The 288,358-nt window shown below is 41.4% G+C and overlaps 4 protein-coding genes and 1 long non-coding RNA gene across 14 annotated transcripts in view; 1 reads left to right on the top strand and 4 right to left on the bottom strand.

The window, feature by feature from the left end:
- Positions 1-47,006: 47,006 nt before the first annotated feature.
- On the bottom strand, positions 47,007-62,796 carry DLEU7 (deleted in lymphocytic leukemia 7). The gene is made up of 2 exons (XM_060129328.1): positions 62,338-62,796; positions 47,007-47,493 (listed from the first exon to the last, which is right to left on the bottom strand). The coding sequence occupies exons 1-2, from the start codon at positions 62,794-62,796 to the stop codon at positions 47,287-47,289; spliced, it is 666 nt and encodes a 221-aa protein (XP_059985311.1). The 3' UTR covers positions 47,007-47,286.
- Positions 62,797-107,035: 44,239 nt separating this feature from the next.
- On the top strand, positions 107,036-191,792 carry RNASEH2B (ribonuclease H2 subunit B). Of its 9 annotated transcripts, XM_060128978.1 has the most exons (13): positions 107,039-107,393; positions 121,031-121,059; positions 127,681-127,755; positions 133,391-133,462; positions 135,468-135,575; positions 137,823-137,899; positions 141,663-141,777; positions 152,312-152,376; positions 153,998-154,103; positions 156,540-156,621; positions 165,354-165,396; positions 177,728-177,808; positions 180,225-180,647. In XM_060128978.1, exons 4-13 carry the CDS (start codon positions 133,417-133,419, stop codon positions 180,339-180,341), a joined length of 840 nt encoding a protein of 279 aa, XP_059984961.1. In that variant the 5' UTR covers positions 107,039-107,393; positions 121,031-121,059; positions 127,681-127,755; positions 133,391-133,416; the 3' UTR covers positions 180,342-180,647. The 9 variants fall into 9 exon arrangements, 8 of the variants coding, with proteins under 8 accessions (XP_059984963.1, XP_059984964.1, XP_059984958.1 ...); XR_009536717.1 differs by lacking the exons at positions 121,031-121,059; positions 127,681-127,755; positions 177,728-177,808; positions 180,225-180,647 and adding exons at positions 182,364-182,390; positions 185,596-185,710; positions 191,003-191,792 and having other exon boundaries at positions 107,036-107,393; XM_060128982.1 differs by lacking the exon at positions 127,681-127,755 and having other exon boundaries at positions 107,038-107,393; positions 121,012-121,059.
- LOC132508646 (uncharacterized) lies at positions 187,384-220,342 on the bottom strand. Of its 2 annotated transcripts, none has more exons than XR_009536719.1 (4): positions 220,161-220,342; positions 210,748-210,835; positions 193,296-193,601; positions 187,384-190,998 (listed from the first exon to the last, which is right to left on the bottom strand). It is a non-coding gene; the product is annotated as an uncharacterized LOC132508646 (long non-coding RNA). The 2 variants fall into 2 exon arrangements; XR_009536718.1 differs by having other exon boundaries at positions 187,384-190,263.
- Positions 220,343-220,357: 15 nt separating this feature from the next.
- LOC132509003 (guanylate cyclase soluble subunit beta-2-like) lies at positions 220,358-256,271 on the bottom strand. The gene is given in 19 exon segments (XM_060129552.1): positions 220,358-220,650; positions 222,399-222,550; positions 223,579-223,733; positions 229,671-229,803; positions 230,586-230,653; positions 230,655-230,743; positions 232,358-232,570; positions 232,573-232,677; positions 236,869-236,940; positions 236,943-237,072; positions 238,886-238,989; positions 240,188-240,247; positions 240,250-240,295; positions 241,300-241,499; positions 242,308-242,401; positions 243,487-243,489; positions 245,906-245,975; positions 246,199-246,307; positions 256,181-256,271. Coding segments are annotated over 19 exon segments (2,163 nt in total). The 5' UTR covers positions 256,248-256,271.
- A 28,085-nt stretch (positions 256,272-284,356) lies between these two features.
- The window catches only part of C18H13orf42 (chromosome 18 C13orf42 homolog), an 18,940-nt gene continuing 14,938 nt past the window's right edge, over positions 284,357-288,358 (bottom strand). Inside the window, exons 2-4 of the mRNA XM_060129164.1 lie at positions 287,866-288,013; positions 285,490-285,721; positions 284,357-284,531 (exon numbers count right to left, since the gene is read on the bottom strand). Of these exons, the coding sequence (XP_059985147.1) occupies positions 284,357-284,531; positions 285,490-285,721; positions 287,866-288,013 (555 nt within the window). The remainder of the gene's footprint in view (positions 284,532-285,489; positions 285,722-287,865; positions 288,014-288,358) is intronic.

Genomic DNA, 288,358 nt, shown 5'->3' with positions numbered 1-288,358 from the left:
CAGTTCCACAGCTCAGTATTTTAAAAATCTCCTTCTCTCTGTCTTTCAGCTTAGATCATTTCTGTTGACCTGTTTTCCATGTCTAGGGACTTATTGCCAGTTGTAGGAAATGATTCTTTTTCAGACACTGTGTTTTTCAGTTCTTGCATTTAAATTTGATTCTTTTTTCAATTTATATACCACGCCTCACAGTTCCCCATCTCTTCACCCATTATACCCATACATTCCTATAAATTCATTAACATATTTACCATCATTATGTTAAAGTCTTCATCTGTTAATTTCAACATCTGGTTGGTCTGTGGGTCTCTTTCTATAATCGACTTTTGACTATGTGTCACATTTTCCTGTATCTTTGCATGACTAGTAAATTTTTATTTTATAGTAGATGTTGTGGATGAAACTTTATAGAGACTGTGAATTCCTGTCCTTCTGAAAAGTGTTGACATTTGTTTTAGAAGGCAGTTAAATTACTAGCAGATGACCTTGATGTATGAAGGCTTGGATTTAGGCTTTGTAAGGGTGGTTCTATTTCAGTTTTGCAGCTGGCTGTAGGGTGAATCCCCTAGTCTGAAGTCCTAAGGCATAGCTTCTGGGTTTTAATTTTAAAACCTTGAGGCATTTTTTTCTAATCTGTTTAACTTGGCAGGACTTGAATTCCAAACTATGTCTCTAATAGGCAACTGTTGAAATCTCTGCTCAGTTCTTTCAACTTTCTTGCTCTTGTTTCTCCCTGGGCATCTTGGAGTCTCATCCCATGCATGTGTAGTCTAGGGATCAGCTGAAGATTTGAGTTGAGTATCTACACAGATTTGGGGGCTTCCCTCTCTAGAATTCCCCACCCCACCCTTCTTCTCAATTTTAAGCCTCTCTGGAAGTCCAAACTCCACCTTCTCATTCCTCAGTCCTGTAAGACTCCACTTTCTGCTTCAGCTCCACCTGCCACACTGATGGACCTCGGAGTAGTACCCTTAGGGAGGGGAAAAAACATGTAAATGTGGATCTCAGTAAGGATCAAATCCTCACCAGTCTCTGCCAGCTTTTGTTCATCTCCCAGTTGTTTGTTCGTTTTTTCCCAGCATTTATAATTGTTATTGTCAGGAGAGTATCCAAACATTCCACTCTGCCATTACTCTCTTTTTCATAATTTTCATCTGTTTTCCCTCTGTGTTATGGTCTGGATAATTTCATCACATATATCTTTCCATGCATTAAATTTCTCTCTGGCTTTGTTTCAGTGTCTATTTAATCTGTCAATTGAGTTTTTAATTTCAGTGACTGTGTTTTTCATTTATAGAAATTTTATCTTTTTCACATCAGCCTTTTTTTCCCCAAGGGCCTTGTTCTTTTCTTATGTTTTTAATTCCTTCTTAAGTTCCTCGTCATTTCAACCATACTAATTTTATAACCTCTATCTGAGAGCTGTATTATCTGCATATCCTGGAGGATCAAATAAAATTACTTACTTGGTCAGTTGACTTCTAGTCATGGTGAATTGTATCATTATGTGTTTGAGCTTTTGACTCAAATTTGGATTTTAAGTTTATGTTCAGCTGAGTTTTATCTGTGGAAATGATCTATGATCCTTGGTGAAGTGTATAGCCCTGCAAAGAGATGTTATACTGAACTACCAGATATTCCAGTGCTGTCACTGGTCTGGGTACATTTTTCAACTAATTTCTTAACGTCAGGGTCCCTGTACCCTAAGCGAACTTTTTTCCAATCAGAGTCTAGATTGAAATACATGATTTTCCTTGACAAATCCTTATGCTCACGGGTAGATATATTTATCATTCTTTCTTTTAGTGAGGGATTAGCCATTTAAAAATACTGGCTCTACAGAAGGTTTTTGAGCCTCTTCTGGGTCCAAGATCTCAATATATCAATTCCTATTCCTAAACGAGCATTAAAACTCAAGCCTCTTCACCTCACATCCATTAGAGTGGCTGTAATAAAAAAACAGAACAAAACAGAAAACAAAGGTTCACATGCATGTGGGAGAAACTGGGACCCTCAAGCGCTGCTGGTGGGAATATAAAATAATGCAGCTGCTGTGGAAAGTAGAGTGGCAGTTCCTCAAAAATTAAAAATAGACTTACTGTTTGATCAAGCAATTCCGGTTCTGGGTGTATACCCCAAAAAATTGAGAGCAGGGAGTTGAAGTGAAATTTGTATATCCATATTCATTCATAGCAGCAATGTTAACAATAGTCAAAACATGGAAGCAATTCAAGCGTCCATTGATGAATGAATGGATGGATAAATAAAATATTATTTTATATGTATATAAATATATTTACATATAAATTATAAATAAAATGTGATTATTATATATAAAATATTAAAATACATATAAATGTATTATATTATTCAATCTCAAAAAGGGAATAAAACTCTGATACATGCTACAACATGGATGAGCCTTGAAGATGTTATGCTAAGTGAAATAAGCCAGACACAAAAGAGCAAATACAGCATGCTTCCACTTACATGAGATATGTAGAGTAGTCAAATTAACAGAGACAGAAAGTAGAAAGGTGGCTGCCAGGGGCTTGGGGGGAGGGAGGAATGGGGAGTTGTTCAGTGTGTACAGAGTTTCAGTTTGGGATGATGCAAAAGTTCTAGAGGTGGATAATGGTGATGGTTGCACAACAATGTGAATGTGCTTAACACTACTGAATTGTACACTTAAAAATGGTTAAGATGGTAAATTTTATGTTATTTCTATTTCCTCAATAAAGAATTAAATAAAATAAAACAAAACCCAACCACCTTAGTTCCTAAGACTGAAAACTACCCCCAGACCCAGGGAAGGCACACTGTCAGCTCATATGCTCACTACTCTAGGGATTTATCTTACTCTTTGTAGAGGTTAACTATATGTTCAAGCATTATCTGTAACACTTCATTTACAATTACTAGATGTTTTGTTAAAGAAGGGTTTCTGTTATTTCTGTAGCTTTTCATAAATACCCTAATCAAGTGAAGATTTTAAACAGAGGTTGAAAATTGGCGGCTTACAGATTTTGCTTGTTTGGTTTTTACCTGAGACATTTCACACAAAAATCCAGATGCCCACCTTGTCTTGAAAATTTTGAATCTTGGCCAATACGGGACCACATTCTCGCCTGGCAATGGAGGACCCAGCTAAGTATTAGCTCCCCCTTTGAGATGGAATAAATGCTCTGGAGCTTGCCACAGTCACCACAGTACCTGGCAGACCAAACACTGGCCCGTTTTATTTTCCTAGGCACTGAAAGTATTCAAGTTTGCAGCGACAAAGCTAACAGGACTCTATCAGGTTTTTATGTGCAAATAATTTCTTCTTTTAGGAAGCCTTTTTTTTTTTTTAATTCAAGCCCATAATCCATTCTTTACAGTAGTCTCTTCCTCTTGTTACCGAACAGAGTTAGAAGTTTGATGGAAGGTATCCCTAAGAAGCAATAAGGTATCACAAAGTTTTGGATAAGGAGGGATCTTTAGTCCAAGCAACCTCCATCACTTCCATAGACCTACCTTCACCCTTCTAATCTTTTCCGTCCCGTGTATTAAACAATATTGTATTTGCTTTCATTAGAAGGGGCATGATAGTGTATACAGAACACTGCACTGGCAGTCAGAACACCTGCATTCTATTTCCAGACCTGCCTTTTACTAGCTGGGTACATTGCTCCCAGAAAGACCCAGTGACAAATCTAAACTCTCAGTCTCCATCTCTCACTTCTTCATCTATCTGTTGCTGTTTCCTCTTTCTTCTTTCCGTCCCGTAAGTATGGTGGGTCATACTTCTATTAAGCTAATGATGGATCATCTGTTAATTTAATATGCTTCTTTCAAGGACAGGATTGCATTGGAGGGACTTAAAACATCAGAAAAACTAACTAGATAGCCAATGTCCCTTAAGAAGAGTAATTCTAGGAATTAAAAAACAAACAAAAACTAGTCTTCATATCAGAGAATAGCATAATTATCACTGCTCTTAGTTGCCACTTCTTTTAACTTTTAAGGTAAAAATCTCCCAGTTTTGCAAATGCTGTCAACTAATTCATTTAAACAAAACCCTCTTTGGGCAAAATAAAACATACCTATGGACCCAATTTGGCTTATGAGCCACTAATTTAGAGAAGGAAATTCTAAATAATGGAAAAATCGCTTTATGATTTATGCATTTAATAAAAGTAAACCTCAAAAGTAGCACTTAATTTTATATCATTTTACTTTCCCTAATGATTTCATACATAAATCCCTAGCCTCTTGTTAGTCCCCCGGGAAACCAAGCCATTTACTGATTTGTATTTCCACATGAGGACCTAGCAGGATGTGAGATAAAGAACGTATGCTTAGTCCAGCCAATGTTTTCATGAAATTGTAGGTTTAGGAAATGCCTCGAGAGCTTTTGGCCCAGAGATGGCAAATAACATGGTCACGTAGAGAGCCACCATTCTCCATCCTCATGGCAGACATTGCCCGGCACAGTATCTGAAATTCCCACCCTTAGAGTTTGTATATTCCCTTGGACTGAGGTTTGGAATCTCCCCAAGTCCTCTTTTTGAAGAATAGCATTTCCAAACTTGTCTTCCTTGAACCACTAGTTTTATGGGATAGCCTTAAGTGTTCAAAAGTTTCTGTGGTTGTAGCAGTCAGCTAGCTTAAGTAGCAAGAGAATTATTATTGTTCTTGTTGTTGTTATTGCTATTATTATTATACTCTGGGAGGCCAGACTTGTATGTTACTCAGCCGGAAACAAGGCAGCCAGGGCCAACAACAGGCAGAGAACAATGCCTGACCCCACTGCAGCACTTTTCTAGTAGAAACACCGCTGCTTGAGAGTGGACACCAGGCACGCTACCACAGTCTCCTCAGGAAAACTAGACACCTACAGCACTGTGCTTGTCAAGAGATGCAATCTTCCCCTAATGTACTGACTTCCTCTACCAGGTATCCCTGGGCGCACATCTGAGTGGTCGCACCTAGGCCATGTGCTTGCATCCAGCCTCAGGGTGTCCTGGGGAATGTGTAAGTTTTAGAAACTGGAGGTACACACACTGTAAGGGGGTTTGGATGGTGGGAACAAGAGGTGCGTGAGCCAGCCCACGGTATCTGCCACCTGATCAAATCAGTTTAAGCTAAACTGCTGTCTTTGCTGAAAGTCTTTTCAGAGTTTTTTAAATGCTGATATTATTCTGACTCTCCCAAGAGGGTTTTTTTAAAGTTATGTTACCATGAAATACTTTTTCCTAATCTTTCAGAACTAGTGTGTTCTATGGAACACAATTTGAAGATCTGTACAGTATGCCATTAGTAAATCAACCCTGAGTTTGTCTGTTTATGGTAGCAAGCCCCTCCCTGCAAATGCCTGAAGTCTTGGTAAATTTTGATGGACAGCTAGCAGAAGGGCTAAGGGGTCAGGGCCTTTAAGATGGTAGACTTGGGTGTACAGCCATGGTGGGGACCCAAAGCCGCTCTGGGCCACTCGGGAGAGGATGACCTAGTTGTATGCCCTGAGGATAAAGAACCACTCTGTCTGCATCATCCTCAAGTAGCAGTGTCTGCACCCCACAGACTATTGCTCTGTGTGGATTCATGAGCTGGGCCCACCAAACGTATTCCATCAAGAACCTTTTGATTTAAAAACCTGGATTTAACAGCCTTCCCAAATGTGAAGGGTAATTTTCTCTTCTACTAATGACTCACTTGTTTAGAGCAAGCATTAGTTTGCAGATTACTGAAAAGAGCATTTACTAGTAATTTGCAACACATTATCATGTGGGAATCGGATTACGGCTAAGGATTCCCTCATAAAACAAGCTTTAACATTTACTGCATTTCTGGAGAAATATATGTGTTCTTTGCCTCTGTAAGGATGCAGTTATAGGCCTTATGTGGGTTTGGGGTCAGCGGAGAATACCATCTTGATTCTTCATGATTGCTGAGATGAAGTAAACCCAGTGCAGAAGGTAGAATTAGCATTGGTCCTTACCCAAAAAGATTCCTGCAGAAGTGAGATAAGCCACAAGGCAGAGGGAGAATGAGAAGGCATTTGGTTGATCTCATGGAAATGGAATCTGTCGGTCTGCAGAAGGAGCGGGGAGAGTCTGTGGTCAAGCAGAGACTAGCCAGGGAGTCAAGAAACGCAGTGCCTTGTCTTCCTCTCTACTCCAGTTATTTCATTTTCTTCCTGATGGATCCTCATTTCTCCTACCCAGAGTTAGCACCTCTGATGGTTAATTTTATGTGTCAATTTGACTAGGCCACAGGGTGGCCCAACGTTTGGTTAAACATTATTCTGTGTGCGTCTGTGAGGGTGTTTCTGGATGAGATTAAATTTGAATCAGTGATTGAGTAAAGCAGATTGGTCTCCCCGGTGTGGGTGGCCTCGTCCAATCCCTGGAAGCCTTGAGTGGAACAAAAACGATGAGTAAGGGAGAATTCTCCCCCTCCCCCATTCTGTTGATTCTGTTTCTATGGAGAACCCTGACTAATATAGCACCCAAAACTGGCTTTCTTCAAATGAGTTCCTAGAACATCCCCCTTTCTGTCTATTCCTGGCTTTGTCAGTCAACAAATCAATTAATCAATCAATCATTCTCTGACTTACCTGCCTTAGTTTTCTCATCCATATAATAGGGGTAATTCTTCCTGTACTTAATGCAAATTCCTTGACTATTTTTCCAAATCAAATCAATAAATATCTATAAAGCAGTGGTCCTCAAACTTTGAGGACTCAAAGAGTTTTTGTTTATGTGGGTTGTACTGAACGATATTTACAATATTGTCTATAAACCACTTTAGAAATTAATTAGAAATAAGAAAGAAATGTTTAAAACACAAGAAAAAAAAAGCATATCTTACTAGCCACTGAAGAAATTGTTATCACACATAATTTAGCTTCTGGAAAACTCCTCTCTACAGCAGTGACAAAGTGAAAATCAAGGCAAATACAATCTTAATATTGCTATGAGAATGGTTTTGACCTCACAGACTTCCAGGAAGGTCTTGGGGACCCCCAGGATTCCCAGACACCTTGAAAATCACTGCCCTACAACATCTGCAAAGGGTCTTCCTGCCTCCTTCCCTGGATCCCTTGTTCCCCACATCACTGCCTCACCCATCTTCCTAGACACACATTTGATTGGGACATTCTTCTACTTAGAGCCCTTTTTGTAGCTTCTTATCACCTGTAGGGTAAAGTATAAACCTAAGTACGGCACACAAAAGCATCTGTGATCTGGGCCATACCTATCCTTGCCTGAAAAACTCCTATTCATCCTTTAGTCTCAGCTCAGACAACTAGGAAATTGTGATCATTTTATCATATATTTTGCCTGGATAAAATAGACTAAATGAAAAATTCTACCAAATTGTTTTATGTACAGATATTTTGAGGATAAGTAATGGCTTTGTTGTAAAGATTTTATATTAGTGGTCAGAAATTTTTGAAATTTGATGCCAAGTGTCTACAACACACTTTAATTTAAGGCTCTGTAAGATATTAATACTCTTTAACATTTGGTAAGTCCTTCTCCATATATATCCAAACAGTGGTTGTATTTATGTACAGAGGGGTTGCCTGCTAGAATAAAAGTATATTATCTATAAATTAAAAAAAAAAACTTCACTTAAATATCATCTTACACCTTCCTTACCACTCCTTCCCTCCTCTTAGAGATGTTCCCATGAGCTCCTAGCATATCTGGATGTTCACCTCCTTCACAAAGAGTCTGTAAGCCCCTTGAAGACATAAACCACTTTTCACAGGTCTTTGTAACTAGACTCCAGTATACTGACTGACATGGTTCCTGAGACTTAGTAGACTCTAAAAATCTTTGTTAATAAATGGCTAATGGAAGTCAGACCTGTACGTGTATTACCCATGGTAATCATTTTCCCAAATTCCATGCTATCTTCCAACATAGCTCTTCTCCCTAACATCTGAAATTCTGTTCTTGGTGGCATATACTCTCAAATAGCCATTATGAAAACTCCAGTCATCTGTGAGTCCTTCCTAACGCTCGACTCTTTCACCAATTAGCTTCTGAGACCTCTTTATTTCTGCAGTGTCTCTCACATCCATTGTCTCCTTTCTACTATCCCCTGCCACAGCTTTAATTTACTTCCGCATTATCTCATTTGACCAGTAGTACAGCTTCCTCATCTTCTGACAGTAATAGCCCCAGTTTCCAGACAGTGAGCTTCCTGAGGACAAAAGATTTATTCCTTACCATACTCCTGGCATGTTGCACAGGATTCATATTGCACATGGCACATGAACTCCCACCTATCGTATATACTGTCTCCAGAAAAAATCTTTTCAAAGCAACTTCTAATCATGTCCTTTACCTGTTCAAAAATTTTCTGTGTCTCCCATTAATTACCAAATGTAGAGGATGCTGTTGATTCCCGAGGCCCACATCTCCTCACCTCCCAAGTTTACTTGCAGCCATGGGGTACAGTCCCAGGACAATTTTTCACCTCAAAGTCCTCAGCATCCTCTTTTCTTCCTAAAAGTGTTTCCACCACTAAGGGAGCTTATTGTACTAAAGGTATAACCCAGAAGTTGAGAAAAGTCAATACCCCTGAGGGCAACTCTCAACCACTGTGGGTACGGAGTCACTGGCTGAATGTCTGTCTTCTCAGCCCTTAGTAGGGCTCCAGTTTCTCAGAGGGCTTAGTGCCCACAACAGCAAGTCACTCACTAACAAACATTTCATTGGCCTCTCTCCTTTCCCTGTCTCATTCCCTGGCTTCTTCCCTTGTGATCCCTATAATCACCTCTCAGATAAACTATCTGAGCCCAAACAATGACACTGAACAAAATTTTAACTTCTTGGCCTGTCATTCAAAGCACCCCATAACTTGATGCTAACCTAACTTTCCAGGCTATGTCATCTATTCCTTACACATACTACACCCTCTGGCCTAACTGGTCCGCAAACCATTGCACTCCAAGTCATAATCATTCTGCACTTTCATTCATTAGTAATGGAGTGAGATCGCTATGATTCACTTAGACCAACAGAGCTTCTCTCCCTAGTGTAAGGAAGGGTCTAGCCTCCCTCAATGGAACCTCTCAGAGGTGGGTGGCTACACTGTGGTCTGGTAAGCAAAAGAAAATGGTACAGCTGATGGATTGACAGCCAGTAGTGTCTGCCACAAACAGGTAGCAGGAAGATAAAAAAAGAAAGAAAATAGGCAGTCACCAAATTCTACAAAAAATGCTGGAGAAGTACTGGTGAGCTGAAGTGAGTAATCTAACGTGTACACCAGTAGCAGACACTTCGTAGGTACCTACAGACCCAGACCCATTCCCACTGGCTGCCTCCCTGATCCCTCTGCCATAGGGCCGTCCCAATGCTGGCCCATACTGTGCCCAAGTGAACATGTGTGCAGACATTTCCAGGACCCCTAGGCCCGTGCCGTGACTGCTCCTGACAGAAAAGGGATCAGAAGCCTACCACTCCCTATTTTTCAGAAGCTGCCACCCCCTGCTGTAAAGACTCTTTGCAAAGCCAGAAGCTCCAGCTTCAGTTAAGCTACCTGTTCCCTTCTGCACGTGGGTTTCTGTTCAACTTGGTTGCAGAGAATTTCCAGCATGCTCTGGAGCTGCCATGGGCTATGAGATATAATCCAACACCCACTTGAGGTGCTTTGGAAGCATCCCTATTTTTTTGGCTTATTGATGAGCTCATGTTGAGTGAAGATATATTTCTGGCCCAATCATGAGTTCATTTCAAGACACAGTAAAAGAAGGATTTTTCCTAACTGCTGACTTTAGAATATTGGTCCCTAGAGACCAGGTGCTTTTCACAGCTCCTTAGAAGCCCATAAGGAGTGATGGAAAAATGCAGCCAGGGATCTCACATGAAAGTCAAACATACTGAAATTCTATTTGCATACCTGCCTTAATTTAGCGGGTTTTTGATTCTCCTGGGGTGCCCACTTCACACCTTCACACGTCTCCCTTAACTTGTTTCCATCTCAAAGGAGGAGCAGCAATGGGAATTTTCAAGCACATTTTCTTCAAGAAAGGCATGTGTGCCCCAACTAAGTAACGGACATTTCCTTCCACAGAGCATGTTATACCCTGGAGAAGTGTTCAACTACGTTTTCCTATAGGCACACATGACAGCCAGTCCTGGAGACCCTCACAGATAGATTAGGTCACCACTGCATTTGAAAGCCCGGACCCCCATTCCTGATTTGCCACTTCTCCCTAGCAGTGGCCTCAGACAAGCCATTTGAATTGTCTGAGCCTCCTTTCTCTGCTCTTCAGTAGGGGATCAATCTAGCCATTCAGATTCCTTCCCTGGATCCCTGCCAGGTAATCCCCTCCCTGGGTCTGCGTAAGTGATTCATATTCCTGCCTGTCCTGCAGCTCTGGGTGAACTCTTCCTTCCTAGAGCTGTCAGTCACCAACCTGAAACTGGCAGTATCCAAATGCACAAATTAGCGCGTCCCTACTGGAGGACTCCTTGTTCTCCAGGTTTCACATGATTGTGCTTCTACTTGGGCCAGTTATAGGAGGAATAGGGACGACCCCTCAGTTTATGTCATGCACTACAGAAGTGCCATGGCATGTCACTGAGACCCCGTTTGGTCCACTGCAGCCAGAGTTTGCCAAGGGGTCCCCTACCAGGCAGCCCGTGTCAGCATTCCTCCTCACTGATTCAAGCTGAAGAGTAGCTCACATAACCATCATACTGAGTCATTTGGAGGAAACCCAGATTCAGCAGGCACCTTGAGCTGAAATAAGTGAGACACAGAGATGGATGCACCAGGAATCAGGAATGAGGCCAGACACTCACTAGTATTTTGGTCAGTTAACATCTTGAAGCATTTTAACTTAAATCAGAAGATGTGACAGTTAATAATAATAGCAGCTAGTATAATGTTATCATTTCCTTAAATTTTATTGATTATTTTGGGGTGAGAAGGTGGATAAGAAAGTTTTCTCCCAGAGTTTTGCAGTTTTAGAAGCCAAATATGGTAGTAGATACTGGAGTCAACCTAACCCTTTGGAAACTGGAATGTGGAAATTGGAGCACTGAATAGTCATTACAGGCCCATTGCCAACTATAGAAAGAATCACCTAAGGCAGCTTGGCCAATGACTGGAAGATGAAGAGGTTGCAAAATTAAATGGCAAATTAGACAGCTTTATCACTGTAGGACAGGCTGGCTGGGGAACATGCCTGGAGCACCACTTCCTTCCTCTCTGGGATGCAGGTGAACTTCCTGACTTTGGAGTTCAACTAGCTATCCATGAAGTGGAGATAAACACTTCCAAGAGTAGAGGGAAGAAACTGTTTTCTCCAAGAGCAGAACATTTATGACCAACATTTAGCACTTGCTGAGTGTTCTCAGGGAACAGAGAGCTGGTATTACTGGTGTGGCCAAAGTTATCCCAGTCCCTTTGCTCTATGGTTTTATCACCTAAAGGAAGACACAGGTAGAACAACAATAGAACATACTGACAGCCAGAAGAGAAGGAAACCATCAATTCTACTTGCTTGGAAAGCTTCTAGCATAAAGGACCACGGTTAAGATGAGAATTGGGTGTGGAAACTAAAGGAAGCCATGGGGTGATTTTTTTTTTTTTTTTTTTTTTTTGCGGTACTCGGGCCTCTCACTGTTGTGGCCTCTCTCGTTGCGGAGCACAGGCTCCGGACACGCAGGCTCAGCGGCCATGGCTCACGGGCCCAAGCCGCTCCGTGGCATGTGGGATCCTCCCGGACCGGGGCACGGACCCGTGTCCCCTGCATCGGCAGGCGGACTCTCAACCACTGCACCACCAGGGAAGCCCCATGGGGTGATTTTGAATCAGACCGTGGATGATGAAGATTTGGCAGAAGGGAACCTTCATATAACATCATTTTGCATGTCCAGGTTTACAAATATGAATGCCATGGCCCAAGGTTCTAGAAGAAAGCCAGCTCCTGGAATTTACATTGGCCCTAACCCCATCATCAGAGTCTGATCTTTACCTCTTCTGCTTCCTCCCTCTGCCTGAGGGAAGTACAGTCGCTTCCCCAAATGCATAGCCAACTGTAAGACTCCAACAGAAAGGACACAGCAAATTATATGAATGCCCAGAAGACTCTTAGACCTGTTTTTTTTTTGAGCCTGGACACATGGACAAGAGCTTGTTTTTAAGCTTGTACTGTACCACATTAAAACAACTTACCATGAAGTAGATTAATACAGAACCTGCCACATAATAACAGCTCAGCATATGTTTGTTAAATTAAACAAACAACCCCTGGATTCAGTAGGAGGAATAATCCAGAAAAGTCAAGAATGGAGAAGTATTCAATAAATACATGGTGAGTGAATAAGGAGACTTTTCTGGAACCAGACTACCTAGTTTGAATCCCAGCTCTACCACAGAGAGATACCAAAGATCTCTCTGACCTTGGGCAAGTCCCATAACTTCTCTGTGCCTCAGTTTATTCTTCTATAAAGTGAGGGTAATACTTTTTAATGTAATTTTTTAAAAATTTAAAATAATTTTTAAACTCATTAATTAATGAAATAACTAGTAAGATGTTATGATTGTTTCAAAGAGCGTCTGAGAAGCTAGGATATTTATAGACAATTTAACAAAGAACTATAATGATAAGATTGTTGGGTTCGATATCACCTGGTTAATATCCAACATACATAAATTATTGGGGTTATGTGTTTCACTCATGAGAAATTATTTGTAAATCTCCTGGATCAAAGTCTTCAAATTAACAAGTGACTTCCCTAAGTCTGAGAACTTGACTCAAGATTAAGCAATGAGGGAAATCAAGGACATTCCTTGAGAAAATCCTTGGGCAGCCTTTGCCCTCTTACATTGAAAGGATGTGTCATCTACCTTCTTGCCTTCATCCTAAATTTTGGATAATTTTTCTGGCAGTATCTATGTTATTGGATTATTGCGAAGATTAAATGAGTTAATACATGTGAAGTCCTTAAAGCAGTGCCTGGCATTTATTTCATAAATGCTATTAAAGTAATCCTGACTATGAGTTTGCCCAGTTAAGTCAGGTCCACTTAATAATGTCCAGAAGGCATTTAGAGCAAAAGTCAAAAATGTTACTACCAGCAGCATTACCTTCACTTCTCCACAAAGGAGAGACTTCCCACTGGTAAATCAGAAGAGAAATGAGTAACAATAGCTGTTGTAATTACCAACAATCACATTGGCATTTGGGGTGGGAGTAAAATGGAGCACCAGGGGGTGCTGGGCAGGGTAGAGAGAATCAAAGGGCTGAGCCCTCACCCGCCACATCCAATCAGCAGTCAGATCCCTTGAGAAGTCTTTTTTTTTTTTTTTTTGATGTTGGGGGTAGGAGTTTATTAATTTATTTTATTTTTGCTGTGTTGGGTCGTTTCTGTGTGAGGGCTTTCTCTAGTTGTGGCAAGCGGGGGCCACTCTTCATCGCAGTGCGCAGGCCTCTCACTATCGCGGCCTCTCTTGTTGTGGAGCACAGGCTCCAGACGCGCAGGCTCAGTACTCGTGGCTCACGGGCCTAGTCGCTCCGCGGCATGTGGGATCCTCCCACATCCGGGCTCGAACCCGTGTCCCCTGCATTAGCAGGCAGATTCTCAACCACTGCGCCACCAGGGAAGCCCCCCCTTGAGAAGTCTTGAACCACCTCCTTCTCATCATTCACTCTGATGTCTCTTGCCCAGAGTGTTGAAGTGATTTCCTCACTGGGCTCCATCCCTCCTGCTGTTTCTCTGACCTCCCCTTCATCCTCCACCACAGCCACTAGAACCTGCTATAACGAGGATCCAGCCACGTCACTCCCCTGCCACCCAGCCTTCAGTAATGACCTACTCCCGAGTGATTCCTCACCATCTATCCTCAACAGACCATTTCCACCCCTGTCTCCCCCAACTCATTCTGTATACTCATCCCTCATTCATGAAGGACCACCTGCCCCCCTTTCCCAGACTCAGAGACGTCCTTTGCTCATACCCGCTGCCCCGCTCGACCTCACAAAGCTGTACTTACCCTTCACAGACTCACTCAGAGCAACCTCTGCTGTGAAACCTTCCCTAAGCCCAGAGGACAGCCCCTACCTGCGTTCACAGGACAGGCAGGGATTCCCCGCCAGGCTGTGTCACATCCCTTAGAGGACACACGCTCTGCCTCTCAACTGTGAGTTTCACTTCACCTTGTATTTTGCCTCTGGCCCAGCGCACACATGGTCACCAGTAGTAGATATTCATTTATTGAGTGGTATAGCCTTGCTGCAACACTGTTCCTGGGGCAGAGCCTGACTGGATGCTTAGAAGCCTAATTCCCCATCTCTCAAGGCACACACACTACACTTCTCGGTCAATTCAGGCGGTGTGCGCAATTCCAGGCTGTCCTAGGACATCTCCCATATATGCCCCAGCCCAAGGCCCTTCACTTAGTGTATGTTGTGTGTGTGTGAGAGAGAGAGAGAGATAATACTAAAGCAGTGAAAGAAAAGGATGGAGGCCAGAAAAGCACCTCCTAGCATGTAAGCATTTAATAGAAAGAATCTCATTGTCAAGTACACTCTTTAAATAGTTAGACTCCACCGTCCATCTGCTTTCCCCTCTTCAGCTCTAACACATCCCTTAGAGCACAGGACTACTACACTGTTCTCTGTTTCCTGGAGTGAAAAGCAGAGCGGAACTGTATCATTTTTCAAGGGGTCAAGAAGTGAAAATATTATAAGGGAAGAAATATTTCCTGAGAGGAAAATAACGTGAAGGGCCCTCGCCTGGGATTTTCAGATGTGGAAATGATACATGGGGAAGTACCTCACATAGGGATGATAAGAAACTCACATGGGTTCAGACTTCTAATCATACTAAAGACTTGCCGCTTGTTCCTGGTGCAAGTCACGTGAGGAAGGGTGATCTGGCCCTGTTTGCTAAGGTTCTCACCAAGGGGCGAAGTGCAGGGAAGAACGTGAGGAAGCAGGAGTCCCGAGTCCTGGAGAACATCCTCCACTTAACCCTCCTGGGTTTTCGCAGAGGCAGCCACTCCGCCAACTGGGCCTTATTTCCAACCGTAAACAGAGAGGGAGAGCCCGGGTTGTATCAAAGGAGAGAGCAGCTACTAAGAAGTCTGCGCAGACTGAGGTTTATTTTCCCTTTGTATGTCTGTAAATAAATGGTTTTAATTTGGGGAAACATATATCTGGAGTGTCGTTGTATTGCCAAACAGACAGAGCCTCGTCACAATATGACAACAGCATCCAGAAGGTTGTCTGTTTTTCATGAAATGTTGCCCAGAGGGTGCTTGGTGTCTCAGAGCTCAGCGTGATCAGTGGTTGCCCATCCTGGGGACACATTAACACGTTAATTCTCGGGAAGAATTAACCACAGAATGACACATGCGATGCTGGGGTCAAGCGTGGGCCTAGAGTGTTCAGCGTTCTTGCCTTGGTCCTGCTGCTGCCCTTACCGCTCAGCAACCCCATTTAACCTCCTTGTGCCTCAGTGCAAGCCTCCGGAAAATGAGATTCAGTGCAGTGCAAGCTCCCAGCGTTACTGTACCTGCTTTAAGAAAACTGAACTTGACATGCTAGATAAATAAACTCTGCTAAAAGCTGTTTCATGGGATTCTTGAAGGCAGAAAACTTCATGGTACATATATAAAATAGATGTTGATTCATTTTTAAAGTATACTTTTCATTCACACTTTCAAGAAACAATTGTTTCCTATAGAAAAGTACTTTTCTGAGTTACGTGCCCTGTAGCCACTTAACTGATGCCTGTTGACATGATCCCATGGCACTTAAAAAATATGAAGCAAAAGAAATGTTAAATATCCAAATATTGTTAACATCATTAGTATGAAATCATAGAACGTTAGCCCTAAAAAAGGACCTTGGAAATCATTCTGTTCTATCTCTCCATATTGCAGCTGAGAAAATTGAAACCCAGTTAGATAAATTACTGGCCATTTCTAATATTTCAAAATATGTCGCCTGTATAAAATTTTTCATAATGTTAGTTAAAGTGCTGGTCAGGTAAATTGAAACATCTCAGAACGAAATAGCAAGTATTTCCACAAGTCTTTGTTTCCCAAGTTATCTATTCACACGACTATTTGTATATCTTTTTCTTTGTTTTGTTTTAAAAAAAAAAAAGACAAGATCTGAAGGGGGAAAGAGTAGGAGTTGTGTGGGAGAGAAATTTGTTTTTCTTCTTTCAGATCCTTCCTTACTCTTTTCATGACACAATGTGGACTTTGAGATTCCCTCTGAGGCCCACAAGGATCTTGTGTGAACCAAAATAAGGCTCCTGCTTAAGGAGACCCCTGCTGCTTTTTCTTGTTATCTTTGAGGTATTTGCCATGATGTCTGACCATCTTTCTTGTTCAGAGACAGCTTGGAGAAATTCCTGGTCTCCCAGACACAAGTGAGGAGGAAGCACATTTGGGGGAAATTTGGAATGGCAGGGAGCATGGATGGCCAGGCCATCACGGTTAGGCTGGTGTGGTTGGCCTGTGGTTGGTCACAGGCTTGCTAGCTAGGGGACAAAGAGGACTCTGTCCTCAGCTGTTCAGCCAAAGAGGTGGATACTGTCATTAACCCCATTTTACAGATGAGGAAATAACAGCTAGAGAGGCTCCCTGTAGGGATTAGACATGGATGTTGTCTCAAGGTTCCACTGCATTCTGGAAGAAACAACCAGGACTACCCCCTCCTCCATCTGCATTAGTGATTCTGGACAGTGGCTGTGAGTGGAAGAGGAGTGGGAGAGGGGAGGGGTGTAAGGACACTGAAGAAGAGTCAATGAGAGCTCTGATCTGGGGTTTCAGCGGTGAAATTCACCGTCCATGTACCCAACCTGTGATTCCATGAACCACACTCTTTATTAAATCAGCGTATGAGTCCCATCAGGATTGGGGAGAATTACTGGTGCATAGATGCACCCCTTGGGCTTGGCCGGGCTCTTCCCTGAGCTATCTGAACGTCCAGGCAGGGCTGTGCATATACCCGGGAGCACCTACTCTCTCTCCCACTCACTCACCCAGCACATGCCCAGGGCTTCCTACCCCACTCCAGGTCCCCAGAGGAGTTGACCATGTGGGGATAGGAGAATGTGGGCAGTGAGTCTTGCACCTCCAGAAGAAGAAACCCCAGGGCCACCTAGGGAGTAGTTGGGACAGGGTAGAGCAAGGTGCATGTGCGTGTGCCAGTGAATGTATACACTTGTTCTTGGCCACTCCAGGAATATTTGAATCTCCCCATCACCTCCCTGCGGGCCAGTTGCAGGGGTGGATTCAAGTTTTGTGAAACCTAAAATTTACACAATTGGGCTTTCTTTAAGAAAAATAATTACAGAATTTTGAATACCAGTTTGCATGAAAATAAATATTTATTTAGAATGAGAAAAGAAACTACAACAAATAACAATTTTAAAGATCTGACAAATACCAGAAACATCGCCAAGTCTAGAAACATATTTTTGTTAGCAGCCTGACACCTTTATATGTTTTCCACCTTTTCTTGGCTACTCTTCGACCCACTTTTCCTCTGACAATAATATTGTAATACCATTTTCTGCAGAGAGAATGGAAAGATAATTCAATTTCAGTCTTTGCTTTCTAGCTGAAAACTTTCAGCTTCACAGTTTCTTATTGGCAATGTTTTACTTTTTGTTTTAGAATTGTTGTCAAATGTGGGGAAACCTCTGTCAAGTTTCTTTCATATATAAGCTGTAGGATTTAAGGTTATTTTGAGTTTTCTTGCACAGTGACTAATCCTAGATATTCTTTAAATTGGTAACACTCATCAACCAGAGCATAACATACCATGTTGTAGTGGTGAATATGAGTTTCCTGTTTTCCTTATCAAAGTCAACACTTTATGTCAAATCATCAGGAAATGAAAAACTTTTTCAATGTGTTCAATAAATCATAGAAATGATTTACTCCTCCTTTCATTTACTAATCAAGTAATTCAAGAATCTGCCTATTACAGGCATACCTCATTTTATTGAACTTCAATTTATTGTACTTTGCAGATATCGAGTTTTTTACAAATTGAAGGTTTGTGGCAACCCTACATTGAGCAAGTCTATTGGCGCCATTTTTCCAACAGCCTTTGTTTGCTTTGTGTCTCTGTGTCACATTTTGGTAATTCTGGCAATATTTGAAGCTTTTTCATTATTGCTGTATTTGTTACGGTGACATGCGATAAGTGACCTTTAATGTCACTACTATGCCTCCCTGAAGGCTCAGATGATAGTTAGCACTATCCAGCAAAAAGTCTTTTTTAATTAAGATATATACAGGGTTTTTTTAGACCTAATGCTGTTGCACACTTAATAGACTAAAGTATAGTGTAAATATAACTTATATATGTGCTGGGAAACCAAAAAGATTTGTGTGACTCACTTTATTGTATCACTTGCTCACTTGCATTATTGCAATGGTCTAGAACCAAACCTGAAATATCTCTGAGATATGCCTGTACTTTTGTTCCTGGAAAATATCTCTACACACAAAAGGTATTGGCTCAATAACTACGCAAAGTGACTGCGTGTCATGTACATACCTCATTAAACCCAAAGTAAAGAAATCCCCAATACAAGTACCCTTTAGCCATTCCCAAAAATGTCCTCAGCCACTCTAACACCACTCAACAACAGGGAGAAGTGAGATCGGAAATAGACAGCAATCTTAACTGATTGCAATATAAATATCTGCCTTTTGCAAATTTTACTAAAACATATGGACCATGTGAACACATTTCCTCCTCCCAGGATCTTGGAAATGCCCCTTATGTGGGAGGGCCCTGAATTGCAAGCTCCCCTGGCTTCCTGGTGAACCTGTCCCTGGCTAGCATGGAAGTTGTGTAAGTGATGGAGCAGGTACCCTTGGGTAACACATCACCTAAACATTACAGATGACCCAGAGGAAGGAAGGGAGGGGTGGAGGAAGGCTTCCTGAAACAAAGGTCACATTTCTTCATGGGCCCTGGAAGTGTAGATCCTATTTAAACAGAAGTTCCCCCCAGGCTCTAACTATGGAAGATAATTTTTCAACAGGCAGTATTTAATGCCAACACTTTTCTTCTAGTACATGGTTATGAAACACAATAAAATTATTTGGTGAAAGCAAGGGTGATATATGATCTCTAACTAAGAATTAAGTATTCTACCACCCATGGTCTGGCTTTAAAAACCATACACAATGGTCCCAAGCTGTGAAGTCCTTGGCTTGCTTTGTGAATTACCATTACCAGCCAAAAGCTGGAGATATGTCAGGTTGTATCATCAATACGAAACCTATACGTGCTTTCCTCAAGAAGGAGGCTGATCTGAGAAAACCAGTTTCTGGTCCATGGCTTATACATTTCTTAAACCAAACAGATCCTCCTGGGCTTTAGTGGCCTTCTCCCAAGAGTCCCTGGCTGTGAGACTAGGGGCTACAGTTACTTGAAAGAAGCAAATTTACCTTGAACTCATGCCCATGCCACCATGGTCACCCACTGCTGTCCAGTGCTTTGCTTACTCTCTCAGTCAACAAATGCAGCTTGACAGTAAAGGGAGAGTGGAAATGTGCCCTTCACCTTTCTTATCTTGCTCCAGCTCTCAGTTCTATTCCTTGGAAGAGCGTGGTAAAACTGATGCTGAGGAAGTGAGCTCAGGCTAGATTGGGAAGGAGCATGGAATTTATCCTGTTTTTGTTCAGTATTCCTCAATTCAAATGATAGTTAAAATATTAACATTCTCCATTTTGAACCATTCAGTACTACATGTGTGTTACACATACTTGGGTTCCTATTGAATTCATTAATAAATAGCAAATGTTATTTAAATATTCTTTCAGCAACCTAAATGTTTCTAACAGCAATCTAATATGTTAACCCATACTGAAATTATTTTTAAAGCAAACTACAGAATTGAGATCAGGTACATAAACTGGAAATTGAAGATAATTTGTACGATTACAATGATTGATCTCTGTTCACTCATGTCTCAATTCTTGTCTCTAGGAAAGAATGTGACTGCAGATAAGTGCGAGGCCAGATCATTGTGGCCTGATCTAGTTAGGGTGGTGTAATCTGCCTTATGCATGATAGACACTTTTGGCCTAAAAGTTTTAAGAACTATGTATCTTCGGTAGTGAAAGTTAGACAATTATGACTCTGTTTACTGGTTCTCTCTTCTCTCTCTGCGTACTACCAGATTACACCTCCCATTTGGGGGTGGTTATGTACCTGAGTTCTGGTCGGTGGGCTGTGAGTAGAAGTGAGGAGTGCCACCACCAGGCCTGCTCAGGAGAACCTCCTAAGTCCAGCCCTTGTCCTCCATCATCCTCTGGTTGAATGATGAGGTCTATGAAGATATAGAGCAGGGCAGTCACCAGACAGAAGGAAAATGGGTCCCTGAGAGATCACCTGGGGCAGAGCCACCACTCCCCTTCTGGCATGCACTGAACTGTGTTGTGAGCATAAATCGAATTCTGCGGGTTAAGCCGCTACAAATTTGGGATGGGCTGTTAAAGCAGTTAGCCCATCTTGACTAGTACTTTGAACAAAACGTGCTCCTGACAAGCAGAAGGAAAATTCTGCAATAGAAAACAGGGATCCATTACAGACTTTGAAACAGACGTGGTACGTGATAAGGTTTGAGAGGATGTAAGACCTGCACTTGGAGCACACTGGATGGAGTTTGTTCTGGGACAAGCAGGCAGGCAAGTGGGTCCAGAGAGTAGGTCTAGACCCTGGGTTCAACGCAAGGGAAGCAGTTGGCTTTCAGAAGGGTTCTGGGATTCATCCTCCGAGGAACTGGGGCTCAGAGGTCAGAATCCCAACTTGGAGTCCAGGGCCGGAAGCTCAGACACTGGGGGAGTGGGACATGAGGGAGGAAACTCGGCCAAAGTCAATATTGAGAGAAACCTAATCCTTTTCTGAAATATGCTAATATAATAAGGGCTTCAGACACAGGGGCCTTGTATCATACTTTTAAGGCTTTAATCACTGAGCAACACTTAAAGAAGCATTTTTTTCTTTGCAAGTTTTTGCATTTTAATAAGAGAATCAGTTTTGTAGTAGGATGGGAGATGGAAAAAGAGTAGGTGTTAGTTTCTTCTTATTTATGTGTTATCTTAGGTGTCGAGTTCAGTAGCAATTGTTTACTCTCAGGGCAGGAAATGATAATGAAAAGATTAAGGGGCTTGTCCTGCTCAGATCATTAGACATATAACCTAGGAAAACGGACAGAAATACAGATTCATTTTTCTTCGGAAAATGCTGAGGGCACTGAATATCCCTCTGGTGGCGCATATTTTATCTCTCATAATTATTGTTGTTGTTGTTAGCTATTATTATTATTAGTTCATTCACTCAATGAGTATTGAGCCCTGATTCTGTGCCCCCAAATCTGCCAGAATCTAAGGGGGGGGGACACAAGAGAATTGTAAGAATGAACCGCTGTCCCCTACCCTTAGGAACATTCTTGAACTTATTTAGTGACTACTTATTAAGCCCCTCTTCTGGGTCACACTGTTTGGGCTTAGGAAAACAATGACTGAGGAGTTCACGGTGTAACAGATGTGTAGATGGAGAATTAAGCAATTGTACAAAACACCAAAAATTCACAAACCTCACTGCAAACTCAACTGTGCCCAAAATAAAACTTTTTACTGTCTTGATTACTCACCTGACTTTATAAATTAAGTCCCATTTTGGCTAAATTGGACATAAATTGAAACCTGGGAAATTCTTGATTCCACGTAAGTTCAGGACAGCGTGGAGTGGGGGAGGGGGTGCCATGCAGTGCCAGGGCTCTCAGAGGGCATCTGGTTCTTCATCATCACCTGACGATGCTGCTTCCACTGTGATGGGCACCATCCTATCTGGTTCTCAGCCCATAGTCCCTCAGTCATGTGTGCAGGGCCTCATCCAGCCTGGAGCCCCCTTATGCTATTCTTGGGCCCCTGCGAAATTATGCGGCTGCTCCCAGGCTGCCTCAAGGCATGAAAAACTCTCAGAGGCTGTCCAGGTCCCATCTCTACTCCAAGCCATGACAGAACTTATAAGCAAGGCAATGTTACTGGTCATTCCCTACATAAGAGTACTATCAACTCCATGGAACTGACAAAGCACTAGTGCCACACTGTTGCTTCTCTGGAGTCTTTCTGCATGCTAGGATCCTGGGTAAGCCCTTGCTCTTGGATCCCACACACCTACTTGGGCATCCTTCCCGCCTTACCCACCCCTGCAGAAAAGATACACCTCTTGTTTAAGCACTTCTCACTTCCCCTCCAGCTCTTCTCTTTTGCCCAAGCTCGGGAAGCTTTTTCTTTCTCCTGGAAGTTGGAACTTCTGATTTTCATCTTCCCTGCTTTTTTCTGGGCTTTGGTTTTGGAAACTCAAAAGCCAAAAGAGACTCCCCTTTCTCTGCTTTTGGTTAACACACCCTTTCCCTGAGTCAGTAAACCACAAACAATGAGCTTTTTCTGGTTGGGGGTAGGGCAGTAGATGGGTCAAGATGTAACGATATTGTTCCACTGCACATGTGTGCACACATACACGTACCCCCACCTCCAGATTACGCAGAGATAACGGAGGTCTGGATTCACTCAGTGTCCCTCTTCACTAACGCACCGATAAAATCTGCACCACTCATGGCCGTGTAACACACCTGAGCCTTAACCCTGTCTGGATTCTTGTATTTGGTTTCACTGTTTTGTGCTATTTGATGCTGCTGCTCTCTATTCCACTTTGTCTATGTCCCAGCTTAACCTGGCAGATCGGTCAGATTAGCTACTCTCTGAGTGATTTTATTAATCTCAGAGAGCTCTGCAATTTTAAAAAGTTGTTCTGACATTACAGTTTAGATTTTAAACATGAGATTCTTTAACACCTACATTTCTGTAGCACTAGCTATTTCCATTTATGGTTGAAACAACATATCTGGGCAAATGCAGAAACTTAGGCGGTTTGAGTCTCCTCTAAAATGGAGTCTACAAAATGACCGCTACAAACTCTCTTCTCCACTCTGCACTATTAAGGAGGGGAGTGGTATTATAGGCCCGGCTGATTTGCGGACAGCAATTGAAAATTCTTCTGTTTAGAAACTAGCTAGAAAAGCTGTCTCCTCTTTTCTCCATTTATTTGGAGTCATTTACTCTGTGATTACTGCCTGTATTGCGTTGTCTTCATTCTCCCAATGGCAGCAACAGGGAGTTTTGATGATATCTCTCTTGCATTACTTAAGTTTTTCTGTTTAACTATTTGATGTCCACATATATGTGTGTATACACTATCAAAATGTACGTAATGCTCTGGTGGTGGGGAGGATGGAGCAAGGAATGCTTAATTTTGCCTGGGGAAAGAAGGATCGGCGGGGCAGTGAAAGCCCTATGCAATAGGTGACATTTGAAATAGGTTTGAAGAATGAATAGAATTGCACCATTCAGGAAATACGCCTATCTTAAAGGTGGCGGGTGGTAGAGAGCACAAGCAAAGGAGTGTGGCAAACAGAAAGGACCCTGAGCGAAGGCATAGGTGCATGAAATGCTGTGGTATGAAAAGAACAGAGGCAACTTCTGGTAATTAAAGGACATGCTACTTGTATCAGAAGAGAAATATCTATTGCCAGTGCTCAGCCCTGGTTGACTGAGTGTAAAAGAAACGGAAAATCTTCAAAATAAATAAATAAATAAGCACAAAAATGTAAAAAAGGATACCAAACCCAGAAACCAAGAAAGTACTCCAGAATCTACCTCCATTTCAAAAATTGTCTTTTGTTTATTGGAGCTTTGTACAGGAATCATCCTCTCTGAGGGGTAAAGAACACTCCGTTAAGTATAATTTTAAGTTACTAATTGCTACCTACACCCCCCAGGCATTAACGAACGCAGAGAGCTGCCATCCATCCTCCTTAGCGGCCCTTTGATGAAGAAAAATAAGCATCTGAAAATATAATCACTACCTACAAGGATGTTAAAACCATATAAAGTGGGGCTTTCTTGCCCATTAAAACTTCTGCCCATGCCCCACTCCAGCCAAGTCATTTTAATAATGAAGACCAAAATAATAGTGCTGAATGAAACTCCAAGAGCCTAAGTATTTGATTTGAACTACTCCACTCAGTTCTCCATACCCTCAAATCCTCAAATTATGGGGAGAAAACTTGTGGCCATTAAGAGAGGTGAGGCGAGGGGACACAAGAGCTATCAGTGGCCTCTTGGAGTTTTCCGTCCCCTGAGGTTAGTGGGTTAGTTTTGGAGCGCACCCACCCCAGGCTCTTCCCTCCTACTCTGAATTTCTCTTTGTGCGGTATCTAGAGGTTAGTAAGGGTGGCCCACCCAGAGAGTGACCACTAGCAAGCCTGCAGTGACTCCCTGTTTGGCAAGAATGTTTTAGGAGGCTTTTTAAACTTTACAGAATTAAGGATTGTGACCCTGAGAAACATACTGCCTGCAAGTTTACCCTTGGGAAGCAACTTCCAGCCTCTCCTCATTTTTTAAAACTCCCTTACATAATGAAGAGACCAGCATGCTCTCTGTGGAGCCCAGAATCTCTCATCAGAGAGGACTTTGGGGAAGTAGTCAGTTTAATAGACAGGACCAGCTCCAGGTACACACGGTCACCCCTCCACCTACCTTCTCATCCTGCAGCACCCCACGCACAAGGCTGCTCCAACTGTTATCAGCTACTCCAGGCAGTAATCCTTCAGCAGCCTAGAGCTGCTGTTTACACTTTGATGTGTGTCCCAGCCCCACATTTTTCATCTTTGAGTGTCCTTTTTCTGTCTCTCTTTTATGAGCAAGGACGCGTCTGCTGTGGTAACTTCTGCATCCAGTTAACACGGGAGATCAGTGACTCAACACTGACCTCCATTGGTTGGCATAGAAATACCTAATCCCTTTCTCTCCAGACCCTGTACAATTTCACAGGCTGCTCAGAGAGCCTGCCAGCACCTTGCTTGGACACGCCAGCATTTCAATGGTGATTGATATTTTAAATGAGTATAAACCTACCCCATATGTAACCTGGGATTACATATGTAGATTCTGAAAAATTCTGGCCCAACATTGAACTGTGTGACCACAGCTCTTGAAGGGCCTCGAGGCCCCCGCACTGCCACACACCCATCAGGCTGTAGCGCTATTTTGCTTGCCAGATTTGGACGCTCCACGTTGCATTCACAGGGATCTGAGAAATCTAGGTCCGTTTATTTCCCTGGTGATGTTAACGACTACTCAGTTTCCAATTGATTTATTATTATCTTTTAAATGCCTTAAACTCACATTGGCGATTGTAACCCCATTTTCAAAAGATATAATAACCTCACCTACAGACTTACCTTGTGCCAGGTACCATGTTACCAGTGCCTTCATTGTCTGCCAGGAGGTGGGCAAGGAAGGCCCACTTAGATCAGTGCCACCACGTTTCAGCTATGGTTCTCCTCATGGGGGTCGTCAGAATTTGTAACCAGCCAGGGTTTTCTGGAAAGATGGAAGGCAAAGTCAACAAGGGGACCTCTGGACCCTGAAACCATGCAAGCCCACTACCTTTCCTGGAAATACATCCGGAAATATTTACAGTACACCCTTTAAATCCGGAGCGGCCCCTCAGACACTCGGGCAGTTGCTGATTCTGATGGAAGCCTAACAGCCTTTCCCACTCAGGAGCTCACAGTAAGATTAAGGGAGCGATGGGGAGAGGAGATTCTGATTTGGAAAAAACTGCTCTTTGGTCCCACTGAACAGAGGTCAGAAAGCAAACAATATAACAGGTGTTTGTGGCTGTTAAGAAAACCAGAGCCAAACCAGAACTTTCGGAGCACAAACCTGTGTTATTTGGGTTGGTGCCCGCATTTGGAACAGGATGTTGCCTTAACACCACTAGGTAGAGGTGAATTGTAAGCAGAAGTTTTAAAATATACATTTGCAATAGATATAAAAAGTTGAGTGAAATAGTCTCAATGGATATGCCTGTTGCTTCAGTGCCCTTTAATATATTTAAATATTTCATATAAGTTTTGAATAAGTAATACATACATGGTACTAAACTATAAGGCATAAAAGGATATACAGTTAAAAGTAACTGTCTCTTATACCTTGTCCCAGAGTCAAGCAGTTCCTCTCCCCATAGGCAACCTCTGTTACTAATTACTTATGGATCCTTCCAGATACATTCAGTATGCCTATACATATGTATGCAATATATATGTACAAATGATTTTTGTAGAGGTGGTACTAGACTATTTATACTTATTTGTGCCTTGTCTTTTTTTTCCCACATAACAATACAGCCTGAATAGCCTCTCATTGCATTACATAAACTATTTTATTAGTTTTTATTGCATATATTTCATTTTATAGTGTTCTATAAATTATTTAAACAGTACTCTTTTGATAAACATTTAGGCAGTTGCCAAATTTTTACAAATTTATTAACAATATTTCAATAAATAATTAGCTCATAAGCAACTTCTCACACTTGCAAGTATAACTGTAGGAAAAAAATCTTGAAATTGGAACTAAGTCAAAGGTATGAGTATTGGTCACTTTGATAGATATTGCCAAATTTCCCTCCACTGAGACTGTACCAATTTATACTCTTATCATCAGGGTATGAGATGACTGAATCTCTTCCTCATGGACACAGCATGTTATATAATTTATTGATCTTTACCAATCTGAGATGAAATGGTATTTTCTTATAGTTTAACTTGAAGTTCTCTAATTTTTAGTGAATTATGTTTGTCCTTTTTTAATTAGGTTGTTAGACTTTTTCTTATTGACTTATGAGAACTCTTTCTATATTAGAATATTCTATATTAAGGAAATTAACTCATTAAAGTGCTGTCAAATATGATAGCTACCAGCCACTTTTGAGCACTTGAAATGTGGCTCATCCAAATTGCAATGCACAATAAATATAAAATACAAACCAGATATTTTAGTACCAATAAAAAGAGTGAAAATATCTATAGTATTTTATATTAATTACTTGCTGAAAAGAAAATATTTTGGTCATGTCAGATCAAATAAAATAAATTAGTAAAATTACTTTCACCCATTTCTTTTTACTTTTTTAATGTAACTACCAGAAAACTTAGAATTACAAATGTCTTGCATTGTATTTCTATTGGACTGTGCTAGTTTATATTATAAATTGCATACTTTTTGGCCAGTTATATTTTTATATTATCAGATTCATAAATATTCTTTTATGTCTCCTGAGTTTCACAATATACTTAGGTATTCTCCACAGCAATACTTTTGTAACTTTCCCATGGAGTGTCCTAGTATTTTTATATTTGTATTATTTACATAGAAATCTTTGATTCATCAGGAAATTATTTTGATATAAAGTGTAAGCATAGAATTCAATATTATTTTTTTCTAGAAGGCAATCCAATAGAATAACTGGGCCAGAATAAGCAACATTTATTATTTAATTTCAACTTTTTTTTCCATTGATTCGAAATGCCACACGTACTTATTTTATTCTAAATATTTTAACATCTGGTAGGGCTAGTACCACATATTTTCTTTTTTTCTGAATTTTCCTGGGTTTTCTTGCTCATTTATTTTTCTATATAAACTTTAGAATCATATATAGCCCCCAAAATTCCACTGACATAGTAACTGTCTTTATTAAGTGTTTACATTAATTTGGAGAGAATTGAAAGGTGCATGATACTGAGCTTCAGTTGCCAAGAATATAGTATATCTTTACATTTATACAAGTGCTTTCTTGTGTCCATGAGTAGCATTGTAAAGGCTTCTTCATACGCATCTATCACATCTGATAAACTTATTTCTAAATATTTTCTAGTCATATTGTTATTAAAAATGAAGTCTTTTCTACTATTAATACATATTTTCTTTTACTATATGAAGGTTAATGATTTTATATATTAATTTCTTAACCAAGGGCTTAACTAAATTCCACTATTATTTGTAATATTTTTCAGTTGGATTACTTTTTATTGTAATTCAATATTAAATCTTTTAACCTACAAACAGGTATGATTTGTCTTTTTTTTTAATTGTCTACATTTTATTTCTTTCTCTTGTGTTAATGGAATTGGCTGGGATCTCTAGATCAGTGTATATTTTAATGGTGATAGAAGACATCCTTGTCTTATTCCTGACTTTACTATGAATCGTTCTGAGATTCCCCCTTAAAAACGGTGCTAAGTTTTAGATTGAGATAAATAAATTTGATTATATTAAGAAAGTATCTACTGCCATTTTATTGATAAGGTTAAAAAATAAGAATGGCTGTTGAGTTTTATCAAGTGCCTCTCAGCATCTAGCAACATGACTTTTCATCTCTTAGTGTGGTGAAAATAAATTAACAGATTTGAACCATCCTTGCATTCTTGGAATAAATCACACTTGGTCACAGTGTGTTAGTTTTTAATATGCTACTGGATTTTGTTTAATAATGTTTTATATTGGTTATTTTTGTGTAATATTCCTAACAGTGATATCTTATAATTTTGGTTCTCTTCTTCAGGGACACCAGGTATGTATATGTTTAATTTATTTTGTCTGTATTCCGTATCTATCCTATAATCTTTAAGCTTCTTGTCTGTTTATTCTTTACACCCTTTTTTCTGATCCATCTTCCCATTCCTAGCTGTGTTTTCAACAGTGCTCAATCTTTCTGCAGCTTCCAATCTGTACCTTGACCTACATTTCTGTGATTTTTGGGGGGTCTTTTTTTATATCTTCCCTTAATTCTGCCAGCACATGTTTGATCTACTTCTGTTGTTTCATCATTTTTTCCTGTGAAATTGCAGATAGGTGATTACTCACTCATTTTCAAAAATTCAGGAATATATTTGGTCACGATTTTTACCTACCTCATTAGACATTTTTCCAGAGAATATTTCTTGACCACCACTTAGTTTTCCTCTTTCTTCCATTCTTGTTTTCACCTTCTTTTAACAACTTTTTATAGATCCTGAGTTGATTTCTTTTTGATTAATCACATTAGAATAAGGCAAGTTTTCCTCAATCAGCTTTTTTAAAAAGGCTCTGTGAGAGAGAGGTACGGGCTATTTTCCAGCTAGTTGGAGTTTTTCTTATGAAAAAGTGGGTTATGTTAGCCTTTAACTTTCTCCAGCCAATTGATACCAGTAGCTTTGGACCACTCTTAGAGCAAGGTCACTTTCCTCCTCAGGGCCACACCAGTAGACTGCTTCCTTCAAGTATGGCATTTTTGTACAACTTTTCATTTAGCTTCATCTCCTCTCCTTTTTCTAGAAACCTCATCAATTTGAAATCAAGAGAAGCTCTCACTCAAGCTGGTACATCCTTATTACTACAGAACAAGGGTCAGCAAACTACAGGCCAGGTGCCTGTTTTTATAAATAAAGTTTTGCTAAACCACAGCCATGCCCATTTGTTGACATATTGTCTATGGCTGTCAGAACTCTACGATGGCAGAATTGAGTAGTTGCAAGAGACCATACTGTCTACAAAACCTAAAATATTTACAATCTGGCTCTTTTAAGAAAAAGTTTGCTGGCTCCTGTTGTAAAAAGCTGGGTTTACATATCAATATGGGTCTCTTAAGACTCTTACAACTTTTTCTCAGCTCAATGCCCAGGGGCATCTTCACTGTGGAGATTCTTGTGTCCTTGCTTGACCTTCACTGATTTTGGAAGTCTTTTTTCTCATTTTTTGTTTTGGGGTCTCTTGTCGTTTACTACTTTTACAAAGGATAGGCTTTGCAATACTATTTTCCCTGTTTTCCTTTCTGCTTTTGGGTGGTTTTCTGAGAAGTGAATGAGAAAATGCTGACTATGCTCTGCATATTAAAATTAGAATTCCTCAGATGATATTCCAAGAACTTGTTTTTTGTTTGCCTCTTTCCTTGGTGGTTTTTTGGCCACTGAAGAAAGATCCTAGCATACTAAATATCTTTGTCCTAGATATATGTAAGTATTTTCTCTTTAATTTAATTGTTTTTATGATTTTTATAACTCTCTTAAGTATGATTTAGTTCTCAATGGAGAATATAAACACAAAATTTAAAAATAAATAAATGAGAAATTTTTCAGTTTTATATTTTCTGTTGCCCTAGATCCTGACTCATATTGAAGTAGACAGTTCTTAGTGATATTTAGCATTTTAAACTTCAGAAGTAACTATAAATAAACCCTGCTATAAATATTAAAAAATAGTTGGAAATAATATGATTTAAATACTCCCAACTTCACCCTCAAATTCTTCTGCTATCTAGGTCTTACTTAGTTACATATTGAGCTTATTTTTGAATTAAACCAATTTTTTTAGAACTTTAATATACTTGCATATTTTCCAAAACCATTGTGTCCAAATATCTTCACTAAATTTAATTTCATTTTTACTTATAAATGTAATTTTTAAAATGAAATGAAATTTTAGTTATAATTATACTATTCAATATTTTATTTCTGCTGCTTTTCTGCCTTTCATTTTTTTAATAAATTTTATTTTATTTGTTTATTATTTTTGGCTGCATTGGATCTTTGTTGCTGTACGCAGGCTTTCTCTAGTTGCGATGAGCGGGGGCTACTCTTCTTTGGGGGGCGTGGGCTTCTCATTGCAGTGTCTTCTCTTGTTGTGGAGCACGGGCTCTAGGCGCACGGGCTTCAGTAGTTGTGGCTCACGGGCTTCAGTAGTTGTGGCTCACAGGCTCTAGAGTGCAGGCTCAGCAGTTGTGGCACACGGGCTTAGTTGCTCCGTGGCATGTGGGATCTTCCCGGACCAGGGCTTGAACCTGTGTTCCCTGCATTGGCAGGCGGATTCTTAACCACTGCGCCACCAGGGAAGTCCCATCTGCCTTTCATTTTTAAGAGTAGTCTTTCTGCAAACACTAAATGGTACTTCATGGGGAATTCATGAAAGGAGAGTCTTTTGGAAGAAATGTACTTGGATGTATTTGCTGTGAAAACAGTTCTTTATCTGTCTTATACATGACTACATCTCCAATTCTTAGAGCAATGTGTGGCATGTAATAGGCACCCAATATACGTGTGTAGCGTGATGGATGAAAAGGAAACTCTCTGACTGCAAGATTTCCTCTGTACTCTTGCTGTTGAGTAGGTAGGGATGCCAAAAAATGAGATAAGAGCTCCAGGAAGAGGAGTCAGTTTAGGGTGGGTAAGGGTGAAAAGGATGACTGATTTACAAATTGGGTTTAGGAATCAAAAGTTAAGTTCCAGCAATCAGGAATAGCATGAGGTGTTCAAATGAGAAATCCTTGATATTCTTGCAAATTGAGCTTTTCTATAAAATCATGAAATTAAAAATCTTTATTCATTTCAAAAGAAAAAATAGAAAAGTCAACAGGAATAACCAGAGAAATAAAAAAGCCACAAAGAGAAACTACAATGGTGTCCTGGGGTGCATTTTATTTTAGAAGGCACTTTAGCAAAATCTTTGTGTTGAAGACTTTTTTAAAAATTGGATCAATTCCCAGTTTCCCAGGCGATTTACTGTCATGAAGCTTGTCTACGTGTTGGACCCAACCATGAAAACGATAATAGCAACTTGATGAACTGTCAGATAAAGCTTGGCGACTTTTCCTCACCAACCACCGGCCCCCTAGGAAATATTAATCACTGCAGTTTTCACCTTGTACCAGATATTTAAAAAGTAAAACCTAAGAAATTCATTTCCATGTGTTTAAGTAGGGAAAAAAGAGAGAGAGAGAGGTTTCGCTCGATCTATTTCAGAAATTATAGCCACCTTGGGACTAAACATTTCTTTCAGCCTTAGCCCAAAGGCAGTCACATTAGGGACATTGTATGCATTTGGGGTGATAAAAATTGAGCTGTGGTCTAACCTATTGCATAATTTTCATTCTAAAATTACTTTGCTCTGGACATAATGGCCCCATCAGTCAAGCTATCATCTGGCTAGTTAAATGAAGTAAGAAAATAATCTCAGCTGGTCTCAGAGGAGTGGGAATTCAACTGCCTGAGGGGCTGAGATTTCCTGAGTTTGTTCTGTATCTGTTGGGCTGGCCAGCATTTGCTCTTACCTTCAACATCCACAGCAAAGGCCATTCAGGCTGGGGAAGAAGCTGCTTTAGATAAAGCCTATAACCCAAGATGGAAACACTTAACAAAGCCAAATGTTTTTTTCTTTTTGGTGGATCTAATGCACAGTGATTGTTCCTAATTAGGCGGTCTTACTCGAAAAGTCCCCCCATGCACAAATGCCAGGAAAGAGCTCTCCTTAAGTGTCTTTGAAACAAAGATACATCACGATAGAAAGTCAGTTTTCATTTACGGAATCACAGCTGCATAAACAATGTTTGTTCACTACAAGAAGAAAATTTATAGTATTTGTCAGGAAAAAGTAAGCACATCGGGGGCTCTGTTTGTGACACGGTGTCACACTTCATGGCCCTTTGAGACAGCAGGCACAAGAACAGATCAACAACAGAGGCAGCTTTCACATCGTGTTACCCTATTTCTGTTTCACATTTCAAAACGACCTTGCATTCAGACCATCTAAATTTCTATGAATGTTGGGAAAAGAGAGTAAAGTAGAGTGATGGACCCTTTACCATGCTTATTCTCTATACTTTCTGAAAGAGAATTCTCTTTTTTTAAAAAAAAAAAATGAAAACCTAAGTTCTCTTAAGAATTTCAGTGGTTGCAGGCATTCACTTTTGGTCTTGGGATTAGCCAGCCTTAGAGCAATGTTTTCCTGACTTTAAATTTCACGGAGAGTTAAAATTGGCTTTAAAACCAATACAGAGTTTCCATCTTTTAATTTTATAAAGGTCATTTAAACAAAACAGGATATGTCTATCATCCACTGTGGGCCTCACTTTCTATAAGAAATGAACATTTTAATACCAAAAGAGAAAGGCAAGAAAAGCAAAAATAAAAATCTCAAAATAAAGGACAGAGCCTGACATTGAATACATTTAGCTGTATGAGACAATTCAGTCTATTTTCCCTCTCCTTCTCGTTTCACCACTGAAGCTGAAGACTATGTCAAAAACTGGCCCTGGCCCACGACTGGCATTTGGAAATCACTCCATTAGGGAAAAGACCACAGAGAACTTCTGGTGCCAGGAACTGTAGAAAGGGGAGGTGTTTAGTTGCAGGCTGTCCATGCATAGCCCTTTCGTAGTCATCCATCATGACCCATATCTCAGCAATCTGTAAGTGTTTTAAAGGGGCCCTGGGGGGGAGTCAACTGTTGTGAATTTTTTAGTTTATTTAAAAATTTGGCAAAATTTATATTAAACACCGCAAGAGTCTTAAATCTTTAAAGCCCAGTGGAATTTCAAAGAGCTTAATGATGTTTTCTTTTTAATGACCTTGACCTTAGAAATTAATTTTTTAAAGTAGTGTTACTGTAGAAAGGGTTCTGAAAAATTTCAGGATGACGTGTGGTACCAATGAAAACACATAGACTTCCTGGTGGTTTCACGCAGGAAGGGGTGTGTGTGTGTGTGTGTGTGTGTGAGACAGCTGGAAGCATCTGCCAGGGAGAGCCCTGCTTTTGTTTGTCAGGGCCCCAGAAACTTGCCACTCTGACCCTAATAAACTCCACACTTTTGGTCCTTTATGGGGGGCTTCTAAACAGGAAAAAAAAAAAAAGGCAGATTAGAAGAGTGCAGGCAGAAACTGAATGTTAAGGACACAGAGAAAGCATTTAGAAAGGGAAGCAACCAGAGAGGTGCCAGGAGGAAGGCCACCAAGGGGACTTCTCACAGCGAGCCCTCAGGCCTCCGTGGATGTGTGGCAGTACTGAGCAGAGCCTCATAAGCTCTCCTTTTCGTAGACTTCTTCCTGTTTAACAGAAATGCATGTCATTTGTTGGAACCTTCTGTCCCAGAAAGGATTGTAACAATTGGCATTTCTCAGAGGGAAGTCTGCTCACCTGTGAAAAGCTCCCGGTGGGGGGGCAGGGACTTCTGTGGTTAGGCCCATGGAGAAAACGAACCCATCTGGTGGGTTAAGCATTAACGGCCCTCCCACCCTTCACCAGCCCTACCACCCGAGCCACCTGGCCTGGGAACCCCAAGCCGAGTAGGGAAAGACTAGTTATCCCAACAGCCTGATGTGTTTTAGTTGTAAGGGCGAACAGAAGGAAGGCTGAATGAGGAATCAGGAGAACTGGACTGCTCTCTGTAATAGTAAAAAAGGTGCCTGAATTCTCTGGCCTCATGTTTAAAAATCTGTTAAGATGAAGAAAATTGTTTATCAGTGTTTTTTGTTTTTGTTTTTATTCATTTCTTTACAGTACTTATTGTTTTACTTTTGTTTCCCGCAGTGGAATCTTATTTTCAATAGAAATGCTATTTGAAAATTGATATAAATAAATGTGAAGCCGGCCTGATGCTGTGGAGGAGGGCCTGGGTGAGTGGGTGCTGGAACTCAGAGCCGAGGCACACCCCTTGGGCTGGTGGGTCCCACCTGCTCTGAGAAGCCCCTGGTGAGACCACGGGGTAGGTGGGATTCGACATCCTTCTCGCCCTCACAGCTGCTGATTCTATGCTAGAGCTATAGAAAGTCTATTTGGATGCATAAATGTGGTTAATGTTTTCAAAGATGAGTTTTTGTCTGTACCTAGAGATGTAGGGTAAAGAGCAAGGAAGGCCATGGCAAGATAAACAGCTTACTTCTGAGCAAAAGAAAAGCAGTTACGAAGGGCCTAAGGTCTAGCACAGGCCACTACCATCAGCCACGTCAGCAGAAAGGCATAAGCTTTAGTCTACAGAATTAAAAACCAATGCCTGTCAGTCACTCACAGTTGAGACTGAGGTGTATGTAGCTTGTTAATATATGTGAATAGTTATGTGTAGTTTTAATATGTATAAATCTAGTTCATAGATAAGTAGATAATTTAAAGTAACAGGAAAATCTTGAACATAGCAAAAGCTGTAGAATGAATGGGAAAGATATATATATGCCTTAAAATTAAAACTTCTGTTCAAAGTTTGATTTAAGCTGTTGCATGTGAAAAACCGAATACTCTGAAAAGAAAAAACACTAAATAAATTCTTTTATTCTCAGAGTAATCTACAGATATCAGAACTCTTCAGATTGGTGGTACGATAGCTATGTCATGTAAAATGTACACTTACACTGATACATCTGAGCTTGACCAGAAATGCTGTAAGCCTTGGGAAGTAGGATAACAGAGTTTAAATATCCTCCCTTTAATAACTGAAAAGTCTCCATAATTTCTTCGCAATTTTTATATCCAATATATAAACATTTTAAAGTAAACTACAGAGGTCTTTGATTTAAATATTAAAGTGATGATCCGGGAATTAGTGCTGTGTTTTGTGACTCAGCCATCTTAGGAGATATACATTACTTTGTATAAGTTCTATTTATTTTCCATGATATACTTCTTTTATATGAATTATACCAAATTTCTCTCTAATTTTATTGAAATGGTATTTCTAGGAGATATTTCTTTCTATAAATGTATTCGTATCAATTTTAAAATGCCGTATTTTGATCTTTGAAATAAATAACCAATTTATGTTAAAGAACCTGAACTCCCATATTTAATGTCTAGAATAACAAAAAGGAGAACACAAAAATGGCATTTTAAGCAATATGTATTTTTTAACTTAGACTAAACTTCAACATGGAAAGTTTTCAAATTAGCAAAGTATTACCAGCCACACCTGATAGAAGATCAAATGAGAAATATTTTACAATCTAGTTTAAACTACAGAAAAATGCATTAGAAACGGAAAAAACTGGCTCTGCATCTATTTGAGTGAGGTCATTGTCACCACTATCATATTTTAAGGGGTCTCTGGTGAAGTGAAATGTGGGAAATCACTTAAAGAGACAGAAGGACACTTGGAAATATTTACCTCATGATTTTGTCATATGGATTTAAGAGAGGAATCCACAAGTGGAAATTTATTATTTCAGCCCAAGGTAAAGAATACTTTAACTTTGACGATTTTGATGAAGATTTTCATGGTAGTCATTTTTGCCACCAAGAGCTTACCAATATAGCAGAATTTCCAGATATGAACACTGAATGGGTTTTACAGAACTCTTTTATTTAGAAAGGGAATTTTGAAAACAAGAAAATGAAACAAATAGAAGTTGACCCCATGAGTCCTTAGCTCTCCTCTACAAAACAATCTAGTCTCAGTCTAGATGAACCCAGGACCAATATTGATGGAGCACTGACCAACCTAGACCATCCAACCATATATTCATCCACTCACATATTTTTGAGAAATAATATAGTTCCTGCAAGTAAATTGAACTTTAATTTATTCATATAAATTATGTTGTTTATTTATTTTTTCATATAACTGAATATTTATTGATATGTTCCTTGGAGTAATAAAACAGTTCTGTCTTCATTTTATATATTTGATTTACAATGTTGTGTTAGTTTTATGTGTACAGCAAAGTGATTTAGGTATACATATACATACGTCTATTCTTTTTCAGATTATTTTCCCATATAGGTTATTACAGAGTATTGAGTAGAGTTCCCTGTGTTATACAATAGGTCCTTGTTGATTATCTATTTTATATACAATAGTGTGTATATGTTAATCCCAATCTGCTAATTTATCCTTCCCCCTAATTCCCCTTTGGTAACCATAAATTTGTTTCTAAGTCTGTGAGTCTGTTTTGTTAAATACGTTCATTTGTATCATTTTTCTAGATTCCACATATAAGCGACTTCGTATGATATTTGTCTTTCTCTTTCTGACTTACTTCACTTAGTATGATAATCTCTAAATCCATCCATGTTGCTGCAAATGGCATTATTTCATTCTTTTTATGGCTAAGTAATATTCTATTGTATATAGGACCACATCTTCTTGATCCATTCAGCTGTTGATGGACATTTAGGCTGCTTCCATGTCTTGGCTATAGTAAATAGTGCTGCATTGGACACTGGGGTGCATGTATCTTTTCAAAGTATGTTTTTTCTGGATATATGCCCAGGAGTGGGATTGCTGGATCATATGGTAGCTCTATTTTTAGTTTTATAAGGAACCTCCATACAGTTTTCCATAGTGGCTGTACCAACTTACAGTCCCACCAACAATGTAGGAGGGTTCCCTTTTCTCCATACCCTCTCCGGCATTTATTGTTTGTAGACTTTTTGATGTTGGCCATTCTGAGCAGTGTGAGGGGATACCTCACTGTAGTTTTGATTTGCATTTATCTAATAATTACCAATGTTAAGCATCTTTTCATGTGTTTTTTTGACCATCTGTATGCTTTCTTTGGAGAAATGTCTATTTAGACCTTGTGCCCATTTTTTGATTGGGTTGTTTGTTGTTTTGCTATTGACCTGCATGAGCTATTTGTATATTTTGCAGATTAACCCCTTGTTGGTCACTTTGTTTTTAAATATTTTCTCCCATTCTGTGGGTTGTCTTTTCATTTTGTTTATCGTTTCCTTTGCTGTGCAAAAGCTTTTAAGTTTAATTAGGTCCCATTTGTTTATTTATTTTTTTTATTTTCATTACTCTAGGAGGTGGATCCAAAAAGATATTACTGTGATTTATGTCAAAGAGTGTTCTGCCTATGTTTTCCTCTAGGAGTTTTATAGTATCTGGTCTTACATTTAGGTCTTTCATCCATTTTGAGATTATTTTTGTGTATGGTGTTAGAGAATGTTCTAATCTCATTCTTTTACATGTAGGTGTCCAGTTTTCCCAGCACCACTTATTGAAGCACCACAGTCATCTTTTCTCCATTGTATATTCATGCCTCCTTTGTCGTAGATTAATTGACCATAGGTGCGTGGGTTTATCTCTGGGCTTTCTGTCCTGTTCCATTGATCTTTAAGTCTGTCTTTGTGCCAGTGCCATACTTTTTCGATTACCGTAGCTTTATAGTACAGTAAAGGGTAGTACAGTGAAGTCAGAGAGCCTGAGTCCGGAAGCCTGATTCCTCCAGCTCCATTTCTCTTTATCAAGATTGCTTTGGCTATTCGGGATCTTTTGTGTTTCCATACAAATTTTAAGATTTTTGTTCTAGATCTGCAAAAAATGCCATTGGTAATTTGATAGGGATTGCATTGAATCTGTAGATTACCTTGGGTAGTATAGTCATTTGCACAATATTGATTCTTCCAATCCAAGAACATGGTATATCTTTTCATCTGTTTGTGTCATCTTCAATTTCTTTCATCAGCATCTTATAGTTTTCAGAGTACAGGTCTTGAAACAGTTCTGTCTTGATTGTAGTGCTGCTTACAGAAAACTACATGGAATCAAACTGCATAGAACTATTAACACACACACTAGTACATGTAAAAACTGATGAAAACTGAATAAGGTTTGTAATCCAGTTAGCACTATTGTACCAATGTCAGTTTCCTGGTTTTGCTATTGTACTATAGTCATATAAGATGTCATCATTGGGGAAAGCTGGTGAAGAGTTTACGAGACCCCATGCACGATATTTTGCAACTTCCTATGAATCTATAATTATTTCAAAATAAAAGGTTAAAAATAAGTAGTTGCCTAGATAACAAGTTACCTGGATAAATATAAAAGCACCTGAGTCTTTTATTTGGCAAACCCTATTCTTCACTAGTCATACTGCTTTGCTAAGGGCCACCTTCATTTTCCCAAGAACTCATTTTATTTGTAATGAACAGTTTTTAAACCGACTAAAAGACCTCTGAGAAATTATGATGTAATAATTAGTACTCAAAAAGCCCATTTAGGAACATGTTATATATGTAATCATTGCTTAGAACTGGGTGTCATTCTGGAGTTTTAATTTTTCTGGGTACCCATTGTTAATAGAAAAACCTCTCCACTCAAAGATCTTTTCAACCTGTTGATTTTAAACTACTGAAATGAGTAAAGGAAAGTGAGAGGGAACAGCTGGAAATCACATGTTTATTGATACAGGAATTACACACACACACACACACACACACACAGATACACACACACACAGATACACACACACACACACACACACACACTCCTACTGAATTGATTGGATTTGTTGTCAACTCTTTTTCATTATTTCCATACTAATTAGATCAACTATTGAGCAGGTTCAGTCATCAAAACACCTGGAAACAATGGACCGACTGTATCTTGCATCTAGAATAGATGGTGGTTTGCACTAGAGTTAGGCCCAAGTTGAGTAAGAATGTATGTTTATTGATGCTTTGGGTAAATTTGAATTAAATCGGCCCATGGACCCACTTAGACTACACCTAACTTTGTGAATGTTTGTGACTTGACTTTGCAATATTTCTCCCAGAAGAAGCAAGACCCAAGAACAGGAGCAGAACAACGTTCAGTGCAGCCTCATGGCAATAATTCCAGCCCCATTAACTTTAGGGTTCCTGATACTTAAAAAACAGCAAAGCTACTCACCTTTTTAATGCAAAATTCAAAAATTTAATTTCAGAAACAGGAAATATTCCTGAAGTGGCTACAAAAAAGCACAGAATTTCATAATACAGAATAATATAGGTTTTGTATCAACCATTCAAATTTAATTAAGCAAAAGTGTGAGGGAAATTGCACCCACAAAGTTTATCTCATTCTTTTTTTGTCTTTCAATCAAAAGTGCCAGGAGAGAAAAATGGATAGAGAAGCTTTATTCACGTTCCCTCTAGGTATGACTATTCATCCTATGTGTGTGTAAACAGTATTCCTACTATATGCACATCTAGTTCACTTTTGAGTTACACAGGAAATAGGTGTCTAACAAATTATCATGTAATCTGAGCCTGTAAGAGATGCAAGGGAACATATGAAAAATTGAGAGAAAAGAACAAAAGACCAATATCTGTTAACTTTATTTATACATAAAAGAATGTTTAGATACAAAAAATAATGCAATTAATAGCCTTATGAATACCTTTGCCCTCAAATTCTATGCAAGATGGTCCAAGACTTGGAGAGGGGCTGAGAGAAGATTGGGAAGATTGAGGCTGAGAGATGAGAGGGTATGGAGACAGATTTTGAGGACAGTGAGGTCGTACATAAGATAGTTGTCACATCAGCACTAAGCAAATTATCCAATGGTGTGAAAAACTTCATGTGTGAGAAGCCCTATATTTTTTATTTGAGCAGATCAATAAACCAATCATTCATTTGATGACCTCCTCAACGTGAGTCTGCAGATATCCCCAAGGACATTCATTTTCCAAATTATCCCACTGCTTTCCTCATGTTTGGGATTATAACACCTGACTCAGGTGTACTTCCTCCCCTGCCCTCCTTTCCTCCAGCCCAGACACACACACACAGACACACACACGTATTCCAAGCATGTGCTGTGCCCCTATACGCCTCAGTTACGTTTAGAGCTAGAGTTACACATGCAGGGAAGGGGAAGGGGGTTTATGGAACCTCCTCTCTTCTCTCTGTACCAGCTTAAGCCAACACTGGCTTTGGCGACTCATTTCTTGGATCACGGTGAATTTATTTTTCCACCAGATACCCTCTACGCTCCAGACATTTCATAATGCTTTTTTAAGGAAAAAGAAAGTGAAGCCATGATGATATCAAATTCTTCATCAAGGCAAGAGGAACAAATTAGTGTTACATCTGTGCTGGGAGAGATTTCTATCAGCCTTAAAATTGTCTCCTGACTTATGACTGTAAGCATGGAGCAAATACGAGCTTGTCTACAAGAAGAGAAATTTATAAACCATGGCTCAGCTTTAAATATCACTTCTATTGAGCATAGCAGTAAAGAAGTCACATCAGACAAAAGTAAGCTCTCCAGTAACATATGCCAGGACCATAATAACCTAGACCTTTCTGATATGAGCTAAGTGAAACCAGGACTGTGGTAAGTTTTTGGCTGTAGAATGGAACACTGGGATCCTTGATGAGGATACCCAGATTATACAGAACACTTCTTATTCAAAGTTCTGCCGAATTAAATGTGTCTTGAAACTCATGGATCCACAGAATTTATACTCCTCTCAGATAGATTTACTCCATAAGTATCTGGCATCAGAGCATGAAGAAGAGTGGATAATGGGGCCAACTGTTGCAGGGAATTTTTAGACATGAAAAATTTGATCCTGGTAGTCTTGTGTTCTGCATAGAACAAGTATCTGAATGGCTTCCTACCCTCCAAAGGCCTTAAGTTAAACCAAGGAAACTAATCCACTTTGGGGAGAAACTGTAAGAAGAGTAAGAGCAGTTAAATGAGAGAACAGAACTGATTCTGATGAGACAAAAGAAAATGGAACACAGCCAAAGGAACCCAAAGATAGTTTCTCTATGAGAATAAGGCATGCAGTCAAAAGGATGTAAGATCAGGCCAATCTGGGACCTCGCAGAGCTTCCAGAAAAGTAGACACAAGAGTGAGGAGAGTATCTAAGGATAAGAGAAAGGGGTATAGGTATGATCTTGTCACTTGGCTGTCCAGCTCTACTTAGAAAGTCCTCGGTATGGCCCCTCGGTATTTTTATTCCATAAGCAAATGTGCTTCTAGAAATCTATTGTTAAGAGCATACAAACATAAGAGTCCAGGAGAATGCGAGGGTTAAATATCTAAGGAAATACAACAAAGAAATTATCAGATGACTCAAAGTTTTCTCAGCATTATCAAGAGACACCCACAAACTGTCCTCACCCACCCAAGTGCCACGCTTGTTCAAGGTGCTATATGGTCTGAAATAAAAAAAAAAAAACGGCTTGGCTCCAAGATGATCAAATCCCCCCCAGATGTTGCTTGAGCCACAAAAAAGTAGGAACTTCTATTATGGTTGTTGTTGTTGTTGATGATGATGATGATGACATGGCTGTGGAAGAAAATAGCCCACGATAATAAAGTTTAAAAATCTGCTTTTAAAGGTACATTTATGTAGTCTTTGGGGTAAGGAAGAAGAGAAAAAGGACCCCACTCTTCAGAGTGGCCTAGGCTGGCCCAGTCCCTGTTACAATTACCCTTTTATTGAATGATAATTATTACCCTTTTATTGAATGATAGCTACATGATTATTTTTAACCCAACACCTGACCGAAAAGTGCTGACTCATTTAACCCTTAAAACTCTCCTTTTAGTTTTTTCTTTGAGTTTAGATATTTACCAGAAGATATATAAGACTTGGGAAACTTCTGGAGGAATCAAATCCCTCAGTAAAAAACAAACAGAAGAAAGAACAAACAAAACAGCTGAAATAACTAACCACATGACTTGTATGTCTTCATTCATCAGATGTTTATTGGGCTGCTGCTCTGTGCCAGGCCTTGCTGCAGCACTGGGGATACAGCCATGCACGACGTCCCAGTGCTTACATTCCAGTGAGGAAAAGCAGGTGTATTCATTTCTTACGGCTGCCACAACAAGTTATCACAAACTGGGTGCCTTAAAACAACAAAAATTTATTCTCACAGTTCTGGAGACCAGGAGTCCAAAATCCAGGTGTCCACAAGGCAGCTCTCCCTCTGAAGGCTCGAGGGGAGAATCTGATCTTTGCCTCTTCCAGGTTCTGATAGCTGTCAGGATTCTTTAACTTGTGGACACATCACTCCAGCCTGTGTCTCTGTCATGCTGCCACCTCCTCTTTTGCCTATACTGTCTCCCTTTGCCTCTTTCTTTTAAGGACATGTGATGGCATTTAGGGTCCACCCGGATAATCCCAAATAATCTCATCTCAATAACCCTAATATAATCACATCTGTCACCATTCAAGTATATTCACTTTTTTGCCATATATGGTAATATTCACAAGTTCCATTGATTAGGACATGGACATAACCTTTGGGGGCCGCCAGCCAACCCAATTACAACAGTCAATAAACACATAAATAAATTCAGGCCATTATAAGAGTTAAGGAGAAAACAAAGCAGGGAGAAGGGGTAAGAGAGTGACAGGGGATAGTATTTTCAGTAAGGGGATTAGAGAGGCCTTTTTAATGAGGTGACATTGGAGTCAATACCTACTTAAAGCAGACGAGAGAAAAGTCTTTCAAGCAGAGCGAAAAGCAAGTGCAAAGGCCCTGAGACCAGTTGTGTTTGAAGAGGTGAGAGTGGCAAAGAGATCAGTGTTGTTAGAACAGAAGTGCGACAAGAGATGGATCAGAGGCAGAATTTGGATTCCATTCTGAGTAAAACAGGCAGCCATTGGTGGGTTTAGAGCAGAGCAATAATTGATCTGGTTTATATTACTCTGGTTGATGTGTGGAGAATAGATAATGAGAAGACACCAGTGAAGTAGTCTGACAATTCAGGAAGGTACTGCAATATTCCAGGCAGGAGATAATAGTGGCTACGGAAGTGGTCAGAAGTAATCTGATTGGAGATGTATTTTGAAGGTTTTGCTGATTGAGTGGCTAGAGGTGAGAGTAATAGAGGAGACAAGGATGGCTTCAGTGTTTTTCTTTTTTGCCTATGTGACTGCACGCATATGAGCCACCACCACATGAGATTTAGAGGATGGGGAGAAGCAGGGTTGGTAATCAAGAATTCCATTTTGGAATTTGAAATGCCTTGTAGACATTCAAGTAAAGACATCCTGTAGTCAGTTGCTACAGGAGTCTGGAGTTCAGGGCGAAAGACATATACCTGGGTGTCATTGGTGAATAGCTGGTAATTTAAAAATCACCATGGAGTAAGTGTAGATAGAGAAGAGGACCTAGACTGAACCCTGAAGCACTCCAAAATTAAGAAGTTAGGGAGATGTGGAGGAACCAGGAAACAGTTCTGTGAAGTGAGCTACAAAAAAGGTAAAACCATGAAAGTCTGCTGACGCGGAAATCAGAATAAGAAAGTGATTCATGTAGGGAGTAATCAATTGTGTCAAAAACTGTTGATAGATGAAATAAGATGAGCACTGAGAATTTACCCTTGAATTTATCAGTGGGGCAGTCATTAGGGACCTTAACAAGAGCAATTTTCATGGAGTTGTGGGTACAAAATCCATTTGGTATGAGTTCAAAAGGGAATCAGAAAAAACAAATTGTAGACAACTAATTTAGACTATTGCAATCAATTTTGCTCTTAAGGTAAGGAGAAAAATAGAGTTGTAGCTGGAGAAATTGTTGTTTAAAGATTGGAGGGTGGGAGGGAGGCTCAAGAGGGAGGGGATATGGGGATTTATGTACACCTGTAGCTGATTCACTTTGTTATACAGCAGAAACTAACAACACTGTAAAGCAATTATACTCCAATAAAGATGTAAAAAAAAATCAGTAATATAAAAAAAAATTAAAAAAAATAAAGATTGGAGATCCTATAACATAATATCATGCTGATGGAAATGCTCCCATTAAGAAGCAAAAACTGGTAATGCAGACAAAGGAATGAATGCAAAAGGCAAGTCTTCAAGTAAGTGAAGAGAGGACAGGGTCCAGGGCCTGAGTGGTTGATCAGCTTCAGGTAGGAGCAGGGCAAGTCCTCCTTATAACAAAAGGGTATCAGGGTATATGGTAGATCTGTTAGTGTGAAGATGAACATGCTCTTCAGAGGGCTTTTTTTTTTTTTTCCAGTGCCATCGGAAGCAAGGTCATCAGCTGAGAATGAGAAAAATGAAGAAGAATCAAGTTTGAGAAGGTATGGAACAAACCCCTCAGAGAGTAATTGTCAAGGACAGCACTGAATCGCCCAGTGAATTTTCTAGGACAGCACTACCCTATAGAAATACAATGCAAGCCACAAATTAAATTTCAAATTTTCTAGTAGCCACCTTAAAGAGGTAAAACAAAACTGATAAAATTAATTTTAAGAATGTATTTTATGGGCTTCCCTGGTGGTGCAGTGGTTGGGAGTCCGCCTACCGATGCAGGGGACACGGGTTCGTGCCCCGGTCTGGGAAGATCCCACATGCCGCGGAGCTGCTGGGCCCGTGAGCCATGGCCACTAAGCCTGCGCGTCCGGAGCCTGTGCTCCGCAACGGGAGAGGCCACAACAGTGAGAGGCCCGCGTACTGCAAAAAAAAAAAAAAAAGAATGTATTTTATGTAACCAAATATATTCAAAATATTATCATTTCAGCATGTATCTGTATAAAAAAATTATTGAGATCTTTTACATTCTTTGTTTTTAATGATAAAAACAATTTTAGTTTAAAAGCCAACGTGCGTTTTACATTTTCAGCACATCTCAATTCAGACTAACCGTATTCAAGTGCTCAAAGTCACATGTGGCCAGTGGTTGCCATATTGGACAATGCAGTCCTAGGAAATGAAGTAGCACTAATGGAGGACATGAGGGTCCCTTGAGATTGCAAGCCATGAATTGAAGTGAGTTGGCATAGCCGTGTGTTGTTCTTAAGCCATATTCAGAACTCACGAGCAGACATGGGAGTAGGAGGAGAGCTGGTCTTGACCAAGAATGGAGTTTTGCCAGCAGCACTCAACCAAAGGGAAGAAAAGAAGAGAGCAGCATGTACAACCAAATGATTATACAGACTGAGCAAAGAACATAAGCCACAGAAGTAAAAATGTGTGTGTGTGTGTGTGTGTGTGTGTGTGTGTGAAAAAGTGGTAGGGGCCATGGAAGTTCTAGTAGAGTCAAAGAACTTTTAGAATTATAGCTGCTATGCAATATACAAAGATGTCTAGAATAATCCTTGCCCTCAGGCAAGCCAATCTTGATGGCAGGTATAGCAATAGCCATGCTATAAGATGGTGTGTGATAAATGCCTGTGCAGCAGCACAAAGTGTGTTTTTATGTGAGTTCAGAGGAGGAAGAGCCCACATCCTACTGGGATGATCCAGGAGGGCTCATGAAAGAAATGGTGAATAAATCAGGCCTTGAAGGATGAATGGGGTTTCAACTGGTCTGTGGGAAACACACTGCAAAGTGAGGAAAAAGCACAAGTACAGACAGGAAAGCAAAAATCTTCAATATTTCTTGGAATAGGAGTTATAAAAAACCCATAATATTAATATTTATTGATAGGGATATTGACTACAATGGGAAGGCAGCCTATAATAATGCTATGTCTTTAGAGAAGAGTCTTGGAATAATTTCCGTGGGGAAAGACAGCACCATAAAGTACAGTGGTACCCCCAGAATACAGTGTTTCCTAGGAGTGCGAGAACAATGTGCTAAAGATTGTTCCCAAGAAATGAATGCCCTTCCCTTCTGGCCCATCCTTTCCCCTATACACACATGCACATGCATAAATACACACCTCTCATCTTTCATGTAAAATTCAGTCTCATAAATTTATTTCTCTTCTACGGAAATGGTCAGTAACATCTAAAAAGAAGCAATATACTTATCTTAAGATTGTGGAAGAAAATATGTGAAACCAACTAGGATTAGAATATGTGAGATTAAAAAGGCTTTGATTATTCTTATCACTTAATTGTTTTAACAGTAGGTATACTCTTACCATACAGACCCAGTTTATAATTCCTTCAGAAAACAAGCTACATTATACTCTTTTCTTTCTAAATCTGATGCCATTTCTATTAAAACTTTAAGGGAAAAGCAGCACTTCAATTTACTTTGGTTCTCAACGCGGTCACCATTAAACAACAGGAAATTTGGTTTTTCCTAAGCATGTGTAGATTTTTGTTGCAAAAAAAGTCACTCTCTCTTTTCCTTACTCTAAATATTTAGGGAAATCTGCCAGTATATCCACTCCGTCCTTTCTTTTCCAAGAATTTCCTACTTCAGTGGGAATATTTAGAAAGAGTATGAGAAACTAGATGTTTTCACGTGAGACTTTAATAATACTGTACTTTGTACTTACATATCATATAGCCTTGGTACTTCAGAGCTCATTACCATTAATTTACAAATCAGTAGATGAAAGCACAAGGTTTGGAAGCAGCTCTTCGCTGCCCAACAGCAAGTTATTAATGCCAATATTGGAACTGATAATTACTGACACATGTGGTGTGGTCCTACAACATCCAGAGATCATTCTCATAACACAAAATGAAGTGCTCAGTAAGTAGAACATATCAATTACCAAATATCCCATTTATTCAAAATAATTTGAAAAACCATGGAGCTCTAATCATCCAATAGCCATATTAAACCTCATAGGCCTACATTAATATGAATGTAGATTAAGGTGTCATTCAATTAAAATTAACACTTAATATATATTCATAAATGTATATACACATGTAACCCAGTCAGTTCCACAAAGTGGAATATATTTCAATCAAAAAGTCAGCAAATATGTCAAGACACTTAAAAATGTGAACTACTGCTTTAAAAATTTTTCACGAACATGCTATAATTCCCAAGGGTTACAGATGCCACTGGTCAGACTGCTATATATGCTACCAAGTCTCTCCTTCCTGGGAATAAAAACATCCATTGTCTGCTGATCCACTTAGGAATTTAAGGTAGCCAGTTCTCTTAGCAGTGCTCGCTGTGGTTTTAATTCCAGTGTCTTGAACACTCATATGTCTGGGAGATTCTGTAAGATCTGTCTCAAGGAAGCACAGGCTACCATGTGGGCATCCGAAGGAAGATTAGCAAGAGACTGGATCAGCTTCTTGACTATCATCTTCAAACACTGGTGAGCAGCACTCAAATCTCTGTCAAACTGCTGTCCTTCAATCTGCAGAGCCAAATGACTGCAGATGTTTCTAAACTCAACACTGTCCTGAAATGAAGACCAAACACAAACAAGCAATTAGATAGGTTATGGAAGACAGTTGTTGTGTTTTGTGTACCCAGTTTCCAGTCCAGTCTTCTGATGACAGAACCTCGATTTTTCTCTCAGAGAACTACTCTCCTCCATTCTCAGCCTATGTAGTTTGACCAAAGCTGACTCCACTCCACAGCTCCAGGGACCAGGTCAATCAGAGCACATCATCCCTCAGCCACTTGGACTGGCCAAGGATGGACAGATTACCTAAGGCAGGCCAATAAGCCACAGTCCCAGAATATTTGTTAGACTGGGAAAGAGAAGTTCTGTTCTACTGGAGCTGTTGGAAAACATCTTGCCACCATAAGGAGAGAATTCAAATGAAAGTGAGGCCAACACAGAAAAAAAAAGTAGAAACAAGAGATTAAAGGAGACTGATTCCAATTACATTTTCTGAGCATGTCAATCTAGCTGTACTTGAACAATAAATCCCAGGATTTTTTAGCTATCTGAATCAATAAATATTTCTTTTTACTTAAGCCACTTGGAGTTGAGTTTCTCTTATTTGTTCCTAAAAGAGCTTTGACGAATATACAAATAGACTTCCTTCTTATTATTCCATAATCACTGTCTTCAAGATTCCAATACAGGATTTGGTATTTAATGAACATGGTCCCAAGAAATGTCCAGTGCAGATTTAGAAATAGTTCATTGGTAGCTTTAAAGAATGAGCTAATTAAATAGATTTTTTTAATCCTCAGATATTCACATTCTAAAATCCATTACATATAAATGGTACTCTGAAATTATTCCATATCAGAGATAATGTTGACTATATGTTTTATTTTAAATACAGTTGATTCAGACAACACAAGTTTGAACTGCACAGGTCCACTTCTATGCAATTTTTTCCAATCAATATGTACTACAGTACTACACTGTCCACAGTTGGTTGAATCCGTGGATTTGGAAGCATGGAGATGGAGGGCCAACTGTAAAATTATATGCACACTTTTGACTGCTTGGGGGGTTGGCACCCCTAACCCCCCATCCTTCAAGATTCAAATGTACACATAACTGACTCCCCCAGACTTCTGGTTCTGGCACATGGCACATGTAGTTTCCCCGTAATGCCTTGCTACTATATTCTAAATAATACAGAACAGACATCCTTTCTGAGCTTGCAAGAAGGTAATGGAAATCCCCAAGGACCAGGTATAAAAGAAAAGTAGATTGCTTTAGCTGCCTGCCAATACCTATCAAGAAAAGAAAGTTGGTCTCTCTTGAGCTGGGTTTGGTGTGGAAGGTGAAGTTGACCGTATGAATTTGTAACTGTGGACCTATACTACACAGTAGTTCAAGTTTGTAGTTGTCCTCTATACCATATGCATGTTCTTGGAACACTCATGCCAAGACATTAATTTAAAAATTGGAACTGGTCTGAGATACCCATGGACACATGGCAAAAGCAAACAAAAGCCTATTCCACAGAAACATGTTCACAACCCATGCCCCTCAGTAGTAGTCCCATAAAGCTCTGTCGAAGACAAACTCAGAATATGAAATTTTCAGTACAATCCACCATGATATAGTAGATGCAATGTAGGGCAGGATTGAACTCCAAGAATTTCATATATAGACTGTAAAATATATTTATAATGATTAAAGATATAAAAGAAGAAATAAAGTGTCCTAAGAAAAAACAGGCTTGAAAAAGAACCCAGTACCACTGCTAGAAATGACAACTGTCATGACACATTAAAAACTCAATGTTAAACACCTGAATAAATACATATGAAGTGAAGATTAGTAAACTGGATGGTAAATTTGAGAAAATTACCCAGAATGCAAAATAAAGTCATGGGAAATATGAATGAGAAGTTACGTGACATGGATTGCCAGAATGACAAGGTACAACAGATACATTTCCAGGAGAGACAAGAAAAAGAATGGGGGAGAAGCAGTAGTCAAAGAGAATACTGGATAAAAATTATCCCAGAGTGATTCAGATGATCCCAAATTGATCCTTAGATTCAGGAAACAAAACAAGCTTTGAGCAGAAAAAGTTAAACGAAATCCAAATCTAAACTCATTAAGGTAAAAGTGCTCTTAAAAGCAACCAGAAAAGAAAAAGACGAGTTCAGTCTGGATGACCAGACAGCCAACTTCTAAGCAGTAACAATTGAAGATAGAGTAGAATAATATCCTCAAATAACTGTCAACCAAGATTTTTTTTTTTTAGTCCCACTAAACTACCATTTAAACATCAGGGCCAAGTAAATATACTTTTATTTAAAAGCACAAAAGGACTTACCACAAATAGACTCGCACTATCAGATCTTCTTAAAGATATAATTCATAAAGAGGAGATTCAACTCAGAAAGAAAGGATGTAAGAAGCAACAGTGAACAAAGAAACTTAAAAACACAGTGTAAATCTGAAGATTTGATTAATCAAAACAAAAATTATAACAACTAACTTGGAGTTTAAAAAAGCAAGATGGTAGGGCTTCCCTGGTGGCGCAGTGGTTGAGAGTCCGCCTGCCGATGCAGGGGACACGGGTTCGTGCCCCGGTCCAGGAAGATCCTACATGCCGCGGAGTGGCTGGGCCCGTGAGCCATGGCCGCTGAGCCTGCGCGTCCGCAGCCTGTGCTCCGCAACGGGAGAGGCCACAACAGTGAGAGGCCCGTGTACCGCAAAAGAAAAAAAAAAAAGCAAGATGGTTCTAAAATGCCGAGTAGCAAAACTGATAAATTTCAGGCTTGTTAAGTATACATGTAAGAAATGTAAGGATCATCGTTAAAAGTAGAGGAATAGGAGGCCCGGGAGGCAGCACCGAGCAGGATGGAGCACAAGTGCTCGGCGGCACCTTCCCGGACCTAGCAAAGCTCTGCAGGCTTCGATGCCCCTTTCCTGCAACCTTCGGGAGACCGCGCTCGCTGCAGCGGACCGCGAGAATATCCGAAAGTGACAGCGTGGGAGATTCTATCCATGGGAAACCTTCCTTGATGTACAGATTTGGGGGAAAAAAAGGTATAGAAATAATAAAATTTCAAAATCAGCAGAGGGAAAAGGTATATCAAAACCTTTTTGATTCTACTGATAGAAGGTAAAAATGGAGAAATAAAAATACAAACATAAAGCAGGTGAATAGAAAGCACCAAATAAATCACCTTGTGAAATGCAGTGGTTGCCAGGTTGGATTTTCAAAATCTATCTATACACTGCTTACGAGCAACACGTTTAAAACTAAAAACACCTAAAGATTGAAAGTAAATGTAAATATACTAAATATACATCAAGCAAAGAGAAGTCAAAATAAATCCAGAAAAATCATTATTAGGGATAAAATAAACTGCATTTAATAAAAGGAACTATTATTCCCCAAGAAGATATGACAGTTTTGTACTTGTGTGTGTCTAATATGATAATCTCAATTTACATTCAATCCCCAGACATAAAGACTGATTTTAACGCATCTTTCTCAGAAACTGATCAAACAACAGGACATTCAGCCTAGAGAGAAAGGATTGAAAATCTTTTCTAATCATAAGCTTGGTCTAATGGAGATAAGCAAATATACATTATTCTCAAACATCTATGTATTACTTATGAAAGATGACTTTAGGATAATGCCACAGTCTCAACTAATATCAAAGTGTATATCACTCAAATCACAAAGCAAATAAATGAGAAATCAGTAATGTATATAACCTTCCCAAAACATGTATGACTTAATCCACTTCTAAATAATTCATAAGTCAGTGGAAAAAATAATTGAAATTTTAAAATGCTCTATACTGAACAATTATGGAACTACTGTATCACAATTTGTGGGCTGTAGCTCCAGTGAGAAAAGCATAGACTTAAATTCTTATATAAGTAAAGAAAAACCACTTAAACACTGAAAACCCCTGAGCTAAAAATTCAACTTAAAAACTTAAGAAAAATAGATAATCCAAAAAAAAAGAAGAACTAAAAGTTGAACCAAAGTTTGATGAGGAACTAGTTTTCTTCCTAATTCTGTGTAGAAAGAGAAGCTATTCTTTTCCCTAATAAAAACTCTCTCACTTGGGTAAGAAGAAGGACCTGGGTTTCTGGCAAAATGTTGATTAGAAAACATCCTCCAAGAAACAAAACAGACATCCATTCATTCAATTCAGCAAAACAACAGCAGCAGGACTCCGTGTGGGCTAACACAGCACAGTCCCCTTATTTGAGTATTCACAGGCTACCACCCTTCCTGCTTTTTTTCTCTTTAAAGCATTCTTGCTTCCCTGCCCTTGAGTATTGCTCATGTCTGTTCAGAAGGTATCAAGGGGCTACTTAGATAATCTGTCCCACAGTTTATGGGGTCACCTATATTGCTGCAGCACATTGCTTGGGAATGAGAAAGTAGGGGGAAAAAATGACTCTGGACTACTTTCCCAAGATCCACATCAAGGGAAATTGTCCACTTGCTTTATAGAAGTAATCCAACTCTAAGTACAAAGTGGAAGGATCAAAGACAACATGCAAAAGGAAATTTAAAATAGAAGGAACCACTGAAATGTGTGCTGACGTGTGCCTATTAGCCAGTCTGCAAAGGCATTCATCACCCAAAGAAGATTAAAATGCCTTTAAAAATATATTTGTGGGCCTAAAATCTGAAGTCAATTTCACATTTACTGTAAAGAAGCAAAGAAGGCATCTTTGGGGGAAATTATACATACAATAAAATTCCACTGCTGGGCTGTACTGGTCCCTGAGGCCCTGGGTAAACTTCAGATCTCTGGCGAGCTTTGCAAAGTCTCTTTATTTTACTATTTTAGTACAGTATTTCCATTTAATCCTTTCTCAAATATATTAACAGTCAAAGAAAACAAATTAATAGGAATAGGCTTTCCATGGGACTCTTAAGCCAAGGAAGGGAAAAATAAAACAGGTGGTCACTTCTCTTCCTTTCTGGAAGGTCTGAAAGCCAACTATGGATCCAGTAATCATGGCTTCCAACCCAGCTTCTACTGCAGAAGGTAGGAGCCACCAGTGACAGCCTTAAGGCAACAGCATATTAAATGGCTCATGGACTTTCGGTGGAAACTCACATGATCAATATTGGTGATGATTTCACTTATGGTGCTTTCCACTCAATGACAGAGTATATCCTCCCAGCAGCTTTTATTTAGCAAGTCCCAGATGCTTCCAAAAATGATGTAATATCTTACACTGTGCCTTGAGCGCTTTGCCAGAATTAGAACATGATGGTGGCTGAGCAATCTAAAAGCAGGTTTTGGAACTTCTAAAGCCTTGTGTAATCTCAGATTTTTGGACACGAAATGTATTGATTGCTACAGGGGTCCAAATTGATGGCCAGCATTTACATTTTAAAGTGAGTTGAGGGACTTCCCTGGCGCTCCAGTGGTTAAGACTTCGCCTTCCAATGCAGGGGGTACGGGTTCCATCCCTGGTTGGGGAGCTAAGATCCCACATGCCTCATGGCCAAAAAACCAAAACATAAAAAAAAGAAGCAATATTGTAACAAATTCAATACAGACTTTAAAAAATAAATAAATAAAGTGTGTTGAGATAATGTCTCGTGACTCAACTAATCTACTGGGGTAACGGCCTCGGCCTATTTGCCTCAGTTAATAAATCAGTTAAATTGATTTCAAACATGTATCTAGTCTCCACTACATGACTTATTACTACACTAGATGAAAGACAATAAGACATGGTACCTGATCTCTAAAGAACTTATAATTTAGTAGGAGAAATGAGACACATACAGCATATCTCCAAATGTCCAGTGAAATGTGATGAGGGCTATGGAAAAAACACAAAAGCCCAATCCTATGGAAGAACAGACATTTGTAGACTCACAATCTAAGCATTGCACAGAGTTCAAACAGAGCTCGTTCTGTGGGTGAATCCTTTCAATAGCATACCTGATGTGCACTTGTCCAGAATTTGCTTGGCTACACTGGAGAAACTCATGTGCTTAGGAAGCAACCCATTAGAAGAGATGGCTCTAGCTTTTAGAACATTTCTTCCTAATTTTTAGCTGAAATCTGCCCTGTGGTAGGCAGAATTGTGTCTCTTCCCAGACCTGTGAGTATGTTACATTACATGGCAAAAGGGACTTTACAGATGTCAGTTAGGAAGTGCAGCACTCCAGGCAGCTTCAAAGGCCCCTGGGAATGAAAGCTCAATCCTTCATAAGCACCGGAATAGCTATTAGAGCCCTGGTTCTATCCTTTAGGTAAGCCATCCGTGGACAAGTCATTTTATCTATGGAATATTCAGTTTTCTCATCTGTAAAATGGGAAAAATAATAGCTACCATGAGAAGTCCAATTAGCTCATGAATATGAAAGCTCTTTGTATTTATAAAGCATGCCGTCAATCTAAAGTTATGAATAAAGTACTCCACTAAATGGGAGGTCAGTAAGAAGAGGAGAGGAAGGAAGTGTAGAAGAGAAAAGAAAAATATTCTCTACAGAAACTTGGAATCTGATTGGTGAGATAAAACCTATTAAAACCCTTCAGTGGAGATGTGACACAGAATAAGATTAAGGCTCAGAAAGAGTAGCCAAGTTCACCTCAGATGCAACAGAATGTCTACCATCAAAAAAACCTGAAAATAACAAGTGTGGGTGAGGATGTGGAGAAATTGGAACACTTGTGCACTGCTGCTGGCAATGTAAAAATGCTGCAGACACTTTGGAAAACGGTATGGAGTTTCCTCAAAAAAATTAAAACTAGAATTGCCATAGGATCCAACACTTCCACTTCTGGGTACATATCCAAAAAAACTGAAAGCAGGATCTCAGAATGTTATTTGCACACCCATGTTCATAGCAGCATTATTCACAACAGCCAGGAGGTGGAAGCAGCTCAAGTATCCATGGACACATGAACAGATCAACAAAATGTGGTCTATGTATGCCATGGAATACTACTGAGCCTTAAAAGGGAAGAAAATTCTAACACATGCTACAACATGGATGAATCTTGAGGACATCATGCTAAATGAAATAGGCCTGTCACAAAAGGACAAATACTGTATGATTCCTCTTATATGTGGTACCTAGAGTAGTCAAACTCATAGAAATTAAAAGTAGAATGGTGGTTTCCAGGGGCTGGAGGGAGGGGGGATATGGGGACTTCTTGTTTAATGTGTGTAGGGTTTCCAGATTTGCAAGATGAAAATGTTATGGAGATTGTTTGCACAAAAACGTGAAGTACTTAACACTACCCTTAAAATGGTAAATTTTGTTTTGTGTTTTTCAATACAATTTTTTTAAAAAAGTGGTTGAGACCATCAGATTATTGCCAGCCTTTGTAGAAGGGAATGGAAATTTGGGTGAGGCATCAGCAAAGTGGCAGGTGAGAAGGACTGTATAGACACTATAATAAGAGAGGTGGTGTTGGAGAAAGCAGTATTTAACTCATAGGGAAAAGAGATGGCCCCACAATGAGAATGAATGATACCAGCAAAGGCTTGGAGCCAAGCAGGGGCTAGGACTGGCAGGAGTCCAGTCTGAGAAAAACAGAGCTTTGTGTTGCCTATCAGGATAAGCTAGTGCAGACAGCCTTGAATGTCAAGTCCCTGGAACTTCTGAGCGTGGGAGGAACATGGCAAACCAGTGTTTGAAGAACACTGGTCAGGCCTATGAGCCTGAGCACCTACTAGGCACCAGGCTCCAAGCGAGGCTCCTAATATACCTTATTTCACTCAGTCCTCACAACTGTCCATGAATGAGAGATGAAAAGAAATGCTGCTTGGAGAGATTAAATGACATCCCTAAATCGCACAGCAAGTAAGTGGCAGAGCTGGAATTAACCTCTCTCTCAAAACTCAAGTATTCATCAGAGACACCCCAAATCAGAAACTGGGCCAGATGCCAGGATGACAGAGAGAGCAGAGCTCGCCATCCAGTGCTGGGGACAGACTAATGAATGAGAAGTACAGAGCTGCAGATGCCACCATGGGGTGAACAGGGACACCATGGAAGCAAGCTGGGAGGCACCCAACTAGCTTTGAGTGAGAAACAAAAATGTCTCTATGTGAATTGTTTCATGTTTGTTTTCTGGCTATATTCATGCTATTTTTCTTAAGGTTAACTAAGTGTTACAAAGCTCAAATTTGCAATGGTCATATCCAAAGTGAAGATTGTCCCATTGGTCCAGCCCTCTTCCCTGCAACATAGTTGAGAGGGTGTGGTTATCTGGAAGGGATTCAAGGCATGGAACCTTCCACGCCCCATGTAAAGCCAACTCCTAGCTAATTAGAGACCTCCTAGTTGGAGCTCTCCCTTCCTCCGGTCTGTTCTCTCCTACCCAGTGTAAGGGAGGTCTCTTAGAAAATCCACCCCACTTGTACTTTTCTGCATGACGCATTGTATTTATTAGGAATGTGCACTTCTGAAATCTTTGAACAACTGAAAATGCACCTGCAAAGTCCAAAAAGGGAAGAAAAGTTAAGCCCATTTTTAGCTTCTTATTGAAAATAAACACTCCCATCAAAACCAAAGGCTTAAAAGCAAAAACAATCTAGCATTAGGAGTCAGTTTCAAAGCTTGTTTTCTGAAACCAACACCAATAGGTAATAAAGTCAAAAATATAATATGACTTTATAGGCTCTATAATGCAGGTAATTTTAAACAATACACAAAGAAGGTTTTTGGGTTTTTTTCTATCACATCATCTTCAAAATCACTTCTAGATCTACAGGAACTATAAATCAATTCACATTCCCTTCACCCCTGGCTTTAAAATAAGTTGGTTCTTTACAAAACAGTCATTTCTTGAGCTATATTCTCTTATAATGGCCTCCACAAACGTGTTTTCTCTCACATTTTTCCCTCTCACTCTCCCTGAATGCCTAACGTACTCTACAGAGGGTATTAATGGAAGAAAGAGCTTTCCTCCAGCTTTCTGTGATGAGGTCTGACCTTAATGAACTTCGGCCTGGACAGCAAACCACTCTCCACTAAAGTTTCCCAGGGCTGGGAACTACGAGGGAGCACAAATCTCTTCCCTACACCCAACACAACCCTCCATGCTAGATGTGCACATAAAATGGGAGTGTCGTTTCTCTACTTTAGAGCGGCGTTATGAAAACCATACTATCAGGAACAGTATACTACAAATTGCCCCAACTGCATTTTGTTCATTGACATCTGGCTTTGAACAGCAAAGTCACAGGGCCCAGATCAATCACCAATTGCCTAAACTCTAGGTCAATCTCAAATAGATATGCAACTTCGTATTAATAATGCACCCAGTGAAGAACCGCAGTATCTGCCAGTCACCATAAAAAGTCTATCGCCCACAGGAAATTAAACATTTTTACTTGTGGTGTACCCAGTGTAAACGCTCACAAGTAACTAAGGTTCCTTATGCATTTGCTTTGGGTACAGTACCATTTTCATCAGAAAAGTCTCATGAAAAGCACTTTGTGATGGATACAAGCACTTGATTCAGGTATGCTCACAAGGCAAACCCCAAAATTGTAAAATAAAGCAAGGCAGCATTTCCACAAGACATTAAACATAAGTAGGTTTGTTTTAGGGCCTGCCTGCAATATCTTTCCCTAAATGTTCATTTCAGAAAGCTTTTATGTCCTGATTTTCATATCATTCACTTTATAAGGAATAACAGAGCTATAACTGAGCTACTTCTAGAGCTGTCACTTGGCCTTTTCCTGACATAAAAGCACAATTTTGTCCCAGACAAAGAGCAATCCCCTGGCTAAGGCTACTAATAATATAACCATGAGAATTTATTTCTTCAATCGAATATTAGCAATTTTTAAAGACACAATTCCCAAATTTGCAGAAACTGGCTTCACTAACCAATGTTAATGGGGAAGAAAAGCACTCATCATCAATGTCTGCCTCTGAGTAACTCAATATCCACACTTGCAGTTTGCAAAAAGCCTTAGCAATGACTGTGAAGCCAAAGCCAACAGTTTTACAACCACTGCTCTTGCTCTGTGGAATGAGAAAACCAGCATGGACCACTGAACGTGAGAGAATTATTGGTACCAGAATTAGTTAATTGCAATGGGTGAGCTCACAGGCAAGTTTTATCTGCAATGGCAGGAAAGTTCTTCTGCCTCTAAAAGCTGGCATCAGCCATTGTTTCCATGAAACTTGCTTCAGAACAGAACTCTTGGAAACCGTAAATGTTTTTAACTATCAAAGGAAGACAGACAAAACTCAACCAGAGTGACTTCATGATTGGCTTAGTTAATGATCTCTTTGGGTTGGTCATTTTTAGTAGTTTTTAAAATCCTAGACTCTCTTCCTTCTGGTGCTCCACACATTTCTGTGCTCCCTTTGGGTGGCAAGTATTATAGCATCTTTGCCAGTGTTGCTAGTTTGATAAAGATTTCCTACGTTTACCTGGGGCTTTTTGTCACTATGTAAGGTGATCATCATTAGAGGAGACACAAATCACCCAGTGTTAGGGACTGAATTGTGTTGCACCAAAATTCATATGTTGAAAACCTGACTTGCAGTGTGACTGTATTTGGAGATAGGATCTTTAGGGAGGTAATTAAAGTTAAGTTACATCATAAGGATGGGGCCCTAATCCAATAGGATTGGTGTCCTACAAGAAGAGGAAGAGACATCCAAGATCTCTCTTTCTCTCTGGCACAGAGGAAAGGCCATGTGAGGACACAGTGAGAAGGTGACAGTCCACAAGCCAGGAAGAGAGCCCTTCCCAGAAACCAAATTTGCTCTTGAACTTCCCAGCCTTCACAACAGTGAGAAAATAAATGTCTGTGGTTTAAGCCACCCAAGTCTGTGGCATTTTGTTATGGCAGCCCAAGCTGACTATGATACTCAGTGTGCAGAATGACTATTGCAGCTGAAGTGGTGTGCAGTGCATGGCATGTATGACCGTGCCCTGACAACTGTGCACTCTCATGTACTTTATTTCAGTGTAATGTTCATAACACCCCTATGAGCTAGCACTGTGATTGGTAGAAACAGTCAGACAAAACCATGTTTGAATCGTGGGCCACTACTTCTTAGCTGCAGACTCTTCAGCAGTTCTAAATTCCTCTGAGCCTCAGTTTCCTCCCGTAATAAATTTTTATCAAGCTGGTTAACTCCATCCTTTCCACCAAATTTAACAAGACTCAGTTTTGTTAAGCATTTTTAACCACCATGAAAAGACTCATTTCATGTTTGTTTGTTTTTGCATGAGTTCGATAATCTCTAAATGCTCAAAAGGAATATCAAGCGTTGGCTTCTTTAAGAAAATAGTAAACTACTGTAAAGATATGCATTATTATTATGGTGAGGGTTTCTCTGCCTTCAGGCCTGAAAATTTCACTCCCTTAATTCTGGTGGTTTGATCAGCGAGTCACTCAATGGTCACATATCTAAGTCAGTCATCAGCCATGGGCTAAAGCTGACCTCTGGAAAGTGGAGGCTTCCTGGAAGTCTCTTTGGGTCATCCTAACTCTGTTTTTGTCAACAGTCTCAAAAGTAAATACAGAGTTCAGGAGTCAGATCCATCAATATCAAGAATGAAATATAATAATAGTCAATAAGACTATTGAAGAAGATTGAGGCATCAATCAATAATAATAAATAATAATAATAAAGTTCAAAGGTATTGCAATTTACCGTGAGCAGCCAGTAGCTAAGACTTTATATGCATTATCTCAATAACGTTAAATACCACTGTTCCCACTTTACAGGTGAGGAGACAGAAGCACAGGAAGGCTAAATAACTTGCCCAAGAGTCTGCAGCAGGAAGTGGCAGAGTAGGTTTGAAATGCTTCATGGGACCTGATCGCTGTCCTGTGCTGTGCTGTTCAAGTGAGTCTTCCTCCTCTCTGTGGCAAGGAATGCCATGGAAGGCACTCCTGACGTTAGGGAAATTTCCACACACTTCCAAGTGACATGCAAGCATTATTTCCTTTAGCAAAATCCTCCTGAAACCATTCTCATGTATAAAATCAATCTGCATGTTCTTAATTTAAAAATATAGAGAAAACTCGTCCAAATCATTTGAATTAACACCAGTAATGATGATGCCAAGTCTGTATAACCAGCCCCCCTGGAGAGACAGACTGCTGTGTCCTTGAGTCTAAGTGCTTTGTAAGCATTACCTTCCAAACCTAATGGAGATACTGCCTTTTCTCCAAACAGCAAACCAAGCAAAATTTCAAGATGCTGGCAAGGAGGCAAGTCATCCAGAGAAACCTCTCCCTGCTTCTCTCCCTTCTGAAAGCACTGGCTGTTCTCAGGAGCCCTGAAACTCATTACTCCCCTGTAGGTGAATAGCAGACTCCAATAGCAAGAATGTTGAGATCCCTGTTCTTTTTTTGTTGTCGTTGTTGTCTATATTCTTTTTTTTTGGGGGGGGGGAGTACAATTGCTTTACAATGTTGTGTTAGTTTCTGCTGTACAATGAAGTGAAACAGCCATACGTATACATATATCCCCTCCCTCTTGGGCCTCCCTCCCCCCCATCCCACCCACCTAGGTCATCACAGAGCACCGAGCTGAGCTCCCTGTGGAGATCCCTGTTCTTAATGGGGACTCTGGGTGCCTCTAGAAACACTGGTAGCAATACATCCAGACATCTGCACGTTTGCTCATGATGGAGAAGAAGGGGACCAAGACTCAAGGGGCTGGGTAGGTGAAGGAAGATTTGAGCAGATCTATGGATTAAGAGGAATTGGCAGAGTGGAAGCACTAGAAAATACAAAGAGAGAGGAAGGAACTGAGAGAAAAAGGTCCAGGGGCAGATGAAAGATTTGCTCCAGCACTTCAGAGAAAGAAGTTATTTGGGAGGCGGAGGGGGTGGGAACCAAACAGTATTTCTTTATTAGAGACAAGAAAGAAGATGATTGGAAATGAGATTTTTTTAGGTAGGATGGAAGATATTTGTGTCAGATGGCCTCAATTTTCTCAGTAAAGGAGTGAGAGGGTTGAGGTTTGGATGAAGAAAGTTTGAGGAGAGTAGAAAATGTTTAGGACAAAAAGTCCAGTAGTAGAGAGGGTTGGAAGGATTACCAAGTAGAAGCGGCAGCTGCATTAACCTCAAGTGGCGTGCTTTATAGTCCAGAGCGGAGGGCGCCATTGCTCCTAAACTGGGTCGGGCCCCTGACAATGGTCTTCCGACCTGACCTTGCCTCTGTGATTTATCAGGGTCCTTCCTTCAGTCATATCAATGGCTGCCTTTTGCCTGCAAGACAGTCCAGGTCCTCAGCATGACCCACAGGCCTTTTCCCACCTGACCCCACCTAACTCTCCAGCATCCTTTTTTTTTGCCTTCTGCCATACTGAACTAATTTTAGTTCCCCCAAAGCCCTAGGCCCTTTCATTACTTCTTGGCCTTGGATCCCACAGCTCCTCTGAAATGCTTTTTCCCTTTAATGCCTGGAGAGTAAACATTCTTTTTTTTTTTTTTTAAAGGTTACCTCCTCCAAGATGCCTTCCAGGATCACCCAAGGTAAAACTGATCACTCAGTCTCTCCTTTTGCCAACCTACCGGTGCCTTGTATACGTTCCTAGTATCACAGCACACTTCATGTGTATCACAGTTTCATTGGCAGGATTTTAAAAAATTTCTTGGCGATACAAAAAAAGGTACCTCTTACAGTCAAGAGCACTGGTGAAATGCAGCTTCATTTTTTAAACTTTTCAGAATGAAGCAATGCTTCACATCTGGAGGCGACCTTATCTCCCCTCCCACCACACACATTAGCAGTATTTGGTTCTGTCAGTTGGGGGGGAGGATATGCTGCTGGCATCTACTGGGTAGAGGCCAGGGATGCTACTAAACATCCTACAGTACATAGGACAACCCCAGAGCAATCATCCAGACAAAAATGTCAGTAGTGTGGAGGTGGAGAAACCCTAGTTCAGAGTAACAATATTTATTCAGGTGAATGCTATGCTTTATTTTTTTTTATTTTAAATCAATCTTTTACAGTATATAGTGCGACCTAATATATATCAATGTTTCCCAAACTTTGGCTTGTAGAGCAAGAATAGCAAGTCTTGAGAAATGCTCTTTCTTCATTACCCCTCCCCCATTTCCTTCCACTAGACTCCCCAGGGAATGAATGAAGCAATGTTCCAGATCAAAATTGAAAAGCCAGAAGGTCTCAGAGAGATTTGTGACCTTAAGCCAATTAGGTTAATGGCAAGGCCAAGACTGGACTCCAGAACCCCAGATTTCCACCAACCCACTCGGCCTGGGAGGCAGCTGCTCTGTTCCCTGGCTAAATCGGCCAACACCGTTTGGTACCTTAAGCGGAAACGTGCCCTACAAAGATGGGCTGCGTGACTTAGCAGGAGTTTAACATGAGTGTTCCTGCTTCAACACCCGGGACCCAGCCCGCTCTCACGCTACTTTATGAGAATTTAGGTTGACTCTGTGAGGCCCCCGAGCTCTGTGTGGAATTGGATTTACGCAAAAACAACTGCGATTCGTAAGTGCGAAGGAACTTCAAATAAATGTAGGTGATTTCGTCATACAAAAGGCAGAGGGAACTTAATACGTATATTTAAGGCTCTGGAGAAACGGCTTTTAATTTGAAAGGGGTGGGAGGAGCTGTCCTCCGTCCCTAGAAGCTTCACATGTGGAAAGGGCCAGAGGAAGGTTTTGGCAAAGCCCTTCTGCATCTCCGTTCTGCAGTGAGGTGGGCCCCAGGTGGGCCCTGAGTTCCCTGTCCCAAGTACCTAATCCCCGGAATGTCACCTCCCTCATTCCCACTTCGAGGTGCTGAATCTCTGGGGGAAGCTCGACTTTGGATCCTGCGACTCAGCCTCGTCTGCATCCCGGTCCGCTGCCCTGCCCCAGGGGGAACCTAAGCAGGGGGATGGATGCTGGAGGCCAGACTCACCTTCAGGTGGATGGGGATGGACCGCTCCTGCTGGAGGGGGCCCAGCAGCGTCTGCTCCACGCTGACCAGCTCCGAGGTCGAGTCCACCACGCGGGCCAGCGCGCTGCGCATCGCCATCTGGGCCAGGGTGCAGGGCCCGCGACCCCGGGGTAAGGGCAGCAGTTCCGCGCCCCCCTCGGCGCCTCGCACCACTTCCACCTCGGGGGAGCTCGCCCGCGCCCCGGACCCCACGTTCCTGGCCCCCTTGCCCCCGCCTTCCTCCCCACGCCCCTGCCCGGCACGGGCCAGCCGTGGGTCTGAGCGACGCTCTGGGGCGGCGGACACGTGGTCCAGGTCGCGTGGGCTCCCGGGGGCGCCCGGACCATCCCCCCAGCCCCACTCCTGCTGCAGAAGCTGCAGGGTGTGCAGAGCCACCATTTGGTGGCTGATGGAGGCCACTAAGGGCGCGGGGCTAGCCATCGCCTCCGCCCGCGGCTCGGCGCGCTCGGCCGGCAGGTGAAGCAGCGAGCGAAGGAGGCGGGGCGTTTGGGGTCGCCAGGGTCACTCTTCCTAAGCCGCAGCTCCTCCGCCTCCTTGCCTCTCTGCGCGTGGGGCCGGTCCCGCCCCCCGCCAGCTGTCAGTGACCTACGCTGGCCACTGCGCTCGCTTCAAGTCCGAATAGGCTTGTTCGGAATCAAGGCTGCCTGAAGTGCTGCTTCCCTTACACCTGAAAATCAGCCAAATGCTGAGCGCTGGTTCCTCCTCCTCTCCAGGGCTTACGCTGGCATGGCCGCTCTGTGTGGATGCATCTATCCGCAGGGATACCCCGCCCCCATCTCCTCTGAAGGATGCCTACCGGTGACCGTTCACGCCTTGGGGACTGGGGATGGGAGTGCACGGGTCAAAGACCCACCGGGAATCGGAAAGTGTGAAGTGCCAGAGAAAAGCTCACAAAACGAAAACTGTGCTTGATCGTCCTCCCTCCGTTTCCCAACCGTAGGGGAATTTTCAGGAGCTTCGTGGAGTAGCCTTCAAGGCTCCTGTCCCCCATACAAAAGAAGGGGACTTGGGTATCTTCTCTGCTTTGCTCCAAGCCACATGTGCTGAGAAGGCCCGACTGTCGAAGCTGAAGTTGCATCAGGGCCCAGCTCTGCCTGTTCCTGAAGCAACTTGCGAAGCAAGGGCTTGGCACTGTCCGGATGAGGAGGCTAAATGAGTTTTTTTGTGAAACTCCCGAAGGACTTAGGCAGCAGAGTTTGAAGCTAAATCCTTTTACGAGCCATGAACCCAGGGACAGCTGTACAAATAGTTGCTGCTTTTAATTAAACCTCACTTCGCTACTTCCTTGACTTAGGAAAAAAGACTGGCAAATTTATGCTTTGATAGATTGGAAACTATTGGTGTGCGATTACACTTAAAAAAAAAAAAAGACATTTGAGGGGAATGGTACGGAGGACTGTCTCAGAGCAGCATGGTTTTTCCACTTTTTTCCTGCATGGGAAACCATGTAGATAACCCCACACGAAGTAAAGCAGAGGACAAGGGTGCAGGCCCATGGCAGACAAGTAGACCCTAGCAGACCCAGAGGATGGGATTTCATTCTTCCTTTAGAAGGGAGAGTCCACCTTTGGTGCTGTGGAATAAGATCTGGGGAGGCCCTTGCATGGGAAAGCTACTCCAGTGAGCCCATTAGTCGAGAAGTGCAGTCATCAGAGATACGGGGAGGGATTTGGGGTCCTTTAAGGTTTCTTTAACTCTGGGATAGTATGACCCAATATAATCCTCCCAACTCTCCAGTGAAGGTTCCTTCTAATTCTCAGTGTTTTCTTCGCCTATGAAAACAAATCTGGATGCCAAGGTAAAGAAAACCTTTCTTAAACAAAAACAAGTATGTTCACACTAATTATAACTAAGTAAAAATGCATGTCTGTGCATTGACAGAGAGGAAATTACTTTGGAGGGAAGTAAATAGTTTAATGTTGATTAGATTCTCTTGATCAAGTTACTTAAGTTCATAATGAAAAAGAGAAATTCTTTTTTATGTGTATGTGTTTTTTTAATCCTCAAACATTGAAATACATTAGGTTCAGCAGAGACTAACTGTGAATAACAAAAATGAACCCCTAATTTCACAAAGCACGTCAGATCTCCAGGGGTGCTCCTCTTTCCAGATACGCAGGAAATCCTAGTAGGCCAACTCTTCCACTATCAAATGACTGACTCAAAAGCTTCTTGACAGATGGAATTCCAGCCAACTGCAGAATTGAAATCACTAGACACAGGCTGACCTGAGGCCCCACTATTCTACATACCAGGCTGACTCTGAGAGCCATGAGACCAACTGAACTGCAGGAGGTAAGAGAGAGGGGGCCAGAAAACCATAGAGCCTATGGGATGGTACATGAGGCTTCAATAGCTGCCTGGGTTTTCTGGTATCCTTTAGAGAGCACTAGATTATCCAGCAACTCAAGGCTTTGTCTGTCTTGGCCATGAGCCACCTTTTCCTTTGCCATGACCTGAAATGGCTGATGTGCCAAAGCTGGATATATGAGGTCCTAACTGAGGAAAAGTATACATCGACTATTGAGATGAGTCAACAGCATAGCAGATCTGCCTTTGATCTAAAACAGCTCCAAAGTTATATACTCTGCGCTACCAGACCAGGTAACAAATTATACACTCCCTACTCACTATACTGACAAGTTGAGGCCACTGGATAATAAAAGGCACATTCAAAGGATGAAGTACTGGACACCAATATTTTTGCTTCACAGTATCTATTTCACTATATTTTTTTAATTTAATTTTATTTTTTTTTGTGGTACGCGGGTCTCTCACTGTTGTGGCCTCTCCCGTTGAGGAGCACAGGCTCTGGACGCGCAGGCTCAGCAGCCATGGCTCACGGGCTCAGCCGCTCCGCGGCATGTGGGATCTTCCCGGACCAGGGCACGAACCTGCGTCCCCTGCATCTGCAGGCGGACTCTCAACCACTGCACCACCAGGGAAGCCCATATTTCACTATTTTATGTAAACCATACCCTAATTTCCCAGTAGCTTTCCTCCTCCTCTACACTCAGTCCGTGTCATCAGGTAGGATGAACCCGTCCCACGGCAGAAGTGGACTGGAGCATCTAGGCTGAGGCCAGTCACACATCAGTACAAGTTCCCATTGTGAATGGTCAGGAATAGGCACATGACCCAACTACAGCCAATGACAATCACATTTTGGATGCTTTCAGCTGAATGTACTGTATAAGAGAAAATAATGGAACTAGAAGAAGATGTAGGCCAAAAGATGCAACGGCAAAAAAGATGAATTCCCCTTTAACAAGAAAGCCTCACATAAAATAGTTTAATCAATAAGTTATTGTCTCAGATCACAAGTCTTAAGGTAGGATGGCTCCAGGGTTGATTAATCCTCAGGAGTGTCAGATATCCAGGGGTACTCCTCTTTCCAGAAACACTGGAAATCTAGCTTCATGAGGCTAACACTCCTAATATCAGATGGCTGACTGCAATGACCCCTTGTGGATGTGAAACTGAGAAGATGTAAGTTCTGGAGCTTCTGCAGCCATCTTGTGAGTTTGAGGGGAGAGCCTGCCTAGGAATGAGCCAACACTTAAGAGAAAAGCCAAGAGATCTAGAGAGAGACCAGTGATCTTATAACACCATCTGAGCCCCACATTGTGCTGCATAAGAGGAGAGCCCCATCTCTGAGCTTTTCAGTTATACAAACCACTAAAATCTGTTTTGCTTGAATTTACTTTAGGTTCAGTTTACTGCCTCTTGCCGCAGAAAGTCACAACTGAAGCAAACTGCTTGACATATGTTACAGGATAGATAAGCTAATGCAGTGACCCTATGATCCAGTGCCCCTCAGGCAAACACTGCTAAAAGGTCCCTCCAACCTTTCCAGCAAGGCTTATGTCATTTACCTCATCTTTCTACTACCTTTGCAGTTGTGGGAAAAGATATTTGAGCAACTCTCATCATTCCTAAAGACTGACGGGAGCATTAGAAAATGACCAACGGAGACATTCATGACTCTGGGCAGTGTGGGATGGAAAAGGGAAGAGGATGGAAAACTCAGTGAAGTGAGAAGCAATTTTCTACCCATTAATATACAAGGTAGAGCATTGTTAGATAAACAAGTATTCTGGTGCCTTATTAATCCAAAGGTTCTTTTCCCACATGAGCAAAAGATACGAACCCCTGTGTGGAATCATGAAGAAGCCGGGCACAGTGAGAACAGAAGGGATCTGGAAGAAGGTACAGCTATGTGGAGCCTTTCTCAAAGGCCTTGGCAAAGCCCAGATACATTTGAGCCCTCCTTATATACTTTGGCAATTTCCTCCTAAAGGGATCCAAGAAAATTCCAGAAATGGAGCCGTTAACCTTCAACACACTCTGGTGAAGTTCATAGGTGGGGGCAAAACAAAACATGTGCAAAGAGACCAAAGAGTTATTATTCTTGAATGAAAATTATGATTGAGGAGAAACAGATGCTTAAGCGATGTACCGAGATATGAAAATGTACTGTAAAAGAGAAAACAATGGAACTAGGAAAAAATGGAAGCCCAAAGAAAAAAGAGCAAAAAAAGATCAAATTCCCTTTTTAAACACACAATTGTAATGTTTGAATATGCCAAGTCATAAAAACGCACATGCAAGTCTAATTTTGGCCTAAACATTTGATTTTCAGAAAAAAAAAAAAATGCAGTCCTGCCACAAAACCTCTGAATTGCCAAAAACAATTGTTTACATAGGGCAATGTGTTTTCAGGACATCTTGTATGTGCTGCCTGCCCAGACCTTGTTAAGCTGGTGAAGCTAAGGGAAGCTTGGTAAAACTAAGTGTAGAAGAATAGGGAAGTTTAGTAAAGGGAGGGAAAAGAGAAGTTAAAAATGCTGAACCCCATCTGCTTGTGCTGACATAATCTGATGTGCAGTTTAACTCCTCGACACAAAATGCAATTCTTTCTGGACATACACATCATTTTACTTGGTTCTGCCTTAATAATAAGTTTATTTCCAGGAAGAATTCTTGATGTTGGCAAAAAAAAAAAAATCAGAAGTGGTTTTTAAAAGAGTAAATATAACTTTTCCTATTTCTTCTACCTTTGGTAGATGATTTTGTGCTTAAGAGTAAGAGAATGGCCATGGATTTTCATGCTGCCTATACATGATGCCAACAAGACAGCCCTGCCGGATTTTCCCCTTTATTTCTGATTACAAGATGTAACCCCTGAAGAATATCCTTTCCCTTAATGGGAAAAATCTAAAGCCTGCTTGGGTTCCTGAACAGTGATCCCTTTCCTATGGTAATTATAATGAAAAAAAGGTGGTGAGAGAGGGGATTGGGGGCACATGGTTTTGTGTTTAGCTTTTGCTACAAGATCACCATGCCTGTGTTTCCATGAAGTCAAAACTTCATACTGGTAGGTTCAGTTCAGTCTCCAACTCGTAAACCCTCAATTATATGTGTAGATATGGCTTGTAATATTGAAATTGGGGGAGAAATAGTAAGAAAAACGGAGAAGAGATAAATATGGGGAGTGCTTAAATCCACCTAAATTCCAGGTTCTTTAATCTTAGTGGGGAAGAAATGTGACCACCCTCATCGCTCTTCATGATCACCCTTATTTTCAAGCTCCGGTAGGTACCCTTTTAACATGATGGGGAAAAAAATGCTTGACTTGGATTGATATATTTTTTAAAATTTGATCTTCACTATCCCTTTCCTTACATTCATCCTCATACCCTTATGCATTGTTTTTTCCTCTAAGAAATTATCTACTCTTGTTCTCCAATGTCTCTTCTGTCAGGCTTTATGGCTGAACAGACATTGGGGTTTTATCCACCCTCTCATTTTCTCCTCTCTCCCTTCTATTTTTCCAGTGATCCCTTTCCTATGGTAATTATAGTGAAAAAAGGGGGTGAGAGGGGTGAGAGGGGGGATGGTTTTGTGTTTAGCTTTTGCTACAAGATCACTACGCCTGTATTTCCATGAAGTGAAAACTTCACACTGGGAGATTCAAGTCAGTCTCCAACTCTTAAACCCTGGGTGCAGCAAGGGAGAACTAAACCAGTTTTTTTTTTTAACTTTATTTTATTTATTTTTTATACAGCAGGCTCTTATTAGTTATCTATTTTATACATATTAGTGTATATATGTCAATCCAAATCTCGCAATTCATCCCACCAACACCACCCACCCCCGACTTTCCCCCCTTGGTGTCCATACGTTTGTTCTCTACATCTGTGTCTCTATTTCTGCCTTGCAAACCAGTTCATCTGTACCATTTTTCTAGATTCCACACATATGTGTTACTATACGATATTTGTTTTTCTCTTTCTGACTTACTTTGCTCTGTATGACAGACTCTACGTCCATCCACCTCACTAAAAATAACTCAATTTCGTTCCTTTTTATGGCTAATATTCCATTGTATATATGTGCCATATCTTCTATATCCATTCATCTGTCGATGGACACTTAGGTTGCTTCCATGTCCTGGCTATTGTAAATAGTGCTGTAATGAACACTGCGGTACATGTCTCTTTTTGAACTATGGTTTTCTCAGGGTATATGCCCAGTAGTGGGATTGCTGGGTCATATGGTAGTTCTATTTTCAATTTTTTAAGGCACCTCCATACTGTGCTCCATAGTGGCTGTATCAATTTACATTCCCACCAACAGTGCAAGAGGGTTCCCTTTTCTGCACACCCTCTCCAGCATATTTTGTTTGTAGATTTTCTCATGATGCCCATTCTGACTGACATGAGGTGATACCTCTTTGGAGTTTTAATTTGCACTTCTTTAATAATTAGTGATGTTAAGCAGCTTTTCATGTGCCTCTTGGCCATCTGTATATCTTCTTTGGAGAAATGTCTATTTAGGTCTTCTGCCCATTTTTTGATTGGGTTGTTTGTTTTTTTAATATTGAGCTGCATGAGCTGTTTATATATTTTGGAGATTAATCCTTTGTCCGTTGATTCATTTGCAAATATTTTCTCCCAATCTGAAGGTTGTCTTTTCGTTTTGTTTATAGTTTCCTTTGCTGTACAAAAGCTTTTAAATTTCATTAGGTCCCATTTGTTTATTTTTGTTTTTATTTCCATTACTCAAGGAAGTGGGTCAAAAAAGACCTTGCTGTGATTTATGTGTTCTAATAAATCTAATCTAAATAAATAAATAAATAAATCTAATCTAAATCTAAATCTAATAAATCTAATTATGTGGGAGTGTTCTAATTTCATTCTTTTACATGTAGCCGTCCAGTTTTCCCAGCACCACTTATTGAAGAGGCTGTCTTTTCTCCATTGTATATTCTTGCCTCCTTTATCAAAGATAAGGTGACCATTTGTGCGTGGATTTATCTCTGGGCTTTCTATCCTGTTCCATTGATCTATATTCCTGTTTTTGTGCCAGTACCATACTGTCTTGATTACTGTAGCTTTGTAGTATTGTCTGAAGTCAGGGAGTCTGATTCCTCCAGCTCCATTTTTTTCCCTCAAGATTGTTTTGACTATTCGGGATCTTTTGTGTCTCCATACAAATTTTAAGATTTTTTTAATTCTAGTTCTGTAAAAAATGCCATTGGTAATTTGATAGCGATTGCATTGAATCTGTAGATTGCTTTGAGTAGTAGAGCCATTTTCACAATGTTGACTCTTCCAACCCACGATCATGTTATATCTCTCCATCTGTTTGTGTCATCTTTGATTTCTTTCATCAGTGTCTTATAGTTTCTGAGTACAGGTCTTTTACCTCCTTAGGTAGGTTCATTCTTATATATTTTATTCTTTTTGTTTCAATGGTGAATGGGATTGTTTCCTTTATTTCTCTTTCTGATCTTTTGTTGTTAGTATATAGGAATGCAAGAGATTTCTGTGCATTAATTTTGTATTCTGCTAATTTACCAAGTTCATTGATTAGCTCTAGTAGTTTTCTGGTGGCATCTTTAAGATTCTCTATGTATAGTATCATGCCATCTGCAAACAGTGACAGTTTTACTTCTTCTTTTCCAATTTGTATTCTTTTTATTTCTTTTTCTTCTCTGATTGCCATGGCTAGGACTTCCAAAACTATGTTGAATAATAGTGGCAGGAGGGGTGGATTAGTGCCTTCCCACACTGGCTTTCTGTGCTAGGAAAACAAGAGAGGCCAGCAGACCTGCTTGCTTTATTTGTTTGGTCATTTTAATCATTTTGTTTCAAAATATTATTGAGAATGGTCAGAAAAATTGAAACAGGTAAAAATCATTTAAAAAATAAAAATCTGCTCAGCATGATTGAAGTGACCCATTTTTTTTCCCTTGGATGTAAAAGATATAAAATACTTTAAAATTTATGTTTACATAAAAATATAACATTACATATTTCAGTATAAAGACTGTCCATTTTTAAATTGTCATCATCTGGTTCTCTGCTCACTGTTAATTAGCAAGTGGGATCTTATAGATGCTAATCTGACCATAAAACTCAAATGTTCCATAGAAGTGATCAAATTTCCAAGTATTTGTTCAAAAAAATCATATGTAAATTTTATTTGGTCTGTACTTCCCATTTGAAAATTAAAACCACATTCAATAGGATCTTAAATGCCTCTGTTCAACTATCTAAGCTTCCTCAGAAGCTTAAATTGTAGTCTTTGGTGGATCATTCTTAGATAATGGTAGATAATTTGTTAAAGAAACATGAAAGGAATTCTTAATGCCCTATTCATTTTAGCTAAGAATAAAATCTAATACTTTAAGTGAATGTTATTTTAATACACAATTCTTCTTAACAATGCCTTATTTATATTTTAATTTTAATGACTATTATTCCAAAACCAGGGTAAAATATAAAATATATATGGTGGGCAATATATATTTTTGCCCATATATATATTCATATTTCTAATTAAAACTTTTGTAGCCCCCTTAAATTTCCATGCTAATATTTTAAATTCCCAAATTTAACACTCATAGGGGAAGCAATGCAGTATGGAAGCTAACAGATTGGGCTCTTATGGATGATAGAAACATCTGCCTAGAGAATTCAAAAAGAGAAACTGAAAAACTATATGAACAAAGAAGAATTGACTTCAGATACGTGTAGTCAACATACAAAAACTGATTAGCATTCCTATGTACCACAATAGCCGATTAGAAATGTCAGAGGGAAAATGGTCCAATTCATAAAAACAACAAAGCTACAAAATAGCTGGCAATATACTAAACATAAAAATTTTCAAAACTTATGGTAAAAACTACATGTAAAACAAAATTACTACAAACTACAAAAGAAGATCTAAATAAATGGAGAAAAATACTTCTTTTCTAATTGAATAGTCCACATTTGTAAAGCTATCAGTCTTCTCTAAGTTAATCTATAAACCCAAAGCAATTCCAAGAAAACCTCAATAAAATCTTTATGAAGCCAAGCAAGCTCATTCCCAAATTGAGCTTCTCAAGTTGATCTAGAAGAGAAAGCCTCAAAATGGCCAAGAAATTTTTGAAATAAGAACAGTTAGGAGGGACTTTCTCTAACACATATCAAAATGTACTCTAAGCTGTACTAATTTTAAAAGTGGGGTAATGGTACTGAAAGGGACAAATAGATAATAGAGTAAAAACAGGTATTTATATATATACTAGAAGCATAATCTCTCTATATAGTCTATATATAAGTATTTCATTTATGTCATATCAGTGAAGGAAAAATTAGTGATATTACAATTGGCTATCCATTTGGATGAAAACAAAGATCTGTTCCAACTTCATATGCAAGCATAAATAATAAAGTGCTAAATACTTTAGTTAGAAAATACTGTTGTATATATTTATAATTACTGAGTGGGAAAGGCATTTCTAAACATGATATGGTATGTATACATCATAAAGGGAAAACTGGATAGATTTTATTACATAAAATATTAAAACTTTATTTGATGAAAGACATCATGAATAACATTTAAAAACAAGTACAGTCTGAGAAAATATATTTGCAACATAAAAAACAGGCAAAGGATTAATATATGAATATACAAAGAATAACTATAAACTTTTTTTACAAGATGGATTTTAATGAAATATAGGCAAAGGATATAGAGAAAATCAATGGTCCAATAAATATATGAAAAGATAGTCAGTCTCACTGATTATCAGGAAAATGCAGATGAAATCAACATTCAGTGGTACAACCACTATGGAGAACAGTATGGAGGTTCCTTCAAAAACTAAGAATAGAACTACCATATGATCCAGCAATCCCATTCCTGGGCACATATCTGGAGAAAACCATAATCCAAAAGGATACATGCACCCCAACGTTCATTGCAGCACTATTTACAACAGCCAAGAAATGGAAGCAATCTAAATGTCCATCAGTGGAGGAAAGGATAAAAAAGATGTGTTACTTATATACAATGGAATATTAGTCAGCCATAAAAAATAATGAAATAATGCCATTTGCAGCAACATGGATGAACCTAGAGATGATCATACTAAGAGAAATAAGTCAGACAGAGAAAGACAAATATCAGAGGATATCACTCATATGCAGAATCTAACTTTTTAAAAAAAGAGATACAAATGAACTTATTTACAAAACAGAAACAGACTTATATATATCGAAAATAAATTTACAGTTACCAAAGGGGAAATGTGGGGGGAGGGATAAATGAGGAGATTGGGATGAATACACAGCACTACTATATATAAGATAGATAACCAACAAGGACCTACTGTATAGCACAGGGAACTCTACTCAATATTCTGTGATAACCTATATTAGAAAAGAATCTAAAAAAGAATGAATATATGTATATGTATAACTGAATCACTTTGCTGTACACCTGAAACTAACACAACATTGTAAATCAACTATATTCTAATAAAATTAAAATATTTTTAAAAATTCAGATATGGCCTTACTCCTTACTTCTCAACCCCTCAGGTTGGCAGAAATAAAAGTTGATTAATATATACTTAGCCAACAATGTAGGGTAATGGCTAGTCTCATACGCAATTCGTAGGAGTGTGCTGAGTCAGTCTTTTTGGAGGATAATTTTATCCTACGGAAATAATCACATATGAATCCAATTGTAGTCACAACGTGTGTAATTTTTTTAAAAAAGAAAAAAGACGCAAATAACTAGAATACCTGTCTGTAGAGGAAAGGATACATAAAATCATGGAACATCATGGAATACCAGGATAGCATATATCCCTATTACAATGAATGCTGATACAAAAAAATAGGTAGAACTGCAGGTGCTAACATGGAAAAAAGCAAGTTGCAGAGCAATGCAGTCACCTGGCAGATATTAATAGTGGGTATCTTAACTGGTCGGGCACTGTTCTAGATGCTGGGACACAGAAATAAGTAAAACAAGCACAACTTCCTCCCTTAAACTTACATTCTAGTGTAAGTTTGACTGTAAACAAATCAACAAATAAATGTCACCCATAAAGTCCAATAATGATAAGTGCTGTGAAGAAAAGGAAAGCATGGTGTGTCATTTTTTTACTGCATTCAGCTGTAGGAGAAAACCCAGTTAGTTGAGGCTTAAGTGAATAAGGATTTAGCATGTGTAACAGAAACTCAGGTGAGGGAGAGGGAAGCTGATGATAGGTTATAAAAGAATGCAGCTCCTTTTAGCTTCCTTTTGTACCATCCTCAGCATGTGGCTTTCATCCTCTTGGTTGCAAGATGGCAACTGCCCATCCATGCATTTGGTCAGGATTCCAGGCATGAAGAAGGAGGAAGAAAAAACACAGGTATCAACAGAGTTCTTTTTATGTAATTGGCCAGAACACTGTCATATGGCCACCCTTAGTTGAAAAGAAGACTGCAAAATAAAATATTTGGTTTTTGTAACATCAAGAGAAGAGTCAAATAAAAGAGAGCTTGGATGTGGAGAGTGGGACAGCCAACCTACAGACACTGTGCGTCTGCTACGCACAGTGAAGGGATACATACTAATAGGCAAGGATTATCCTAACACCAGCACCTGGAAAAGACAGTACAAGAAAACTACAGACCCAGGTCCTTCAAAAACAAGCCCCCAATATGCTAATAAAATTTTAGCAGATTGAATCCAACAATATATAAAAATTATAATACATCATAGCCAGTTGAGGTTTATTCAGGAATGCAATATTGATTTAATATTTGAAAATTATTCAGTGAAACACACCACACTAACAGTCTAAAAGAGAGAAACTATATCATAATATCAATAGATACAGAAAGGCATTTGACAAAATACAACATCTATCCCTGATAAAAACTTGCAGCAAACTAGGAATAGAAAGAAACTTCTCCGACCTGAAAAAGTACGTCCTTGAAAACATGCAGCTATACCGTACATATGGTAAACGACTGAATGCTTTTCCCCGAAGATCTGGGACAAGGAAAGAATGTTCACTATCACCATTTCTAGTCAACATTGTTCTAGGAGATTCTAGCTAGTGGGAAAAGGCAAGAAAAATAAACATCCAGATCAGAAAGAAAAATGTAAAACTATCTTTTTCTGCATTCAACATGATTATCTATGTAGAAAATCCAAGGGGAATCTATTTTAAAAATCACTAGAACTAACAAACGAACTTAGCTTGTTTTCAGGAGGTCAATATTCAAAACTCAATTGTATTTCTATATACTAGCAACAAACAATTAGAAATTGAAACTTTAAAAGATGTCATTTATAACAAATCAAAAAGTAAGAAACAATTAGGGATACATATGACAAAATATGTGCAATACTTGTATGCTGAAAATAAGTTGCTGAGAGAAATAAAAGATCAAAATAAATGGAAAGATACACCATGTTCATTGATCAGAAGCATTCGATATTAAGATGTCAATTCTTCCTAAATGGATATACAGATTCAACATTAACTCATTCAAAATTTCAGCAGGCTATTTTGTATAAGCTGACAAATTGGCAATAAAATTCATATGGAAATGCAAAGCCCTAAACTAGCCAAAGCAAGTTTGAAGAAGAACAAAGCTGATTTCAAGACTTTTTATAAGCCACAGTAATCAAGACAGTGTGGTGTTGGAATAAGCAAAGCAAATAGATCAATGAAACAGAACAGGGTCCAGAAATAGACCCACACATATATGATCAATTGATTTCTGACAAAATTGCTAAGGCAATTAAGTAGGGAAAGAAAATCATTTCAACAAATGGTGCTAGAATACTTGCAAAAGATTTAGAATAGTGAGAAATATTCTGAAAGAGAAGAGTGGAACGAGAGAACTTATACTATATATATGTATGCATACTCAGGTGATTTTTGACAAAAATCAATCAATGGGGGAAAGTCTTTTTAATTGATGCTAGAAAGAACTGTATATCCATATTTTAATAATAAACTTCAACTCCCATGTCACTTTGTAGAGGAAAATTAAGATGTGTCATAGTCTTAAATGTAAACAATCTATAATCATACAGCTTTTAGAAAAAAACAAGTATTCTTAGACAAGACTCCAGAAACACTAACAAACAATGATAGGATAAATATTGACAGATTAGACTCCATGAAAATTAAATGTTCTGGTACTCAAGAGCCATTATTGAGAAAATGATTGCCAAGTCACAGACTGGAGAAAATATTTACAATAAACATCTGACAAAGGACTCTATCTTAATATATACAAGTTGATAATTGAAAAAAATCCTGTTTTTAAAAAGAGCACAAAATTTGAACAGACATTTCACAAAAGAAATAGCCAACAAACTATTGAATAGCCAACAAACTATTGAATAGCCAACAAACAGAAGAAAAGTAACTGAACATCATTAGTTATCTGGAAAAAGCAAATTAAAACCACAATGTGCTGCAATTTCATATTCAGTACAATGGATAAAAAAAAGACTGACAACAACAAATGCAAATGTAGGAAGGATGTGGAGCAATTGAAACTCTCATACATCGTTGGTGGGAGTGTAAAGCATGGTACAAGCAACTTGGAGAACTATTTGGCATCTTCTCATAAAATTAAACATACATGTCCCCTATGACTCAGCAATTACATTTCTAGGTACTTAGCAAGAGACATTCAAACATACGTTAAGTAGGGTGTCCCTGGTGGCGCAGTGGTTGAGAGTCCGCCTGCTGATGCAGGGGACAGGGGTTCGTGCCCCGGTCCAGGAAGATCCCACATGTCGCGGAGCAGCTAGGCCCATGAGCCATGGCCGCTGAGCCTGCGCGTCCGGAGCCTATGCTCCGCAACGGGAGAGACCACAGCAATGAGAGGCCCGCGTACCGAAAACAAAAAAACAAAAAAAACAAAACATATGTTAATTAAAGGACTTGTAAAATAATATTTGTAAGAATTTTACTCACAATAGCCCAAAACTGGAAAAACACACATCAGTCAACTGGGAGAGTAGATAAACTACGTATATTCACAGAATGGAACACTTGCCAAGAAAAAAAAGTTTAAAATGATTGATAATAGCAAAATATACCTGAAACTTGCAGATACTAATCTGATTTCAGCAAGTGAGCAAAAAAAAAAAAAAAGGAATTATTACAGTAGGTGGCAAAATTTTGGCCCCAAAGTCATGTTGTTATACCTGTGAATATGTTACATGACAGGGCAAAATGGACTTTGCAGATGTACTTAAGGTTACTTGTCAGCTGACCTTAAAATTGGGAGATTATTCAGGATTATCCTGGGAGGTCCAATTAATCATACGAATTCTTGAAAGCAGAGGCTGAAGGGGGAAGTGAGAGATATTTGAAGCTTGAGAAGAACTCAGACTAGCTTGAAGATGGAGGAGTCCATGTGGAAAGTGTGAGAAGGAAATGGATTCTGCCAACAACCAGTGCTTGGAAGATGACTGAGCTCCAGATGAGAACCTCCCCTCAGCCAGCACCTTCATTTTGGCCTTGTGAGATCATGAGCAGAGAATTAAACCATGCTGTGCCAGATTTCTGATCTACAGAAACTGTGAGATGATGAATGTTTGTTGTTTAAGCTGCTAAGTTTGTGGCAAATTTTTATGCAGAAACAGATAACTAACGTACCATATGATTCCATTTATTTTAATTACTAGAACAGCCAAAACTAATCTATGATAATAGAAGTCAGAAAATAGTTGTCTGTGTAAAAGGAGAGAACTAATTGAAAGAGGCACAAGGGAAATTTCTAGGGTAATAGAAATATTTTATATGTTGTTTTACGTGGTGATTACATGATTTATAAAATCATCAAAATTCATTAAACTTTATATCTCCATCAAACACAAACAAACAAACACAGTGAGAGACCCTACATACCCACTAGAATGACAAAAATAAAAAAGAGTGACAGTAAGTGTTGGCTAGGATGTGAAGCAACTAGAACTCTCATGCATTTCTGGTGAGAGTATAAAATGGCATAACCAATTTGGAGAAGTGTTTGGAAACTTCTTATAAAGTTAAAGATACATTTTTCCCCATAACCCAGCAATTCCACTTGTAGGAGTTTAAGAAAAATGAAAACTATGTTTACGAAAAGACTTGTGCAATAATGTTCATAGCAGCCTTATTCATCATAATGGCCCCAGATTAGGGCCATTAGGTTGAAAAAATAGCCTAATGTCCATCAAGAAAAGAATGGAAAAACAAGTTGCAGTATATCCATACAATAATACAGTGTATACTGAGTGGTTAAAAGGAATGAGTGATACTCATAGCAACATGGATGAATCTTAAAAATACTATATTGAGCAAAATAATTCCTGTACAAAAGAATACATAGTGTTGATTCCATTTATATGAAGTTTGTGAACAGTAAAAAATAACTATGGTGATAAAAACCAGGAATTGGTCGCCTCTGGGTTTGGGAGATGGGTAATTAATTGGAAAGGGCCAGGAGAAACTCTCCAGGGTGATGGAAGTATTCTATAATTTGTTTCAGGGGGTGATGACAGGAGTGAATAATTGTCAGAACTCATTCAACTGAATATTGGAGTCCTGCACATTATATTATATGTAGATTGTATCTCATTGAAAATGAAAAAGAAATCCTAAGAAAGTAGGAATAGTATTTATTTAGTCAGCATTTACTCTCTTAATGCAGTTAATTGAGTGTCTACTACAGGCCCAGCCCCAAGCTAAGCCCTCATGCTGGAAGACAATTTTGTTTTGATGTTGTCTGTTGTTTTGACAGACGTGCTTCAAACCAGTCGTATTCCCTTCCTTAATGACAAATTTCATCATTTCAAACAGGTCTTTATTACATTAATAGTGGAAAGTTACCTGTAGTCCACAGATGCTCAATGTAAGATGGTGTGGTATTTGCATATAACCTACACACATCCTCTCATATACCTTAAATCATCTCTAGATGACTTATAATACCGACTACCATGTAAATGTTGTATACGTAGTTGTAAATACAATGTAAATGCTATGTAAATAGTTGCCAGAGTGTGGCAAATTCAAGTTTTGTTTTTTGAAACCTTCTGGAATTTTTTTTCTGAATATTTTTGACCTGCGGCTGGTTGAATCTGTGGATGCAGAAGCCACGGGATAAGGAGGCTGACTGTATTATAATTACACTATTAGCCTAAAACATATGTGTTTCCAGCAACTACAGTATGAAACACAATGTAGCTTATTTTCATAGGAAATGGAAAATGTGTCTAAGATTTAGAATTCTGAGTCAACCTGAACCATATGAGTTTGAAAGCTAGCTTTGAGATTAAAGTGAAGGATGCTATTGAGATTTACATTCCTTTTTCACTTCTATTCTGGCAGCATTTTGTTTGCAATGGATTGTTTATTCACTGCTTTCATTCTTGCTGATACCATCCAAGATACGTTTTTAACATTATACTGTGGTGATTCTGAAGATTTGAAGTTTTTATAGAGAGTAGAGGGATTATTATAGAGATATAAAGTTTATTTTAAAATTTCATTTCACCTTTGCTGAGCATTTTTCTTCAAAATCTAAAGCAGTTCACAAAAGGAGAAATACAAATGATTAATAAACATATGACAGAAGTTAAGCCTTTCTAATAACAGAAGAAAAATACATTACAAATTAGATACTATGCTTTTGCCTCTCAAATTATCAAAGATTTATAAAAGTGACATTATCCAGGTGTGGCTGGGATGTATTATAGGTTGCTAGTGGAAATGTAAACTGGTACAATTTTTGGAAAAGCAATGTGGCTTCGTGCATCAGTACCCTTACAAATATGGAAGCCCTCTCTTTGCATGGTGCCATGTTTAACTGAAACTCAGTCATATCAGAACTGTGCAAAGTGACCTGTATTGCTTTAGATACAATAATTCCACATTGAGGAATCTATTTTGAGAAAATAAATAGGGATGCCTGAAAAGATTAACATATAAGTATATTTATGGGGCATTATTTATAATAAAAATGGGAAATAATCCACATATCCAACCATAAGGAGTTGGTTAAATAAATTATGGTGCTTCCATATAGTGGAACACTATGCTTCCATAAAAATCATGTTTTCAAACAATAGCTAAAGACGTTTGGAAGTGCTTATGATATAATACTCAATAAAAAAGCAGGAGGTAAAAATTATATACAGAATGAGCTCAGTTTTATGGGAATCTGTGCAGCCATGCTCCCAAGAATATACGCACATGATTCTAGTTTAAATTGAACCAAAATGTTAAGAAGGCTCTTTCTGAGTGATGAGATTATGGATAATTTGTAATTTTTCTTAAAGTTTTCTATACTTCCCCAATCTCTGTTATGAAGCTATACATTTAAATTTTATATTTTAATATTTATAGTAAATATATTTTATAGTACCTTTTTTAAATCTGGAATTGTATAGAGTAAAAAGGTAAAGTTCCCAGTCTATTTCCCTGTACAAAGGTCCAAACTGTTTTCTATGCACTCGCATAATGGTAAAGGTATATATGCACATTTTAAAATGACTTCGTTGAAAATTGTTGCTACATACAATAAGCGGCATCCATTTAACATGTACAATTTAATGAATTTGACAGATGTACCTCCCTACTAAACTGGCACCATAGTCAGAACATAGGACATTCCCATTACCACCCAAAGTTGTTTCATGTCACTTTGCAGTTCAACACTCCCTCCACTAATCAATTTTTTGTTACCTTATTCTAGAACTTACATAAATGGAATTATATAGTATATAGTCTTTTCTATTTAGCTTCTTTTTCTCATCATTGTGGTTTTGAGATTCATCCATGGGGTGTGTATATAAGGAGTTCCTTTTTTATTGCTGAGTAGTATTTAATTGTATAGATCTACTACATTCTGTTCATGTATTCACCTGCAAATATTTGGCTTATTTCTAGTTTCTTACTATTATAGATAAATATTTTTTAGCATCTTTATTGGAGTATAATTGCTTTACAATGTTGTGTTAGTTTCTGCTGTATAGCAAAGTGAATCAGCTATATGTACACATATATCCCCATATCCCCTCCCTCTTGCATCTCCCTCCCACCCTATTATCATTTGTGTATAGTATTTGTGTAGACATAATGTTTTCATTTTTCTTGGGTAAACACCTGGGGGTGTGTGTTAGTCTGGGTTCTCCAGAGAAAAAGAACAAATAGGATTATATAATAAATATCTATATAGATACATTTGTAGATAGATAGATAGATGATAGATTGATTTATTGATAAAGAGAGAGAGAGAGAGAGACAGAAAGGATTTACTATAAGGAATTGTCTCACTTGATTGCGAAGTCCTAAAATCTGCAGTTGGCAAGCTGGCAACCCAAGAGAAATATTGGTACAGTTCCAGTGTGAGTCCAAAAGTCTGAGTACCTTGAGAGCCAATGGTGTTAAGTTCCAGTCTGAGTCCAAGTCCCAGGGCAGGAGAAGACTGATGTTCTAGCTCAAAGATGATCAGACAGAGAGAGTGAATTCATCCTTCTTCAGCCATTTTGTTCTACTCAGGCCCTCAACAGATTGGGTGAGGCCCACCCTCAGTGGGGAGGGCAATCTGCTTTACTCTAACTGACTCAAACATTCATCTCATCCAGAAACACCCTCACAGACACACACAGAATAATGGTTGACCAAATATCTGGGCACCCAGTGACCCAATTGAGTTGACATACAAAATTAACCATCGCAGAATGGAATGAATGAGTCATACAGTAAATGTATGTTTACCTTTTTAAGAAGCTGTCGAAAATTTTCCAACGTGATTGGACCATTTTACATTCCTACCGTAGTACATGAGCCGTTGCACTCACTCCACACCCTTCCCAGCACTGGTACAATCAGTCTTTTTAATTTTAGCCATTCTAATAGGTGTTATCTCATTGTGGTTTCGATTTACATTTCCAGATGATGTAAAGCATCATTTCATGTGCTTATTTGCCATATGTGTATGTTCCTTGATAAAGTGTTCAAATTTTTTGCCCAATTTTTAATTGGGTTGTTTCTTTCCTTATTACTGAGTTTTGAAAGTTCTTTATATATTCTGGATACAAGTCCTATATCAGATATATGCTTTAGAAAGATTTTTTCCCAGTCTGTGGCTTCTTGTTTCATTCTCTTAACAGTGCCTTTCCAGGAGAATTCTTTTATTTTGATATAGTGCAATTTATCATTTTTTTCTTTTGTGGATTATGCTTTTGGTGTTGCAGCTAAGATCTCTGGTAATGCAGGGTAACAAAGATTTTCTCCTATGTTTTTTCCAGAAGATTTATAATTTTACATGTATGTATATGATTTATTTTGAGTTGATTTTTGTATATGATGTGAGATGTGAATCAAAGTTCTTTTTTTAAAATATGGATGCCCAATTGTTCCAGCACCACTGTTACAAAGACTATCCTTCCTCCATTGAATTGCCTTTGTACCTCTGTTAAAAATCAGTTGTTCATCTGTATGAGAGTCTGTTACTGGACTGTCTAATCTGTGTCATTATCTCTTTGTCTATATTTATGCCAAAACTATACTGTCTTGATTAATGCAGCTTTATACTCAGCTTTGAAGTCAGGTAGTGTTAATCTTCCCACTTTGTTCTTGTTTTTCAAATTTAATTTGGCTATTTTAGATTCCTTGCATTCTCATACAAACTTTAAAATTAACGTTTCGTTTCCTACAAAAGACCCTTTTGAGATTTCAGCTGGGATTGTGATGAATCTATAGATCAATTTGGAGACAGCCAACATCTTAATATTGAATCTTTCACCTATGAACATGGTCTCAGTATCTATCTATCTGTCTATCTACCTATCTATCTATGTAACTCTCCATCTATCCTAAACATTGTTAAAACTATCAAACATTATTAATATGTATATCAGCAGTGTGTATATATACACACACACACAATATTGTTAAAACTACTAAACACTGCTGAGATATATATCAAATTCTATGTTGAGTTTTTTCTTTTATTTCCTCACCATAAACTTGTTATATTTTCTTCTGGCTTCCATTTTTACTAAGGAAAAGCAGTCATCATTCTTGTTGATGTTCTGAAGGTAATGTGTTTTCTTGGGATGTTTTTAGGATTTTCTTTTTACCTTTGGTTTTCACCAGTTTGACTATAATGTGCCTCAATATGTTTTTGTTGTTGTTTGTTTTAAGCCTGCTTGGTATTCACTGAGCTTATTAAGTGTGTGACTTGGTGTTTTTCAACAATTTTGATAATTCTTGGCCTTTAGTTTTTCAAATATTTTTTCTGCTCCATTTTCTCTCACCTTTCTTTCTGGGCCACTAATTACATGTATATTAGATGGTTTGGTATTGTCCCACAGGTGTTTCAGGAAAAAAATTTTTTTAAAGAACAGTATTAGATTACAAAACAGTTGCAAAGATAATATAGTTGCCACGTACCCCATAACTAGTTCCTCTGTTGTTAAAATTTGGGCCATTTGCGGATCTACTTCGAATGACATTTTCTCTTGACTGTGAGTCACACTGTCCTACTCTTCTTAGTATCTCAAATTTGGTTGTTGTATACTGGCCATGAAGTTTAAAAGAACAGTAGAGATAGAGGAAAATAATATTTACTCCTATCAAATAGCATGGCCCTTGCTCTGTTAGTCCTCTGCAGTTGGAGGCCTGGTCAATCTGATCTGTAGTTGGGCTGGTTCAGAGCTTTGTCGCAGGTATTTAGATTTAGTTCATGGCTGGTTTCATGAGTTTTAGGAGTGGAATCAGGACTTTTCTTTGTATATCTTGGAATCCTAGAGCTTGCAGGACCCTGGGAATTTCTCCCAGCTTTTCAGCCCAACCCCCAGCTTTCTAAACTGTGGGCCACCTCTTTGTGCTTTATAACCCAGCCAGGAACTTTTTGTGTTTCTGTGGCATTGTCTAGCTTTCAGTAGGCAGCTACAGTGTACTCAGTAAAGGCCTGGTGTGCCTTGGGGTAGGGGGCTTTTCTCTCAGTTCTCCTTCTTTTCCCCCAGCTTCTGCACGCTGCTGCCTTGCACTAGGTGAAAGCCCATGCTCTTAGGAGAGGACTTCTGTCAGCTATGCTGCCCTGTACACAAACTTTACTGCGTCGCTGCCTTACAATCAATGAAATTCATATACCTTGGAGATTCTCTCTCATCACTCCTGCCTTGCTTCCACTTTAGCCGGCCACTTTCTTCTACTTGGGGAAGACTTGATGTACCTCTGGAGGAAATTTCTCAGCTTTCCTGCTCTGGCGCCAACTTTTAGTGTACTACTCCCACGCACTGCAGTGCAGGCTGAGTGGGTACAGACTAGCTTTATTACTGGGCACCTTGTGATTCCAATCTACTTTGCCAGCCCAAATGCAATCATTGAAAATTTGTTTGAAGATAGGCCTGTTTCTCCCTTCCTTTTGATGACCCTTCCAACATGCCCCTAGGTTGAAAGAAGCTGCAGGACCCCTCTACTAGGAAGGGCTTGATTCTTTCTAAACTGTAGTTAATGTAGGTGTTTTTGGTTTTTGTCTCATGGGTTCTCTGATGGGTATAAAGCAAATGAACAGAAACAACAACAAATCAAACTATGAATTTGTAGTGTTTCTGGCCTGTTCTCCTTGTTAGGGTAAGAGAGACAGACACTTGTAACTTTCCTTATCTCATTCGGAAAGTAAGTTTTTTCCCCTCATTAGGTGTTGTGCATTGTCCTCAGGGTATAGGTTGTTTATCTGTCAAAAAGTTACCTTAAATACACACACACACACACACACACACATTCCTTTTAAATATAGCTAAACAATGCTGTAAAGCCTCAAAGTTCAACATTCATACTCAGTGTGAATGAGCTTAAACTCTCCTTGGTCTTCAAAAATGCCCTCTAGAACCTCCCATATTTGCAATGGAATTTTCATAATAAATTTATTCAACAAACATTTATTTTGTACCTACTATGTGCCAAGGACTATTTCTGGACCTGGAGATACAGGATAAAAGTCCCATGGCGTTTAGATTCTAGTGGACTTAGGAACAATAGAAGGATCATGATTTAGTTGTGAGCGCCCCCACGATATGCAAGTTCACATAGTCTAACATTTGAAACAGCTATTTCAGGAGCCAAAATATTAAGGATAATTTATTCCAGATCCCTGCTGGAATAAACAATGCTTCTGAGTCTGTACAGATGTGTAGCCAGCAGCGAACTGCCTGACTACCTCAGTTTCTAGACGTCTTTCAGCAAAGTCAGAGCTCCGCAAAGAAAGCTGAGTATTCGGGGCCTCTGTGCATTTTCAGGCACACCCTAGGGCCTCAGTCTAATGAGGGGATCACACTCTTTTGTGTGTAATTTTTCACTGGTGGCAGATTTAATGTGGATAATAATGCTCACTTAATAAGCAATACAATATAATTTAACAGAGGTTAGTAATTCAAGTTAAAATGAATTTTCATCTACAATTTTAAGTGTCGTGTATGATAGAGAAGAACAGTGGATGAAGAGTGAACCTAAAAATAGTAACATCTTGAATTATGTGTTAGTGCATTCATTTCTTTTCACTTAAACAGCTGAGATTATGAAAAGTGGAAAATGCATTTCATGGTAGAGACAATTTGGGTATAATGTTTAGAGCTTAAACCAGAAGATTGTACCATTCACCTAATGTATCGTAAGACATGAAATCATGTTTACTTATACAGTTTTAGCCTATCAACTAAAGCAGCATTGGCAAATGTTTTCTCTAAAGGTCCAGACTGTGAATGATTTAGACTAAGCAAACTATACAATTTCTGTTACAACTACCCAACAACTCTGCCTTTGTAGCATGAAAGCAGCCATAGACAATAGGTAAATAAATGAGCATGGCTGTGTTTTTATAAAACTTTATTTTCGAAAACAGGTGGAAGGCTGAATTTGGCTCGTGTGCCAACTCCTGAACAAAAACTTGGGAGCAGTGGAGCTGAAATTAGACTCTCCACAAGAATTTACAGGTTATGCACAAAATGTGTTGATCTATGCCTGGCTGCAGACTGTGTGTTATGCATTAATTATGACTATCGTGCAAATATTTCTAGACCTACATGATGGGATTTCTGAGTGGGTATCATATATCCACCCATACATCATGACCCTCTTCTTCAGGGTGGTTAGGGAGATAGATCTCAATAGACTCTGATGTAGTAGCTTTCCACTGGGTGGGGAAGAATTAATTAGATTAAGATCTTAAGTTATAGGTGCTTTCAACACCATTCATTCATTCAACCAGCACTATGTTGTTCATATCATGTTGGATCTGGGAATACAAAGATAAATAGAAAATAATATCTGCTCCCAAGGGTTCACAGTCTACTGACAGGAAGTGATGAAAAAAAATAATTAGAGAGATTTAATAAATCCCATAGTAAAAGCAAGAACAAAGGACTCTGATTTGGGAAAAGGGAAGCTCTCAACTTTTCCTGAAGATATTAAGGAAGACTTTGTGAAAAAGATGTCATTTATTTGGTCTTTAAAGACTAAGTGTTTGCCTGGCAGACAAATCAGAGAGGAAATTCTAGGCAGACAGGCAATTTCATTTTACTTTCTTCACTTTTTTCTTACCCCTTGTCACTGGCTTCTGTCTCCATGACTTAAACTATTCTCTCTTGAAGGACACCATCCCATCACCTCTTTCTCAGGCTGCATTTTCTCCTTGACTCTTCTGCCTCATTTCACATTGTTAATCACTGTCTTCTCCTTGTCCATTATTTTTTCTTCTTCTTTTTTTTTAAAACATATTCATGCTTTTGGAAGATCACTCAGCTTGAAGTATGGAAAATAGATGATATCAGAGAGACTGGTTACAATTTTATTGTGTTAATTAAAGTAAGAAATTATAGGGCCTAAGTCCTACAGAGAGGGGAAGAGATTCTAGAGTTGACTCTAGTGAGCAGGGACCAATTGGATATCGCATTGTGGGAGATGGATAAGGTATGACCCCACGAGACTGGGCTTGGTGTCTTAGAACCTTGACAGAGCAATTGACTTCTCTCTCAGAAATGCTTTCGCCCCTGGACACACTACAAAACAGAGCTAAAGATAATTCTACTCATTTCTTTAAATTATTTTTTAAATTGTCTTAAAATACACATAAAATTTACTCTCTTCACCATTGTAAGGTGTACATTTCAGTGGCATTAAGTATTGATACACTCACATTGTTGTGCAACCATCATTATCATCCATTTCCAGAACTATTTTCATCTTTTGTGAAACTGGAAGTCTGTATTTATTTTTTTAAAAAACCTCCCCATTCTCCTCCCCCTGCACTGCTGGCAACCACCGCTTACATTCTGTCTCTATGGATTTGATTACTCTAGGCACCTCATACAAGTGGAATTACACAGTGTTTGTCTTTTGATGACTGGCTTATTTTACTTGGCATAGTGTCCTCGAAGTTTATCCACGCCGTAACATATGTCAGAATTTCCTTTTTAAAGCTGAATAATATTCTATTGTGTGTATATTACCACATTTTGTTTATCCATTCATCCACTGATGGATACTTGTGTTGCTCCCACCTTTTGGATATTTACTTACTTTCTAAAGCTTAAAATAACTTTTGTGAGATGCTTATACTATTTCAAACTAAAAAATCTGCAAATTCTCAATATTTTAAAAAATGCATAAAGTTGTTATTTTTCACTAATTAGCTTAATGGAAAAAAAAAGAGAGAGACAGAGAGAGAGAAAAGCACAAAATTGATCTCAACCAGCACAGATTTCTCAAAATCTTCCACCTTCTATTTACTCTTTTTGTGATTTTCTCTGCCTTTCCCTTTCTTACCTTTTACGATATAGTTAAGAAGAAATTGGCTGTTATATAACCCTTAGAATAGCCAACATGTATAATGATTACTGTTTGGTAGGCAGAACTTGTTTTGTTTTATTTGCATCTTTGCCAAATAAAGCAAAGATGCATTGCTTCTTACATCCCAATTCTCTCACCTGGTTTCAGCATTCTTCTTCCTGAAGAACGTTCCTTCAGCAGCTCTTTCAGCAAAGATCTAGTTAATTTCTCAGGCTTTGTTGCTCTGAAAGACTATTTTACCTCACTCTTGAATGAAAATAATAGGACTATAGTTAGACACATCACAGTGAAACTTCAGAACACCAAGGACAAAGAAGTCTACACACTTAAGAACTTAGACATAGACATTTGGCATATGACAGAAGCAGCATTACAATTAGTGGTCTTGGGGAAATTGGCTACTTAGGTAGATGAAAACCTAAATGTAAAAAATGCAATATTGTAAAAGTTTGGAAGAAAATAGAAAATAATATCTTTATGGTATTGGAATAGAGAAGTAGTTACTATTACTATATAAAATTCAAGAACATAAACCATAAAAAAGATAATAAGCTTAAATATCTTAAATTTTAAGAAAATCCACACAATACGATATACAAAGTAAAAAAGCAAGGCACACACTAGGATATTTGCATAGCACACAGCAGACAATTACTACTGTGTAAAGAATTCCAACAAATCAATGAGAAAAAGTGATAACCCAATAGAAAAAATGGGCAAAGAATGTGAATAGGCAATTTACAGAGGAATAAATTTGAATAACCAATAAACATGTGAAAACATAGTTAATCTCACCAGTACCCAGAGAAATTAAAAATAAAGAAACATTGAGATCGCCCTTTTTACTCATTGGTTTTGGCAAAGAATATATTTGACTATGACCACACAGAATGTTGTTAAGGACGTGAGAGAAAAAGAACTTTTAAAAAATCATTGGCTAGAGAGTAAATTGCTACAATCACTTTGAAAAATTTAATATTGCTTAATAAATTTGAAGGTCCACATAACCTACAACAAGGCAGTTCCACATCTAGGTATAGATCCTAAAGAACCTCTCCAACATGTGCAAAACGGCCAAAGACACAGGCATTCATTGCAACACTTTTGTAACTGCATCTAAGGACTAGCTCAACTCAACGTGTAAACAGAGTGGTTTACATAGAATAGAAAACCATGTAGCAGTTAGGATGAAGGCACTGGACACAAATCAACCTACATAAATCTTTAGAATATGATGTATATCAAAGTAAGTTGTATTTCTTCTTTGATTTCTTCAGGGATCTCTTGGTTATTTAGTAGTGCACTGCTTAGGCTCCATGTATTTGTGTTTTATACAGTTTTTTTTCCTATAATTGATTTCCAATCTCATAACGTTGTGGTCAGAAAAGATGCTTGACCCAATTGCAATTTTCTTAAATTTTCTGAGGCTTGATATGTGACCCAAGATGTGATCTATCCTGGAGAATGTTCCCTGTGCACTTGAGAAGAAAGTGTATTCTGCCACTTTAAATAAAAAAATACATAGAAACAAATGAAAACATGACGACCCAAAACCTATGGGATGAAGCAAAAGCAGCTCTAAGAAGGAAGTTTATAGCAATTCAATCTCACCTCAAGAAACAAGAAAAATCTCAAATAAACAATCTAACCCTACACTTAAAACAACTAGAGAAAGAAGAACAAAGAAAACCCAAATTCAATAGAAGGAAAGAAATCATAAAGATCAGAGCAGAAATAAATGAAGTAGAAACAAAGAAAACAATAGCAAAGATCAATAAAACTAAAAGCTGGTTCTTTGAGAAGATAAACAAAATTGATAAAACCTTACCCAGACTCATCAAGAAAAAAAGGGAGAGAACACAAGTAAAATTAGAAATGAAAAAGGAGAAGTCACACCTGACACTGCAGAAATACAAAGGATTATAAGAGACTACTACAAACAACTCTATGCCAATAAAATGGACAACCATGAAGAAATGGACAAATTCTTGGAAAGGTACAGTTTCCAAGACTGAACTAGGAAGAATTAGAAAATATAAACAGACCTATCACAAGTAATGAAATTGAAACCACAATTTAAAATCTTCCAACAAACAAAAGTCCAGGACCAGAAGACTTCACAGGTGAATTCTATCAAACATTTAGAGAAGAGCTAACACTGATCCTTCTCAAACTCTTCCAAAAAAATCCAGAGTAAGGAACACTCCCAAATTCATTCAATGAGGCCACCATCACCCTGATACCAAAACCAGGAGAAGATATCACGGAAAAAGAAAATTATAGGCCAGTATCACTGATGAACATAGATGCAAAAATCCTGAACAAAATACTAGCAAACAGAATCCAACAACACATTAAAATGATCATACACCATGATCAAGTGGGATTTATCCCAGGGATGCCAGGATTCTTCAATATATGCAAATCAATCAATGCGATACACCACATTAACAAATTAAGGAATAAAAACCATATGATCATCTCAATAGATGCAGAAAAGCTTTTGACAAAATTCAACACCCATTTATGAAAAAAACTCTCCAGAAAGTGGGCATAGAGGGAACCTACCTCAACATAATAAAGGCCATATATGACAAACCCACAGCAAACATCATTCTCAATGGTGAAAAACTGAAACCATTTCCTCTAAGATCAGGAACAAGACAAGGATGTCTACTCTCACCACTATTATTCAACATAGTTTTGGAAGTCCTAGCCACGGCAATCAGAGAAGAAAAATAAATAACACAAATTGGAAAAGAAGAAGTAAAACTGTCACTGTTTGCAGATGACATGATACTATACATAGAGAATCCTAAAGATGCCACCAGAAAACTACTAGAGCTAATCAATGACTTTGGTAAAGTAGAAAGATACAAAATTAATGCACAGAAATCTCTTGCATTCCTATACACTAACAATGAAAAATCTGAAAGAGAAATTAAGGAAACACTCCCATTTACCATTGCAACAAAAAGAATAAAATACCTAGGAATAAAACTACCTAATGAGACAAAAGACCTGTATGCAGAAAACTATGAGACACTGATGAAAGAAATTAAAGATGATACAAACAGATGGAGAGATATACCATGTTTTTGGATTGGAAAAATCAACATTGTGAAAATGACTATACTACCCAAAGCAATCTACAAATTCAATGCAATCCATATCAAACTACCAATGGCATTTTTCACAGAATTAGAACAAAAAATTGCACAATTTGTATGGAAACACAAAAAACCCTGAATAACCAAAGCAATCTTGAGAAAGAAAAACGGAGCTGGAGGAATCAGGCTCCCAGACTTCAGACTATACTACAAAGGTACAGTTATCAAGACAGTATGATACTGGAACAAAAACAGAAATATAGATCAATGGAACAGGATAGAAAGCCCAGAGATAAACCCACGCACATATGGTCACCTTATCTTTCATAAAAGAGGTAAGAATATACAATGGAGAAAAGACAGTCTCTTCAATAAGTGGTGCTGGGAAAACTGGACAGCAACATGTAAAAGAATGAAATTAGAACACTCCCTAACACCGTACACAAAAATAAACTCAAAATGGATTAAAGACCTAAATGTAAGGCCAGACATTATAAAACTATTAGAGGAAAACATAGGCAGGACACTCTGTGACATAAATCACAGCAAGATCCTTTTTGACCCACCTCCTAGAGAAATGGAAATTAAGACAAAAATAAACAAGTGGGACCTAATGAAACTTAAAAGCTTTTGCACAGCAAAGGTAAACATAAGGCGAAAAGACAACCCTCAGAATGGGAGAAGATATTTGCAAACGAAGCAACTGACAAAGGACTGGTCTCCAAAATATACAAGCAGCTCATGCAGCTCAATATCAAAAAAACAAACAACCCAATCCAAAAATAGGCAGAAGACCTAAATAGATATTTCTCCAAAGAAGACATACAGATTGCCAACAAACACATGGAAGGATGCTCAACATCACTATTCATTAGAGAAATGCAAATCAAAACTACAATGAGGTATCACCCCACACTGGTCAGAATGGCCATCATCCAAAAATCTTCAAACAGTAAATGCTGGAGAGGGTGTGGAGAAGAGGGAACCCTTTTGCACTGTTGGTGGGAATGTAAATTAATACAGCCACTATGGTGAAGAGTGTGGAGGTTCCTTAAAAAACTAAAAATAGAACTACCATATGACCCAGCAATCCCACTACTGGGCATATACCCTGAGAAAACCATAATTGAAAAAGAGACATGTACCACAATGTTCACTGCAGCACTATTTACAATAGCCAGGACATGGAAGCAACCTAAGTGTCCATCAACAGATGAATAGTTAAAGAAGATGTGGCACATATATACAACGGAATATTACACAGCCATAAAAAGAGATGAAATTGAGTTATTTGTAGTGAGGTGGATGGACCCAGAGTCTGTCATACTGGGTGAAGTAAGTCAGAAGAGAAAAAAAAAATACCGTATGCTAACACATATATATGGAATCTAAAAACATATATATGGTTCTGATGAACATAGGGGCAGGACAGGAATAAAGATGCAGATGTATGGAATGAACTTGAGGACACAGGGAGGGGGAAGGGTAAGTTGGGACAAAGTGAGAGAGTGGCATGGACATATATACACTACCAAATGTAAAACAGATAGCTAGTGGGAAGCAGCCTCATAGCACAGGGAGATCAGCTCCGTGCTCTGTGACCACCTAGAGGGGTGGGGTAGGGTGGGTGGGAGGGAGACACAAGAGGGAAGGGGATATGGGGATGTATGTATACATATAGCTGATTTACTTTGTTATAGAGCAGAAACTAATACAAAATTGTAAAGCAATTATACTCCAATAAGGATGTTAAAAAAAAATAAAATTATGTAAGTAGTTATAGGGGGAATGTGACTGCATTTGTATTTGAGTGTCAGCATTCATGAGATTGAACATATTCTCAGCTTTACTATAAAAGACATTTCATTCTGAATGAAAAAGAAGTGAGAGTTGAAATAATCTCATAGATGGTGCAAATGAGAGTGTAAGGAAGGAGACTCTGGTGAGCAGCCTGGGGCGATCAGGAAGAGAGTAGATGCAGCTGGGCTTGTGGGAGGGGTGGACGATCCACAACATTTTCTATTCGTTTTTTAAATCCCTTTTCTTAATATCAATTACCCATTTAATAAAACACTATAAAATAGAGATTCCTTTTCTAAAATAAGGAATGGGTTTAATCTAAATCTTATGTTCCACTTTATGAACAAATACACTTTAAAAAGTCATTTTAGGATAAGAGTACTGTATGGCGAACCTGCAGCCAAATGCCTATCAAGATCATGCTTTCCACGTAAGTGCTTGATTGTTAGAGCAGATACACCTGACTGATTATAATGTATAAACTGCAGTATCATAACCTATCATCACTGAGGTTAAATCAAGAATAAATACAGATTAGCATTTGGGTACAACCCCTTCCCACTCAATGAGTGACCTGATTATTTTCAAAATGTTTGCCTGCAGCTTCAGCATCTGTGCTGCCCTGTAGAGCCCCGGTCCTCACCAACCGCTGGAGAAGCAAGGAGTGTTCCTGGGCAGTGGAATGTGGCGCTGGGGATGCGCTCCCAGTCTCCTGCTCTTCCTGATGGTGAGTGGATGCTCAGCTGCCGTTCACAGGACACTTACCACCCCCTCAAAGCGTCTCTCATTCTATAAAAGGAAAAAGAGTAAAGGAGGGAAAAGAAAGTCAAGGAGATGGAAGAGGAAAGCAAGAACAGAAAGATGAATTAGAAGGGCTGTGGTTTTGAAACACAAAGCCTGAATAACAGAAAATGGAAACAGAATAAAGGCATAAAAAAATTAAAGCTATGGAACAAAGGAATATGAGCAATGAAATCTTAAATCTGAAAAAAAAATGTTTGATGATAACAAGTAACAGGAGACAGCTCAAGAACATCCTGAAATTTCCTAGATTATACTAAAGGAAGAACTGGACTAAAGTGTTACTCATGGTCATTTTATGTCTGTAAGAATGTTACGTGTAAAAATTTAATTGACGAAAAACAACCTCGTAGGGGAAATCAAAGTGCTAGTTTGGTTTAATATGGGCCTGAACAAGCTAAATACACCCACTTTCTTCAAGTGCTTTGCAATAGTCAGTGGACTTTGTGGGTTCTTTGAGACCATCTGGGATCCCAGCCATACTTGGGATCTACTCACTTTATAGTATTGGTACAAAAGCCTTACAAACGCGGTTTGTGTAGAGAAAGCAGTGATATTATAGAAAGCCAGCATTCATACAAAAAACTCCAAAGGGAGCAGTAACATAAAATGATGAAAATGCCAAAGATATGAAAAATAAAGACAATTGTTACAAGACACAATAGCTCTGAATGTTTGCTTTTATGTGACAGATGTTTTTAACCAAAGCTCAAAGTTGGCAGTTTAAGTACACTTATGATTTTAATTTGTGTTCTATCCCCTTTTCATATTGATGTCTACTTACAACATCTGTGAAGTCTCTGTAACCTGAATTTGACAGGGGAAAGTGAACAGACTGCCTTTGGAGTGTTTCCATTAAGTCCACGTAATAGACTGTTAACAAAAATCTTAAATAGCTATTCTAATCATCAACAGCAATCTTACACAAATTAAATTAGACCCAAAGGGCCCGATTAACTTTAAAATGCCTTACAGGCATGTAACATAAGTTTAACTCTTTTTTTCCTTTGGAATAGAATAGGATTGTTCAGTGTGAGTCTGAGGTACAGTTAAAAAAAAAAGTTAGCATGCATGTTGGACTCATAAGGACTTGGAGACAGGGTTTCATTTTCTTTATCAGGAAACCACACTTCTGTGCATAGAAATTCAGTTACGCCACAGCCAGGCTCTCTGTTTACAAGCAAAGTAGATGCTTTGAAAGAAGTACGGAACACAGCTCCTCTCATAAGCTCAAGGAGGTCTTATTGGTAAAGAAAGGAGGCATATAACAATAGGCACTAACATTAAAATGATGCCATTAGCAGAGGTAAGAGCTGAGCTAGAATTTCTGCAGTTCAAACGCACCTATCAAGAAATAAGCTGGATTCGTGATTCAAAGTATAATTATACCATGCATCAAGGAAAAACCATTGCTATAAATATCTTCCATTCTTTGCTTTAACCAAATCCCCAGAGGCCTGTCCAAATGCATTTCTTGAATTTTCACTCATCCCAAATCCCAGCCATCATTTGTACATTTTGGTATAGTCTCCAATCCTCACACATAGTTGATAACTTCTTGTAGGCAACTTCCTTCCAGCTGCATGGAACATGTCATTTCCGCCCAAGTCAGTAGCAGTGGGTGAGAAACCCATTTCATATTAAAGAATATGAAATTACCAAAATTACCAAAACTACATTGTGGACATTTGAGGAACAAATGGCCTTTCAAGTCTTATAAAGCTATCAGAGACACCCATACTTGTCAACACCCCAGTGTTCTGGTGCCCTAACTGTAAGTGTTTTCAACCACTAGGAGTTGTTCTCTGTTCCCCGCCTCCCCAGATACTGGATCAGAGTCATGGAAGATGTTCACTGCCTGCAGAATATTCATTAGTACCTTACAGAACCAAAATGCTTTTCAGAAACTTATCCCTCTTCTATACATCCCAAGGGATTTGATGACCACCTAGATCTCCAGGGATAGAACCGGATTCATTTAAGTCAATGGCAGTCACCCAGCCACTGTCATTAGGCCAGGGATGGGCATGTAATCTGAGATGGCATAGGCAGGAAAAAAAGAAGGACTTCTATTTCATGCTTCCATGTAAACCAGGAAGCATGTAGCTCCCATTGCCACTGGCAGCCAAATTGTGAGCACGAAGAGAGCCAGTCTTAGGATGAAGCTAAGGCTGCTCTACCTTTGGAATCTGGTTATACAGTTAAATGTTCTTATAGTTCGTGCCAGCCTGAGTCAGGGATTTTAATTCCCTGCAGTTGAAAATACTCAACTGATTTAAGCGGTCTTGTGAGTAATTTGTACTTCAATGTCTCTGAATTTTTCCTAGAATTCAACCACCAGTTCATGGGGCCTGGGCCAAGAGGCTCTAAATAGTAGAGCATGTACTCTGTACTGTCTCCATTCTCTAGTGCTGGGGACCTGGTTTTGAACCAAACATGGGCTTAGCTCTCTAAGAATGAGTTCGTCTCCCTAGAGAATTCTATCCTCATGCAACTACCCACCTGCCAAGTGTGTTCGGTTATGCCCTAAAAATATGTCAGGCTAGGCTCAAACTAGAACCCCTGTTAAATAAATAAATGTATTTTTATACATTTGAGCTAAAACCTACTTTTTTAGTTTTTCCATCTTCACCCCCCTCAATTTTAGATGAAACCTGGACTGAGGAAGGGACCGGACTCAGGAAAACAACTGACGAGACCCTGAGCTGGGACTGAACCCATGTCCCTGCTCTCAGTTCAGGGCTCCGCCTGAGGCTCTGACACACTGTACCTTCCAGCGTAACCCTAATGCCCTTTCCCAATGGCCCGGGAGCATTATACACGCATTACGTTGGGGATTTGGAATAAAATTGTTGAAATTCTGTATTTAAGAAGTCTGAATTTTTCATATCTGCCAAATTAGTTGTTAGTACAATTACTGCTATTTTCTGAGAAATAGTGCTTAGAGGCAGTGAAAATCTAAAGAAGGACAAACCATTGGGAAAGGGCTCTAAACTCCAGGTTAAGGCTCAGCAGATGTTGTCTGACTGATGATAAGGTCAGTCCATTTATACCTGGGCTTCTTAGCATAAGTGTGTTCTAAAGTAACTGAGTGGTCATTTAACAACAACAACAAAATTTATATATTTTAACAGAAAACAGAAGCAGAAAATACATGCAGACTTTTGTTGTATACCTAATCCGTGTGAAATATTTAATTGTGAAGACTGCTGCCGAGCGAATCTCGGAAGCGTGGTTTTCAATATACACCCCTGACTGCTCAAGGACACACACTGCCTTCTCCCCCCACTCCCTTCTCAAGTCTAGGATTCTCTGGCTGATTTTCAGAGCATCCTGTGACCACACACCACTAATCAACTATTTCACTTCACCACCTCCCGTGCTCTCCAAAACATCTGCACTATAGCCAGACCCTCCGTTTAACAACATTCTCTGATATTCAGGAATATTCCTCCCTCAGGCTTTAGCCCACCTTTAGCAGACATCTGAAATGCCCTCAACCCTTCTCTGACTGTTCAAGTTCCATCCATCCCCCAAGACTCCTCATAAACCCCTCTTCATTACCAGTGAGCCCAGTCCACAGTCTTTACTACTGAAGTGCTTGGCCTTGATTATCAATTGCTGTGTTATGTTTTTCTAATTATTTCACATGCATGGACCTTTTCAAATTTGATTGTACACTTTTTAAGAATAAGCAATGATGTTATCCTTTCCCATATTCATTCTGCAGAGCACCTTGCACAGTATGGAATGTGAAAGATCCTCTACAAATGCTTGTTGATGATGGAGAGAAGTAGCCTGGAATAGAGGTGGAGCAGTGCCGTACCCTGCTTCACTGGCGCCCCCAGAGCCTTGGTCGCCTCCGTCCTGCTCCACTAGCTTCTCATGTTAGGAAAAGCTCTTATGAGGACTGACGGCCAAGATTTCTTGTTCTCTTCCTCTTTGTCCTTTCTTCCTTGCTGTAGATTCTGAGTAGATCAGTTAAGATCTTCAGATCTATAGAGTTGGCAGACAGAATCTCAAATTTCAAAGGACATCTATGACATCGATAATCCCTTCTAGTTCCAAGTAGGCTAGGATCTAAGCTGTTTCAGCAAAGCTCTTGTTCTCAAAATCCCCAGGCAATCTTGAACATCTTGCAGAGATATGAAGTTATTTCTCATGTCTAAGCTAAATCTCTTTGGCCGCAACTCAAGTCTGTTCCCTTTATCACAGCCCTAAGTAGATATAGGGACTAGGGCTTTCTTTGCTGAAAACCATGTCCACACCATATAACTGATTTTTAAAAACGTATTTACCAGCCTATCTTCTTTACAAATTAAGGACATGGTGTTGTGTTTTATATCTGGTCTCAGTTTTAAAGTAAATGGTTATCTGTAGTACTGACTATAATAAGGCAAGTCCTTTAAATTTTCAAACACTGGGGAAGTACAGAGAAATTTTGTCACATTTGCTTTAAATATTTTAAATATTAAGATATTATGGGTATAGTCGATGCTGCCTTTGTACCATTGTCTCTTCTCTCTCTAGAAGGGTAAGGACTATCTTGAAACAAAGTGCATATTCTTCCTGCCCAGTTAAAAAATCATATATGTGTATATATCATGTGCATATATCATATGCACATATCATACATATGTGTGTATATATAGGGATATATAGCAGTCATTTCCTCATTACTTATCTTCCAATTTATCACTTCTCTATTGACTGTGTCCAGTATAGAATTTATTCTACTTAATGCATTTATTTTAACGACTGTATTTTTCATTTTTAGGAATCTAAATGGATTTTTAAAAATATACCATTGTTCTTCCTTTATTTCTACCAATTTTTAAATTTTATAATATCTTGTCACTTCTTATGAGGGCATTCCTTTATCTCTTTGGGACTCTAAGACAGTTATATTAACACGAGTTTCAGATTGCTCTGTTATTTTTGTACCCTGTTGAGAGAATCCAGGTTCCTATAGTAGATTCTGTGGGCTGTGTTTTACTCAGTAATTATCCTCTTCCACATGTGTTTTGGAATTCCAGCTTCCAGGTTCATCTTAAAAGGTTTTCCTTCTGTTTATCCTCCTCATCCTTACCTCCTGTTCCACTTCTGCCCCCTTACCTAGTAATCTTGTGATTTCCTCCACTCAGCTCCCAACTCAGAGCCAAGTCTTATATCTGTAGCTCAGGCCTCCTACCCTTGGTCATACTGGGGATACCCAAGGTCCAGTCACCTAGTCACAGATGGCTTTGCCAGGTCCTGGCTTCGAGTCTATGTCTACATCTTCCCTCATCCCATTATCCTATGTTTCATCCATCCTTACCTCATTTCCTGGTTTGAAATAATGAGGCCACCCTGACCCCTGTCTCACATGGGGTACGTTTATTCCTGGTACCCACCAGAATGGAACTCCCAGCTGCCTATGCCTGCCTCTGAGCCCAGACTGTAGGCCTGCAGGGCCAGTTCCAACCTACTGTTCTGTATTTCCCTCCTTCCCATAGGGATGCTTGTCTGGCTTTACAACATGATCTATGCCTTTTCAGCTTTTACATCATGTCTATAAATGCTATCTGTTTGGACTAGTGTAGGCGGATACTTGAAGTATGAACTCACTGTGCAATGTGAGCTGATGTGCTCCTCGTTGGAACAGCCAAGAGAGAACCTGGAGCACGAATGGAAGGACTGGCCTCAGTGAGGCTTAGTTTAGTAAATAATTTAATAACCAGTAGGAACTTGGACATGGAAGATGAGAATCAACGAGCAGTTGCTTCACTAAGACATTCTGAGAATTCATAGAATGTCAACAAATTCTTGATTCTTGAGAAGACTATTTGTACTTTACAGGTTGTACTTAGAAGGTTTAAAACCTTTAGATAAAATTATCTTTATAAGCCAAAATAAATCATAATTAATACTTACTAGTTATTTTTCCTTTCATAATTATTCTACAGCAATTGTTCTAATTTTTAGACTTCAAAAAATTTACTTATTCATCCACTAACAAGAATTTACTGAGCATTGATTATGTACCAGTTTCTGTGCTATGAGAAGACAAGACAGACAGGGTCCCTGCCCTCATGGACTTTACAGATACTAACTAAATATGTAATCACAGGGACAAGTTTAATTAGTGCTGTGACAAGTGCTCTCCAGTGCCCTTTTTCATCTTCTTCACATATGTGGCTCCTTCCTTCCTGCAGGGTCTCAATGAAAATGTCATATCCTCTGAGAATCTTCTCCCCACCTGCGATTATTCTCTGGTACAGCTCAGAGCCCTGATTTAAGGTGCTATCACAATTTACTCTTATTTTGGTTATTTTAGACAGTCTGTCATCCTAACTAGACTAAAAGGTCCACAAGGACAAAGAGCCTGTCTATTGTCCTACCATCTTTGCTGTCGCTTGCCAGCCCCTAGCACAACGCCTGGCCCATAGATGGGACTCAACAAACATTTGCTGAATGAGTGAGTGAATACGTGAGCCACGAAGAGAAGGAGACCTAAGAAATGAGTAGTCTTTGGCCAGGAAAGGAGGACGTGAGAGGACTTTTGGGTGGGAGTGGGAAGAACTTCCCGGCAGAGGGAACACCTTGTGCCCAATTTTTGAGGGTAGAAGGAACACGGCATGTTGCAGAGGCAGAAAGAAGACCTGAGAGGCTGGGGTCACGGTGACCTAGTGGTGGGCAGGGGTCAGCTCATCTTGGTGTTGAATGCCAAGTTGAGGATTTTAAATTTTATTTGTTGGAAATTGTTGGAATTTCCAACATTGCTGGAAATAAAGGGGTTTAAGCAAGGCAGTGACTTGTTCAGGTTTTCACATCATCCACATTTCAAGTGCTTAAAAGCCACAAGTGGCTAGCAGCTACCTTAACAGAGAGCACAGATATAGAGCATTTCCATCATTGCAGAAAGATCCTTTGGATAACACTGTGGGAAAAATTGGACACTTGCTGTGTGGTAATTGGACACTTGCTGTGTGGTAAATTGGATTGGAGGGGATATTTCCAGGGTACAATAAAACTTGAACCTATACAATGGCAAATCTAAGAACTTTTTGCAGTGGCAAAAAAATGTATTTAAAAGTATAACCTAGTTGAAAACAAATTTTGCGTTTTGAAAGGACAATTTAACGGTTCCGAAAAGTACCAGTGCTTATATACTCATAAAACCAAGCTGTTCTCAAACATTTTGAGAAACTCTCAAAACATTTTGAGATCGAGTTCTAAAATTTGCACTGTTTTCTAAAACAAATATATCTAAAGATTGGTCTGGAGATAATGAACAGAAATCTATTAGCAAATTTACTAATTAGGGTCATGTCTACGCTTCTACGGAAACATTAAACATTTGTTTATTTGAAGTAAAGTCTCTTTAGTCAACTACCATAAATATTGGCTGCCTGTCAGAAATGATGTACCCGAATTTCACATGTTTTACATTTCCTAATAGTGACTTAGCCCACACAATATTTTTATATGACGACAGCTGTCATGAAAGCAGAGTATCTTGTATATACATTGGCTTTTGATTAATGAGCTAATGGTGGTTCCCTGTTTAAAGTCATTAGGCCTTATGTATGTTTAGCCAAAGCTCACTCAGAGTTGACAATGATGTTGATTATGTCATCCACATGTTAGGGTGTAGCCAAAATGATCATATTACTGATTAGCAGTGCTCTTTTAACTGTACATCACAACCCATTACTAGGTTGTGAAATCAACTTAGTAAATGTTATCAGCATTGAATAAAGAAAAGAAATCTAATAGCCTAGAATTAGAGTACATTGAACATAATGTGTGTAAGTATTGGTTTGTGAAGCTTCTGTTTTATTTGTATGTGTGTGTTTTGTGTGACGGCTGGGTGATGCTGTAAAGTATATTTCTTACTGTGGATTACGGTGGAAAGCTTTTGAGCGACACTGGGCTTCTTTCACGTTTTTAGTTGCAACTATGCTTGGTTGTTCTACCTTTTTCCCTTTTCTTATGCTTTATTACACTCTTAGCACTCCTTGGTCAGCCCTCTGGGGAATCCCATTTTACCCCCTCCCATGGCATGTAAGGTTCTCACTTCTCCAAACTCATCTCCTGCTACCTCTTCCCCTTGCTCACCCCATTCAAGCCACGCAGCCTCCTTTGCTGTCCTCGAATGTGCCATAAAAGCTGCAGTCTGGAGCCTTTGCACTGGCTGTTCCCTGTGCCTGAACACCCTTCCCTCAGATATATGTATGCCTAACTCCCTTTCTTCCTTCAAGTCTTTGCTCAAATGTTATCCTCTTAATGAGGCCCACCCTGATTGCTTTATTTAAAACTGCAACCCTCTTAGTTCTCACAAGCCCACTTGCCCTGTTGTATTTCTTCCCTACACACTACTGGCCCTCTTCTACTGCACTATAGAATGTGTTTATTATGTATATAGCTTCTCTGTCTCCCTCTACTAGATGTAAACCCCAGGAGGGTAGGCATTTTTATATGTTTTATTTACTGATATAGCCCAAGCAACCAAAACAGTGTCTGGCACAGAGTAGGTGTCAGTAATATTGTAGAATTAATTTAGATTGGCCCAAGTGGAGAGAGAGAGAGAATGAGAGGTACCAAGCACCAAATACAAAGTAACAACCAGGAGATTGTTATTTCATTATTAGGTTATTTCCTGCCTTTTATCAAAAACTTCTAAAAATTGAAATTTGTACGTACTTTTAAAGGACAATCGTTTTATTAAGTTCTTAAAAAAATAGGAATATTTAATAAACTAATGAAGGAAGACTGAGTTTTCAGGAATGTCACATGGTCACTGTAATTACAAAAGTCAACATGAAATTGACTGTTATTCTGTAGAAGATGCAGCAGTTCCTCTTGAAATAGTCACTCATTACTTATTTTTGCTGTTGAACAAAACATGGGGTGGAATTCACATTACCAGAAAAATTGTTAATCTTTTGCAACAGATCAGCTATATTTAGCAGTTGCAGTTCCTATTTTCAGCTAGTTCAACAGAATTAGTTAATAAAATATCTTATTACTATTTGAAGAGTATTTTACTTGTAGGCAGAGAACAGCAGCAATGTACTGTTTTGACGTTATAAATGAATGTGTATCTTTTAAGTCGCTTAATTATGAAATTATTAGTAAAAGCAATCAGGACTTACCAAAAAGAGAACCAGAATATTATTGTTTTAGCACCTAGGAGGAAGCACAGAGTAAAAAACAAGAACAACCTAGAAATTAATAATATTGCTATTATCAAATTAAAAATATTAACTGAACAATTTTGGAAAATATATCAAAGTAGAAAGAAATGATTAAAGGACAACTATGGTTAGATGTTAGTCACCAATCTTTTATTTTTATTATTCTTCTTAGTTGTAATCATATTCTCTATACAAGTTTGTACCCTGCTTTTGAAAATTAATATTTAAATGAAAAAAATTTTTTAATTAAAAAAATAAAAACTATGATGGATTTTGTAAACAGGAGAAAAAAGAAGTCAGTATGTTTAAAAAAAATAATAAAATAAATGAAAAATAGCCAGCATTTTGGCATTTCTCCATTCGTTAACTTGTTAGGTAACTCATAGCATAAAAAACATGTCTCAGAAACTCTGCACTGCAGAAAATATTAAAAGCACATATAAAAGCAAAGTGAGAATAACTAGGACATCGAGCTATTGAAATTTTCTGAAGTGTATGGTGATTGCTTAGGCTGTCATGCAGCAAAATATGTAATTATCTGACTATCCGATTCACTTGACCATGGTGGCCTAGCCCTATAGGTAGTTCAGTTGCAAAAGTACCTTTTGGAGCTTGAATTGCCTGAATTTTCTTACTACCTTAATTTTATGTGAATGTATGTAAGGTTTATAACTGTACACACACACACACATAGACACAGGGAAATGAGTAAACACAGTGGCAACCCCAAGTTTAGCCCAAGACCACCAGGAACACCCCTGCAGTTGAACGGGAGAACACAGGCCATGGGAAGTCAGGGGCGTCTTACTAGATGGAGGATGTTGGGAGGAAGCTTTGGAGGGTTGGGCTCTGGTTGGGTGACTTGGGGAGGGTCTAAGGATGCAGGGATCCACTCTAGTTTGGGTGCTGTTAGAAAGTGGTGTCCCAATAAATCTCCTCTACAGGGAGGGGGGAGCTGGGGTGAGGAGGAAGCTGGAATTAGTAAAGAAGTAGCAGTCACTCATTTCAGCTAACAGATGAAGTGTTCAGTATTTTGTAGGTGGCAGAGTGACCTGTTTTTGTCTGTGCTTTGCCCAAATCATGAAGTGGCCTTGCTCTGTCCTCATTTTATTGTGGTCTCAGGACAGCCTTGTCTGAGGCGGGTGTTCTGGGAGATTTGTTTAAGATACTGGGAGAGTCACCATGATCCAGCTGGGAGCCCCAGGCCAGCTTCTGAATGTCTGGGGCTGCTCTTCTTTCTTTCTCAATAGCTTCAGTCATTCTTGTTGTTCTATAACTGGCAGATCTCACAGTTTTATATGTGGGTATTTGCATACAAATTATTCAACCTTTTGCAACAAGTAGGATCCTTTTTTTGGGTTGGGTTGGATAAGAGAGTGAATATAAAGGAAATATTCTCCCCAGAAAGAATGGTTCAGTACTACTGCTTGGTCTCTTTTCTAAATAGTTGGCCCTTTTGAGAGCTGATGCCTTTCTCCTCCCCATATGATTCTCCAGTACCGTGTTGCCTTCCCTGTTGTCCCTAGATGAGCATTTGGCAACAAGACAAAACACAAGGCAACAATTCTTTCTTAGGATGAAAGTGATGATAAACATGGATTTTCATTCTTATTTTGTTTTGAAAGAAGAATTCTCATAAGTGTTTAATAATCTATTAGAGAAAAAAAAAATCACTACCCTTAGTTCAAGCTCTCTCTGTTCTGGTCACCACTAAGCACTGGTAGAGGTCACTGGACTCTGAACTGTTTTTAAAAATTTTCCCCAGTTCCTTTTATTTTTCCACTAGAAAATGAACATTTCTTATTTCTGGCATTTAGAAGAGTTTCTATGTTTCTCTACTCAGAGGTATTAATGTTGCTGTTCCCTTCTTATTCCTTGAAGAACGACCTGCTTGTCTCTTTGCGTGTTAGTATAACTAGTATAAAAATTAATTTATGGAATATTTTATGATATACTAGATGTAATCACTTTGTTCTTGTTTATAAAACTTAGGAATGGCACAGGCTACACTGACTGTTACCATAACTGCCTATCTATCCACATACATGTTTATTCAAAAATATTTGTGGAGCATATGCTATGTGCCCATACAGCTTTGTCCTAGGCATTGGGACACTAGGGAAAGAGGGAGGGAAGGTTAAGAGCACAATTTCTGGGTTGGAATTCCTGCTCTGCCACTTGCTGGTTGTGTGTGTTGGGTAATTAGTTGATCTCTCTAAACTTTACATTCTTCCTCTGTAAAACGTGGGGATCATACTGATACTTCCCCTTAAGACTTTTGGGAGGACTGAAAGAGTCAGAGTTACATGTTCAGTGCAGTACTTGTCACAGTTGGTATGCAGTGAAAGGCATCATTATTTTTTGAGGATAAACTGGTGAATTATTAGATGCTGTCCTTCCTCAAGGAACTGACTGAAAATCAGGCTCACTCCTTAGTGAGGTAACTGAGAAGACTGGAGGCATCTCATTCATGGGGAGGATGTTTGGAGACAGGAAGTGGAGTGCAATGAGAAGGTTTTGTCTCAGTGAGCCTGATATACGATGAAATGTTGTCTAGGCGAAGTGGAGGGTGAGAGAAAAGGCAGAGGAATGAGGCTAGTTGAGAGGAGCGTGGTTCCGACATTAGGAACACAGTGTCAAGTGCTGGATGTGACAGAGGGGGCAGTTCCTCAGGGCCAGACTGTGGTCAAGGTGGGGAGGGAGGGAGGCAGTAGAAACTGTGGCTGGAGGGGCAAGTGAGAACCAGATCTCACGGGCCATGTGTTCCAAGCTTAGTACCTTGGACTTTACCCTGAAGACAATAGGAATCTTGAGCCAGTCTCCAACATCACCACTGGTCCTCCTTCCAAGAAGGTACTTAAATAATTTTTTTAAGTGAATAAATGAAATTGCTTAGAGATGTTGTTGCAGCACATTTTTTAAAAAAAAGTTTTCATCCTTGGACCTAAATGTCAGAGAATGTATTATACTCTCATTCATAGGACATAGTGACAGTCATCCACGTGCACCCTGGCCCCTTTTGATTTTTCTTGCCTTCTCATTCCTTATCCATCCCCAATCCCATTCCCCTCCCTTTTAAAGGCACCCATTTCTTATGTGATACATGGCCTTAAATGTGCATATATCCTTCTAAAAGATATGTTGTTTTATGTGTGTTTTTAATTTACCTACATGGTTTTCTGCCATAAATCTCTTCCTACTTCTTTGTTTCCCTCTTGATATAAAGCATCCATGCTGCAACGTGTGCATCTAGTTCATTGCGTGTACCTCTAGTTCATTGCTTCAAACTGCTGCATAGTCCATATATAGTATACATTGTAGCATTTTTTAGAATAACATTTTGAAATAATCTAAATATTGTACACTAAGGATTGGTCAAGTAACCTTGGTACATTAGCAATGTGAAATAGCATGTCTTCAATGACAGTTCTGGATGCCATGGGAAATGTGTTCATGGCAATGTTAAGGTACAAAAGCAGACAAAACTGTCTTTGCATTGTGAAAACCACCACATAAAAACACATGTTCAAACAGCCAACGGCTGGAAAGGATCAGAAAACGATGAAAACAGCTCTAGAGCAATACCAATCTGCTGCCTGCCCCAGAGTTAGCATCTGGGTCCCCCTCCTCAACCAGAAAGGCTTCCTCTCTGCCAGGTGTGTCCTGCAGTCAACTTGAGCTGCATTTGTCTCCCCTCATGGGAAACAGGACTGAAATAAAAATATCTTTTCAGAAGGCTGAGATAGATCTAGTGCTGCACAATTTAACTCCCTTCAAGATTAAGCAAAAAAAGTTAAGTGCATTAAGAGTTATGTATATTCTCTTCCATTTGTGCAAAAAAAAAAAAAAAGACACAAACTGGTTTTTGAATGGAAAAATTCTGAAGAACAGACAAGAAACTGTTAACAGTGATTGCCCCTGGGGAGGGGGACTGGGGATCTGGGGTAGCAGGGAGTCATACTATTCTGAAGTATGAGACAAATATTTATTATCTTCTTTTCTAAAACCATGTACTATTAAAATTTTATTTTTAAAAGTTTAAATCCCGAAATTTCATGACTCTTAACTTTCTGAACATCGCTTTTAAAAGTCTTAATTTTTAACTCATTACAAATCAATGTCTTCCAAAACAACAAATGCACGTTTTGAGCCTCAAACTGTGCCCCTCTTTTTAGAAACGAGGACTAACCCCAATTTGAGGACCGCTTTACATGCATTTTGTTATGAATCACAAAGCACACCAGATTCTGACATTAATTCCAAGGCAGAATGCAAATGATATAAAGAAACGTTGACAAGGAACGGTGGCATTAGGATTCCGATGTGATAGCTGTTGTCCTTAACGTGGATTTGCTCCAGGCTTTTCCTCCCGCTAGGTGTGCGCGAGTACGCCAGCCCTCAGAGGTGGCAGGCGTCATCCCTCCGGGAGCCCCTCTCCGCAGAGACCCGGCCTCGGCCCGCTCTCCGCAGGGTGGGGAGTCCCTGGGCGGAGGGCCGCTAGGCGCGGTGACCGGGCGCCCCGAGACAGAGGCTACCCCGCCCGCCGCCGCCGCAGCCAACCTGGGTCGCCGCCCCCCGCGCCGCGTCACTGGGCGCCGCGGGTGAGCACCTACCATTGGCCGAGCCGCGGAGGGGAGAGGCCGTGACCCTTCCCCGCCGGCGGGCGACGCGCCAGTGGGCCGGTGGCCTGGGCCTGGCGCTCAGTTTAAAAGCTTAACCGGGACCGCTGGCGGGCTCCGGAAACGAAACGAAATTCGCCCCGCTGGCCGCCCTCCGGGCCCCGCCAGTCCCTCCGCGCGCCGCACTCCCCGGAATCGACCCTTCTCCCGCCATTTGCCACCGGGCTCTCGCTGAGCCCGCCCTCCCAGGGCTCAGAGGCCTGCGGCCGCCGGAACCGAACGGGCGGCATGGCGGCAGGCGTGGACTGCGGAGAAGGGGCTAGCGCCCGGCAGCACGTGTTCCTAGTCCCAGGTAAACACGCCTGTCCCGGGACGGCGGCGCGCCCGGCCGAGGCCGGGCCTCCGGGCCTCCGGCCCCGGGCGGCCCGGCGCTAGAGTGCGCCAAACAGCGGCTGGGGCGGCTCCCGGGCGGGTTCTCGGCGGCGGCGGGGCGCGCCGCCTCTGGCCCGCGGCCCCCGAGCGCGCACCCCAGAGTGTTCACGGGTCAGCGCAGAGCCGAGGCGTAGCCGGAACAGGCCCTGCGCGCCCCTCGGCCGCGCGGGCGGGACCCGAGTGCCTCGCGGAACACGTGGTTCCTCATCTTGGTTACGAGTGCCAGCAGCTGCGCTTTTCAAAACCTCAGCGGGAAGCGCAGAAACCGACCAAGCGGATTTTCCCCGTTCTGGTTCTTTGTGGATCCATCGGGTGGGCTGGAGGGAGCGGCCCAGGTGGGGGGAGAGCAGTGCGGGTTCAGGGCCTCGAGGCCTGGAGGTGTCTGCTCTTGGGGTGTAATTAGGAATCCCCCACTCGACAGCTGGCTTGGCGGCTGAGTCCTACTGGATCGGAACCTAGGATCCAGTAGGTCCACATTGGCCTGGAGGCTGCGCTGTCTTAACAGGATCCCAGCCCTGGGACAGGCCTTGGTTTGTGAGGCAGGAGGGGAGCTGGATGGTGGCAGGGGTTAGGACAGGGGTGGTTCAGAAAGGTTCAGGCAAGTAGCTAATGACAGGTATGCTGGAGCCAGTATTTTCAGCCTCCCCCGGGATGATGACCACATCCAGGGTCTGCTGGGGCTTGGGATGATGGACATCAGTTGCCACCTGTGATGGCATGAGATGGCAGAGTAAATGGAGTTTGGAACCAGGGAGTGCAAGACAGAAAGATTTGGCCTTTTCATAGGATGAAACATTGATTTGACGGCATAACATTGGCTATAAGGAAAACCCATTGTTTTCTTTATGTAACTTTGATATTTAGCTTAGCAAATACAGTGTTTTTGCAGTAAATGATACTCTGATAACTATATAGTCGCCCAGTAATCTAGATTTTTATGATGGATATTGAAAATAGTTACATGACCACCTGTCAAGACTATGTTGTGCATGTTTAACTTTTTCTCCCTTTATAAAGAAGTGTACCATACATAACGTGTACCAGTTTAAGTGTGCAACTCAATGAACTTTTCATATGTATACACCCCTGTAACCATTCCCCAGGTCAAGACCTAGAACTTTTCCAGTGAGCTCCTCTTGCCTGTTGGTAGATAGCCTCAGTAACCTCTGTGCTGACCTCTGTCACCAGAAATTTGTTCTGCCTGTTTGGATAAGTGTGTGTTAACTTTGTACCTGGCATCGTTTACTCAGCTGAGGTCCACCCATATTCTGTGGAGCAGTAGTCTGGTTTGTTGGTTGGTTTGTGTTTTCTTTGCTGGGTGCGTTTTATTGTATGCATATTCATAATATTTATCTCCACTACTGTGGGTGGATGTTCGGATTATTTCCCGTTTGTAACTATTACGAGTTACACTTCTAAGAACACTCTTTTATGAGGCTTTTGGTAGATGGAATTGCTCATTTCTCTGCAGTATAGACCCAGGAGTGGAATTGCCGGTCCTGGATATTGTATGTTCAGCTTTGGTAGACTCTGCTCAACCGTTTTCCAAAGTGCTTGTACTGATATATACTCCCAGCTGTTTGTGAGAGTTCCCGTTGCTCCATATCCTCACTAGAGATGTTTGTAGTTTGTATAGGAAAAGTTAGTGCAAAATTCAGGGTTTTCACAGAATCTAGTAAAGGGCTACCTGATACATGCTTTACAGTAGAAAACATCTCTTCTCACTGTTGTCACATCAATTCAATGAGGTTTTAACGGTAGTGCATTATTTTTATTCAGATACACACAATGGCTGAGAATAATTTGAATTTCTTATCTTGTTCTATTTAATCAGTATTGAAATTTTCATTCTTAAAGTATGTCTGTATCCTCACCGTGTTAAACACAAAAACCTTTAAGATCATTTAATATTGATCGCATGCATCTCTGATAACTGTTGGTTTAATATGTCTACTGTCAGGCGGCGAGAAGAATTTCAGTCTAGTTCCTGTTCACAGCTGAGTTGAATTGTGACCTTCCAACTCATTGGAGGAGGCTGAGCCAGCTGTTAAGGAACTGTTAAAGAAGAACAGTGTGGTCAGGCAGGCTGGTTCTGTAGGACTTAGAACTTGAGCTTCTAGTGCCTGTAATTCTTCTAGCTGGACTTTACTGCCATCTGCAGGCCCTGGGTGTAGAAACGCTGGTGGTCTGATAGTTAACTGCTGTGCAACTATGCTTCTCAATCTTGAGGGCATCAGTCATCTGGGGAGCTGGGCCCCATCCCCAGAGTCTCTGATTCAGTAGGTCTGGGGTGGGGGCCCTGAGAATGTGCATTTCTAACAAGTCCCCGCCCCCCCCAGCCCAGTGCTGCTGGTGCTGCTGGTCAGAGGACACCACTAGGAACCACTGAAGTAGGACCAGCTCTAGGGAACTGGATTGGGAGATAGGAACAGCCAGCCTCAGATTTAGCTGTCTTTCTGGCGGGTCAGAATTTCCATGGTCAGGGGAGTGCATGTAAGTACAGGGTATGAGGCCCATCCTCACAGATGTATTTGTTGTTTTTTCCAGCCTATGGGAAGTCATCCCCAGTAAGTTATGCATTTAAGAGATGGAGACTATACCCTACCATAGGGCTGTATTATATAGTAACAGAGGTCTCTCTGCCACTCGTTTTCAGTTTGTCTGGAAAAGTCAAATATCTCAGAAAAACAAAAGCTGAAACTTGGAAGGGATACTTGGAGGTGGTCGGACGTAGCCTTGATTTTCATAGGCCAGTGGAGATAGAGCTACCTTCCGTTTCAGCAGGGTAAGCATTCCTTGCACTTTGGGATGATCTCAACCGTTTCTCCCACACTCCCTGGAATACTAGCCTATTCGCAGCTTTGGTTACTGTAAGAGACCGTGAACATCTCAACTTTTTGGAATAAGGTAGAAGTTTCCATCTCTCTTTGCTGCCCTAAAAGTAAATGTTTAAGTTATATTTTTAATATTTTTCTCTAGTCCAAGTTTTGTACGCTTGTCAGTCCTAATAAGTTGGAGTGGATGCCAGCGTGAGAGGCCAGCGGGAACAGATTCACTGAATGTAGGAGAGAAGACTGTGTTATATGCTTCTGTGGCTGAACTCTGTTACTTAGCCATCTCCAAGGAAATGTTAAAGCATTGGGAAACCCTAATGTTACTTGAGGAAAAAGGGAAAGACAGAAATGATCTCAGGATCCACTTAGGCTGAAATCATCCCCCAGTCAGCCCCCTGATTAAAGAGCCTCCAGGTCAAACTGGAATTCAGATCACATCTTCAACTGTAGACAAGTTTCACAATAAACTTATTCCCCTTCATTTTATGAAAATACACATTTAAAAGTATTTTAGGAAGAGTATTTCTCTTTGTTATTTTTTCCCCCCAAGATAGCATAAGTAATGCCAGTTTCTGGGGGGTAGAGGAAGGGGTACCCTTTGGGAGATAATCCCAGGCCTGCCTGCCTACCTTAGACATTCCAAATACAGTAATGACCCTTTTATGTGAGGTGCCATGATAATCACCATAAAATGTCATATTTGTCTCTCCAAAAGGAACACAAAAATAGATTTGTATAACTGCAAGCTTTAGAACTATATTCTAATTAAAGGATTAAAAAAGAAATCAAATTTAAAAGGAAAAACTAATTTCCTATTTAATAATGGAGAAAATTTATGTTATTTCTGATTAGAGACTTGTAGCTTTTTAATAAGCCCAAGAAACACCTCTTGTTTGAAAAGTAGTTTAAAGTATGTGGCAAAGGAAGAATTACTATAGACCCAAATGACTTTTCAATGACCCTAAAAAAAAACTAAAACTTTTTTCCTCTTTTACCTGAGGGCATGTGGTTAGTCTCAGAAGAAGAAGCAAGTATTTTGTTCTTTGTCAACAGTGTTTGCTTGTATGTATGTTTGTGTTTAGAAATATATCTCGTGGGCTGAAAGCTTCCCTACTTTCAGAAGAGCTTTTTCACCAGGGAGGAACCTGCATTAACTTGGCCAGAGATAGGGAACCTGGAGGATTCAAGTGCTGACTTTAGACAACTTCTGAATCATTCAGCTCAGCTTCTTGGAAGATTTGTCATTTACTGAATAGTCTCCTGCAGGCTGTCAGCCGTTAGGGAGTCTCTGAGTTTTCCAGCACAGAGTGTATTTAACATTTTCCACACAAATCCTGAATCTGGCTTTGTCTTTATGAAACATTTTTGGAGGGAACCCGACTGACCTTTCTCAGATGGCCACTCACTGGATCTGCTCCCCTTGCTATCCGAGCACATTCTGAAGTGGATGGACTTAATCAGTTGCCAATTGGTATAACTGGGCTGTTTCCAGAGCCTGATCTTGTCATGCTAGTAATTGTTCCAAAAGGCCCCTGGACGTTTATAAGTCAGAACTCATGACTCCCACATATTTATCCTCCAGGGCAGAAAAAAATTCATAAAAGGAAAGTAAGAAATGTTCATGATTTTTTTTCCACTTCAATTGCGGAATAGGGACTGAATGGGTTTTCCCCGTATCCTCTGAGCTTTAACCATGCTGTTAAGAAACAAACAAACAACAGTGTTCTTGAAAGCCTGGCTGTAGTAAAACACACCTAAAACTAGATTTATGCTATTTATGAGCTCTGTGTCCTTGGACAGATTGCATGCTCATTGTGAAGCCTCGATTTCCTCATCTCTGCAGTGGGGAGAACAGTACCGGTCTCACGGGGTTGTTGTCTGTTGCTTTGAATTACACATACGCTCTCTCTTGCACCCCAAGCTTTTAGCCTCCCTGGCCTGGGACAGAGCAGGCATTCAGTAAACATTTGCTAAAAGAATAAATGGCTCACATTCTGTTTCTCCCTGCAGCCTTTGTCTTTGCTCACGCTGTCCTTTTTCTTCCCTTTCCATTTCCATCAACTTTAGTTTCCATGAAGCTAAGACATTTGTATGTATCACAAAGTGAATTCCAGTGTTCTTTTTTCTATTTCTGCCTTTATTTTACTATCTATTCTTACTACGTATTTATTGGAACACCCACTAAAATACTTAGCGATATTGAGGTTGCATAACTTCTCTTTCTTTGAGTGCGCATGACTTTGTGTCTGCCTGGACCCCTACCCACTCTTTCCCACGTTCTCTGCTTGGCAACTGCGTACTTATCTTTTAAACCCAGTGCAAGTGTCACCTCTTCCAGGAAGCCTTCCTTCTGGGCCTCTCCCCGTTAGTGTGCAAGTTAGTGGTACCTCTTAGACCACCTACACATTTCATCGTCGTTATTCAGTTCACTGTCATTTTTATATGAGTATGTATGTATTGGACGCCCAGTACCTGCCAGAAGCTGGGGAGGATCCAGGCACGTTCTCCCCGGGTGGCCCCCGTTAGCTCCTCATTGGTGGGCTCATTGGCCTTAAGCTTCAGAACCCAACCTTGCCTGGTACCTCTGAAAGCAAGCATGCCACCTAGGCCTTCCAGCCTTCAGAGGTCCTTTATATTTGTTTTTAAAATATCTTTGAAAGTGCCTTTCTGTTCTAGGTATGACTGTTCGCTAAAGTGGAGTGAGCTCAATGGTGAAAGGGTCCGATATGCTCTGAGCCTGTTTCCTTACCTGCCTCTGGAACTGCTAGAATCCAGGCTGGCTGAGGGCTCCCCAGCCAGAGCTGATTTCCCTGCGAGGGCCTGAAGTCCTCACAACATTTGGCAAGACTCTCTTCCATCGTCAGTTGCTCTTTTAACTTCAGTTCTGACCATCTAACTCTTCACTTACACGTTTTTTTCCCAGTGGTTTTTTTTTTCATTAACTTTTTTTATTAGAGCGGTAGTACGTACCCAGTGTAGAAATTTTAGTAATGCAGAAAAATATACAGAAGAAAAGAATTTGTCCATCATCCTGCCACTGAAAAATAACAATTTTGGAAGTATTTTTTCCAGGCTTTTTGTGTTGTATGTATCATAGAATGAATTCCAGTGTTCTTAAATTTTTTCTCATTTTTCTATTTCTGCCTTTATTTCACTATTTACTCTTACTTCTTATTTGAGGGAACACTGACTAAAACACTCAGGGACACTGAGGTTACACAAGAGTACTGTCTGGTTCTGTTTACTATAGTTCTACATAGAATTAGAAAAAGATGGTTAGACTGATTTAATGGGGAGCTAGGGGGCTGAAATTTTTTTCTTTTAATTTTGATAAAGACAGAAACTTAGACAGTGACATGAATAAAGCTGACAAAGAATCTGTAGGTCATATTTTGAGCACTGAAGAAGCTTGTTATGAGTTTACTTATAACAAATATACCAAATAAGAAGTATTGCTTCCCAGAGTAGGCAGTACATACTTGAAATGGATTATCTTTTTTTTAAATATCTTTATTGGAGTATAATTGCTTTACAATGTTGTGTTAGTTTCTGCTGTATAACAAAGTGCATCAGCTATACATATACATATATCCCCATATCCCTTCCCTCTTGCGTCTCCCACCCACCCTCACTATCCTACCCCTCCAGGTGGTCACAAAGCACCGAGCTGATCTCTCTGTGCTATGCGGCTGCTTCCCACTAGCTAGCTATTTTACATTTGGTCGTGTATGTAAGTCAGTGCCACTCTCTCACTTCGTCCCAGCTTACCCTTCCCCCTCCCCGTGTCCTCAAGTCCATTCCATACGTCTGCGTCTGTATTCCTGGCCTGCCCCTACATTCATCAGAACCATATTTTTTTTAGATTCCATATATATGTGTTAGCATACGGTATTTGTTTTTCTCTTCCCTTTTTTTTTTTTTTTTTTGCGGTACGCGGGCCTCTCATTGCTGTGGCCTCTCCCGTTGCAGAGCACAGGCTCCGGACGCACAGCCTCAGCGGCCATGGCTCACGGGCCCAGCCGCTCCGTGGCACGAACCCGCATCCCCTGCATCGGCAGGCGGACTCCCAACCACTTCGCCACCAGGGAAGCCCCTGTTTTTCTCTTTCTGATTTACTTCACTCTGTATGACAGACTCTGGGTCCATCCACCTCACTACAAATAACTCAATTTCATTTCTTTTTATGGCTGAGTAATATTCCGTTGTATATATGTGCCACATCTTCTTTAACCATTCATCTGTCGATGGACATTTAGGTTGCTTCCATGTCCTGGCTATTGTAAATAGTGCTGCAGTGAACATTGCGGTACATGTCTCTTTTTCAATTATGTTTTCTCAGGGTATATGCCCAGTAGTGGGATTGCTGGGTCATATGGTAGTTCTACTTTTAGCTTTTTAAGGAACCTCCATACGGTTCTCCGTAGTGGCTGTACCAATTTACATTCCCACCAACAGTGCAAGAGCGTTCCCTTTTCTCCACACCCCCTCCAGCATTTATTGTTTGTAGATTTTTTGATGATGGCCATTCTCACTGGTGTGAGGTGATACCTCATTGTAGTTCTGTTTTGCATTTCTGTAATGATTAGTGATGTTGAGCATTCTTTCATGTGTTTGTTGGCAATCTGTGTATCTTCTTTGGAGAAATGTCTATTTAGGCCTTCCGCCCATTTTTGCACAGCGTTGTTTGTTTTTTTGATATTGAGCTGCATGATCTGCTTGTATATTTTGGAGATTAATCCTTTGTCAGTTGCTTCATTTGCAAATATTTTCTCCCATTCTGAGGGTTGTCTTTTCGTCTTGATTATGGTTTCCTTTGCTGTGCAAAAGCTTTTAAGTTTCATTAGGTCCCACTTGTTTATTTTTGTCTTTATTTCCATTTCTCTAGGAGGTGGGTCAAAAAGGATCTTGCTGTGATCTGTGTCATAGAGTGTCCTGCCTATGTTTTCCTCTAAGAGTTTTATAGTGTCTGGCCTTACATTTAGGTCTTTAATCCATTTTGAGTTTATTTTTGTGTATGGTGTTAGGGAGTGTTCTAATTTCATTCTTTTACATGTATCTGTCCAGTTTTCCCAGCACCACTTACTGAAGAGGGTATCTTTTCTCCATTTTATATTCTTGCCTTCTTTATCAAAGATAAGGTGAACATATGTGCGTGGATTTATCTCTGGGCTTTCTATTCTGTTCCACTGATCTATATTTCTGTTTTTGTTCCAGTACCATACTGTCTTGATAACTGTAGCTTTGTAGTGTAGTCTGAAGTCAGGGAGCCTGATTCCTCCAGCTCCGTTTTTCTTTTTTTTCTTTTTTTGTGGTACACGGGCCTCTCACTGTTGTGGCCTCTCCCATTGCGGAGCACAGGCTCCGGACGCGCAGGCTCAGTGGTCGTGGCTCACGGGCCTAGCCGCTCTGCAGCATGTGGGATCTTCCCAGACCGGGGCACGAACCCGCATCCCCTGCATCGGCTGGCGGACTTTCAACCACTGCGCCACCAGGGAAACCCTCCGTTTTTCTTTCTCAGGATCACTTTGGCTATTTGGGGTCTTTTGTGTTTCCATACAAATTGTGAAATTTTTGTTCTAGTTCTGTGAAAAATGCCATTGGTAGTTTGATAGGGATTGCATTGAATCTGTAGATTGCTTTGGGTAGTGTGGTCATTTTCTTCCAGTCCAAGAACATGGTATCCATCTGTTTGTATCATCTTTAATTTCTTTCATCAGTGTCTTATAGTGTTCTGCATACAGGTCTTTTGTCTCCTTAGGTAGGTTTATTCCTAGGTATTTTATTCTTTTTGTTGCAATGGTAAATGGGAGTATTTCCTTAATTTCTCTTTCAGGTTTTTCGTTGTTAGTATATAGGAATGCAAGAGAATTCTGTGCATTAATTTTGTATTCTGCTATGCTACCAAATTCATTGATTAGTTCTAGTAGTTTTCTGGTGGCATCTTTAGGATTCTCTATGTATAGTATCATGTCATCTGCAAACAGTGGCAGTTTTACTTCTTTTCTGATTTGGATTCCTTTTATTTCTTTTTCTTCTCTGATTGTTGTGACAAAAACTTTCAAAACTATGTTGAATAATAGCGGTGAGAGCGGGCAACCTTGTATTGTTCCTGATATTAGAGGAAATGGTGTCAGTTTTTCACCATTAGGAACGATGTTGGCTGCAGGCTTGTCATAGATGGGCTTTATTATGTTGAGGTGGTTTCCCTCTTTGCCCACTTTCTAGAGAGTTTTTATCATAAATGGGTCTTGAATTTTATTGAAAGTTTTTTCTGCATCTGTTGAGATTATCATATAGTTTTTATCCTTCAGTTTGTTAATATGGTGTATCACATTGATTGATTTGCGTATATTGAAGAATCCTTGCCTTCCTGGGGTAAAGCCCACTTGATCATAGTGTATGATCCTTTTAATATGCTGTTGGATTTGTTTTGTAGTATTTTATTGAGGATTTTTGCATCTATGTTCATCAGTGATATTGGCCTTGGATTATCTTGAAGAGTGGATAAAGACTGAAAATACAATCAGATGCAGGAGGGGTGAAGATAAATTCACAGAACCATAGTGAACATATAGCCTGGCCAGGATGTTTTGAAAGCCATTTGAGCTTGAATTTTTGAAGACAAGCATGGTTTTCTGCAAACGACCTTGGTGTGTTTGCCATAAATAGGATGCCAGTTTGAACGGACCATGAGTCTACCTTAGTATGGTAATTACTCTTTCTTTAGTGTGGGGCCAATGCATCCTGATTGTGTATTAGAAAGCGTGACTGATGCTTCTTCAGGACTTCCTTAGCAGGGCCACGTGTTCCTAAGAAGGGCCGGCTGTGTTGGGGGCAGGGTGGCAGGCTGGTGGAGAGCTCAGAGACCTCTGGAATAGGGCATTGCAGTACCAGGAGGTGCAGGGTTTCTGCCTCTCTCAGTGTTAACTTCCTTGTCTCAAATCAACTTCTTCCGATTCCTATAAAACAGGCTGCATACACCCTGCACCCAAGCCCCAAGCCTCCTGGTGTCTGCTGGGAGAAGCAACCCCTCTTTTCTTAGTTCTTTGTTTACAGTTTTCAAGACAGGCTTCTGACCAGCTCCTGAGATCACTTGTAACCCTAGCCTCTACCCACTATGAGCTGTAGCCAGGGAGGGGTGAGCTCCACTACCATTACAGGTGGGAGAGAGCGATGGCAGAGGGCGCTGAGGGTAGGGAGTGTTTTGTCCAGAGGAAGGAAAAGGTGCAGGATGGACAGCACAAGAGCCGACCACTGCCCTCCCTCTCCAGTGAGACCCGCTCCGGCCAGGAGCCTCAGCCACGTCACCCAGCCTGTCTCAGTCCAGCATTCTGAGTTTCCTGTTAATTGGTGGTCTTTGAATGGCATAGAGATGTGGCAGAGGTTTATTGTATGGAGAATTGGGTTTGGCTATAACTTATACTCTCCTTCCTTTGCCAAGGTTTATATAATTTTTAGGAAACCTGTCTCCTAGGCCCGTATCTTCCATCTCTTATACCATTGTAATACACTCTGATGATATTGTGTGTTATTGTATTTGACCCTCACAGTGACCATGGGAAGTAGGCAACACAAGCTTTATTATCACCATTTTACAAGACTCAGAGAAGTCAAATAATCTGCCCAACACTCAACAGGAATTAAGTGGCAAAGACTGTCAGCTCTCCTGCGTCCTCCAGGGCCCCTGCTCTGTGCGCAAGGCCACTCTGCTGGCCGATGATGGTCCTTGCCCCTGTGGGAGAGGTGGGAGGACAGGAGGGCTGGGTGTCCTCTGTTGTCAGTTTGATGACCAGGAACCAGGCACACCTCCTCTCCATGAGCCAGTGCTATTGTCATTGGACGTCCCAGTCAGGTCTGTCCTTTCTATCTCACCAGAATTTTCCTGCTTCCCGGATGTCTCAAGGCCTCGGCTCCATCTCTATATGTTGCTGTTCTTTGTGGCTTTGAGTTGGCTACAAACTTGAAGTTCGGCATCAGTTTCTTCTTCAGTGCACAAGCCATTCCTAGAAATGTGGCCATTGATAGGTCAGCCCTAAAAGAATGGAGATTTTATCTTCTATGGTCTTGGCAAAGGCCATTTTCTTCAAAACTTCAAAATGAAAAGATATTCTTAGAGGAACCCGGTACTTGGAAATTCTTTTTCTATTGCATGCCACTCTCTAGCTTTTCTTGGTTTGCCTCCTGTAGTGTTTGAGGAAGCTGAGAGCTTCAAAGCCAGGAAAATGACCCAGATCTCTTTGATGGCAGTACTAACATCTTGGGAAAGGAAGGCATATAGTTATTACTGAAATTAGCATTCCTGGAAGCGGCAAGTAACTTGGAAATTATGCTGATTTGTCTTGCATGCATCGTATTTGTGTCCTAGCAAAGCGTTCCCAAGGAGGTATCTCTGCCAATCAGGCAGAAGGGAACCAGTGGGTCTGAATATATTCTAATGGCTGAAGTCTAAAGAAAATGAACTGGGACCTGTTTAGGGCATATTGCATGAGTGTGAGAGTGATAATCTTTATCTCTCTCTCTCTTTTTTTTTTTCCTATTGGATCTTCATAAGAAACCTGAATAGCCTTGATATGGTATCTAAAAATAAAATGAGTGGTGCTTTGATGTCTGTTCTTTCTTCTCCGTTTAACAGGGGGTGTGTGTTTCTCAGAGCTTATCTGCTATGTGCCAAAAATCGGACAGGGTCACGAACAAATGCCCATTGCTTCCAAGTCATAAGAACACTTGGCAAAAAGGTGGCTCTCTCTCTCTCCTGTCTCGTGTCTTTGAACTTTAAACGATATGAAGAAACTTGTCTTAACCAAGGGAGGGATAAGAACGAGCTGCCAAGTTTAAAAACTAGTTGATAAATAACTTCATATCAAGTGTACAACACCCCATACTGTATACTCTGCAGATGAAAAATAATGTTCCATTTTGGCTTGTACAATACTTCACGAGTAACTTTTCAAACATACTGAATGTTTAAGTCTATGCATTGATAATGTGCTGTGCACTCTAATTTTTAAGCATTAAGATGTCATAGATAATTGGGGGCAGAGGATATATGCAGCTGTGCATAGGGTATTGTAATCGCTAATAACATCAGTTTCCTTTTTTTTCCATTGGTCAAACTTGACTTTATCTGTTTTTACCACCAGATGTTTCTTGTATCCCACAACAAATTTCTCTCATCCTTCTTTTATCTATTTTTTGATCCTTCCCTTTTCTCTTTCTCACTTTCCTTAGCTCCCCCTCCTTCTCTTCCTTCTGCTGCACCCCTGACACTTGGGGGATACTGATGAGATTGGAGTGGGGCAACTGATGAGAAAGAAGCCTCTGAGGAGGACAGGACAGGAGGGGGACAGATGAGTTTGAGATGTTGTGTCATAGGAGAACAGTTATACCAAGATAATTATTGTGCTTCACAGCCACAGTTTTGTTTTCCTGAGTATGTTTCCTGAGTTAAGAAGGAAGGATGGGACTTCAGATTAAGAGATTCTCTAGGGCTTCCCTGGTGGCGCAGTGGTTGAGAGTCCGCCTGCCGATGCAGGGGACACGGGTTCGTGCCCCGGTCCGGGAAGATCCCACATGCGGTGGAGCGGCTGGGCCCGTGAGCCATGGCCGCTGAGCCTGCGCGTCCGGAACCTGTGCTCCGCAACGGGAGAAAAAAAAGAGATTCTCTAAAGTGTCATAGTTTAAAATGTTTGTTGCCTGATTTAAATCTTGGCTCTGTGTATAGCTGAATAGCTCTGTGACCTTGGACAGGTTTCCTAACTTTAGGCAAATTTATCATCTACAAAACTGGGAGTTAAAATGGTACCTACCTCATAGAGATATTACAAGGATTATATATACATATAATCTGATGAATATATACATGTGTATATATATATATATACACATACCTCATATATATATATATAATGTCTGGTATACAGTAAATGCTGCATACATATTAGCTTTTATTTGTTATTTTACATTCACTGGACACAGTTGTCTCTTTGTCATGGGTATATTTTCTTTAAAGTTCAAATGTCAGGAAAGTAGCAATCAGAGTTTCCTTTCTGTTGAGGTATTTAGATCAGGATGGTAAACAGATGGAAGATTTGCCGCTAGAGTTCGTGGTGACCAGTGGGACATAAAATTGGATCTTTATAGAGAAGGCAGAGACCATAAGAAAACTGTGTGGAATTGGTTAGACATCAACTCAAGAGGCAGGGCTTGAGATAATTGGAAGTTTAAGATATTATTGAATCTGAAATGCCGAAAGAGACTGAGGACCTGCTTCTGATTTGTCTGATTTTTTTCTGTTTTTGTAAAATACTCTTTTAGCCATCATGGCTTATGTCATCTCTTATGTAAGAGAAAACAGTCAAAAAAAGAAAGTGTAAAGCTTACTCTTTAAAAAATGAAATGTGAAGTCTTATTTTATTCAGCATGGTTTTAAAAGACGGTGTTTCACATGAGTAAATTTTCCATATAAATGAAGTTTGGCTCCTTAAATATAAAAACTTGCTTTTATCATTTCTTACTGAGCTTGTTCTAAAAATCAAACAACACATTCATGTAACATTTATCGAGCATATTCCATGTGCCAAAAACTGCTGGGTACTTTACTATATGTTATCCTAATTTTTGCACATAAAATGCATTGTGTTCTGGCTTCTTAAAAAGAATACACAAGCATAATTTTATTGCGCTTTGCTTTATTGCACTTCACAGATACTGCATGTTTTTACAGATTGACAGATTGTGGCAACTCTGCGTTGGGTAAGTCTACTGGCGACATTTCTCCAACAGCATTTGTTCACTTCATGTCTCTATGTCACATTTGGTAATTCTTAGAATATTTCAAACTTTTTCATTATGACTGTATTTGTTATGTTGATCAGTGTGATCTTTGTTGTTGTTACTACTGCAAGATTACGACTCACTGAAAGATCCAATGATAGCATTTTTTAGCAAAATTTTTAAATTAAGATGTACTTTTTTTAAGCATAATGCTATTACACACTTAACAGACTACACTATAGTATAAACATAACTTTTATGTGCACACTGGGAAACCAAAAAGTTCTTGTGACTCGCTTTATTGCGATATAAGCTTTATTGTGATATTCACTTTATTGCAGTGGTCTAGAACTGAACCCACAGTATCTCCGAGGTGTTCCCATACTGGTCCTAATTTAGTCTGCTCTTGGAAAGCTAATTGTTAGGCCCTTTGGTAGTTCTGTGCTTGGAATTCTTGACTTTTATATTTTGATCTTAATATTCCCAACACATTCTTAATGTTTCCACATAGTTAAGAGCAAGGACACTGGTTCTTAATTGAGTGCTTATTGCATGTTCTAGCCACTTTCACATTTATTTAAGCCTAACAAAAACCTGTAAAATAATTACTATGCCCGTTTTGTAAATGAAATAAGTGAGGCATGAGAGGTTGAATATCTTGCCCAAGGTTACACTACTGAGTAAGAAGAGGAGCTGGGAATGGATTATGGATCTGTCTGACTTCAGATCTTGTGTCCTTTCTATGCTGACATGACAAAGAAATAGGTATCAGTTAAAAATAGGTTTATAGGGCTTCCCTGGTGGCTCAGTGGTTGAGAATCTGCCTGCCAATGCAGGGGACATGGGTTCGAGCCCTGGTCTGGGAGGATCCCACATGCCGCCGAGCGGCTGGGCCCGTGAGCCGCAATTGCTGAGCCTGCGCGTCTGGAGCCTGTGCTCCGCAACAAGAGAGCCCGCGATGGTGAGAGGCCCGTGCACCGCGATGAAGAGTGACCCCCGCTTGCCACAGCTAGAGAAAGCCCTCACACAGAAACAAAGACCCAACACAGCCATAAATAAATAAATTTTTAAAAAAATAGGTTTATAGAAGAAAACCCTTCTTTACAGTCCCAATCCTACTTTTCTGATTCTTTCCCATTATTCTAAAAGCAGATATTTTTTGCTTCCCTAATTAATTTACCTATCCTTCAGCTGTGCTGATGTTGCAGGTAAAAGAAAAACGATGGAGCTTCCAAGCTTGGTGGGTGAGGAGCTAGCCCATGGGATAACCCAGGATTTTCCAAATTTAAATGAAAAATTTTAAACTATCTTTTTTTTTTTTTTTTTTTTGCGGTACGCAGGCCTCTCACTGTTGTGGCCTCTCCCATTGCGGAGCACAGGCTCCGGACGCACAGGCTCAGCGGCCATGGCTCACGGGCCCAGCCGCTCCGCGGCATGTGGGATCTTCCCAGACCGGGGCACGAACCTGTGTCCCTTGCATCGGCAGGCGGGCTCTCAACCACTGCGCCACCAGGGAAGCCCTAAACTGTCTATCTTTGACAGAGCCTTTAGCTTATAGTCAAAAGTAATTTTGTGTGCTTAAGGGACACACACAAAACTATCAACTAAGGGATATATTAGAAGTATTATAACAATATGAGTTATTTTTTCATACTAAGTCTTCAAAATCTGATGGCGGTAGATCCACTCCTCCGTAAAAGCAGTGAAAACATTGGCAAAGATGTCCAAAATCAACTTTTTCAGAACTCTTGAAATTAGCCAAAGGCTTCCAACAGTCCGAGGAGTGTTTATTCAAGAAAAACTGCTGAATCTCACTGAGCAAGGTTTGTGGCATTGCAACTTGAACTGCTCCCATCTCCCTTTGCTCAGATCTACCGTAACCTTGAAAACCAGCAGGCTTGCAACCACTGGATGGGCAGGCCATGTTTGGGGCTCCTCAAAAAAAAGTCCCATTCCCAGAGCATTGTCCCTATTTGACCTGTCTTCCAGCTCCCTGGAAAAGCCCTGTTCACAGGGCATTGTTGTCATTTGACCTGACTGGAGCTCAGAACTCACTCGGCAGGAAAACCCTATCCCCAGGACCTTTGTCAAAAACACTCAGCGGCAATTGATACTCAGCTGCTGAGGGGGCAATGCCAGTTGCGGAAATGAGAACCTGGCCAAAAACTTAAAAGGAAGATATGGGAATAAAATCTCCGTAAAAGGCTTTGAAAAGCTCTGACATATTCCTAGGGAATTACAGCACTGTGCACACATGCAAGGCTGTGTGCATACCTAGGAAAGACCTGAGAAGCCCGATTCTCTCACCTCTGACTGACCTTGAGGCCCAAGGGAAGCAGTAAATAAAAGCTAAGGCAGAAGTTTAAATTGCCTGAGTGTTGAAGGCATGCCCCAACACACATGAAGATCCCCTCAGCAAATGTTGGGAGACTTTTTGGTTCAAAACTTTTAAGGATATCTCAGACCAGTCATTAGCTAACGCTAAGCTAACTGAGACATCAGTGTTTGCACACAACAGGGAATAGAGACTACAGGATTTGTCCAGAAAAGTCACTAAACAAACAAATTGTAACAATTGCAGCGATGACCAAAAGCAGCAACAACAATAAGTCTTAGAGAGTTAGGTAAAGGGACTCTGATTTCCAGAATTGTCACATTTATTGTTATATTATCTAAAATGTGCAGTTTTCAATAAAAAGATATGAGACACATGAAGATATAAGAAAGTATGCCTCATACACAGGGGGAAAAAAGTAATCAATAGAAACTGCTCCTGAGGGTTCCAAGATGTTGGACTTATTCTACAAAGATTTTAATCAGCTATTATAAATATACTCAAAGAACTAAAGTAAACTATGTCTGAAGAATTAAAAGAAAGTATGACAATGAAATCTCACAAAATAGAGTATATCAATAAAGAGATAGAAATTACAAAAGAATATATAAGTTCTGGAGTTGAAAATTACAATGACTGAAAAGAAAATTTCTTTAGCAGGCTCAACAGCAGATTTAAGCTAGAAGAGGAAAGAAACAGCAAACTTGAAGATGGATCAATTGATATTATCCATCCTGAGGAACAGAAAGAAAAAAGAATTGAGAAAACTGAACAGTCTCAGAGACCTGTAGTACACCATCAAGCATATCAGAATATTTATAATGGGTCCCAGAGGAGGAGAGAAAAAGAAAGGGGGACAAAGAATATTTAAACAATTAATAGTGAAACATTTCTCAAAATTTTTTTTTTTTTGCAGTACACAGGCCTCTCACTGTTGTGGCCTCTCCCATTGTGGAGTACAGGCTCCAGACGCGCAGGCTCAGTGGCCATGGCTCATGGGCCCAGCTGCTCCGTGGCATGTGGGATCTTCCCGGACCGGGGCACAAACCCGTGTCCCCTGCATCGGCAGATGGACTCAAATTTGATGACAAATAATATACAGATTTAAGAAGCTCAGTAAACTCCAAGGGGGTAAACTAAAGGGGATCCACACCTACTCACATCATAGTCAAACCATCAAAAGACAGACACGAAGAGAGAATCTTGAAAGCATCAAGAGAAAAATGACTTATCAAATACAGGGAGCCTCAATAAGATTAACAACTGACTTCTCAGTAGAAACCATAGAGGCTGGAAGTTAGTGGGATGACATATTAAAGATGCTGAAAGAAAAACTGTCAACGAAGGGTTCTCTGTCTGATAAAACTATCCTTCAGAACTGTGGGAGAAACTAAAGCATTCCTAGGTAAAGAAAAACTAAGACCTGAAAATCACAATGGGGTCCTTCAGATTAAAAGGAAAAGACACTGGATGGTAACTTGAATCTGCATGAAGACTATAGATCACTGGTAGAGATAAATACATAGATAAAAATATAAAAGACAGTACAGATGTATTTTTGTTTGTAACTTTTCTCTCTCTGATTTAAAATACAACCTCATGTGGCAATAATTATAAAACTGTTGATGGGCTTATATAAAGATGTAATTTGTACGATAATAATAGTACAAATGAGGGGGTAATACATTGCAGGGAAATTTCTTTATGATATTGAAAATTTCAAGTTAGCATTAATCTGAACTACGTTCTTGCAAGTTAAGATGCTGATTGTAATTCCCAGGACAACCACTAAGAAAATAACTCCCCCTAAAATATAGTGAAAGAAATGACAAGGGAATTAAAATTGTGTGCTAGAAAATATCTATTTAACGGGAAAGAAGTCAGTAATAGGGGAAAAGAGGAACAAAAACTTCATGACATATAGAAAACAAAGAGTTAAATGGCAGATGTAAATCTTACCTTATCAGTAATTACATGAAATGTAAATGTATTAAAAGTTGTTACTGGACAGAAAAGGGGATAATTATAATGACAATTAGGAAGCTATAATAATTATAAACATATGCACCTAATGACAGAGCCCCAAAATGCATGAAGCAAAAACTGACTGAAAAGAAGGGTAATGTGGAAAACTGAGCAATAATAGTGGGAGATTTCAATAACTCATTTCAATATGGATAAAACAACTAGGAGGAAGATCATCGAGGAAATAGAAGGCTTGACCAACTCTGTAAACCAGCAAGACCTAAGAGACATCTATAGAACATTGCACTCAACAACAACATTCTCCAGAACAGACCATAATCTAGGCCGTAAAACAAACCCCAATAAATTTCAAAGGACTGAAATCATACAACATATGCTCTCTAAAAATAGTGAAACGAAAATAAGCAATTAATAGAAGAAAATTTGGGGAATTCGGGCTTCCCTGGTGGCGCAGTGGTTGAGAGTCTGCCTGCCAATGCAGTGGACACGGGCTCGTGCCCCGGTCCGGGAGGATCCCTCATGCCGTGGAGTGGCTGGACCCATGAGCCATGGCCACTGAGCCTGCGCGTCCAGAGCCTGTGCTCCGCAGCGGGAGGGGCCACAGCAGTGGGAGGCCCGTGTACCACAAAAAAAAAAAAAAAAAATTGGGGGAATTCACAAATATGTGGAAATTTTAAGCAGCATACTCCTAAATAATCAATGGATCAAGGGAGAAATTACAAAGGAAACTAGAAAGTACTTTGAAAAGAAAGAAAATGGAGCACAGTAATGTAAGGAATGGAAGTAAAGCAGCGTTCAGAGTGAAATATATAGCTGTACATGCTTATATTAAAAAAGAAGAAAGATCTCACATCAATAACCTTATCTTTCATCTTAAGAAACTAGAAAAAGAAGAACAAACTGAACCCAAAGCAAACTAGGGGAAGAAATAAAGATCACAGAAAAACAACACAGAAAAATCAGTGAAGTCAAAGGAGGCCATTTTGAAAAGATCAACAAAATTGGCAAATCTTTAGCTAGACTGACCAAGAAAAGGAAAATTCAAATTACTAAAATCAGGAATGAGAGAGTACATCATTGCCGATCTTATAGAAATAGTCAATAAAAAAGGAACATAGGGGAATACTATGAACAACTGTATGCCAACAAAGTAGATAATTTAGATGAAATGGACAAATCCCTAGAAAGGCATAAACTACAAAAACGGACTCAAGAAGAAGTAGACAATCTGAACCGACCTATAGCAGGTAGAGAGATTAGATTAGTAAATTAAAACCATTCCATAGAAAAAAGCCCAATCCCAGATAGCTTCACTGGCAAAATCTTCTAAATAATGAACAAATTAATACCAGATCTTTACAAGTTTCTCCCCAAAAATGGAAGAAGAGAGACTACCTCCCAACTCATTCTGTGAGGCCAGTATTACCCTCATACCAAAACCGGACAAAGATGTCATAAGAAAAGAAAACTACAGAATATATCCCTTATGAACATAGATGCAAAAATCCTCAAAAAGTAACAAACCAAATCCAGGAGTATGTAAAAAGGATTATACAACATGACCAAGTGGGATTTGTTCTAGGAATACAAAGTTGGTTCAACATACCAAAATCAATCAATGTAATATATTGTACTATTTCAATAAAATAAAGGCCCCAAACCACATAATCATCTCAACAGCCACAGAAAAAGCATTTGAGAAAATACTCTTTCGTGATAACAACACTCAAAAAATTAGGAATAGGAAACTTTCTCAGTCTGTTAAAGGGCGTCTATAAAAAACCCACAGCTAACATCATGCTAATATATTTCATATTTTTTAATGTATTGAAATAAAAATATTTTAGATATATACATTGGGTTAAATATAATATATCATTGAAAATTTATTTTATGTATTTTTAATATGGCTTCTAGAAAAGTTTTAATTACAAATGTGGCTCATATTTATGGGGTGCATTTTATTTCTGTTTGACAATGCAGTTCTGGACACGGGGGCTCTAGGTTCTGGCAGATCTGAGTCTTACTCCCTGCCCTGTAGCACTGGATAGTTGAGGCGCGAGGGCAGAGGATTGAGGGACTGGGGTGGAGAAGAAGCAGACAGGGGAAGATGAAGGGGTGTATTAAATGCAGTCTTTCTGTGAGCATAGGGGCTTTGTTTTATTCACAGCTATATCCTCAGTGCCTAGAATAGTAAAATTGGTAATAGAATCAGTTTCAATAAGAGGATAGTGTTTATTACTAAATGGTTACTTATTCACATCTGATATTTGCTGTAGGTACCTAGAATCTAGAAAATGAGAATGCAGTTTAGTGAGCATAGACATGGCATTTGATAATCATCCAACCATGAGGTGAGTGTACAGATGCCTTGGAAGACTAAAGGGAACTAGACAGTGGTAGCTGCCGTTTAACAAAATGTTCGTTGCTGCCAGGTGTTTTGATAGTGCAAGGCAAATCTTTGCCCAACGATTTTTTTTTCATATTTAGGGAAAATATATCTCATGTAAAATTACCTGATTTCCAAATATTGGCACCTAATTCAAATTTTTAAAAATGTGCATAGCAAACAAAACCCTCCTGTGCACTGGATTTGGCCCAGAAGCCAACTGAATATTTAGCTGGTAAAGTGAATGCATGCTTCCTTTGACTCCTTAGGCATCAAAGCAAAGAACTCAACCAGTGTTACACACAGGAAGCCTTCCCAGACCTCCTTATCTGTGTTACATCATCTTTCATAAGGTCTAATAGTCCATGTATTTCTTCTCAGCAGTTGTTATATTTGCAGTCTACATTTGTGTGATTATTTGATTCAAGATATGTCTCTTCCATGGGACATCTGAAAACTCCCCAAGGGTAGAGGCTGGGTCAGTTTTTACTAATCAATAATTAACAAATGAATGAATGAATTGGGCAGGAGAGATGAATTTTGAAATGCATGCTGTGTTAAAGAGTATAGCATCTCACTTGGAATTCTGTGTTGAAAGGTTGAGTCCAACAGCTAGTTGTTTTGTAGGCTCTATATGAGAAAAGATGACTTTTTTCCCCTGTTACATAGACATTTCAGTGTTATCTACACTAATATATCTTAAAGCCTATTTCAGAGAACACTGGCATTTGCAGCAGAACACATTAATGTCAGTATTTATTTGTACTTAGTAATTCCAAAGTTCTCATAGTTTGACATTTTAGGCTGTAGCTAATCCTCTGGACTTACTGCTCTTCCTGGGAAAAATGGAAACACTGCTTCCCTTGAATAGTTATTAAAAATATCTTTTTTAGATTTTGGATATTTGTAAAGTTTGATTATTTTAAGCTCTGGAGGAATGGGAAAGCTGGAGGAAGAGCTGGCAAGGATCACTAGAACCAAAGTTTTCTATTAAAAAAAGAAAAACAGAAATCAATAATAATTTGCCAAGTTACAGTTGAAAGATTTACTGTCATACTGAAATAAAATAAAGGCTGTATTGCTGAAAAAAGAGAGGTCACCTTTTCTGTGCCTTGAGACATAATGAAGAAATGTGATGCTGGGAAGTGAGAAACAGCAGGCAGGGAAAGGAGAGAAGATCACAACCTGTTTTAGTTTGTGGACAAGTTTTTAACAGTGCTAAACTTTATCCTTTACATTTTTATAAGTTGCAGAAAGGAAAGTCTTAAAAGATTTCTTAAAATTGAATCTGTGTGGTTCCATTTATGTAACATTTTCAAAATGACAGCATTTTAGAGATAGAGAACAGATTAGTGATTCCCAGGGGTTAGAGATGGGGCAGAAGTGTCTATCAGTTTTTGCTTTGTGTATCTTGAAGCTCTGTGTGTGTGATTGTAAACATTGAGGATTATTTCCTCCTGACCCTTCTATCATTATGAAATGACCTTCTTCATCCCTGGCAATATCCTTTGTCTGTTATTAACAGAGCCATTGCATCTTTCCTTTAATTAGTGTTAGCATGATAAGCACACTCTATCTTCTTCCTTTTACTTTTAATCTACTTGTATCTTTATATATAAATGGTGTTTCTTATAGGAAGCATATAATTTTATCTTACTTGTTTATCTAGTCTGACAATTTCTTTTAATTGGGATGTTCAGTCCATTTACATTGAATGTGATTATTGATATGGTTAGATTTGAGTCTGTCATTCTGCTATTTGTTTTCAGTTATCTCACCTGTTCTTTGTACTTTTTTTTTTTTTTTTTGTGGTACGCGGGCCTCTCACTGTTGTGGCCTTTCCTGTTGCGGAGCACAGGCTCTGGACGTGCAGGCTCAGCGGCCATGGCTCACAGGCCCAGCCGCTCCGCGGCATGTGGGATCTTCCCGGACCGGGGCACGAACCCGTATCCCCTGCATCGGCAGGCGGACTCTCAACCACTGCGCCACTAGGGAAGCCCCTTTGTACTTCTTTTACTCCCTTTCTGCCTTCTTTTGAATTGAGTGCTTTTTATGATTCTATTTCATCTCCTTTGTTGTCGTATTAGTAACAGCATTTTGTTTTGTTTTGTAATTTAACTGGCTGCTTTAGGGTTTACTGTACACATATTTAAATGATTACGTCTACCTTCAAGTGATATAACACCACTCCACATATAGTATAGGAAACTCTCAATGGTATATTTTCATTTCTCCCTTCCTGGCCTTTATGCTATTATTGTCATATATTTTATTTATGCATATGTTATAAACCCTGCACTAAATTGTTATTTTTGTTTAGTCAATGATCTTTAAAGATATTTAAATAGTAAGAAAAATTCTTTACCCCTGCAGTCACCATTACCAGTGTTCCTCATTCCTTTGTGTAGATTCATATTTTCATGGGGTTTCATATTCCTTCTAGAGAAGAACTTCCCTTAGCATTCCTTGTCATGTGGGTCCATTGGTGATTATTTCTTTCAGCCCTTGTATTTCTGAAAGAATCTATTGACCACCTTCACTTTTCAAGGGTATTTCCTCTGGGTTCATCATGTGTTCTTTTAGTATTTTAAAGATGTTTCCCCATTGTCTTCTGGCTTGCATTGTTTCTAATAAGAAATTTGCTATCATTTTTAGCTTTGTGCTTCAGTACATGATGTCATTTTTTTCTCTCTGCTTTTAAGATGTTTTCTTTATTACTGGTTTTGAACTATTGATTCTGATGCATAATTTTATTCCTGTTTCTTTGTGCTTTGGGTTTATTGAACTTCTTGGATGTGTGGTTTTATAGTTTTCATCAAATTCAAAACTGTTCTGCCATACTTCAAATACTTCTTCTGTTCCCCCCTGTTCTCTTTCAGGAGCTCCAGTTCACACATAAATTATTAGGATGCTTGAAGTTGTCCCACAGTTTGCTGATACTTTATTTTTAATTCTTCTTTCTCTGTGTTTTCATTTTAGATAGTTTCTATTGCTATGTCTTCAAGTTCATTAATCTTTTCTTCCACCATTAATCGCATCTGATGTATTTTTTATCTCAACTTGGGTCTTTTTAAAAAATCTTCTGTGTCTCTACTTAACTTTTTGTACATGAGGAATACTGTGTTTAATCCTTTTGTCTCTTCATTCTAACATCTGTGTCTAACATCAGTACCCCCTCTCAATAATTGATTTCTTTATTTTTCTCATTATGGGTCATATTTTTTTGCTTCTTTGAATGCCTAGTAATATTTGATTAGACATTGTGAATTTTACCTTTTTGGCAGATGAATATTTTTGTATTCCTATAAATAATCTTGAGCTTCACTCTGGGACACAGTGGAGGTACTTGGAAACAGTTTGATTCTTTTAGGTCTTGCTTTTAAAATTAGTTCGGTGGGACTGGAGCAACATTTAGTCTAGTCTGTCCCCTACCACTGAGGCAAGACCCTTTGGAGTACTGTACCCAGTGTCCTCTGAATTATGAGGTTTTCCAGTCTGCCTGGGAATAGGCCCAGTGCAGGGCCCCGAGTGCATGTGGGGTACTGTTTCCTCTAATCTGTTCAGCTGGTTTTTCTCCTGCCCTTAGGTAGTTTCATCACGTGCATGCACTGATCAGTACTCTGTTGAATACTCTACTCAAGCAGTACTCTTTGCTGATCTCTGGGGTTTTCTCTCTTTGTTGCTCAGTTCCTGCATGCTGACCTGTGAACTCTAGCCATGGTGTCTTGAGAACTCTCCGCTCCATCTCTACAACTCAGGGAGTCAGCCAGGCTTCACCTGGGTTCTCCCATTCTGCACTGTGGCCTGGAAACTGTCTCAAGGCAGTAAGCTGGGGCGATCACAGGGCTCACCTCATTTGTTTCCCATCTCTCAGATAACTGTCCTGCATGGCTCAACCTCAGTGTATTGAAAATAGTTGTTTTGCATATTTTGTCCTTTTTATTTTTGTTTTTTGGCTGTTAAATTGGGTTTCTGTTATTCCATTTGGTTGCAAGTGAAAATCTCAAAATTAGGGGTTTTTTTCTTTATATATTTAATGTCACTATTGAGAAAAAAGTTGTACCTACACCATTTATCAGTAAGCCAGTTTCTAAACATGCTTGCTATATTTAAGTTTATGAAGATCTGAAGTGGGGTAAAGGGAGTGGGGCTGTAGAAAATAAAGGTGACTGTAAGTTCCCTTCCTTCCTCAGAGCTTTCTGATTTACTCTTTGGTAGATTGTTGCTCTGCTCCCTTATTAATCAGAGTCCCTTGGTTCCTTTTGGAGAGAGATTCTTTAAATGGGTTTAAATATGCCACTCAAAATGTATGAGGATGTTATAAATAAAATTGTCATGGTCTTTATGTTTTAATCTATATGATTTAAACTTTGACATTAAAATATCATGGAGGAAACATAATGAGAGGACTTAACTCACCAGATATTAAAATGTATTTTAAAGCTACAATAATTAAAATATTGAAGTACTAATGCTAATATAGCCACAGATTCATGGGTCAAAATACAGTGTCCATAAACAGACTCATAAATGTGTTTGAAACACTTAGCATAGGTTATTCAGTTAGATGGCATGGAGACAACTGAACAACTTATTGCAAAAAATTAAAGTTGGATATCTCCTCCCCATATCTTATACAGAGATGTATTCCAAATAGGTTAACTATAATCTGAAAGTACTAGAAGAAAATATGGGCAATTCACATTATCTTGAGGGAGAGAAGGGCTTTCTAAGTATAACACAAAGGATACAACCATGAAGGAAGTTATTGATGAGATTACACAAAGATTTTACATCTCCTAAGTGGTGAAATAATCATTAAAAACAGGGAGTTCCCTGATGGCCTAGTGGTTAGGATTCAGGGCTTTCACTGCCATGGCCTGGGTTCAATCCCTGGTCTGTGAACTGAGATCCCGCAAGCCACATGGTGCGCCCCGTCGCCCCCACCCCCCAAAAAAAATATCATTAAAAGCAGATTTGATATCCTTACTGTGTAAAGACTCCTAATACAGTAGTAAAAAAAAAGATGAATGCCCTACTAGAAAAATGGGCAGAGGACATGAGTAGATAATCATAATTAGGAGCAAAAAACATGAATGTCCAGTACATATTGATTTTTTAAATGTTCTATTTAATAATAATAGTAACAATAAAAAAATAATAATAAGAGCTGTCACTTATTATTTATTATTTCTGTTTGTCTGAATATAAGAACTTTAAACAAATTAGCTAGTTTAATCCTTTGAAAGGCAAGTGTACATATTATCATCATCATTTTATACATGTGACGGCTGAGACGGGACATGAGGACCCTTGCCTGAGGTGACAGAGCTGTCGGGTGCTTGAGCCAAGGTTTAACCCTTCTGAGCCCTGCTCCTCAGCACTTCTCAAAGAAGTAAATTAAAACTACCTTAAATTCCACTGCACTTCACAGAGAAGTTGATAATTTGCATAAGATCACACAATTTATAAGCAATAGAAGAGAGCTAAAATTTTTAGGAAGAAAAATCGTAAAAACAGAAGAAAGAAAAAGTAAAGTAAGTAAAGTGAGCAACAAAACAGATGTCTTTTAATTTTACAAACTCACCATTTCTTTTCAGAGTATTTAAAAGATGCTTCAAAGAAGATGAAAAGTGGGCTTATGTTTGTAAAACTGGTTAACCCGTGTTCAGGTAAGCGCTCCTGCCCCCCCCCATAATGGTAACTTGAACATTTTTAAAACGTTGTGGCTGAAAAGTGTATATATTTATTTGTCTTTGTATGTTTGTTCTTCCTGAATAGCTTTTAAAGGTAGGATAGCATTACATGGTGACAAAAGCAAGCTAATGACATAACCAGTCTTCTAAGATAATTCACTTGACTTAAACATTTTTTATTTCTTCTTAAATTTAATCCATAGAGCTGTATTCATCAGAAATGATGGCAAAACAAAAAAAAAATGGAGCGTGTTTGATTTCTCTCTGAAAACAGATGAATTTTCCTTGGCCTTTTTAAGCCAACTTTTCCTAAAGTAGTTATCCAATATTAGCCTCCATTTATACTCATTTTATGTTATAAAGTAAAATAAATAACCAGAGTTTATAAAAAAAAAAGGAAGGCTTTTACTGGACATGCCACGATTTTGAATAGTTTCATTTTTAGCTGTACTTTCCTTATTTTGTTCAGACCGAAAAGTAGTATATATATTTTTTCCTGTCAAGGGGTGATTTTTTTGCATTAAAAACATTGTATTTTGAGGAGATACATGTTTTATCAGGAACAATTTTACCTTTATAGTCAGTGTATTTTGCTTTGTCTTATAATTTTTAGGCAAAAATATTAAAATACACTATAAGTATATAGTAATATTGGTGATACTATTTATCTCTGTGTGAAATTTTTCTCCATTAGTTTATTTTATAAGATTTACAAGGTTATTATTAATTTTATAAGGCTTTGAGTAGATACCTGATATTTGGCAAATTAGAGCATCCTCTTGGTGACTGTCGTACTGAATAGTGAAAGCAAGAGAAATCCAGTGAGCAGTGCCTTGTTGTTATTGTTGTTGCAAAGACACATAAATAGAAACAACAAGAGAGGCAAAAATTCCGGCTTCCTCCAGTTTTCTTTTCCTCAAAATGAAATTGAATGTAATTGGTCAGTTATATTATGTGGAACTCCTAGGTATATGTAAGAGTAAGATGAGGTGAGAAATGTTTTTTCAAGAGAAGTTTTAGTTATCAGTAAAGCATTTAACAAAAGGAAGGTACAAAAAAGGTCAGGCTTCTTGTAAAATTCATTTCACCTAAATGTCCGTGGACAACATTTTGCTATGCTGACTATGGAGAAATAAAGGCTAATTTTTGCTGAGCACTCACTAACGTGCTGTGTTAGGAGCTTTACGTGTACGTATTCTATCTTTCAATCCTTATAAAAAAAAATACTGAGGTAGGTTCAGTATTGCTCGCATTTTACAGATATGGAGAGAGAAGTACAGAAAGGATTATATAGCTTCCCCAAGGGCTCACGCCCAGCATGTAGTTGAGATAGACTCAAACTCAGGGCCCTGGATTTTGCTATGCTTAGAAAAAAAATTCGTGCATTGGAGGGATTCATTCAGATTCATGCAGATGCGCCCAGTCCCCGCCCCCTTCTAACTTCTTTTTTTTGGGTGTTTTAAGAAAGGGAAATTTTCATCCAGTTGGGTGTGGCTTTCCTCACTCCTCATGGCGTAAAGCACGTTGCTGTTGTAGGGCCCTGGCCTTTCTCCTGTGGAGCTCGCCTCAGGTGTGCAGGCCCTGTCTCCCGCCCTCTGTATGGGAGGCTGTACACCGCCCTGGAGACAGGGCCCACAGGCCAACTCAGTTCATCTGGCTGAGCCATTAGGTTTGGGTAGTTTAAAAATGGGTTTTCCTTCCTGATCTGATAGAGGACTCAATGAGAGGCTCTGTAGCAGTTAAGATAAATGATTTGTACTTTTGTGTTTATTGGTCTAAGTTCAGTGAGGATTATACAGTTGGAAAACAAGCATCTGTATGTGATAGCTACAAGCGTTCCTTGGAGTCACTTTGTGTAGACTATATCTATGTATGTTTATGTTCATATTAGGAACATTCCTCAGAACTATTAGATAGTCTTTTGATATTTGTGTGTGTGTGTGTGAAAACTTACAAATAAAAAACAGATTTGTTTTAACAGGGGAAGGAGCCATTTACTTGTTCAATGTGTGTCTACCACAGCTGTTTGAAATAAAAGTTTTCAAGGAAAAAAACCATTCTTGGTTTATAAATGAATCAGTTCAATCAGGTAAGTGACTAGTGTATATATTTACATTAACACATACCCTGACTTTGCCATCCTTCACATCTATCTGCCCAGTTTGGAGTCTGGTCCATGGTTTTTTCTTTGTTGGCGTCAGAGCAGGGTTTAATCAAGGAGAAAGGAAAGATTTAAACAAGTTTAGATCAATAACTGTGTGTCTTAGATGGTAGGAAATTTTTAACTAACAATTCTGATTTTTCTCCTAAAACACTGACACACCCCGAGTCAGATGACTTTTGTACTATGGAGTGCACATTGTGTTCACTGGAAGCTCTTTGCTCTTATCCATTTTTGAGGATCTTTAAGTTTTTAACATCTTATTTCCTTGCAAATGGATGTTGATATAGCTTCTAGAATAAAATAGAAGAGAAGAGAATGCTTTCTCATATAAATTACTATGGCCACCCCACCTGCCCCCAACACACACACCCAACACCCAATTTCTATTTCTTTTAAGAGCATTCCTTTGATTTGGGGCTCAGTGTTGACTCTGAAGGAAAAAGGATGCCACACGTAGCCCTGACAGTTCTGGGTGAGAGTGGGAGGGTGCGTCATGGGGTATCTCAGTTCCCTCTGTCCCTCTGTCTCTCATTGTTTGCAGAGAGTGCTTTCCATTGCTTTCTAAGCCCTCTGCTTTCTGTTGACCGTCTAAGTCACCACTTAGTGCTAAGGTAGAAAGGCCACTTTGCCTTTCTTGTAAGGCATACAGAAGAAGAGTTTATTGCTGGTGTTGAATTTCGTATACCTGTGTGCATGAGAAGATTTGAAGTGGTTTTCAGTTGCCGAAATGCAGTGGTAGACTGTGTATTTAGCCTGGTAGGTGCCAAGTATACATTCCTTTTTATTGTTCTCTTTTCTTATTTTTCATTTGGCAATATATGAGAGTTCCCACTTCTGATGTAGTATACTTGCCTTTGAGTTTGGCTGGATAGACACAGTAATATCCAGATGAAAGTGGAAAGTATTGAGAAGCAGGGATTGATTAGCTCTCCTGGACTGTCTGACTTGCTACCTGCTTTTTTTTTTTTTTTTACCGGACCGGGGCACGAACCCACGTCCCCCCATATCGGCAGGCGGACTTTCAACCACTGCAGCACCAGGGAAGCCCAGAAAGAGCTGTTTTTAAGAATGGCTACCAGGATATTATTTTCAGAACAAGAAACCTGTTTCTAATTTCTGAATATAATGGATGCCTCATATAAACTGAGCTTAGAGCTTCTGATAGGTTGTTTCATAAACTTCTCTTCTACTTAAAAAAAAAAATTAACTAATGTCATCATGTAAAATTACGTCCTTAATTTTTTTTCAACATACTGTGAAATGGATTCATGTATATAATTTACGGTTAGAATTTCTTGGCTGTATAGGTAGGTTGCTCTGTTAGAGAATAAAAGTCAGTACATGTTTCCTGAAACCAAATTAAGAAGCATGGAGATGAATTGTTTATTGTTCTTTTTGATGAAATACCTCTTCTGGTTCATTTCCGTTGAAGAAGGACTCTGGGACGCTTGGAGGGGAGTGCGGTAGAGAAAAGTGGGGCGCGGGCAGCCTAGTTGATTTGCCTTTTTTCCTTTCAGCGTGGAGAGCACCACTCATCTTACTGCAGAGATTCCAGTTTCTTATGCTCAGTCTTGTGAGACTCCTGCCCTCTTGCATTTTTCTTTGGGAGGAGGGATGGGGTGTTTCTGGAGTGGGTAACGACCTCTGAGCTTTGAGTCATTGACAGTTCAGAGCTGTGAGCCCAGAGCCCATAGGAGAAGCCACGTACAGAGGGAATAATATTGCTTTCCCATGGCTTCGTCCTCAAAAGCACAGGAAATTACATTTTACTGCAGCTTTGTAGATAGACTTATACAGGTTTCCTAATGTTTGCCTGATTCACATTCTGTCTGTATTCCCCCGAACCCTGCTATTTTTTTTGGCAGGGGGTGGGAGGTGGGGAGAGGAGGGCCTCTATTAAAAATGATTTCTAAAAAAGAAATGGAAAGTTAAAGATCAAGTTCAGTGTCTTGGCTGTCCTCTCCACACCAGGGATTTGAAGCTGTTTGGAGTGAAATCTCGTGGACCATGTTCTGCCTTTTGAGAGAATCATATAATCTTGGGCCTGTGTAGGAGGAGCTTCTGAATTTGGAATTTCACATATATTTTTCAATGAATGGTTCCCACATTGGGATTAAGGTGAAATAACTAAGTTGTCTTTCCATGTTGTTGAATTCTCTTTTTAATCTGTAGGAGGTCTTCTTCACTTTGCCACACCCATGGACCCTCTGTTTCTGCTTCTCCACTACCTTATAAAGGCTGATAGAGAGGTGAGTTTCCCAGTTTGGGATATTAACAGTGGGGAAACAGAATAGATTGTTTTTTTTAACATGATCTCCTCTGTCTCCTTATAATGGTCCAAATGTAGACTCCCCACAGTTCAGGTTTAACTTGGTTGGTATACAACACCTATATCACGTGTGCTGGTACAGATCAGAGCACTGATCCGCAGACCTGAGATCCAGCATCATGATCTTGGACTAGCTCACCAACGAGTCCTGAGAACTGCCTAACCCTTTGTGTTATCTGCCTTACTTGTTTGACAAAGTCTAACAATGAAATTCTCATTACGTACTCATTAGTTTTGAAATACAGTACAAATGTTAAGACCTCAGGCCTTAAGAGAATAAAGAAGATTTATCGTCTTTCATTTTCTTCTGTGTGAGACACTGTGAAACAGGTACTCTGGGGGTGTGTCCAGCAAAAGCTCCTTAATGGGGAAGCTGTAGTTGAGGAATCCCAGATGGAGTAAAATTTACCTTTGTGATATAAGACAGAGTTTATTAATAGTAATAGTTCCAGCCAGAGGTCCCAGGATACCTTTACAGTTGACAATTATTAAGGATCCCAAAGAACTTTTTGTTCCTGTGTGTTTTATCTATCAATATTGACTACATTAGAAATTGAAACTGAGAAATTTAAAAATAATCTTATTATTTTTAAAATAAAAATAAGAAGCCCATTATATATTAACATATGACATGTTTCTAATGAAACAAACAGTAAAAGTCAGTGAGGAGTATGGTACTGTTTTACATTTTTGCAAATCTCTTTGATGTCTGGCTTGAGAGAAGACAACTGGATTTTCACATCTTGTTCTGCATTCGGTCTGTTTCCATACACTGTTTGAGTGGAAGTGTGTAAAGAATATGCAGCCTTTCACATGTGAGGTCAGAAAAGGAAGGAATTGTATATTAGCCTTTTAGATAGTTGTGGATACCCTGCTTTGATACTACTCCAAAAACCAACAAGTGGTGGTTTCTTAAAAGTTAGTTGCAATGTGGAATCTGAAACCCTGTCAATGAACTTTCCGTGTTCTTGTTAAAAAACAAAATTCAAATGAGTAAATTTTAAAGATCTTATTGGCTTTCTTGAATGATTCACGAATTGGGCAGCATCTATTCTAGCAGACAGAAAGAAGCTCCAAGGAACTGTACAGAATGAAAAACTTTTCCAGCCAGAAGGGAATAAGAACAAGAAAGTTCAGCTAGACTAAAGGGGGATGGGTTACGGCAAGGTCACGTTTCTTTAGGGCATGCCTGGCGTCTATCAGGCAAATGACCTGGCTAGTGCTCGTTAGCAGATTACTGATTGGCTGGTTTAAGATTCTTCTTCTGGGTGAGCTGAAACTAATTAAATTAAGTCTCCGTTTGGGCTTAGCACAAACGACTCCATTTTGGGCCTGCTGTCTGGTTTTTAACACTCTCTTACGTTAAAATCTATTGGATCTTTCACGCATATTACTTTGCAATACCATGCATTGGTCATTTGGAAAATATTGTCTCACTGAATTATGCAGGTCTTCCAAATGTCTACACACCTTATTACACACACACACACACATACACACGCACACACACACACATACACACGCACACACACACACCTTTGTTAATTTAATATTACCAGTGATCTCTTTAGAAAACTGAGTGTTGGGAAGCTTGTCATAGTGGCAGACAAATTCTCTACAATTCTAATTTTTGCTTTAAAGTTCAAATTTTATCGTTGGCTACAAGCACTGTCAATCTTTCCCTTGAAGTGACAGGTTCACTTCATTTATGTGCTGTCAGTACTCAAGTCTGAATAACCATAGTTCATAATGGTTCTTTTGGGTAAAAAATTGAGAAAAAGGCAGCTAGTTCTGCTCGCAACTCGGACGGTCACACAGCGCTTTTCCTTGAGATGATCCCTGAGCCTCGGCGATAGCCAAGTACTTCAGCCACACTTGACTTTCATCACACAGAGCATTTAACCTACTTGCACTCCAAGGTCAAGATTTAAATAAAAGAAATTGCTTTCGCTCCTTGATCAAGGAAATCCTTAAGTGCAGCTGGGATTCTTTTACCTGCTTGTCCGTGGCAGTGAAGAGTGCAGCGGCTGCTGGACGGTTTGCTGGTACCACCCTGACTGGTGCTGAGGAGCCAGGGCTTTTACCCACCTTTGCATTGAAATCATCAGTGCAAATGTTGACAGAGTGAAAATGCAAGTAGCATTGTAGCCTTAGCTTGAAAATAGTTTGGAGCTTGTGGACCCCCTGCAGGGGTACTGTATCTCCCAGGGATCCACCAACCACAGCTTGAAAACCTTCGAAATGACAACTTTAAGGAAGGGTGTTATTTAAACACTTAGAGGAATCTTATTTTTGCACTCTCATGTCCGCAAATAGTTTAAGTGCTTATGGGTTCTCACTGAGTACTTAGATCGATTCTCCAAAACCCGTGTTTTGTATTTATATTGGCTTAATTTGTGATAAATACTGAGAGTAATAAAACTGACTTAAAACTTTAGGTGGTGCTTTCTCCTGGTGCACCTTGTCATCTCTTATTCTCCTCCTCTCCTACATTCTGTGTTCTTTATTGTGGATTAGTAAAGTTTTATTCCTTAATCATGTTTCCCCTTACCTGGAAGCTACTGCGGTAGCCGCTGTAATTAGGGCACGGCGAGCAGTGAGGCCAGTGAGCCGTGTATCTCTAAGGAGCAGAAACGGTTCTAGTCCCTACCAGGAAGGCCCTAGAAGTATTCAGGGAAGAAGATGGAAACTTCAGGTGGCTCCCATTCCTGCTGTTTCTAGGATACATTAGCGGGAGGAAGCCACCAACCAGCCTTAGGATCAGTACCTGTGTCGATGCACCTTTAAAGGCCCTCCCCCCATTGGGGGAACTGTTTGCCTATTTCCCATTAAGACCCTGACTCTGGTGAATTAATCCTCACCCTGGCCCTCTGGGGGGCTCTGGGGGTGCTGTGGCTGGTTCAGGGAGGCAGATGCAGAATGAAGCTCATGGTGGTAGTTGGCTTTCACTGTAAACCATCTTGCTCTCTCTTCTCAAATACTTAAAGTGCCCCTTAAAATAGCCCGTGAGGCATTCAGATATTTCCTCCCCTACATTTTAGATGTGATCTTTTCCTATTTGATTAAAAAAATATTAGTATGTACTTTCAAAATGTTGACCCATTCTCTGTTAAACATGATTTATTTTAATGTCAGTAAAAATAATTCTTCTGTCTAGCTCTCCCAACTGTTATTAACTTGATATTCAAACAAATTTCTTATTGCAAAACCTTTTTATGTATATATGGTAAAGAAAACAAGAATGAAACATTAGTGTATTATGAAATGATGATGTCAAGACTGTGTGGTAGTCCATTACATATTAGTAAAATATTGTTTTAAAGTAGTTAAATATTTAACACATTGGGTGATCATGGAAGAATATAGATTAAGGTAGGAATCTAAAGACACTAACTTGGGAAACCTGTGAATTATTCTTACTATCTGAAGGAAAAAGAGAACATTTAAATTAAAACATTTCTTGCCACTTGATGGAACCCAGGCGCTTTCAAGAGCTTCCTGAAGGGAGCCGAGAGTCAGTTCTGGAGCCTGTCCCGTTAAGAGAATCCTTAGGTGGAACAAGTGACTTTGAATTTAGTTTAAAGGTCCAGCTATGAGGTTATATATCTTTGTCTCTTTTTTTTAATGTATGAGTTTGTTGACTGGAGTACTTGCATTCTGACTGACTAAAGTCTTTTTTTCAGGGAAAGTTTCAGCCCCTGGAACAGGTTGTGATGGATGACATGTTTCCGAATTGCATCTTGTTGCTGAAACTTCCTGAACTTGAGAAGTTACTTCGACATGTGACAGAGGAGAAAGGTATGGCATACGGCCTTTGAAATCAGGTTTATGGCTGCCAGAAAAGCTGGGCATCTGTCTGAGAATGCAGTGGCTTGAAGGCCTGTGGAATGTGATGCTTATTCTGTGCGGGTCATAGGGGAAGCTGTCGTTCAGATTCGCTTCCACTTGTCAATATTCATCCTCTATTGCACTGGCTTGTTCAGTCTGCGAAATTTGAACCAGTGAAATATGGTGGCCTGTCTCCTGCAGGGCCAGGATTCACGAGGCTCAGGCTTTAGTCTCAGCTCTTCTTTCAACTAGGCTGTGACTTTAGGTAAGGGCCTCAACTGCTTTCTGCCTCGGGTTTCTCATTTGTAAAATTTGAATAAAATCTATGCCTTTATTGATTCAAGAAACATTTATTGAGCACCTACTAAGAAGCATATGTTGAGCACTAGAGCCAGGCTCTAGGGATAGTTATAAATAAAATATTATCCTTTGCCTCACTTTGCTTCTACTCTGATGGAGACAAATGACAAGTAGGGCAATGACAGTAGGACATAAGGGACGTGAACTCGCGGTTTTGTGGGGACACACAGGACAGGTTTATAACCTGGCCTAGGTAGGGTGGGAAGTGCGGGTAGGGGGGTATTGTGTTGCTTTCCTGTGGGAGATAACCTCTAAGTGGAGGCTAAGTCAGAGTAGCAGCATGGATGTATGGAAAAGTTTGTCATGCTTAGCAAGATCCAAGAAGTTCAGTGATGCATTTAGGTTAGTAAGGAAAGAACAGGGGAGAGTGCTGCGCACGGGTTCAGGTGGTGAAGGGCCTTATACGTGTCTGGACTTGACCTAATGGTAGTGGAGTGTCAGCAAAGTTTTAAGTAGGGCAGTGCTATTGTGTGGAGAAGCTAAGGTCTGGTCCCCAGAGGCTGCTGCTGTGGTCCAGGCGGGAGGTGATGGTCACCTGAGCTTAGGAGGTGGAACCAGAAGGAAGTAGCAGCCTCGTGTGTTGACTGGATGATGGTCAAGAGAAGGAGGAATCAAGGATGGCTTCTGGGTTTGTGCCTTGACCCACAGGATGGGTAGAGATGGCCCCCTGGAGACAGGGGACATGGGTGCGAGGAGCAGGCTGGGGGTGACAGAGATGAGTTGTAGGCATTCATTTGAATTTTGAGAGGAGGAAGTGAGGCAGTGTGTGAATGTGTTTTGACAGGTTTGTAATAGCATTCAGACTTAGCATCAGTGTCTCCAAAAATCATCCAAGTAGTTTTAGAGTTAATACGGAAACACAGTGTGAGAACCGAAACAGCAGGCTGATAAGTTATGGTTATTTGGGGTTCTAGATGGTTTGGCCAACTAGGGTAGTTCTTCTAGGACCAAGAAAGTGGTGACTCCAAGAAGTGTAAGCTTACGGTGGAAAAAGAGAAAACCTCATTCATTGCATTTCACATTCGAAGGTTCTACTAAATTCACACTTGGCCAGACACAGAGCTCTGTTTTGAGCCTGAGGGGTATGTGGTGCCCAGGTTTTTATCAAAGCAGCGCTATTAATGACACTCCCTGGTGCTGATCTTGGCAGGAGACAGTAATCTTTTTGTGGGTGACAAATGAAGTAGCTCATAGCCATTTCTGAAAGCTAAAGCAGTGAGGAATAATTACAAGTCATTTTCATTTTGCCAAGTTAATGGAAGCTGACAACACGATTAACTCATTAGCCAAAAATCTTCCAATAGCTGTATAAGAACAGTTGCCTGAAACCAAAACCCAGCAGCCCAAATTCAGAAATAGTATTAAAGCATTGTCATTTGTTAGTGTACAGCCTGTGTTCCAAAGCAGGAGCTTCCCTCACTTCCATTCCTTCCTCCTTGCTCACTGACCCCCGACCGTCTGTTGAATCATTATCTGAACTCCTGTCCTAATCTCTTTCACTTCTCAACATCGCCTAACTTTTGGAAGTTCTGCTGTAATAAAAAGTGAATGCCCTATACTTGTCTTGTTTGACCAGCTCTAAATAACCAGTTGTAAACGTCAAGCTACTGTGTGTTTCTCTTTGGATCTTTGTGGAAAATGATGTCTGTCCTAGTATGCTGTCCTTGTATACAGAAATGACATAAAGAAAAATATTTCACATATTTGTGTTCTGCGTCAAGGGGTGAAGCAAGCGATGTGGAATTGCTTCTGTTTTGATGAAGAGGCCTTTTTGAAGGTTGAGGCATTAGAGATCTTATTATTTCTTGTTTTTAAAAAATTGGGGGGGAATTCCCTGCCGGTCCAGTGGTTAGGATTCCGTGCTTTCACTGCCGAGGGTGCAGGTTCAGTCCCTGGTCGGGGAACTAAGATCCCGGAAGCTGCGCAGCACGGGCAGAAAAAAAATTGTTTTGTTTTGTTTTGTTTTTGAACCTTCCATTATTTTAAGATTTACAGAATGTAGTTCATTAGGGGAAGAATTAAATTATGAAGGAACTGCCAAGACTTCTAGAGAATTGCATACATCTTTTACCTGCGAAATTTAACCTAAATTACTTTGTTTTGCCTTACTGTCATTAAAAAAGAAAGAAAGAAAAATTTGAGGCCTAGGGTTTTTAGAAACCTGGCATGTATAAAGGTTGATGATATAACTGCTTTGAAAATGAAAGTACATGGGCAAGGGAGGCAGTCTTTTTAATCAAAAAATTTAAAGGTACAGAAAAACTCGGGAACAAGCTACAAATATTTGTCTCCAACCGCAAAATCAACCAGTGTTAATGTTTTGTTATTTTTGCTTCATATCTCTTTCAGGGAAAGAATTTCTTTAGGAACAATCTGGTAATCTGATCACAGGATTTGATAACCTACAAGAAAAATTAAGAATGTATTTGCTACATGGTTTTGAGCAAATCATTCAAACTTTTCAGCATCCTTGATCTGTGAGATGAAGGGTTAAGAGTATCCCTCATATTCTGCCATATGTTATAATTAGTACTCTGCAAAGTTGTTCTAAATCATAAAGTAAAGCTTTCCTTCTCTTGCCTTTAGAGTGTTGAGATCTCTAAATTACAGCATATGAACATTATTTAAGAATTGCAGTTAATAGTATCTACTATCTACCACAAAGAGATGCTTTAGGAATTAAATGAAATCATACAAGTAAATCAGTGCCCAGAGAGTGCTGGGTGTAGAGTAAGTGCTCAATAAATGTTTGTACCATTAAGGCTTGCGAACTAGAAATTTTAAATTCTTTGCTGATGTTTAAGTACTAGGTATACAGTAAGTGACCAATGCACATTCGTTTGATGGTCCATTGATTAATACAGAGTCAAGTGGTTTAAGTAGGAGAATGGGGATAATCAGATAATAATAAAAATGTCTACCATATATTAACAAATTATTATATATCATCTCCATGCTTGTTGTTTTACGTATGTTATTGAATTCTTGCAGTAATTCCCTTTCATTGTTAGTAGAACCAGAATTTTTACAAATGAGGAAATTGAAGCTCAAAAGAGTTTAAGCACGTTGACTAACATCATAGAACTTGAAGTGGTAAAATCAAGGTTTGAACCCATGTCTGTCTGATGGCAACTCTTCCTCTTCCTTCTTACAACTGTGTAACGCTTCCAGGAGACTCTGTTAGAGTTTTTAGGTGTTGTCTTATGTAAAAATAGAAACTTAATTTTTTGTTAGTCTTGTATATCCCATTAATAATGTCTCTTTGTGAGACAAAGAGAGAGACAGGAAAGGAGACAGTGGGAACTTCTACAGCTTAAGGAAAAGACAGTTCTCATCCTGGCAGTGAGCGTTCTGTTTTCCAGGCATGTACTCTTTTAGTGATTGCCTTGGGTCCTGGCTGCTTGTTTGAATTAGATTCTTGTCTATTTTTAAGTTAGTATTTGGTTCCATTCTCTTTATTTTATTGCTAGGGTTTTTAACTAAGAAACAAAGAAGACTGCTAAAGAGTGGTCAGGTACTACCCGTGACAGGGAGCAGAGATAAAGAGGAAAGTTGATGTTTTTTCAATTCCATCCTCCCCACAGGCACTGTGCAGAGAGAGTAAAAACCTGAAATGCTCAAATTCCCCAGCCAGCTATTTTGATATTGGACTCCAGATGCTGTCTCAAAAGTCTGTGGCATTAAAGATCTCGTTAAGCCTGCTAGGTTTATGAGAACCTTTCCTTCTCCCTGCTGAATAAACCCAGCCACAGTTGTTTGCATCCTGAATGATGATGGTGGTGACCTTAGTTAGTTAGCACTGCCTGCTTTATTAGTGAAGGAAACGATGTGTCTCAGTTTGCTAGCTCTGGGGCTCAGCATGCTTCTTGCCAAAAAAGCTCCCATTCAGTGGAGAGATGACAGGGGAAAGGACTAATAAAGGGTTATGAACTTCATCTTGAGTATAATACTCTGTTTCGTATTGCAAGCAAAAGCTATGCTGTGCTGTTCATTGTGATTAACAGGAAGAGCCAGGAAAACTTACCTGATTAAAATACCCCAAGCACAGTTGCCAAGTTTCTATCCCCAGGAGGCAGGAAAAAAAAAAAGAGACCATATGAGTTTCTCAGTTATGGAAAACATTCAGAAAGTAGATGTGAAAATCTGCTCCAGGCAGTTTGTTCAACAATACATCAGGGAAATTCAAGTTTGTGAACTGATTACCCAATTGCTGAACATGTTATTTAATTGTGGACTCCTTTTTATTCCATCTTTATTTTGTAAACCCAATCTTTCCAGATGTTTGAGACCAGTTTTATAGGCACCAGACACATTAGGGAAAGAAACCTTTCCAGCATGTGCACATGTCATCTAACTCACAAACTCGCAAATATTAAATTTAGGACACAATAGAACATGTTATGGTATTTTTCATAATTGTGGGTAATCTGTGGCCTTCGTGAATATTTTAAACCACCTTGCTTATCAAAATGTGTAAATTTTAAAATTAAACAGTAGTTTATGCACTTCATCCTTATATAGTATTTTGGGATATTCAAGCTTGGTACTTCTTAGTGATCATCTTGTCCAGGGGAATGTTTAGTTAGAAATAAATTTGTAATTTAAAAACTTCCTAGGAAAAAAACTCCAGGCCCAGCTGGCTTCACTGGTGAATTCTACCATACTTTAAGAAAAAAATAATACTCAAAGAAATAATGATACTTAGTCAAATTCTTTTAGAAATTAAATGAAGAAGGCATATTTCCCAACTAATTTTATGAAACTGGAATGGCCCCAATACCAAAATCGAAGTTATTACAAAAAGAAAACTAATCTAGTATCCCTTATGATCATAGATGGAAAAATCCTTTAAAAATATTTGCAAATTAACTATGTAAAAAGGATAGTACATTATAACCAAGTGAGGTTTATCATAAGAATGCAGAGTTGGTTGAACATTAGAAAATCAATCAGTATGAGTCACCATATTTATACATTACAAAAGGAAAACTGTGATCATCCCAGTAGATGCAGAAAAAAACATTTGACAAAATTCAGTCATAATATAAATTCTCAGCAAATTAGAGATAGGAAGGAGCTTCTTCCTTCTGGTAAAGGACATCCATGACAAACATAAGCTAATATCATACTTCATTACTTTTGCAAGTAATATCATACTTGTAAAAGACTGAACACACTTTTCCCCTAAGATTGGTACAAGATAAGGATATCAACTCCTCATCCTGCTAGCGGAAATCCTAGCATTTGCAATAAGATAAGAAAAAAATTTGGACTTCCCTGGCAGTCCAGTGGTTAAGACTCCATGCTTCCACTGCAGGGGCATGGGTTCAATCCCTAGTCAGGGAACTAAGATCCCACATGCCAATAAATAAATAAATAAAAGCTATGCAGATCAGAAAGTAAATAGTGAAACTATCTTTTTTTCATAAACAGTATGGTCATGTATGTAAAAAGCTCCAAAGAATTTACCAAAAAAAAAAAAAATCACTAGAACTAATAAGTTCTCAGGATATAAGGTCAATATAGCAAAATTCTATTTCTGTATATTAGCAGTGAACAATTGGACAGTGTAATAAAAGCACACCATTTATAATGTAAAAAATCATGAAGTTGTAAGGATAAATGAAACGTAAAATATGCAAGACCAGTACACTGAACATTACAAGACATTGCAGAGAAATTAAAGAATTAAATAAGTAGAGAGATATACCATGTTCATGAATTAGAAGACTTAATATTGTTAAGATGTCCATTCTCTCCAAAGTAATCTATAGAGTTAATGGAATGTCTATCAGGCTTTTTTTTTTTTTTGGTAGAAACTGAGAAGCTGATTCTAGAATTTATATGACTGTGCAAAGGATCTATAGTAGCCAAAACAATTTTGAAAAAGAAGAACAAAGTTGGAGAACTTACACAACCTGATTTCAAGACTTACTGTAAAGCTACAATGATAAAGAAATTATGGCATTGGTATAAGCTTAAATAGATAGATAAATGGAACCAAATAGAACAGAAGTAGACCCACATTTATGTAGCCAATTGTTTTTTTTTTCCCAACAGTGTCAAGATAATTTAATGGGAGAAAGGATAATCTTTTCAACAAATAACCAGGAAAAATTGGATATCCATATGAAAAACAATTAACATTAACTCTCACCTCAGAGTCATACAGAAAAATTAACTTGAAATGGATCAATAATTTAAATGCAAAAATGAAAACTATTGAATTTCTGGAAGAAGCCACAGAAGAAAACCTTTGTGACCTTGAGGATTGGCAAAGATTTCATAGGACACAAAAACTACTAACCATACAAAAAAATTATAAATTACATGTCATTAAAATTAATATCTTCTGGTCTTTGAAAGATACTATTAAGAAAAGAAGACAAGTCACAGTTGGAAGAAAATATTTATATGACATATATCTGATAAAAGATATATATAAATGTAAAAGGAACTCTTTTAACACAATAATAAGATGATATCCGGCCCTGTAGAAAAATCAGCAAAAGGTTTGAACAGACTTCACAAAAGAAGATTTATGAATAAGGCACATGAAAAGATGTTCAATATCATTAGTCACCAGAAAAATGTAAATTAAAATCACAGGGAAATATCACTGATATCCACCAGAGTTGCTAAAATAAAACAGACAGACACTACCAGTAAGTTACGGAACAACGGGAACTCACCTGCCTGGCTAGTGGGAGCATAAAATGGTCAAACCACTTGACAATTTCTTACGACTCAGTAATGCTACTCCTAGGTATTTGCCCAAGAGTTATGAAGACATATGTCCATACAAAGATTTGTGCAAGAATGTTCAGAGCAACTTTTTCAAAATAGCCCAAAACTGGAAACAACCTAAATGCCCTTCAGTAGGTGAGTGGGTATACAAAACATGGGATATCCATACACAGGATACTACTCCATAATGCAAAGGAAAGAGCTATTGCTAGCTGCAGCAAAATGGAAGAATCTCACAGAAATTGTGTTGAGCAAAAGAAGAGGGTCACAAAAAAGTACTTACTGTATGATTCCATTCCTATGATGTTCTAGAATAAAGCAAAAACAATTCTGTAATCATAGCAGATCAGTGGTTTCCTGAGGTCTGGATAGGGGTGAGAGAATTGACTGTAAGCTCAGGGGAACTTCTTGGGCTGGTGGTTACATGACTGTATGTAGACATTTGGCCATACTCCTCAAATTGTACACCAAAAATGGGTGTGTTAATCATACGAACATTATTCCTAAATACAGTTGTTTTTTTAAAAAAATGAAGTAGAACTGATCCAGCACAAGAAGCTAAGCCTCCTGATTTCAGACACAGTTTGTTTTGGGGTTTTTTTGTTTGTTTGTTTTGATTCTTCCTCCCTCGTTGTTCTCTACAAGATAATGTTGGCTCCTTCCTGTCTCCCACGGAATCCAGTGGGAAGCAAGGCAGGAGTGACTCAAGCCTGGGCGACCAGGAAGGTGATTTGGGAGGAAGATGACACACAGAGCCTCAGCTCGGGGCTCTGGGCTTCCTGGATGGGTTTAGTCTTGCTAAGACAGGATGAAATCATGCCCAGAGAGAGATACAAGTTGGCGTCCAAGGAGGAGGCAGTGGAGCTGGAAAAGAGTCAGAGGAAAAGCCGTTAGAGATGCAGAACGACCAAGAGAAAGGTTGTATAGGTCCATGGTGGAGAGTCTTTTCCCATAAGGAATAGGGGCGGAAGTACTGAGTGGGGTGAGGACTAATTGATCTCAGTAAAATGAACACCAGACGCACGGCTTTGAAGTCAGGTTGGGAAGGAATCCATGCTCCTGTTTACCAGCTCAGTGACTTTGGACAATTTATTTAACTTCACTCAAACCTAATTTTTTAATATGGGGACAAATAGTAGTTTTTACCTGAGATTCATTCTGAGCATTCAGTGAGAAACTGTGTATGAAGAACTTAGCACAGGCCTGACTATACATTAGACTCTGATGTTATTATCATTAACAAGTTATAATTTAATTTTTTCATAACTAATACTAAGTATTTGATGTGTGCCAGATGTTGTGCCATCACCTCATTCAATAGGTGACTTCCTGAGGTGACATCGTGCGCTGGGGGTGTAGGAGCCCCAGCAGTACGGCTCATAGCCTGGTCTCCACTTCTTCTGAACCAGCATTTCCAGAGGGAAAGAAGGGGCCTGCAAGGGGCTCAGAGAGTGAACGAGAGGGAGGAAAGCTATGGCAGGTTGTAGAATGTCCTTTCAGGAAATTTGGAGGTAGAGACAAGAGACAAGTGAGTGGCAGAGTCAAGATGGGATTCCTGGGAGAGACCTGACCACTGAGCCTCTATCGAGATTGTCTCAGGCAATGATCAGAACGTCTGAGACTCATTCAGCAGCATACATGTTCTAAGTGACTGCTGTATGCTCTTAGAATTCTCCCTATTTTTGTACAAAGAAATATTATATCACCTCCAGGGAGGCTGAGTCTAGCCTCATCTGCCTTGGTTCCACAGCACGCTGTTTGCCAAGCAGTCCTGGCTCCAGGAGAGCAGGCATTGCGCCTTGGAATTCTCAAACTTCTGGCAATGCCAGAAGTGGGTCCCTCATTTTCATTATTCCAGTGATGTGTCCTGAGGAGATGGGTGCAAAGGTCCAGCACCCACTCCATCCACCTCCTGTTGCCCACAGTGTTGACGACCACAGGGTGAAATGGGGAGGAAATGTGCAAGAGCTCAGGCCAGCCCTTCCCCATACCAACCGTTCAGTGAAACTTCAAGCAGTTTAACAGATTGCTGAAAACCACCCCTGAACAAGCAGTTTCCGTTTCCCACCATGATCATGAGGAAAGAGAAAGCGTCCTTCTGTGTAATTCAAGCAGAGTCACATGTGGCGAGTTTGCATCTGGTCGTGGGAATTCCAGTGGTCACGAAGGTAACTCCTGCATGGAGGCGGGAGGCCGGAGTGGAAGAGCTGCGTCTGCTGACTGCACAGAAAGCAAGAAACCCTGTGAATGAAGTGTTACCAAGGAAATAACGGCTTAATATCATATACCATGTATGACATTAAGTTGTTAGATTACATAAAGCTAGCTGGATTGTGAGGAGAGGAAGTATAATTTATATGAGATGAAACTTTTATCTCCATAAAGGGCCAGATTGAGCCTATCATTACTCTAAATTCCCCTGAAATAGCTATGGCTATATTGGTAATACATTGAAAGATAGATATATCTTTTCTTCTTTCTCCACTAATCCCACCAGAACAGCACTAAATAGTTAACAAGATTCTTTTCCTGAATGAATGCAATGAACTTCATAGGCACCTGCATTTAGCTTCAATTTTCTTTCTTGGGATTTCCGTTTTTATTTTACAAAAGGAGTCTTTCATTGAAAACACTGAGGTGAGCTTAAAATTATTCAGAAAAATTAAGATTGCTCGGTATGTTAATTTGCTGAGTTTTAAAAATTACCTTTTGAGACGATGACCATATTGTGGTGATCATTTCAGAATGTGTATAAATATCAAATCACTACACCTGAAACTTAATATGATATTGTATGTCAGTTATACTTCAATTAAAAAATTACCTTTCCTCCAGATTTATCTGTAGAATTGTTTTCAGTTTTATTGAGAAATAATTGACATATATTACCGTGTAGGTTTAAGTTGTACAAAATGATGGTTTGATTTACATATATTTTGAAATGACTATCAGTAGATTTAGTTAACATCCACCATCTCGTATAGATACAATAAAAAGAAGGGAAAAAAATTTCTCCTTGTGATAAGAACAGTTTGTATAATTTGATAATTTTCTTAAATTTCCACTCATTTAATAGTTGGTTGAGATCTGAGGTATCCCAGTTCTGTTTAGGGATTTTTTTTAATGTCTCAAGTACATGTTCCCAGGGTTATAAATTGAGTTTTTCAAAAGTGTAAACTATTAGGATTTTTTTTTTTTGACCACGCCTCACGGCTTATGGGACCTTAGTTCACCAACTAGAGATTGAACCCAGGCCCTGGCAGTAAAAGCAGAGTCCTAACCACTGGACTGACAGGGAATTCCCTGAAATATTTTAAAACTGTTATCTTGTATACGATATAAACTTACGAGTTTATTTTTTGTTTAATCCACTGCACTGTCTTTTAATTTAATCCAGAAATAGACAAGAAGAAATATTACAAGTACAGCAAAGAGAAGACATTAAAATGGCTGGAAAAAAAGGTACGGTACCTCTCCAATGCCTTGTGGCAGAAAGAGTTTAATGCTCCTTTTTAAACATATTTAGAGAAGGTAGTAAGCCTGACCCCAAAGACCATCTTGAACATCAACTGCAAGAGAGAAGCTGTACAAAGACCTCCAAGTGGGAGAAGAATCTTTGGCTTTTCATTCTCCCTAATTGATGTATTGTTTTAGCTTGATGTATTCCTTTGACCTGCATCCCCATTTCCCTGTGGTCCTACCAGTGAGAATGAAGAAGTTCTTGCTGTTTGTTGGTGTAGACTTGAGTCTTTCAAGCCAGGTGATACCAGGGCTACGTGCACTTGATGCTGTCAGTCCTATAGGCGCCTCAGAGGTCGACGTTGCTCACACATGACCCACAGGGGACCAGGCAGATGGGATTCAGGCTTAGTGTCTGGATGCTGAAGAGGGGTCATCTTCCAGGCAAACCCTGTATCTTAGTGATCCTAAGAATTAGACCAATATAAGGTCTTGGGCAGTGTTTTTCAAATCGATTTAGTGGATCACAATCAGTATTTCTCTTAGAATGGAATGGAATAGAATAGGATAGTGTGTATTAAAAGATAGCACAGAATATGGGCAAGTATTAAGTATGACTGTATGAAACATACTTATATATGTTTTGGGGTATTGGGTTGCTGTGTATTTCTTCTTATGGGTATAGTAAAGCAAAAAACAAAAAAGCTACTGGTCTAAGGATATTGCACACTTTCACCGTGACAAAGAATCTCGCCAGACCAGATCTATGGATGACAAAGTTTTTGTAAGTTCAGTGGATACCAGTTCTAGTACTGATTCCTAAGATTCTCTTCTATCTTGTATGTGAAAAACATGTTTGTAATATCATGTTACTGAGCACATTGGGAACTTGGGAACATAGAAATGAACCTTGCAGAATTAATCAGGTTCTTATGTACAGAGTGGTGAAAAGATTTGAAAAGTACCCATGTTTCACTTTTCATTTGCTTTAATGGTAAGTAGTATTTGCATTAATAGAATTCTGTGTAGGTGAAGAATGAGAAGTACTGAGCAGAAACTTGGCATTTTGTTTTTGCTCTTAGCAAATGATAATGACACAAAATAGCAAAGTGAGGTTTATGTTTATTGATTGTGTTTCCTTTCTTAAATTCCTAGGAAGTGAGAAATTTATATTATTTATTCTATTTAGAAAATCATTACATATAAGCTTTGTGCCATTTTCTGTACTAAGAGCTTAACGTACATTAACTCATTTAATCCTCACAACAGTACTATGAGATAGGTACTATCTTTATCCCCCTCTCATAGATAGAGGCACAGAGAGGTTAAGTAACTAGACCATGGTCACAGAGCAAACCCAAGCAGCCTGCCTCCAGAGTCAGTGCTCTCATATTGTGTAGGCCTTAGGATGTCCATGTACTGAGCTCATCCCGTAGTGCTGTTACTACCCTTCACCTTTCTTCAGATGTGCAGCTATCTCTCATCTTGTGATATCTGGTGAAGGTATTTCTAGATCCTCAACTACTTCCTGGATCTGAACTGGATTGAGGACTGTCTGGAAAGTCATGGGGTTTCTAAAGTTAGTTGAAAATACCCTGATATTCCCCTTTCGTTTATTTCATAGGTTAATCAGACTATGGCAGCGTTAAAAACCAATAATGTAAATGTCGGTGCCCGGGTACAGTCTGCTGCATTTTTCTCTGGTGACCCGGTTTCCAGTGACAAGGAAGGTAAGTAAATCATTTCATCAGAAATTATTTTTGTCTGGAGTAAGTTGCTGACCAGAGTAAATGCCAGTCTTATGATTTTAAAATCTTAATGTCTCAGAAGCTTCACATTCTAGCCGATGTGTTCTCATAGATCTTGTGGCAGGTGTGCATTTTATTTCAGAACCAAGTAGTACTTCTGCCGTAGTTCACTTCTTTCACTACTTGATTCTTAAATCATTCATTCAAGAAATATATATTTTGCGCTAACAGTAATAACAGCCCTAACAACCCTGGCTATCATTTATTGAGGGTGTGTTGTGTGCCAAGCCTTTTACTAAGCTGCCAGTGTGCACACATTAGCCCATCTGACCCTCCATCTAAGTCTCATTTTCCAGTGAGAGTCCTGAGACTGTGTCCAAAGTCACACAGCTAGTAAATGGTCGAGCTGAGCTACTAATGGAGCTTGCCTGACTCTTAAGCCCACACTTATAACCTTCCTGTTGTACTGTTCGTGTGGCACAAGGATTTCCAATGAGCTGTATCTGTTTGCATCTTACTCTCAAGAAGCATAGGTCCTACTGTAGGTCTCAGTATTTTGATTTTAGATGAAACTTCATTCAATTGGCAGTTTTTTCTTTTAGGTTATTAAGGTAAATTTTTTGCTTTTTTACAGTGTAGTGTCCTCTTATTTTTATATGTGTAGTTGAATAAAAACAGCTATCTAATACAATTAACTTTCTGAAATGGTAGGACAGACATTATTCTGACTTTAAGCTCCAATTCAGTGTTCCCCTGTTCCAGTATACAACTCCAAAACATCAGAGTTTCATCATTAAAAAAAAAAAAAAGAACTAGGAACGGTGGCCTGTTGGTAATTCAGGCAATCTTCGACTCACAGAAATCCACCTTACAGTACGTTGTACATATAGATAATAGCTGGCTCCTGCCATTCTGGGAGTGGTAGACTTGCCCTTGACATCTGAGTTTACCAGCTATCAGTGTCTTTGATTGGCTTTAACAAAAGAAGAGAAGGGACTGAGTCAAATGGCTGGACAGATAGACAGATGCATGGATGGATGGATGGATGGATGGATGGATGGATGGATGGATGGATGGATGGATGGATGGATGGATAAAACCATAGATTTTTGTTAAAGTAGGAGAAGGAGTGTTAGAGGTTATTTAGACAGATCTTCTTATTTTAAAAATGAAAACCTGTGGTCTTAGAGAAGCAGATGACTTATTCAAGGTCACCCATCCTAGCTAGCAGGCCAGGTCTTCTGCTCTGAGGCCAGTGTTTGTACCAATCTCTAAATATGAGTCTGGGCTTGGCTACATGACCATTTAGGTTCCCAGCCATAACGTAAGCTTTATACTCTGCATTCTTTCCTTTTTTAGATCTTTAGCTTGATATGCTACCAGAAGAAGCAAACAGATGATATATTGGCTTTCTTAAAATAACTTTCTTTGTCTATTCATGACTCATTAGATAATTACTAACTCAGAACCATGAGCATATTTTAAGAAGGGTCCAGTGATAACTTTCAGTTCTGTGCTGGCAGTGAAAATCTCTTACTGAAGACTTTTTGAGAATGAGGTGGACCAGGCAGCAGTCACTTCCTAAGTAATACTGAGGCAAATTGTTATCCTAACGTTGAAGGTAGAAGAGAAAGGAAAAAAAGAAGAAAATGAATATCCCAGCAACAAACCTGGGATATTGCTTTTGGTAGTTTATATCCCCTTGTGATTATCCCATCTATTAAGTTTGATTATCCCCTAGTATTCTACAAAAAATACTGAATTAAGGAACAGAGCTTTAAAACAGATTTTCTCTTACGTTCTGTATTTAATTGATACCAGAGTTTCATTTTAGTACTGAGAATCCAAATACTTTAGAAGTAATGATTATACTCTCTGCTGAGTTTTGTTTTTTTCTGTTTTTTAAGGCATTTTATTAGTTTGGGGGTATATATAACATTCAGGACTCTTATAAAGCAAGTACTTAATAGAGACATATCATGTATTATTTCTCTTAAATGAGCATATTCATTTACTGTTAAATAATTAGATTTATTTTATATTGAAACAGACCTAGAAAAGATTAGTCTTTTAAAAAGACATGAATATTTCATATTGTTACATCTGATTTTTGAACTTCATCTGTATTCAAGGGCCTCAGCTAAGAAAAGAACCCTGAGTTTTTACCTGTTATTTATGGGCATCTACTGTATTGTGCTTGATTATCTCATCATATCTTTGATATCATCCTACATATCCATCCATCAGATTACCCCACTACTGTGACAGATAGATATGAGCATCCCCGTTTCACAAAAAAAAGCTTAAGTGACTCTCTAAGGCCAGACAGTGCCAGAATTTGAACTCTGGTCAATTTGACTGTAAAACTACCATAATTATTACTAATTTTTTTTTCATTCTCCATTCTATTTCTTTCAGAGGATTATATTTGTTATGCCCATGGTCTGATATCGGATTACATCCCTAAAGAATTGAGTGATGACTTATCTAAATATTTAAAGTAAGTGTGGTTCAGCTTTAGTCATAACTAAGCATAATTGTGCTTCTTGGTTTCCAAGAAATAGGGTTTCTTTATGGCTTATATCACTTTTTCTGATAAGAGATTATTCTTGAGTTATGTCATAGACTGTATGATTTGGAGGTAATTTTTAATGGATATTTTTTTGATTGGAACAAGCTGATTTAATGGATACTAGTTGTAGGAACCCCTGAGTGTTAGGATTGGGGTTATCGGTTGTTTTGATATTAGAGGGTAAACTGTGTTAAAATTTTATCCCCAGCCAGACTTAACTGATTTGGTTCGTGGGAAAGAAAGAGTAGAATGGCAGAATAGAATATTTTTGAAAGTTATATTTAAAGGTTTTGTACCATTTTTATTATCATTAGATGTTCACTAAGTATTTTTATTATGCCCAACACTTGGAACTCAATAAAGAATGAAGCACAATCTGTGTCTTTGAGGGGGAAGAAGGGTTTGAGAATGACCTGATTTGTGTTCCTTCCTTCATAATGATCTTTAATAAAATATAAAGACTTTATCTTAGGCTGAAAAAAATGTTTATTTTCTGTATTTTAGCAACTGTTGTTCAGATTTCATGTGTGTGATGATTTAATAGCCTTTCCTGATTCTTATAATAATTTTTTCCTCTGATACATGAATATAAGATGACTTTTTAATAGATACAGTTGCTGTTTTTAGCAAATTGCATCTTAGGTCCTACTTTAAAAAAACAATTAGTAGATACTGGTTTCTGTAGTATAGTAATATAGTATGTTGAAAGCCTGCTTTGAATTGATAAACATATCCTTCTGTTTAATATTTTCCTGGATTTCTTTGTACCTGCTTATCTTGTTAGAGACTTTATGTCTTTGTATTCCATTTTTTTTAGTATTATTTTTCTAACATCTTTATTGGAGTATAATTGCTTTACAATGGTGTGTTAGTTTCTGCTTTACAACAAAATGAATCAGTTATATATATACATATGTTCGCATCTCTTCCCTCTTGCGTCTCCCTCCCTCCCACCCTCCCTATCCCACCCCTCCAGACGGTCACAAAGCACTGAGCTGATCTCCCTGTGCTATGCGGCTGCTTCCCACTAGCTATCTACCTTACGTTGGTAGTGTATATATGTCCATGCCTCTCTCTCGCTTTGTCACAGCTTACCCTTCCCCCTCCCCATATCCTCAAGTCCATTCTCTAGTAGGTCTGTGTCTGTATTCCTGTCTTACCCCTAGGCTCTTCATGACCTTTTTTTTCTTAAATTCCATATATATGTGTTAGCATATGGTATTTGTCTCTCTCTTTCTGACTTACTTCACTCTGTATGACAGACTCTGGGTCTATCCACCTCATTACAAATAGTTCAATTTCGTTTCTTTTTATGGCTGAGTAATATTCCATAGTATATATGTGCCACATCTTCTTTATCCATTCATCCGATGATGGACACTTAGATTGTTTCCATCTCCGGGCTATTGTAAATAGACCTGCAATGAACATTTTGGTACATGACTCTTTTTGAATTATGGTTTTTTTAGGGTATATGCCCATTTGTAGTTTTTTAAGGAACCTCCATACTGTTCTCCATAGTGGCTGTATCAGTTTACATTCCCACCAACAGTGAAAGAGGGTTCCCTTTTCTCCACACCCTCTCCAGCATTTATTGTTTCTAGATTTTTTGATGATGGCCATTCTGACTGGTGTGAGGTGGTATCTCATTGTAGTTTTGATTTGCATTTCTCTAATGATTAGTGATGTTGAGCATTCTTTCATGTGTTTGTTGGCAGTCCATATATCTTCTTTGGAGAAATATCTATTTAGGTCTTCTGCCCGTTTTTGGACTGGGTTGTTTGTTTTTTTGTTATTAAGCTGCATGAGCTGCTTGTAAATTTTGGAGATTAATCCTTTGTCGGTTGCTTCATGTGCAAATATTTTCTCCCATTCTGAGGGTTGTCTTTTGGTCTTGTTTATGGGTTCCTTTGCTGTGCAAAAGCTTTGAAGTTTCATTAGGTCCCATTTGTTTATTTTTGTTTTTATTTCCATTTTTCTAGGAGGTGGGTCAAAAAGGATCTTGCTGTGATTTATGTCATAGAGTGTCCTATGTTTTCCTCTAAGAGTTTGATAGTTTCTGGCCTTACATTTAGGTCTTTAATCCATTTTGAGCTTATTTTTGTGTATGGTGTTAGGGAGTGATCTAATTTCATACTTTTACATGTACCTGTCCAGTTTTCCCAGCACCACTTATTGAAGAGGCTGTCCTGTATCCACTGTACATTGCTGCCTCCTTTATCAAAGATAAGGTGACCATATGTGCGTGGGTTTATCTCTGGGCTTTCTATCCTGCTCCATTGATCTATCTGTTTTTGTGCCAGTACCATACTGTCTTGATTACTGTAGCTTTGTAGTATACTCTAAAGTCAGGGAGCCTGATTCCTCCAGCTGCGTTTTTCATTCTCAACATTGCTTTGGCTATTCGGGGTCTTTTGTGTTTCCATACAAGTTGCGAAATTTTTTGTTCTAGTTCTGTGAAAAATGCCAGTGGTAGTTTGATAGGGATTGCATTGAATCTGTAGATTGCTTTGGGTAGTAGAGTCATTTTCACAATGTTGATTCTTCCAATCCAAGAACATGGTATATCTCTCCATCTATTTGTAGCGTCTTTAATTTCTTTCATCAGTGTCTTATAATTTTCTGCATATAGGTCTTTTGTCTCCTTAGGTAGGTTTATTCCTAGATATTTTATTCTTTTTTTTGCAATGGTAAATGGGAGTGTTTTCTTGATTTCACTTTCAGATTTTTCATCATTGGTGTATAGGACTGCCAGAGATTTCTGTGCATTAATTTTGTATCCTGCTACTTTACCAAATTCATTGATTAGCTCTAGCAGTTTTCTGGTAGCATCTTTAGGATTCTGTATGTATAGTATCATGTCATCTGCAAACAGTGACAGCTTTACTTTTTCTTTTCCGATTTGGATTCCTTTTATTTCCTTTTCTTCTCTGATTGCTGTGGCTAAAACTTCCAAAACTATGTTGAATAACAGTGGTGAGAGTGGGCAACCTTGTCTTGTTCCTGATCTTAGTGGAAATGCTTTCAGTTTTTCACCATTGAGGACGATGTTGGCTGTGGGTTTGTCATATATGGCCCTTATTATGTTGAGGAAGGTTCCCTCTGTGCCTACTTTCTGGAGGTTTTTTATCATAAATGGGTGTTGAATTTTGTCAAAAGCTTTTCTGCATCTATTGAGATGATCATATGGTTTTTCTTTTTCAGTTTGTTAATATGGTGTATCATGTTGATTGATTTGCGTATATTGAATCCTTGCATTCCTGGAATAAACCCCACTTGGTTATGGTGTATGATCCTTTTAATGTGCTGTTGGATTCTGTTTGCTAGTATTTTGTTGAGGATTTTTGCATCTATGTTCATCAGTGATATTGGCCTATAGTTTTCTTTCATTGTGACATCCTTGTCTGGTTTTGGTATCAGGGTGATGGTGGCCTTGTAGAATGAGTTTGGGAGTGTTCCTCCCTCTGCTATATTTTGGAAGAGTTTGAGAAGGATAGATGTTAGCTCTTCTCTAAATGTTTGATAGAACTCGCTTGTGAAGCCATCTGGTCCTGGGCTTTTGTTTGTTGGAAGATTTTTAATTACAGTTTCAATTTCAGTGCTTGTGATTGGTCTGTTCATATTTTCAATTTCCTGATTCAGTCTTGGCAGGTTGTGCATTTCTAAGAATTTGTCCATTTCTTCCAGGTTGTCCATTTTATTGGCATAGAGTTGCTTGTAGTAATCTCTCATGATCTTTTGTATTTCTGCAGTGTCAGTTGTAACTTCTCCTTTTTCATTTCTAATTTTATTGATTTGAGTCCTCTCCCTCTTTTTCTTGATGACTCTGGCTAATGGTTTATCAATTTTGTTTATCTTCTCAAAGAACCAGCTTTTAGTTTTATTGATCTTTGCTATCGTTTCCTTCGTTTTTTTTTCATTTATTTCTGATCTGATTTTTATGATTTCTTTCCTTCTGCTAACTTTGGGGTGTTTTTGTTCTTCTTCCTCTAATTGCTTTAGGTGCAAGGTTAGGTTGTTTATTTGAGATGTTTCCTGTTTCTTAAGGTAGGCTTGTATTGCTATAAACTTCCCCCTTAGAACTGCTTTTGCTGCATCCCATAGATTTTGGGTCATCGTGTCTGCACTGTCATTTGTTTCTAGGTATTTTTTAATTTCCTCTTTGATTTCTTCAGTGATCACTTCGTTATTAAGTAGTGTATTGTTTAGCCTCCATGTGTTTGTATATTTTACAAATCTTTTCCTGTAATTGATATCTAGTCTCATAGCGTTGTGGTCAGAAAAGATACTTGATACAACTTCGATTTTCTTAAATTTACCAAGGCTTGATTTGTGACCCAAGATATGATCTGTCCTGGAGAATGTTCCATGAGCACTAGAGAAAAATGTGTATTCTGTTGTTTTTGGATGGAATGTCCTATAAATATCAATTAAGTCCATCTTGTTTAATGTATCATTTAAAGCTTGTGTTTCCTTATTTATTTTCATTTTGGATGATCTGTCCATTGGTGAAAGTGGGGTGCTAAAGTCCCCTACTATGAATGTGTTACTGTCGATTTCCCCTTTTATGGCTGTTAGTATTTGCCTTATGTATTGAGGTGCTCCTATGTTGGGTGCATAAATATTTACAATTGTTATATCTTCTTGTTGGATTGATCCCTTGATCATTATGTAGTGTCCTTCTTTGTCTCTTCTAATAGTCTTTAAAGTCTTATTTTGTCTGATATGAGAATTGCTACTCCAGCTTTCTTTTGGTTTCCATTTGCATGAAATATCTTTTTCCATCCCCTTACTTTCAGTCTGTAAGTGTCTCTAGGTCTGAAGTGGGTCTCTTGTAGACAGCAAATATATGGGTCTTCTTCTTGTATCCATTCAGCCAATCTGTGCCTTTTGGTAAATGTAGCATTTAGTCCATTTACATTTAAGGTAATTATCGATATGTATGTTCCTATGACCATTTTCTTAATTGTTTTGGGTTCGTTATTGTAGGTCTTTTCCTTCTCTTGTGTTTCTTGCCTAGAGAAGTTCCTTTAGCAGTTGTTGTAGAGCTGGTTTGGTGGTGCTGAACTCTCTCAGCTTTTGCTTGGCTGTAAAGGTTTTAATTTCTCCATCAAATCTGAATGAGATCCTTGCTGGGTAGAGTAATCTTGGTTGCAGGTTTTTCTCCTTCATCACTTTAAATATGTCCTGCCACTCCCTTCTGGCTTGCAGAGTTTCTGCTGAAACATCAGCTGTTAACCTTATGGGGATTCCTTTGTGTGTTATCTGTTGTTTTTCCCTTGCTGCTTTTAATATTTCTTTGTATTTAATTTTTGACAGTTTGATTAATATGTGTCTTGGTGTATTTCTCCTTGGATTTATCCTGTATGGGACTCTCTGTGCTTCCTGGACTTGATTAACTATTTCCTTTCCCATATTAGGGAAGTTTTCAACTATAATCTCTTCAAATATTTTCTCAGTCCCTTTCTTTTTCTCTTCTTCTTCTGGAACCCCTATAATTCGAATGTTGGTGCATTTAATGTTGTCCCAGAGGTCTCTGAGAGTGTCCTCAGTTCTTTTCATTCTTTTTTCTTTATTCTGCTCTGCAGTAGTTATTTCCACTATTTTATCTTCCAGGTCACTTATCCGTTCTTCTGCCTCAGTTATTCTGCTATTGATCCCATCTAGAGTATTTTTCATTTCATTTATTTTGTTGTTCATCATTGTTTGTTTCATCTTTAGTTCTTCTAGGTCCTTGTTAAATGTTTCTTGCCTTTTCTCTATTCTACTTCCAAGATTTTGGATCATCTTTACTATTCTTTTTCAGGTAGACTGCCTATTTCCTCTTCATTTGTTAGGTCTGGTGGGTTTTTATCTTGCTCCTTCATCTGCTGTGTGTTTTTCTGTCTTCTCATTTTGCTTATCTTACTGTGTTTGGGGTCTCCTTTTTGCAGGCTGCACGTTCGTAGTTCCCGTTGTTTTTGGTGTCTTTCCCCAGTGGCTAAGGTTAGTTCAGTGGGTTGTGTAGGCTTCCTGGTGGAGGGGACTAGTGTCTGTGTTCTCATGGATGAGGCTGGATCTTGTCTTTCTGGTGGGCAGGTCCACGTCTGGTGGTGTGTTTTCGGGTGTCTGTGGACTTATTATGATTTTAGGCAGCCTCTCTGCTAATGGGTGGGGTTGTGTTCCTGTCTTGCTAGTTGTTTGGCATAGGATGTTCAGCACTGTAGCTTGCTCGTCGTTGAGTGAAGCTGGGTGATAGTGTTGAGATGGAGATTCCTGGGATATTTTCGCCGTTTGATATTATGTGGAGCTGGGAGGTCTCTTGTGGACCAGTGTCCTGAAGTTGGCTCTCCCACCTCAGAGGCACAGCACTGACTCCTGGTTGCAGCACCAAGAGCCTTTCATCCGCACGGCTCAGAATAAAAGGGAGAAAAAGTAGAAAGAAAGAATTAGTAGAAGTAGAAAGAAAGAAAGGAGGGAGGGAAGGAGGGAGGGAGGGAGGAAGGAAGGAAGGAGGGAAGGAAGGATAAAAAGAAAGTGATAAAGTCAAATAAAGATAAAATATAATAAAGTTATTAAAATAAAAAAATAATTATTAAGAGAAAAAAAAGGGATAGAGCCCTAGGACAAATGGTAGAAGCAAAGCTATACAGACAAAATCTCACACAGAAGCATACACATACACACTCACAAAAAGAGGAAAAGGGGAAAAAATCATAAATCTTGCTCTCAAAGTCCACCTCCTCAATTTGTGATGATTTGTTGTCTAAAAGAGGGAAGGAAGGAAAGAAAGAACGGAGATAAAGTAAAATAAAATAAAGTTATTAAAATAAAAAGTAATTATTAAGAAAAAAATTTAAAAAAAAAACGGACGTTTAGAACCCTCGGACAAATGGTGGAAGCAAAGCTATACAGACAAAATCTCACACAGAAGCATACACATACACACTCACAAAAAGAGGAAAAGGGGGAAAAATCATAAATCTTGCTCTCAAAGTCCACCTTCTCAATTTGGGATGATCCGTTGTCTATTCAGGTATTCCACAGATGCAGGGTACATCAAGTTGATTGTGGAGCTTTAATCCGCTGCTTCTGAGGCTGCTGGGAGAGATTTCCCTTTCTCTTCTTTGTTCTCACAGCTCCCAGGGGCTTAGCTTTGGATTTGGCCCCGCCTCTGCGTGTAGGTCGCCGGAGGGCATCTGTTCTTTGCGCAGACAGGATGGGGTTAAAGGAGCAGCTGACTCGGGGGCTCTGGCTCACTCAGGCCGGGGGGAGGGAGGGGCATGGAGTGCGGGGTGAGCCTGCGGCGGCAGAGGCCGGCGTGACGTTTCACCAGCCTGAGGCGCGCCGTGCGTTCTCCCGGGGAAGTTGTCCCTGGATCCCGGGACCCCGGCAGTGGCTGGCTGCACAGGCTCCCCGGAAGGGGGGTGTGGATAGTGACCTATGCTCGCACACAGGCTTCTTGGTGGCGGCAGCAGCAGCCTTAGCGTCTCCTTCCCGTCTCTGGGGTCCGTGCTTTTAGCCGCGGCTCGCGCCTGTCTCTGGAGCTCCTTTAAGCAGCACTCTTAATCCCCTCTCCTCGCGCACCAGGAAACAAAGAGGGAAGAAAAAGTCTCTTGCCTCTTCGGCAGGTCCAGACTTTTCCCCGGACTTCCTCCCGGCTAGCCGTGGCGCACTAACCCCCTGCAGGCTGTGTTCACGCCACCAACCCCAGTCCTCTCCCTGTGCTCTGACCGAAGCCGTGCCTCAGCTCCCAAGTGCGCCCGCCCTGGCGGGTGAGCAGACAAGCCTCTCGGGCTGGTGAGTGCTGGTCGGCACCGATCCTACGTGCAGGAATCTCCCCACTTTGCCCTCCACACCCCTGTTGCTGTGCTCTCCTCTGCGGCTCCGAAGCTTCCCCCTCTGCCTCCTGCAGTCTCCGCCCACAAAGGGGCTTCCTAGTGTGTGGAAACCTTTCCTCCTTCACAGCTCCCTCCCACTGGTGCAGGTCCCGTCCGTATCCTTTTGTCTCTGTTTATTCTTTTTTCTTTTGCCCTACCCAGCTATGTGGGGGATTTCTTGCCTTTTGGGAGGTCTGAGGTCTTCTGCCAGCGTTCCGTAGGTGTTCTGTAGGAGCTGCTCCACGTGTAGATGTATCCCTGGTGTATCTGTGGGGAGGAAGGTGATCTCCGTGTCTTACTCCTCCGCCATCTTCCCGGAAGCACTCCCTATTTTTTTTATATTCTTTACTGCTGAAATTTTTAAGTTTTGGTTAAAGACTTGAGGAGAAAGATATGTCAATTAAACTCTAATAGAAGAAAAGTAAAGTTTGTATGACTTTTTGTCAACAGTTAAAATAATTTTCACTTTTGTATATATTCTAGATTCATCATTTATGATGAAAAAATACAGTACCAAAATGCAAATTTTTAGAGGCTAAAGAAAAGCAATTCCATTTCAGCAAATGACTTCTCATTTTGTTCTTTCTCAGACAATTCCAATACTTAGAATTAAGGAGGCAAATGAACATTTATTCACTTAGAAAAATTTCACTCTTTCCACTGAGGTGATTGAACATTAAGATATATGGAGGTGAAACTACTAGATGAAAGTAGGACTTACTAAGTCTGAAGTTGGCCCAGTTTTTCTGTTTGCTTGTCTATGAAGAACCATGACTATGATTTTTATTTTTTACTCCTCAGGCTTCCAGAACCTGCAGCTTCAGTGCCAAGCCCTCCATCAAAGGTAAGAAGCTGTGACTAAGCTATCTTTGGAGGACTTAGAAAAGTATTATACTTTTGCCACATAAATTTAGTTCAGTATATTTTAAAACATACTTCATTCAACTTATGTGGCATAAAGATTATACTGGGTTCTTCATCAGTATTTTTATTTCTGTGGCTTTTACGTGAATGATAAAGTGCTGTGAGAATCAAAGAGTTGATTTTAGCTGGATACCTATGTCAAAATATTAAAGAAGTATAATTAAAATTAAGTCTTCTTGAGTGAGCTAGATCCTGTAATTAACTTTATTAATCACCAGGAATACTCTAGAACTAAAACTCATTTTTCCAAATATAATTGTCATGGGCACAAAGGCACATAGAGCATGATTTTTGCAACACAGAGAAGCTATCAGTGGAAAACCTTTCCCCTTCCAGATGTTCTCAAACTGCCACCCACAGCTCCTCTGCACTGTGGGCTATGGCCTAGGTTTGTCTCCCAGATATAGGGAGTAGAGAAGCCAGCTATAAACCACACTTGAGAGCAAAGAGTAGCATCCCGAAGTCCAGGCGTGATCGCAGACCAGTGAGCGCTGCTCAGACACAGGGAAGTAAACACGTGCAACAGCTTGTCAGTGAGGGCATTCTCCTGCCAGAAGAGTAATGAGTGCTTTGCAAATGAATGTAAGGTGGGTGTTAAACAACTTTCCTTTTTCCCTGTTTTCGAGGTGACCAACATACTCAGGATATTTTTTTTTTAACATCTTTATTGGGGTATAATTGCTTTACAATGGTGTGTTAGTTTCTGCTTTATAACAAAGTGAATCAGTTATACATATACATATGTTCCCATAACTCTTCCCTCTTGCGTCTCCCTCCCTCCCACCCTCCCTATCCCACCCCTCCAGGCTGTCACAAAGCACCGAGCCTATATCCCTGTGCCATGCGGCTGCTTCCCACTAGCTATCTACCTTACTACGTTTGTTAGTGTGTATATGTCCATGACTCTCTCTCGCCCTGTCACAGCTCACCCTTCCCCCTCCCCATAACCTCAAGTCCGTTCTCTAGGAGGTCTCCGTCTTTATTCCTGCCTTACCCCTAGGTTCTTCATGACATTTTTTTTTTCTTAAATTCCATATATATGTGTTAGCATATGGTATTTGTCTTTTTCTTTCTGACTTACTTCACTCTGTATGACAGACTCTGGGTCTATCCACCTCATTACAAATAGCTCAATTTCGTTTCTTTTTATGGCTGAGTAATATTCCATTGTATATATGTGCCACATCTTCTTTATCCATTCATCCGATGATGGGCACTTAGGTTGTTTCCATCTCCGGGCTATTGTAAATAGAGCTGCAATGAACATTTTGGTACATGACTCTTTTTGAATTTCGGTTTTCTCAGGGTATATGCCTAGTAGTGGGATTGCTGGGTCATATGGTAGTTCTATTTGTAGTTTTTTAAGGAACCTCCATACTGTTCTCCATAGTGGCTGAACCAATTCACATTCCCACCAGCAGTACAAGAGTGTTCCCTTTTCTCCACACCCTCTCCAGCATTTATTGTTTCTAGATTTTTTGATGATGGCCATTCTGACTGGTGTGAGATGATATCTCATTGTAGTTTTGATTTGCATTTCGCTAATGATTAGTGATGTTGAGCATTCTTTCATGTGTTTGTTGGCAGTCTGTATATCTTCTTTGGAGAAATGTCTATTTAGGTCTTCTGCCCATTTTTGGATTGGGTTGTTTGTTTTTTTGTTATTGAGCTGCATGAGCTGCTTGTAAATTTTGGAGATTAATCCTTTGTCGGTTGCTTCATGTGCAAATATTTTCTCCCATTCTGAGGGTTGTCTTTTGGTCTTGATTATGGTTTCCTTTGCTGTGCAAAAGCTTTGAAGTTTCATTAGGTCCCATTTGTTTATTTTTGTTTTTATTTCCATTACTCTACGAGGTGAATCAAAAAAGATCTTGCTGTGATTTATGTCAAAGAGTGTTCTTCCTATTTTTTCCTCTAAGAGTTTGATAGTTTCTGGCCTTACATTTAGGTCTTTAATCCATTTTGAGCTTATTCTTGTGTATGGTGTTAGGGAGTGATCTAATCTCATACTTTTACATGTATCTGTCCAGTTTTCCCAGCACCACTTATTGAAGAGGCTGTCCTTTCTTCACTGTACATTCCTGCCACCTTTGTCAAAGATAAGGTGACCATATGTGCGTGGGTTTATCTCTGGGCTTTCTATCCTGTTCCATTGATCTATCTTTCTGTTTTTGTGCCAGTACCATACTGTCTTGTTTACTGTAGCTTTGTAGTATAGTCTGAAGTCAGGGAGCCTGATTCCTCCTGCTCCTTTTTTCGTTCTCGAGATTGCTTTGGCTATTCAGGGTCTTTTGTGTTTCCATACAAATTGCGAAATTTTTTGTTCTAGTTCTGTGAAAAATGCCAGTGGTAGTTTGATAGGGATTGCATTGAATCTGTAGATTGCTTTGGGTAGTAGAGTCATTTTTACAATGTTGATTCTTCCAATCCAAGAACATGGTATATCTCTCCATCTGTTTGTATCATCTTTAATTTCTTTCATCAGTGTCTTATAATTTTCTGCATATAGGTCTTTTGTCTCCTTAGGTAGGTTTATTCCTAGATATTTTATTCTTTTTGTTGCAGTGGTAAATGGGAGTGGTTTCTTGATTTCACTTTCAGATTTTTCATCATTAGTATATAGGACTGCCAGAGATTTCTGTGCATTAATTTTGTATCCTGCTACTTTACCAAATTCATTGATTAGCTCTAGCAGTTTTCTGGTAGCATCTTTAGGATTTTCTGTGTATAGTATCATGTCATCTGCAAACAGTGACAGCTTTACTTCTTCTTTTCCGATTTGGATTCCTTTTATTTTCTTTTCTTCTCTGATTGCTGTGGCTAAAACTTCCAAAACTATGTTGAATAACAGTGGTGAGAGTGGGCAACCTTGTCTTGTTCCTGATCTTAGTGGAAATGCTTTCAGTTTTTCACCATTGAGGACGATGTTGGCTGTGGGTTTGTCATATATGGCCCTTATTATGTTGAGGAAGGTTCCCTCTGTGCCTACTTTCTGGAGGTTTTTTATCATAAATGGGTGTTGAATTTTGTCAAAAGCTTTTCTGCATCTATTGAGATGATCATATGGTGTTTCTCCTTCAGTTTGTTAATATGGTTTATCACATTGATAGATTTGCGTATATTGAAGAATCCTTGCATTCCTGGAATAAACCCCACTTGATCATGGTGTATGATCCTTTTAATGTGCTGTTGGATTCTGTTTGCTAGTATTTTGTTGAGGATTTTTGCATCTATGTTCATCAATGATATTGGCCTGTAGTTTTCTTTCTTTGTGACATCCTTGTCTGGTTTTGGTATCAAGGTGATGGTGGCCTCGTAGAAGGAATTTGGGAGTGTTCCTCCCTCTGCTATATTTTGGAAGAGTTTGAGAAGGATAGGTGTTAGCTCTTCTCTAAATGTTTGATAGAATTCGCCTGTGAAGCCATCTGGTCCTGGGCTTTTGTTTGTTGGAAGATTTTTAATCACAGTTTCAATTTCAGTGCTTGTGATTGGTCTGCTCATATTTTCTCTTTCTTCCTGATTCAGTCTTGGCAGGTTGTGCATTTCTAAGAATTTGTCCATTTCTTCCAGGTTGTCCATTTTATTGGCATAGAGTTGCTTGTAGTAGTCTCTTAGGATGCTTTGTATTTCTGCGTTGTCTGTTGTAACTTCTCCTTTTTCATTTCTAATTTTATTGATTTGAGTCCTCTCCCTCTTTTTCTTGATGAGTCTGGCTAATGGTTTATCAATTTTGTTTATCTTCTCAAAGAACCAGCTTTTAGTTTTATTAATGTTTGCTATTGTTTTCTTTGTTTCTATTTCATTTATTTCTGCTCTGATCTTTATGATTTCTTTCCTTTTGCTAATTTTGGGTTTTGTTTTTTCTTCTTTCTCTAGTTGCTTTAGGTGTAAGTTTAGATTGTTTATTTGAGATTTTTCTTGTTTCTTGAGGTAGGCTTGTATAGCTATAAACTTCCCTCTTAGAACTGCTGTTGCTGCATCCCATAGGTTTTGGATCATCGTGTTTTCATTGTCATTTGTCTCTAGGTATTATTTGATCTCCTCTTTGATTTCTTCAGTGATCTGTTGGTTATTTAGTAATGTATTGTTTAGCCTCCATGTGTTTTTGTTTTTTACGTTTTTTTCCCTGTAATGCATTTCTAATCTCATAGCCTTGTGGTCAGAAAAGATGCTTGATATGATTTCAGTTTTCTTAAATTTACTGAGGCTTGATTTGTGACCCAAGATGTGATCGATCCTGGAGAATGTTCCATGGGCACTTGAGAAGAAAGTGTAATCTGCTGTTTTGGGATGGAATGTCCCATAAATATCAATTAAATCTATCTGGTCTGTTGTGTCATTTAAAGCTTCTGTTTCCTTATTTACTTTCATTTTGGATGATCTGTCCATTGGTGATAAACTTCCCCACTATTATTGTGTTACTGTCAATTTCCTCTTTCATAGCTGTTAGCAGTTGCCTTATGTATTAAGGTGCTCCTATGTTGGGTGCATATATATTTGTAATTGTTATATCTTCTTCTTGGATTGATCCCTTGATCATTATGTAATGTTCTTCCTTGTCTCTTGTAACATTCTTTACTTTAAAGTCTGTTTTATTTGATATGAGTATAGCTACTCTGGCTTTCTTTTGATTTCCATTTGCAGGAATATCTTTTTCCATCCCCTCAGTTTCAGTCTGTATGTGTCCCTAGGTCTGAAGTGGGTCTCTTGTAGACAGCATATATATGGGTCTTGTTTTTGTATCCATTCAGCAAGCCTCTGTCTTTTGGTTGGAGCATTTAATCCATTCACGTTTAAGGTAATTATTGATATGTATGTTCCTATGATCATTTTCTTAATTGTTTTGGGTTTGTTTTTGTAGGTGCTTTTCTTCTCTTGTAATTCCCACTTAGAGAAGTTCCTTTAGCATTTGTTGTAGAGCTCGTTTGGTGGTGCTGAATTCTCTTAGCTTTTGCTTGTCTGTAAAGCTTTTGATTTCTCCTTCCAATCCGGATGAGATCCTAGCCGGGTAGAGTAATCTTGGTTGTAGGTTCTTCCCTTTCATCACTTTAAGTATATCATGCCACTCCCTTCTGGCTTGTAGAGTTTCTGCTGAGAAATCAGCCATTAACCTTATGGGAGTTCCCTTGTGTGTTATTTGTCATTTTTCCCTTGCTGCTTTTAATAAATTTTCTTTGTCTTTAATTTTTGCCAGTTTGATTAGTGTGTCTTGTCTTGATTACTGCTGCGCTTCCTGGACTTGGGTAGCTATTTCCTTTCCCATGTTAGGGAAGTTTTCGACTATAATCTCTTCAAATATTTTCTCTGGTCCTTTCTCTCTCTCTTCTCCTTCTGGGACCCATATAATGCGAATGTTGTTGCATTTAATGTTGTCCCAGAGGTCTCTTCGGCTGTCTTCATTTCTTTTCATTCTTTTTTCTTCTGTTCCACAGCAGTGAATTCCACCATTCTGTCTTCCAGGTCACTTATCCGTTCTCCTGCCTCAGTTATTCTGCTATTGATTCCTTCTAGTGTAGTTTTCATTTCAGTTATTGTATTGTTCATCTCTGTTTGTTTGTTCTTTAATTCTTCTAGGTCTTTGTTAAACATTTCTTGCATCTTCTCGATCTTTGCCTCCATTCTTTTTCCGAGGTCCTGGATCATCTTCACTATCAATATTCTGAATTCTTTTTCTGGAAGGTTGCCTATCTCCACTTCATTTAGTTGTTTTTCTGGGGTTTTATCTTTTTACTTCATCTGGTACATAGCCCTCTGCCTTTTCATCTTGTCTATCTTTCTGTGAATGTGGTTTTTGTTCTACAGGCTGCAGGCCTGTTGTTCTTGCTTCTGCTGTCTGCCCTCTGGTGGCTGAGGCTATCTCTGGTCCGTATTGTTAAAGACACTGAAGGCCATATCCATAAGAAGGTTGAGAGGGGTTTGGGGACCCACGGCAAGCTTTTGCAGCTTCCTATGGATGTCAGGGGCCGAGTGGTAAATGAAGTAAGTTGCAAGCACAATGCGTCCCTCAAAAGCATCTGGGTCCACATTTGTATACTTTCTGAGGGAATCTACCAGCCAGGCCCGAAATAGGGCTGGATTTTTGTCCTCACCTTGGGCGATCTCTTAAACCTCATCATAGTTGACAGGTTTAATTATGCGCTGGTGTCTCATCCCTTCAGTGAGGCAAAGGATCATGTGGTCTCTTCTAGGGATACTAGGTTGGCCTAGTTCATAGTCCCAATTGGGATCAATCAGTGGCACTGCTGTCATGCCCACAGGGTAATAATTGGGTTGGACAGTGTATAATCCATCAGCATATGCTTGAGCATGCACCCAAATACAGGTCTTTTCGTCACGGGTGCTGCAGTGGGAAATGGCAACATTCAGGTCCTTCCAAATAAGGTCGTAGGAAAGCATTAGTCCCTGGAATTCTTCAGTGAACTGGCTAGGATCCTCTGAGAATCGGCCTAAGTGAGTGCAGCACTGGTTGAGGTCAGACAAAGAAAGGGGGTGCAGACTCTGGTCATTCCCTGAGGTCTGCCTGTTGCTTCTTAGAGGGGGCAAAGGAGCTCTGGCTGCACTTCTGGTATGGAAGGATAAGGAGGCTTATATGGTGCTGGAGGGGCTGAAGATGGCGAAAGAGGACTTGGGTCTTCTGTCCGAGACTTATTTTCCTGCAGAGATACTACCGGGGGTTTTTGAATAGTTTGAACAGGTCCCAACCTGCACGGTTCCCTAACGCAGGACTTGCATAGCTCCAGGTTCTCTCTTAGGGCCATAAGGGCCTGAACATAAGGAATCTCTGTCCGTTTTCCATGCCTTTCGCAAAAAAATTCTAACTGTACGATGGTATTATAGTGGAGGCTTCCATTTTCTGGCCAGATCTCATCATCCTCAAGTTTATACTGGGGCCAGGCTGTATTATAGAAGAAGATGAGCTTTTCCTGTTTAAAAAAATCTAGAGAAAACTTGTCCCAGTAACTTAGAATGCACCCTGAGGGGTGAATCCTTGGGGATGGAGGAGATGCTCCCCACTGATCCTTCAGGGAGAGAGGGCTCCCGTAAAAGAGAGGAGCACTACAGTTAGGATGTCCCTTTAGGGGTTCCCTCTGTCAGGACTGGCTACAGGCATCCCTGTTCACCTAGTCCTGTCAACTTTGGCCAATGTCAGGGTAGTTAGTGGCCCTGCCACATGGCAACTCTGCCAGCCCCAGAGTGCTGGGGCCTGTGTCCTATCCTGACAGCTCTGGTACCCAGGATGAACGACCTTCCTGAGGGTTTCTCTGTAGATTCTCTGACCATTGAGTAATCCATGTGTTCCAGGGTGTATTCCCCTGGAACAGATGTCTTCATAGTTCCAGGAGCTATTTAGGTCCCAGTCCCCTTTCTCTAAAAGGGTGGTCAGGATCTGAAAACAGGCACTGGCCACTAAGGGAGGTGGTATGTAGGACTGTGTACAAGCCTCCTTTCTATTATCTAGAGAAGTCTTAATTTCCTTTCATTTACAGTCCAAGTAAGGCTGCATTTTATATTTCCACAAAGTTGAACCTGATCATAGTTAATCAAATGGTCCGTGTCCCTGGCTGCCTGTGAAAATGGCTGGAAACTTTTCTTGACATGCCCTATGCATATGCAATAGTGAAATGTGTAGGACCTAGCAGCTAGGTTGGAAAACGCCTGACAAATTTCTTCCCCCCATTTCCAAGGAAGTAATAAGAGCAAGATAGAGACACAGAGACAAAGATAGTCAGACATAAGTGGACCTAAAATAATCCTGTGGGGATAGCCACAGGGAAAGGGAGGGTGTTACGTTTTAAGCTTGTGTGCCTAAAAACATTACATGGAAGTTGTTTTAAGGTGGGTGGACAGACCTATCTTCTCTCTAGTCCCTTCCATGACCCACATATCCTTACACGGCAGGAGTCTTGTGGTGGGAAACACCCTGGTGTCTTACATATGCTTGACCCATGCCCACGTATGTTGCAGCAAGCAGGTCCAAAAGGTGACAGGCAAAGGGAGCAAAAGGGAGAGTAATGACAAGAAGTCAGGCAGTGGCTCTCAAGCACAAGTGAGATGAGAGGCTAAGACTTGCCAGGGAAAGGAGGAGGGATATTTGACCTCCCAATAATTCTCCTGGCTGGCTTACCACAGATGTTGCCAGAGGGTAGGTTCTTGTTTCCTCACAGAAAGAATTCAGAGACAAGTCACAAGAGGCCAAGTAAGCAAAGCGAGGATTTATTGAGAGATAGTAAACTCTCAGGAGGGAACACGGGCAGGCTCAGACAAGCTGAGGCTCAGCCCCTTTGAAATGACTAATGGTAGGCCCTTCTTACCCTCAGATATTTTGGTGGACACTGAAACCAGTGAGGTCACTAAGTTCCTAATAAATCAGGATAAGTCCTAAAGGTGATTTCAGAGTCTGGAAATCAGATTTTGCTGGCCCTAGCCAAGAAACTCACCCCATCTCTCTTGAAGTTCATATCCCGTCCCTAACGCAGCTTCCATGCTTGGATCTCACCCCTCACATCAATATTTCTAACCAATACCAAGTACTCATTCCCAAGTGCAATGAGTCTAGCCTGTCTTGCTGCCCCTGCCCCTAGTGACCAGTGGAAGAGGGAGGGAAAACGCCAGTTGTCCGGCATTTACAATATGGCCCTCCTAAGGCCTACAGAAAAGTCCCCACACCTCACGACCCCTCTTGTAACGGTGGCCTCTCTCCTCAAGCCGCGTGGGTACACCCTCTTGGGCAAACCACTTACAGGAATGGCTCAGCTCCTCAGAAGTGCGCCAGGCGTGCACTGCCCCAGACGCCTGTCCCTCTGCGGCCTGAACATAAACCAGCTGCCTTCTCAGAATAACCCCAGCTCTCCTTCCCCTCCCCAGGATTGGCTGTGGCCTTGCCTTGGATAGATAAGGCCCTGCTTGCGGCACAGTGCACGCTAGGCCAGCTAAGTAATCAGATGAACCTAGGTGTATCCCTCCATAATATCCGCCACTCCTGAAGTAAGAGGCTGATGGGCCTCATCCTGGCAGCAACTGGAGCAGCTGTTGTTTGGTGGCCCCATGGGCGGCTTTGCCTACCTTGAGGCAATGCGTTGCAACCTGCCAGATATTCTGTCTCCTCTGGCCAGGACCATGGGGGAACCCCCTTTATTTCCTAGCAAGTGTGGTGATGGATAACAGACTGGCCCTGGACTATCTGCTAGCTGAACGGGGAGGGGTATGTGCAGTAATCAAAAAAATGTGCTGCACCTCCATCAACGCCACTGGCCAGGTGGAAGAAGATATGCAAAAGATGCATGAACAGGCCCAGTGGCTCCACACTTGAGGGAAGGGTGCGGTCAGAGGGGTATTACCAAACATGACCTGGTTCCTACCCCTGCTTGGACCTCCGACTACAGTAATATTTTTGCTGATTTGGGGCCCCTGCCTTTTTAGTCTCCTGTTTGTTAAGTCTGTTTCTTCAGGTTACGACAGTGTCACCTACATGTGATGGTATGCCAGGGATTTCAACCCATCCTGCAAGAAGATGGGGACCATCAACACCCACTGGACAGGGCTGCAGCCTCCTTCTACTCCCCACTCCCCATCTCTGCCGCTGTCCATGACCCTGGGACCTCCTGTCTCTGACAGAGCAAGGTGATCTGGACCCCACTGGTAGGGACAATGCCCCTGCTCAGCTTGAAGCAGCTACGGAAGACGGACCGTAGACCCTTTGACCCTTAAAAGATTTTAAGGGTCCAGACTCCCCGAGGGGGGAGACGTTAGAGCAGGCAGTTAGCCAGACATGAGCAGAGGAGGGAGGCACAGGTCATGTGACAGGAGACCATAATACATCTTGCAATGACAGGGGTTCTAGGGGCAAACACAGAAAAGCGGGAACCTCCGGGCTGACAGGAGACCATATGTCTTGTGAAGACAAGGGTCCTAGAGGCAAACAAAGAAAGGCAGGAACCTCCTGGTCGGAATGTAACCTTTTGCTCATTATGCCCTCATTACAGTAGAATTAGCATTGCAACCAGAGCAGTACCCATCATGCACCGGCACCACGACAGATCCAAGCAAAGCCAAATAAGGACAGAAACTCCCCCTCCTCTCGGGAAGGTGGACCTGGGATGAAAACCAGGAAATTACTCCCCAAATCCCTCCCTCCTTGATGAATATTCCACCCAATCATTTTCACACCCCGTATAACCAGCTTGCCGAAAGGACTCACTGCTGCTCACCTGAGCCTGCCTGCACTCCCTCCTGAGAGTGTACTGTCACTCAGTAAATCCTTTGCTTACTTGGCCTCTCAGTCTCAGCTCTGAATTCTTTCTACAAAAATACGAGAACCTACCCTCTGGCTGCACGAAGACAGCCACAGACAATTCATAAGCCAATCAGTATGGCTGTGTTCCAGTAAAACTTCATTTATAAAAACAGACAGCCAGCTGGACTTGGCCCCTGAGCGGGACTTGGCTAAGCCCAGATTTAGATCTTGGCATCTCATTTCTCCTACATCTCAACTTCACCTCCTAGATTATTTTAGTCGCTTTCTGAGGTTTCCTGCTCTATTGTGTCTTCCTGGGGCTCCGGCTTGTACATTGCAAACTTCACTGGATGATGTACCATAGTTGAAACAAGTGTAGGATAATGTCTGCTGCTAGGTTTCCCATCTGTGTCTAGGATTTGATTGATTTTTACAGAAATATAGTTGATTGTTTGCAGGAAATAACGTTCCAGTGACTGTTAGGTATCTTTGCATCTGTGTTGTAATCCGTAGCATGGAGCCTCTCATCCTTAATATGTTTTGCATTATTTTATTACTATTATGTTTGACTATGTTGAGGCCCGGCTTTCAGTTCTCACCCCCTTGCATCTTTTGAATTTATCACTGTCAGCTGGCAGAGCTGAATGCAATCAGTGGATTTGGAGATGTTCCTAAGTGCCTTCTTTGCAAGTCATTTGTAAGAATAAGACCAATCTTAGCATTAGTTCCTCTGTACTTTTCTGTCTGCCTTTTTTTCCAGAACTGTACCCATTTAGTCAGACCCTTTGTTACTGTCTTTCTGAGCCACTTTTCTATTTCTTCTGAAACATTCCCCCAAATCTGTAGTGATTCAGTCTTTTAAATAACAGAAATTTAAGTAGATGTTACAGTTAATGTTTTTTTCCCAACGTATTCAACAGTGTGCTGGTGAAAAATTTCAAGACGTGTCATTTTACCCACTTGTATTGTACATGGGCTGTGGCATCTTTTAGTAGCGACTCTACAGTTCTTTGTGTAGTGAAAGCTGGGTGTGAAGAGTGAAGCTGGGAACAAATCTGCATTTCCTAGGGTGGGTCCATATTGGGTCTTGTCAACCCAGCGTCTCCAGAGAGCTTGAAAATCTGTAAAAGTCCAAGTTGTGATCCCTGTGCAGTCAGTTCTCCATGTTAAACATCAAGACTTACCTGCCCTGCTATGTGCCTTTTACATAATAAATGTGTCAGATTCCTACCATAATATGAACATATGGCCACAGTCTAGCTCTTGACAAGATTCTCACATTCATTGATTGGTGAAAAATGCTCATGTGAAAGGTGAAATCATGAAGTAAAGGTTGACTTAATTGCATTGGGTCCAATGGAAAGAGCACTTGTACCATAGTTGAGATCTCACCTCAAGTCCTCTGCTAGGTGACCTTAAGCTGTTCACTTAACCTCTGTGCTTCCTTCTGCTTGCTTTGCAAGGTTGTTCTTATGTGGATAAAATGAGATAATTGAATTGAAAGGAGGTAAGAACATAAAGCTATACAAAGATGGTGACAGTCAGAATGCTGTCCCTGTATTCCTAAATGGACATTACAGCAGCCCTGCAGGTGAATGAAGTCGGGGTTCTGGCTGGACCCCGGCCATCTTAAAGGAAATTCTCTTCTTTGCCTTCTGTGCCTGCATTCAGCCCCCCTTAGACTGTCCTGGAAGTCAGCAGTCACCTCGATGCCCCCTGTCCCTGGTACATACATTATGTGATCATACCGCTAGACAGCCTAAGGGCTGGGTCATGGGCTTGCCTGCTCACATCTCCCCATCACCAAGGCTGCTTCTTGGAAGGGACGTCTGGCTTAGTTCCTAGATAATTGGCAAAAAGCGAAGGGACTTGTAAAAAGTAAGCCCTCTGCAGGGTCTGCTGCTCCATTTGACCTCGCTATTGGTCCAAATTGCACATACATGTTGGGTTTTTTTTTTTAATGGACTGATGTAAGTGTCAAGCTGACGTTTGACACTTCACTGCTCTAACATTGCAGAAAGTAAAGTTATCAGATGAGCCCATAGAAGCAAAAGAAGATTACACTAAGTTTAACACTAAAGATTTGAAGACTGTAAAGGTATGTGTCTGGGTGCAGCAGCAAATACTCTTGAATCCTGTGGCTGTTGCTGCATGGGGACTTCGAGGAACGATTGCATGCTTGATTGTGATTTTATCATTTTAACCATGAAGAATTATTAACTTGTATTTCTGTGACTTAAGAATTAATTCAAAATTATGAATGGTGATGAAGCATCAAGCAAAGAAGACTTTTTACAGATAAAGAAAGGCAGTATACTTATTAGCAAGAGTGTGCCTAAACTTTGCGATATATTCAGAGTGATAGGATGGGGCAGAGGAAGGGGCTCCAAAGGTAATTTTTTGTCGACTCTACTGCCCAGTAGCTTCCCAGAAATTATGACAATGATAACAATTATTAACAACTCCATAATTCAGCAACCGCCCCAGCAAGTATTTTCATAACATTTCTTACTGATTTATCCTATACATCATCATATATATATATATATATACACACACACATATAGTTTGGGGTTCTGCCTTTTTCATTTAGCTCTATATTGTGAAAATGTTCATGTCATTAAGCTTTCTTTGAAAAATTATTAATGGTTTTGTGATATTCAGTCATGTGTTATTTTATTTCACCACAGGGAATATAGTCTATTTAATCATTCTCCTATTTTTGGACACATAGGTTACTTCTGCTTTTTTGTTTTTGTTTTAATGAGGTGATAAACATTCTCATTTATAGTCTGCATCTCTATTTCATTAGACACAATTTAAAACTAAGAGTAAAGGCTTAGAAAACATGAACTCTTTCCATGATTACTGGTATACATATATATAGCTAAAATGCTTTCCAAAAGTGTAGCAGAAATTTGTACTCCCAGCCGTTATTGCTGACGAGTGTTCATCTCACATTCTTGACAACATCAAGTATTATTTTTATTCTTGAAAAATTTGCCTAAGTAGGCTACTTTAGGTAGAAAGGTTGTTTTTGCAAATGCTTATTGCCTATCTGCATTTTTGCAAATTGTCAGTTCATGTTTCTTGCCTGTTTTTATATTGGGATAGTAATATTTTTCTTGTTGATTTGTAAGAGCTCATTCTAAATTCAGGCTATTAACACTTTTCATGACATATAGGGTACAGATAATTTTCCAGTTTGTTTAGGCTTTTCATTTGACTTTTGAACTATTTTAAGTTTATCTGAGGATTAAATATGGAAGTTTTTTATTATTTTCTCATTATTTTTATGCTTAGAAAGACCTTGCCTTGCCCCAAGATAGGTTAACTTCCACCTAGATTTTAAGAACACTTACTCTCCTTAGATTTAATGTTTTCTAAAAATTGTGTTCTTTAATCTACATGTAATTTATCAGGGCATGGGCTATCAGGGGATAATCCAACTTGAGATTTGGCTAAAATAGCTGGTTATCTCAGTGCCTTCTGTAAGCAGGGACATTTTCGAGTTTCTCTGTGAGGAGTATTTCTGCCCCACCCTTCTAAGTGCTGCTTCCCATTGTATCCACTTGGGCACCGCACCAGTGAGATAAGAGGTTGGACCAGGATGTCAGTTAATTGCAGGCGATGGAGGATAACTTGTCTCAGAGACTGTCACTTTTCCCCATCCAGCCAAAATATAAGCCTACTAAATTATAAGTGACAGAATGTAAAAAGCAGATTTTTAGGGATCATATATTGACTGTGCCCTTAAAAGATACCTTGGCAATGGCTCTGTCTCACAGTTCCCAGAGAGACAGATGATTTTTTCTTTACTGATTCCCATCATTTATGCTTTTGCTGAACACTGAAGTAAAATCAGCTGCTATTTCCCTTCTGCCAGTGCTTGTTATAGGACATGGCAAAACAAAACAAAACAAAAACAGTGACCAGGAAGAGAGAGAATTTTAAAAGGCAGAGTTATTTGGAGTCAGCTTTTTAGAAAGTATTTTTTTGTTGGAGGAAAAATGGGACAGCTATCCTGCTGGTCCTGGATGCTTTGCAATACAGGTTATCTTTTGAATATAATGGCTTTGTCCTTGGTTTCCCATAGAGCCTATGAATAAAATCAGATGGTAGATTGTTGTGAATTATTCATCATTTGGTAATACAAGGCTGTAATTCCTCCCTCTGACAATTGCTGCCTGTGTCAGTTCCATTGTTTGTGTTATTTCACTTAATACACCCTCCAGAATTATTTCCCCTAAAGTAAACCGTTGGTTGTAACATTCCACTCCTTAGAAGGCGGCAGTTTTGTCTCCTGCCTCTTTTAACATATTTTGTCTCTTAGATCTGAATTCTGAATAGAAATCAGAACTTTTAAAAAGAATCACTCCTTTATGAAGCATGTCAGCAGCAAATGCTTACCTCCCTTAACGAACCTTGAGACATGCATGGTCTTGTTTGATTTGCATGTATGATTTATAAATGTTACATTCATAACAATTTTTCTCTCTTATTTTCAATAACAGAAAAATAGCAAAATGACTGCAGCTCAGAAGGCTTTGGCTAAAGTTGACAAGAGTGGAATGAAAAGTATTGATTCCTTTTTTGGTGCAAAACATGTTAAAAAAATTGGAAAGATTTGAAACTTTGAAAATTAAATCAAGCAAAAATATTTGCCTTCTACATGTCCCATTTTCAGCCTTCCTCCATTCCACTGTACTTCCTAACCCTTAATTACCACCTTTTGAAAAAAAGTAGGAAGGGGGCAATTTTCAGATTCACTTGAACATTTCTTTGTGTTTGATTTTTGTGTTTTCCTGAACAAAATATGGGAAAGTAATTGTATAACTTCATGGCTTGTGGCCTTTGGAGTTTTGTTTGACATCATGAAAAGTAATCAAGTGAATAGAATTAACCTCTAGCATCACAATTTCCTCAATAAACTGATGTGTGACAATATTTGAGTGTATGCCTGTTATTTTATGCAACGTTGCACATGGTAGCTATAGCAATATGGTTTTCAATATACTGAGAGAAATATAACACAACTATCAGATAAACTACTACTTTTTAAAAGCCTTTAGTTTTGGGTAAATCTTTTGTTTAATGTATTTTCTGTTTTATGAATACATGTTCTTTGCAGAAAATAGAGAAAAGTATAAAACAAAAATTATAATCTCCCGACTTTTCATTACCTGGAGGTAATATGGTGTATTTTCTTCTATAATAATTTTTAAAGGAATTATAATAGTAATTTTATAACCTTTTTTCTTGACATCATTTTGTGAGCATTTTCCCAGGCTACTCTTCTTCATAAATATACTTCTTTAATGACAGTAATTTTTAATTATTTGAGTATTTGATTATTTAATGATCATAGTCCTATCTTGGACATTTGTATTATTTTTAAACATTTGCTATTGGAAGAATCAGATTCTATGTAAATATTTGTCCGTATCTTTTATTGTTTTCTTAGAATGGATTTTTAGAAGTGGGCTTACTGATTAATAACTAAGTTTTTCAAATATATACTTTTGGGAATATATTTCACAGAAAGGTTATAGTATCTTGCACTCTAACAAATGATCTTATTAGCTTTGAATAGTGTCTTTGCAAATAAGTGGAAAAAAGGCATGTTGGTGTGGTTTTAATTCACATTTTCCTGATTAATAATGTCGACTGAAAAAAACCCCACACAACCTGAAAGTTGAGAGTTATGTTTTATTCAGGGAACTTACAGAGGACTATAGCCTGGGAGGCAGCCTCTCAGATAGCTCTGAGGAACTGTTACAAAGAGGTAAGAGAGAAGCCAGGATATGTAGGAATTTTTGTTGGAAAAAAAAAAACATGCAGTCAAACATCAAAAGATTACTGCTAATCATACACACACAAAAAAAACCCCAGACATCTCAAGTTAATGAGTTTAGTGCTTTTCTGGGTATGGGAAGATGCAAGAGTCTGGGCTCATTGAAATTACTCCTTTGATATGCATCTGAACCAGTATTCTGGTTCAGGGCCAGTATTCTGTTTTTCTCCATCCTGAATTCCCCCCAGGGCACACCGAGGTGGGGGGGCGGGTGAGGGGAAGCTCTGCAGAGGCTGATGGCTTGATGGTGGGCAGCATTTGTTGTTTTCTGAAATGGCAGGCAACATTTTTTTGTCCACAGTAATAATATTGTTCATTTTTTCACATTTACCTATCATTTGCCACCTTATAGAGAATTATTTGTTTATGCCCTTTGTTAAATTATTGGAGTATCAGTATTTTTCTTATTGATTCTAAAAAGTATTTTATAACTTAAAGACATTCATTTTTGTCTACTGTGTTCATTGTAATTTTTTCCCCTTGGTTTGTAATTATTTTCTCACCTATTTATTTTTTCCATTAGATTTGTAGGATCATTTTTACAGGTTCTAAGAGTAAATTCTAATGGGTTTTACTGAGATTTTGAAAGACCCATAAATTATTTTGAGAAAAACACATCTTTACAAAAGTCAGTGTCCTTATTCAGGAATATGGTATTTGTCTATATTTACTAAAATCCTAATCATATCTTTCACTAACATTTGGTTCTTCATCTTCATGTAGGTTCTAGATACTTCTTTTTAGGAGTATCTCTAGGTATTCTTGTTGCTATTAATGAAATCTTTTTTTTTTTTTTCAGTTATATCTCCTAACTGGCTATTTTGTGGTAAAGTATTACATTTTTATATATTTATCCTTTAAATAACTAATTTACTAAACTATTAATCTAAATTTTAAAATTTTATTCATATTGGGTTTTCAATGCATAATAAGGTAATCTTAACTTCGAAAAATCTGTGTGCAGTTCTTTCTGATAGTTATAGTAGCTCTTTTATATCATATTACATGGGTAAGACTATCTAGAACAGTATTGAAGAATAATACGTAATAGTAGTTATCTTGGCCTAATTTGTGATTTTATTAATGTGCGTTACCATCAGTTCTGACACTAGCTATTGTTAATGGGATAAAGAATATCTATCTTTGGTACTTCCTTTTATACTTAGTTTCCTTAAAGTTTTAGTTAGTCATTGGTATTGGTTGTTATCAAATATCTTTTTGGCATCTCTTGTGCTGGTTGTAGAGTTTTTATCACAATTAAACTGTGCTTGAGTTCCTACACTAAACTCTACCTGGCAGTAGATAAAGGAGAGCATCATGGATGCTCCCTATCTGGTTTAACCATTGTCAAATCTAGTTCTCAACTAGGTTTTCTAGGCTTTTATTTAGAATGTTTGCATCTGTATTCGAAAGCAATATTGCTATTAGGTCTTACTGTTAGAATTCAGCTGGCTTTCAATCTTTCCCAGTATTCTGGAAGGAAGAATTTTGCATAAGAACATTCTATTTCTGGAAACTTTTAAAGAACATCCGTGGTAAAACTGTCTGGCACTGAGCCTTCTTTTGTCTTCTTTAATCTGGAAAAATTTCTCACCTATTCCTTGTCTTACTTGACCTTGACATTTTTGAAGAGCACAGGCTGGTTATTTAGTCGAATGTTCCTCACTTTGAGTTTGCCTAATGTATCCTCTTGATTAGATCCAAGTTTTACCTTTTGGGCACCCACAGAAGTAATGCTGTGTCTTTCTTAGTGCACCATGTCAAGAGTCACATGACCCAGTACTAGGGATGTTAACTTTGATTGCTTGATTAAGGTGGTGTCCACCAGGTTTATCCACTGTAGAGTTATTATTTTTCTCTTTGTAATTAATAAGTGATTTGTGGGCAAATACTTTGGCACTTTTAAGTATCCTATTCCTCATTCAGCATTCACTCACAAGTTTTAAAATAAAACTGATGTTTTTTCCAACTCCATCATTTCTTTTATATTTATTTATTTTACATTTATATTTATTTACTTTGGCATTTTTCTAGAAGGAAGGGCTTTCCCTTCTCTACTTATTTATTCATTTATGAGCTTATATCATCATGCACTTGAAGGTTATTTTATCCAGTGATTTAAATTACATTATTCTGTTCCTCATATTGTCCCAGAAGGGCCAGTAGGAGTCCCTTCAAGCTGCCTACTGTATCTTTTTGTTATGTTTCATTCATTTTTAAATACTTCATTACTTCTTCTGCAAGAGGGTATTCCAGATTCTTCATGTATTTTCCGTGTCCAAGCCCTGGAATCAGCCTCTTTCCCAAGGAGCCAGGGTTCCTTTAGAGGAGAATGGTATTTAGAAACCAAGACCCAGGCAAGAGGTGTGCTTGCTGCCACTATCGATCTATGTGTGTGGTGTTTGTAGATTTCCTTTATCAGACTGAGGAAGTTCTTCTCAGTGAGAGTTTTAATCATGAATGGATATTGAATTTTGTCAAGTTTTCTTCATCTATTGAGATGATCATGCAGTTTTCCTTTAGTAAAGGAATATATTTTAATATGTGAAGTATAATGATCGATTTTTGAATGTTGAACTTTATATTCCTGGGATAAACTCACTTGGTCTTTCCTAATATTTTATTAATGATTTTTTTAATCTCTGTTCATGAGGGATATTGGTCTGTAGTTTTCCTTATTTGTAATGATTTTGTCTAGTTTTGGTATCAGAGTAAAGCTGACTTTATTAAATGAGTTGGGAGTCTGTCATCACCCACTTTCTGAAAGCGTTTTTGTGAGATTAGTATTGTTTTTCCTTTTTATGTTGGACAGAATTCACTAGTGAAGCCATTTGGGCCTGGAATTTTTTTTTTTTTCTGGGAAATTTTTTAGTTACTAGTTCAATTTCTATAATAGATGTAAAGCTATTCTAATTTTCTTCTTTTTCTTGTGCCAGTTTTAGTAATTTATGTCTTTCAAGAAATGTGTCTTTCATCTAGTTGTCAAATTTATTGGTATAACTTGTTTCTTATATTTTTATTATCCTTTTTATGTCCGTGACTCTGTAGTGATATTCCTTCTTTCATACCTGATTTGGTTGTGTCTCTTCTTTGTTTTCTTGATTATTTTCATTAAATTTGGAAAATTTCTGGCCAGTATTTCTATAAATTTTCTGTTCTTCACCCACCCACCCCCTTTTCTCTTCACCCTCTTGGCTTCTGGGACTCCAGTTACATGTATGCTAGACTACTTGATGTCCCACAGGTCCTTTAACTTCTGTTCTTCTTCTTTATTTTCAATTTTACTTTGTCTTGTAGTGTTTTATTTTCTATAACCTCAGTGAATTTTTATTTCATATATTGGAATTTTCAGCTCTAGATGTTCCATTTGGCTCTTTTTTATATCTTCGCATTTCTCTCCTCATTGTGTTCTCCTTCAAGTAGTTCGTTAACAATAGCTGCTTAAATGTTCTTGTCTGCTAGTTCCAACATCTCTGACATTTCTGTGCCAATTTCTTTCTTTTCTTTTGTCTTTACTTTTTTACTTTGAAATAACTAGACTTATAGAAAAGTTGCAAAAACAGTAGAGAGTATACATATACCCTTCACTCAGCTTCCTCTAACCTTAACACCTTATATAACCAGTACAATTATGAAAAACAGGGACTTTACAATAACACAGTATTATTAACTAATCTACCCCCTTGTTTGAGTTTCATCTATTTTTACACTAATGTTTTTCCATTCCAGGGTCCAGTCCATCCTTCCACATTGCATTTAGTTAAGCATATCTCCTCTTTTCTGTAATGTGTCTCTCAGTCTTTCTTTATCTTTCCGTGACCTTGACACCTTGAGAGTACTGGTCAGTTATTTTGTGAAATGCCCCTCCATTTTTGAGATACCTTGAAATTGTGCTAATATCCTGTTTCTCATGTGATCATTTCATAATACTAATAACTAATGATACTAATAACAACAAATACTGTCTAGCATTTATGTGCTTGGCACTGTTCTGAGCACTTTACGTATAATAATTCATTTAATCCCCACAGCAGCTGTAGTTGTAAGGCAGGGTGCCATAGGAGCCAGGAGAGTGACACCCAACCCAAAGGGCAAAAGGATGAGAGAAAGGCTACTTAAACTCTTGAATTATCACCCCTGTTGAAGGTAAGCTACTTAACAGCAGGAACTCTGTGCTATTCACCTTGTGTCTTGCACAGAGTATGCAGTTGGTAGATGTTGGTACACACTGGATAGGTTGGGCACAAATGTTGGATAGGTTGAGTATTCTAACCAGTGTCCTCACTAATTGAGACTTGATCTTTTTATCCCTAAGGGTCAAAGTCATGATCTTGATCTATCTTGGTCTTTCAAATTGTCTAAGCTATTACGACCTTCTTGTTGGTCCTTGAATATGCCGCACTGTTCCCATATCAGTGCCTTTGTGTGACTTGTTTATCTTTTATATCCTTCCTCCAGATCTTCACATGATTTGTTCCATCATGTCATTTCAAGCATCTCAAGCATCATTTTCTCAGAGATGCAATTCCTAATTCCTCACTTGCCTCCAATCCTCTCCCATCTTCCTGCCTCACCCTCTTCACAGAACCTTGCCTGACTAGGTCACAGTTATGTCCACAGCACCTAACATGGGGCAGCGCAGAGCAGGCCTTCTATAAAGGTATGAGGTAATCAATCGATCAATCAGTTAGTCTGTACCGGCCACCTCAGAAAAGTGTTCTGCAGTACAAAATGGGGTTCCTTGACATTTTATGGCTGAACTTTGGAATTCAAGTTTCATTCTGAGTGGTTTTCTGTGGTGCTCTTAGAGTTGAAGTTTAAGAACATATTCATAAACTCCTTGTAGAGGCTTAATAGAAATAGATATAATCTTTAATCTCTGGATAAAGGGCTGTGAATTTTCTTCTATCAGTTGATTAAACTTCACTTACTGTAGTCATTTTATCTGCGTCAGAACGTCTCAAGTTAGAATACATTGTTTACATATGTGCTGTTAATAAATTTGCTTTTACATGGCATTTAAAGATTATTCATATAAAGCCCATAACCTAAATTATTGAAGTTTGAGAGTATATGTGGTCCATATACTCCTTGTCTTCACAGAAGCTTTTATTTTTTTCCAGCTTTATAGAGGTATAATTGACAAATTAAATTGTATATATTTAAAGTGTACAATGTGATGTTTTGATACACAAAGATTGTGAAATGATTACCATAACCAAGCTCATTAACATATTTGTCACCTCACTTGTTTACCGTGTGTGTGTGTGTGTGTGTGTGTGTGTGTGTGTGTGTGTGTGTGAGATGAGAACACTGAAGATCTATTCTCTCAGCAAATTTCAAGTATACAATACAGTATTATTAACTATAGTCACTACACTGTACATTAGATTTCAGGAGCTTTAAATAGGAGCTCACATCATGACTTAGCTATAGATTAAATGGGAATCTGTGAAATCATCAATTTTGTTTTCTTCCATATTTGAGTTTACTTTTGATGTCAAGATGAAGATACTAATCCTACTTGCCATGTGCAGTGTTAACTAGGAGTTGAATAGTAGTTGAAGAGTGAAAAACTAAAGGTGTTACACCTACCTGCCAAGTGCTATTCTGGGGAATAATATTAGGAACAAATCAATGTGGACTTTATGTATATACATGCACAATATACACAAATTGACACACATGTACATACACACACACTTAAATACAAATACATGCACATATACACATATGCACCCACAAACATACATACGTATATACACACATACACGTATATATCCTATCCTTCCTTCAAATTTAAAGAATTTCGAACTAGAGACTTTTTAGACTTTATTACCAAAGGTACAGTACCAAACATTGGGGTAGCACAGAAAACTTAGATCCTTTGGCACTTCGCTTGTCTTACTTACATCATTTATCTTTTTGATTAATGTGCTGAGTTTGGGGAAAGTTTCAAAAGATTTCTGCAAACTCTAAAACCACTTGTGTACACACACAAGAGCCTCCATCATTTTCATCAAACCATTCGTATTTCTGAAACTGATCTCAGATTACCAACATCCTTTCCTTTTTTGTGCCTGGTTTATCTTCGATTTAAATCTTCCTTGTACTCTAGCTCTCAGGCTCTTTCATCTTCCAGGTTTGTGCTTCTCGGGTTCTGACTCCCAAAGAGATTCCCCTCCATCAGGTTTAATGTGGATGTCAAGTGGGACTGGGTTTCATCCGTTCAGGTCTATTTTTAGTGCGCCGCCCTCCACTCCCACGCTCCCGTTTCTCTTACTCTTACTCGGGGCTTTAGCCAGACACAAAGGCAATTTGGAAGTGAGAAGCTGAAATGTACCCATTTACATTTACTAAATGTACAGTGTTTATACTGCATGCAAACTTATGATGACAATAACAGTAAACAGATGAAAATGAAGTGAAAATGAGCAACCATGTTTCAAACGAAACTAAAAAGTTTACTTTTAAAAAGTAAAATAGTTGGTCTAAAAAGGCCAATTAATTTAAAGGAGCTGGATTTATACTTGGTTGTAGTCCTAATCCTGCCTTAACTCTGACCCATGGACAAACCACTAGCATGGCTGACCCACAGTGGTGTCTTCCGTGTGAGATGAGACTAGATCATTGGGTTGTTTGATGTCCTGCCCTGCGGTCACTGCTGCTTGGGGCGCCTCATCTCCTCCACCCCTGTGAGGCTATGCCCTTGATTAGCATCTGTCCTGTGCTCACCCCGCATCAGGCCCTCGTCTGAGCTTCTTGGGTGGATTCTCTCATCTGTTTGACTGGAAGCAAATACACCAACATGTTCACTCTGGCTATTGTGTTCATGTTATATATTTGTCTCTTTTCTTCATTTTCCATAGATTACATTACTTTGCAGTGGAAAGAACTGCAAAGAGCATAATTCTTAGAAAGTAATAACAAAGACTGGCAAAGTGCCTTGCAATTTTTAAGCACTTTTCCCATGAATTTATGTGTTTAAAATCCTTCCGGAAACCATGTGGCACAATTGGTATTATTTCCTCCATTTTACAGTTGAGAAGGGTAAGGTCATTTCATTTGCCCAAGGTCACACAGCTAGTAAACTCAGGACTTCCGACTGCCGGGCTCTCCGCACCAAATTAACTCCCTTCCCCAGAGGCCCTAACTTCGACTTGCGTTGCATCCTGGGAAGTCACCCCTTCACCAGATTTGAAAGACAGCCTCTTCACATAGGTTAAGATTGACTTTCTCTGTTCTTAAAGTTGATCTAACTTAACTAGCTGCCTTGTATCACGTATTTTTTTTTTTCCCAAACAGCCCTTTCTCCAGGACTAATCCAAGATTTGGAGATCTCCAGAGTTAGCTGCATTATACAGTTGAACCTCTTGGTGGAAGGCAAGGAGCTCTGAGTCTAGGAAGGCAAGTGAAAGGCCATTTGTTAGTGTCCTTGGACGATGTCCACAGGCTTTGACCTCATCTGAATAAGGAAGCAATGGTTAGATTCGTGTACCTTTTGATACAGATTTATACACTCCTCCAGTTTATATACTTCGCAGGGTCGTTAGACTGATGGAAAGTACCTTATGTTTAATAGTACTTTACAGTTTTTACAGCAATCCTGTATCAGCAGTTAAATTAATCTTTACAGCAACCTTCTAAGGTAGACTGGAAGGGGGGTGTATCCCTGTTTCATAGATGGTCCAAGTGAGGACACCCAGACTGTGAGTGGCCAAGCCCGAGGCTGCCCTTCCACCCTCAAGCCCAGCCCTCTCTCTTTTTTGCCTCCCCAAGGTTCTTATCGTTGTGTATATAGCTTTATGGCCATTTCTCCTTCAGTAGTCTGTTTTAGTTGTGAATTTTATCCTAAGAAAGGAAAAATCAGATTTATTCTGTTTCATCTTTTTGCTCTATTCATAATGAATTCTGCAGGTCAATTTATCCTCAGCAGTGCTGAGCCAGAATGAAAGCTTCTACTTAGCTATTGCATTCGCATGCCAAGTCTTTAATTCAGCTGTCAGCTTTTTAGCATTTACTGTACTTTTGTTAATAAATGTTATTTTGATGGTCTCACACTAATCAAGCCTATTTAAGACAGGGAGGGGCGGAGGGAAGCACCGAATGTGATTTACAGAAGAATCAGAGCTTCTTTATGGATGTTAAGAGAATTGTTACCTTACACATGTGCTTTAATCAGAATGTGTAAAATTAAAGTTAGTCAAGTTATAAGTTCTTTCAAAAGAAAAAAGGAGCCAAGGAATAAGCTTAGATTCATTTATTCTTTTAAGAGCATATACTGAGCACCCGCTTTGTGCCAAATGTTTTTCTAGGCACTAGGAATGCAGCTGTCCACATGGCAAAAAATACCTGCCTTCGAGAAGTTTCTGCTCTGGGGGGCGGCTAGATGGAGTGTCAGATATTGCTGGGGGCTGTGGAAGAAGCTGAGCAGGGAAGTAGACAGAGTTCTGGTGAGGCGGCTGGTCAGGGAAGGTCTAACCTCTGTCACATCTTATCCACTTATGGCATAGAAGTCTGATTTCCATCAACTTCTTTTTTTTTTTGATACCTTATAGCTCCAGAGTAAATTGTTTGACTTTGTGATCAGTAAGAAACCAGCTTTCAATAGTTACACTTGTTCCATGGCATTTTTCAGGAGGATATTAAGGACTACTACTTCCACCAGCAAGTCTATATTTATTTTTTATACATTGGATCTGCATAGGAAAAGAGAAGAAAACATGGTTTAAGAATTATTCACCTTAGAACTTTTTTTCATCTGTTTCTTGTATTATCATTTTTTTCCTAAAATGAGGGTATCTATTCCCTGAGTTTGGGCAAGCTTAACATTATTTTGTATTTCACTCCCTTTGAACACTGGAAGGAAAATGTGCGTCTCACCCACCTCCAGGAGCCTAACATTAGCCCTAGAATGAGGTCAACCCAAAGGAAACCGCTTCCTTTGCCTGAGGGCTTCTCTTTTTTATTTATTTATTTTTGGCTGCATTGGGTCTTCGTTGCTGTGCACGGGCTTTCTGTAGTTGCAGCGAGCAGGGGCCACTCTTCGATGTGGTGTGCAGGCTTCTCACTGCAGTGGCTTCTCTTGTTGTGGCCAGGCTTCAGTAGTTGTGGCACGTGGGCTCAGTAGTTGTGGTTTGCGGGCTCTAGAGCACAGGCTCAGTAGTTGTGGCGCGTTAGTTGCTCAACAGCATGTGGGATCTTCCCTGACCAGGGCTCGAACCCTTGTCCCCTGCATTGGCAGGTGGATTCTTAACCACTGTGCCACCAGGTAAGTCCCAAAGGCTTCTCTTTGAAGCACAAATGCACAGCTGCTGATCTCAGGACTAACCCAACCAGCCTTGCTTTTCTGTTCTGGAAGGTGCAGATGGTCCTCGGGATTGCAGGTGACTGCTTCTCCTCACCAGGATACAACATGTATTCTCCTTCTCTCCCTAGGTGGCAGCACAAAGACAGAAAAGGGACAAGTGACAACAGATCCACGCAAGACTTGGCTGCTTCTCACGTGATTTAAGACACTCCCAAAGGGCTAAACCTTTTTCTTCTGCACTTCCTAGAAAATCACCGACTGCCAAGAGATGTAAAGGACTAACAAGGAATGTTTTATTTCTGTGATCAATACCGCTAGTCCCTTCAGGCAGCAGCAACTCCCCCTGGAGGCGACTGGCATGGAACTAGAAAGCACCCCTAGTGTGATTCTGCCCTGAGGAATTCAAGCCATATCACCCCTCTGCCCCAGCCTACCCACCATAAAGGTATGGGTTTTTAACAGTCTGGTGCTTCAGATTTCAAAACATTGGGAGGAGACGGCTCATTGTGAAAATCGGGTCATTTCTTAAGCTGGACCCTGTTGGCCTGCTGTTTTCCTGGGGTCAGGACAGCACTTTTAGGTTTGCATGTGGTGACTATAAGTACTAGATTCCACACCAGAAGACTTGACAGACCGAGTTTCTACCCTTATTAAAAAAAAAGAAAAGGGGGGAATTGCCGGGAGGACCAGGGGGAGTAGTCAGCACGTTCACTGCCATGGCAGGGGTTCAGTCCCTGGTCAGGGAGACAGGATCCGCAAGCTGCATGGTGCAGCCCACCCCCCCCCCAAAAAAGAAAAAAGAAAGCCTGCCCTTTCTTTACTCCTTATCAGTTTGGCAGCTTCTAGTTCATAACAATACCTGAACATGTGCATTTTATGGTGTGCCGGAGTTGTAAACATTGCTTCATTTTTAAAAGATTTGTCCAATGTGTGCATTATTGTAGTTATTTAGAGTGCGGGCATAAGATATGGGGGAAAGTTAGAAGTAGATGCCAAAAAGTAATTTAGCAGGGAATTCTGATGCATAGTGAAGACGTTTAGGGGGCGTAGGCAGGTTTTGTGCAGACAAGTCCAGGAGTTTGTGCTGACTCATCAGCTTGACCTGCAGGAGGATTCGGGTGGAAGCCACTCGGGTGATCTTCGTGCCTCCAACAGGACCCCAAACCTTCTCTTTGGGAAATAATTTTGTTTCTGAGTCTCTAACTAACTCCATCAGGTAAGTAGGTTCTGGAAAGTACTCTGTAATTTTTTACACACCTCCTTTCACACAGGGAAATTTTCTTTAATCTGTAGGACCTTTAACACTCCCGCGCTTCCGTACCTGATCGTGTGGTGTAGTTGTAGTGAATCCTCGTCTCCAAAAACTCAATTCTAGGAGTCAGTTGTAGAATTCGGGATGTAGCACAGGCTTCCAAGAGCGAGCGCTCCAAAGAAATTTCCTGTTTGATTGATAGCCAGGCCACGTGGGTAAGAATCGAGAGCCTGACACATAGGTCGACATAACACTGTGGTGTTAAAATCGGGCTTTTTCTGCCTTCTTGCACGATCCCAAATACTGTCCTTGGAGGTCAGTGGACATATATTTTGGCCCAGAGCAACTTCGGGGTGTGTTGTGTGTCTTTGAGCAAATCGGTTCTCCTTTCAGGACCACATCTCAGGGTGGGAGAGAAAACTGGCTTGATGCTGACTCTCCCCTCCTCCTGGAAGACTCACCCCTGGGAAACCTGTGTGGGCACTGTGCTCCCACTTGTGTGAGGCTCCCCCAATTTGAGAAAGGCTTGGTGGAACAGTTCTGTGTCTTCTACTGGCTCCACTTCTCGGCTGTGTCTTGGCCCTCTGCCTCCCCTCCACCACCCTCTCGGCACACACGCACATGCTCACACGCGTACTCACTGCCTCAGATTTCGTCCAGCCCTTGGTGGCCAAAGCCACTGGATCCTGAGGACACCCAGGTCGTCACTGGAAGCCCTACTCTCTTACCTGTGCCCCAACCTCATATTCCACTGGCCTCTGAACTTTGAATAACTACTAACATTTCAAATGCAGCACACCTAACATTACAGAAATTCATTATTGTTTTTTCTTTACACAAGTAAAGATGCTTCCTCCAAAAGTTAAAAAGAGAAAGCAAGAGCTGTTACCAGCCTCACCCCCACCCAGGCTCCTCTAGGAACTGTCTCCTTGGCCCTGAATAAGGTCCTTTTAGTTACCCAATTTCCAATATCCAGTTTCCTCTATCCTTTTTCTAGCTGGCAGCCCTATAGTCACTTTTCATGCAACCAACTTCATTGTTTTATCTAAGAATCAAATCCTGTTGATTCCTCCTTCAGAAATACCCCCAGGACAGAAATGCTTCCCAGCACTCTCACATAAACCCCCTCCCTTCTGCAGCCAGCTGCCACCAAGCATCAGGTTTCCCACCTGATTGTCAGCTGTCTTGAGGGCAGAGATCCCATGGCCCAGGTCTCGTCACAGAGCTGAGTGTGTTTCGTGTGTTCCACGAAAGCACGTGAGTCATTGATGCACAAATAAAACGAGATGCTTGGGCTTCCCTGGTGGCGCAGTGGTTGGGAGTCCGCCGATGCAGGGATGCAAGTTCGTGCCCCGGTCCGGGAGGATCCCACGTATCACGGAGCGGCTGGGCCCGTGAGCCATGGCTGCTGAGCCTGCGCGTCCGGAGCCTGTGCTCTGCAGCGGGAGAGGCCGCAACAGTGAGAGGCCCGCGTACTGCAAAAAAGAAAAAACAAAAAAAAACAAAAACAATAAAACGAGATGCTCCTTCTCTGTCAAATTGTCAGTAGTGCTCAGAGCTGGAGTAGCTGTGGGAAATGGGCACTGCTAAGGAGAATATAAAAAGGTACAACTTCTGGGGCGGCCGGGTTGGAAACAAATGTCAAAAGCTTTAAATGTTTGCACTGCCTTTGCTTCAGCAATACCCACTGTTAGAAATACAGGCTTAGGAAATAATCATGAATGTGTGCAAAGCATTAGCTATAAGAGTATTCGTTGTGAGACTATAAATAGTGAATAATTGGAAAAAAAACTAAATTGGAGAGCTGAGGGAAATTAGCTTTTAAAATTGGTGTTCAAAGTATAAGTAATTTCTCTCTCTTTTGTCCTTTTTTCTTCTTGTTTGTCTCATGTTAGAAATTTTTATGACAAACATATATTACTATTACATTAATACAAAAATAATAACCTTAAAAATACTGGGTATATTTATACCATGAGTTCCTTAAATTTTTTCTTTCAAGCTTTTTTTTTTAGTTTTTAAAATTAAGTTTCTTGGAGAAAGAATTGATGTTTCACTATTGTGTGTTTAGTATTCAAGTGTATTCTTAGCAAATCTATAAGTAATCACTTAATTACTCTTCTTTCCTCAAAGCTCTGACAGTTTCAGATCCCTGCCATTGCTTCCTTGGCTTCACTTACCCAGTCAAAACTATGTTTCGCTTTAAACTGTATGCATTTGACATGTACCCGGATGGTGAAATTAATTAATTTTGCTCTGAAGATTTACTAAGAGCCCCAGAAATCACTGCAGATACTCTGGGGTATTTCACAACCAGACTGAGAATTACTGTATCTGTCTACAAAACTGAGGTGAAGCAAAAAAAAAACATGACTGATTAAAGAAAACACAGAAAATAACCTGACATTTGTTGCTACTCGCCCTTTTCTGGTTTTCTTCCCTAGCACACAGTAACCAAATTACTCAACTTCGAAGTAAGAACTGAAGTCCCTATCCCACCACCCCCTGCTTCACTTCTGACTTCTCGGTGCTTTCTCACTGCTCTTAGGGTGAAGCCCCACATCCTCCCCGTGACCTGCAAGGCCTTGCCTGCCAGAACTCCAACCCTTCCATCTCGGTTACAGACACACTACTTTTTAGATGCTTCCTCTGGCTCCACGGCTGTTAGACCTGCTGTTTCTCACCTAGAAGGTTCTGCCAGCCCTTGCGAATTAACTAAGTTCTGATCTTTCTGAGTTGGCCATGGGAAGCCTTAGGGAGGCTCGGCTGACCTTCCAGGCCAGGTCAGACTCCCTGCAGCAGCTCTCCTGGCAGCCGGTACATCTCCTTCCTGGAACTTTCACAGAGACGTGGTGATATTTGTACACATAACGATTAGACAAATGTTTGTCTCTCCAACTACACAGAGCTTCAGGAAGGCAGAGACCATTTCAGCTTAGCATTTCTGCAGCAAACAGGTCACACAGCAGGGCTGAGACCACCTTCCTTGCCTGCTTGCAGGGTTGGCCCTTGGTTGATGTCTAGAACCTTGGCTTCTCACACTGAGATCCTCCGAGCGGCCCACTGTGCCCCAGATGGCACAATGTGGTGTATGCTGAACACCTGCTTTTCTACTGGGGCGCTGGAATTTCTAACGTGCTGGCCAGGGGGTGCTCACGTGATCAGCCCCCAGTAAAGACCTCAAGCCGAAGTCTCCAGTGGTGTCCCAGACAGTCACTGCCTGCCTGTGGCCGCACTTGGCTGGGGGTGCACTCTGCGTGACCCCTCTCGCGGGGGCGGGGGGAACGAGCCTGAGGAAGCCTGCACCTGATCCTTCCCACTCCCCTTTCCTTGGGATTCGCCTGTGTCCTTATCACACAGCTGTGATAAACCTTGGCCGTGAATACAACTGCATACAATTGCTGTGAGTCCTCACAGCAGAGAGCGGTATGGTCAACACACCATTGTATCCCCAGAACCCTGCACAGTATTTGAGATTTCGTAAATGATTTACTACCTATTTTCTGAAAGGAAAATGAAAATGATCTCAGAGGGCTAGGGCTAAGGCTACCCTGTGGAAATTCTCAAAGGAACTAAGAAACAGAACTTATCAACTACATTCTAATAACCCAAAGAATGTACATACTTCTAAAAACGGCAGAATGAAATTGATTCAGGAAAGTTAGCAATGTCAGAGCCTGTCAGAATTTCTTTCTCACAAAGACGAATGTTCTGGGTCTGTGACAGGGCTGGGGAGCCATGGGCCAGGACCTGCACACGGCTCCCCCCATGAGGTTTCCAGCTTTCCTGTCCCCTCCCCCTCCTTCACCACGTCTGTACACTGTCAGCCCATTGGACCAAGCAGAGTGACACTCAGTATTGGGAGCAACGCAACTTTGGAATCATCTGGAAGCCTTAAAAAAGACATGCTGGGACCCCACCCCTAGAGATTCTGATATAATTGGTGTGCTGTGTGGTCTGGGCACCAGGACTTCCATGTGCAGCCCCTCCTGATACCCTCACTCCCCTTCTTTTCCTCTACTGCCCCATCTCTACCTTGACAATTGTATTTCCCAAGGTCCAGGCTCCCACTCAAGGCTAATCTCTTCTTATTTTTTGGAAGACTTCTTAAAATTTCTGTTCTCAAAATTACTGTTTTCTACCAATAGGCAGGCACACTGATCAGAGGAAGAAATAACACCTTTTATCTCAACAGTACCGGAGGGGAGCCACTAGGACAAGCAGGCGGAACTCAAAACCGTAAAAATCAGAGCCATTTCAGAGCGGGTCATGACTAAGAACATCCCGACAGTGCGAAGTCATTCCTGAGAATGTTGTTTTTAACAATGATCAGCCATCTACACCACCACTCGGCTGCCCCCTCTCCCCCATGCATGCTTCACTGACGTATCAAATGAAGTTAATTAATTTTATTTTGAATATTTGATAAGAGCTCATTATCCTTGATTAGGGTGCGCATGTCACTTACTGCCTTTGGGAAGCACTCTCCTCCAGGAAACGTAAACTCATCCGTTGCCAGTTTTCCACTCTTCTCTGGGGAAGACAGCCGACTCTGAGATGCATCAGCGTTAACTGGCAGAGCTGATGGTGATTTCTCTCTTCTTTGTAGCACCCAGCAGGGCTGCTCAGGGAATCCAGTGGGTGATAAACTGGGTGAGGAGGGTTATCTAGGTCTTGAAAGTCAGCAGAGGAGTTTGAAGTGGATGGAAGTGTAGGTTCTCAAACAGAAGAGAGGAGCCGTGAAAAGAGGGAGGGCTCTGTGGAGAAGGTGGGCCTGAGCTGGAATGACTGGATTTAGGCAGGTGTGGCCCGAAGCCAGGCCCAAAGGAGCAAAGAGCTCCTTTGGGAACGCATGCACCTACTGTGCGCCCACCTGCCCTTTGCTCAGAAGGAAAAGTGGAGAATTCCTGAGGCAGTCTCAGCTCTGGAGAATCCCTTTAGGGTATAATTACACTCTTCCTCTGCTTGGTGCTGTGGCCTAAAGGTGGCAGTGGAAATGCCAAGTCAGGTTGTGGTTAGAACCTCTGCCCCTGGGAGAGTCCACAAAGGCTGGCTAACAGGCCTGGGTGGACGTGGCCTGTCCAGGGGCCCTGGGGTTGGGCAGGCCCAGGCAGGAGTGAAGTCAGGAGACCTCATTTACTCAGGTGCTAAGAATGGCGTCAACTTTCAAATCCCTCACCAGGCAGAGGTGACAAATCACTTAATGGGCACTAATCATTTTGTGGCTCATTTATCTTCCCAGTGAATACTTTTCAACACAAGCATTTACATTTCCAAAGAATAAGGCCTTGTAAAAAGGCTCGTGGAATTTATGGCTGCAGGAAACTGGCTCCCAGTTTGCTCTGCTGACAGGTTTATAAGGCCAAGGAAGTTCATAAGGTAAAATGAATTTCCAAGCAAATGAATTTTTCGGAAATGAGTTTTTGACCTTTTTTAAAAAAAAAAAAAACATATACCAAGGTTATTTGCATTGATTTCATTAGTGAACAATGAGAAGTTTTCAAAATGCAGTATATCTTATTTTTTTTAATGTGAGCAAAAGCACCAATGGCTTTTTGCTTGTCTTAGTTTTAAGAAACGATCTGGGTAAAAGATTCCTTGGGTCTTCAAAGATATTTATTTGGTCTATTTTTTAAATGGATGATTTGTCTAAATAATTTTGTTAAAGTTAGTAAATATCCTGTCGTTTAGAGTGTAGTTTCCAGAGCACTGGCCTGGCCAGGCAGAACGTGGTTACCGTAACACGTAACAGCCCGAATTCGGTCATCAGGGAACCGAGAGCAGAGGGGGATCCAGTTATTTCGGTTGCATTCAGGATTAGAGACTAAATCAGTACGTATTAAAAGGCCTGGATTTTAAAAAATTGCCATGGAGATGGGAAGGAAGGCAGGAGGCAAGGGCCCTGGAGACTGGAGATGCTACCGCAGCCCACGCATGTCAGGCAGGACAGGCCTTCACACCTGCGAGAATTGCTCCGAGAAGAACATTTGGCCCCAAAACCAGGAAGGCTAGGATTTCAGTCCTGGCTCTGCCATCCTGAATAAGTTATCTAACCCCTTGAAACCCCTATTCCCATGCCTCTAAAATGGAGCAGGTAATAATACGTGCTCCCAGGAGTATTAACATATGTAAAGTTCCTAGCCCAGAGCCAGGCCCTAGTCATTTTTCTCTACAAGTTAATTCTTCACTTGACACTTCAGAGGCCCAAGCTGCTCCCCCATCCAAGCAGCCTTGAGCCTAGATTCCACTACCCGTGATTCGTTTCTTGGACTTAAACCTTGGGTTGTCCACCCTGTCTTAAGGCTTTAGAGAGCCTTTCCCCTCACTGGAGAAATGAGGTCCAGAAAGATAAGACGTCTTGCCCAAATGATAAACTAAGAAAATACCCTGAATACTTTAAATCTATAACCGGGGGTGATCACCAGTTAAATCCATTTCACCTGTAACCTGTCTTTACACATCAAAGTTGTTTTACTTGTTGCTGCAAAAGACCTGCACGTCATCCAAGGATCAGGGAGCCTAAACAAGATGTTTGCCCGAGGTGTTTTCCAGAAACTTGGCATCACCTGTGTCTATATGGAGCTGAGAAAGTTAAGTCTGGAAAGGACCACTGACCCTCCAACCCGCCATGCGCGAGTGTCCTCTAGGTGACCTTTTGATGTCAGAGGGCTGAGAACTCCACCCTCAGATCAGGCCGGGTGCCTCCGTTTTTGAACGTGCAGAGGCCTGTAGCTTAGTTACACTTGCACAGAATGACAATTACCCACCTTTTCCCAGTAACCTTTCTGCGAGCTCTCCACGCCCCAGACCGCCCTGCTGCTTTATGCTTTATCCCATAAATACCTGCGCCCCTTGCCTTCGGGGAGGTGAATCTGAGACCTCTTTGCTCGGATGCCTCTCTTTGCTGCAAACCTCGGTGTCTCAGCGTTTTGGCTTGCTGAGCATCAGGGAAATGAGTCTGATTTGGCAACAAATCTACCTGAGTCTTCAAGATATCTATATGCTCTGGAAAATGAAATCCCCTATCCTATTATTTTTCTTTAAAGGATTTTCAAAATTAGCTGCTTCAATCATTTAGGCTTTTCATGTCAAAATTTGAAATACTAACATCTGCGTAGCTTTCTGGTTTAAGGTGAAGGTGGGAGGTCTGTCTTTTCTTCTTTGAAGTTGTAGAAAGCAAAAGGGAAATAAGAAATGAAGACTTAATTTCCATTTTCACGAAAAATAGGGAGTTAAAGCTGAAAACTACAAAACAGGTGGATGGGCTGGAAAAAGCAGGGGAGCATATAGGAGGGAGAGGAGAGGACAGTACTTGACTGCAGAAATCAGGATGAGTCAGCAAAATGCATTTGTAAAAGAGATCAGCTGAGGAACAGAATCTAAGCTTCATGTTTACAACAGAGAGACGATGTACAAACAGGGCAGCAAAAACCCTCCAGGACCCAGTTTGGTTGTGGAAAGTAGAGGTGATGGGGTTTTAAAAAATCGCATACTTGCAGGGAACGCCCTACCTACAAGCAGCAGGGAAAAAGATGCTTTTTGAAAAACCCCACAGCTGCTTGTCATTATTGGCTGGGGGGAATATATCTATAACCAGCACAAGACCCTGGTTCATAATGAAAATTCCTGCTAGGCTGGGATGTGGCCCTGCAAGTATCTGGTCCAAGAAAAACTCACCTGCCTCAAAGGTGAGGCATCAAAAAGAACAAACCCAAGTTATTTCAAAGATACAGACCCAAAAAAGATCAGGAAAAATAAACAGCAGATAAAATGCTGCCAGAGAGCAGACAAAAACAGTAAGAAAAAAAGTATTTTTACTACCAATGTAAAATATTTAATGAAGCAGTTACCTCTACAAAGCCTGGGCACAAAGCAGAGATGCAGGAAGCTATTTGGCAGTGATAACAGGACAAGAGATAACATGTGAGCTGACAGGGTCCAGGGTACAAATAGGAGGAAAAGAAAGAAACCAAAGAAACAGGGATGAACTGGAAGAAAAAAGAGATAACAATAAAAGCTTAAGTAAGGAGCTTAGAGGATCAAAATGAGAAAAACCAAGCAAAATTAAATGGATATGGGTATAAAAAAGATTTAAACAGGACACAAAGTGAGCATAATATTGACGCAAAAACCTGGTAATAATTGTACAACTGAAAAAACTTTACTGATGCAAAAAAAACAAAATCTTACCAAATAGACTCAAGGAACTCAAAAGAATAATACAATGTGACAAAGCGGGGTTTATTCAATGCAAAGGTGGTTCTGTTACTGAAAGCGGGTGTCCAGCTGCTCGCTGCTCAGAAGCCAATAAAGAGGCAAGCTTGGTGGAAAGGAAAGTTTGCTTTATTTCAGAGGCTGGCGGCTGGTGGGGGGAAATTCCCGGCCAAAGGCCGACTCCCCCCACCTCCACTGACAACCAGTGGGGCAAGAGCTTTTATAGACAGAACGGAGGGAGGGGGCTACCTATAGTGATAGAAACAGCACGGTCAGCTCTGACAATCATCTTGAAATTGGTCCTGCAGTGATCTGATCAGCATCATCTTGATTGTTTTAAGTAGAGTTAGGCTTCAGTTCCAGGGTCAGTTTGTTCCCATTTCCTTGAGGCCAGTTCTCGGAATCGCGGCAGCTTATGTCATGGCTACAGTCTGGTCATCGTGTAGTTAACTTCTTCCGTCTGGTGGGGTTATAGGATCTACAAGCCAGCTCACAGGATAGGGCTCAGAATATTACCTATAGCCCTTGAGAAGGAAATAAAGGTCCTTAACTTTGCTCCATGACTAAACTATTATTGTTTTGTCCTGTTTGACCGATTTTCTTTGTTTCTGCATTTTCTCACTTCTCTGATTAAACTTATTCTTTGGCTAAAGTTTTTCTACAGACAAAAGGCAGTCTGGGGACATAGGGAAGGACCATAGGGTACTGCTCCATTTCAGTTCAACATTAGGAAGTCTAGTTATGTGAATTCAACATATTAATGATCAAAGAAAAATATGTATCTCTTTAGGTGCTTAAAAGTAAAATTCAGTGTCCATTACTGACGTAAAAAATTCAGTGAATTAGGAACAGATGTGTACTTCCCTAACAAACCAAACTGAAAGTCAACATTATGTTTAAAGGAGAAATACCAATAGCATTCCTATTAAAGGCAGGAATAAGATTTAAATGTTATAAACAGTTAGAAAAGAGAAATTAGACATACAAAAATTGAAGAGTAAAGTTATCATAATATGTATACTTGGATAACCCAAAAGGATCATCTGAAGATTATGAAAAGATTTCAGTAAGGTGGCTTAATATAAAATGAACATTTTCAAAAGCTTTCATGCATTTAAACAACTTGTTAGAAGATGCAATGCAAAAAAAGACCTTTTTACACTTACAGTAACAACAAAAAAAAGCCAAGGTAACCAAGAATAAACCTAAGAAATGTTCCAGATCTATATGAAAAAAACTTTAAATTGATCCTAAAAGACACAAGAGCAGTCTTAAACAAATGCAAATATTCTTGAATAAAAGGAGTGAATTTTATAAAGATGTCAAATCTCCCTGAATTAAATATCCCTGTGTTTAAATACTACCAAGATAATTTTGTAACTAGTAACTATATATGTATGCATCAGAACAAATTCCAAGTGGATCAAAGATTAAATGCTAAAAGTAATAGAAGAAATTTGGGAGACTTAAAATTCTTTATAGCAAAAATCAACATAAGCAAAGTTCAAAGACAAGTGGGGGAAAAAAAATATTTGCACCTCATCACAAAGAACTAATTTTCTAGAAACTGAGAAGTAAAAGGGCAAGCCAATAGAAAAATGGGTGAGCAAATGGACACTTTAAATGAATGGAAATAAACCAGATTGCAAATGCATTTTTCCTTTGACTCACTAATTTTAGTTCTGGGAATTTATACTTGAAACAGTATAAAAAAGATATACAGGCAAAATTATTCATTACATCTTTGGTTGAAATAACACAAGATTGGTAACAACCTGAATGCTCATCTATGAGGGGCTAATTAAATAAATCATGTATACCTGTTCAGGTTATCAGTTGGTATAGGACCTCAAAATAACAGAAGTCAGAACAACAATGTATTATTATCTCTCACTTCTGTGGGTTGATGGGGCTCAGCTGGGTGCTTCTCACTTAGGAATTCTCGTGGAGTTGAGGTCAGATGGTAGTTGGGCTGGAATCACCTGAAGTCTCCACTGTTTTCCTTGCCCTATCTGGGGTGTGGGCCAGCATGGCAGAAATAGCTGGGGACCAACCGAGCATCTCTCTATGCAAGGTCTCTCCATGTGGGCTAGCTTGGGCTACCTCACAGCATGGAGGTCTGAGGGGCATCAATGACTTCTCCCCAAGCACCTGGCCCCCCAGGGGGAGTGTCCCCAGTGGCAGGAGGTGGGAACAGACAGCTTCATTCATGACCTACAAACACAGCCTCACTTGCACTATATTCTGTTGGCCGAACAAGTCACTAAGGCCACCACATATTCAAGAATCCATCTCTCAATGAGAAGAGAAGCAAAGAATATGGGGCCACCTTTAACTTGCCACATAATGAAAGCATATGCAGTTATAAAAAAGAATGAGGATGGTCTCTACACTGACACGGAAAAACTCCCGGTTTTGTTGAGTGAAAAAAGCTAGGTGGAGAGCGCTGTAAAAAGTTTCTTTTGAGTAACACAGGAAGGAGTGGGGAATACAAACACCCATGTGTGTTTACTTGTATTTTAATACAGAAAATATAAACAAAACAAAAAACAATTTTGTCAACGAGAACAACGGGTGCACAGGTGTAGAAATAGGAGAAAGATATCTTAACATACGCCTTTCTATATTATTTTGACTTTTGAAGTAAATTGACAAAGAAAATACTTGGATCTTAAAAAAAAAAATCCAAAGGTGCTCAACTTTGCTCCTTTCCTCAGAGCGTTGGAGCTACTTGGGGAAGGAATAAGGGGTCTTATTTTTACAATCCTATAGGTTTCCAAGGAAATCCTCTGTTTTACCTCCACAATAGTTAAAATCAACCCAGAAAAATGGTCCATCAGTTATATGGTTAGTTACAGCTGGTAATATTGCCTACAAGTTGTCATATTTGTGCTGGCCTGAGGGTATGGACAGGGGGTTTATTGTCCTTCATCGTCAAACCCAAACTACCATTTAAAATGCAGTTTAAAATGTTGAAATTGTCAAAGTCCAAGATAGTCAGGGGTGTGCTGGTTCATGAAAGCCAATTGTTAAATATTCAGGAGTTTTGCAAGCCATTTGTTAAACTATTGGTAGCTTAAAATCAACAGGACGGCTGATTCCAGTATATAAACAAATCAATTTCAGGTTGCAATGAGTGTTAGGAATGAAAAACACAGGGAAGTGCGGCACAGAAGGAACTGGAGAGAGTGCTCACTTATACCAGGCCATCAGGCAATGTGGCACATGAAAATAATAATAGATTTCATCAGTGAGACAGGATTTCCACTCTCTTTCTATTTTTGTAAGAATCCATACAGACATGGGTTGTATAAGGATTTTTAAAAAAAAAATAGTTAACATTTATTGCACAGTACATGTGCAAGGCACTATGTGCTTTGCAAGCATTATCTTGCTAATCATCATAACTTTTTGATGTAGGCACTGTGATGATTGCCATTCTACAGAGAGAAAATTGAGAGTCCAAAGGTGGAAAGTGATTTGTACAAGCCAATAAGCAGCAGAGCCAGACTCCAAATCTGGTGGCTTGGCTCCAGTGCCCACTCATTTAAACATCTTGCTGGAAAGCCCATTACATTATTATTTGAAAAACTCAAACACATGAAGGAGAAAAATAAAGTCACCCATAATTCTAGTTCCTGAAGATGACCACTATTAACATTTTGATCTAAATCAGAGGCTTTCAACTGTTTCTCCACCCCGATCCATCTGAGGACTGTGGCTCACTTCTGTGAGTAACTGTGGCTCAGTCTGAACAGATATTGTCAAGGGTATGAAGACTGAAATCTGAAAAATCCCACATGTGGTTTTTATACAGTCTGCTCACTGTCTCATTTTATTTCTTTCAATAAAGGGCATGGTTTTTCAAAGTTCACATTGCCCACGATCAAATGTAAAGAAGTTTGATATGTTTTTATTGGAATGGCTAATGGAAAGCTTTCCTGCATTGTTCCATCCCTACTGATTTATCGGTACTCTCACTGGCCAGCAACTTGCTTTACTTCTCTGAAGATGCTAAGGTATTATGGAGCTATACGCATACATGCAGTCACGATACGATACGTATGTTACCTGAAAGCATGGTTAATATTCAGATACACACACACAAACACACATACACTATTTTTTGCAAGAGCTGGGTCAAAATCAATTCTGATTTTGCCAATCACAATCACTTTGAGTCACAATCACAAGATTATAATAATATTTTCAAATGTGTTAAAGAGAAAGGCAAAACCAATTCCTTTTTTTTTTTTTTTTTTGCGGTACGCGGGCCTCTCACTGTTGTGGCCTCTCCTGTTGTGGAGCACAGGCTCCGGACGCGCAGGCTCAGCGGCCATGGCTCACGGGCCCAGCCGCTCCACGGCATGTGGGATCTTCCCGGACCCGGGGCACGAACCCGCGTCCCCTGCATCGGCAGGCGGACTCTCAACCACTGCGCCACCAGGGAAGCCCCCAATTCCTTTTTAATCAGAGGGTTTTTAATTTTTTTCTATCATAAGTTGATGGCCACAAAGATTTTGAATGGTTTTCTAAATGTATTTCAATATTTGGGAAGCTAAAATGACTAATGATTATATGCGTGAGTGTGTATTTCTGATGCTCATTAATCACAGGCAAAGTAGTAGACAGCTCAGGTTCAATTAATAAATTATCCCTGCAAGTCTGGGCATCTTGAACTTTCACAATGGCACTTGTTGAATCTGGGAAAGTGTGAGAGGCTTCTCTGTAAACTGATTTTTCTTTTGGTCAAATGCTTAATTTGAAAAACTTTTTGATGTGTGAAGAACTTATGATGAAGACAAATTTTTGTGTAAAGATATTATATGCCAATAACTTTAACTGATCATGGACATTAACCAGTTGAATCACATTAGCTATGACATATTTCGAGGCTGTTAACCTCCATTTTAGTTCTCCTTGATTTAAAATTTTTTTAATTCCTGATTTTTAATTGGTTTTCCCATTTTCTTCACTCTGATTTTTTCCTCTCAGTTCATTAGTGCTTGGTCTCTATGGAACAAGGCCTTGCTGTGATGGGGTGTGATTCAGTCTGGCTGGTCCCGCCCACGGGGTGATGTTCTTGTTGCTTTGTTGAGTGCCTGAGTGATCCATTCTTGAGCGATTTGTGACTTCGGTCTCCTTTGTGTTTGTCACTAGTGTTTTCAATCCTTTTCAATTCAGGTCTTTATTGAAGAAGATACTTTAATGATGTTTTTCATTCTTGCAATGCAAGTTTATAACAGTATTTCCAAACAAATGTGTTCAATAGAGATGAAAAAAGTCAAACTGATTTTTCCGTAAGCAGAAACTTAATTTTTTCCTAACGTAAGACGAAGCTGATGCTCTAAATGATTTTGAATCTCCTTAAAAGTTTTTCCACCCTTGAATAAGATAAAACAAGTCATGTTCAGAGTGGTGTTTATTAGTCGCTGGCAAATTAGTAGACGGTTCCTGACACCCCCTGCTTTGTTTGATTAATGTATTCTCTCTACAGTGGGGCCTCATTGGCATTTGTTGATCTGAGAAAGCATTAGAGATTCCTACATAAATCTATTTTATTTATTTTATCATATGCTTAGTTTAAAAAGTGTCTTATATAAAAGATGTCTTTCCTTTTTCTCAGTTCCCATTGGCATCAGCCTAGCCTAATCCAAGGCCATGACATTGGAGGAAAATTCAGGGGCTGCAAAGTCCACAGCCATGGACCAAAGCCCACTCTGAGTTTTCTCCTCCAGGACAGAAAAGAGCAATGGCCAGGATCTGAGGGCACTTTACTTTTTGGTAATATGGGTTCATTCCAATCCAGTCTGGGACACACTGAGTGAACCTTACTGCATGTTTCAGGCTCCAAACTAACCATTTGTTTAAACAGCTGGATAGTTTAGGTGAAAAATTCAGTTTTAACGTTTTTTTACATCTCTCCTGTTGAGTTCACTCCAACTATATGCATCTGATGTAGGTGCTTTATAAGGGTGCACGAGCTAGTATGTATCGGTTGAACATTAGGAGGGTGCAACCTGGTGGCCAAGAGCTAAGACCAGAGTTGGGCAGGGCCCAGTTCTTACCTCTGCACCTGTTTCCCCGTCTATAAAATGTGGATAATCATGGCACTTACCTCACACGTGCAGGACTACAGCACGTGGCTGATGCCTGACCTATAACAAGTACTGGACCGATAGCACCCACGACAGTATCACCACCATAGTTTCCCACATGAGCACCTATGTACCTAACACTGCCTGTTGACTGGAAACTGCTCTATCAGGTAGACACCAGGCTATGACCAGCCCCTCTTCTCCTTCAGCCAACTGGAGCCCTCCATGCGGGGGAAGTGAAACAAGAGAAAATACTCTGAGGCTTCGCATTTGGAAACCGCAAAACAGATGCGCAGAGCAGCGCCCACCTCTGTTTGAACTGTACACGTCTGATGCCACCTTTACAAGGATGAGTTAAGCAGTTCGTTGACATATCATTATCACGTTTTGAAGTTAAACAGCCACAGGATCTATGAACTCTCATCACGCAGTTAATTATTCCTGGATTTCTCTGTGCTCTTGAAACATATTCTATTTATTTAACCCTCCCCTGGGAGCGCTGGCTGCCTTTGTCCCCGTGACACAGCCAGTGGTGTAAAACCTCTGCATCTGTCAGATTTCTCCATGTGGAACATAATTGCCTAATTTCCATTTGAAAGTACAGCCCTGACATTACAACTACATAGACCCACCAGTGATCACAATGATGTCCTGACACCTACAAGGGGATGGGGGCGGAGGGGTGCCTGATGCCATAATAAATGTGCACCAGATGAATGCTTGCCTTCAGATGGACCAGGTCTGAGTTTACAGCTGCAGATGAAGTGTTCCATGGGAACAAAAAAAAAAAAAAAAAAAAGAAAAGAAAAGAAAGAAAGAAAAAGAAAAGACTAAAGAAAAAGAAACCAACAGATTAGCATCAGCGTGAGTCTGGTGGAGCCAGATGGCTCTCTGTGGAAACGGAGCTTTCCCGCTTTCTTCCAGTAACCCCGACCAGCAGACAGCGAGCATGCTAAGAGGGGAGAAAAATGATCTCATGCCTCAGCCAGGCACATGATTCTCCTTCTTTCTCTCACACACAACTTGAGCTGAAGGAAAGTTGGAAAAGAAAAAGGGGTGAAAAAGAAAGGGCGGGGAAAGTCAGGTTGTCATTAAGAACAAGCTGGTCAGAGCCCAAAGGAGGGTGAGACACAAGCCCCTGGCCAGGCAAGGCATCGGACAGCCAGGCTCAGATGCCCACGAAGGGGAGAGCCATGCCGAGGGAGGTCCGGGAGGTGGGAGGGACTCAGCCCATGTCCACCAACTTGTCCACAGAGGCTTCGTGTATAAGAGGCTGGGAGATGGGTTAAGAAGCCATGGGATTAAGCTCTGCGCTCCTTGGGGAAGGACGGTGGATGGTGTTTTCAAATTCTTACTAATGAAAATATCCGCCTCTCTCCGTGGGCTGGAGGCCAGGGTGTTTGTAATAGTCCTTGGCCTGCTGGACCAGGTCGGAAGCCGCACCAGCCATCTGCTTGGATCCCAGTCTTCTGTGCCCCTGGCCTGTGCCCTGAGGAAGGCACTGGAGCCAGACAGAGTTCCTGGGTAAAATGAACCTAACAGGTTGTAAGTGTGGGAGGGGACCTCCGAGGACCTAAGGCTGAGAGGAGGCTCATCCCAGCGTCACTCCGCCTTCCCTGCTGAGCAGAGCATTCACTGCTCATAAACAAAAGTCTGTGATCTGGAGTGACAGCCAGACCTTGGACTGATGCACCTGGGGCGGACCACCAGATGTTGGTGTCAGCACACAGCACTGGTGGAGGCCGGCAGTGTGCAGGAGTACCATGAGCTAATCTGCCCTCTGAGTGAGTGTGTACACACCCCAGCTTGGCACTAAGGCTCCCGAGGGCTCCCACCCAGAGAGGTGCGTCCCAGAACAAATGCTCCCTCGGGAGTGCCGGGGGCTCACGGAGCACGTTGTCGGCCTGGCTAGGTCTCCCTGGGCACCTGAAGTTTGTCTCCACCAGTGTTTACTCCAAAGAATAAATAGTAGGCTCCAGGGGGATGCCAAATGCACGATGTAGTCATTCAATTACAGCTGGAAAAGATTATTTTGATCCTAATAAACATGGAACAAAATCCTCTCCATTTTCAACCAGGGCTGGGGCACCTGCCTCGCCATTTCTGGCATCTTCGGTAGAGCTGAGCGTTAAACTGGCATATTCTATCAGGGCCAAAGAAGCTGCCAGCTGGGAGCTGGGGCCACAGGCTCCTGCTTTTCTCCTTCCAAAAACAAAACAAAAAGCCACTACTCCACCAGGCAACCGTTTTGCTCTTCATCCCTCAGGCAGTGCTACCACCTAACTGCTCCTAGTTCTGTCTGGGCTGGCTTTCCTCCCTCACCGCTGAGCTAAAGGATTTTGAAAAGAAAGCACACAGGGAAAGTAACAGGAATCGCGAGCTGGATCATCTTTCCTTAGCCCCACTTTAGCAGTAAGACCACTTAACTGGAGCATTAAAAAAAATCACGTTCACAGAGGGATTACTAAGCGTCCGTAACTCTTCTAAGGGCTTTGTGTATATGTCACACAATCCTCATGACACCCCTACAAGGCAGGTCCTCTGATTATCCCCATTTTACAGAAGGAACATTCAGACACAGAGATGATAAGCAACTTTCCCCAACACACACAGCTGCCAAATGGTAGAGCCAGGATTCAAACCGGGCTCTACCTGGCTCCAGGGTCCACACGTCCAGGCTGCCCTGACTTTTTTGATGTTGTCGTAATGTTGAACAGCACATCTTCTGCTTAGGCTATTTGCCAGCGCCAGGGGTGTGATCTTGGGCTACTAAATCTCCCTGAGTTTGTTTCCTCATCTGTCAGTTAGGGACTGGAAACATTGTCTTATCATGGGGTTGTTGCCAAGAGCAGAAGTAACGTGTCACATGCATGCAAGGCCAGTGCCTAGAATTTGGTTATCTATAAATGTTAGTAGTTACTATTGTTGTAAATATCAAGAGCATCTTTGTGCTCCTGTATTTCACTGTGAGGCAGTGAAATGGGTGGCGCAGCTGTCACTAACCCCATTTTACAGGTGGTAAAATTGAGATACCAAGACATCAAGCAGCAGAGGCTGGCCAAGAACCCACATCTCTGGAGATTGCATTCAGTCTAATCCTGGCTTGTTCTGGCCCTTCTGAACCATGGGCCACACCACCTATTTCTAGACACAAGACACAGTTGTTGTCTGGAAGGACAGCAGAGCAAAGAATTCAGCTCTTTCCACCTTCCCTTCCCCTCCTCCTCCTGAGATTGGCAGCCGACAGTCAAATCTGCCCTCCTAGGAACTGCTGAAGACAGTTAATGCCTCTTGGGACAAGTAAGGTCCCAGCAAGAATGAATCACAAAATTACCTGTGCCCTTCAGATTTTCCTTCTTACATAGGTTAAAAAAATACTTATTTTTTCACCATCACCAAGTGCAGATGCTAGACCACCAGACCGCTTCTCTGCCGCCCCTCGCCCCTGACCCCAGGCCTCTGAGAGCATTTCCAGCACTCGCCACTCGCCACTGCCCAGATGTCCCCATGCCGCAGGAAGAAGCAGTAGAGGGTCCTTCTGAGTCTGAAGGCAGCCGGCCAAGGGACCTGGTGGCTGGCGGCACTCTGCCTAATTTCCCGATCTTTCCTAACTCTGCCCTTCCGGCGATTTTCACATTTTCTCCTCCATTTTACTTTCAGAAAATCTCTGGGGAATGCGGCTTTTGTTCTATCGCTTCACATAATTCCCAGGGCTGGGAATGAAAATGATTTCCTTTCACAATCCCTGGCTGAGTGCCTTTCACATCCTGGCTGTGCTCTGGGGCGATTTATAAACTGCGGGGTCTGGGGCTCTTTCTTCCTCCTCTCTCCCATCATCATTTAGAATAAGACATTGCCCATGGCCAGCTCTGAGGTCAGGGTGTCCTCCGAAGTCAGCCACTGGGGCTTCTGCTCCAAGGCAAAGACTCAGTCGAACCACAGTGATGAGAGCAGGAGAGCCGTTCACTCCCGTCAGAAGAAAACAGAAGGAGGCCCTACAGCCCAACTTCTCATCCACGAGAACAAACAAGACCCAACGTCTCCAAGTATCGGGGTTGGCTTTGAACTGAGACTGTGAAAGCACATTTTCCAAACTTGTCAGGATTGTGTTTCATTTCTAGACCTTTATTCTCAAAGGGACAATGAGGAAGAGATGCAGCTTAAGAAGTCTTGAGCTGAGAAATGAAGTTACTTTTCTTTGCTGCCATTACACTGAGCAGGGGAAAAATTAACCCGAGGGGTTCGTGTTTCCCTGTCACAACAAAGCACAGAAACCAGACAGCAGCATGTCATTAGGAAAGCGATGTACCTTTGAGCTGAAGACCACTGTCCGTCAGCTGCCTCCACGGATTCCTGTCCCTCCACTGGACTCCCTCCGGGTGCCAACTGGTCAGAAGCTGAAACAAGACAGAGGGGTGAGCCGAACAGTCAGGCCTCAGACTGGTCCCAGGTCAGGGGCTCTGTCTGAGCCCAGCCCCAGGGAACAAAGTGGACACCATGGGCTTACTTTGCTATCTCCTGAGCAAGAGAACATCTTCATAGCTGAGGCCACAAAGGTCCATTCAGACCTATCTGCCTTGTTACATCTTTTGTCTGAGGCTGTGTCATCTTATTGGTCACTTACCAAATCTTTACTCGTGCCTAACTCACATAACAGCATTCAGCCTCCATACCTGCTGCCCTATGACTGTTTACGAGGTCTGAGCATCCATACACACAGGGTTCAGACCCAGTGCTGCCATGGTTCATCACTAACCTCTCTGGGCCTCGTTTGTCCTCATCTGAAAAGTGGGGAAATAACGATTATACCCTCCTCCCAGGGTTGCTGTGATAATTAAATTAGATGCCTTCTACAAAGTGAGTACACAATGCCCCACACACAGCACAAACTCAAAGATGCCAATTCTTATTTCTAAGTATGGGAAGAAGCCCATGGGGAAGGCACCGAAAAAGAACCTGGGTCTGTGAGCCACAACAAGGAGGGAGGTAGCGGGACTCGGAAGGAATGGAAGCAAGGAGGCTGGGTAGAGACACATCTCCTGCTCACCCTGCACTTTCATTTGGAGAGGTCAGCATCGAAGATTTTAAAGTAATCTATATTCCCATTTCTCTGTCTCTTTTTTTTTTTTTTACACTAATCATTGTTCCAGAGACGCTCAAGTTCAGAGAGGCTCCCATATTTGATTTGAAGCTCCAGAGTTCTAAAAATTAGGAAATGCAGGCGGGGCTTCGTCTCCAGCCTTCTGTCCCCAAACGAATGAATGACTTCCTTTGCCATTAGGGGCTGTTACCACCTCCCTTCCTCCTGAACCTGGATCAGTGATTACCTCTGTTTTAAGATCCTAAAAGCAATGGGTAATTTTTAGCACAAAACAATCAGATGGAGGCAAGTTCAATTTGCTAACGGACTGGTCACTAATGAACATAATTGATGACACATGTGGAAAAACGTGGGCTACTGGACCTTTCCCCAGTCTCTCCCAGGCTCAGGCCCAGGATAAGGTGAGAATTTGGCGGATCTAGAACCATGTCACTGGGGCAACTCTGGGTGAAGATTCATATGGAGTATTTTGCTCGTGCAGAAGTTGGGGCTAAACTGACAAGGTTCATAAACCCCTCAGATGCGGCATTTGTATAAGGTATGGGTTTCGACGGGAGCTGGCTAAGTGGAGTTGTCATTAACTACAGGTTCATTTGCGCATCGTGGCACATCCCACCCCACTCCAAACACATGCAAAAGACTGACTCCTGCTCAGCAGTATTTTATGCTCTTTGGAAATAGATTATTCCCATATGGGGTGGGATTTTGGTTTTGTTTTTTTGCTAATTCACTACTAGTCTTTTTCCAAATACCCTTTATCCCTTTCACTTTGAATTACAGAGTTCATTGCAGTATTGTTTTTCTTTGAGATGTAAGCTCTATTATAATTTAAAAAGGAATTGAATTTTTCAAAAATGGAAACATTCAGGATAAATGATAAGGACAGTATGTTTGAAAAGTCTGAGTTCAGTTTTGTTTTGGCACCATCGCAAACAAAGGAAAAAGGAACTGATTACAGATGGGAATGTAGGGTTTTTTTCTACTGAGAAAAAGTAGTACTGCCTCCAGTTTGCCCATCAGCATCAGAAAAGGGTTCAGCCTCCCCATCTAGTGTCTCCTTGTGCCTCAGCTCCTCCAGATGTAACAGGATACTAGACCATACATCCGTCTCCTACTCAACTCACAGAAATGTTGTAAGAACCTAAGAGAGAAAATCTCCACAAAGTAGTACTGTGATCACAGAACTTATTTGGTTTGTCTTTGTACCCCAAGTAGGGGTTACCCTAATAAAAATAAAAAACTGAACAAGGAGTTGGAGTTGCTTTAAAAAAAAATAAAAATAAAAAGAGGGAATATAGCAAAGAAAACTGTCTCTTTACCTATCGACAGTCAGGCTCTGTTTCTGATGTGCTCCTGCTTCCAGACGGCACCAAGATTTCTTTGTAACCAGGATGAATAATCTATTTTCTGGTTTAACCTCTCACAAAAAATTTTGGACGTAAACTCAACACTAGGAAATAATATTTCACAAATCTCTCAGTCTCCCCTTTATGCAACACCTCTTCATGTTTTTCTTCCAATTTCTCTTCTCAAAAAATTTTTCAACTTAGCTTTTCACCGCTGATTCCATTCTCTTGCATCCACAGCACAATTTTCTCTCTTCTAACCTGGCCGTGTCTCATTTTCTCACTTGTGTCTTAACCGTGGTCCTCCTCCATATCTACTCCCATTTCACTCCTATGAAACTCTCCCCTTTCTCTCCTTGAGAAAAAATCCCCTGATTAACAGTGAGAGAAAGACGACCAGCTAGGATTGTGTTGGGGAAAGAACTGAGATGGCCTACTGAAAGCTGGACAGGCCAAATTTTGAGTTCATGCTGCCTGACAATTCAAACGAGACTTGGTCAACATGGAATTGCAAGACTCTCTTGGAATTTCTACACATATATATTTGACATTTTACCCCAGTGCAATTCCACAATCCAGATGGTGGAAGAATTTCCTTGTTTACTTGAGATAAATTCTCATTCATCGTCTTTTGCTCCCATGAGACCCACTGCTCACAGCCCCTGAGGACTGCCTATTAGGAGCATCATTTTGCTACAGTTTAATGCTCATTATCGGGCAGAGTTAGGAAATGCAGCATTCTGGCTAATTACGTTTTCTGACTAATTGAGAATTACAGTGTACATCTTCCATGGATTACTAATATCTAGACACCAGGAATAATCTAAATACCAAAGCTAAATTGAACTCGGTTAGTCCTTCTTGGAAAATTCAGAGGCAACTTCAGAATATCAGGGTCATCAGAAATGGATGCAAATGTGCAGAAGTACAAGATAATTGGGGTTTCATTTGATACAAAGTAAATGTGGCTTTTGGTGTGTAGCACCATGGGAAATAAGTGTACCATTTCAAGCACATTATTTTTTTTTATAAAACTCGAAATGTGTTTTGAAATGTTTTAAATGTTTAAAGGAAAGAAATTCATCACCTGCTAATTTACCAAACAGTATATGTGATAATCCCAATTCTGTAACAAAAAGTACACATGTACACACATACCCTCACACACAAGTCTGGGAGGATGGGCACCAAAATTTTAACAACAGTCTCTCTGGGTGATGGAATTAACAGGTGCTTTTGTTTTCTTCTTTCGGTTTATCTGCACTTTCTGGTTATAAAAAATAATAATTCCTTCTATAACGTAAATGAATAAACAATCCTTAGTTGAGCAAACTAACACAGCCCAATAAATTATTAAAAGCAGCACAGAAACCCATTTCAATGTAGATTAAGAATGGATTAAATGAAAAGAGTGGTAGCAGAAGAAATCTTCCCGTTTGGAAAACAGCCATCACACATGCTATGTTGTCAAATGTGAACTTGGCCGGGGGGGAGGGGGGGAGCAGTGCATAAGTGATAGCAAGGTGGAGTCTGGGAGAACGCTGTTGTCTTGGGGAATATACATGGGATTTGGGTCATTGCCTGGACGTTACAGGCAGGGCTCTGTGGTCATAAAGGATATGATAGGATTTGGGGTTACAAGAAGGGATTCTTACTTTTGCAATTAAAATAATTCCTTGTCTGCATTTCTGCATCTGTTTCTAACCTCCTAGATAGAATCAGATATGGGAAATCACAACTTGGTTTCAGTACTGATTCTCCCCCACTGGGGAGGGGGCTTGGCTGGAGCCTGAAGTCAGACTCTGTCGGGTCTCCCCAGTACCCTGTCCCGGTCCTTCCCAGCACAGGGACGGTTGCTGGCCTTTCTGTCCCACCCCACCCATAACTCCCACCCTGCCCTGCTCCGGCCTTTACTCTGCGGGGTCTCCACATGTGAGGAGCACCTTATCTCCTCCTGCTTGGTTCCATCAGGGTTAATTTTCCAATAAATCGACCTGCTCTGGGGGGAGGGCAGGCTGACCGCACCATAGTGTTCATGGGTGTGAACAGAGAAAGAAGTCATGGATGCTAGAAATATTTGTGGAGGGCGACACCATCAGTGAGAGAATTTTATCCTAGTGATGAAAAGGGTTCAACGGAGTCTCCACACTTGGGGGAGGGGTTGCCATTCTAGGATCACCCACCCCCTTGCTTCCTATTTCTGTCCATGGGCAAAAGAGGCCATGCCCTGGAGGAACTACATCTCCCGCTTCCAGAAGCCCCTGCATTCTCCAGGGACCAGAGCAGAGGCCACATCCTTGCCATGCCCATTCCTGCCGTCACCTGCACGTCCTCTAAGAGTCTTTCAAGTCCTCGGTGCGTCTCCAGCCTCACCTGTGCTTGCTGTCAGCCCTGTAACACCCTGCGCTCACCTTGCCTGTGGCTCTCCTTCTGCCTGCTGATCTAAAGCTCCTGTGTGCAGCAAACCAGTATTATATTTTTAACCCCTGTAGCACCACTTAGAGTTTTGTGCCAAGCCTCACATATTTGTTAAGTGAATGAATTCTCAACAATAGGGTCCCTAAGTGATTAAGCAGTCGGCACACCTGACCTGTCTTCAGCACTTTACAGCTTTCGGATGATACACAGTATCTCATATGTTCCTCAAAGCCACCTCCCTCGTAAAGCAGGCACTCTATCACCTGTGCCTTCAGGATGAGAAAAATGAAGCGAAGAGGCTGAGGCTTGCCCCAAGTGACACAGCTGGTGACTGGATATCAGGACCTGGATCCAGGCCCAGGAATTCTGAAGAAGGGCCAATGCTCCTTCCACTATGACAACGGTTCCTGAGCCCAGCAGCTCATCCGACTGCCCCGTGGAGGTGGTTGACCAACCAGAGCGGAACAAACCCTTTTCTGGACCTGCTGAGTCACTCTCTGCACAGGCCCCGCCACCTGTACTGTCAACCACGGGTGATTCTGATGCCCTCCCACCCACGGCTGCCTCCCACCCACAGCTCTGATGCCACATCCCGGCCAATGATACCAAAGCTGACAACCAGTGACTTGACCCAGAAGTCGCATGTTCCTCCAGTATTTACCTGCTGATTTGTAAAGAGTTCATTTACACCTCCCAGGATCTTCCTCCTATGGAACGTTGCTGGGTTAACAGGTCAACTTCTAGAAAGCCTGAGGTTAAAATTGGCTATGCCATTCATCAGCCCCAAGTAGAAGAGACTGGGAAAGTTTGACAGCCATGCTTATGAAGGCCTCAGAAAAGCTGTTGAAAAGCTTTGGAGCCGAGAACGAGGGCCCAGGTTCCGCAGCCGGGCTCCAAACCAGCTGGATCTCAGCTCGTTGGACACATCTGGGAAAGGCACTTGTATCGTCAAGACTCTGTAAAGCCAGGGGCAAGGACCCTGGCAATTAAGTGACCACAAACCCATCCAAGAATTACCCATGGGGGTGGGAAAGTTCTTCCTGTTGGGAAGAGTGAGTAAAATATGAAGGGAATCGGCAAGTTCCCCAGCAGGCATGCTGCTTAAACTCAGTCAGGAGAGAGACCCTCAGCACTAAAGTTCTCCAGAACGATTAGGAATTGTTGTAAGAAGTCCTCCGAGCTGACTTAACCTGCCGTGAACCCAGCAAGTGGACACCCACGGCCTGTGATTTATGGGGAGGAGTCGCCTCCAGGGAGGAGCCCGGGCTGCCTGCCTAAGCGCCGTATGCGGGTCAGCCTGGAACCCATTATGATAATCATTGGGGGAATCAGCTTGGAGACAAGTTGAAGCAAGTTGAAATTTGAAAAACACATTAACAGGGGTCTGAAGAGATGCCAGAAGAGCCTGCCAGCAGGGACAGCTGGAAGGCCAATTTTTTAGTCAATACTGAAAGGTGGTTGCTTAAATATCCGAGTCAAACACATGATTTCTCTCCGGCTCAATACTCCCGTTTAATTGCGCTGGGGAGTCTCTCCACGGACACATCTAACACCCAGATACAGAGCGGAGTGAAAGAAAAGCGTGTTATTGAAGTGCAAATGAGGTCCTGGGTGGAGCCTGCAGGCCTGGGTCCGGCTGGAGAGGTTCCTGCCGCCCCGCGGGCGCTGGCTGGGCTTCCCCGCGACCCCGGCAGAGAGGGCTGAGGAGGGCGGTCCGTCTCAGCTGCCCTCATAGAGGGCTCTGTGGGTCGCGCCTCGCCACTGCAGCTCCACGGACTGCCCAGGCCCCAGGGGAGTCTTCAGGAGCCAGGGTTCTCCCAGGGAGAGGGAGGCACGGCGCTGGAGCCCAGTCAGAGGGAAATGCGTGCCCCTGCGTAGCAGTCGCAGGCCTGGCCAGCAGGTGACAGCCCGGTGAGGTTGATCGGTGAGGAAAGCCTCGACTGGCGTCCTGACGTTGGGAAACAGGCTGGTCTCTGAGGTATCGAGACCCAACAGCCTGACCTTTGGAGGGAGTCCTGCCAGACTGGTGGTGCCTGATGGGAACCCTTTCCCAGGATGACGCCCACAGAGGGGCCCAGGACGGGAGGTGAGAGTTGGGGCAGCCCTCACCCACCTCAGAGCTAAGCAGGAAGTTATCAGATGTAGCTAGAAACCCAGGAGAACTGGGACCTCAACCAGGATGAAAAGGAAAAGGCAGGCCCTGGGGGCAGGTGACACGAATCCCTCAAGGCAGAATCAGTGATTAAGAAGAAGCCTGGCGAACTGGAACTCAGAGCACCTGCAGAAGCCGTAAAAGCACTTCCTGATTCAGTGGGTCTGGGTCTGGGGGGCTCGTCTGAGGCCCACGGCCCAGCTGGCTTTGTCCTCATTTCCCCAGGCCTCCAGCTCACGGGACACGGTTTCCCATTCACCCCCAGCGTGTGAGCTATTCCTTGTTCACAACTCCGTTAATCACACCCAACAATCAGAAACCTGTTCAGGTGGGGCTCAGAGGATCTGACGCAAACATGGCTGGGCCATCCTGAAGCCAAGAAGTCCAAGTGCAGCTGCCTGTGCCTGGGGAAACTCTGAAATCGACCTGGTCTCTTCCTGAAGGAGGGCTCCCATGGATGTGGGCTGCCGCAGACAGACAGCCTAGGGAGCGTCTTGCTTCCTCCACTTGCTGGTTGTGTGACCGTGTACAAATTATACCACCTTTCTGAACTTCAAGTTTCCTGCCTCTCTTATGGGACTAGGCATGGGACTGGTGTAGCACAGGACTTGCATCAAATACGATCATGTGGGTAAAATGCCCAGGACAACCAGTATCAGTTCCCCCCACCCGCCAAACTGAGGTGGCCTCAGGTTCCCCTTCTCTTGCCGTTGGGTTTAGTTTTTGTCCAGGGAAGCAGCAGTTAAACGAGGTACTGCATCAGGGTCCCAGGTGAGAAATTTGTCTCTCACCTCTACGCAAGAGGCCAGCCCTGCCCAGCCCCGTTGGTTTCTCCCATGGAGGCACCCCCTTACGCAGCAGAAGTTTGAAAAACGAATCTCTTCGCCTTCCTGGAGCAGGCGTTCTTAGGGCTCCCCCTCTGAGCTGTTTATGGAGCAGCCATTGAGGAATACCAATGGCAGAGGTCTTCTCCCCTTGGGTGTCCCCATGGAGACCCAGCAGCTCCTAGCTTGTCCCGTACTTCATGCTCACACTTCTTGTGTGTAGATAGGGAAGCGCAAGGCCAGGCTTTCCACGGCTCTGCCCACCTCCCTGACTTCGTCCCCTCCAGCTCCCTTCCCCTCCCATCCCTCTCTAGACACACTGGCCCTCTTACTATCCTGTGAACTTGCCAAGCTTGTGTCTGCTTTAGAGCAGGGTCCTGCCCGGAAGCCTGCAGCTGGAGAGCCGAGTGGCTCTTGCCCTCCAAGAACCCTTCTTGGCCCTCTTCTCCATTACTCAGTTTTATTTTCTTCTTAATGCTTATCACTACCTGAAGTGATCTCATTTATTTTGTTACATGTTGGCTGTCTCCCTCTACTAAAACCCAAGCTGTGTGAAGGCAGGGGCCTCATGTGTTTAGTCCAAGGAACATCACAGATCCCACATAATGCCTGGCCTCCACTCTCTGCATTCCTGGAGCATCAAGAAACATTACTTAATGAATGAATCTATGAATGTTACATGCCAAACTGTAATAGCATTGGACAACTGTTCAGGGCGTGAACGCTGTCAGAAACATGTTAACTGTAAGCAGGTAGGGAGCGGGGAGGGGAGGAAAACGCCTCTGGGTGATGGCAAGAAGTCTGCTTTGAGCTTCTCATGCTCCAGAATCCAAGATTCTACCTGCCCCCAGATCAGAGCAAGGGAAGTTTTGCTCTGTCTCCTTTCACTGGAATTGAACAGAAGGGTGCTGGTCATTCCCTCAACCTCATGTTCTGGGATCAAACTAGAGGGAAGTGTACAGGCACTGGGGTGGTGCCCAACGCCAAGGGCTCAAGCGACACTCAACCTAAGAGACGTCTATTAAAAAAAGATAGCTAACTCGTTGTAAGGATTATTAAGCTGTTCTAACTCTTTACGTGGATTGTCTCATTTGTCTTATGAAATTGTCTCAGTGACCAGGGATGGTTCTTGAAAGATCCCTGGGACGCGATCCTCTGTAACAGACACACACTGCTGCTTTGCCTCAAAAGCTTAACTCCACCGGGATCACCGAACCCTAAATGGGGTTTCCAGAAAGGGAGAAGGAGGCAGTGGCACCACGAAGCCAGAAAGGAGAGGGGGGCGGGCCTGCTGCTACAGTGGTTCGTTCTGCAAGCCCGTCCCTGGTCCTCCAGCACCCCGCTGGGATCCCACTGTGTCAGTCCTGAGAAGGACTCCTGAGGGCAGTCGAGGGTAAGCATGAATTGAGAGAAACCCTCATTTCCACCGCCTTCAGGGACAACGAGGAAAAGAGGGTCCCTGCGCCGGGCTTTGTGGTGGGGTCCATGCTCTGAGGTGTCTAGGGGAGCACCACGCGGTACCGGGAGGTCTCCAGCACCCCTCCCTCACAGCGCGCCACCGAGGGCACCGCGTGCAGAGAATCTTCATTTTGTGGGTTCACGGCGGCTAATAAGTTTTTCTGAGGATCACAGGTTCTTCTGGAGGGGGCAGAGAGGGCCCTTTTCATAATGAGGGACTCCCACTTGGGACACTTGCGGTGGGGAGCTGGGCGGGTTGAGGGACCATTTTTAAAAAAGCTTCCTCAAAACACAGAAGCATCCTGCCCCGGGGCCCCAAACTCCACCTGAGCTGCCCCACTCCGGCCCTTTCCCCTCCCCGGGAGCCGGTCCTCTGAGGCCGCGGCAGCGCTGGGAGGCTCTCTAACCATCCGGGCTACTCACCGCGGGCTGGTTCACTCTTGGGGAGCAGCTGCCGGCTGTCTGCGGACCTCATGACGGCCAGAGTTCCGCTGTCTAGACGTCCCTGAGCACTGGCTTCCGCAAGAAAAGCACGAGGGGGAGGCCTCCGAGCAGGCGCCCAGGCGGGGCCTTCCTAACTGCCGCGGAAGGCAGCAGCCCCGGGGCGCTCCTCACGCAGGTCACGCACGGAAGACCCGGAAGAGCACTGCCCAGGCCCCGCCCCCGGGGCACGCCCGGCTCCCCTCCAGTTCAACCGCTCGGCCTTTCAGGCCTCCGCGAGGCACCCAGAGCCCGTGGGCGTCCCCCGGGGATGACCTGAGGGAGGACGCAGCTTGGGAAGAGCACCCCGCGCGCGGCAGTCTTTCTGTTTCCCCTCCTCCATCCCGGGCTCTGAGAGGCTGATCCAGCCGCCTGGGGGAATGTCCCGTGGCCCCTGGAGGCTCACGGGTCACATTCTCGGACGCCTTGGACACTGAGGTAGCAGTGTCAGCACGGGGTCTCCCCTGAGGGATCCCGGCCTTCCTGTTCCTGCTGGAGCTGCGCCCCGGTGCGGATGTGGGGAGGGGAGGGGCAGAGACCCCCTTCCCCAGAGCTTGACAGCCAAGACTCAACGTGGGAAATCCTAGGCTGATAGGGAAAAGGTGAGGGAAGTATAGACAAGCATGAAAAATAAATAAATAGAGAGAGATGGGGGCTGACGTCCGCCCAGAGAAAGGGGTGACTTTCCTCTATTATAAGCCATAACCGGAGGCTACCTACCCCCTACCTACCTGGGTGCCTTTTCCCATTTTGCACCAGACACTGTTTGGGGTCCGGGAGGGGCCGTCCCCTCCGCCCTTTTCACATCCTCTCCTGTCCTCTTTCTCAGGGTCCATCTTGAGATCTTCAACCAAGACATCCTTACTCATTTCTGTTTTGTTTCCAGCTCAGATCTGAAAGTGGGTTAGATCCTACTGACACAGACCCTGTTCTAGAATCCTGTTTCTCAGATTTCCAGCTTGAGAGCCACCCGCAGGGGGGGCTCTGGGAGGAAGTGGTCTCGGGTTTGAGCTAGGAACACCTAGTTCGTTAACCCTGTACAGCCCTCTGTCCTGTGGGGAGGACCAGCTGGTGAGAAGGACCGGCGATGTCGGTGGGTGAAGCGCCCAGAGCCTAGAAATTCAGAAACTCTAATGAGGGTGGCTCCTGGTTCTTATTAGCCAAAGCTATTTCTACTTTTTAACTTAGGTCTTTCTATCTCAAGTGTCTCCAGCAATAAAATGTGGCCCAAACCAGTCACAGCTCACAGGCATGCTAAGGTGAGCTGCTATTGGAATGACAGCACCACCAAAACCATTTAAAAAGCTTTCAAATTTCTATCTCTTCGTTGGTATAGCCCCACTTTTAAAAACAGTAACTATAATTCATTTGTCCCAAAGAGACATCCTTCCTAAATTAGCTACGTAAACGAGGAACCTCTGGATTTAGAGATTTTCCTCTGCAGGCCCCAGGAGCAGCTAAAGATTAGCTTCTGTCAGAATGAATCCATTTCCTTCACCAGTTTGCTTCAGAGGTTCAGGAAGGTTTGCCTTCGGCTACTGAGTCTCCCCTTGAGGTCAGCATTTCCCAGCATTAACTAGGGCGGTTGTTAAGAAACCCTGACCGTGTGGGGGGATGCGCTCCTCCATACAGCTGAAGGAGGCCTCTTTGGTGGACTCCCGCCAAATGGTGTTTTAACCTAAACTCACTCTCTTGCCGTCACTGGAGCCAGGTGAGTCACAGATTCTGTCTTTCTTCCCTGTTTTCAAAGCCAACAGACAATGAGGAAGGTGGAAGCTGCCAGTGTGTGAAGAAAGCCTGTCTGGAGCCTCCCTGGAGGCTGAAGAGCAGAGGGAAGTCCTCCCCCTGCTGCAGGAGGGGCTGAGAGAAAAGCCCCTTCCTTGGACAGGGAAGAACCTTGAAAACAAACGCATGAGGGACGCTTTAGGCTGGTTCCATTAGGCCAACTCAAGAGACATCCTAACATCCAGGATGCAACAGAAGAGTGTTCAGGGCAAACTGGTCGCACAGATCCTCAGGGGCTGTTACCAAATGGAAGGTTGCGGCGTGGGCGTGGGCAGGGATGGTACCCACGCTGGCCCTCAAACCCAAGGAGCTCACTAAACGCAGCTGAAGTTGTTAGTGAGGAAAAAAACAAACAAACATTCAGCACAAATGACGAGGCTTATCTTTTTTGCTTACCCTCAGGATCAAGCCAAGTTTGAGGTCTCCCCATGATCTCATCCTCTGAAGCATTCAAGTTCTGGATCACAAAGTATGTGGTCATTTTCCCTTTCCCTTTCACTTCAATTTCACCCCTCTCAATTATTTCAAAACCTTGATTTTCCAGGGCTCTGCCCAGAGAAAAGAAAAATGCCCCTGATAGCCAAAGATCGCAGGTCTGCAACTTGAGAGTCAGCTGCAATGGGAAGGGTGATGCAAGAAGAGGAGTACAGGGAGGGGACCATGCAAAGGGACAGGGCTGCGGGATGACTACAAAACGTGGAGTTGCTTATGTATTTACTGGCCGCTGAGAGATGTTGGAGACAAACCACAGAACGGTGCAGACCAGCAACGTTTCAGATTCATGGCCAGCTGCCTCAGCCAGGGCTCAGCACTCATCAACCTTCCCTCGTCCTTGGCCAGTTTTGTGGAGATTGCAGACCTTCACCATGCTCATCACGTTCCCGCATTTAGCACCTGCCCTCCCCACCCTCACGCTGCTGACCATGCCTCCTACTTCGTGACGTGATCCATCCACAAAATTACAACCCTTAGAGCGGAGACCCTGCACCTTCTCATCCCATTGACCACACCCATCCTTTCCCCCAACCTGAGAGGATGTCTTGTTCAAGGGCATCCCACCCACGCTCCCTTCCTACCTCCTCAACACTTGGCGCCCTGGACCACCTCTTCCCTTATCTTCAGCTCCCTCTTCACTTGCCACCTCCCCTCAGCCTGCCAGCACGCCAAGGTCTCTTCCATCCTAAATAGAAGTAAAAACCGTCTCACTTGATTATCTTCTGCTTTAATCCATACAGACACAACTGCTGTTGTAGCATGAAAGCAGCCGTAGATAATATGTAAATAAAGATCCTGGCTGTGTTTCAATAAAACTTTATTTACAAAAACAAGCAACAGCCGAGATACGGCCTGTGACTATAATTTGCCAATCCCTGAACTGCACCATATGCTCCTTGAGAGCAAAAACTATCTTATAGTAGAGGCTCAACAATATTGTCTGCCACAATGTCCTCTGTAAGTGTGGCATGGAAGGAAAAACACAGGCTTCCTCCACTACCCCCATCTGGTGGCTACTAGGCACTCTGTATGTTCTGGAAGAAAAAGGGACAAAGAGAGGCATGAATAAGTGAATGGTTACCTGCAGGCCCTGGGGCTAAGATGTACTTTGTTGGGAAGCCCGTGACTTTCCATCCTACAGACTGTATTCACAGTGTCACCAAACAAGCAGTTCCAAGGCATCTTGTCCCCCATGACACCTGCCAAGACTGGTGCTGTAGGGATGCCCACTCCGATCTGCAGAGAGAATCTCACTGAAAAGGGACCATCAGATACTCTTGTTTTTATTTTTAAATTAAGGTATAATTTACATAAAAGGCATACATAAAATGCAGACCTTAAAGGATTTAGCTCCACGAGTTTGGCAAATATCCCTGTAGCCACCATCCAAAATAAAATACAGACTAGGTCCATCACCTTTGCAAAATTATCTTGTGCCCCTTTCCAGTTAAGGTCCATCCCTCCCTGCAGAGGTCACCACTTTCTTATTTCTTCTCCCAGAGATGAATTTGCCTGTTCTGCAACTTCACATAAATGGAGTCATATAGTATATTCTGTTTTGTATCAGACTTCATTTATCCAAATCAATGTTTTTAAGATTCACCCATACTGTTATATGTATCAGTAGTTCATTCTTTTATTTCTAAATATTAGTCTACTGTAAGAATATATCACAATTTATTATGTCCAGTCTTCTCTTCACAAACATTTAGGTTATTTCCCATTTGGAGCTGTTGTGAACATTCTTTTACAGATCTTTTCATGGATGTACATTTTTCATTTTTCTCAGGAAAATACCTAGAAATAGAATTCCTGGATCACAAGGCAGATGTATACTTGTATTACAAATATTTTTCCCATTCTGTGATTTTTATATATGCATTTTCCTTAATAAGCAGAAATTTTTAATTTCAATGAATGTATTAGTTTGCTAGGGTTAACAAAATACCACAAACTAAGTGGTTTAAACAACAGAAATTTACTTTCTCACAGTTCTGGAGTCTGGAAGTCCAAGATCAAGGTGTCAGCAGGTTTGGTTTCTCCTGAGGTCTCCCTGCTTCGCTTGCAAATGGCAACCTTCTTGCTGTGTCCTCACATGGTTTTTCTCTGTGCACACACATTCTTGGTATCTCTGCATGTATCCAAATTTCTCTTCTTATAAGGACACCAGTCAGATTGGATTAGAACCCACCCTAACAGCCTGATTTTGACTTGTTACCTCTTTAAAGGTCCTATCTCCCAATACAGTCACATTCTGAGGTACTGGCGGTTAAAGCATCAGCATATGAATTTCAAAGGGAACACAATTTGGCTTAGAACAATGAAGTTAACCACTGTTCTGCTTTCATAGTTTGTGCTTTTGAAGCACTAAGAAATCATTGCTTACTTCAAAGTCATGAAGCTATTCTTCATATTTCCTTCAAGAAACTGTATGGTTCTATCATTTAGGTCTGTAATATATATCAAATTAATTTTTATAAATGGAGTGAAGTAGGATTGAGGTTCATTTTTCTTCCCATATGTATATTCAATTGTAACAGAACCCACTTTTTTTTTTTTTTTTTTTTTGCGGTACGCTGCCCTCTCACTGTTGTGGCCTCTCCCGTTGCGGAGCACAGGCTCCGGACACGCAGGCTCAGTGGCCATGGCTCATGGGCCCAGCCACTCCGCGGCATGTGGGATCTTCCTGGACCGGGCCATGAACCTGCGTCCCCTGCATCGGCAGGCGGACTCTCAACCACTGAGCCACCAGGGAAGCCCAGAACCCACTTTCTTAAGAAGAGATTCCTTCTCCACTCAACTGATTTGGTACCTTGGTCAAAAATCAATTGTCCTTAAATAAGTAGTCAATTGCTGGGCACTATATATTGCACCAGTGATCTATTTGTCTATACTTCTGCCAATTCCACTGTCTTTATTACTGCAGCTTTAAAATAAATCTTGAAATTAGGTAGTGTAAGTCCTCCAATTTTGTTATTTTTCAACATTTGAAACAGTCTATTTTTATTTTCCAATTTGTTTATCCTTAGTATATAGAAATTCAACTAATTTTTGTATACTGCTCTTATATCCTGTGATCTTGGTAAACTTACAATATCTGGTAGTTTACTGCAGTTCCTATAGGATTTTCTAGGTGCACCATTGTTTGGTTTATGAATAACAATAAATTTACTTTTTCCTTTCCAATACTTATGTCTTATTTTTCTTTTTCTTGCCTTATTGCACTGGGGTGGGGATTTTGGTATATTTGACTAGAAGTGCCCTTCTTTGAATTTATCCAATTTGGGTTTCTTTAGCTCTTGAATATGTGGGTTGATATCCTCCATCAGTGTTGGGAAATTCTCAACCATTGTCTCTTCAAATATTTCTTCTGACCCATTCTCATTCTACTCTCGTTCTAGTACTCCAGTGCACATATGGTAGCCCAATTGATATCCTGCAGATCTAGGATGCTCTATTCCACTTTTTTCACCCTGTTTTCTTCTTTGTGTGTCAGTTGGAATAATTTCTATTGCTCTGACTTCAAAATTCCTGATCCTTTCCTCTACTGTGTCTAGTCGCTTTTAAGCCCATACATTGAATTCTTCTGATTTCTGACATCTTGGTTTTCACTTCCATGGGATGGATAGATAAGTAGTGTATATGTATATCTCATCAGTTCAAATGTGTTTTTCCCCTTTTCCAGCAGATTCTTTAAAATATTTATCAAAGTTATTTTAAAGACTGTCTGATAATTCCAACATCTGGCCATCTGTGGATCTGCTTCTATTGACTATTTTTCTCTTGGCTACACACCACACCACCATTTTCTCATTTCTTCTTACAGCTCATATTTTTAACAATTTAATTGTATAAAAGTACAGTGGAGACTGAAATAGGTAATATCTACCCCTCAGAAAAGTTTATACCCCTTCTTCTGGCAGACTGCTAAACTGGAAACTGAGTGAATTGAATCTGTATTTTAGTTAAGTCAGGGCTTTTTCCAGAGATACTGTTAGATTCCATTCAGCACTTTTTTCTTTTTAACATCTTTATTGGAGTATAATTGCTTTACAATGTTGTGTTAGTTTTTGCTGTATAACAAAATGTATATGTATGTATAAGTCTGTATATGTATAAGTCTATGTATACATATATCCCCATATCTCCTCTCTCTTGCACCTCCCTCCCACCCTCCCTATCCCACCTCTCTAGATGGTCACAAAGCACTGAGCTGACCTCCCTGTGCTATGCAGCTGCTTCCCACTAGCTACCTATTTTACATTTGGTAGTGTATATATGTCAATGCTACTCTCTCACTTCGTCCCAGCTTACCCTTCCCCCTCCCTGTATCCTCAAGTCCATTCTCTACGTCTGTGTCTTTATTCCTGTCCTGCCCCTAGGTTCATCAGAACCATCTTTTCTTAGATTCCATATATATGTGTTAGCATATGGTATTTGTTTTTCTCTTTCTGACTTACTTCACTGTGTATGGCAGACTCTAGGTCCATCCACCTCATTACAAATAACTCAATTTCATTTCTTTTAATGGCTGAGTAATATTCCATTGTATATATGTGCCACATCTTCTTTGTCCATTCATCTGTCGATGGACACGTAAGTTGCTTCCATGTCCTCGCTATGCAGCACTGGTTTTAAATATTATGAAGGCTGGATCAGGACTTTCTCTCCAGCAGGACATAGGATCTGAGCACCACCAAGGTTCTGAGGACCTCCTTATGCTAATCCCAGCCAAGCTTCCAGCTTTGTGAATTGTGGGAGATCTCTTTCTGCTTTACAGCCCAACAATGAGATTTTGGGCTGTCTCCTTGTTCTTCACTCCCACCTGGACTCTCTGCACCTTGGGAGATTTTTCTCTACCATTCTTCTCTGCTCCCAGACTTCAAAGGGTCATTGTAGTGCACTAGGTGAAGGTCAAGAGCACCTCAGAGCAACTTGTCTTAGTTCTCCGACTCTAACATTACCCTTCCATGGACCATGGCCTTGCATTTGGGAAAGGCCCACACTCCTCTGGAACTGGTGATCTCTCTCAGGTCTCCTCCCCTATCCCTAGCCTTTGACCAAATGAACCTATGCATTTGGTGAAGACCTGTGGGGAAAAAGTTGGTAAATGGGTACCGACTCTGTGGCTAGAACTTAACAAAGACGGGCTCTTTGGGATTCTAACCTGTTATTCCAGCTCCAAGGTGGCCATTAAAAGTTCACTAAACTTTTGCTGTGGAGCGGCTGGGCCCATGAGCCATGGCCGCTGAGCCTGTGCCACAACAGTGAGAGGCCCGCGTACCGCAAAAAAAAAAAAAGTTCACTAAACTTTAGACTGGTTTCTTCTTACCCTCACCTCTGGTAGATTACTTCTCCTGGGGCTCTACAAGGGATGAATGTAATCAGTCATGGGTGTCCTCCTCAAAAGGGTTTGCCACTTTCTGGAATTTGGTTCATTTATATTTCTTTGCTATGTGATTTTTAAATTTTTTTAACTACTGGCATGGAAACAGAATTCTCTTGCAGCTTTCAATATCCCAGTCAGACTTACTTGTCTTTTCATCTTTTCATGCTAGATTTTCTTTTCCCTAAAATAAGATTATAAATTTCTCTAGGAAAAAGAATCTACCATACATTTCTCTGAATCCTTCAAAGTACCTAGCACTCATGCATAGTGTGACCTCGGCAAATGTGTATTAAAGGCTTTATGAATGAAAGAATAAAAGATCTCAATGAATATTAATTTTAAAACTGTAGAAGTAGCAGCACAATTCTCTTAAGAGAGAGAATGTTTCCAGCCCTCTCCCCCACTTCCTTAAATAAACCCACATGATATACATTTTCTGGTGGATATTTAATGATGCTCTTAACTATGTCCCTATTCTTATCTTAGAATTGATAACATCATTTCCTGTGTTTTTCTTGGTAAATCCACTACGCAAGTTTCCAGGAATTCATTGTTTAATTTCATTCTTTTTGGTGTAGCACTATTATTATCTCTGTTGCCACGCCTCCTTCACAGACAGACACACATGCTGTCTATTTACACAACAGTATATTTTCAATTATTCTTCAACAGCTTACATTAGAATTCTTTAACCAAAACACTTATCTCGTATCTGACCACCTTATCTCTTCTCCCTCATTACCCCCCATCTTGATCTTTTAATTTATTACATTGGGGGTTTTATACAGCAGCTGTATCTGTGTGTTTGCAATGGGCCGGTATCATGGACATGATACATGGCCAGCTTTTACTCTGAAGACTGCCATGGACACCATAACCAGGACCTGCAGCACTTCTCAGCTTCTAAATTATTGAGGTGATGGCGAATGTGGTGCATTTTCAGAATCTCCTACCTAGGGATTATCATTGGGGAAAATCCTATTCCATCTTATAATTGGCTTTATTTATTTTTAGTTGGCTGTTTATTTTGCAGACCTGACTGACAGGAGTGGGAAAGGGATCTAGATTTTAAAAGACTGAGACACTGCTCTACGCCACCCCGAGGCAGTTAGGATCAGCCGAGCAGACAGAAGACATTTACTTTTCATCACCAAACATGTCCAACTTTTACACTGTGAACAAACTTCCGTACGTGGAAGAGTAGCTTCCTGTATTCCTGTGAGAAAGGCGAGCAGATGTGTCGCTCGTGGCCACGTGCTGAAGGGAAAGCTATTCTGAATATCTTATGGCACCCCGGTGTCTGGACGGCTGGCTGGAGACAGTTGCACACCTCAGCCTGAGTTCCAAGCCTGTCAGACGGCATGCTGGATATACAACTTCCCTAAGCGAAGAAAAGTGGGCTGTTTAGTAAACCTGAACCACTTGTTGAAAGACTCGAACAAAAAGGCAGGAATTAGAAGTGAGCTGGCTCCCTATGGATCGAGTGCTACAAAGTCAGTGAGGAGACGCGCTCAGCGCTGTCCTAGGTCATGGACAAAGGAAGCCAGTGTGAATCGCATCACAATCCCGAGCTCCACAGCCTCTTCTCAAATTTGAGAGAATAACATCCTGACTAATATCTCTATTACTTAGTAACATATGCAAGAGAAGAGACGAGTTGGGAGAAATGACCCATTTTGATTACTGTCACATACCCAGTAACCATCCGAGCAGACTAATAAACAGAATTCCACTTTTTTGTGCGAGGTGGCTGGTATTAAGCAAAGAACTCAGCTGCTCTCTGCCTGGATGGGTTCTCCAGTAACAGGATTCATCACTTCTTTTGCAGAAATTCTCATCCCCAAGGCAAAGTTAGCTATTCTTTGAGCGTGGCTTCCAACAGACACTGGCACACGCCCTACCACCATAAGCATCAGGCTGTTTCCACCTGTAAGGAGCAGCGGTAAGGGGGGATTCAGAGGGTTTTCTTAATGCACTAAACACTAACTATTTTTGTCATTTTCCATGTATTGATAGAAGGACCATATTAAAGCTGGTGGTTATTTTCTAGGGGCATGAGGGGAAAGGTGAGAAGAAAAATGACTCAGGAAACAGCCATGAGGGAGCCAAAAGGGCTTTCTGCTTTTGGTGGAGACAAGTCCCAGAGAAGACAAAGCTCCTGGGGTCATTGTATGATGCTGTGTTTTAGATCCACATTATTTAGGTTAGACTTGCTGCTGAAATGAAGGAGTACTATTCTCTGGGAAAACAGTATGCCCCGCAAAGGCAATCTTAGCATTGGGTAGTATAAGAGGATTTTTTAAAAATTAAAATCCTGGGCTCCCCTGGTGGCGCAGTGGTTGGGAGTCCGCCTGCCGGTGCAGGGGGCGCGGGTTCATGCCCCGGTCGGGGAGGGTCCCACGTGCCGCGGAGCGGCTGGGCCCGTGAGCCATGGCCGCTGAGCCTGCGCGTCCGGAGCCTGTGCTCCGCAACGGCAGAGGCCACAACAGTGAGAGGCCCGCGTACGGCAAAAAAAAAAAAAAAAAAAAAAAAAAAAAATTAAAATCCTAAAATACCTCTACTTCCTTTTTAGTTCTTCCTCCCAACTCCACTGTCATCCACACCAAACCCCAGATCAGTGAGGGGAGAGGAAAATGAGGACCCACCGCCAGGTACGTGACCTGCCTAGGCTCACAGGGACACGCACCCCAGAGCACCACACGCTTACTCTGTAGACATCGTGGACACTGGTTAACCTGTCGAACTTGGAGTACATTAAATTCAGCATTAGTCACCATCTGGATAGGTTCACAGGCAGCACAGATGTTCGTAAATGTCACTATGTCGCTGAAGAGAATTGTGCAGGTTTTAAATTCTCCTGCAACATAAACCGGGTGTCAGTGATAGCCAAGGATGGAGAATACCAGTTCTACTAATTCTGTATTCAAGTGCCCTTTGGGAACCAAATCTGACTGTGCCTTGGAGTAAAGGAGCCAGAATGCCCATCACCATTCACCATCCACCCACCAGACATTTATTGTCTCTTATGATCTGGTCATCATGCTGGAGAATCTTATACTGTGAAGCAGACGGGGTCCCTGCCCATAAGGAGCTCCTAGTCTAGTGAGGAGTCAGAACACAAACAAACACTCAATAAGACATGCAGAGTGGGCTTCCCTGGTGGCTCAGTGGTTGAGAGTCTGCCTGTTGATGCAGGGGACACGGGTTCGTGCCCCGGTCCGGGAAGATCCCACATGCCGCCGAGCAGCTGGGCCCTGTGAGCCATGGCCGCTGAGCCTGCGCGTCCGGAGCCTGTGCTCCGCAACGGGAGAGGCCACGACAGTGAGAGGCCAGCGTACCGCAAAAAAAAAAAAAAAAAAAAAGACATGCAGAGTGCTGGGGGATGACAGGATGGATTGGGTGGGTACGGGCTTACAGAGAAGACCTTGGCAGGTGGGCCAAGGCAGAGCCTGAATCTATGGGAGACCCAAAGGGAAGGGAAAGTTACTCGAAGGGGAGATTACTACCAGAGGCACACCTGCCCAGCCTCAGAAGCACCACTTCGCCACGTACCCTCTTGTTCTAGGGCTAACGCCCTGCAGTACTGACCTTCACGGTGCCTTACCTTGGCGCTTGCTGTGCCCTTCTCCTCAAATGCCTTTCCCTCATTTTCTTGCTGAAATTCAGCCTCAAGGCCCAACTCAAGTGCCACACGTTTTATATCGGCCTTCACACGCACACCCACCCCTCTCTTTCTCTTCTGACATTTGTATATTATTAATTTCCATATTATCTATGTTTCCACAGTAACTTACGTGGTGGAAAACGTACGAATTTTGGAGTTAGATGGACTTCTGGCTGGTTTCCAGCTCTTTTACTCATACACTGGAGTGAATTTTCTTAGCTGTTATGGCTAATAACACCTCCTTCACAGAAATGTTCCGAAAATTAAGTGAGAAAGCACACGTGTAATGTCTAACAGAGAGGCTGGTACAATAACTTCTCCTTAATGCACATAAATTTCCTTTTTGTCGGCCACCCCACCCCCATAAACGTATTCTGTATGTATCTGTCAAACCCACAAGACTAAGAGCTTCTTTGGGTCCCCAGGACCCGGGACAGCACCCTGGCAAGTTCCCATGCTTGTCTGGTGAATGAACACTCGCCGGTGACAAATGGAAAGTGAGTTTGGAGTAAACGTGGCATTCGTCCTCCAGAAACGCCTTGTTCTCCCAGAATGGTCCTTAGAGGCACCCCATGATTTATTTAGTGTGTGAGTGTATCATTTTCAGTTGTAGTGAAGAACGCCCATCAATGGTCACTGCATTGTTTTTATTATTCTCAATGTAGAGAAAAGAAAACTAGGCTATGCAGCTGAAGTAATTAGACCAAGACCATGTCGCTTGCCAGAATCCAAACACAGATCTGTCTGGTTTCAGAGCCGGCGCCCCTAACCACCAAGACGCACTGTTAAGGGCAGGGCCCTCCTCACCTGAGGCGACCTTTCTGCCTTCCTTCAGCTGGTTGGCCACGTGCTCAGGCAGCACGGCGTACAGCAAGGTCTCCGTTTTCTTCTCTTCGATGGCCGAGTGCTTGGAGAGGACCTGCAGCTCCTCCTTCTTCCTCTCCAGCTGGCTGGACAGCTCAATCTCCTCCAGGCGCCACTGGTTCAGGAGGACAAGGTCCCTGGTGGTACCATGGGGGCGATGTCGGAAAGGTGCATCTGGCGCTCCTCCAGTTCATGCAGGCTGCGGAGCTTAGGGGAGCACACGTACATCATGCACCACATGGACTCCATCCAGATCATCTGGCCTTCCCCCCACGGAGAGAAACAGGACAATGCAGCATGTCACCTGCAGGCAATGACGCAGCGCACCAGACCACCACTCAGAACACGTCCTTCTCTCCACGGCACAGTTCAACTCCTTCCCTTTTAGCCGAATATCATGAGAGTTATCTGTACTTCCTGTCTCCACGCACTCCTCTCCCCATCTCTCCACAATGGCTCTCTCCACTCTGTTTTTTTGACCTTAAGCTGACTCCCGTCCACGGCCTCCAAGCGACCTCCCCCAGCACAAGTCTGTAGTCCTTTCCTCACTCAGCCCTTCTGCTCTTTGAGGGTGTTAAGCAAACCCTCCTTCCTGGAATCTCACTTTCTAGGACTTTCCTGACGCTGCTTTCACTCAGATCTCCCCTACCTCTTTTGATTTCTCCTTCAAGACTTTCACTCATTCTTTAGATGCTGGTGTTCTCTTTTCGCATTCCCCAACTACATCCTCCACCGGGCTGACAGAGAATCTGAATTTACAGAGAAACCTTGCTTCCTGGACTCAGGATGCCTATTATTTTTAACAATAGATGTTTATTATCTTATTATGAAAGCAGTAGACATTCACCGCAGAAAATGAAAAAAGTGGGGGACTTCCCTGGTGACGCAGTGCTTAAGAACCCACCTGCCAATGCAGGGGACAGGGGTTCGATCCCTGGTCCAGGAAGATCCCACATGCCGCGGAGCAACTAAGCCCGTGTGCCACAACTACTGAGCCTGAGCTCTAGAGCCTGTGAGCCACAACTACTGAGACCACACGCTGCAGCTACTGAAGCCCATGCACCTAGAGCCCGAGCTCCACAACAAGAGAAGCCACCACAATGAGAAGCCCACATGCCACAACAAAGAGCAGCCCCTGCCCGCCACAACTAGAGAAAGCCCGCATGCAGCAACGAAGACCCAACACAGCCAAAAATTTTTTTTTTAATTTTTTAATTAAAAAAAGAAAGAAAATGAAAAAAGTGGGAGAAAATAATAAAAATCACCCATAATCACATCAGAGATAATTACAGTTAATACTTGAGGGTATATCTTTTTACTACCAAAAATTGGGATTATCAGCCATCTTCTTGTAACCTCAATTTTTCACTTAAATTATGTAATAGGTATTCTTCCATAGCATTAAATATGGATAGGTATTATTTTTTCCTGGGTACATTGATTATACTGTATTTTACTTAAGCAGTAAGCTAACATTGATTATATTATGTCTATTTTATCATTCCACAAACAACATTGCAATGAACAAGCTTGAGGTACATCATTGTGCATAACTGTAGCTATTGTGTTAAAGGATATATTCTTAGACAAAAATATGCTCATGTTTAAGATTTTTGATACATATTGCCAAATTGCCCTCTAAATTGTGACAACTTACACTCCCAGCAATGACTGTTTGTTAAATTATTGTATTATCTATAAGGTATTTATACATGGATGTCTACAACTGAACTTGCCTTCAATCCCCACTGTAACTCTCCTCTTTTTTAATTCTTTGTTTTTGTTTTATTTTTTTTTTTATTTTTATTATTATTATTTTTTTTTTTTTGCGGTACGTGGGCCTCTCACTGCTGTGGCCTCTCCCGCTGCGGAGCACAGGCTCCGGACGCGCAGGCCCAGCGGCCATGGCTCACGGGCCCAGCCGCTCCGCGGCATGTGGGATCCCCCCGGACCGGGGCACGAACCCATGTCCCCTGCATCGGCAGGTGGACTCTCAACCACTGCGCCACCAGGGAAGCCCTGTTTTATTTTTTTAATTTTATTATTATTATTTTTATACAGCAGGTTCTTATTATCTATTTTATACATATTAGTGTATATACGTCAATCCCAATCTCCCAATTCATCCCACCACCACCACTCCACCGCTTTCCCCACCTTGGTGTCCATATGTTTGTTCTCTACATCAGTGTCTCTATTTCTGCCTCACAACTTAATTCTTTTATTACAGACATTTTTAGTTTCTACCATGAGCCAGGCACACTGTTTTAGGTGTGGAAGGGGGTACAGCAGCAACTCAAACTGACAAAGCTGCCCTCAAGGTGTTTACATCATGTCTTCTCTTAGTTAATCACACCTTTATGACCCAGTTACCTAAGCAAGAAAATTAATAATTACCCAAATAGTCTCTCTTTTTCAACCTCTACATCCAGTCACCAATTTCTGCCTTAAATCTGTTCCCGCATCACCACCCCAGAGCCACTTCCTGACTGCATTCAGCACTCAAAACTTCTCACCTGCTCTCCAGGAACAGTCTCCCCTGGCCTCCCAGACTCCATCTTCTCAATGCTCTGGTCCATCCTTCACAGGGCTCCAGCGTGATCATTCTAAATCTCAAATCTGATCCCAGTAGACACTTAAAAGTATTTCCAGTGACATGATAGAGCTCAAGTCCTCATCTCACCAGCCTTCTCTCCCATCACTCCCTGTACAACTCACTCGGGGTTCCCAGAACATTTCATCTTCCTCTCCAATGTCTCCATGGCTCTGCCTGTGTCTGTGCCTAGAATACCTGACTATTGTCAGTCCAATAGAAAGCTCAAAATATGTGCCCCCTATATCATATAAAATATGTGCCCCCTATATCATATAAAAAATTAACTCAAAATGGATTAAAGACCAAATGTAAGAGCCAAAACTGTAAAGCTCTTAGAAGAAAACAGAGGAGAAAAGCTTCATGACGTTGGATTTGGCAGTGATTTCTGGGATGTGACACCAAAACCACAGACAACAAAAAGGAAAAATAGGTAAATTGGACAACATCAAAATTAAATGCTTCTGTGCATCAAACGACACAATCAACAGAGTGAAAAGGCAACCCACGGGGTGGGAGAAAATATTTGCAAATCATAAGGTGTTAATATCCAGAATATCTGAAGAACTCCTATAACACAACAATAAAAAACCAAACAACCTGATTTAAAAATGGGCAAATAATTTGAATAGACATTTCTCCAAAGAAGATATACAAATGGCCAATAAGCACATGAAAAATGCTCAGCATCACATCATTAGGGAAATGCAAATTAAAACCACAGTGAGATACCACTTCATACCCATTAGAATACCTATTATCAAAATAACCAAAAAAAAAAACCCCGCCAAAAAACAATAACAGAGGATAACAAGTGTCCATGAGGATGTGGAGAAATTGGAACTTTTGTGAACTACTAATGGGAATATAAAATGGTGCAGCAGCTATGGAAAACAGTATGGAAGTTCCTCACTAAATTAAAAATAGAATTACCAAATGAACCAGCAATTCCACTTTTGGATATACACTAAAAGGAATTGAAAGTAGGGGCTCAAAACATTTATACGCCCATGTTCATAGCAGCATTATTCATTATTCAGAAAGTGGAAGCAATCCAACCATCCACTGACAGATGAATTGATAAGTGAAATGTACCCTATACATGCGGGAATAATATAATAATAATTCAGCCGTAAAAAGGAAGAAAATTCTGACGTATGCTACAACAAGGATGAACCTTGAAGGCATCACGCTAAGTGAAAAAAAGACAGTCACAAAAGGACAAATACTGTATGATTCCATTTATATGAGGTACATAAATCAGTCAAATTCATAGAGACAGAAAGTAGAGTGGTAGTTGCCAGGGGCAGGGGGAGGGGAAAACAAGGAGCTGGTATTTAATGGAGTTTCAATTTCGCAAGATGATAAAGTTCTGGAGATGGATGGTGGTGATTGATGATTATACAACACTGGGAAGGTACTTACCACTGCTGAACTGTACACTCAAAAATGGTTAAAATGGTAAACTTTATGTTATATAAAATTCACCACAATTGAAACAAAACCAAAAACAAAACATGTGCCCTATTAACAGTAGGTCAGATGATCACGTTGCTGTATAAAGGACAGGCCATTTCAAGAGTACAAATAATTGCGCATGCATTCTAAAACTTTTGGTAACAGACCAGAATTTTATAATTATATATAAATATAATTAGAGTTCATGTCTAAACTAGACATGGTTGAAGAAATAAAATATATTGTTAACTACAGATTAAGCCAAATGGGAAAAAAAATATAATGCTCTCAATGTAGTCCCCCAATTTTTATCCAACTTTTTTCAGGCAATTAGAAAACTGCTTCTTCCCTTTTTTGTCCAGTCTCCCAGAGCAGAAAGCAACGAGGAGGAAGGAGTTACTACCTCGGAGTTTGAGTGCAGACTGACTTCTCCATGCTGCAGGCATCAACTCCCTTTGCGCCTTCAGGACAAACTGTTGATAAATTTGCAGATGTTGAAGGTAACCTGGGGATGGACGATGGAGAAGTACTCATCTAATCGAATCTTCTGGGTTTGGAGTCCCGGGACATACTTCTGAATGTTCACTGCAGCTTGCTTGACCCACAGCTATCCACAGAGGACACACATGAGACCACGGAAGAGACAGCAACCTGCACGTAAACTTTCCCCTAGAAATAGCATCCGCCCATGATTTGTGACTTGCTAGGGGGAAAAGGGCCAGTAATGGAATAAATACCATGGAAGCAATAAATATTATTTTAAAAAGCAAGTCTGCAGCTAATCTCTGAAAGAGCAAAGAATAATTGCATGAGAGTGCCTGAAAGCACAGCATTTCTCTGACTAACAAGAAACAGAGGTTAAAGCTCTCGATGGGGATAATATTTCTTCCCTTGCTTCAGTCCTCTCTGTCTTTCTGTCTTTGTGTCTGTCTCTGTCTCTTTCTTTCTTTGGAATTAACTAATAAAGAAACCAGAAAAAACTGTAGTTGGATCTGAGGCCCAGGTCTGGGTGAAGGAACCCATCGTGGAGGAGGGGAGACAACTTTCACTGCCATCTCCAGGGAACACACAGAAGGAAAAAACAAAATGAGCATGCTTTACATAAAAAGTCCAATGCCAGCCCAGGTTATCCAGAAATATTTAAGTTAACTTCACTCTGTCAGGCTGCAGAAATCAACCTAGTCTTATGGAATAGTGTCATTAAATTTTTGGTTTCTATGCCCAAAACTTAAAAAGAAAGGGAGTGTTTAAGTAGATCAGAATTTTAAATGTTAATAGTAGTAATAATAATAATATCCTCATGGCATTGGGGAAAAGCCACAGTACATAGCTTTATAATCCCCTGGTTGTTTCATATAGGGGTGTTTGATTTCCTTAGTTAGATCATAAATTCTCTGCAATCAGAGATGACCCTCAAGTGAGTAAACATTAGAGAATCTGTATCCAGCATCCACTGGTAGGTGAAGATTTGACATGTCTGTGCATTCACATAAATATCAGAGGAAATCAAAATGGCTGAAGGCATTTTAACTGATAATTTTTGGACCAATTTATTTTGCCTAATTGCCCTTTGAATGAGTCCATAATCAATTCAACTTAATCAATTTTATCCATCAATTTTATCCAAGGAAATTGATAATGACCACACTTCAATGGTCACCATCTGTCACACCTCCCACAGAACAATGGCGTGAGTGGGCACAGGCCTCTCCTCCACCTTCAAGATGCAGAAAGAGAAGCCTGGTGGAATTGAGCCATCCATGGTAGCCACAAGGATGGGGGGAGTGGTCACATTTAGAATCCCACCCTGCCATTGCTACTGTGTTCTTTTGTCTCTAGTGATTTCAGTGTCATTTCCTTTTTCTTTAATGGCAAACTTGCTCTTGCACTCACTAGTTCAAACCCCTTGGCACTGCTCCCTTCTGTGCCTATCAAGAAGATGCGGCGTTCTGGTTTCTGGAGGATGCTACAATGAAAAGGAAGGCAGTGGTCCTGCCAAGCTAAATCCTAGCCTCCCAAACCCTAGGTACTCCTCAGGGACTTGAAAGGCCCCCCAGCCGTAAAAGACTATATGACTGGGGGCGCAGTGGTTAAGAATCTGCCTGCCAATGCAGGAGACACAGATTCGTGCCCTGGTCCGGGAAGATCCCACATGCCGCGGAGCAACTAAACGCGTGCGCCACAACTACTGAGCCTGCACTCTAGAGCCTTGGAGCCACAGTTACTGAAGCCCGTGCGCCTAGAGCCTGTGCTCCACAACAAGAGAAGCCACCGCAATGAGAAGCCCACACACAGCAACGAAGACCCAACGCAGCCATAAATAAATTAATAAATAAATTAATTAATTAAAAAAAAAAAGACTATGTGACTTACTCCTCTCCCCAGCCTATCCCCAGTTCAAGAGGGAAAGGGCCTCTTACTGATTCATCAAATACCACATGGAAGGGAAAAGCATCGCAGAATGTCTTCTCTTCAGTCCAGAGCCACTCGGGATAAATTGGTTCAAAGGTGTCCCTGAGATGCCCTGGATGGAGAAATAGAATCCCGTTCACAGGCAACTCAGGCCACCAACCCAAGAGAGTATCTCAAATGTTTCCCGGGCAAAGCGCAGTCCCCGCGGCTCAGCACAAGCTCCCTCAGTGTTTCCAGATGGCCACGGCAATTCTGCTTCCAAATTAAAACAAACAGAAAACTTGCTACCAGGTTGAGAAGCCCTCCTGCCCCCTGCCAAGTTTCTGCCCGCCGCTGAAGAGTTCCTGGGCCAATTGAGTGTGTCTCGCCATGAAAACAGGGCCGGCATTGAAAAGCTGACAGCCAGACAATAAGCTCGCGCAGCACAGCACGCACGCCCGGCCGGTGTCAGGGACATTTGCCATGGAGCTTTGGAGACTGACAGTTTTGGGTGGCACATGAAAATTTAACCAACAGCCCTATTTGGCAGGGGGTAGAGATTCGAAATGGAGCCTTTTTGATATGAAAATCTCCTAGACAAAGCACGTCAATTGCATGTTTGACTCGCTTGCCATGGCTTGAGGGACTCAAAATTCAGTCCTTTGAGCCCTGCAGACCTTCTCCCAGACGCATGTCATCACGACCCACGGGGCATGACCAGGAGTCTCCAACTCCCTTCTCCCAGTGGGCCGGAGCCCCTGTTCCGACTCGGATCTTAGGTGCTGATCGTGAGACCAGCTCAGCGCCAACAGGGGCACTTCTGAGAACCCAATGCCTTCATTTTGCGGGTGGAAGATGGAGGACTTAGGCTCCCCAGGGACAGAGCCAGAAATCTACTATCCTGGTTCTCGATCCAGGGTCCTTTGCACTCTTGGACACCATGATTCTTATCTACAGACTTCCGGGCCAGAAATACATCCCAGTCCCGAAGGCCTGAGGAGCTGTGGAAAATTCAGTGTTCTTGATAATATGTCAGCACTCATCCTCCTTCGCTTCAACACAGTCACCAAAAGGGGTTGATTCCAATCCCCTCTCCAGCGGCTTCCCCTGATTACAAGAAGAAACTGCGCCTCCAAGTGACCCCCAACACAAATAAAAGGGGCAAAGGAAGACAAGTTAGAGTTTGATGTTTTAAAGTTAAAAACCGTGCCTGCCAAGTCCAAGCCCTGAAGAAATCAGTGACATCCTGATTATAGAGGACTCTGCCCATCTGTGTGCACAAAGCAATCATTCTGCTCTGAGAGCCAAGGTTGGGAGAAGAGCCCACTTACCTTTTCCAAACATGACTATGCTTCTCACAACTTCCCAGCTGGACTTTTTCACGGGACAGAGACACTCAAATATCTCTCTTTCATCCTAAGGAAAGCTGCCTCCAGGGCCTGCAAATGGCAGGGAGAGAAGCATACAGGTCTGGTCTTGTGACAGGAGATGCACGAGGATACGCTGTTCCTCTGTGATGGGGCCAGAGGAACAGTGAGGCCACACAAGATGAACTTGAGCAAAACTTCATAAGCTCCCACACTGTTATCCAATTAATCCTCATGCTGTTTCTCCACCAAAGGCAGCAAGAACTTTTTACAAAATCTCAAGGTGAGGCTGGCAGGAAAATCACACAGAAACTTCTCTTCCTGTCGTTGAAGATCCTGCAGTGAAAAGACTCTGAGGCGAGCTTTGAATACTCTAAGATATAAACATTGTGTGCTCCAGGAATCACAGACTTCTCTGGATATTCGTATGAGCTCTATGGACACAGAGAGTTGTGCACCTAACAGGTGTGGTACCTAAACAGATAACAGTCACACCGCGAGCTGCAATTGAGGCAGCCAACCACAGGCTCATGAGTTGACTCCAGATCCCCAACTGGCCCCAGCTGTACAAGCGGGCACTCAGGACTTGAAAAGTCAATTTACACCACGAGAACTGCAAAATAAGCCACCAGATCCAAATTCCAAGGACTTTACATCGCCATTTTTTTTTACAGGTAAAAATGTTTCAGGCTAAGGTCCATCCCAGAGAGCCTCCCAATTTTTTATCCAAATGAACTTATTCCGGTGGTTCTCAACCAATAGTGACTTTGTCTCCTACCCCTACCCTTGGGATACCTGGCAATGTCTGGAGACATTTTTGATTGCCACAGCCTGGGATGGAGGGGGAGAGCTGGGTGCTGCTAGCATCTAGTGAGTGGGCTAGGGGTGCTGCTAAACACGGACAGGACAGTGCCTCATAACAAAGATTATCTGGTCCAAAATGTCAACAGTGCTGAGACTGAGAAACCCTGCCATAAATCCACAATTAGAAGGTCCGGTTCTTTGCATAGATTGTTCCAAGACTAGTCTCTCCACCAGGAGGAACTGTGCTTTCTGAAGACACAGCACACTGGTACCTCTTGGTCTCTCTGGCTGTCCTGAGTGTCTTGTGATCCCTTTGGCTTTGCCCTTCTCATCTGTCTGTGCGACTTCTGCACGATCAGAAACACAACGTGCTCCTTCTTCCCTGTCCTCTCCTCCTCTTGATTCACGTCAAGGATATCCATGGTCACGTCAATGTCAAAGAGGTCTTTGGCCACAGCCTCAGTGATACCTGCCGCAGAAGGATACCTATTGGTGAGGGATGGCGGAAGGCAGTTGTGTCAGCAAAAATCATAAAATAATCAGGTTATACAACTTTTGATAAATATTCCAGAGTTCACCAAGCCCAGGCCCTGCATCAAGGCAGGCAGCATATGACAGATTAACAAATTAAAAATCAATAACTTCAAAGCAGAGATTTACACACTGGATACTAAATATATCCCTCCTACTCTGATTTCTTTTTTTTTTTTAACATCTTTATTGGAGTATAATTGCTTTACAATGCTGTGTTAGTTTCTGCTGTATAACAAAGTGAACCAGCTATACATATACATATATCCCCATATCCCCTCCCTCTTGTGTCTCCTTCCCACCCTGCCTACCTCAACCCTCTAAGTGGTCACCGAGCTGGTCTCCCTGTGCTATGTGGCTGCTTCCCACTAGCTATCTGTTTTACACTTGGTAGTGTATATATGTCAATGTCACTCTCTCACTTTGTCCCAGCTTACCCTCCTCCCTCCCTGTGTCCTCAAGTCCATTCTCTATATCTATGTCTTTATTCCTGTCCTGTCCCTAGGTTCTTTAGAACCTTTTTTTTTTTAGATTCCACATATATGTATTAGCATAAGGTATTTGTTTCTCTCTTTCTGACTTACTTCACTCTGTATGACAGTCTCTAGGTCCATCCACCTCACTACTGATAACTCAATTTCGTTTCCTTTTATGGCTGAGTAATATTCCATTGTATATGTGCCACATCTTCTTTATCCATTCATCTGTCAATGGACACTCTGGGTCTGGTTAAGCCACCTGCGTAGCTGGTACGATGTGGCACAGACCACTTCTATCAGAGTAGTAATGGAGAAGCATCTTCCTGTCTGCTCCTCTCTCCACACAAAACGATGGTGCATTCATCTCCCAATTAAAAGACACAGCATATTTTTCCCAGTGGATACAATTTCTCTAAATTATGCTTTTGAGGTTTTGTGAAACTTACTCATTACATCATGCAGAACTGTATCCCCAAACCCCCTCCAATCACATAAAAATAAAATCTACCATGGTTTCAGCCCCTAAAAGTCAGGAATTTTATATTATACCTAATCACATAACCAACTCTATATGGCAAGCATTAGCTCCATTGTAAAGAGGAGGAAACTGAACCTCAGGGAAGTTAAGGCCAAATTCATGGTAGAACATCTTGACACCCAAATGAACCTTTCTGCCATGCCATGCTGCTTCTACCTACACTCCAAGGAGTGGATGGCTGCCATTCTTGGCCTGTGACTAAGGGACCATGAGCATCTTTACTCTGAAAGATCAGGGTCTCAGAGGAATTGGCAAGTGGAGAAAAGTTCACCTCTTGTTCTGGAAGGATAATGCCATCTGTGGTGCAAAGTTGCATGTCTGGAAAATCAAGGATACATCAGAAGAGATCATCTTTCTCCAGGAATAAATGTTGACATCAAGTGTGTACCATCTCATGGTAGATTATGTCACGACATAAGGATAAAGACTTTGCCTGGGGGAATTCCTGAGAGAAACAATTTTCTCTCCCATTTGATTAGTAAGCAGCTCAGCACCCTGGCTCACAGCTTTTGGTCTGAGTAAGAGAAGAGATTAAGGAAGTGTGTTCCTTCTGAGATTTTTGTTCTCTTCCAAAGTGGTGGTGGTAGTGGGGGCTGGAGGGGGAGTAGGGAGGAGGCGGGGAGGGGATGCTAGTTAAAATGAAGGTTTTTTGCCAAGTATTTATCTTTCCAAAAGCATATACAAAGAGAAAGTATGTATTTGTGTGTTTACATTTTGACTGAATCTAAAGATTTGAGGCAGCACATATAAAAAGCATATGATGAAACAGAAAATTAAGTTATTTCAAAAAATTATATCCAAACCCTACATAGCAGAAAAATAATAATAACAGAGTACAAAAGGGCTGAAATTAAAATCCACAAGCTTTTGCTACCATTTCCAGCCTCACTCCTCACCCTAGCCTAGGCCACTTCCTAGACATACTTCTCGAAGTTTGTGCTTTTAATCCTTCTGGTCAATGTCTCCAGCTCTCTAAATAATAAGATTATACTTTTATTTTTAAAAATTGAAATAGGGTTTTATAAAAGTGGAGAACTAGGGCAATGAGAACATAATGAGAAGTCGACCAGAGCATGGTCTTTGGAGACGGATGCACTTGGGGGTGGGTCCTGGCTCGGCCACCACAACCTGGGCAATTTGGGACAGTTACTTGACCTTTCTGGACCTCAGTTTTTTCATCTGTATAATGGGAAGAATAAGAGTACCTAATCTTAGGGGTAAGAGGATAATTCAATGTTTATACATGAGTTAGCCCAATATCTGTCTCATAATTGGCCCTCAAATGAAGGTTAGCTAAAAAATAACAAGATTAAAGGCACAGTTAAAACCAGAAATGTAAGCCTTAAGGTACTGCGAAATTACTAGAGACAGACATAAAGAAAAAGTCAGGTTTATCTTACTGTATTTTTGCCTAAAGAGATAATCTATAACCTTTTGTCCAGTAGAAAGTACTATACAACAATCAGATATCATTGCACGTATTTTATTTCAGCTTGTGTGTCTGTGTATAGTATATTTATATGTTTTATTTATCTCATTATGTGCAAAATGTCCTTACTGACCCCAGAGAAGTTCTAGCCTATTGCTTCTCTAACACTGGTTTTACCATATGAAGGAATGACTATCAGAGGAGGGGTAGCAGGAGTAGGCATAAAAACAATGGACTTGGGACTTCAGAACCTTGGTTCCTTTCATCTTATTCCTAAGAATGACAATAATATTGTGAGAACAATATCTGGAACATAAAAGAGATTCCACAATATTTTTATTTAATGAATAAAAAAATATTAATATCTTCTCCAGAACTGTGACTTAAAATATTAGCCCAATTTTCAAATGAAAGATGTGATATTTATAATACTATGGAAGATTACTTAAGGGCCTTAATTGTATTTCTTTCCATAGTAATTGTAGTGCTTTAGCAGAGAAATTTAAGAGGAAGTTGCCATATGAATGATTGTAATTTTAAAACTGGCCACACAGAAAAGAGAGGAAGAAAACATAAAGGAAGGAAGTTATTAAATATGGAATGCCCTATCTGGACTGATTACAATGCTAGAGATTTCTACATGTTATTTCCTGTAATCCACACATCACTATGGAGTAAATTTTTTTTTCCTATTCATTCCTTTTTGTCTCTCTGTGTGTCCAATGCCTAAAAAGTACTTGGCACATAGTAGGTACTCAATACATATTTATTAAACAAATAAGTGAAAAAAATTGAAAACCAGAGAGGGCAAGTAACTTGCCCAAGATCACACAGCTAGGAAGCTGCAGAGCTGGTCAGACAGCATCATAGGCTCATGTGACCCCACAGCCAGGGCTCTCTTCACTCCCTCTTCCTGAGTAGTTCACATGATAACAACAGGACGGATCCGACTACTCATCCTACTTGAAGTCAATTAAGTCACCAAGCCTCTTATTCCTTACTTGAAAATTGGAGGAAATAACTGTTTTCCCATTTAACACCTATGAGGATACATTGTGGTTCATGAGGCACTTTCACATTCAGAATCCCACTTTCTCCTCATGACTACCCGTCAAGGGTAGTTATGAGCATTCAATATAGAAACGGTGAAGAAACAGCTTAGCAAACTCTGAAGGGCCCTAGAAACAAATATTAACTATTTTATATAAAATAATAAACTATTATTATGATATGTGCAAGTGCCGCTTTGCCTTTTCAATGAAGCATTTTCTTTTTTAAAAAAGAAAAGGGAGCCTGGCCATTTAAATTTCCAATGATCTCTACAAACAAGAAAACCAAGGACTGAACTCCAGAAGGACATATCCCAGTAGGGAAATTAGTTTAGCACCTCAGGCAGTCACTTCGTGGGTTAATCAGAGTTGGATGGTTTCCGATTCCGGCTCTTGGCCCTGTCAAGTCTTTCCTTCTAATACATGAATAAATGAATCTGGCTGCACAAGTTATTTATCAGCTCCTTCCAGGCCAGGAAACCTGAGGAGGGATTTTGCAAATCCACTGAAACCTGACTGGCTCCCAGCCTTTGTTCCCATTGTGATCAATCTTCTGGATTTAATGTCAACCCCCCCACCAGCCGCCATCAGAATAGGCCCTCCCCCATCACAAAGGCGACCTCTCCAGCTTGCCCTGCTTTGATTCTTGCCGGCCAGTTTATAAAAATGGGCAACAGGTTTTCATTTTCCATTCCTTCCCCCAGAGAACTCAGCCCACCGATGCCGCGTACCGAGCATTCCACAGGCCCCTGGCAACTGCACCCTCTTGCGGGAAGCGGTGAGATGGCCCAGAGCTGCTAGAGTCACCTGCCTCTTCTCAGGGCCAGCAAGATCAGACCTAGATAGGCTTACCTGATAAGGGAGCGCCAGGTAACTCTGGAGGGCATCTAGGTTTTCAATAAACTCCGTGAGAGGGGCTTCCCTGGTGGCGCAGTGGTTGGGGGTCCGCCTGCCGATGCAGGGGGCGCGGGTTCCTGCCCCGGTCTGGGAGGATCCCACGTGCCGCGGAGCGGCTGGGCCTGTGAGCCATGGCCGCTGGGCCTGCGCGTCCGGAGCCTGTGCTTCGCGGCGGGAGAGACCACAGCAGTGAGAGGCCCGCGAACCGCAAAAACAAACAAACAAACAAATAAAAAAATAAAATAAACTCCGTGAGATTTCCTCCCAGTGTCCGTAACATCCGGTCATCGCCAGCCATCTTGCAGGATTTAAAGACGTATTCCCCAAAGAGTTTCAGAATGGCTTCCATGCAGACACCTGTGGAATCCAAAATAAAAGCACCGGCCGGCCAGGTATTCATTCGCTTCCAAAGGGTTCCAATCCCAGCTCTGTGATACGTTTCTGAATTCTCTCTAAGGCTTCACTTTCCTCATCAGTAAATGCCAATAATACCATCGAGGTCACGGGGCCACCACGAGAAGCCCCATGCAGACTGGCATCTAGTAGGTGCTCGTTAAATTGGTGAGTCCCCCCAAGTCCTACCCTAGTCTTTTCCATGGCTCCCATGGCAGAAATTTCTCTAGAATCCAGAAGGGGGTTCAAAGCTGTCAGTTTCCTGTGACAATCTCTCCTGCCATCTTTAGACATCTTTGAACACAATGGCCATTAAATGAACTAAAAATCTATCTCTGAGAAATAATTAATATTGCAACTGAAAAACAATACCAACAAATTCATACTATATCAATTGAGCCAGAAGAGGATACCAAATATTTGCAATGGTTTCCCCTTTCTCTCTCATCTCCTCAGCATCCTAGTCTTGTTTTTTTTATGATAAGACCAATTATGCAAATATTTATTTTTAGGATCTTTATATGTATTTACTCTTTTTTTATACAGCAGGTTCTTATTACTTATCTATTTTAAACATACCAGTGTATACATGTCAATCCCAATCTCCCGATTCATCCCACCACCACCACCACCCCGCTCTCCCCCCTTGGTGTCCATACACTTGTTCTCTACCTCAGTGTCTCTATTTCTGCCTTACAAACCGATTCATCTGTACCATTTTTCTAGATTCCACATATATGCATTAATATATGATATTTGTTTTCTTCTTTCTGACTTACTTCACTCTGTATGACAATCTCTAGGTCCAACCATGTCTCTAGTCTTCTTTTCAGGGCAGTTTTTACATTACATCCTCCACAGAAATTTCTCTGACTGTCCTACATCACACTGACTTCTCTCTTCCTAAGGGCTCCATTTTTCTTTTCTTCCTAACTGTATGGTAATTCTGCAGGGCAGTGACCTCACACTACATGTTTTCTGAGCTGGACACAAAGTGGGTGCTTGAGAAATTCCTGGGGGTAGGTTTTCGGTGTGAGCGGGGCTATTGCCGCATCTGCTCTGCTGGACTAGGTTGCGCGCCATGATTTGCTTTGTGGAGGGCCATGGAGTGTTTTTAAAGAATGCTTTTTATAGTCCCTGAAACCGTCATTAATCGATGTTATTTTACTCAGTGCTTGCCAAAATCTTGTAAGAGAGATCACCTTATTAACATGTCCCCTTTTTCACAGGTGAGACCGTGGAGGCTGACAGTCACCTATGTGAATTGACCTAAATTACCCAGGGTGGCAGAGGCTCTAACTCTAAATGTGGTGCTTTTTGTGCCATATCCCACAGCCTCTGGAGCAGCAGTTAGAAAGAAAAGGGGTCTCCCCCCAAGGTAGGGGCTGCTTATAGGTTTTCATTATTGATACAGGAGACAGCACATCCATTCTCCGTGAGAGAACACTCTCTTATTTAGGCTGGTGTGGTGAATCACGATAGGTCCTGAGGGCCGGGAGAAAGTCTGGAATACCCAGGCTGATGGGAGACCTGCCAGATTCACAGTCACCAGAATCCGTGGCTGGACCCTTGCAGGTTCTATGAGGCTCTGGCTGGGCCTAGAATTCACAAGTGGCTTTCAGCTCTCCAATTCCTACGCTCTCCAGGACCAATTCCTACGGGAGCGGCAAAGGATCCGAGGAGGTCTGGGCACTTTCCAGCCTCTCCTTGCTTCCTAGGATGGCCTGAGCAGCAGCTTTCCTACAGCTCGTTGTTCATAGCCAGCCTGTTGGACAGATCATCGTTCTGCAAGCTGAGCAGAGCGTCCCCACTGAGTTGGTCAGGTCTCATCGGAGATGAATTATGTATACGTCCCCAAAATGTATTAGCCAGGTCTTCAGGATCCAAACGAAGCTTGGACGGTAGGGTGGGTGTGGTATGTGGCTTGTGTTAATTGCCTCTGCCGGGTTTTCTGCTCGTGGGTCCATCCCTATAGCTGGATGCAGGCAGGTTTGTCTATAACAGCAATCAAGAGCCACCTGCTAACCCCCAAGGGAACTGGAATAATAAATTCCACTCCTGTCTTTCCCAGTGCTGATGAGCCCCTGGCAGGAGAACTCCTGAAAAGTACATGGACACGTGTGGAATTGTTCCTTCCTCTTTCCTCCTTCCACCCCTCCTTTCCTGCTAAATCTAGCTTGTTCAAGCTGAGGAAAAAGAAAAAAACAAAAAAAACAGCTGTGCTGCGCATCCCTTAGGCTGGAGCTCTGAGCAGGTGCATCCTGTAACCCGCTGGGAAAGTACAATCCCAGAGGCCTCCCCATCCCAGGGACCCCTCTCAGGTGAACTGGGCTGTCGGCAAGACCAGCAAAGTTGTAGTAAAGTGGTAGTGGCAGCCTTGTGTAGAAAGACTGTCTGCTTGACTTTTAGGTCTATAAACATACAAAAATCCATGAAGTTTCTTGTTCCAGACACTGGTTATTTTGTCTCTGGGCACCCAGCTCTGTTGATAGGAAGGACATCTGGCAGAGTGACCGACTCTTCCTTGAACAAGCATCTTGGGTTTGGGTGTGGTCTTTCCCATCCGTGCTGGGTTTGGGGCTTCCTGTAGGATTTGTAGTTGAGAATGCTTTGTAGTTGAGAATGCCAGCAGAGGACAAAGGTCACTTTTCAAAACCAACACCTGAATAGTGTAGTTACACAGTTTCCCCTCAGTGAACTTAGGATTCCACGAGCTTTCTAAGTCACAGGGGGTCAGAAATATATAGGAAATGCCAAGAAAATGCAAGACAGAATGAAGCACAAATCGTAGATGCCTTAGCATATGTTTTGGTAGTGCAAAGGAGAGTCTATAGCATGCTTAGTATTCTAGCTTTTGTGTAGCAAATAAGGGGAAATAAAGAAATATCCATCTATCTACTTATTTGTACAAAAATAAACACAAGAGACTATTGAGACTTTATCTACAGGGCACTGGGAATGGGTAGAGATGTTAGAAGGGTTATGGAGAGTGTGTGTATGCAGGTGGTGGGGAACTTCTCTGAGTGTAACTTTTTGCAGAGTTCTGGTTTGCAGAATCATGTTAATGATTCATACGCTTAAATTAAAGAAAATAAGATCAATAAGGATAGGGAAAACTCTAAGATGGAATACAAACAGAAACATAATTAACAAAACAGTATTTCAACAGAACAGTTCTGAATAACCTAATTGCCCAAAAAAAAAATAACCCAGTAAAATTTGAACATAGTATTTAGACTTTCTCCTTAGGCTAAAGAAAAAACAAAATTTAAACAAATATTTGACTGTAGCGAGTAGGCTTCCTTCTCACAGCAGTATGGGTCAGCAATTCTGAAACGACTTTCTAAACACTCAAGGATGAAACCTGTAAGTAAATACGAGGTAAATGATGGGAAGCAGCTTTCTCATTATGCGAGAAAGAAGACTAGAATGAAGCTTGTGGTGTAGGTTAGGAAATCTACCCTAAGAAGACCACAAAACCCATCACAGTTTCAGATAGATGGATAGAAAAGAAGAAAGAGAGGGAGGAAGACGACAGATAGATGGATGGTGTGTGTGTGTGTGTGTGTGTGTGCGTGTGTGTGCGTGTGTGTTCAGGGTTCCTTGGAGAAATGGCAGATTTCAGGGCTGGGGCAGGAAAATGATGAGTTTATAACATCTTGTCACACCAGAAAGTAAAGAAGTGATCAAAGAATGATGAGGGAGGGAGGGTGGGAGGGAGACCCAAGAGGGAAGGGCTATGGGGATATATGTATACATATAGCTGATTCGCTTTGTTATACAGCAGAAACTAACACAAAATTGTAAAGAAATTATACTCCAATAAACATACTAAAGAAAAAAAGAATGATGGGGACATGTCAAGGACACAAGGGCCAGCTTGGAGGGGTTCTAACTGGCTAAATCTTGGAGAATTTGAGCATCAAAATAATTAAAGGATTACAACCTACTAAAAAATGAGTCAAGCGTTCACACTGGGATGGATGGATAGATAGGTGGATAAATAGATAGATAGATAGGGAAAATTCTTCCTTATAGTAGAAATTCAACTAATAAATGTAAAAGAAATGATATACTTAGAAAATCACCATTTGGCCACTCTTATAATTTATATTAATTCAGATAAGAATCACCAATGAATACTAAAATTAGGGAAGGAGAAGTTTGAGAAACAGCAAGATAATATACCTAGTCTGAAAGTATCTTCTCACAAGATACTAATTTCAAAGGGGAAAAATAATAACTTTACACTGGAGAAACCTGGCAGATTCCATATTAACTAAGCGATCAAAGTTAACAGCAATAATGGGACAAATCGACATAAGATGCCTCCTGATACAATGAACTGGGAAGGAAAAAACATTACTCTGTGGTCTTTCCACCAAGAAAGCATAGCCTGAATTGAATCATGAGAAGATATCAGATAATCCTGAGTTGAGGGTCCTGCTACCAAATAGCTGACCAGAACTTTCCAAAGATGTCAATGTTATAAGACCCAAAGAAAGACTTGGGGACTGTTCCAGACTGCAGAAAGCCAAAGAAATGTGACAACTGACATGATCCAGGGTTTTCTTTTGTCCTACAGGTCATTACTGGGAAAGCTGGAAAAATCTCAATGAAATCTGTAGATGAGATAATAGCACCGTATCAATGTTCACTTCCTGAGTTTGATAGTTGTACTGTAGTTACTTAAGAGAACTTTTAGGGATAAAGAGACATCATTTTCTTAACATACCAACGATTCAGGAAAAAAATATATAGATATAGATATAGAGAGAAGGATAGAGCCAACATGGTAAAATGTTAACATTTGGGGAATATAGATGAAGAGTCTATGGCAATCCTTTGTACTATTCTTACAAACCTTCTGTGAGTTTGAAATTATGTCAGAGTAAAAAGGTTTTTCCGATTGTCCTGAAAAGACCTTAGGAAATCTAATATTAGAAGACCACAGTTATCCACGGCCAGCTGAGATACGACTGGGTCCTGGGCCTCTGTAATATTCTGAATTTTGAATTTTGCTAGGTATAATCAGGGTATTATAATCATGCTTTAAAATGTCTTTATGTTGTTAGAGACTCATACTGAAATATTTACAGGTACAATTATGGGAAACCTGAGATTCGTTTTAAGACTCCAGCAAGAACAAAACCAGAAAAAAGGGTAGAGGAACCAGAGAGATGAAACGAGATTGGTGAAATAGGAATAATGATTGAAGCTGGGTGAAGGGTATGTGGGCTTCAGTGTATAATTCTCTCGACTTTAGTGTATGTGTGAAAATTCTATTAAAAAGTGGGTTTTTTTTTTTTTTTAAATAGAAGACTTCTTCGATGGCAGGGAAATAAGTGTCACAAAGCGTCTGTGCTTGGCTTCCCAGGAGAGCTGTAGAGCCTTCTGGGGAGTTTTTCAATTGGAATGATGTATAAACTCAAACTTTCTGACTTAACAAGCTTGACTCTTTGGCGTCACCAGGAAATGTTTACTAATTGCTGGGCGACAGCTCAAGGGAATGGAAAGAGCAGAGGTAGGCTGTGCAGGGCAGCGGGAGGGGACACCTGCTAAGGCTCAGTGGGGGCCCCAGAGCCACTGCTGCCCACGCTGGGTCTTCTGGGCAAAGGGCTGCTCAGGGCTGCACTTCCCACGACCCTTGCCTGCTTCCCATCACCCAGAAACAGGCAACAGGAGCTACTCTTCATGGTGACCCACCTGAGGCACCCAGAAAAGCATGTGCTCTTCCACAAGACAGGGAAGTGATTGCCACGCATTTTTGAGAGTTTTCTATTGAAAATGGGTATTTTTTCCCCCAAGGCTTTGGTTTCCAAAAGAATAAGTTTTAGGTATCAGGAAAGAACTATTCATCTAGAGTACTCTCCTTCTCAAATAATATATGGCTTTAGCCAGGCACAAGATAACCAGTGGGGAAATCTTCTGTGAGGAGATAGAGGCCTTTAAGAAACGGAGAAGGGAACTTCCGTGGTGGTCCAGTGGTTAAGACTCCACGCTTCCATTGCAGGGGGCACGGGTTCGATCCCTGGTCAGGGAACTAAGATCCTGCATGCCACACGGCGTAGCCAAAAGAAATTTAAAAAAAAAAAGAAGAAGAAGAAAAGGAGAGGAACAGCTGCCCATGTTGGTACCATAGGCTGCAAGAAGGAAACAGACTCTAAATTGGGAGGGCTGGGTTCCAGGTGCAGCAATAAGTTGATCAGGCAATAGAGAAAAGGGAGCTGGGAAATGGATGCAGGCAGCTCAGGTGGGAGACCCTTTGCAGCCAGGGCGCAGTCTCACTCATGCCTGGTATAAGCTGCCAGCTTCCTGGTGAGCTTTGAAACAGAGACGTTGGCCCAACTAGGGGTCCACCGGGTGGTCTCAGTGGACCTGCTTTGCTGGTCCACTGAGAGAGAGGGGCCTGCTTTGCTGAGTACCCACTCTGTGGTAGGCACTTTGCTTACATTACTGGACATCATCTTCAGGATAACCATCCAAGGTAGGTGCTGTAGGTACCAGCGATGTTTACCGATGGGGAATTTGCCCCCAGGTTACCCTATTAGGAGACGATACAGCCAGGGGACTCACCCAGGGCTCGCTGATTCCAAAGCCCTCACCAGAGATCTCATGCCCACCCAGCCAACTGCCCCTCCCGCCCGCAGGCTGCAGCGATGGCCTTGGAGCCGGGACACCTGAGTTCCAGCTCCATTTTTGGTTGGTTGCAGGGTTTGGGTTGCTTATCCTACCTCAGAGGGTCACAGTAAAGATCAAATATGATGAGGCCTGATGTGATGACTTTGTAAAATTTTATGTTGTTACTCTTCTTTTTACAGAGGTAGGTGCACAGAAGGCTTGCTGGCATTTGCCGATGGCTAACTGTTGAAATGCATTTCACTGCTGGTTTCTTAGCGAGCAAAGCCTAGACGGGCACGACTGTGTCCAATGGCTGTTGTGTGTTGTTTTGAATTTTGTCACTTCAGATCACTAATAACCCACTTACAGACTAAGTAGGCACTTATTCATATACAGAACAATTCTTATGCAAGGCTCAACCTGCCATCTGGTCCCATCCTGAATTATGCTAATTAGAAAGCACAGAGCTACGCAGTGGCAGAGCGGTCTGGAAAAGTCCCAACAATTGCTTAAAGGTAGAGAAACGGCATTCTGGAGCCCACTTGGAAGGCAAAGCACTAACGAGTGGTAATGGAGCGCGCTTTTTTCTTTGTCTAAGGGAAGAGTTTGTCTCAACTGACGAGTGTCTTTTATTAAACAGTGAAATGCCCTTCCTGCAGACTTCTTTCCTTCGGCAGGGATTTGCTCTCTCTGATTCATGGGAGATAGATGTTAGACATGATAGATAGAAAGATAGAAAGATAGATGATAGATAGATAGAAAGATAGATAGATAGATAGATGATAGATAGATAGGCAGGTAGATGTACAACCAGGGCACTCACCCAGGTCTATCTGATTCCAAAGCCTTTGCTAGAGACGTAGTCAGTCTATATATCTATATCTGTATCTATGTCTGTATCTATTTCTATCAATAGATAGATAGATGTGGAGAGAAACTACACAGCCTACGCTTCCCAGGGCCATCCTGTCTCCAAGTCTCAAGCATGTGTTTACTCAGATTTGAATCTCAGCTTTTGATTTGAAAAATGCATTCACTGTTCTTATATACCATTTCAGGGATAGGTCAACAGATGTCGTTGAGATAAACAAGAAGAAAACACCCTTCTGATTTTCAAAGCCGGACAGATAGAAATCACAGCGGTAGACTTTGGCCTTTGGTAGAAAGGCGGTGTGAGTCAGACCACACATTGGTCTATAAACTTGTTGCTGCCTCTGAACGTATTAGTTGGTTTGGAACTGTGAATGCACTGCGGCAGGTGTGTGACAGGGTCTCTCTGCTAAAGGTACTGCTACACCACATGGTGTCCACAATCATACATAGTTACAAAAACAGCCTGGGCATGATATTAGACGTATGTAGCATTTCTTTCTGGACATCTAAAAACTTACTAGATTCCGGTACTGGTCTGTCAGGGCTGCCTTAACTACATACTGTAGACTGGAGGGCTTTGGACTTCTGGCCTCCACAACTATGGGAGAATAAATTTCTGTTGTTTGAAGCCACCCAATTTGTGGTACTTTGTTAAGGCAGCCCTAGGAAATTAATACAGAGGGAAGGAAGGGAGGAGATTTTTTTTGAGAACTTATTATACACCAGGTACCACATTTGGTATATTCCACATACATTATCTCATTTAATCCTCAAAACAACTCTGAAGGGTAGATCTTATAATTATTCTCATTTGAACAGTGAGAAAACTATGACGGAATAAGTTAGTTGTCCTCGGTCCTTAAACTAGAAAGGCAAAGAGCTAACGTCTCTCTTTGTCCTGTAGCTGTGCCCCTTAGTGCCTGGGGAGTGAGCAAGTTAATATAATAAACCATCCCTTGCTGATATATCCATTCTGGGAATACATGTGCATTGTAAATGGGACCATCCATATATTGTCCCCCCAGTTATGACCCTGTCAATGGCATTTTAGTGTCTGGGCAGATGGCAAGATGTCCCATGGCAGAGCAGATGAGGGAGAATGGCCCTCAGCACCCCACAAATCACACCATATCCATTTCCAGAGAAACACAATGGGATTCTCAGTGCTGTTCTTTCTGACAGCCAGAAGTCATTGTGACGATCTATTTCAAAGATATAACAACATCTGTCAGAGACAACATCGAGGCCAAATATGACAGTGGTGTTGCAGATGATGAAACTCGGTGTTGCTCACAATTTTTGCCCATAAGACGCATAAGGTTACTCAAATGGAAAGGATGAGTTACCAGGTTGGGGTGGGTCTGAAATCCAATACAACTGCAGTCCTTATAGGAAGAGGGAAATTTGGACCTAGAGACGTAGACACACAGGGGAAAGGTGGCCATATGAAGACGGAAGCAGAGATTGCAAGTATGCCGTCACAAGGAACACTTGGGGTCACCAGGACCTGGAAGAGGAAGGATTCTTCCCTAGAACCTTCAGAGGGAGCTTGGCCCTGCTGGCAACTTGATTTCACACTTCTGGGCCCTGAGCTATGATAGAATAAATCTCTGTTGTTGAAGCCACCCAGTTAGTAGTACCGTTGATGCTCATTATTTGTAGATCCGTATTTGCAAATTTACCTACTCCCTAAAGTGTACTTGTAACCCCCAAATCAATACTCATCAGAGCTTTCGTGGTCATTCATGGATGTGTACAGAGCAGCGAAAAAAGTGAGCCACCGAACATGCATGTTTCTGGCTAAGGTCACAGGAGACAATGCTCTGCGTTCTGGACTCGATTCTCAGACTATAAACGAGTGTCCTCTCGGCAACCTATGTAGTACTACGTTTTTGCATTTTTGTTCTTTTTGTTGGTCTGCTGTTTAAAATGCTCCAAAGCATGCTGCTGAAGTGCTGTCCAGTGTCCTAAGCACAGGAAGGCTGTGATGTGCCTTACAGAGAAAATACATGCCTTAGATAAGCTTCATTCCGGCACGAGTTACAGTGCTGTTGGCCGTGAGTTCAAAGTTAATGAATCAACAATACATATGGAAAAATGTGTCTTTAAACAGACACACACACAAAATAAGATTATGTATTTATGAGTTATGCAAATGAAAATGGTTGTGGCCAGAGGCTCTCAGGAACCTAACCTTATCTTTCCTATAAGAACAATGGCTCAGTATTTGCTAATTCAGTGTTTGTAAACTTTACAGACCAGAACTACCGCAAATAATGAGAACTGAACATACTTTGCTACAGCAGCCCCAGGAAGCCAAAAAAAAGCCCTATTCAGACTTACCAAGAACCTTGCAAGCCTCTTGGATGAGCTTAATGGTGATGACGTCATCATACACTGTGTAAGTCATGAAGGCATCCTGCACTTCTGCAGAAGCTCTGAAAGATAAATCAAGGTGCAATGGAAATCCAGCAACTGGAGCTTTGCCCCAGGAATATATCCACCGACCCAGCAAGATATAGAAAGAACACTCCTGATCATAAGGGATGGGAAGCATTAGAGTGTTTGGGTGTCAGCTCTTCAAAGAAGCCTTCCCTGGAGCCCAGTTTGGATCAAGAGCTCCCTTCTTGAGTACCCACAGCAGGCTATGAGTTTCCCCAACTTCTATCCAGATTATTGGTCTTACCCTCTAGACTGGGTTCCTTGATTGTGACTTTTATTGTGACACCTTTGAAGACCCTGCAGACAGCACTGTGCTTGGCATGTGTTAAGAACCTAATACATGGTAGTGAACTTGGAGCTCTGTGGTCATGGAGCCTCCTTCTCTGAAGCAGGTAGAGTAGCTCACAGTTTTACACTGTGCTTGGCTGGGTTGTAGGAGTTACTGCTGGACTTTGGTCTTGCAACAGCTAACCAGACCTGGTGAAGAGAGGCTTAACCTGGGAGTCAGAAGGTTTGCACTCTTGGCTTGGCTCTAGTGTGAATCACTGAAGTGTAGTTAGCAATTCAGTCAACTTAGGGGGAAGGAGGCAGGTCAGGGAATGCTTCTCTGAGACAGGGAGGTTTCATTGAAACTGAGGAATGGGTAGGCCAAGAGGAGCATTCTGGACACAGAGAATGTGCTTCGTGGCAGCAGAGAGCACATTTGAAGAGCAGCGAAGAGTACACAACATTTGAGTTGATCCCAGAACACACCGTAGAATCTCGGAATTGGGGGAGGCGAGAAATTTCCTAATTGTCCAATTTCCCACCTTATAACTCAGTTTCTTCCTAACAAGAATCTCACTTCCCTGCAAGGCAGTACATTCTATTCACAGACTACTCTCTCTGAAAGAAGGTTCTTTCTTAAGTTGAGCTGAAACCTACTTCTGAGCCCTATTAATACCTTCTATTTGTTGAGCATCTGCTTTTGGCCACAGATGACAGATTATTTCTAATGACTCCTTGTACTGTTGAGGAAACTGATGCTCAGAGAGGTTAGGGTCTTGCCAGCATCAGCCAGTGGACAAATGAAGGATCTCTGAAGACCACATACATCCCGCATTTTGCTGCTGCTACTGGCCTTAGTTCTGCCCTTAGGGGAAAGGCAAACTGGGCTGGTCCCACCTCCAGATACCTAGCCCCCTGTATTTGAAGATCCTTACTCACTCCTAAATCTTTAAATTTTTCTCCTTTATCTTTCTGGAGTTCATCTTCTTCACTGCAAAATATGGTAACGATAACTGTCCCACCTTTCTGACAGGAGTATGGATAAGGATAAAAGAGGATGACCAAAGGGAGAGAGCTTGGTGAAAATAAGAAACACCGTCTCATGTGCCAGGAGGAGCTGCAATAGTACTGAGGACACAGAGGTGGCCTGGGAAACTGGGGAGTGACTCGGGGTGGGAGGCAGGAGACTGTCCCAGGCCCATCCTGACACAAATGAGCTCTGAGGGAAAAATCACTCCCTCTCTTTAGGCCTCAGTTCCTTATCTGTAAAATAAAGGAGGTGGTTGGTGAATTCAGTGTTCCTCAACCATTTTTTCAATCCATGTTCCTCCTCTTCATATACATACTCACTGGGGATTCTCAGACAGCCCCAGGGGCCCTGACCTGGGGTCGTACATGACTGAACTAGAAGCTCCCTGAGTTTCCCTCTGTTTGTAAGGCTTCCTGCTCGGGTGCATGTCTGTACAGTGGTCCCTAAGCATCAGCAGATGCAGCTCTTCAGAGAAACTGGTGGGGCCCGGGGCAGATGGGGGATCTAAATCACCACCTCTCCCTTAAGTGGGGTGCTCTCTGCCATGTGGCCATCGCCCTCCACCTCCTCCCCAGGGCCTGTGGGCCTTTGTGAAAACACGTGCCCTGCTTCTGTGTCTATGAGCAAAATAGAAACGTAATGGGCAAGACCCATATTTAAACTTGGTGTGGTACCATGGTTTGTTCTGAAGGCCCCAGAAAGATTATGTCATTTCCAGGACCCTTGGAAATGAAACAAACTCTGTGGCATCCCCAGGCCTTTGGTGGGACCACCCATTCATACCTGTCTGGGCCTGGCAGCCTCTTCTTTCCCGTAGGCTGAGCTCTTAGCACTTTAGTGTCCAAGTGTGTATATGTTGCACATTTCTGGAATGCCAGACATGCCCAGACTGTTATGATTACACAGAGATTGTCAGCCTTGTTTACTGATCCCAGGATCTTGCATCTAACACTTCTCACAGAGTCAGTGCGTGCTTACATATAGAGTCATTTGAATCGCTTTAGTGAAACAGTGTGTTTACCAAGAATTAAAAAAATAAATAAGCCAATTGATATCTTTCTAATGAGATGGCAAAGCCTCTAGTAAGAAGAGAAGGAGAGAAAAATGGCCATCAGAAAACATGTTAAAAGGGATTGGGGATTGGAAAATCAATGAATGCGGAAAACGAAGTGAGAGGTCAGTGTTTCCAGCTCAAAAAAGAGCAGAGTATTTCAGGTAACACGAAAAGTGCCAACCACGTAGGTGGTCACATAGACACATACTCAGGAGATCCTGCGAGTCAATATTTAACTAAAACAGCCATTAACTGTATGTTCCTCTTTAGTTAGTTCCAGCTAATGATACCCAAAATATCTGGGCAGGAAACCACGGCCAGGCTGCCTCTTCCAGGATAACTTGGGGAGCAAAATAAACGTGCAGATTCCCGGCCCCTGGAGGTGGTGTCTGGAAATTCATATTTTTTTAACCGCTTGTCTCTGATGACTCTCCAGGCTTGGACACCACTGCTCAGAAACACTTTCTAGGATTCAATCTGGCAAGGCAAAGGATTACAAATTATAGATCTTACATTGTTCGACATGACTAAACTGATGTAATGGTTTCTAAGAGTCCAGAGTGAGCCGTAAAGCCCACAGGAAAAATAAATAGCACTCTGTAGCCAGTTTCAGGCCAAGAAAATGGGATTGATTCTAAAGCATGGGAAATTGTTCCTTCATGAGTTCCCTTATGGCAGGTGGGGAATTCATATAACAAATCTGAGCGTCACCGCGTGACCCAAGGTATAGCTGGGGAAGGGGAGGTGCTGAGAATTGGTGGGGGAGGAGGGGTGTTGTCCTAGTGTCGTGGCCATCTGCTATTTGGAAGACGCAGCAGCCTGTCACCCAGCCAGTCGTCTGGCTGCTGTCCACAGCTCCCCAGGCTTTCATGACAAGTCCAGACTTCTTGGGTTGCTGCAGAGAGTCCTCCATGACCTAACACCTGGACCACCCCCACTTCTCTCCTCCAGACTCCCCTCTAGCCGTTCCTCCAGCTACTCAGAATTCCAGCCATGCCCATTCTTCCTCCCTCCCTTCCCACAGACTCTCCCTCCGTGGGAAGGGCCCTCACTCCCTCTTATCTGGCTATCTTTTGTTCCTCCTTCCCAGCTCAGCCTAAGAATCACTGACCCTGGTGGTTCTGAGCAAGAGTCAGATGCAGGCATCCCTCCTCAGAGCCCAGAGCCTCCCCGTGTTTACCTGCCTTAACACTGGCTGCAAGTGGAGGCTTGGATTTACCTGTGCAAATGCTCCCTAGACTACAGAGTCCCAAAGGGCAGGGGAATGTCATTTGACTTCATATCTTCAACACCTACCATGGTACCTGGCACACAATAGGGCCTGATGGATATTTATAAGAGAATTTAGCAGATGAGGGACACCTACCTTGACAGAGGCTCACACATTCCCTGCATGTGAGTCGGGAGACCTGGGAGCTAATCCTGGTCTGCCATAATGCAGCTGGATAACTTGGAACAGATCTCACTGTGCCTCCATTTCTTCATCTTTATAATGATAGTATTGGGTTAGGTTAATGTTTCCATGGAGATTTTGAGGTCCATCCCTCCCCTCTCGTGCCCTCCACTCTCCCCAGCCAGCACATGACATGATGAATTCACTGAGAAAGACTCTGATGCTTCAACCAACAGTTCTCAAACTGTGTTCCATGGAACCCCTGTGGGTCCCTAAGATGCTTTTAGGGGTCCATGAGTTCAAAACCACTTTCATAATAAAATCAAGACATTATTTGCCCTCTTCACTGGTTGATATTTGTGCTAATGGTACAAAAGCATTGGTGGGTAAACAACTGGTGCCTTAGCATGAATAGCAGTGGCATTAATCTGTACTAAGTAGCCACTGAATTCTTCACTGCCACACATTCATGGTTTAAAAAAGACAAAAGAGGAAAGGTCAGCTTCACTTCAGATCATCCTTTATGACGCAGTAAAAATTATGTCTTATTAAATCTTGGCCTTGAGTACACATCTTCTGACCATTCTGCATGACAAAGTGGGAAGCATGTGTACACAGAAAGCACTTTGCTGTATACAGAAGTGTAGAGGGTCACCTCAAGGAAAAGCACTTCTGCAATTGTTTTTGTGAGCTGAATTAGCCACTTTTTTCATGGAACATCATTTCTACTTGAAAGAACTGCTGATAGACAAATAACGGTTACTCAGACAGACATTTTCTTAAGAAAAGAACAAAGTTAGCTTGTCATTTCAAGGAAAGTAACTGACAGAATTTGTTGCCAATGATCAAACTCAAGCTTTCAAGTGAAAATTGGAATTTTGGAAAACTTGCATCTGCTACTGTGAGCTCATTAGCTCCCCAATTCTAAGAGGCTTTGGTGAGATTGTGGTGATATTGACAAATGTGATTTTGATATTGTATAATGTACTGTATCATGTCAACATTCATAAGATCTGCATAACTCAAGGAGCTAGTATTTTCCAAATGGCAAATGCATGACAGCTCAAAACGATGATAAAAGATTTATTTCAAAGGGTAACACAGGCCCTTGCAGGGACTTGCACATAACAGAGTACAAAAAGGGCCATTGGTGTGGTTTCACACTCAATATTGTAACAGATCTTTGAGAAACAACCACTTGTGGAGCTTTGGTGGGGTTTAAACGATTCACCACAATTATCTAAAAAGAGTATCAAAATACTTCGTCCTATATTTTCATCATATAGTTCAACCAAAACCACAGATCACAGCAAACAGGGTATGGAAGAGAATATCCAACTATCTTCTAGCAATTCAAATGTTAAAGTGATTTGCGAAAATCTGAAAAGAGTGACATTTCAATTTTCTCCCTAATTTTTTTATTTGGATAATGCAGTTATTTTTCATAAATATAATATTTATGCTGATATGTAATAGGTTTATTATTGTATTTTTAGATCAATTAATAAATGACTATTTTTTAAAGTTTCTCAGTTTAAATTTCTAATATAGTAAATGCCAATAAATGAACACAAGTCCTTGGGGTTTTTAATAATTTTTAGGAGTAAAAAGGCTACCTGAGACAAAAATGTTTGAGAATTTCTCCTTTATACCCAGAGTGAATCAGATTTACTTTTGAAGCCAACGAGGCTGAAGCTGGAGGAATCAACCCTGCCCAGCCCCCTCTACCTTGGAGCCATCCCCAGCATGGAGGGGGCATCCCTGTGTGCCCTGATGGTGGTCCTGGGTGCCTGTGGGAGGGACTTCTGGTCACCCAGCTCCCAAGGGCCACCTTCCCCTGGAAGACTCAACAAGCATCCAGACCTTAATGTGACCCCCAAAAAAGACATCCAAAGGAAAGGCCACAGTCCCTTAACTGGGGACCATCTCATCCCAGAGAACTTGATAGAAGGCGGGGGAAGAAGCGGGGAGACAGGTAGAGATGAAGGGCTGGCCTTCTCCTGGGACTTGCTACCAGGAAAGAAGCATGCCTTGGTAAGAAACTGCTGAGAAAGTTATAGATGTACAGAAAGAAATTTGTCTAAGCTATCAATACAAATAAAACAATAAAAATAATTTTCAGCCAGCCATGTCAGAGGAATATTCATTCTATTCTCTTTATGGAAAATGATCTTATTAAATCATTGTCATATGAATGGGCAAACCCAAAGCAGCCAAAGATGTGAGTAAAAATGTTATAAAAGTGGATCAATAGTTAATTAATGATAGTAATAATAAAAAAACTTTACCTTTGGGGCCTTTGATGTTTTGTTATGTCAGCTTTTAATTTTTTTCTCATTCTAAATAAGTGCTCACTTTTGTAACTACATGTTTATCTGTAATTTTATATTCTTTTTTAAAGGAGGCTCTCCAAATTATAGAAGCTTCGAGACCTATAATATCTGTTTTCACCCGTGCTAAATTTATCTTCTATATCTTCCCACTGAACAAAAATATTTTTCAAGTTTTACTTTCAATGGTCTTTACTAGAAAAACAATTTCTATTATATATATAAGAATATAATATTAAATAGGTATTTTAAAATTTTCTAAGCCCTTGAATATTCTGATATGATCTTTGGGGAATAAGTCCCCCCAGTTGCGATATCCTAACCAAACTGATTTCTCAGGGCCCTTCTAGTTCTGATGACCTATGATTTCAGGGAGCTAGACAAACCAGCAAACACATCCATGGCCAGAAATGGAGGATGAGTTACACGACAGGCAGCATTCCTGGATAGAAGTTTAAAAATAGAAACTCTTGGCTTTCAACTACTTTTAAACTAGACATTATTTACGGAAAAAGTAGGGAACTTGGAGGGAGGGAGTGCTTTCGGTCTCTAAGGAAGGCTTGAGAAGCTCAGTGAGTCAATGGGAACAGAGGAGGTAAAGAAGGGGCACGAATGGGAACAATCCTGATTGTTTCTTACTCAAATAGTTTTTCAGTAGATTGGAAGGGATGCTTTTCAAGATGTCAAAAGGTTAGGAGCATTTCTCATTCAGTAAGAACAAAAAGCCAAGAATGTATAGGCAGGGACCCTTGACTTTAGGTCATAGAGCTCTTGGAGATTCTGATGGATACTATAGACCTTCTCCCCAGAAAATACATGTAGACACAGGTACACATTTTCATAGATGATTTCAGAGGTTCTCAGACCCTCCCAAGCCCATTCAAAAACCTCCAGTTAAGAAGTCCTGACCCTGAGAGAAGCCATGTCATTCCACCCACCTCTCCCTAAATGGATTGGTTTGGGCTTGGTAGTCATCACCCATCTACCATTCATGAATTTACCTCCCCTTCATACATACATCAGTCATCCCTTCTCCACGCATTGTTTACGCAGCGGAGAAGATATGCCAATCACGGTGGCGCTACACATAACTCTTCTTAGGGACCCTCCCTTCCAAAGTACACCTGATTGGGCTTGGTGTGGGCACCTGACCAAAGCTGGCCCATCAAATCCTGCCTCGGAGCATCTGGAGTTGAGACACTGAGAAACTGAGTCAATCAGGTGATGGTAATCTTTTGAGTCAAAAGGACATATAGAAAAGTTTGAAAGAAACAGAAATTAAGAGACTTGCAGAGAGAGCCAGGAGAAGGGAGTAAATATGAAGAGAGACACAGAAATGGAGCAAGTCCTTCTGAACTTCCATTTCCTCCGAGGTCTCTCTGTACTCCCTGCAATGGAACTGTGTGAGTCCCCTGAATCCTTCAACTAACTCCTTTAAACTTCAGTTCACATGGTGAATCACTCATCCTTGAAAGCAAAATCCTGGACTAAGTTCTGCAACCAAAGTGCCAAACACTTCACCTATGTTAGCCATCTCAATCCTCACAAGTGCATAAGTGAGTCCCCTTCTTATCCCCATTCACATGCAAGGAACGGAGGCTCAGGGACCTCAGTAACCCACTGCAATTAGAATAAAATTTCAACTGCTTTCTGTCTCCTGCTCACCTATATTCTGATCCTTAGCGACTTCTCCACTTCCATCTTCTACCAGACTCTCACTTCAGTCACACTGAATTTCCTTCTGGGTCTCAAATTCACCAGACTCAGTCCGACCTCAGGACCTTTGCACTTGCTGTTCTCTTCACCTGGAACACATGTACCTCCCTGTCTCAAAGCTGGCTCCTCCCTGCGTTTCAGCTCAGATATTACCTTTGCAGAGAGGTCTTTTCTGATCACTTCAGGGAAACTGGCATGTTCTTTCTCTGGTCACTATCAAGGACCCTATACTTTTTATAGCACTTAGCCCAATCTGAAAGATTTTCTTTTATTTATTCTTTATTTACTTGTTTATAGTCTGCCATCCCACCATGGAATACACATTCTCAGAGAACAGAGCCCTCATCTGTTTCCTCCATCACTATTCCCAGGACCAGGAATTCTGGTTGGCATACACTAGGAGTTAAATAAATACTTGAGTAAATAAACTTCCCCAAGTCAAACAGCTAGTAAATGACCCAGGCAAAAAGTAAATGTTTATCTGATTCCAGGGGTCTTATTATACTTAATCTATTAGTTGTTTCTCACTGTTAAGTCTTGATAAAGGTTTTAGCCAGGAGGTTATGAAAGAGTGGTTCATAATTAGAAATCTATAAATCTAGGGCATATGAGAGGGAAATAAACAATGCAGACAAAGGAGGAGAAACGTCTGTTTCTGATTATTTCATATAAAATAAAAGTTATGTTGTAAAATCTGGAGACATACTTTACTTTACCTAATCGTTTCTTCTTAAAATTTCTGTAGGAATTGATGGGGTTTTCTTTTTTAGCTAAAATTCTATTTTAAAAGCACCAGGGAACTTGTTATTTCAACGTAGCCTGAAGGAGATCTTTGCACACAAATAACCTTGCCTTAATTTGTGTTTTATAAGTTGAGTTTTCTGCACTACAGCTTTTGTGTATTTTTAATGTGTTCTAATACGATGCAATTTTTGTCACTGGTTGAGCTTGTTAGATAGGCTTTTTGCTTTTGGTTTAAAGATGCATTTCCAATGCGATCACATAAGTGTCTAGTGCTCTACATACAAACACATCCTTTGAGATTCAGTTAAGCAGAAAATTGGTACTTCAAGATTAAAGAGGTGAAATCTAGTGACACAAACTCAGGACATGGCCCCGCCAGCTTCTTTGTCCCTGGACATGTTCCTCTGATTCCCTGGCACCTTTCTGCACCTCTTGCTCAAATGTCCTGATCACCTTTGGTGCCTGTGGATGCCAAGGCTGGCCATTTGTTTGGGGAGGCTGTGAGAAGTACCCCACTGGGGCAGGAAGAGAAAATGTACCATTTTCAGTGAGGTCACACCAAAGATCCAAAATGGAAAAAGCTTCTTCCATCTACTTACATATGGGAAGCTGGGGTTTTTTCCCCCTAGATTTGCAAAGATCCATTGAATATCTCAACCAATCAAGATCCTGAGAGCTGGTCATGCTACGTCTGCTCCACATGTAAGGGAGGGCAGGAGGCCTTCTCTAAATAACACAACTCAGCTGCCTGTCATAGGCAGACAACACCCTGTTTTACCTCCAATGTTGTCTAAGTGCTCCAGCTACTTCTGGTTATTTTCACTTATTTCCAGAGCCCTGACCTCTCTCCTAGTCAGGACAGACTCTTCTGGGCCTCCAGCTGATCTAAGGCTCAGCTGGTATAAGGTTCATCAATCAAAAATCAATCAACAAACGCCTATCCCTCCCTCCCTCTCCCAGGCCGGTCACTGGGGGTCCTCCAGGCAGGTGTGGACAATGGGTGTTGGGGACATCAGTCCGAAAAGAGGAGCAGAGGCAATGCCATCCACCAAATGATGCTAATTTTAGGAGCCAGGTTTCCTCTGGGCAAAGCAGAGGCCCTAGAGGAACGTCTGCCTCTTCGAGATGGAAGGCAGGGTTATCTGACCAGCAGCAAAATGGTGCCTGTTAATGTCAAATATAGTCTAATCCCAATGCTGCACCTGGATATTGGAGGAGGAATGACACTTACTGGGTACCTACTATGTACTTGGGGTACCCTAGGAGACCCTAGAAGACAGGGTCTTCCCCTTTCATCAGTGAGGAAACAGAGCTTCAGAGAGGTGAAATGACCTGTCTTAAACAGCAGAGCGTTTCTCTCTGAAATACTTGGAAATGCATAGTCTTTGCCTATATAGGCCAGAGCTCCTTTTTCCCACCCAAACTTGTAGCACGCTAAGCAAGTTACCCCAGGGATGCTGTGGAAATGGCCCGGGCTGCCTTTTCCTAGACGAGTGGGTCAGGTCATACGTGTGTAGGCAGTGGCTGCGGTGACATGGTCAGAGGGGCCGAGGCTGTAGGGCCCCCCTGGCTCCTCCCCAATTCAGTCCCCTGTTTAAGTCTCCACAATTCTCAGCTCCAATTACTTCACCTGTAAAATGGGCGCGGGCGTGAGGAAAGTTTGCACTAAGCATTTTGATTTGTTTCTACATTACAAAAGCAAAGAAAAAATACAGGTATTAGAAAAAAAAAGTCAGTCATCTAGCATTTTATCTTGCTGACTCCATTACTATGAATAATTAATTATTTTGTTCCTTTTTCATTTGTGTAGTTTACTCAGTGGCTGTGTAAGTTGGTGTCTTGTTTTGAGGAGGCTTTTTGTTTGTTTATTTGTTGTTGCTGCTGTTTTTACTTAAATTGTAAAATTTTACAGGTTGCTTCACGATCTTTGCAATCATCCGAATAATGGTGCATGTTCCTTTTGCCATTCCATTTGTTTGTTGGTTCGTTTTTGAACATTTAAAGAATTTTTTCTCTTACTATTTATAAATGTAAGGCTATGTTACATATACATGCACACCCACCCATATATATGTTGTATATAAGTATGTGTGTTTCTAAGGGTATCAATTCTCAACAGTCAATTCTCAAGAATGAAATTACTACTTCAAAAGATTTCCACATTTTCATAGTTTTGGTACATGTTGTCAAATTTCCAAAAGGGCTGCGCTAACTTAAAATGCCATCAGCAATTACTCATTTTGCTGCATCTTAACCAGAATTGGTTATTATCATTTAAATTTTTTTTGAGATTTAATAGGCAAAGCACTGCCTAACTGTTTCCATTTGCATGTCTTTCATTAACTGAGGAAGCTAATCATTTTTCCATATTTTTCATTTCCTCCCTCTTCATAGGACCAGGAGATTTCTGAGACCCCTTCCACCCCATCCCCTAACATTTCAAGGCTGGGAGACTCCAAGAAAGCTGAGGGACAGCGTAAGATTACTGGAATCAGACAAGAGACTATATGAAGATGTAAATAACAGTGTTAAGTGTTTAATAGACAGAGGCAGAGAGGAAAACTATAACAGTTATCTAAAGAAAACCTAAGGAGGGATTCTGGCTAAACTTAAAAGGGGCATCCCCTCTTCTATAGGATTTCGGCAGCTCCATTTATGTATCATGGAAATAATGCAGTTACTTTCTCTTCTGCAATTAAAAAGAGTAAATAAGAACTCATTCATGAAAGAAAGGTAAAATAATGTTGGTATTATTCACATGAGAGCCCTGTTTTAAGGCTGGTTCTGGGAATTGAGATAGAAACCTTCCTTAAAGGCAGATATGAGATACCAGGTTTTTCTGTATTTACTTGGTGTGTTCAAGGAATGTGAATTGATCTCCCTAGTAACAACTAACTGGTTTAATCAAAAGGTTAGTAAAAAACCTTTTAAACTTCAAAACACTGGGGGCTTACCAATTGTACCAGAGGGTTTTCATTTTTCCTTTAATATACTTACTTCAGCTTTTCCCAATGTCTCGTCACTAAATTTCTCTATCACAAGAGACTGCAGACAGGTGTTGATGAATCCATACTAGAACACGAAACGAAGGAGAAATATGGACACTGAAGCATGGAGCCCCCAGTCATAGACCTCTGAAGGGTTGCTTTTAGGAAACGTGCAATGGCATCCTAAAATGAATGGGAAGTGAATTATACCTTTTTCCTGTTTCTCGTGAGTTTACTGTGCTCATTCCCAACTTAGGGAAAAATCATTTCTATAGAGAAAACGTGAGCTAAATTTGAAATCAGATTAGAACTGGAAAAGGTTCATTGTAATCATCTTTGAAATAGGAAATCGTTTGGATAGAACAAAGAGGTCAGAAACACAACGGTGGCAAAGGGGTTGCTTAGAGGGACGAGGACTGGCTGTCATCTCCTGTCATGTCAGGAAGGCAACGAAAGTACAGTTTTCTTTCCTTTATAAAAATGAATCTAAGGGGCTTCCCTGGTGGCGCAGTGGTTGAGAGTCCGCCTGCCGTTGCAGGGGACGTGGGTTCGTGCCCCGGTCGGGGAAGATCCCACGTGCTGCGGAGTGGCTGGGCCCGTGAGCCATGGCCGCTGAGCCCGCGCATCCGGAGCCTGTGCTCCGCAACGGGAGAGGTCACAGCAGTGAGAGGCCCACGTACCGCAAAAAAAAAAAAAAAAAAAAAAGAATATAGGGATGGGTGTGATTGTGGAGGAAGACATATAAAGTGCAGGAAAACAAAGGGAGACAGATACCAACAATAAGGAGCAAGCATTGGAATTAACAAAAAGAATTTTCTACTGGGTTTACTCTTTCATCTGTGATCTGCCTTCTTCCTTCCTTCAGATTAAAAAAAAATTTTTTTAATAAAAAGAGAGGGTCCACGAATGCCTCTGCTGAGTGAAGGGCAGTGCAACCGACGCAGGTCAGCCTACTGTCCACAACATGGGCTCCTAACCAGGGGGCTTGTGGATGAGTGGATTCTGTTTAAAAGCACCAAGAGGGCTCAGTTTTAAAAAGATATCTTTGTAGAGTGAAGAATCGTCCTGTCTCACAAATATCAGCCTGAAGGTTTATCTTATAAGTTTGAATGTTCATCTATGGGGATTTCTCAAAGGGAACGAGGCCGATGCCACCAGGAAGGAGAGGGCTCTAAAGCCTAGCAGCTCTTTTCTGGGAACAAAACGTGTGTCCTGCTTGGTTGTGTCTTCAGCTCCCCTTAGATGTGGTCTTTTCCCCTTGCTTCATCTTTTCCTGGCTCTCCCTGCCCCACCGTGTGGTGGGGCAACCCAAATGCCTTCTGCTCTTCCCCAAACAGAGAGCACTTCTCTGACCGTCTTCTCCCCCTTTTGTTCAGTCACCTGTGGCAGGTCTCGGCTCCATTGCCATCTTGTCTCTAAGACCGTTACTGCTCCCTGCACTGGACACTGGCTGACCTTCCCTGTGTCCCAGGCTTACCACTAGACCCCTCTATGTCCTCATCACCATGGGATTGACTTGTTAAAATATCACGTGCATGCACACACACACACACACGCATATTTCCTATCTATCCGCCTATCTCTAACACACGCACCCATATACACACACAACACATAAAATGTATGTGCTATATGTATACATACATATATACTATTTTTTCCCCTCTCCTTTGCTAAATTACAAGCTTCCTGGATCAAAAAGTAGATATAATTTATCTATATTTCAACTAAAGTGCCAAGACAGTCCTTGGCACAAAAGAAGTATTTAATAGATACTTATTGAATAAATAAATACTGAATTGAAGCCTCAAGTCCAAACTCATGAAAATTGTTAAATACATTTTAAAGGCATTTAAAATCACTCCAACATTAACAAAGATAGTAACTGTTCATCCTAGCAATCTTAGCAAAAAGAGTGCCGAGTCCAATGAAAACATCATGCCTAAGCCTCCTAGTGTGTGACAAAGGAAACCAGGCACAGGGGAATCCAGCTGTCAGTTGCTGGGTTATAACCACATGGGGTAACGTAGCTCAGTTTGATGACTTAGGGTCAGTCTAGCACCCTAAGTCATTTGGGGGCATTCAATGGCCCCCAAAGCTGGTGGCATAACTAATCATTGGGGGCCCTGAGCATATAGTTCAACCCCCTCACCCTCTGCTGATTATAAACATGCCTTTCTCCTGGGCGCTGAAATCATGGGGCTTCCTCTGTCCCCAGAGAGAGCAAAAAAGTCTGGTCCCACATAATTTGTTCAATGTACGTCTTAGGTCTTTTGTATTCACTGCTCACATACCAGGTCACAGGGATTTTTCCCTAACGTACTCCTTATACATTTGAGGGCCTAAGTGAAATGGGTAAGCATGACAAACAGCACCCAAGTTCTCTAACACTTGGGAACTAGCGCTGATAAACAGGTTAGTTCATCAAGCAGGTAGGCGCGCTCTCATTGGCTGATGGCATCCAAATCTTTCCAGGGCTACTTGAGTAGTAACCATGGCACCTCTGAGAAACATCAGTGTTCAGAAGAAGCAATTTGTTTCTTTTTATTTAAAGTCCAAAAAATGTTAAGGTTTCACTAAATCTCCAGTAAAGATGACTTTGCAGAGTCCAAATCCAATCCTGCTTACCGTGCCTTCCATCTGTTGGCTGGGGGACGGGGGTCCATAATGCTACACAGCCCGGGACAGGGGGTGTGGCTGAGAGGAAATAGCTTGGGCTCTGAAGCCAGAGGGGTTTCTGTCTCTGGGCCCTACAGCTGTGTGGCTTTGGGTAAATTACCTAACCTCTCTGAATCCAGTCTATTCACAGGGTAAACTGGAAATCAGAGTGCTTACTCTTGGAGGACTGTTACTGGGGTTGTAGAGCAATAGTTCTGGAGCCAGACTGCAGGGGTTGATCGCCCACCCCTATGTCTCACCAGCTGTTTGACCCCAGCCCTTCACCAAATCTCACTGGTCTTTAATTGTTTCATCTGGAAAATAGGGATGAGAATGCTCCCCACCTCACAGGGTTGTAGTAAGGATTAAACAGGATAATAGGTAAGAGGCACTTGGCACTTAGCAAGTGCTCAGGAAAGGACAGACAGTCTTCTTAGATAATAAGCATGATGATTAATGGCTGTTGGACAAATGGGAGCTGAGGGGAAGTCAGGGCAGAGGATGCTGAGAGCTGCTTACCATGTCCTCACCACCTCATCTTCAGGTCTGAGCGATCACGACCATCCTGTCTGCCCCCAGTGGTTTGGGAGAATCCTGGGTATCTGCGGAAACCTGTCCTGTAGAGGTCGGGCACCCCTACACCCACCCTGGGGAAATCAGAGCTGACCTCCCGGCCCCCAGGTCAGGAGCTACCCGTGGGGCCCTTATTCACCAAGGGAGTAAAAAGTAAGGCTGCCTCCCCACCCCAGGAGAGTACATGGGACCTGCTGCCAGGCGCCCCGGGGGCACAACCCCAAGGCTGACCCTGAACTTCTCCCCGAGGGGCCGACACCACAGCAGCGCCTTTCTGCCAGCTTGAGTCGAGCACTGGGGAGGTGGCCCTCGCCGATTGCTACCCGCGGTGGGAGAAGGCTTGGAGGACGAGCACACACTGATCATGCTGGACCCTGGGGCTTATGGTTGCTTCCCACTTAATCTCTCTGCAAATTCAGAAACTCACTTTGCTCGCTTCCCTGTCAGTTCCTCCTCAGCGAGGTCGGCGCTGACTCTCTACGAAGGCTTCGTTCCTAGATTGGCTTATGGGGGAGGTCAAGATCCTTGAACCACCCAAGGCTTTTGCAGTCATTCATCCTTTCATTGGTCAGATTGTTGGTCCCCTACCTGCGTGAGGCCATGGTGATGATGAGCATCTGGGGAGCGTGGAGGCGGGTTGGGGCTGTGCTCTCAGGTGGCCACTCATGGCCGCAGAGCACGCCCAGAACCTGAACTTGACTTTGAGGATGCGCCTGGGATCCTGCTGGAAGACTGCCTCCGAGATGACATTGCCTAGTGAGCGGTCTTTTTAATTCTCCTTTAATTAAACCTCCTTGAATGTGGTCCAGGAAAGGCCTGCCTTGTCCTGAGCTTGACTCTATAATGTTATAATGTGAAATTCCCTGGTGCCTTAAAGCTTTATCCTCCACCTCACCTCCCCCACTGCTGCTCCCTTTCAGGCTCTGGTAGCCTATTTGCTAGAGGTCTATTTATTTTTATTTTTATTTATTTATTATTTTTGCGGTACGCGGGCCTCTCACTGCTGTGGCCTCTCCCGTTGTGGAGCACAGGCTCTGGACTCGCAGGCTCAGCGGCCATGGCTCACGGGCCCAGCCACTCCGCGGCATGTGGGATCTTCCCGCACCAGGGCACGCACACGTGTCCCCTGCATCGGCAGGCGGACCCTCAACCACTGTACCACCAGGGAAGCCCTAGAGGTCTATTTCTTGAGTGTTGTGATCAGAGGTGAGAAACCCAGGCACTAATCATGTCAGTGAATGCTGCCTGCAGCACTTCCAACAGACACGCCAGCTTTGATATGAAAACAAGCGTAAAAATAAATAATTATAGTAAAATCAAGGGGTTAGGTAAGCCCTCCAGGCTGCAGTGCTCTGCAGAGGTACAGGACAGCCACATGGATGTGACTCACGGTCAAGGGAGCATGTCGCAAACCCAGCAATGCCAGAGATGGAGCCATTCCCCGAAATGAATTCCCAGGCAGCTGACACGCCCTCCTTAAAGTACAAAGCACCTTTATCTTTGTATCCTCAGCATCCAACACTTACAGAAAAATTCCAGACAATGTTGAAAGATCTCTCCCTTCTCACTGGGCACTACATCACCGCCCCCTGCGCATCAGATCGCTCTCCCATCTTGCCTCCCGGCTCCTGCGTCTCCCCTTAGAAAGCCCTCCCTGCCTCACCGTCCATTAAGCCTTTTTGGCTCCCTTGTCTGTTTCCCTCCTGTCTGACTTGCACTATCCTCTCCCCAGAGAGACCTAATACTCAGAGAGGCTGGTGCTCGTTTAAACAGCACCCTCTACTTCCTTTCTGAAACAGCGACTGCTTATCTCGAAAGCTGGCCTATGGGCTGTTCCTATGTGGAAGGAAACATGTGGTCAGGAAGAGAAAAAAAAGGCTCTGGAATAGGTGATTTCCATAATTATGCTTCCCAAGCCTTTGCCACCATTCAGCTGACAGTCTCCTTTCTTCCCTGCCAAGTGGGCTTGCTCTGGCCGGGTCTTATGCACCCCCCTAAACCCGGCCCCCAACCCTGCTTTTTCAAACACACCAGTACTCTCACATTTCACAATAAGTAAATGGTTAAAAAAAAATCTCCATTTCTTTTTCATGCAGCAGATGGCAGGTCTCAGGAACTCAGTGGAAATGAGGGTTTCTGATTTTCTAATAAATTTCAGCATCTCACACAAAAAGCACAAGCTCATTTTGATTCTGATGTTAGTACCATATGGCATATCATTCTCGAGCTGTGGCAGCTTCATCCTCAGGGTAACAAGGAAGGGGGATCTTTCCTAGAACAATGAGATGGAGTTGGTAGGGACCAATTGGATGCCTCGGTGAATACCATTTGATAATAATATTGTATATGGCAGCAGAGCAATTATCTCTCTTATATGGTATGTGTTAATTTTTGCTGCCAGTTTTCCTAATTTCAACTGCCACCCAAAGGACTACTTCCTGTAAATACTCTGTAAACATTTGAAAAGACATAGGACATGTGAGCACCGAGACAAACGTCCTTGGATTTTGAAACTGTCTGGAAAATTGGCTGACGTTTTATATGTTTTTCCATCATGTAGACAGCCTGGTGAGAAGTTGCAGAACATGGAAACTCCCTCTCTCTTCCATGACATAAGGGGCCTCCTGCCCCTACTGTGACTGTGGTTCTGAGAACCATTTCTCACTGCTTCTTCTGTTGACCCTCCATGTACAGTTCCACGAACCCTGACAAATGTCTACATCCGTGTAACTCACACCCTAATAAAAAGATAGAACATCTCCATCGTGGCAGAAAGTTTCCTCGTGCCCCTTCTCAGCCTGCCCTACCGCGCCCAGCCACTGCTGTTCTGATGACGCGCTCTATAGATTAGTTCTGCTTACTCTTGAACTCCATACGAATTGAATCATACAGTATGTTTCTCTTCGGTGTCCAGATTCTAACTTTTCACCCATGTTTGGTGCATTGAAGAGTTCAAACCCCATTCCCCACATTAAACATAAGTCTGTAAACACGCAGCCTCATTTGATACATAACCAATGATATGTAATGAGATCCTATGAGACACCCGCTCATCTCCCGTGGTCTGTGTCTGACATGCAGTGAGAAACACAAACCTTTCCTTTTTCATATGACGGGGGGGAAGGGTGAGCTATCAGAGGGAGGTTCCAGGGGTATATCTCTATAGATGGAGGAAAGAAATGAGAAGGAGAGTGCGAAGAAACAGTATCTGGGAAGAAAACTTTCTCTGATAAAATATAACCACTATCTGTTTTTATTCGCTTGTTGAATTCCTAGGACTGCAGTGGCCATACTCTTGTTGGGGACCCCCAGCCTACCTCTGGTTCCCTCTCAGGGCCTAATACAGCAGGACCACCAAGTGGGACGTGGCCAAACTCCTGGACTCCCAGACGCCCTTCTGATCAAAAATATCACCCACTCCCCCCACCTCCATGGGCCTGCCAGGTACCTGAAATTCTCATTGCTTTTGGCTACAGCTTTGACAACTCTGCCAAAATGAAAATAGTATCTATTCCTTGGGCTAATGAGATCAGCTAGGATTTGCTGGGCTTGCTAAGAGGGAAGGAGACACAGAAGAGAGAAACTCTGATGTGTGTGCATCAGAAAGCTAAGGGCATAGAGTGCCCTCTTGGAGAGGCCAGCTCTGTAGGGGATGGCAGAGGGGGGCCCTGGACCCAGAGAAGGTGAGAGTTCAGCTTTGCTCAGAGAAGAGTTGGTACCGTGCTTCAACCTTGCTGGGACCAACCTTGCTGAAGGAAGCCTTTAGGTAGAAATGGCTTGGCTAACGGCATAGCTGTGATATATAGATTCCTTTCAGGCATATTTTCATATTTGGAACTTTAGTCCATGGAAACAACAGGGTCCCCTACTAGTAAGAATCTTCAGGAAAAAATTTCCAGAAGACAAAGCAGCTTATTTTCTAAATGTCCATAGTAAGGGCTTGTTGTACTCTTGTCATGCTAGCCGTGAGAACAGCTCACTTCCACCAAGTCTCACTGTGGACCTGGCGCAAGGCACTGTAGGATGAACCACATGAAATTGCTGGTCTTGTGGGTCAAAGGCTGCTGGATATCGACAATTTCATTTGATTGCACTTAATATTAATTCATCCTTACCACGATCCTATAAAGCAGGACAGAGGCTTTTCCTCAGTTATTGAACCCAGCTCACCTCCACTCCCTTACAGCCCCTTGCTCCCTGGGAACGGTATCTATGCTGTTCTGAGAAAGGGCACACCTCCTCTGCTTTCCGTTTGAATTTCAAACCTCCGTGATACGGCAAAAGAAGCAGCGGAATTGTTAGGCGTGAAGCGTCACCGTGTGGCCCAATGACCACATAGCACCGGGCTGCGGTGTAATTAATTCCTCCATCCGAGGGAAGGCCGCCGTATGTGGCTTTTTTTTTTTAATCTTTATTGGAGTATAATTGCTTTACAATGGTGTGTTAGTTTCTGCTTTATAACAAAGTGAATCAGTTATACATATACATATGTTCCCATATCCCCTCCCTCTTGCGTCTCCCTCCCTCCCACCCTCCCTATCCCACCCCTCTCGGTGGTCACAAAGCACAGAGCTGATCTCCCTGTGCTATGCGGCTGCTTCCCACTAGCTATCTACCTTACGTTTGGTAGTGTATATATGTCCATGCCACTCTCTCGCTTTGTCACAGCTTACCCTTCCCCCTCCCCATATCCTCAAGTCCATTCTCTAGTAGGTCTGTGTCTTTATTCCCATCTTTCCCCTAGGTTCTTCATGACCTTTTTTTTTTTTCCTTTCTTTTAGATTCCATATATATGTGTTAGCATTTGGTATTTGTCTTTCTCTTTCTGACTTACTTCACTCTGTATGACAGACCCTAGGTCCATCCACCTTGCTACAAATAACTCAATTTTGTTTCCTTTTATGGCTGAGTAATATTCCATTGTATATATGTGCCACATCTTCTTTATCCATTCATCCGATGATGGACACTTAGGTTGTTTCCATCTCCTGGCTGTTGTAAATAGAGCTGCAATGAACACTTTGGTACATGACTCTTTGAATTATTGTTTTCTCAGGGTACATGCACACAAGTCCTGATCAGGTGGGGGAACACAGCTCAGAGGACTGGAGTCAGGTTTGCGTCCACTCTATGGGACCCAAGATCTGGATTAATCGTGACAAAATCATTCAGCCTTCCCCAGTTGGCCGATCTTCGGGGTGGTAGTCCCGGAACTGCAAAGGGAATACACGTTTGCCTTTGCACCTTACCTACAGAAACCAGGCAAGACTGGAGGTGAGGATCAAACAATGGCTTGGCGCTCCTCTTAAGGCTAATTTAAGACCACATTCAGCAACCTTCAAATCTAACCTAATCTATACTTTCATTTAAGTCCAGGAAAAACTGCAAATAAATCAGGTGATCTGGGGGCCATATGTAGAGACTGCATGGCAGTAAGGGACTCTCACATTGTAATCAATCGAACATACTTATATATTTTTCAAGAGCCCACGATAGTACTGATTGCAATATTTACTGGGTGCTTGCTATGTGCCAGACGCTGTGCTGGGTGCTCTACATGCATTACCATGTCAGGTGTTCTTAACACTCCATGAGGTGGATACTTCTGCTGTACCGTTTACAACGGGGAAACTGAGGCTGAGAGTGAGTGGTTGAGTATCATGTCCAAGGCTGTCGAGTGGGTGGAGGGGCTGAGATTCGAGCCAGACCCCTGACTGCAGAGCCTACTCTTAACGCTGGTGTTGGTTCAGTGCTGTCTTCTTCAAAACAGTTATTTCAAGAGGCTATACCTTCTCCAATTATGTCCAAAACATTTTAGAATTTCTCTTTTGCATCTATTTTCAGAGTATGTGGCAGAATCTCTGACTATTCTAAGTGATGGTGAAGCCCCATCCTTTGAGATGAGAATAGTTAACAACGACTATATAACAGGCACTTGAGCAGGTAGAAATCGTTTCACCCTCACCATGACCCTGCAAGTTAAGAACTAGAATTATGCAGATTCACGATTGAGAAACACAGGCCAAGAGCCTAAGTCACCTGCTCACGTCTACACATCCTGGGCTCCCAGGTCTGCAGAGGACCACCAGGTCAGAGAGGGTAGTTTGCTCATTGGATGAGCCAGCATGAGGGGCCTGCTCCAACCCCACCGGGTAGGGACCAGAGGCCATGCAGAGGAAGGGGCGCCTGAGTCACAGAAAGGCACCACTGCTGTCTGCAGTGGTCCCAGAGGGCCTGGTCCATCGGAGAGCCTGAGTGTCCAAAGTAACCTGGAGCCGGGCCTCGTGAGTAGCCAGTGAGCTCTCTGGACCTAGACGATACCATTTGGAATCAAAATCAAGGCTGCTTTTCTCACCTGGCCTTGGAGCATGCGCTGCTGGCCCTGAACCCTACCCCCTAAATCTGGTGCGTTTTCTCATACCATACATGGTCCTTCTCGCCTCTCAGTGTTGGGATACTCCCGGCCTTACCTCACTGCCCTCCTAGACCTCCACTCAGTACCTTCGTGGCAGCATCCCCCTGTGGTTTCCGACCCCAGCTCTATGGTGGCAGCTCCCAGTTTTAGATCCCTGGTTCCACCCTCTCCCCTGGGCTCTGCACACAGATGGCTAATTTCCCACTGGGAGCTCTATGGAAAGCTGAAGTGAATATATCCAAAATAGAACTTAAAAAAAAATTATTTATTTATTTATTTATTTATTTTCAGCTGCGTTGGGTCTTCATTGCTGCGCTCGGGCTTTCTCTAGTTGCGGCGAGCAGGGGATACTATTTGTTGCCATGCGCGGGCTTCTCATCACAGTGGCTTCTCTTGTTGCAGAGCACAGGCTCTAGGCACGCAGGCTTCTGTAGTTGTGGCACGTGGGCCCAGTAGTTGTGGCTGGCGGGCTCTAGAGCGCAGTCTCAGTAGTTGTGGTGCACGGGCTTAGTTGCTCCGCGGCATGTGGGATCTTCCTGGACCAGGGCTCGAACCCGTGTCCCCTGCATTGGGAGGTGGATTCTTAACCACTGTGCCACCAGGGAAGCCCCCCAAATAGAACTTTTGATTTCACTCCCCACCCAAAACCCCCTGCTAACTGGCCCCTCTCTTACTCAGCTTCATAAATGGTACCTTCATTTGCTGGTTCTCAAATATCCACGTCTAATTCGCGGCAAGCCTGAATACCTCTAGGTCCTCCTTCAGAGTTTATCGGAAGCCCAATCATCTTGAATTACCCCATCCCCCCACCCAGGCCCCAGGCTCCACCATCTCCTGGCTGGGCCACTGCCCAGCGACCCTACTGGTTTCCCAAGTGTTCCTTTTGACCCCTACATTCCAACCGCCACCCAACAGCCAGAATCATCTTTTAGGGACTAAATCAAATTACGTTACTTTCCTGCTCAGAACCCTCCAAGGACCACCCGGCACATTCCCTTCTGCATCCTCAGGGTCCCCTGATGCCGTCCTGCCTCCGGACTTCCCATTGGCTCCTTCCTTTCCTTTTCCTGTTCATCCCTCGTCTCACTCAATGCTCACTCACAGGTCTCTGTTCAAGCATCATGTCCTCTGAGATGCCCTCCTGACTAAGCGCCCCTCCTGCCCCTCCACTCTCTAGCCCTTTCTCTATTTTAGTTCATAGCATTTATCATTGCCTGGCATTTTATTATACTTAAATATATATACACATAATATATAATTGTTTACTGCCTATACACCTCTCCTCCCAAATGCATAGGGATCTCGTCCTGTTGTCCTGCTCTCAGCGCCTGGAAGAGTTCCAGCAAATATGGGTGCTCAGTAATACCTTAGGTATAAATTAACAACATCTTTGATTTCCCTCAAACATGCCGTACTCCCTCCAGCCTGAATTTGCCCGTGACATTTCCTCAGCCTGAATCTCTCTCTGCAGTCCCATCCGTTTACATTTCAATGCCTCATTTTCCCCTACAGATTTCAGCTCATTGTCACTTCATTCATTAATGCCAACTGTCAATCAGTTGTTCAGTCAACAAACACTTTTGGTGCAGGCACTGTTCTCGGCGCTAGGGATAGAGCATAAACAGAACAGACCATGCTACTGCCCTCGTGGGCTCACGGTCTGATGGAGTATAGTCGTGTGTGTAAGTGTGTGTACATGCTCATGTGTTAGATCACAGTACACGTGGTGTAGCCAGCATAAAGCACGGTGGAGATTAAGAGCAGTGATGGTTGAGACATGGTGGTCTGGAAAGGCCTCTCTGAGGAGGTGACACTCGAGTGTTGGAGTGTGACAAATGAAACCACTCGGGATCTAGAAAGTCCTCCCCAGCCACCCTGCCCGACTGGCTCAGAGCCCCCACTTACGAGTTCCCCGGGACCCTGAGGGCCTCCCTCACAGAGCTTGCCACAGTTCACATGAAGTGGTGTAATCCTCTGACTCCTGTCTTTCCCAGCAGTGTGAAAGCTCCGTGAGAGGCTCTGTTTAAATGATTTCCCCAGACGAAAGGCTGGGACATAGTACACACTCACAGTCTCTATCAGATGGCAAGTAAGCGGATAAACAAACATGGGCAATTCCCCCAAGAGAATGTCCAGCGGCCTTTGGCATCCTCCGTGGCCTGTGAGGTCAACCGAAATGGCCACGTGGAATGATTTACAAAGTAGATCCGCCCAAACCCTCCCCTCGCGGCCACCACACCCCCCTGCTCCTTCCAGGGAACGCTGCCTGGGGCACTCCGTGTTTGATGTGCATGTGATCCACACGGGGACCCTCGGCAGGATCTACCGCAGAAGTCAGACCTGGGGCTTGAGAGCCTGTTCCTGAGGACTTGGGAAGCTTCGACTGGTTTAATCCAACAGCTTTTCAGGGGCTAGCCTCCAGGCTCCACCCCCTCCACAACTAGACTGCATCTTCTGAGGGCTCTGCTCTCCTCTCTTCAGCTCAATTCTTTCTTTTTTTTTTTTTACATGTTTTTAATTGGAGTATAGTTGAGTTACCGTGTTAGTTTCAGGTGTACAGCGTAGTGATTCAGTTACATATATTTTTCAGATTACTTTCCATTGTAGGTTACTGTAAGATATTGAATATAGTTCCCTGTGCTATACAGTTAATGCTTTTTGCTTCTCTATTTTATGTACAGTAGTTTGTGTCTGTTATCTCATCCTCCTAATTTATCCCTCCCCCACCCCCTTTCCCCTTTGGTAACTGTAAGTTTGTTTCCCATGTCTGTGAGTCTGTTTCTGTTTTGTATATAGATTCATTTGTATTATTTTTTTAATTCCACATGATATATATTTGTCTTTCACTGTCTGACTTCACTAAGTATAATATTCTCTAGGTCCATCCATGTTGCTGCAAATGGCAATATTTCATTCTTTTTTAAGACTGAGTAATATTTCCTTACATATGTAAACCACATCTTCTAAAGCCAGGTGTCTGTTGATGGGCACTTGGGTTGTTTCCATGTCTTGGCTATTATAAATACTGCTGCTATGAACATTGGGGCGTATGTACCTTTTCAAATTAGAGTTTCTGAGTGCTCGATTCTTTTTTTTTTGCGGCACGCAGGCCTCTCACTGTTGTGGTCTCTCCCGTTGCGGAGCACGGGCTCCGGACACGCAGGCCCAGCGGCCATGGCTCACGGGCCCAGCCGCTCTGCGGCATGTGAGATCTTCCCGGACCGGGGCACGAACCCGTGTCCCCTGCATCGGCAGGCGGACTCTCAACCACTGCGCCACCAGGGAAGCCCTGAGTGCTCGATTCTTGATCCCCATCTGACCAACTCTACACTCCTCTTTTGACTTCCCCCAATCTATCCATTCTGGCTTTCCATGGCCACTCAGTAGAAACCTTGCCCTTTGGTCAAGGTCATCCCCTTACTGTCCACTTTCTGCAACTGTCCTGATGACTCTCCTTTTGCACACTGCTCCCCCCAGCCCCCGGAATGCCAGCCTTCCCCAGCACTCAGTGAAGCGATAGATGCTCAGCACTGTTTTATCTGAGTTCGTCCTATCTTCCCCCTTTTGGATGCCAGTTGTCGAAAGGCATAAAGTGGAGCTTATACTATTTTGCTTGGTGCATAGCAGTTCCTTAATCAACTTGATAGATTGATTGAAGGAAAACATCACTCTTGACCAGCAGCGATGTTTATGTAGAACTGCTGCCTGTTACAAATCCTTCCAGGGTTGAAGTGCTAACGTTTTCCCAATTGGGAATTTTGTACAATTGAAAAGCCTTCCTGAAATAGGAACCTGTCAGACAAGATAGAATTCACTTTAACAAAATGACAGGGTAGCTGCTAGAACCAAAGGAATTTGGAAATGTAAGCTAAGTCAGAGTTTGCCATAGATATTGGGCTGTTATAAACAAGCTTAAAAGAAAGTTGGGCCAGATTAATAAGACGAGCTAGAACATCTTGTGATACGATGTGTGGTAGGCTGAATAATAGCCTCCCAGAGATGTCTCCATCCTAATCCTCTGGACCCGTGAACATTACCTTATTAGGCAAAAGAGAATTTGCAGACCTGATTAAGTTAAGGGTCTGGAGCTGGGGAGAGGAGTGTGGATTATCCAGGTGGGAGTGATATAATTACAAAGGTCCTTTTACAAGGGAAGCAGGAAGTCAGAGTAGTTGGGGATGTGACCACAGAAGCAAAAGGGCTGGGGTGAGGCAAGGAAGGGGTCACAAGCCAAGTAATGCAGGCGGCCTCGGGAAGCAGAAAAAGGCAAGGATATGGATTCTCCCCTCAAAACCTCCAGAAGGAACCAACTCTGCCCACACCTTGATTGAGCCCAGTGAGACCGATTTTGGTTCTTCGGGCCTCCAGACTGTAAGAGAATAAACTTATGTTGTTTTAAGCCCCTAAATTTGTGGTAATTTGTTACAACAGCAACAGGAGACTAAGCCACCATGAAAAGGCCATCAGTGATGAGGGGACTGCAGCTTCCTGTTAGAACCACTCTGGGCTCTAAGAGTGGGCACCGGAAAGCTCTGTCCTGGCAGCCCTGTTCTCAGTTGCCCAGCAACCAACCAAAGAGCTGGATGTGTATGATTCATACTAAAGGCTCCCAAGTCTCTTCCATGTGAAGGAGAAGATATTTTGGGGTGGGAGTAGAAACCAAGGCTAGAGAACAAGCCAGGTGCCTGGGACTCACATCCTCTATTTGGACATTCTGTCTAGGGATAGGTGGATTTTCATGTATCAAAACAGAGACAGTCCTGGGAAAGCTAGGGCCGCTAAGGTTACACGCCAACAATGAGCTGATTGAATAACTAGTCAATTCAAGGGAGAAAAGAACCAATCACATCAGCTGATTTTACTGAATTGACTTCTATTGTCTCAAATGTTATTCATTTCAAGACCCCAGCAGACACCACCTCAAGATTCCCCAGGCAGAGCCCAGATCCTGGGGTTTATCACCAATTTCAAAGACCTAAAATCATCCCCAGGACAAGCCAGACTTATGTTTCTAAATCACGGAATTTTTCAGGCAGTCTGTGTATAGTCTCATTAAAGACAAAAAATATACAAAACATGAAGCAAAAGAGAAAAGCACAGCTTCATGTTCCATAAGCAATAAATGCTAAAAAAAAACACAAGACTCCAAACATCCTATCTGTCCTGTTTATTTTTTTCTTATCTATACAAGCAAAATATATACAGTGTCTTCACCACATAATGTCAAGGTTGATCTACGATAAACTGTAGTTTGGTAAGAGGCAGAGTAAAGAGATCTTTATTCTGAGTCTATCCTGAGCAGTGAACTCTCATTTGTGGGGCTTCAAAACAAGGCCACGTTTGGGGAAAAGAAAGATATATGGTGATGTAACTTGGTGGGTGTTAATGCAGTTTATAAAACAAATCTCCCAAACATTTATTCTTCAGTCAAGCTTCTGGCTATAGTGGGCTTAATATAAGCAACAAAAAGAAAGGAAACTCCCAAACATTGACATTGGCACTCAAAAAATAATAAAGGCAACTATTAAGACATTTCCAATATATTTTCATTCTGAAAATGTGTTGATATAAAATTTCTTGCCCCACTCCATGTTTTCCTCTTTCAACACTCAAACCTCCAAGTCATCAATTCTCAAAGTATGGACCCCAGACCAGCAGAATCAGCATCACCTGGGAACTTTTTAAAAAAATTTATTTAAACTAGAAAAAAAGAAAATTTAAGCATGTCACATAATTATTAGGTTTTTTTTTTCTCATAGCAGTTACAAATACTTAGATTCAGAGAGTCAGGTTCACATAAATAAAAGCTTCTTTCTACAAAAAACCTGAACAATAAGAACATCATTCATCGCATGGGCCTCGCAGAAGGGAAGCTTTATTCAGTTCTCAGAGGGACCTTAGCCTAAAGCATCCTTGGCTTAATTTCGATTACTGGTGTTTCCTAGTCTGTCTCCTTCCCTTATCGCCATTAACACTCCTGCACCACCCCCCATAAGGTGACTTCTTTTTTTTACAAGAAAATGCCAGAAGAAATAGGTGAGGATGGACAAAGGGCAGTGTAGTCTCCAAACCAGTGGTTCTCAAACTTGAGGGGTCAAACTATATGCAAACGCGCAAAAAGTACGTGAGAAAAGCAAAGAATATGTTAAATCTGTAATTCAGACGGTTATGGAGATCAGAAATCCTTTCTATTCCAAAAGGTTCTGATTGCCCTCCGAACTGGGAGAAGGGAGGGGCGTAGCATTCATACACTGGCTCTATGGGTATCTATTAGGATTCTGGAGGCTGGGGGTGCCCAGGCAGGACACACACCTTCCCCCATCCTACTGCCAGGACACTGGCCTTGTCTTCAGCCTAACCCGGCAGAAGTTTCCAGAACACTGTGAAAAGGGTTAGGGTGAAAAAAAGCTGCTTCCCAAACTGCATTCTGCACAAAAGAAGGCAACTTCAGTGCATGACCGTAACGTTTCTGAGCCCTGTGGGGAGAGGAGCTGCCTCTTTGAAAACTTTGGCCCAGAGATCCATGATGGGCAAATTGGTACAGGGTTTCCTGTACCAAGTGGGACGCTCACAGCCACCTGGACAGATGCATGGAGAGCCAGGGACAGGCCAGAGGAGGCCGGGAGTGAGCCTGGACCTTCCATTCCTTCTGCTTTTGAAGACCAGCAGGGCTGTAATGACCAGCCGACCCGCCCGTGCTGGGAAAGCCAGGCTCCAGAAGGCCCCTAAGGCGGGCCCTCCAGGAGGCCACGGGTATGTTTGGCACTGGATGGGCACCGGCAGGCAGTGTGCTCCTGGGCCTGACTTTGTGACAATTTCCATTTTTAACTCTACCAGACACCTCCTTCTGCAGTGAAAGCAGACGCCTTCGGGGGAACCCAGCCTGAGCCAGGCTGCAGGGCTGAGGCAGTCAGGGCACTGTTCGTTCCCAGAGTCTCTCCCGAAGCAGCCACTGCCCTCTGGGGTTCTCTGTCTCGTAGCGGTCCTCCCCCGGGGATGCCAGGGGCTCCAGTGCAAAGAGCTCTGCGTCCCAGTCTGTGTCGTCCCCCGAGAAGTTGAAGACGATCTGTCTGGAGCTCACCAGGCTGGAAGGGAGGAATGAGGTAAAGGGTTTAAGTCTGGCTTGGCTGGCCACATGGAGAAGGGACGCTCTGATTTGCCATCCTGACGGAGCCCATCAGAGGCTCCCCTAGTGCTGGGCCTCGTGGAGGACAAAGCAGTATCATCATGGGAGCTGTGGGTGGACCTCAGCTGGACCTCAATGTGGCCTTGGAGGGGGAGGATGGGTGATGAGGGTTGAGTCCTGGTTTTAATATGTCCAGTACATAGTCCATTCTTATGGGAGGAAAATGCCATTTAGAAAAGCCCTGAACCCATCAGAGTTGGATGGCTCTTGTAGAAACAGAGGAAGACAGGTTGACAAGCCAAGACAGGCCCTTCTGTTGTGAGAGGTGAGCTCCCTGCAGCATGGCCTAGGGTGGCCGGATCAGGAGCGCACATACTTCTCTGAAGGAGTAAGTCATGGGGATTTGGGGGTTAGAGGTGGCAACTCGTCTTGGGAGAGAGGTCAAGAGATGGTGGCAGGAGGGCCAGGTGGGGCCCAGTCAGCGAGATGTTCTCCATCCGAGCCTGGCAATGCCTTTCTACAGCAGGGCCATCTAATTGGTTCAGTGTTGCTTCCCTCATGGTGCTATGCCCTCCTCAACCCCAAAGTCTCATTAAAAATCTGCAGCACACAGTGTGTCAGTGGCACTTGGGGGAAAGAGTGAAAGAGGATGGACAGAGCATGAGGGCTAAGTGGGCCGGAAAGGGAGAGGCAGGTCCAGAGCTCAAGGTACAGTTAGGGGTGGGGACAGTGGTGAACCAAGCTAGAATGTGAATATAAGACTATCAAAAAATGTTTTAAACTAAGACCTCCCTCCCCCCATACACAAAAGAATGATTTTTCCACGTAAGATGGGGGTTCAGGGCACCTGAGAAGCAAGCCAAGAGTCTGGTGCACATGAGAGCATCTTGGTTATGCTACGTGATCTGAGCACTCACTCTTTTTTGCAGGCTTTGGGCTTAAATTTCAACGTGCTGAAGGCCCCTTCCACAGCCTTGGGCAAATAAATGGGGTGCCTTTCGAGTCTCCTCTGAGTGCCGAAGGTCCTGCGCTCCGTGCTCCTCCGGAACTGGCCGGCTGTCGTGTGCCCAGCGACATCCTCGGAGCACCGGCGGGGCACCCGCAGGATCCAGTTGGAGTGCAGGCTGTGCTCCCGGGAGCTGGTGGCCACTGGAAGAGAGAAGCAGGGCCCCCGGGAAAGGAGGACTCACCATGCGGAGGGGAGCAGAAGGCCACGGAGAGGACAAATCCAGCTAAGAACCCACAATACATACATACGTAAAACGAAATTCTTAGGAAGGCCCGGAGAGCCAAGCAAAGGGGATGATTCAACTCTGCAGTTATCGCCTGGGGAGACAATGCACTAGTGTGTGTCCATTAAAGACAAGCACATAGACCTACGTTTACTGACTTGGAAAATGCCCATGATGTCTTGTAAATTGTTAAGTGAAAAGAGTGGATGAAAAATAGCACAGAGATCTTGTTTTTGTTTAAAAAGAGTAATAAAGTGAGTCTGTTTAAAGCCTTTTTGAAAGGACGTACACCAAACTGTTAACAGTGATTATTAACTCTAGGTGGTAGAATTACAGGTCAAATTCTTTACTTTCTTCTTTATACTTTGGTGTATTGTTTGACTCATTTGATTTACAGTGAACATATGTTACTGTGGCTATCAGAGAAAAAACATGAAGTCATTTCCATTAAAAAATTATAACTGTGAAGATGACACTTGCGTCCTCGGTAGATTTCATTGTCCTTCCAGCAATGTCTGGATTTCCCAGGCCCGACTCTGAAAGAGAGGGCTGTTCCTTGTCAGGCGTTGCCGTGGGAGAGGGGGGCAGACCAGTTACCCTGCAGGGTACAGTGAGCCTGGGGAGTGGGAATCCCCTTCCGTGAAACTCCACAGAACCCAGTGAGAACCGAAATCTCACAGATACGTGTCCATCAGGGCTAGAAAAACAACAAACACACCACAAGGATGTAATCTTTGAGCATTAAATAAAATATTTAATATTTAGTATTAAAAATTATTTAGTATTGGTACCAAAAGCTGTTGCCTTAATAACCAGGGGCCAGTAACCGCTAAATTAAATCATCATTAATACACCATGAGGGGCAAGTCGACGATGAAAGAAACTGACAGCTGAGTAATGGAATTTAAAAGTGGGCTCAACTCATGAACGTGGTTGTTATTTGCTCTCCATCAGGAGACAGCCAGTGATACACCTTGGCAAGGAGAAAAGCACCACCCTCGGCCTTCACCTCACTCCCTCCCCAACAATCCAGACTGGGCTTGAGCAAGCACCCCGGCCCTCTCCTGTCTACACATCCTTGCAGAGTGGTGGCCCATGAGGGCCACAGGGGGAGTGCTGGGGGGAGGGGTGGAGAGGGGTGACAAAGTAGGTGAAGGGTCAGAGTCGGGTCCAGCAGACAGGGCTGCCCAGAGCCAAGTTAGCTCAGGTAGGGTCACAAGCCCAATTTTTAAATATGATTTGTCTATTCCCTTTTCTTCTTCTTTTCTCAATTCTGGTAAAAGACACATAACATAGAATTTACCCTGTTGCCATCTTGTAGTGTACAGTTCAGTAGTGTGGAGTATATTCACATCATTATGTGACAGATCTCCAGAACTTTTTCATCTTGCAGAACTGAAACTCTAAACAGACTTGTGGTTGCCAAGCGGGATGGAGTGGGGGAGGGATGGATTAGGAGTTTGGGGTTAGCAGATGAAAACTACTGCATATAGAATGGATAAACAAGGTCCTACTGTATAGCACACAGAACTATATTCAATAACGTGAGATAAAACAAATAGAAAAGAATATAAAAAGAATGTATACATATGTATAACTGAATCACTTTGATGTACAGCAGAAATTAATACAACATTGTAAATCAACTATATTTCAGTAAAAAATTAAATTAGTTAAATTACATTAAATTTTAAAATCACAACAGCTGTTTAAAAAAAAACAATTGTAACTCTATACCCATTTAATAACCCTCCAACTCATCCCTTTCTATAATTGTTGCCCTATTGCTTTCCCTCCTGGAGCCTTACAAAATTCCGCCCCATCTCTGCTGTGGAAAATGGACCACAGGGAAGGAGTTTTTGTCCAAATACAGCCTGAGGATTTAAGGGGTAGCCTGGAGTGGCAGCAGCGGCAGCAGCGACGACGAAAGCCAGGGCCCCAAGCAGTAGAGCAGGCTCAGGGCCAGGCTTTGGCTTGCAGATGTGAGTTTCCATTTAATCAAAGAAAGTCCACTCCAGAGACCCCACTCCACCCACCTCCTGCCACCGGGATGGCACTCACCATCGAAGTCCACGTCTTCGTTCTGCGGGTCAAACTCAGCAGCCCGCGGCCGCTTCTCCGTATCCAGCTCTGCCATGATGGAGTCAAAGAAGGCGATGGCCTCTGCCACATCCGCGCTGAACTGCGAGTGCTTCTTGGGCGTGGCTTTCTGCTAGAGATGAAGGGCAGAGAGGAGAAAGCAGAACTGCCTGAGCCAGCCTTGGGGCGCCCACACACAAGTGACATGGAAAAGGACCACATGTTACTGAAACTAAACCAATGTGAAGTTACGAATTTGCAGGTAAATTTGAGTACGTGCCCTTGAAAGGAAGGTAGATACTCCAGATCCACACTTGCTGTAGGTCAATGGATTTCGGATTATCTCCAGGAGGGGGAGTGAAAGGTGGGTAGATCTGCCTCTGTCTTGGTCAGGGACTGTTATTGACCATTAGGCAAAATAATTTGTCTTTCTTCGGCCTGTTGCCTGCTGATAAACCCAATTAGGAGATTGTAC

Source organism: Lagenorhynchus albirostris, chromosome 18 (genome assembly GCF_949774975.1).
Source record: "Lagenorhynchus albirostris chromosome 18, mLagAlb1.1, whole genome shotgun sequence".
In the NCBI taxonomy this organism is placed as follows: domain Eukaryota; kingdom Metazoa; phylum Chordata; class Mammalia; order Artiodactyla; family Delphinidae; genus Lagenorhynchus; species Lagenorhynchus albirostris.
Note: the sequence above shows the minus strand (reverse complement) of the source record. Positions and strands in the feature narration are given on the sequence as shown.

Coding starts and splice junctions, on each gene's coding strand:
- DLEU7 (XM_060129328.1), bottom strand. CDS start 62,796: ATGGCTAGCCCCGCGCCCTTAGTGGCCTCCATCAGCCACCAAATGGTG. Junction 47,494..62,337: donor CCATCCCCATCCACCTGAAG/GTGAGTCTGGCC, acceptor TCTTCATTTCAG/GACAGTGTTGAGTTTAGAAA.
- RNASEH2B (XM_060128982.1), top strand. CDS start 107,330: ATGGCGGCAGGCGTGGACTGCGGAGAAGGGGCTAGCGCCCGGCAGCAC. Junction 121,060..133,390: donor TTGTGGCAACTCTGCGTTGG/GTAAGTCTACTG, acceptor ATTTCTTTTCAG/AGTATTTAAAAGATGCTTCA. Junction 152,377..153,997: donor TAAAATGGCTGGAAAAAAAG/GTACGGTACCTC, acceptor TTTATTTCATAG/GTTAATCAGACTATGGCAGC.